We start from the raw sequence: 288,358 nt of genomic DNA, 5'->3' as shown, positions 1-288,358 counted from the left end.
CCAGCGCTCAGGGAGGACGGGAGAATGCGGGGTGCCCGACCAATCTGATCACCGATTGGCTGGTGTTTCCGCCACTCATTTCAGTTTATGCTTCTGTCACTGCCACGTCACCCCCTCCCATCACTCTTCTCATCATCCTTTTCCGCCCTTAAGGATTGGTGGTTGGTATCAGCTGCTCCACCTTTTCTACCATTTACTGAACGAGTTGAGGAAAAAGGGAAGGAATCTCGTCTTCGCATCCTAATTTTCCTTTTTTATTGGTTGGCACCTATGCCACTCACGTGGTGGAGAGGCGGGGCAATAGTGGAGATGATTGGTTCTGAGAATTGGCTGTGAAAGCGGCATTGCTGACCAATGAGAGAGAAGTAATAAGAGAGGGGCAGGCCGGGGCAACCAATGAAATCCGAGAAGGCCGGCTGGGGGCGTGCTCGCTGCTTCCAGCGTTTGGGAAGTTGGTGGGAGGCGAAAGTGACTCGGCCTCTTAAAAGCTTTTTTTTTTCCTTGACGTGGGTGTGATGTCGTGTTCCCTTTTCTGAATTAAGACCTTCATAGTTTCTTGTTAGGAAGAACCTGGCGGACAGAGTAACTCTCGGTAATCAGCCCCTGCCTGAAGCTCCCTTGAAGGACCCCCCTTCTAACTCAAAGCTGGAGACCCAGATTCCAGGGGTGTCCAGAAGTAGCTTCTCCAGCCCCTTCCTGGATCCCTGGTCCCCTCGTTCCCTTCCCTGGTTTGCTCTTTGTCGCTCCACACCCCTTGTGTTTTGATTCTGGAATGTCATATTGCCTCTACTAATTCTGTCCCCCTCAGAAGTAGATTCGCGATGACCTGACTTATGTGTCTCTTCCAGGCCAAAAGGCCCTTGGTTCTAGCATCATAGATGCCCTGTATATGCTTAACTTTGGACAGAAAATTATTTTTTTGTATCTTTAAACTGATATAGTTGTACATTTTTCAGGGATACATCTGATATTTTGATATATGTATTCAATGTATGATGATCAAATCAGTGTAATTGAGATATCCATCATCTCAAACATTATCTTTGTGTTGGGAACATTTTCTGCTATGAGTTCTCTTGTAGCAGAAAATCGTTATTTTTGATCAACTGACTAGTCACACATTTGTGAAGATTACGAATCCAGTCACTAATGTAACATTTAAATGTAAGCTATTACTGCAAATGTAGCCCAAAGCGCTGTACTTTGGGGAATCCAGCATCTGTTACATTTTGCTAGTTTGAACAGGCAATAGAAATAGCTGTTAGATACTGTAAAAGAAATTGAATTTCTTTGGCAATGTGCTTCCCAGTGTCAATAAATTAAAATATCTTTTTTTTAGAAAATGGTTTCAAAAGAAGAGAAGTACTTATTGAATTCTGGAGAGAGAATACTCTTTAAAATCTGCCATTTTTAGGGCCAGGTGCAGTGGCTCACGCCTGTAATCCCATCATTTTGGGAGGCTGAGGCGGGTGGATCACGAGGTCAACAATTGAGACCATCCTGGCCAACATGGTGAAACCCCGTCTCTACTAAAAATACAAAAATTAGCTGGGTGTGTTGGCGCCCACCGGTAGTCCCAGCTATTCGGGAGGCTGAGGCAGGAGAATCACTTGAACCCGGGAGGCAGACGTTGCAGTGAGCCAAGATAGCGCCACTGCACTTTAGCCTGGCAACAGTGAGACTCTGTCTCAAAAAATAATAATAAAATTAAAATTAAAAAATCTGCCATTTTTACTATCAGGGATCATTTCTGTAGCTTATTACTAGTGAATTCCTCTGAATGTGTAGAGCAAAATAAAATCTGTTAGATGTAGGCTATTTGGGATTAATTTTTTTTTTAACTAAACTAGAGTTAATCCATTTAGGCTTGAGTCCTGCTTTTGCTACTTACTGGCTCTGTGACTTTTAGAAAATTGTTTAAGCACTCCTAGTCTCAGTTTTCACTTCTGTTAAACAGGAAGAAAACCTCGCAGGAATGCGGTTGTGATTAAGTGTGTTCGAATGTGTTTGATAAACTTCAAATAGCTACAAATATGTGAGTTGTGTTGCCAAACACATCTCACAGGTTACTTGCCATCACAAAGGAGAAATGTACCTTTACAACAGGGAGATCTGGCAGTCCCCACCTTAACTCAGTTATCCAATTTAATATCAGTAACTCTTGGACAACCAACATTTTTATGAGATTCCCAGTGTGCTGCAGCATGAAGTATACAGCATCACTTAATGGTGTTTTCTTGCCAAAAATACTGAAAATGAATCTAATCAAGGCTTTGGATCTAAGCTCCAGTTTACAAGGGCTGGAGGAACCAGTTAAACAATATCCCCAAGTAGATAATTGGATAAATCAAGAACCAGAAGCATTCTATAAGACAACTACTTTATAGAAGATAAGATATAAAGATCAAGGAAAATCAATGTCATAAAAAATGGTCAGAGGTGATTGTTCTAAATTTGAAAAAAACTTAAAAAGACATAATCAAATGCTTGACTGGATTCTGGTTCTAGAAAAGCAAACTTTTAGACATTTTTGAGACAATTGGGGAAATTTAAAAATGGACTGTTATTAGATGTTAGTTATTACATTTGTTCATTGTAATAATGGTATACTGTACAGGGGGAAACATCTTTACAACTTGGAGAAACATAGGAATGAAGAGTTATGATATCTGTAACTCTCTTTAAAATGGTTCAGCAAAAAAGAAAGATAAGAGACCAATCTGAGCAACATAGGTAAACCTCTGTCTCTACCAAAAACAAAAAAACAAAGTTAGCTGGGCATGGTGGCATGCACCATGCTACTTAGGAGGCTGAGGTGGGAGGATTGATTGAGCCCAGGAGGTTGAGGCTGCAGTGAGCTGTGATCGTGCCACTGTACTTCAGCCTGGGTGACAGAGGGAGGCCCAATATCACACACACGCACGTGCGTGCACACACACACACACACACACACACACACAGAACACCAAGGAAAGATATACACTTTGAAATGCAAACACACACATCTATCTGTCTGTCTGTCTGTCTACCCCCCACCTACCTACCTATCAAGCAAACATGCCATGCCAAAATGTTAATTGTTAAATCTATGTGGTAAGTATATAGGTGTTTACTGTACTATTATTTTTAATTTTATTGTATGTTTTTTAAAAAAGGTTTTGAGAGACTAGTTTGAGCTACTGTTGTTACCCAACACTGCCTCCAGAATACAGACCAGAATTTTTGGCCTGGCAAATGAGGCCCGTGACAATCTGGTGTCACCTCTCCTTTCCAGCCCTCTCTCTCTTTTTTTTTTTTTTTTTGAGATGGAGTCTTGTTCTGTCACCTAGGCTGGAGTACAGTGGCACAATCTCAGCTCACTGCAACCTCTGCCTCCCAAGTTCCAGGTTCAAGTGATTCTCCTGCCTCAGCCTCCGGAGTAGCTGGGATTACAGGTGTGCAGCACCACTCCTGGCTAATTTTTTTATTTTTAGTAGAGTCGGTGTTTCACCATGTTGGCCAGGCTGGTCTCTGGTGGCTCACACCCGGCGTCTCTCTTTTGCATTGGTATACTCTGTGCTCCAGTTAAATTGATCCACACATCTTTTTCCACATTCTCAAACTGATGCCTTTGTGTATGCTTTCCCTCCATTAAATGCCCAGTGAACTCCCTCCACAGAATTTCCTCTGATTTTCTTGGCTAAAAGTAATGCCCCTTCCTCAGGACTTGCAGAGTTTCCTGTAATGTTAATTGTCTTGCCTTATAATTATCTATGTTTCAGTCATATCTCCCCTACTAGAGGGTCAATTTCTCTAATGTATAATCTGTATGTATTTCATCCATGGTTCCCCCATGACAGCACACAACCTAGCATATTCATCTATTTAACAAATATTTATCAAATATCTATTATATATCTTTAGGCCTGAGCCAAGTCTTGGGGACAAAGTAGTGAATATGCAAATAGGCTCTGACTCCTTGTGAAATGTAAAGAATCTTAGGGATATACACAGTATTTGTAGTGAAAAAACATACACAGTAATTATTCACATATGTACAGTAATATGGAGGACAAGAAGGCTATGAAAGAATAACAGGTGTAACCTGTTTCAAAGAGAGAGAGACTCTGTTTAAGCTGCCATCTAGGGACAGGGGAGGAGTAAGCAAAGGAAATTAATCAGTCATTCTTTTTTCTTTTTCCTTTCTTTTCTTTTTTCCTCAGTCATTTTTGTGTGAAGGCCTGAGGAAGAAAAGAGAGGCGGTACCTGAGGTGGGTCCATAAGCCATGGAGAGTGTAAATCCCAAAGGGCCGTAAGACCTCATAAGGAGTTCAACTTTTATTCTCAGAGCAACAGGAAGCAATTGAAGGAATTAGAGTAAGTGACCCCAATTCATTCTTTTCCCCTCCCTCCCTCCCTCCCTCCCTCCCTCCCTTCCTTCCTTCCTTCCTTTTCTCTCTCTCTCTTTCTTTCTTTCTTGTCTCTCCCTTCCTTTCTTTCTTTCTCTCTCCCTGTCTGTCTTTTTTTTTTTTTTTTTTTGGACAGGGCCTTCCTCTGTCATCTAGGCTAGAGTACAATGATGTAATTATAGTTCACTGCAAACTCCTAGGCTTAAGCAATCTACTTTCCTCAGCCTCCCAAATAGTTAGGGCTACAGGCATGTACCACCATGCCTAGATAATTTTTACTTTTTGTAGAGACAGGGTCTTGCTATGTTACCCAGGCTGCTCTCAAACTCTTGGCCTCAACTGATCCTCCCACCTCAGCCTCCCAAAGTGTTGGGAGTGGAGCCACCCTGCCTGGCCTCAATTCTTATTTAAAATTATCACTGGCTGATGTGTGGAATCACAGGAGTGGAGAGGGACAGCAATGAGAAAATTTCTACCATCTTTTTTTTTCTAAGATGGAGTCTCACACTGTCGCCTGGGCTGGAGTACAGTGGCGCCATCTCGGCTCACTGCAATCTCCGCCTCCCAGGTTCAAGTGATTCTCCTGCCTCAGCCTCCTGAGTAGCTGAGATTACAGATGCCCACCACCACACCTGGCTAATTTTTTTTGTATTTTTAGTTGAGATGGGGTTTCACTATGTTGGTCAAGCTGGTCTTGAACTCCTGACTTGTGATCCACCCACCTCGGCCTCCCAAAGTGTTGGGATTAGAGGCATGAGCCTCACACCCGGCCTTCTACCATCTTTTAAAAGAAAAATATTGATGACTTGGTTGAATGTGGTAGAAACAGGGATGGTAAGAAGCGAATATATTCCAGATATATTTGGAGATATAACTGATAGGACCAGGCACAAGACAATGATTCAGTTGATGCTTAATGTGTGAAATAATTACAACAAATTGGTGTTTTATTTTTCTCATGAAGTCATTGTCCTCATCCCTATACCCAGTCAGTAACAAAGACTGGGTGATCTTTTATGCACCCTTTCTTTACTGGCCTAGATTCTTGTGCTTTCTTCTCATTTTTAAACTCATTTATTTGCTTCTAGTCTGTCTTCCAGAATTCTCCTAACAACTGCCAGAGGGATCTTTGTGTGTGTGTGTGTGTGTGTGAGACAGGATCTCTCTCTGTTGCCCAGGCTGGAGTGCAGTGGCACAATCTTGGCTCACCGCAACCTCTGCCTTTTGGGTTCAAGTGATTTATGTGCCTCATCCTTCCAAGTAGCTGAGACCACAGCTGCACACCACCACGCCCCGCTAATGTTTGTATTTTTTATAGAGACGGGTTTTTGCTATGTTGCCCAGGCTGGTCTCGAACTCCTAAGCTCAAGCCCACCTCAGCCTCCCAAAGTGCTGGCATTAAAGGCGTGAACTACCAAGTCCGGCCAGAATCTTAAAATAATCTGTTCTTCACCTGAGTTTCTCGCTCTGTAAACCTCAATGGCCCCACTGTGGTCTATAAGATAACATCCTGATAGTTCACTTTGCCATCTAAGGCCCTTCCCTACCAGGTCCCAATCTTGCTTTCCCATCTCACTTTTTACTGCTCTCTTTAGTCCATACTGTTTTACCTGCCAAACTCAATATATTGGACATTTTTGCTTTCATGATTTTTTTTTTTTACATAGACTCTATTTTTTTAGAGCAGTTGTAGATTCACAGAAAAATTGAGCTGAAATTACAGAGAGTTCCATGCACAGCCTCTCCTACCATCAACATCCAGAGTGGTACAACTGTTAACAATTGATGAATCTACACTGACACATCATTATCCCCACAAAGCCCATAGTTTACATTAGTGTTTATTTGGCATTGTACATTCTATGGGTTTTGACAATGTATAATGACATTTATCCAGCATTATAGTATCATACAGATTAGTTTTATTGTCCTACAAAACCTCTCTGCTCCACCTATTCGTTCCTCCTTTTTCCTTACCTCTTGGCAACCAGTGATCTTTCTACTGTCTCCACAGTTATGCCTTTTCCAGAATGTTATAGTTTGAATCACACACATACAGTTGTCCTTCAGTATCCATGGGTAATTGGTTCCAAGATCCTCTGCAAATACCAAAATCCACAGATGGTCAAGTCTGTTATACAAAATGGTATAGTATTTGCATATAATCTATATGCATCTTCTCTTACACTTTAAATTATCTCTAGATTACATCTAATACCCAATACAATGTAAATGCTATGTAAAAGTTGTTATCCTGTATTGTTTAGGGAATGACAACGTCTGTACATGTTCAGTACAGACACAGCATCTCTTTTTGGTAGAATATTTTTGATTGGTTGGATTCGTGGAGGCAGAACTCACAGATAAGGAGGGCTGACTGTAGTTTGAAAAGCAGCCTTTTTAAAATTGGCTTCTTTCACTTAGTGGTATGCATTTAAGTTTCCTCTGTGTATTTCATTATATAGATGTACCACAGATTTTTTTTTTTTTTGAGACAGAGTCTCACTCCTGTTGCCCAGGCTAGAGTGCAGTGGCATAATCTCAGCTCACTGCAGCCTCTGCCTCCCAGGTTCAAGTGATTCTCCTGCCTCAGCCTCCTGAGTAGCTGAAACTACAGGTGCCCAACACCATGCCCAGCTAATTTTTGTACTTTTAGTACTGATGGGTTTTCACCATGTTGGCTAGGCTGGTCTTGAACTCCTGACCTCAGGCGATCCACCCACCTCAGCCTTCCAAAGTGCTAGGATTACAGGCGTGAGCCACCATGCACAGCAGTGATTTTTAAAAGTTATATGATGTTTTGTGTTTTTTACTTAAAACTCTGCAACAGTTTCCCATTGCAATAAGAATAAATCCCTTCAAGACCCTGTATGGTCACTCTCTGCCCACTCCGTTCACTCTAGCAACATTGACTTTCTGTGGTTCCTTGAACTCAAATTCATTTTCATCTCAGGGGCTTGGCTACCTTCTTTATTTTGCTTGGGATGCTCTTCCTAGACCTTTGCATATCTGCCTCTTCTCATTATTCAGATGTCTGCTTGAATGTCACCTGCTTATTGAGGCCTTCCTTGCTACTCTGTCTGCAGTACAAGTACACCTTCCCCACTCGAATCACTTTGTTCTTTTCTTAGCACTTATCAATAAGTATCCCCCCTCAGAATGCAAACTGTACCAGAATAGGGGTTTAGTTTGTCTTTGTCACCACTGTATCTGGAGAATGTGGGACATACAAGAGCTTAACTGACTTATATTATCAAATTGTTTCTGATGTAGGAGTTGATGTGATAAAATGAGTGAAAATGTATTTTGAAATGAGTCTTGTACACACAGACTAATTTATTACATTGAGCTCTATTCTCTGAATGATATCTTTAAGCTCTGTTTGTTTGCTTCTTTCTTTCTTTCTCTCTCTCTTTTTTTTTTTTTGAGACAGGGTCTTCCTCTGTCACCCAGGCTGGAGTGCAGTAGCATGATCTTGTCTCACTGCAATGTCTGCCTCCTAGGCTCAAGTGATTCTCCTGCCTCAGCCTCCTGAGTAGCTGGAATTACAGGTGTTGCCACTGTGCCCAGCTAATTTTTATCTTTTTAGTAGAGACGGGTTTTCACCATGTTGGCAGGCTGGTCTCAAACTCCTAACCTCAGATGATCCACAAGCCTCAACCTCCCAAAGTGCTGGGATTACAGACCGGAGTCACGGTGCCCAGCATTCTTTCCTCCTCCCTCTCCTCTGCTCCCCGTCCCTCCTTTCCTCCCTTCCTTTGTTTTTGTAAGATAGGGTCTCATTTGTCAGCTGGAGTGCAGTGGAGCAATCACAGCTCCCTGCAGCCTCAACCTCCTGGGCTCAAATGATCCTCCCACCTCAGCCTCCTAAGTAGTTGGGACTACAGGCATGATCACCATGCTTGACTAATTTTAAAAGTTTTTTGTAGAGATGGGGGTCTCACTATGTTGCCCAGGCTGGTCTTGAACTCCTGGGCTCAAGTGATCCTCCTGCCTCAACCTCCTAAAGTGCTGGGATTACAGGGGTAAGCTATTGCACCCAGCTAAACTTTGTTTTCCTCTTTTGTTTTTGAGACAGAGTCTTGCTTTGTCACCCAGGCTAGAGTGCAGTGGCGCGATCTCAGCTCACTGTAGCCTCCGCTTCTCAGATTCAAATGGTTCTCCTGCCCCAGCCTCCCAAGTAGCTGGGACTACAAGTGTGAGCCACCACACCTGACTAATTTTTGTATTTTTAGTAGAGACAGGGTTTCACCATATTCACCAGGGCAGTCTGAAACTCCTGACCTCAAGTGATCTGCCCGCCTTGGCCTCCCAAAGTGCTTGGGATTACAGGTGTGAGCCACTGTGCCTGGTCAGCTTTGTTTCTTAATAGCAAAACTACTTCATGACCATGTATTTGTTGGATGCCTGCTAGGTGTTGATTCTGTGCTGGGCTTTGTAGTACAGCTGTGAATAAGACAGACCATTTCCACATTTGTGAAGCTTCCATATTAATGCAGTGAATTTATGAAAAAAAAAAAAATCACTGTGACAATATATTTAATGTAAAAAAAAAAAAGCATTTCAAAATACTGGGAATGAGGAAGAGTGGAAGCAAGGAGTCTTTTTCTTTTTTCCACTCCCTAGATGATGTTTAAATCAAAAAGGAGATTCCTGACAGCTGCATCGCTGTGACTCTGATCCTTATATATTGCAGTTGATCCTGATAATTACAACCTGAATCGCTCCCTTTTTGACATTACTGAGACAATGCTTAATCTGCCTACTGAAAATGAAGGCACTGAAATCCAATCAGAAGAGTTTGCAGATGCAATGTTAAAGCCTTGCAGCTTTTCAGCTGCTCCTCTGAAGCATGGGTCCAGGAATAGGAGCCTCCTTGCAGCCAAGACACTAGAAATGGAGCTCAAAACTTAAGGTTTAAATCCCAGTTTTAGACCTTACCAGCTGGAAAGTCTTGCTAATCTAGTTTTGGTACTGTACAATTATAGTTGCCCATCCTATTTCAAAAGGTTATAGAGAAGACTAAATTGGAATATGAATATGTTCTTTGTACACTATAACATAGCTATAGAAATGTGACATTGTGGGTTTACCTTTGTCACTGTCGGATGAATGACAATGATAATAAAAAGTATTTGAAGACCAAATTCTGTTAATAGGAGAACAATTAGATAAATGATGGCACAGTGGCACATAGTGGAATACTATACAACTATCAAAAAGAACAGGGGGCTAGGTAGTGGCTCATGCCTGTAATCCCAGCACTTTGGGAGGCCAAGATGGGAGGATTGAATGAGCCCAGGAGTTTGAGACCAGCCTGGCCAACAAAGCAAGACCCTGTCTCTGCAAAAAATAAAATAATTAGCTAGGCATGGTAGTGCACACCTGTTGTCCCAGCTATTCAGGAGGCTGAGGTGGAGGATTCCTTGAGCCCAGGAGGTTGGGGCTCTAGTGAGACATAATCACATCACTGCACTCCAGCCTGGGCAACAGAGCAAGACCCTGTCTCAAAAAAAAAATAATAATAATAATAACAGGGTAGCTCTCCATATACTAACACAGAAAGCTGCCCATGATGTATTAAGAGAGAAAAAAAGTGAAACTATAATTCTATCTATGTATGCATTTGCATACAGACATCACTTGGAGGACGATACACTAAACAGTTAGCAATGGTTTTTATGGGGGGTCAAATTTGAGATCCTTCTTTTTGTTAGTTAAATGCAGATTTGTTTCTCATTTGTTAGATTAGTGCAATCTAAGCAATTGAAGAAATTTTATATTCCCAACTGGCAAAGAACATGTGTCACCGATTACCTAGCTCCTTGCTAGATATTTTGTGTATCTCAAGTCTGATTTTGGTTAATATTGCTTTGAAGAACGAACTTGGTTAAATTGGGGGCTTGGAGAGTCATGTTGAATAATAAACAAGCTCCTCAGAACAGCCTTACATACAACATTTGCAAAATAAGAAGCAAAGCAGAGGCTGTCATGAGACCTGCAATCTGTTCACAAATGTGCCTCTGATGTAACAAGAAGGTCAAAATGCTATTAGTTTTAAGATACTGAATTCCCAGACTAAGACTTGTTTCCTACTAAGTTCTCAGGGACCACAATATTAAATGGACTTAAGCATAGCTGGGAAAAGCAGAAAAGTATAAGTCCCCTTCAATTTTCCTACTTCTGTTTCTCACACAATGGACTTCACTGCCCCCCAAAAGTAGATGGCTGTCAAAGTCAGAAAGTCGGCCAGGTGCAGTGGGTCATGCCTGTAATCCTAGCATTTTGGGAGGCTGAGGCAGGAGGATCACTTGAGGTCAGGAGTTTGAAACCAGCCTGGCCAATATGGTGAAACCCCATCTTTACTAAAAATGCAAAAATTAGCTGGGCATGGTTGTAGGCACCTGTAATCCCAGTTACTCGAGAGGCTGAGGCAGGAGAATTGCTTGAGCCCAGGAGGCAGAGGTGCAGTGAGCTGAGATTGTGCCATTGCACTCCATCCTGGGCAACAAAGCAAGACTCTGTCTCAAAAAAAAAAAAAGAAATCAGAAAGTCATGTCTTGTCCTTTGTAATGGTTTGCAGGGCAACTTGGGTGATTTAACAGCCATAGTTTGGGGATTTGTTAAAGTGATTCTTTGCTCCCACACTTGGTATATCATCTTAAATGTTTATAGTAGAATAACTGATCGCATCTCAAGATGATTGCCTTGCTTTCAGATGACTTTTCCAGACTTCCAGCACATTCATCTGCTATGCAGTCAAATTCATTGACTCTGAAGTCAAGCACAACTAGATTAGACACTTTTGCCTTGGTAGAACTTATTTTATTTATTTTTTATTTTATTTTACTTTGAGTTCCAGGATATATGTGCAGAATGTGCAGGTTTGTTACACAAGTATACATGTGCCATGATGGTTTGCTGTACCCATCATCATAGGTTTAAGCCCTGCATGCACTAGGTATTTGACCTAATGCTCTCCCTCCCCTTGCCCCCGACCCCCAACAGGCCCCAGTGTGTGTTGTTCCCCTCCTTGTGTCCATAAGTTCGCACTGTTTAACTCCTACTTATGAGTGAGAACATGTGGTGTTTAGTTTTCTTTTCCTGTGTCAGTTTGCTGAGAATGATGGCTTCCAGCTTCATCCATGTCCCTGCAAAGGACAGGATCTCATTCTTATTTATGGTTGCATAGTATTCTGTGGTGTAAATGTGCCACATTTTCTTTATCCAGTCTATCATTAATGGGTATTTGGGTTGGTTCCAAGTCTTTGCTATTGTAAATAGTGCTGCAGTAAACATATTTGTGCAGGTGTCTTTATAGTAGAATGATTTATAATCCTTTGGGTATATACCCAGTAATGGCATTGCTGGGTCAAATGGTATTTCTGGTTCTAGATTCTTGAGGAATCGCCACACTGTCTTTCACAATGGTTGAACTAATTTATACTCCCACCAACAGTGTAAAAGCATTCCTATTTCTCCACAGCCTTGCCAGCATCTATTGTTTCCTGACTTTTTCCTTACACCTTGTACAAAAATTATCTCAAGATGGATTGAAGACTTAAATGTAAATTATCTCAAGATGGATTGAAGACTTAAATGTAAAACCCCAAACCATAAAAACTCTAGAAGACAACTAGGCAATACCATTGAGGACATAGGCATGGGCAAAGACTTCATGATTAAAACAACCAAAGCAATGGCAACAAAGGCCAAAACTGACAAATGGAATCTAATTAAACTAAAGAGCTGCTGCACAGCAACAAAACAAAACAAAACAAAACAAACAAACAAACAAAAACTAGCATCAGAGTGATCAGGCAACCTACAGAATGGGAGAAAATTTTTGCAATCTACCCATCTGACAAAGATCTAATATCCAGAATCTACAAGGAACTTAAACAAATTACAAGAAAAACAATCCCATCAAAAAGTGGGGTTGTTTGTTTGTTTTGAAAAGACACTTCTCAAAAGAAGACACTTATGTGGCCAAACTTGAAAAAAAACTCATCATCACTGGTCATTAGAGAAATGCAAATAAAAACCACAATGAGATACCATCTCATGCCAGTCAGAATGGTGATCATTAAAACGGTAGAACTTAGTTTTTTCACTAGAAATAGCTACTATGTTTAGCAGTTTTAAGATAATATCTCCCTTTTAAGGTTATAATACATGCCCAATGAAGACAAATTGGGAAAATTTAAAAATCAGGAACAATCACCTACACACAAAATCTTCCACAGCTCTTTCTCTTAAAGGCAACCACTATTTGGTCATCCTTGATTTCACTCTTTACACACACACGCACACAAAGTAAAAAAAAAGTGTGTGTGTGTATATATATATATATATATATTTTTTTTTTTTCTTTTTTTGAGATGGAGTATCACTCTGTTGCCTAGGCTGGAGGTCAGTGGCACAATCTTGGCTCACTGCAACCTCCACCTCCTGGCTTCAAGCTATTATCCAGCCTCAGACTTCTGAGTAGCTGTGATTAAAGATGCACATCACCGTGGCCAGCTAATTTTTGTATATTTAGTAGAGACAAGGTTTTGCCATATTGGCCAGAATGGGCTTGAACTCCTCGCCTCAAGTGATCTGCCCACCTCAGTCTCCCAAAGTGCTAGGATTGCAGGCATGAGCCACCATGCCCGGCCTCCCATATATTTTTTACTCCAGAGATTGTCGTGTACATATTACAGAACCATTTTTTACTTAATATTATATTCTTACTATTTTCCTATATAACTAAATTCTTCAAAAATGATTTTTTTCTTTAAAAATATTTTTCTTCTAAAAACCTAAGCAATACATTTTCTCTATAGAAAATCTGAAAATTACTGAAAAGCCAAAAGGAAAAGAAAGTTCTCCATAATCCCATTACCTATAGATACCAGTAATCTTTAGAAACATAACTTTCCAATATTTTTTTCATCATACATGCATTTTTCTTAAAAATTGGATTCAAAGCATATATGTTTTTCACCATATATTTTCCATGATTAAATATTCTGCCTTTTTAAATTTTTTTAGGCATGGTCTTGCTCTGTCTCCCAGGCTGGATCTCATTACAGCCTTGTACTCCTGGGCTCAGGCAATCCTCCTGCCTCAGCCTCCTGAGTAGCTGGGAGTACAGGCATATGTCACCATGCCTGGCTAAGTTTTAAATTTTTTTGCAGAGACAAAGCCTTGCAAAGTCTTCCCTCCCAAAGTGCTGGGATTACAAGCATGAGCCACTGCACCTAGTCCCATATTCTGCCTTTCTAATTATCCATAACAAATGCATCATTGTTTACTTAACCATTATTGTAATGTTGAACATTTAGATTATTTCTAATTTTTCTATTATGAGTAAAGCTGGCTGGGTGAAATGGTTCATGCCTGTAATGAATCATTTGGGAGGCCAAGGTAGGAGACTCACCTGAGCCCAGGAGTTTGAGACCAGCCTGGGTAACAGAGCAAGACCCTGTGTCTACAAAAAAATAATATAATTAGCTGGGCAAGGTGACCTGTGAGGCTGAGATGGGAGAGGATTGCTTGAGGCCAGGAATTCAAGGCTGCAGTGAGCTATGATTGCGCCACTACAGTAAACCTAGGCAACAGAGCAAGAACTGGTCTTCAAAAAATAAAAGTAAGTAAAGCTGTGGTAAGTACCATTGCTTTGTTATCTTTTCTTAGATTTCTAAAGCCAAAGTAATTGTTCAAAGGCTAAGAATACTTTGAAGTACGTCACATCGTGAAAGTACTTTCCAGAAAGGTGGACATTTATCCCCACCAGTGAGTGGCAGCGCCAAATTCTCACTAACATTATTTTTAAAGTTTTTATTAATTTGGTAGGTTAAAAACATTTACTTTTTACTTCTTTGATTACCAGTGGGGGGTGAGCTTCTTAATATTATTCGCTTGCATTACATTTTATTTTGTGAACTATTATTCACAAGGCTGTCTCACCTATTACCCATTAGGGTTGATGACCTATGTATTATTTATCAGGATCTTTTTATTACAGAAGGAGATTACATGCATTGTCAGTTTTCAACTCTGCCATATTCTTGTAAATTATTTTAGTGCGTCACCTAATTTTTTTTGAAGTTAATACTGTCCTCACTAGTTACTCTGAGGCTTACAAATGACTTTTTAAGAAATTAAAAAAAAAAATTGTAGCTGGGATTTTACTATGTTGCCCAGGCTGGTCTTGAACTACTGGGTTCAAGTGATTCTCCCGCCTTGACTTCCCAAAGTGTTGGGGTTACAGGCATGAGCCACTGTGCATGGTCACGAATGACTTTTTTTTTTTTTGAGACAGGGTTTCTCCATGTTGGTCAGGTTGGTCTCAAACTCCTGACCTCACGTGATCCACCCACCTTGGCCTTCCAAAGTGCTGCGATTACAGATGTGAGCCACTGCATTCAGCCAACTTTTTTGTTTCTTTTGGAGACAGAGTCTCACTCTGTCACCAGGCACCAGGCTGGAATGCAGTGGCGCGATCCTGGCTCACTGCAACCTCCGCCTCCCAGGTTCAAGCAATTCTCCTGCCTCAGCCTCTCGAGTAGCTGGGACTACAGGCGCGTACCACCACGTCCAGCTAATTTTTTGTATCTTTAGTAGAGATGGGGTTTCACCATGTTGGGCAGGCTGGTCTCCAACTCTTGACCTCATGCTCCGCCCACCTCAGCCTCCCAAAGTGCTGGGATTACAGGCGTGAGCCACTGTGCCTGGCCCACAAATGACTTTTTTAAAAACCTAATACCGTAATTATCTGGACTAGGGCCAGTATTAAACTATGATGGAGAACTATAGTAAAGAGCAGCAGAGAGTAAACACATCTGAGGTTTGTTTTTTTTTTTTTGAGATGGAATTTTGCTTTTGTTGCCCAGGCTGGAGTGCAGTGGTGCGATCTCAGCTCACTGCAATCTCTGCCTCCTGGGTTCGAGCAATTCTCCTGCCTCAGCCTCCCAAGTAGCTGGGATTACAGGTGTGCGCCACCATGCCCAGCTAATTTTGTATTTTTAGTAAAGATGGGTTTTCACTGTGTTGGTCAGGCTGGTCTTGAACTCCTGACCCCAGGTGATCCACCTGCCTCAGCCTCCCAGTGCTGGGATTACAAGTGTGAGCCACTGTGCCTGGCCTCACATCTTAGTTTTTTTTTTCTTGGCTTTACCACTAGCCAGCTGTGGCACCTTTGGCAAGTCACTGCTTTCCGAGATTTGGCTTCCTCAAATTGTGAGGGCTGGCCTACATGATCACTAGGGATTTCTTCACTTCTGACATTTGGAATCTAGTCTTCTGTGAAGGTAGGGACATCCTTGGGCCAGTTTAACAAAGCAGGGCTGATAACACCTTGTGTTGTTTCGTGTTAAAAGGTGTGAATAAATCTTTTACTGGAAGATAATTTTATTTCCTTACAGCAATTAATATTCTGTATGAGTCTCTTGCTCTGCTGCCCATTAGCTGTGTCACCTCCAAAAGCTACTGAACTTCAAGGAACCCATGTCCTCATGAGGAGAAAAAAAAAGCTTTATGTAAGTAGGCACACATCTAATGTTAAATTATCTCCTGTCTCTTTATCATTTAAAACTTTGGTGGCTTATGCCTGTAATCCAGCACTTTGAGAAGCCAAGGCAGGAGAATCCCTTGAGCCCAGGGGTTCAAGCCTAGCCTGGGCAACATAGCGAGACCTCATATTTACTAAAAGTAAAAAAAAATTAGCTGGGCATGATGGCACCCACCTGTAGTCCCAGCTACTTGGGAGGCTGAAGTGGGAGAATTGTTTGAGCTTGGGAGGTAGAGGCTGCAGTGAGCCGTGATTGTCACTGAATTGTAACCTAGGTGACAGCGAAACTCATCTCAAAAAAAAAACAAAAAACCTTTAAGCTTAGTGCAGTGGTTCACACCTGTACTCTCAGCATTTTGGGGGGTCAGGGTGGGAGGATCGCTTGAGTCTGGGAATTCGAGACCAGCATGGGCAACACAGAGAGATCCCACCTCTACAAAAAGTATAAAAATTAGCTGGGCAAGGTGTGGTAGTATACAGCTATAGTCCCAGTTACTTGGGAGGCTGAGGTGGATCGCTTCAGCCTGGGAGGTCGAGGCTGCAGTGAGTTGTGATTGGGCTACTGTGCCACTTCACTCCAGCCTGAGTGACAGTGACCCTGTCTTGAAAACAAAATCCCACTTTTTTTTTTTGCTTTTCTCTACATGTTTGCTGATTCTTTTATCTCGAGCATTTTAGAATAAAAATGATACTCAAGTCTGAAATAATGAAAATAAATTCAATATAATGACCAAACTTTTCTCATCTCCTTTGAAGAGATTAATTTTGAAATACCATATGCTCAGAACTAAGCAGATACTATCCAAGAAGGCAGCTGAATGCCTCAGTGAGCTATGTGAGTTGCTTAAAGGCGCAGATTCCTCAATGCCTAGAGATGGGCAGGATGGAGAAGACAAACTATAGTTTATCTATTACAATGTATAATTTTGTCTACTACAAATTATAATTTTGTCTTATCTACTACAATTTATAATTTTGTCTTATGGTTAAAATGGGGGGAAAGGAAAACTGAAAGAATCTTAGATTGTTAAAGAAAAGTTACTATATAAAAGTAAGATATTAATCTGTCTTCTTTGCAACAAAATTAAAAAGGTAAAAATATAGGTAATAGTATCTTTAATCCCCAACATCAAGAGGTTGCCAGTCTATCTAAATATGCTAGAAACACGTAAAAATCATATTCAGAAGTAACAAAGTAGAAAGGCAGGCACTCATTTTTAAGTATACAATTTGTTTTTATTTACAATACCCTATAAAAATGTAAATTTAGAAACTTTTATTTTCATTAATTAGAACCAAACAAAAAAGATAAAGCACAGTAAGGAAGAGATATAATCAAGTATTCACTTGACTGGCTGTGAAGGGAAGGTAGGAAAGGCATGTAGTGGAAATGGTCAGTAGATAATGGTGGAGGGAAGCTAGGTAACGTCAAGGGAACAGCTGGTGGAGTCTGGAGCTACGGCATGGGAAGAAATGGAGGTGGAGAACAAGGACAGCTGGTTTTAACAGAGGATCTTACTGTTGTACAATACATGTATGTGCAAAATGTTTATTCTCTTTAAATATCATAACCTATCCCCCCACCCCCCAACTACATTCGAAAAGGTAAGAACAGCAGAAAGTAGATCAGGAAGGCCATGTAAAATTAATTCAGATTTAATTTTCTTCAGGGCTGTAATCACTAGGGATCAAAACCCCTTAGTCTGGTTGATTGCTGAATGAGAGAGGAGTAAGTGAGAAAGATCATGGCAGGCTGGCCCTGCAATTATTCAAACCTAGGCCCCTGGCTGCCTGGGAATGGGACTTGGGTGAGATGAAGCAGCAAGGACAGCAGTTCTGCCCATGGTGTGGAGTCTAAAAAGCAAAGCAGGCCAAACTTAGCTTCCACGGTTACATTTGGAAGTTTCTATTCATGACACCAAATAAAACTGGGGAAGAAAGAAGTAAAGCATGGCTTACTGAAGTAGTCTCAGGAAGACAGGGCAAGTGTGCAAAAAGCCACACTGCCAAAGCAGGCTACTAGTGCGGATCATCCTGGGTGACTTTGAAAGCACTTGAGGGGAAAGGCTCAAGTACACAGTAGTTGTAGCAGGAAAAAGGCATAACCATGTGCTGTTTCCATTAAGGTGGACAGAAACTAAGGAAATAAAGGTGGGAAGAAGAAAAAGGACTTCTCAGCCTAGACCTGGGTATAAGCCAATTAAGAGTTCTGACTTTATTAAACGTGCTGCATATTCTTTATTTATGGTAAAACAAGTAAAACCCACCAAATTAATTACAAGATAGAACAGAAACAGATTAAAACACATCAGCTGGTTTGTGTTTTTAGAGGTAATGAGACAACTAAATATTTTTCAATCTAAAATTCATTATTTAAGGACCCTCTGAAGACCACATAAATACATGTATAGGGGTGTGTGTGTGTGTGTGTGTGTGTGTGTGTGTATGTGTGTGTGTGTTATCTACTCGTGTGTGTATATCTTGATTTCTACTTAACTGGCTCTCCTATAGTCATATTAATAGGGGCAATGAGAAAACAACTTCAATAGGATGAGGGAAGGAATCCTTCGACAGGCTACAATCTACTCTGAGCTGGAGTAGTGGTGGGATAAAGGCAGAGATTACATTTGTGTGTCTAGGGCAAAGAAAATGTAAAATTGAGAAGAACTGAGTTAAGTAGAACATGCAGAACTGTAACATAGAAGGTAAAGAAGAAACCAGCAGAAGTATCACCCAGCCAAATTTCACAGAGCAGTGGGGAAATATCTGACATTTAGAGACAACCCCTGTAAACAGGAATCAATCCCATAAGACTTAGCTTTGGGGAATAAGCTACCTTCCCTCCCTCATTAAAAACACTCCATTGGTGATGGCAGCAGTGCAGGTGACAGCCAAAAGGAGGTACAGCACACATCTGGAGATCTTCTATCGTATCCCCTGAACTAGCCTGGGGTTACAGAAGAGAGAAAGGAAAACTGTTTGTATAAAGGAGCTGAAACAGAAGGCAATCTTTCATATTACAGTTACATCTTTGTAAGACTTCTTCTAACAAAAAACCCAAGATACTTCTCTACGCTTAGCATTTAGTCATCTTCTATGAAGGCCCTGTTGTACCTAATTCAGTGTTTTATATCTAATAGATACACAAATAGTTATAAAAAGCCAATGTCTTCCACCACATTCAGTTTTATTTCCCCCCTCCACCTCAATCATAACTTCTTTTTATTTATTTATTTTTTTGAGACAGAGTCTGGCTCTGTCACCCAAGCTGAAGTGCGGTGGCCTGATCTCGGCTCACTGCCATCTCTGCCTCCTGGGTTCAAGTGATTCTCATACCTCAGCCTCTTGAACAGCTGGGATTACACATGTGCCACCACACCTGGCTAACTTTTATATTTTTTAGTAGAGATGGGGTTTCACCATGTTGTTAAGGCTGGTCTGGAACTCCTGGCCTCAAGCGATCTACCCTCCTGGGTCTCCTAAAGTGCTGGCATTACAGATGTGAGCCACCACACCCAGCCTCCCAACCATAACTTCTAAAGTGCCAACTTTAGTGAGATGTGAAACTCTCCTGTTTCAAACTTACTGCAGTTTTGTCTCCAGCAAGTTCAGTTTCTGCTGGTCAACATAGCGAGAAAAGAGGGACACTAGGTTTGTAGGTATAGAGATTGGCTTGGCCAGGGCTGCTTGGGGAATCCGTAGAAGTTCTCGTGTTGCCATAAACATCACCTCCGTCCTGATAGGGAAAACCCGTAATAATAATGAGAAAAAAATTAAAAAGATTACCTCAAAGAACGTAAAATAAGAGAAGAAACAGTCCACACTGACCACTGATTATTTCGCGTTGATTCTGTAGCAGGGTCTGAACTCTGTAGGTCTTCCCCACGGCTCAGGAGGACAAGGAGCAGTGACAGGCCAAACTATGAGAGAAGACAGAGGGAATCAAACTTAAAACTGCACTGAAACCTCCTCCACCACTGTTGAGGGGATCCTGGCATCAGATAGGGAATAGCTCTAAATCAATATGACCTCACTACTGTGCTTTTCTGTGAAACCAGGCAAAGATCAGACAAGCATGAGTTGAAAAGCTACATCTCTCCACGCTTTATTCTGGCACAGCAGTGACCAGGCACAGCCAACAGAAATGGAAAGTCATGGTGTCCAACATGCCTCTATGTTCCCCATGCTGAGGTTAAAAGATGATTCTTCCTTGCCATGGATAATGTAGGATTTGCATTTGCTTCTATTTATGGGAACCAAAATAGGTTAAAAAGGAAAGTCAATGAAGACCAACTTTGATACAGAAATTAAAATAAGGAAAAAATAAGAAAAAAACGTTAAATAAAGTAAGATATTTTGAATTAAGAAACAAGGTGTTAACTGTAGGAAAATACACAGATAAGGACAACTGAAATAATCATGGTATAAAGAGAAACTTTTCATTAAAAAGCACATCTCTATCTGGAAATATAGTCTTAGAGAGGATGTTGATAAAAATCTAAAATATAAAAATAGAGAAAGGGTAAACATATGTATACACCATATCTACAATTAAAATTCAGCAACATGCTTTAGATATAAAAATGGTCAGGTGTGGTGGCTCATGCCTTTAATCCCAGTACTTTGGGAGGTTAAGGCAGGTACGTCACCTGAGGTCATGAGTTCAAAACCAGCCTGGCCATCGTGGTGAAATCCCACCTTTAAAAATACAAAATTAGCCAGGCATGGTGGTACACACCTGTAATCCCCAGCTACTTGAGAGGCTGAGGCAGAAGAATCGCTTGAACCTGGGAGGCAGAGGCTGCAGTGAGCTGAGATCACGCCATTGCACTCCAGCCTGGGCAACAAGAGTAAAACTCTGTCTCAAACAAAAAAAACCCAAAAAACCCACCTAATATATAAAAGTATGTTTTATTTAGTGGACAGTACAATCAGGAACTGTAGTCTTTGGGGCATAGGATAAAAATATGAATGGGGGCTGGGCATGGTGGCTCACTCCTGTAGTCCTAGCACTTTAGGAGGTGGAAGCAGGACTGCTTGAGTCCAGAAGTTTGAAACCATCCTGAGTAACACAGTGATACCCCATCTCTGGAAAAAATATAAAAAATAAATTGGAGGCCAGGTGTGGTGACTCATGCCTATATAATCCCAGCACTTTGGAAGGCTGAGGCAGGCAGATCACCTGAGGTCAGGAGTTTGAGACCAGGCTGGGCCAACATGGTGAAAATCTCATGTCTGCTAAAAGTACAAAAATTAGCCAGGCATGGTGGCAGGCGCCTCTAATCCCAGCTACTCGAGGGGCTGAGGCAGAAGAATTGCTTGAACTTGGGAGGCAGAGGTTGCAGTGAGCCAAGATGGCACCATCGTACTTCAGCCTGGGTGACAGAGTGAGACTGTCTCCAAAAAAAAAAAAAAATCAATCGGGCATGGTGGCACATGCTACTCAAGAGGCTGAGGTGGGAGGATCGCTTTGATTCCAGAAAGTTAAGGCTGCAAAAAGCTGTGAATGTGCCACTGAAGCCTGGGTGACAGAGTAAGATCCTATTTCAAAAAAGAAAATACAAATAGGGACAAGAAGGTCTAGGTTAAAGATACGATCATAGCTATAAATGGATCATAAAAGGAAGGCTGGCAGTACTTTGAGATTCCATCCCAACTTTCTAAGTTCACTCACAGAGGATAACCTTGCTTTTCCACAAAATTTCCCTTCATGACTGGTTGCAGTGGCTCATGCCTGTAATCCCAACATTTTGGGAGGTTGAGGGGGGTAAACTGCTTGAGCTCAGGAGTTTGAGACCAGCCTGGGCAACATGGAAAAACCCCACCTCTACAAAAAAATACACAAATTAGTTGGGTATGGTGGCATGTGCCTATAGTTCCAGGTACTTGGGATGCTGAGGTGGGAGGATAGCTTGAGTCTAGGAGGCAGAGACTGCAGTGAGCCAAGATCCTGCCACTGTACTCTGACCTGGGTGACAGAGCAGACCCTGATTTAAAAATAAAAAATCTCTTTTCATGGTATTCTCAGAAAGAAAATACTACTGTCTTTAATAAAATTAAAACTAAGAAACCAAATTACAGAAAGGCACATTCCTGATCACCAATGAACCCTGTCTTATGTCCCCAGAGGCACTGACACTTCTTCTGCCTCTAATATACTGCCCTTTAGTGTCATGCTTTGGCAGGTTTTCAGGTGCAAAGGAGCAAAATGCCTTGAGACCACTTTTTCACCTCTACTGTACATAGAATGGCCCTAAATGAGTAACTACTATGTACCAGGCATTATACTGAACCACTTAAAACTGTTATCTCATTGAAGTACCAGGACAACTCTAGGAAGTCTACAACATCACCTCCATTTTATAGACCAGGAAACTGGTTCAGCAATGTGATATCATCTGTCCAAGGTCACAAGGCTAGACAGTAGCAGGTAAAGACTAAAAATTCATGTTCTTTCTTTTTATTATTTCCCTTAGGAATCTCTGAATCTTTAAACTGATGGAAATAAAATATGAAATGGAAGATTCTACTATTGATAGTGTTATGACAGAGACTGCTAATTGCCTACCTAATATGCCTTCCTACCCATGATCAGAACTGTTATTTTATGTGTTATGACAATGGTGTGAACTAAAAGATATTTTCCAGCCTTCCCTGCAGTTAGGTGTGGCCATGTAACAATGTCCTGGCCATTAATGGTAGGTGGAAGTTTTTGGTTAGAACTCCTGGAAAAGGCCTTAATAAGGAAGATGGACAGCTGGTCCACACCTTTTTGCCCTACACATCCACCCCTCCTTCCTGATGTAAAGCTCAATCTTGAATTCCACAGCCATCTTGGACCATGAGGGATAATGAACATGGAAGCCACTGCTAAGAATGGCAGAAGAGAAACAGTGAAAAAGCCTGGATCCCTGATGATTCTATGGAGCTACTATAGCAAATTTATTTCACACTAGACACATAAAAATCCTATTTTGTTGCAAACACTGTTATTTCTATCCTCTGTTACTAGCAGCTTAATGTAACTCTTGACTGAAAGAAGCCTTTTTCACAAGTCGCTAGAGATACAGAAGTCATTATTTTAATCTATAACACAAATAAAGACACTTCACAAAGTTCGAGGATATAAAAGTGCAAGATCACCTTGTTCTGGAGCACAGCAGTGAGGTGAGGATTGGAGGGTGCTGGTGTAGTTGCACTTTGAGGTAGGTTCATTAGCTGTTGCAAAAGGCTGGTGATAGTCACTGATGGAAGATGATAGAGGAGGAGAGAGAAGGGACTCAGTAAGCATGGCAGCACCTACAAAAAATAAATAAAAGCATTATATCCTGGCATGTGTTACTTCAGTTACCCTCCATCAGGGGCATGGATGGAGGGATGCTCACTTGTATACTCAACACTTATGGCACAAGTCTGGCAGATATGACTAGAGTCTTAACAATGAATTCTAAGCTATCTACTGAGACCTTTTTCATCTCAATTTGCATTAGAAACATCATGACTTGCGTGAACCAAGGTGTAAAAAAAACCACTCCCAAATACATACCAAGGGTCATGCTAAAACATCAATATTTTAATTCATTCCGTAAATATTTAAATGCTTACACTGTGCCAGGCACCATGGGCTAAGAACAAATAGCAAACAGGACACAGAACTGCAGGGATCTATTTTTAGACTTAACTGTATTTCCTTCCTTCCTTTTTTTTTTTTTTTTTTAATAAAAGCTCAATGAGGAAGAAGAGAAATAACTGGCCAATTTTTATAGATTTTTAGATAAGTGACGTGATCAGAAACTCAGTGTTTGGAGTTATATAGCCAGCAGCTAGAGCCAGAACCCAAGGCTGTTGAATTCCAGGCTTCTAGACATTCATTTCTTTTTGTCATGTAGCTAACTGGAAAGTTAAAATACAGAACTATTAATATAAATAACTAGGTTATAATGCATCAAAGAAAACTAAGAGTGCTTCCAGACAATTGATGCCCATGGTATAAAGTGATGGTTGGTTTTACTTTAAATGGCACCCACAAATGTATTTTTTGTGGTCTACTACTATAAATAAAAAACGCGCTTATTACGGTCATTTTATTACACAAAAATACAAAAAACAGCATAATGACATTCATGTACTCACCGCCTAATTTCAACATCAACCAAATTATCAACATTTTACCAATCTTATTAAATCTATGTTCCTCCTGTATCATATCATTTCATCTTAAAATACTTCAGTTTGTATTTTCTTTTTTTTTTTTTCTGAGTTGGAGTCTCACTCTGTTGCCCAGGCTGGAGTGCAGTGGTGCGATCTTGGCTCACTGCAACCTCCGCCTCCTGGGTTCAAGTGATTCTTCTGCCTCAGCCTCCTGAGTAGCTGGGATTACAGGTGCACACCACCACACCTGGCTAACTTTTGTATTTTTCGTAGAGACAGAGTTTCACCATGTTGGTCAGGCTGGTCTCGAACTCCTGACATGGTGATCTGCTGGCCTCGACCTCCCAAAGTGCTGGGAGTACAGGTGTGAGCCACCGCACCTGGCCTTTGGTTTGTATTTCTAACAAACTCTCTCACAATATCATACCTAATAAACAATAATTTCTTTCATAGACAATTTCTCAGGAAATAAGTTAAAAATATCATCTAGTATCTGCTCCAAATTCAAATTCCTCCAAATGCCTTTAAAAGTATCTTTTAGCAGCTGAACTTTGTATTAGAACCATTATTGTGCTAATTATGATCCAAACAAGAGCCACACATTGCATTTGCCTGGTAAGGTTTTAAAAATCTCTGTAACAGGTCCTTTGCCACTGGCCCTTTTTTCTTGCTATTTATGTGTTAAAGAAACGGGGTCATTTGTTCTATAGTTTGAATTTGGCAAACTGCATGTCTGCAGTGTCACTTAGCAGGTTCTGCTATCCTTTGTTTCCTTTCTAAACCGACAGAATAACAGGTTTATTTGATTCAGGTTCAGTGGGGTGTGGGCGGGACATTTGGGAAAACTTCATGGATAGAACTGTGTATTTTCCATTGCATTATGTCAAGAAAGGCTAGGTATGGTGGCTAACGCCTGTAATCCCTGCATTTTAGGAAGCAGAGATGGGAAGACTGCTTGAGCCCAGGAGCTTGACACAAGCCTGGATAACATAGGGAGACTCTGTTTCCTTTTTTTTTTAAAGCACACAGTGCTTGGTTGTCCCACTCTTAGTGGTGTGTTAAGAGTGCATTAGTGGGTTCAGGTGTTGCCAGGCTGTTTCAACCACTGTAAAGTTCCCCATCCACTTTTTACCTAATGCTTTTAGCGGCCAGTAATGAGCACTGTCTAGATTGACCGCTTTTCCATTGAGGCTTATAAAAACAGTTATCTTCTAATTTTATCACTTATTTTGTATTTATTAGCTGAAATCCTTCTACAAAGAGTAACTTTATATTATTAACTGTCTGATTACCATGACATTTGGTTGTAACGGAAAGTCAGGATAAATGCTTTTCTTTTCCTTTATTTACCAATTTTATTTATTTTTATTTTTTTTAATATCAGTCTCCGTAGAGACTGTCAAAAATTGCCAGAGCCGACAAGTCGTCATGGCGGGGTATTGGGAAAAGTTTTCAATTAGCAATAATCGTGCCTCGGATAAACCTCATTGGCTACGATACTGCCGCTGCACAAAACTTATTTACCAATTTTCTGAATAATGAGTTGATAGCCAAAAGTCTTCAAAGGTGATCCATATGTTTGTTAACATTATTAACTCATTAAATATATTTGATATATTTCAATCTACTGCTGTAATTGTTTTTTCTGATGAATATTATTCCACTTTTGGCCAATATGAGCCCCTTGAAGTTGGTTTGTGCATCCTTTAGACAGAACCCTAGTAATCTATTAGCTTCCTTGCTTTCTGGCACAAGATATTCCAGGATATCATGTACATTTCATGTTCAGACATAGAACCAGCTATTACTTCAAGAAAATGGTAGTTAGAGATGTGATTTATTACTCCTGGAAACATACAGGTAAAAATCAGCCTCAGTATTTAGCCAAGCTTTCCTCCCTAGCAGGTAAGCTCCATGAAAGCAGGCACTTTTGTATTCTTAACTTTTAGCACCTAGAACTAGGAGCTGTATTTCTAGGAGGTAAAATATGCCTGGCACATAGAATTATTCAGCAAATATTTGTTGAATAAATAAAGCTCTCCCAAACTTGTTTCCACAGAAGAGCTCTGGTGGGATTATGAGTGAGTGCCCATTACACCGCTTACAATTTATATGCTCTAAGGTAGCTGTTAATTTTTAGTTTGGTCTTCTATTTTCTAGGACAAACCTCAAATATGGGAACTTTTCCCAAATCATTTAATCATTTTTCATTTGTGGAATCTTTTTTTTTTTTTTTTTTTGAGTAGCTGGGACCACAGGTGCACACTACTCTGTCCGGCTCATTTTTGTTTTTTTCTATTTTCAGTAGAGACAGGTTTTCATCATGTTGCCCAGGCTGGTCTTAAACTCTTGGCCTCAAGTGATCCACTTGCCTCAGCCTCCCAGAGTGCTGGGATTATGGGCATAAGCCACTGTGCCTAGCCAACTCTTTTAAATAAATACTTATCCTAACCCATTTCACTCTTTCCAATGAGACCTAAACTTCTCGATCACTTCTTCTGCAGATGCTAACATTTCAAGGATCTATGAAGAAGAATTTCCCTTTCATGGCATACAATTTATAAGGTATTCTGGTATTCTGTGTTTTCTGGGGACTCATTACCTGGATCGTTACTACTCAACTTGTAGTCTGTAACAGGTTCACTCCCATGTATTTTACTATTCTGAGTCTTGCACTAATACTCATCCTTTGTACTACTTTTATCAATTTCTTATTTTGAACTTCTTATCATCTTTCAGGTGTGCTATGACAAGGATAAGGAGAGATAAACTCTAACCAAGAATTAACTTGTATATGTGATAGCCATGTTTCAAATTCCAGCCTAGTTTAGATCATGATAAAAATTATTTAAAGGGCTAGCCTCAGGCTGGCACAGTGGCTCAAGCCTGTAATCCCAGCACTTTGGGAGGTCAAGGCAAGAGGATAGGATTGCATGAGTCTAGGAGTTTGAGACCAGCCTGGGCAACATGGCAAAATCCTATCTCTACAAAAAGTAAAAAAAAATTAGCCGAACGTGGTGGCACACACCTGTAGTCCTGGCTACTTGGGAGGCTGAGGTGGGAGAATCACCTGAGCCTGGGACATGGATGTTGCAGTGAGCAGAGATTGCATCATTGCACTTGCACTCGTGCCTGTGTGACAAAGCAAAACTCTGTCTCAAAAAAAAAAAAAAAAAAAAAGGCTAGCTCAATTGCTGTGGAATACCATTTAACTAAGTCTACAGGCCAATGTTAAGCTACTGATAACAGACCAATGAATGATACTTTATATCTAGCCACGTAATCAACACTAGAAGTTTTCAAACTTCAGTGAACATCAGATTCAGCTGGAGACAAAGATACAAAAGCCCTAATCCTTCTGTAAATTCTGATTTGGCAGTTTGGGGTGGAGCTGAATTATTTACACAAGTAATTCTGATACAGACTACAACTTCACGACTATGTCAAGTAAGAGTTGCTTTTCTCATGTTTAGAAACATAGTCTGTTTGACCAAATATGGGATTAAAAATATAGGCCTGAAATACTAAAGGTTTTGTTTTAAATAATCAAATCATACGGCCAAAGATTAGACAAAACTACAAAAGGGAAGAGGAGGGGAAAATAAGTTTGTATTCTAGAAATCTTATCACTTATAAAGACTCAAAGGAAAGATGTCCCATCTTGCATGGTCACCTCATCTTGTGCATCCTTCTTGATAAGGAAAGGGAGGTTCCTGGCTGTTGTCATGAGAATGTCAGCTGCTTGCTCTGTGGAGAGGAAAGGAAGAATACGGGCAACCATTCTCTTCCCTTTTCGGATACACATGATCTGTACAAAGTGGTCATCGCTAGGCCTGCAACGGAAGAAAAATGCCAACTTAGATCAATTAGCAAGATCAATTAAGAATTCCTCACTGTTTCCTCTTAGATGTTACTGAATGGAAATACTACATTCGTTTTCATTCTATAATAATTTGTACTATAAAACAGTAAAAATTACTTCAAATCTCAACCAAATAAAAAGTAAATTTGCAGGTTTTACAAATGTAGAAAAATCATCATTTTACAAATTATATGCTTTAAAAAAACTTGGCCAAACTGTATGCATTAATTTCCTTAACTTTTTTTTTTTTTTGAGTCTCACTTTGTCACCCAGGGTAGAGTGCAGTGGCGCAATCTTGGCTCACTGCAGCCTCCACCTGCCGGGTTCAAGTAATTCTCCTGCATCAGCCTCTCAAGCAGCTGGGATTATAGATGCCCATCACCATACTGGCCAGGCTGGTCTCTGAACTCCTGACCTCCAGTGATCTGCCCACCTCAGCCTCCCAAAGTGCCCAGCCTCCTTTCTTAACTTTTAAGTAACCACACAAACACCACATGGTTAACAGAGCAATACCTTAAAAAAAAAAAAAAAGGCAAAAATAAAAACATTCATCAACTCAGTTAGTGTTACCATTTTAAACAATATTTTGTTGTGTATTACGTATTTTTTCTTTCATAAAAAAATGGGCCCATAGAACTCATATGGTTTTGCACCCTGACTTTTTTCATTCAACAACTTCTTGTTTCCATATCAATAAATGTATTTCAACTACATACATTTTAATAGCTGTATAACATTCCAATCTATGGATAAACCATTTATTCAATCAGTTCCCTGTCAGCCCAAGTCCAGACAAGGTGTGTTGAAAAATGCTTGTTCTTATGTTTGGTTGTGTGTATGTCCTGGCTTAGAAGGATCAGCAATTCTCTTGAATGGGTAAAAGAAAAGGGAGTTATCAGAAGTCCTAGTTCTCTTGATTCAACAAATAAGTATTTAAGATTTACGGAACGTTTAACATTAGCAAGATTCTTTTGCAGATAATGGAGTAGGAAAGGGATTCCCCATTGGAAGACTGAATAGTTTCAACAGGATATAAATATTCTGTGGAAATACCAGGAAGTATAAATGTTTGTACATCTGATCTTAGTAATAAAGAAAATATGTAAAGATTACAAGGTTAAAGATGATAGTAATCATAAATCAGGTACAATCTGTAAGCACAAAAACAAAAACCCAATAATGTTACCCATTGTATCTCTAGTGTCTAGCATTGTCCCTAGCAGATGCTGAATATGTATTTGTTGAATGAATAAATTCAGGATAAAGAGGTTTTTTTTTTTTCTCTCCTCACTGGAAAAGATCATTCATATTTTAAATGAACTGGCATTTGAGTTAGGCTAAAAGGATAGATTCTGAGCTTACAGAGATGGTAGGGAAAGGTACCTAAAAAGCAGAAATGTATGAAGCCCAGTTTTACAGAGCAAAGAGTCCAGTTAGTTTAATGTTTTCCTCAAAGTGTACAATGCTTACCTCTCTTGTCCAGGCAATTTCCCCCTTAAGTTGTCATACATGCCACAAATTTTGTGCTTTCTCTCATCCATTAGGGCAGGTCGCTCTTCTTCTAGACTTAGGAGATAACGTCTTTCATAGTCCTCTACATCAAGGAGTAAACTGTAGGTCTAAGAAGGGAGACAAAAACAGGCCACAGCATGCTAGGTCAGAACCACAGAGTGTTAATTAAACAATTTCACAGTTTAGGACTACTAGATAAAGACAACAGAATGAAAATTATAGAAAGATGGAGATTATTTTTTTAAATGCAGAAAACTGTATGAAAATTCCTAAAAAATAAAAAATCCTCAAACCACCATTTTTTGTCTCTCTGACCTCTATTCTAGCAGGCAAAGATAGTAAAATAATTATACTTTACGTGACCAGCCTGGCCAACATGAGAAAACTCCATCTCTACTAAAAATACAAAAAATTAGCCAGGTGAGGTGGCCTGAGCCTGTAATCCCAGCTACTCGGGAGGCTGAGGCAGGAGAATCGGTTGAACCTGGGAGGCAGAGCTTGCAGTGAGCTGAGATCTTGACACTGCACTCTAGCCTGGGAGACAGAGTGAGACTTTGTCTCAAAAAAAAAAAAGGCAATCCAAAGAGAAAACTACTATCATCTCTGTTTTTACAGATAAAGAAACTGAGGACGGCATAGAATGGTTAAGTAACTTACCCTAAGTTACAGACTCAGAAATGGAAAAGACATGATTTACAGCTTGGTTCTAGAATCCATGCTTTTAACCACTATGATGTACGGCTTACAATGTAGTATTGACATTTTACAAATCAACTATCAATATCTATTATTTTCCTCAGTACCAAAGAAGTTTGGATTCTAGAAATCTTATCACTTATAAAGACTCAAAGGAAAGATGTCCTGTCTTGCACAGTCACTTCATCTTGTGCATCCCTCTTGATAAGGAAAGCCCAGTAACCAGGGAGTGCCCAATAAATATCTGTGAACTAAATTAATCCATAGGTAGGACTATGTAATTTTTATTCCCGTTTTACCAGGCTTAGAAAGGTGATTTGCCCAAAGACATTCAGCTATTAACTGAATAAGCTTCGACAAAAACCCAGTATACTTCCAACTGCAGTGCTCTTTCCATGATGCCAACAGGTGAAGCATACCATAATCCTTTCAGAGTGATCTGGTACACAATAGTCACTTACAGGAATATATTCATTAATTAAAACCAAAGAATACTGATTGATTGTTCACTCTTTCAGTTTTAGTGTATACACACATCTGACAGTTCCATATTTGAAACAAACTATAGCAACAAATTCTAAAACTTACTTTCTCAATTATGACAAGGGTTTTTCTCCTCTTGTCTCGAACTTGTTTTTCTTTCGTCTCCTAAAAAAGACAAGACTCTTCAATGCAAATTCTTTACCTCTGTTAAAATAATTTACCAAATGTGCATCTGTAGGTTCATTTGTGACAATACTTTGAGAAGATAATTGATTCTCTGAAAGTTAATAATCTAAAACAATCCTATGAACAAAGATCAGAGTTAACTGAATCAACCCACAAACTATCAAATTACATTCAGAGATAGGCAAAGGGTAATCTGGATAAAGAAATCATATGAAATATAACAATCTTTTTTGTTTTTAAACTTTAATTTTAGGTTCAAGGGTACAAGTGCAGGTTATAGGGCACATGTTACATAGGTACACTCGTGTCACAGGGGTTGTATGGATTATTTCATCACTCGGGTACTAAACCTAGTATCCCATAATTATTTTTTTCTGATCCTCTTCCTGAAAATCTTAAAACACATAGGAAATGATAATTTTTTTAAACATCAAACTGCAGTAAAGACATGCTGTTTGTAGCCAGACCTAGCCAGTCCAAAGACTCCTGCCACCCTAATCTCTGCCTGGCTACCTTAGAAATGAAGGTGTTAATATCGCAGCATATCTCTGGAAAACTAGAATGCATAACAAGGTGGGAGGCCCCGGGTTAGACAACAAACAACTCTACCATGCCTGATCTCATTCCATGGTGACCCTAAAAGAAGTGGTCACAAATCAGATGTTCTTCAACAGACAACTGTTTGACACTTACATCATCCTCACTCCGAGATGTCACAACAGCATCAATCATTTTTCGGGGATTATTCACACTAGAAACAGTAAGCTTTCCCAAAGAGCCCTCAAATTGTACTGCAAAGACAAAAAAAAAATTTTCCAACAAAATAAAAAGTCAGCAATGTAGGCAGGCAGTGTTCAAAGATCTTTACTTTCTTCTGTCCTTTATTCATAATCTAATAATTTACAACAAAAGTCAATGTATTATTTAGGCCGGGTGTGGTGAATCACACCTGTTATCCCAGCACTTCGGGAGGCAGAGGCAGGTGGATCACTTGAGGCCAGGAGTCTGAGACCAGCCTGGCCAACGTGGCAAAACCTCATCTCTACTAAAAATACAAAAATTAGCTGGATATGGTGGCACACACCTGTAATCCCAGCTACTCAGGAGGGTGATACATGAGAATCGTTTGAGCCTGGGAGGCGGAGGTTGCAGCGAGCTGAGATTGCGCCAATGCACTCCTGCCTGGGCAACAGAGTAAGAATCTTTTCTCAAAAACAGAAGAAAAAAAAAAAAAGACAAAATCAACCCCTTATTAAAATCTATCCTTTCTCTCTCTTTTTTTGTTGCTGCAATAATTATCACAATAAAAATCTAAAGTATTTCCGTTACTTATTTTAGGGGTACTGAAAATTATAGTACATTTAAAAAATCATGAAATCTCAAGTAGAAAAGGACCTAAAGGACACATGTCAAATCATTCAGTCCAGGCTTGAATAAAGGCTGACTTTTGTATTTATTAAGGATAACAGTACTTTTAAAATCACTTTGAAACATCTTTATAAATCCTTCCACTTATACAAATATCTGTATTTAATCACATCAGCAGCTTCTTAAATTTCTTTTATAATGGGCATTTTTCCTATGAGGACCTTACCTGGCTTATAGGCATGCTCCAGTTTGGCCACCTGAGGGGTGATAAGCTTGGTGCGCTCCTTTTTAGGGCCATCACCTTGTATTTCTTCAGCAGCTGACAGTTTCTCCAGTTTTTCAAAGTAATTCTACCATGAGAAGATGATTTCAGTTGTAACACAAGCATAGAACATGACTGTTCTTTACCATTAAATAATTTATACCAGTGACAGTAACACAAGTTCAACTCTAGAAATGTACTGATCTCTAATTTTGTTAGATTGCTACAAATTTACTCTATCAAAAAAAAAAAAAAAAAAAAAAGCCCAGCCTTCAAGTTAGTTAACACCAATGGAAATTTCTTTAGACTTCCAATATTCTTAATTGAAAAAACAGGCTGGGTGAGACTCAAGCATCTAATCCCATCACTTTGGGAGGCTGAGACAAAATGATCACTTGAGGCCAGAAGTTTGAGACCAGCCCTGGCAACATGGTGAAACCCTGTCTCTACAAAAAATAAAAAACTGAGCTGGGCGTGGTGGCTCACACCTGTAATTCCAGTACTTTAGGAGGCGGAAGTGGGAGGATCACTTCAGCCCAGGAGTTCAAGACCAGCTCAGGCAATATGGTGAGACATCATGTCTACAAAAAACAAAAACAATAGCTGGGTGTGATGGTGCGGGCCTCCCCAGCCCTTTGGGGAGGCTGACATGGGAGGGTCACTTGAGTCCAGGAGGTTGAGGCTGCAGTATGGCACTTCAACCTGGGTGACAGAGGAAGACCCTATCTAAAAACAAAAATAAAAATAAAGAATTAGTGTGGTGGTACACACCCATAGTCCTAACTACTCAGGAGGCTGAGGTGGAAAAACTGTTTGAGCCCATCTTGGCCAGGCTGGTCTCGAACTCCTGACCTCAAGTCATCTGCCCAAACGGGCCTCCCAAACAAGAGTTCGAGGCTGCAGTGAGCTATAACTGGACCACTGCACTCCAGCCTGGCAACAGAGATCCTGTCGCAATCCCACCCCTAACCAAAAACACATATTATTGATGCCAAAAGGGATTTGAAAATATTAGTCTGAGAGCCTCTATATATAAGTGAAAGGCATATAAGCAAACTGTAGTGAATAGCGCAAGAGACTAAGTACCTCAAAAGAGAATTTTACAAATATTTAATTGTACCAATATTTAAATGAGTATCCTTACCAGTGTAAGGGACCAAACTATTATCCACAAAACTAGCACAGAGTATTTACCTGGTAATAAAAATCATCCAGGTAGGGATCAGTGCTTTGCAGTTGCATCATCTGGATTTTAGAGACCCAATCCTTTTCCCTCTGCAACATGAGATTGGCATATGGATCCTTTCGGAGATGATCTTGATGACTGCTCCGGTGACTTCCTCTATCTCCTGCACCATTGAGATTCCGATGCTGACTGAAAAACATACACCATATTCACTCCAAGTGGGCAAATTAATTACGATTTTTAACAACAGATGAATAAACCAGGCCACTTTTTTTTTTTTTTTTTTCCAAAAAAAAAAAAGATTCCCTGGCCAGGCACAGTGGCTCACGCCTATAATCCCAGCACTTTGGGAGGCCGAGTTGGACAGATCACTTGAGGTCAGGAGTTTGAGACTAGCCTGGCCAACATGGTGAAACCCCGTCTCTACTAAAAACACAAAAATTAGCCGGGCACCCACCTGTAATCACTTGAACTCAGGAGGCAGACGTTGCAGTGAGCCGAGATTGCACCACTGCACTCCAGCCTGAGCAACAAGAGCAAGACTCCGTCTCAAAAAAAAAAAAAAAAAAGATTCCCCTTTGCTTTTCTTAAAGGGGGAGTGAAAAAGAACCAAGTCTTAATAGAATTTAAGAGGAAAGAGCTATGCAATAAATAATCAAGAAATAAATCTAAGATCTGAGTATCTTACCATATGCTAAGATACTTTTATATAAGCCTTAGAATAACTCTGTGAGGTAGGTAGTCTTCTCTTCCCTACTTAAGACAACAAACAGATGCCAAGAGAGATCAAATAACTTGTCCAAAGCCATACAGCTAGTGGTGGACTAAGGGATTTGAACACAGGCTGATTTGGTTCTGAAGTCTACATAATTTTTTTTTAACTCATTGAAAATCATGAAATATTTCAAATGCAAAGAAAAAGCCCAGCAAATACTAAAATAAATATCCATTTACCCATCACCTAGACCTAATAGAAAAATATGTATCTGGTCAAATTTGTTTCAAATATTTTAAAGTAATATTAAAATAACACAGTGTTACATTGATAGTCAGATTCCTGTTGTACCCTTCCAGACCCAGTTTTCAGCTTCTCTTCCTTCATAGAGGAACTACTATTATGCCCTTGGTAGGTATCCTCCACGAAATGTTTTTATAATTTTATTACTTGTGTATCTGTCTTTAAATATTACACAGTATTATTCTGTATCCCTTTTAGTTTTACATAAATGGTACATGTAATTCTGATCCCTGCTTCTTTACTCAATATTAAGCTTTTCATATTTATACATGTGGATAATATATACGGGTTTATGGATATGAAGCAAACTTACTTAAAAAAAACACAAAACTAAATAGCATGTTGTTATGTTGTTATACTGTCAAAATTAAAAGCTGAATTAAGAAGCCATAAAGGAGTCGGACAAGTACTTACTTTCTATTCTGTTGCTGTCTCTGATGCAAGAGTCGACGGTGCTGTGGATGAAGGTGAGTTGTGTCCGGTCTAAACATTGGGGCCTGAGATCTAAGAAAAACATAAAAGAGGCTCTCAGTTTTGTCATCCTGATGATTTGAAATTTTAAAGAATGTGTCATTACAGGATAACTTCATACAGGTTAACTTAAGGGACTACAAAAGTCTATTTGGGCCAGTTGCGGTAGCTCACGTCTGTAATCCCAGCATTCTGAGAGGCCAAGGCAGGTGGAATACTTGAGGTCAGGAGTTTGAGACCAGCCTGGCCAACATGGTGAAACCATGTCTCTACTAAAAATACAAAAATTAGCTGGGCATGGTAGCAGGCGCCTGTAGTCCCAACTACTTGGGAGGCTGAGGCAGTAGAATCACTTGAGCCTGAGAGGCAGAGGTTTGTAGTGAGCTGAGATTGCGTGGATCACTGTACTCCAGCCTGAGAGACAGAGTGAGACTCTGTCTCAAAAAAAAAAAAAAAGTCTATTCTAAGGAGACCTTTTAGAAGCAAAAGATAGTCCTATTTTTACATATCTTCCACAAAGACCAAATTCTAAAAGGATGATCATGAAATCTGAGTGAATTAGCAGTAGAGCAGTAGAATTTTTTTTTTTCTTTTTGCTTCTAACTTTTTAACAGAAGTCTAAGTAGATTTAATGTACTCAGCTTCAACTATGTGGGAATGTCATAAAAGATACATGTGTGATAGTTAATATTGCATGTCAACTTGGCTAGGCCTTAATACCCAGTTATTTGGTCAAACATTTGTTTAGATGTTGCTGTGAGGGTATTTTGTATAGATGTGTTTAACATTTATAATCAGTTTACCTTACAAAAGAGATTACCCCTAATAATGTGGGTGGATCTCATCTAGTCAGTTGAAGGCCTTAAGAACAAAAACTAAAGTTTCCCAGAAGAAGGAATTCTGCCTCAAGACTAGAACACAGAAGTCCTGCTTGAGTGTCTTGACTGCTGACTTGCCGTACTTACTTCAAACTCAAGACTGCAACTTGAGCTTTTACCTGTTTCTTGCCTGCTGGTCCGTCCTATGGATTTCGAACTTGTCAGCCTCTACAATCACATGAGCCGATTTCTTAAAATAAAACCTGCTCACATGAACATTCTTGCTCTCTTTCTTCTACTGGTTCTCGTGTTTCTCTTGAAAAATCCTGACTGCTACAATACTATATGTAATAAAACACAACTTCACTGAAACAGGAACTTGAACCCCTGTTGTTATAAAATCAGAGGATAAAAGCAAACAACTTAGCTAGTGTGAAGATTATCTGACATTTTAGCATCTATCCCTTGGTTTTATACCCTCTGGTAATGTGAGGAAAATGTGATTCACAAGAAAGCTGAGAGATTGTCAAATATTTCCGTGTCTGCTAACTTGAGGATCTGATAACATCTTAAAATTTATTAGTTAGCAAATATCAAGAGACTTACAAAATTACACATCCACAATCAAGAGACTTGGCTGACAATCAATAAGCAGCAGCACTGATTTTTGTATACCTTAGGTTTTGCAGGTGAGGTCCTGGACCAGGAGGGTGCTGCTGTGGAGGTGGTGTAGCGGAGGGTGGAGCACTAAAGAAGGCACGGAAGCCTGGTGCTGGGGGAAGCATCTGCCCAACTCGCCCTTGTAGCAACTTGGGATTCATGGCAGCAAGTGGACTACCAACAAATCCAGGGACCCGTGCAAACTGGCTGGGAGACATCCGTCCAGGCGGTAGCTACAAAGAGGAACAAGATTTTAGATTCAGACAATCAGCAAGTCCTCCTGCTTTTCTCTATAGAAAAGTGAATACTGTTTCTATCAATAACTTTGTTTGAAAAAGTAAAGGCAAAAATAATTGTGATTAATAGCAGAAAAAAGGGGCTATCATCTAATAAACTTTAGGAAAGTAGGCGAGTTCTTTATTGGCAGGGCTAATGACAGGCTTACCTGTGCTCCTCCAAGAAGCTGTGCTCTCTGAAGGGGGCTGAGAACAGGAGGAACACTAGGAGGAAAAGGGTGACCCAGGAGGGAAGAGTTCTAAGGTTAAAAAAAAAAAAAAAGAATATACTGTAAAACAGGGGGTACATCAATATAATAAGGAAACTCAGCAGAAATGCAGTATAAACTTGGATATAAAACTCTCAAATTATAGAATCAAGCTCTGGAATATAATAAAAGAAATTATAAAAACACTATGACCATATTACATGAAAATAAAGCAGTAGAATGTGGGACTGAAACAGTAGGGAACCAGATGATCACAATGAGTTTAGATTTTTAAAGATAGGAAAAGAGTTGATGGAAGAAACAACTGTCATCTGACCTGGGGACAATTAGATCCAGAAATTTAAGTAAGGAGATTATAAAGAATAGGTATAATTTTGGAGATATCAGCAAATCTAAATAGTGGGAGTGATCATACAAATAGTGATCAGAAAATACACATTGCACATTTTTGTTAGGCTTACAGTGACATACCGGGACACTGCAGAGCTGGTTTGGAGACATCCTCTCACCATAGGGAGCAGGATAACGCGGTGGCATTGGGGGCCGAACATGGACAGGCTTCGGACACAGAATCTATCAGGACAAACATATATACAACTACACTCAATGAAATCAGTTTTTCTTCCACCTACACTCCCTCCCCTCAAGTACTGGTAGAGACATAGAACTCAATGCAAAGCCCTACTTCTAAGCAAATGGCTATGGCTACAGATTCAAATACAGAACCTTAGGCCACTTTCTCTCACAAATCAAGAAAAGTGTCAGTAGCAACTGAGGAAGATTTAGCTAATTCTCCAGTTATCCCCACCCTTCCATGCTGTCTGAGGGAGGTACCAGCAGATATTCTGACTTGCAAATTCTCTCCAAGAGGATATATTTTGGTAGCACCGAGGGAGAAGGAATGATAAGAAAGCTGGAGGATTAACTAAGTCCTATTCTGAAGCCCCTGTGATATGGCCGCCATGCTCAGCACTTTTGTGATACATTGTGACTCCACCATTTCATAGGATGTTGAGCCTAACTAGGCCATACCAACACCACCCTCCCCCCATACCTTCCAAATTGGCCTTCCTTTTCAGCTGCTGGTTTCAGGTGGAGGAAAGTCTATGGAACAGGACTGCACAGGCTCTAGGGAAAGCAGGGATATCTTAAAGGTAAAAAGGGATGTGGACAATGCTGTGTGTTCCCACTCCCCCCAGCTTTCAGTTATCTCTCTGACAATGTTTTGGGCAGCCAGCAAAACACTTTAAAAAGGATATATGTGCTAAATGTGGCTAACTACCCTTTTTTCTCCCCCAATTAAAAGGCAGCAGCAATAGTAGCATCAAAGGGTATCAGGGAATGTGTCTCTTATTTGTACTAATTTCTCCTCTAACTAGCTGTTTTTCTTTCTAATCTAATGCCTACCCAAAATTTCCACCCTCCACCCAACATCACCAATTTTCCCAATAATTTTGCCCAGATTCCCAACATCCTGGGCTGGGTGCCTGTTAATGAGAGGTACCTGTTGGGTGAAGCTGGGTACAGCCATCTGCTTAGGTGGGGTGCCTATGGGGACAGCTCTAACAGGAGGACTCCCAATGATAGGTGAAGTTGACCGCCTTGGTAATGCACGTTCAGAAAGGTCCCGATCATCTTCTGGACCCTGGGGGGGCCTCTGAGGCAAGGCATATTCTAATACAGACACTGTAGGCATTTCCTAATTGAAGAAGTGGTAAAATAAAATAGAAATTAACTAACTTGATATGTTTTAGTAATCTCTACAGATGCCAAGAATAACTTAATAAATTATTTTTTAAATTTTTACTTTTAGTTCACATATAGTAAAATTCACTTTTTGGAATACGGTTCTCTGAGTTTGGTTAAGTGGCTCATGCCTGAAATCCCAGGGCTTTAGGAGGCTGAGGTAGGAGGATCACTTGAAGCCAGGAGTTTGAGACTAGCCTGGGCAACATAGCAAGACTTCATCTGTACAGAAATAAAAAACTTAGCCAGGCATGATGGCATGCACCTGTAGTCTCAGCTACTCAAGAGGCTGAGGTGGGAGGATCACTTGAGCCTGGTCACTTGAGTTCAAGGTTACAGAGAGCTATGATTGCACCACTGCACTCCAGCCTGGGTGATAGAGCAAGACCCAGTCTCAAAAAAAAAAAAAAAAAAAAAAAAAAAAGAGAGAGAGAAAGAGAGAACAGTTGTATCATTCCCCCCAAACCTTTGTATTGTTCCTTTGTAGTTAATCCCTTCTGCCATGCCCAACCCCTATAGTTTTGCATAGAAATAACTGTTTTTTTTTTTTTTTTTGAGACCAAGTCTCCTTTATCACCCAGGCAACCTCTGCCTCCCAGATTCAAGTGATTCTCCTGCTTCCACCTCCTGAGTAGCTGGGATTACAGGCGCCCACCACCACACCTGGCTAATTTCTGCATTTTTAATTGAGACAGGGTTTTGCCCTGTTGGCCAGGCTAGTCTTGAACTCCTGACCTCAAATGATCCACTTGCCTCAGCCACCCAAAGTGCTAGGATTACAGGCATGAGCCACTGTGCCTGGCTCAGAAATGACTTTTTAAGTGATTCAAATCATAATCATACACTAACAAATTTAAATTCTAATGGCTCTCTTGCAACCTTTACCCTGGAGGCTGAAGAAAGGTATAGCTAAGTACTGGATGCAGTAGTCAACATAATTCTAGCAAATGAAAGACCTGCAAACCCCTTCAAGTAAGGAAAAGATGACAACAGAAACCAACTTAAAATTTTTGGGTACTAGAAATTTTATATAAAGAGAAAGTATTTAATACCTGAGCAAGCAGCGGTCCTCGAATTCGCCTCAGAACTTCAGATCCATCCCAGATACTGGAATTCAGACTTCCTGGTTGAGGCTAACAAAAAAGGAAAACATACATACAAAGTCTGAAATGTTGTATACTCTCTGAGTGACTTATCTGCTGTTGGGGAGCAAGGTTCCAAAAGAGCCTCAAGCTGCTTTAGAATAAGAAATTATAGTGCTCCAGAATATACATTATTCCCCAACTTTAACTGCTATCATCAGGAAATATGTTATTAATTTCCTATGGCATATGTAAAATCTCTCATTAGAGTAGATAAAATAAAATGGCAAAGTTCAATACTTCACTTTAATTTTTAGTCTGCTATAGTTCTCAAATCAGAGTAACTTACTTACTTGTAAAACTGGCCTGGTCTGCACTGCCCTCATGATAGCTGGATCTTCTAGTTCATTTTCAATCACCATCTTACTGAGCCTTTCTGCCAGATTCTCCTCATGGTCACCCAACAAATCCATTTCATCTCTCTCTCCATTGCCTGTTTGTTCATTAACTGCCACTGGTAGCTTTTCTTCCAATTCAGCTAGGCGCTCATGTGCTTCCTGCCAATCATCATCTATAAAATAACACAGTTTCAAGTAAGAAATAGTTCATAGTGGTACAAAAAAGTTTTACACAATTATTCTGTTTTTTTTTTTGTTCTTAAAGACAGAGCCTCACTCTGTCACCCAGGCTGCAGTGAAGTGGTACGATCTCAGCTTATTGCCTCCTCCACCTCCTGGGTTCAAGTGATTCTCCTGCCTCAGCTTCCCAAGTAGTTGGGACTATAGGTGCCTGCTACCATACCTGGCTAATTTTTGTAATTTTAGTAGAGGTGGGGTTTCACCATGTTGGCCAGGCTGGTCTTGAACTCCTGACCGCAAATGATCCACCCACTTCGGCCTTCTAAAATGCTGGGATTATAGGCGTGAGCTACCGCGCCTAGCCTATACAATTCTTCTGCTAACCAAATGAATAACTCCAGAAGATAGGTAGAAAGTTAAGTTTCCACTTAGAAGCAGGAAATAAGGTTTAAACTAAGGGACATATAAAGTGTGCTTTTTACTATTAAAAGCAAATAACATCATACTAGGAATAAAATTCAAGCATGTGGATTAACAGCTTAAAACATTTTCAATTATGCCCAAACCATATTCTGAAACTGTTTCCTAAATTGGTAATAGATATATATATACACTACTACTTACTGATTTTGAGATTCTATGATATTTCAAGCAAAAACTTTAAAGAGAAGTTAAAACTCATAGCATTAGCATACAACTTTCTTTTAGATTATAAGTGCCATCTTCTTTACATGCTTTTGAAATCCATTCATTCCACTCAATTAATATTTGGTAAGCATTTATTATGTGACAAGCCCTATTTTAGATGCATGGGACATATCTATGTGCAAAAAGAGACAGAGATTCATCCTTCGTAAAACTTTCATGCAAGCAGGAAAGAGAGAGATAACAGACAATAGCATAATGATTAGATATTACACTCTAAGATGAAATTGCTATAGGAATATAAAGGAAGAAAGGCAGATTGAAAATTTAAATAGATGGTCAGAGGTAGGCCTCATTGAGAAGATGACATTTGAGCAAAGATTCTAAAGAGTAAGAGAGTTAGCAATTTGGGTATCTGGGAGAAGAGGGTTCCAGGCAGAGGGACAGTCAGTATAAAGGCCTGAAAGTGTGCGATTGATAGTTTTGAAAAAGGCAAGGAGGACTGTGTTTGGAATGGAATGAGGCAGGTGGGGAGAATAGTACAAAAAATGAGGTCAAAAAGTCATGAGGAGGGAGCTCATTTTGCGCTGCTATGAATGAAATGAGAAGCCAATGGAAGTCTTCATTTGGCTTAACTTTTAAAAGAATCACTAGCTGCTGTGCTGAAAACAGGCTGAGCAAGAGGAAGGGGTAGTTCCCCTTTTATTTTAACTATGTCTGCTATTACTGCACACTACTATACAGTCTGTAGCACTGACACTAAGGTTGTTTTTGCATTTGGCATGTTGGCATCATTTTTTTTTTTTTTTTGAATCCCATTACAGTACAGATTACAATCTTCAGAATCCTCTATCAGCCACTCTGGAGCTAGACCTTACTTCCACTACATCTTACTCCAGTTTTCTCCAATCTTATCATTCCATTCTGCTTCCATCATGAAAGCTATACTCACAGTTTTGCTCCTTTCAGTATCCTTTTTTATTTTATTTTTTTTATTTATTTATTTATTTATTTTTTTTTTTGAGACGGAGTTTCGCTCTTGATACCCAGGCTGGAGCGCAATGGCGCGATCTCGGCTCACCGCAATCTCCGCCTCCTGGGTTCAGGCAATTCTCCTGCCTCAGCCTCCTGAGTAGCTGGGATTACAGGCATGCGCCACCGTGCCCAGCTAATTTTTTGTATTAGTAGAGACGGGGTTTCACCATGTTGACCAGGATGGTCTCGATCTCTTGACCTCGTGATCCACCCGCCTCGGCCTCCCAAAGTGCTGGGATTACAGGCTTGAGCCACCGCGCCCGGCCCTTTTTTATTTTTTGAGACAGAGTCTCACTCTGTCACCCAGGCTGGAGTGCAATGGCATGATCTGGCTCACTGTAGTCTTGACCTCCTGGGCTCAGGCAATCCCCCTACCTCAGCCTCCCAAGTACTGGAACTACAGGTGTGTACTATCACACCAGGCTAATTTTTGTACTTTTTGTAGAGTCAGGGTTTCCCTATGTTGCCCAGAGTGGTCTTGAACTCCTGGGCTCAAGCAATCCACCCCCAACGGCCTTCCAAACTGCTAGGATTACAGGCAGAAGCCACTGCATTGGCTTTTATTTTCAGGTATTCAAATATGAAACTTCTTCCTCCTCATTGGATCTACTCCTAAATAATCCTTTCATTTTATTCCTTCCTTTATCCTCATCTAAATAACTACTTTCTAACCCACAAAAGGTATTATTTTGTATATGTTATATGGCATTCTTTTTTTAGTTACATGTTTTATATGTTTTATAAAATTCAACAGACAGGGATAACAGATAATTTCCTTTATAACCAACATAGAAACAGAGACTTTCTTTTTTCTGCTTTCAAACAAAATACATGTTAAAAAATTCAAACACCATAAACACACTTTCATACTTTTATGTGAAAGCTCCCTGTAATTCCATAGCTGTGTTAAGTTTTAAACACTTTTAAGCTGTGTGAAGTTTATAAAGTTAACTTGATTCTTTTTATTTAAGCAATATGTCTTGGACATCTTTTCATGCATGCATACACAGGTATAACTACTGATATTATCTCATTCTTTTTAAAACCTACATAAGATTTCATTTTATTGCTAAACCTATAATGTAATTTATCCCTTACTGGTAAACATTTGAATTATTTACAATTTTTCAATATGATAATTAATACTGTAATAAACATACATATCTTAACATTTTATGTGACTATTTAAATAGACTAATTTTCTTTTAGAATCAGACTATATTAACAGTTAAATTTTGCTATTTTTTACCATACGACGATGTGTCACATAACACTAGTGACCCAAAGAGTGAGGGAAGTGGGGCTTTCAAATGTTTAATTTTGGTATCATAGGACACACTGCTTAGTTTGGGGGCACTGAGGTAGACTGAATTTATTAGTTGTGGTAAAGGGATTCCTTAAATTGTGGATCACTTTGCCGTCACTGGGATAAAGTTTGTGGGCAAAAGCTATAAAAATATCCTTAGTTAAGCCTCTGGGACATGGGTCTTCTTTCTAATTATGTGGTATTTTCTTTCCCACCCAACAGCTCCCTCTTACTTGAGTGACTAGTCAGGCAGCACTCTTCCTTTAAACTGTCACGTTACAGAAAAGAATTTAAGGTAGCCATTTTATGATGATGGTCTCTGATAAGCCTACCCTGTTTGTGTTCCAAAAAATGAAAAAATCCACTTTAAATGAAAATTACAGTATTAATCTAAATGACTAGTCATCTGAAAGAAAATATTTAAATAATAATGTAATTAAATACCAACTGTGACATTCATATTTCTGTCATCCTCGGTAAGGAACAGTAAGCTGAGACAGGATAAATTGTTTTTTTGCAATTTTACTAACTTAGCAATGCCATAAGAATGGGAATCTATCATCTGGAATTGAGGGATTTGTAAAAACATTTATTTCCCAAATTTAAGTTCATTTGTTAGTGGACTGGTTCTAACACAGTAGAGCTCTAACTTGCATGCTTTTCCATCACTACTTCCCACGGTCATGCTTGCTAACTTTACCAAATCCTATCAAATATGGATAATCTATTTCCCTTAATAATAACATTTTAAAAATATTGGTTAAGTAGCCATATTCTGTGAGAATAAATCTGTGGTGAATTGACTGTTACATTTTCAAACATGTAAGCAAAGGAATCTATGCCATCAAATACCATCATCATGAAAATTATCTAAAGTAGTATCTCAGAGATCTTATGCCCTTACTATAAAAGAATATTTTACCCTGTATCTTTTTCAAATGACTGAAAAATATAGTTACTTAGATATGCCAATACTTGACCTGAATCCATTACTGGTCAAAATGATAAAAGATGGGCAAAAGAATAACAGAGAAATGAAGGGAAAAAGATTATCTTTAATAACGAACTAACCTATACCCTGATGTGGGTTACTGAATTCCTGGTTGCTTCTATAAACTTAAACTTGTAATCACAATCCCTGAAGCCTGTCTCAGGGATAGTTTTGAACGAAAACAAAATAAAAAGGAAGTAGAAGTGATTTAATTTTAAGACAATCCCAATCTCTAAAGACTATAGTAGCTATCAATAAAAGGGAGGTAGAAAGAAGGTTGATTCCTTCCAAGTGGAGGGAGGAGAATTCCAAAGACTCCCCAACAACTATTTTAACATAACTGGTAGTTTACAGTAATTGTATTTATAGTTACTCAACCCATCACTCTTCCTCATTTGTTAAAATGAGGATAATAATAGTACCTATCTCACAAGGTTGCTGTGAGGATTAACAATATATGTAAAACATTTAGAATGGTGCCTAGCACATAATAAGCACCATGTAAGTGTAAGCTTTTATTTTTAGAGAATGAGTTGGGATTACAACACTATTTATTGCTCTACGATGATGCAAACATTTTTTCATGCAGAAGACAGTGACTAGTTTCTTAAGGAAAGGTCACCATTTGTAGCTAGTGACCTGAAATGTCCACTGTACTAGCAGGTATTATTCAAGATGCCCACTATATGAATTAAAAATCATAAAATCAAAACAAATGTCAAAGATCTGACGTTTCACCTCCTGATTTAAACTCTCTATACCAGCTTATATCGAACCGTAGAGGAGTATCAAAGAAGTCACAGGTTGACTTGGAAAACAATTTTCTTTTTATAGTATTTATACCAAGCAGTTATGAGGAATGAAGATCTTCACTTTGCAATTCAAGTACATTACACTCTCAAGGGAAAGGCTCACCTTTGGAAATCTTTTCTCCATTATAAACTTTCTTGGTGGAAGTCCTTTCTAATTATCCTTTGGCCCTAAGGTACAAAGTGGGCTAATCATATGCCATTTCACTGCCTTTACTTTGTACTCTCTGTTCGTTTACTGTGCAAAACGAATGGCTTTTTCAGCATGTGTGCACTTTACTTCATTCCCATCATATAAAATATAGTTCTGCACACTCTAACATCCTTTTAAGGCAATGTTATCCCCATCTTATGAGAAAAAATAGAAACTCGGGAAAAAAAGACTGTCCATAGCACTCTGGAAGTCAATGAGGAGGCATGACTCTTCTCTTGTCCAGGTTGAAAACTGAGACTGTGGTACTATTCTGCCTCATTTTAATAATGTCTATAAATCAATTCTGGTTAATTCATTTTAATATTGAGGAATGTATTGAAAAAAACGGTAACACGAGCACATGTTGGTAGCTTCTATGGTATTCTATTTTTAAATTATGTGATAATTAATTTTTTAGAGACAAGGTCTCCCTCTGTTACCCAGGCTAAAGTGCAGTGGCACCATCATAGCTGCTGTATCTCTGAACTCCTGGGCTCAAGGGATCTTCCTGCCTCAGTCTCCTAAGTGGCACGTACCACCATGCTTGGCTATTTTTCAAAAAAAATTTTGTGGCAAAAGAGTCTTACTATGTTGTCCAGGATGGTCTTGAACTCCTGGCCTCAAGTGATCCTCCTGCCTTGGCCTCTCAAAGTGCTGGGGAGCCGTGGGCTTGAGCCACCACAAATAGCTTACTGTGTTCTCTTGGTTGTCACTAAACTATCTTCCAAATATAATTTGCAATTCACATCAGTTTCCTGCTTTTTTAATTCTACTCTACATCTCTTTGCCTGTGATCTCCATGGAGAGAGAATAGCATCTTGGATCATGATTACTTCTGGACAAACTCATCTCCTAACCTATGGCTATAATCCAAAAGGCCTCTGATTCCCTTCCATATGAATCTAGCTTCTACTTTCAACACTTTTCTCGCTGCTTCTCTAATCATGACAAAGTTTTAGTTACTGAATTTTACAAATGACTGACAATAGTAAAACGTCTTTATTTTTGCTAGTTTATTCAATTCAGTATAAGCTTTAAAAAATTTATTAGGTCCCGCAAAACCAGTGCCCATTATAATACTTTAAAGCCTCTTATTTCTTTTTGATACTTAACATCTTGGGTTTACCAACTATTGCTAACTTTCCTTTTCTTCCTTATGACTTAACTTGGAGTTTTCTTGCACAGACAGAAGTGCTGTAACTCCAAAGGAATCATACATATTTATACATTTGAACATAAACACTGTTATTGCTGCTTTCAGCACCAAGTCTAAGCAAACACATCTGCATTGACTCTTACCTATTCAGTTGCTTAAAAATATAGTTTCGGCCAGGTGCAGTGGCTCATGCCTGTAACCCCAGCACCTGGGGAGGCCGAGGCGGGATCAGTTGAGGTCAGGAGTTCATGACCACCCTAGCCAACAGGGCAAAACCCCATCTCTACTAAAAATACAAAAATTAGCTGGGCACCTGTATTCTCAGCTACTTGGGAGGCCGAGGCAGGAGAATTGCTTGAACTAAGGAGGCAGAGGCTGCAGTGAGCGGAGATCATGCTACTGCCCTCCGCTTAGGTGACACAGCAAGACTCTGTCTCAAAAAAAAAAATTTATATGTATATATATAATATATAGGTATATAGTTTAAAAGTTTAAATTTTGGGGCCGGGCGCGGTGGCTCACGCCTGTAATCCCAGCACTTTGGGAGGCCGAGGCGGGTGGATCATGAGGTCAAGAGATTGAGACCATCCTGGTCAACATGGTGAAACCCCATCTCTACTAAAAATACAAAAAATTAGCTGGGCATGGTGGCGTGTGCCTGTAATCACAGCTACTCAGGAGGCTAAGGCAGGAGAATTGCCTGAACCCAGGAGGCGGAGGTTGCAGTGAGCCGAGATCGCGCCATTGCACTCCAGCCTGGGTAACAAGAGCGAAACTCCGTCTCAACAACAACAAAAAAAAGTTTATATTTTAACTTATTACTCCACTTGTTTTACACCTGTTCTAAGTAACGTGTATCCTCAAACTTTATCATATAAGCTTGCTTCCTAAATTTTCAATCTTGGTATTTAAAACTGTGGCCTGTAAGCTTAGTTTGACTTTTTAGTGTTTAAATTTTTTTTCAACTCTTAAAATATGTATCTATAGACTAGGCACAGTGGCTCAGGCCTGTAATCCCAGCACTTTGGGAGGCAGAGGCAGGCAGATCACAAGGTCAGGAGTTCGAGACCAGCCTGGCTGATGTGATAAAACCTCGTCTCTACTAAAAATACAAAAATTAGCTGGGTGTGGTGGTGGGTGCCTATAATACCAGCTACTCGGGAGCCTGAGGCAGAACTGCTTGAACCCGGGAAGTGGAGGTTGTGGTGAGCCAAGATTGCCCCACTGCACTCCAGCCTGGGTAACAGAGCAAGACTCCATCTCGAAAAAGAAAATAAATAAATAAAAATATGTATCTATATCCAGGGATGGACAAAATTTCATCTGTGCATACTTTTCTAACCTATGAGGCCTTTCTTCCACCAAAATTCTTGGTATAAAAAGCTTTGTATTTTGTTGAAAATACTGTAAGTTGCAAACTTACATAATATACTACTGATAGACTAAATTTTAAAACACATATGCCCACATACTAGAGTCTGAGTTTTCTACTAGTACACCAGTTTTCCTTAAGTTATATGTTATACAAGTTGGAAGGAGGCAGGGAAAAGAAAAAAAAAAAAAGAAAGTTATATGTTATACAAATAAAAATTCCTCTCATCTAGGATTAGTTTAAATCTCTCTTAAATGTTTACTTCTCTAAACATTTGAATCCCTCATAGGTGCAACCTGTAGTCATAGATCATATAGCTGGAAGGGGCAAGGCTTACAGAATACCTGATTTTATAGGTGAGGCAAAAAGAGACCCAAAGGAGCAGGGTAGATGCTGCTTCCAGTGAAGAATGAACTATTCTGACTAAGATGAGGAACAGAAGAATACCTTGCCAAGTTAGTGAATGAAGTTACCCCTAATAAGATAAAGCAATTCTAAAAGACAGCACTTGAAAACAGCAATAGGCCAAGATGATATTATAAGAGAAAGATGTCACTCACCAACTGCACCTGACCCAAATGTATCATCATTGAATTGATCAATCTCTTCATCTTCTTCTCCAAGTCCCTGAAATGCATCTTCATCTTCATCCAGAGGACAATCCTCCAAAGACTAAAAAAAGAGAAAAGACATTATTTATTTATGAAATTCACACCCTCATTTTAAAAAGGTTCTAAAAATGTTCATCTTACCTTCTTAATGAACATAACTGCTTCATTATGACTTTTTGTAAAGATGGCATTTTTTTCTCTACTTCCCAATTTCCCTGACACTTGAAGATTTCATCATCTTTCTTTCACTTTCTATTTCCTATTCCTTATTTCATTTAATTCTTGCCTCCCCCTACAGCATTCCACTTCTCTACAGCAGCTGCTCAATGCAACCAAGAAATTAAGCACATAACTTCCCTTACATCACTGGTTGGAATAGTGATGACGACTAATAATGAACCCTTTATTTTCTTGAATCTTTATGTATCTTTTCCAGCAAAATTCTCATCTTTCTCATTATATTCATACCATCTTTTCAACTATTAGTCCCTTTTAAAGCTTTGTCTTCATTTTCCATCTTTCTTATCTTTCCTATAGGCCTAAACTCCAGTGATTAAACAGAAAGCTAAGTCTTCAACTACAATTCAATGAACTCTGGAAAGCTGTGATACAAGTTCAAGTTCTGGCTCCATTCTTCCAATCAGTGTGAACATGGACAACTCAGAAAATTTCTAATTAACTCGTCGAATACTTTTTAAGAACCTACTGTGTCTAAGGCTCTGTGCTAGGCTGTAAGGCTCAGTCTCTTATACTGTAATGCAGAGACAAAACCAACTATGGCAGAGAGTTGTGATGATCAAAGCAGGCAAAGATTACGGATTATCGAACAAAGTCACCACATCTTAGGTGTGTTCTATTTTCCCCCCTCACTTCAATTTTACTCAACTGATTTATTCTCCAAGTTTTCCTTTCAGTTTGGTCTTGGATCGTTCCTATCAAGCATACCTGTCCTCAATTTTCAAAAATTCAGAATCAGAATTCCATATTCTATCAGTAGGTACTTTTGTGATATACCTTGCCAGGCTACCTCTTAGCTACCCTGTTTACAAAAGAAAGATGGGGTCAAAGGGTGTTATTCTCATCCCCCGAGCCCTTCCAGACTCATGCAAATCAGGCATGCAACTGCCTCCTTATCAGAGGCAACTTCCAGCAGTAGTCCCTTCCAGATCACAATGATCTTCTTAACCAAATCACTGCTTTTCAAAATTAAAAATTCTTAAGGATCATTTACATCAGTTTTTTGAAGCTACAAATCGAGAAAGTCTACGTCCAGAGATTAGGAGTCGCTTAAGGTCATAGAGTGAGCTGGTGACAGGGTCAGTGCTGTCTGTTGCTATTGCTACATTCCCGGGACCTTCACCAAACCTAGGTCTTCCGGCACTAGCCCCGAAGGAACTTCGGCAGGACACGCCCCCCTCCCAACTCGGAGCCCTCTTTAGTAAACGGGCTGGGGCCCTAGTCCAAGGGCAAGCCCAGGACCCCTTGACCTGATGGTAGCCTGTGTGAATAGGATGTGTGTCAGTGTAATTTGAGTGGGGGTGGGTGGTGGGGTGGTTCCGGGTCCAGGGCGGGAAACTCGGCTCTGGGAATTCCCGAGTGACTCTTAAGAAAAGCTCCCGGAGAGATGCATTGCTCTACCTTCCACGGCTCCTCTAGGGCTGGGGGCTGGGGTGTGGTCTGGTTGGTTACAGCACTTAACGGGCCCTCCCTACCCTAAAACGGAGGCCAACTTTCCCCATCCGCAACTAATGGGAGTGTCTCGACCCCTGAAGCCAGCTCCCAGCCCTAGGATTAGACCCGCAACCCCAGGCCAGTCGCGCCCCTCTAGGTCCTGAGACTCCCTCAGCCCGCCCCTTGCCCCGTAAGAACTCGGGACGGGCGCGAGAAGGGTGAGAGAAAGGGGCGCGGAAGGGAGGGAGGGGTCACTTCCGGTCGCGACAGCTCACCTCGTAGCGGAACATTCTTGGGGAGGGGGGGCAGGGAGCGGGGAGGGGAGTGGGGGAGGGAGGGAAGAAGCGCTGACTCCTCGAGCTCCTCCGCGCGCGGGTCCTCCACCGGCTCGCGACCCCTGGCCGCCGCCGTACGCCGGAGCGTGCGTGGGGACGTGCGCAGGCGCGCCTCAGGCAGGGCGGCCACCCTCTCTGCGCTTGGCGGCGGCGGCTGCGCGGGGACAGATTTGGCGTCCCGCTTCCTAGTCTCAGCGGCGGGAAGGAGATCCCGTGGCGAGATACTGCGCACGCGCTATCTGTCGTGGGCTGCATGCCGATCAGGGTTTGCAACTCCGCCCCCACCGCCCGGCGCTCGGCTCGGAGCTGAGGGGCCGGTCACGAGTTCTCTGTCACCCGCGGGGCGGTGAAAACCCTTGTGATTGTCACAGGATACGGCTCTGAAGATTCCTGGGCTTAGCCTGGACTGCGAGACATGGAGCAGGGTCTTCGGACCGGGGTACGCCGCTGGGTGACGCCACTTCCTTAGAAGATCGAGCCCAGAGAGGAATGTGTCCAGCTTAGAAGCTTCGGCCCCCTGGTTCCTGAATTCTGTTAGATGGTTTGTTACCTCTAGCACATTCCATGACCTTCTTGCCCGTTTGAACTCATGGAACAGTATTTTTTCCCTTCAGACAAAACTTGCACCACAAAGAATGAATTCTTATGGGTTTCGCAATCCGTTTCTTCTCCGGTTGTCCTAAAATTCAGCCTCGCCTCGGAATGGCATACAGTAAATTCCCTAAATATTAGTGTGTCTGGATCATTTTGAGTAGCAGACACATTGAATTTGTAAAGAAAAATTCTGGGTGGGAGTTGGTGCTACTGGCTGGGAAACTTTGGGCAACTTACCTAAACCTCTCTAAGCCTTAGTTTCTTGTAAAATAGGTATAATTACACCTGCCTCATGATGCTAACACTACTACTAACAATTGAAGGCCGCCGGGGACTGCCAGGCGCTTTATATGGATTATTTCATTGAATCCTTCCTTATGTGCTTCCCATGAGGTAGGTACTGTTATTTTCTCACTTTGTAGTTGAGGAACTTGAGGATTAGCGACATTAACTAGTGTGCCTCCAACCACCCAATAGCTAGTGGCAAAACTAGCAGCTGAGATTTTTGTCTGATTGTAAAAAACCCAGTGTCTTAATAACTGTGCCAAAATAACAAAAGCAAATGTGGACATGGGCCAGGCCTGAACTTTAAAGAAGTGGAGCAGGCCAGGGACAAAATGTTTTATTGGTTTTCAGGCATGCGTGGAACATTATAAAACATCAGGTACTAAGTAACAGTAGATCTTAATAATTACCAAAGAATTGGTGCCATGTAGACCAAGGGTTAGCAGACTATGGTCCACAGTTGAATCTGGCCAGCAACCTCTTTTTGTAAGGGAAGCTTTATTGCAATACAGCCAACCTCATTTATTTACATATTGTCTTTGGTTGCTTTAATGTTACAAAGTCAGAGTTGAATCGTTATGATGGATCCCATGTGGCCTGTAAAGTATAACATATTTATTGTTTGACCCTTTACAGGGTTTGCTGATCTCTGATCTTGCAGATCATGTTTTCTGGTCATTATGTAAGATATCAATAGTAAAAGCAGACTAGGAAAAAAGTCTTATATTTTCAGAAATTTCAATGAGAGAAAATAATGGAAAGCAAAAAATACTTAAAACGAAGTGATAAACGTATTAATATATCAAAACTTTTAGGACACTGCCAAAACAGTATTTATATAAGAAAATAGGGGCTCTGTGTGGTGGCTCACACGTGTAATCCCAGCACTTTGGGAGGCTGTGGTGGGTGGATTGCTGTAGCTCAGGAGTTCCAGACCAGCCTAGGCAACGTGGCAAAACTGCATGTCTACAAAAAATACAAAAATTAGCTGGGCTAATGATTTTATTAGCTGCTCTGTATTATTTCTGGTGCTGGTGGTGTGCGCCTGTGCCTGTAGTCCCTGTAGCTACGCGGGAGACTGAGGACAAAAATAGGGAAGCCTGAATATAAATGAACTATAGAATAAACTCAAAGAAACTACAAAGAAAGAAATGCTGCAGAGTAGGAATTAAAGGATCAGAAAACAAGGTGTCATAGACAGGATCAACAAAATTTCCCATTTTCTCTTACACAACACCTGTCTGTAAGGGGGACTGAAAGTCCTTTTAAAAGAATAATTTATTTTTAGGCCAGACATGGTGGCTCACGCCTGTAATCCCAGCACTTTGGGAGGCTGAGGTGGGTGGATCACGAGGTCAGGAGTTTGAGACCAGCCTGGCCATCATAGTGAAACCCCATCTCTACTAAAAATACAAAAATTAGCTGGGCATAGTGGCGCATGCCTGTAGTCCTAGCTACTTGGGAGGCTGAGGCAAGAGAATCACTAATCACTTGAACCCAGGAGGCGGAGGTTGTGGTGAGCCGAGATCACACCACCGCACACCAGCCTGGCTGATAGAGCAAGACTCTGTCTTAAAAAAAAAAAAGTATATATATTATATATATATATATATATATATATAAATATATATAGTTACTTAATAGGCCCATTATTAAGATGGAGAAGGTACAAGTTCTTTTCACAAGTGATTCTTTAGACATAAGGTGTGATGTCTCTGGGAAGTGTCCCTTTGGTGTGTGGGAGAAGGGAGGTCTTTCCTGCATGTCAAGTACATGGGAAAGGTTATTGACAGCTGAGGAAGGCCATCAGTTAGAGAAAGCCACCACACCAGCTTTCTTTGGCATTATCTGTGATTTCTGAAAGTGTTGTAAATAAGCCAGTATAGTATTTACAGACTCTATACATTGTTTCTTTTTTACTGTTTTTGTTTTTGTTTTTGTAGCCAGACAAGGTCTCTGTCATTTGGGCTAGAGTGCAGTGGCATGATCACAGCTCACTGAGCTTCGACCTCCTGGTCTCAAGTGGTGCTCCTGTCTCAGCCTCCCAAAGTGCTGGCATTACAGGCATGAGCCACCACACCTGGCCTTTTTCTTTTCTAATTGTAAAAAAAGCATGACATAAAATTTACTTTCTCGTCAGACTAGTATCAGATATTTTCATCAGGTAACTTACATCTCTAAAACACTGATTCCAAACTTTAGCATACATTTAGAATTGCCAAGATGTCTTGTTAAAACATAGGCTACTGGGCCCCATCCCCAGAGTTTCAGATTCAGTAGGTGGGAAGTCAGGCCTGAGAATTTGCATTTGTAACAAGTTCCCAGATTATGCAGATGCTACTAGTTTGGTGACTACATTTTGAAATCCTACATTGTCCATTAGTGCTTGCATGGTTATAGAGGGAGAAAAGAGTAGTGAGCTGCACCCAGGGTCATTTCTCATGTAGTGAAAAAGTTATGACAAACCTCCCAGAAAGTAATGGGAACCCTTAGTACAACAGATCTTAGCGGAAAAGAATTACCCATATAATAAAAGTAACTGTTTACAAGGCAAAATTTCTGATGGACTAAACATGGCCCCAAATTCTTTCACAGTTCTCCCATTTAATAATTAATTGAATGGTTTTTGTTATTTATTTTTCAGAGATGGGGTCTCACTCTAGTAGGATTAGAGTAGCAATGCTGTAGTGCAATGGTGCGATTGTAGTTCACAGCAGCCTCAAACTCCTGGGCTCAAGAGATCCTCCTACCTCATCCTTCTGAGTAGCTGGGGCTGCAGGCACATATAACTATACCCAGCTTATTTATTTTTTATTTTTGTAAAGACAGGATCTCACTGTGTTGCCCAGGCTGTTGTCAAACTCCTGGCCTCAGCCTCCTGAATAACTGGGATTACAGGTGCAAACCACCACACCCTGCTACTTCTCCCACTGAGAGGTGGGCTCTCTGTTCCCTTTTCCTTGAATCTGGACTGGACTATGACTGCTTTGACTAATGGGATATGGGAGTGGAGATGCTCTGCCACTTCTGGATCACCTTTAAGAAGATTGGCAGTCTTAAGTCCATGTAAAATACTCAGCTGCTTTGCTGAAGAGATCATATGGAAAGACCCTGAAATTACATGAAGAGGAAGGCGGATCCAGCTGTATTTAGCTTACTTAGTCATCCCAGTCAAGACACCAGGTATGTGGATGAAGCTGTCTTGGACTCTTCACACCTGCTCAGGTATCAACCGAACATTGTGACTCCATTCCATGCTATGGAGAGCAGAAGAATCACTCAGCAAAGCTGTTCCCAAATTCCTGGCCCATAAAAGTATTTTATAGATACATAGATATATGTAATAAAGTGATTGTAGTTTTAAGCCACAAAGTTTGTTTGTTTTGTTTGTTTGTTGTTTTCTGAGACAGGCTGCAGTGCAATGGTGCAATCATGGCCCACTACCACCTCAAACTCCTGGGCTTAAGCCATCCCCCCATCTCAGCCTCCCCAGTAGCCAAGCCTGCAGGCTTGTGCCACCACATGTGGCTATATATATATGTGTACATTTCAGCCACATAGTTTTAGAGTAGTTTATTGCTCACTAATAGTGGGAACATGTCTGTGTAGAAAAATTATACAAAACTTGGAAATAAGGAAAAAGAATTTTTGTGTGCCTTGCAATGTTGTAATAAGAGCATTATCTAACAAGCCTGTGTAAAGGTCATTTAAAGTTCTACGGAGAGGTAAACTTGTTTGACTTAATGTTTATTATTAATGAGATCCCAGACTCAGTAAAGTTAGTTACTAATTTGTAGAAGATTAACAAGTTGCAAATTATTTTTGTCCAGTGGAGATGATTTCATTTTGGTGGGATAGATAATCTCAAAGGAGACAGTTTTATTGCCACACAGGTCATTAACCAACATTACATTTAACTTTTGAGTCTTAATCCAGCATTTTTCCTCACTCTATATAGTTCATAGTTTCTTGTATCCTCCTTTGAATTAGCTTCACAACCTTGCTGTTTCTTTTTCATTAATAAGATAAATAAATATTTGACATATGCTCATAACATAATCGTAAGAGAATTTTTTTAACTTCTTGAAAGTTATACTTTGACAAACTATTAAACTTTTTTTTTTTTTTGCAGAGGATTCAATTCAATACATATTTATTGAGAATGTATTAAGTAAAAGGGTGAGAAGTGATATTTATACTATAGCCTACTGTGCAATAGCATTATGTCTTAAAAAACCTGATATACATACCTTAATTAAAAAATACTTTATTGTTAAAAATGCTAATGATCATGTGAGCCTTCAGTGATTCTTAATCTTTTCCCTGATGGAGGGTCTTGCCTTGGTGTGGATGGCTGCTTACTGGTCAAGGAAGTGGTTGCTGAAGGTTGGGGTGGCTATGGCAATTTCTTAAAGTAAGACAAGGAAGTTAGCTACCTCGATTGACTTTTCCTTTCATGAAAGATTTCTCTGTAGCGTGCAATGCTGTTTGACAACATTTTACCCATGAAATAGAACTTTTAAAATTGGAGCAATTCTCTCAAATGCTGCTTTATCAACTAAGCTTGTGTAATTCTCTAAATCCTTTATTAGTATTTGAGCAATGTTCACAGCATCTTCACCAGGAGAAGATTCTATCTTAAGGAAACTCTTTTCTCATGCATAAGAAGCACCTCCTTACCTGTTAAAAGTTTAATAATGAGATTGCAGGAATTCAGTCACATCTTCAGGCTCCACTTATAATTCTAGTTCTCTTGGTATTTCCAGCACACCTGCAGTGACTTCTCCAGTGAAGTCTTGAACCTCTCAAAGTCATCCATGAGGGTTGGAATCAACTTCTTCCAAAGTCCTGTTAATGTTTGTAGTGTTATGAAATATATTATATATACATATAGGTTTTCATATACAGGAAACAGAATCTCTTTGACCTTCTGATAGTTGAACAAGTGAAGGTTTCTGGGGGATGGCCACCTGGGGAGGGCATGGGAGCTCTATGTCCCTTCATCTGTACCTCTCCCTATGCATCTGTTCATCTGTATCCTTCGTGATACCTTTATAATAAACTGGTAAATATAAGTGTTTCCTTAGTTCTGTGAGCCACTCCAGCAAATTATTGAACCCAAAGAGTGGTTTATGGGAACCCAACTTGAAGCTGGTTGGTCAGAAGTTCCAGAGCCCCAGACTTGCAATTGGTGTTTGGGGGAGGAGGGAGTAATCTTAGGAACTGAGCCCTTAAACTGTGGGAACTGACACTATTTCCAGGTAGTGTCAGAATTGAATTGGAGGATACCCAGCTGGTCTTCACTGCTTGTTGGTGTGGAAAATTCCCCACACATTTGGTCACAGAAGTATTCTGTGTTGGTTGTGGTGTGAGAGCAGAGGGAAAACACAGTTTGAGTTTTTCCATAACAGTGTTGATACTTTGATCCCTTTCTGTGACTCAATGTTCTTTTCTTGTTGGGGGGCGGGCAGGGTGGGCAAGTGCAATGGCACGATCTTGACTCACTGCAACCTCCACCTCCTGGGCTCAAGCCATCCTCCCATCTCAGCCTCCTGAGTAGCTGGGGCTATAAGTGGGCATCATCTTGCCTGGCTAATTTTTTTATTTTTTGTAGGGATGGGGCTTCGCCATGTTGCCCGTACCCAGCCTCACAAATGTTCTTAATGGCATTTAGGATGGTGAATCCTTTCCAGTTTTTTTTTCTTTTTTCCTTTAGTCATCCAGAAGCAGCTAGAAAGTTTTCAATTTCCTTTGCCCATATCCATCAGAGGAATCATTATGTATGGCAGCTATAGCCTTACAAAATGTATTTCTGAAATAGTAAGACTTGAAAGTTGAAATTTCTCTGTGGGCTGCAGAATGAATGCTGTGTTAGAAGGCATGAAAACAATATTAATCTTGTACATCTCCATCAGAGTTCTTGGGTCACCAGCTGCATTGTCAATGAGCAGTTATATTTTGAAATACACCTGTTTTTTTGTTTTTTTGTTTTTGTTGCCGATAGACTTGCTCAGTGTAGGGTTGCCAAAATTTTTCAATTTGTACACAACACAATTATCTGTGAAGCATAATAAAATGAGATATTAGGTTGTTATTGTTTCTGTAACAAAATTATATTTCTGTATGTCAGAAGTCTAAAATGGGTTACAGAACTACATTTCTTCCTTGAGGCTTTAGGGGAGAATTTGTTTTTTTTTTTTGTTTTTAGCTTCCAGAGGCTACTTGCATTCCTTGGCTTGTGGCCCCATCCTCCATTTTCAAAGCCAGCAGCATACATCTTCCAAAGTCTTTCTCTCTCTGCTTTTGTTGTCAAATTTTTCTCTCTCATTCTCCTACTCCCTTGTTACAAAGATCCTGTGATAACATTGTGTGCACCTGGATAATACAGGATAATCTTCCCCATCTCAGAATTCTTAATTTAATTATACCTGCCAAATCCCTTTTACCATGTAAAATAATATATTCACAACTTCTGGGAATTAGGACATGGAAATATTTGGGGAGCCCATTTTTAGCCTATGGCATGTGGTATGTATAAGTCATTGGGGTATACAAAATGATTTCTGGTAGTATAATGAGAAAAAATTTTAAAGTTTAAGTTTGTGTTTTATGTGCTACTTAGAGATGAAAAATGAAGATTCACTAGGTGAACCATGTCTATGGTTTCTGTGTTCATTTCATTAACTCCCAAGACAATTGGGGCTTTGTTCATTAACATGCTGTTAGTTATATATTGCTGCATACTACCCTAAAATTTAACAGTGATATGCTTTAGCTCTGTCCCCACACAAAATCTTATCTTGAATTTTAATCCCCATAATCCCCACATGTCAAAGGAGAGGACAGCTGGAGGTAATCGAATAATGGGGGTGGTCTACCTCATGCTGTTCTCATGATAGTGAGTTCTCACAAGATCTGATGGTTTTTTTTGTGTGTTTGGTAGTTCCTCCTGCATTAATTTTCCCTCCCACTACTTTGTGAAGAAGGCATCTTGCTTCCCTCTTAGCCTTCTGCCATGATTGTAATCATTTCTAGCTTTACAGTGAGAGATTTAAAGTGAGATGTGTGACTCTTCACTTGAACACTTAAAGGTGATTGTAAGGTTATTAATTGGCCTAATTTCAATATTGTTGTATCTCAGAGAATATGGAGGCCCAAAGAGAGGGAGGGAGATGAGGGAATAGCTAGTCAGTGGAACACACACAACACTTACTAAGTTCGCCATCTTGTGAGGGTGCAGTTCCTGGTGCCCCAAAACAATTACAATAGTAACATTAAAGATCACTGATCACAGATCACTATAATAGATATAATGAAAAAGTTTGAAATATTGTGAAAATTACCAAAATATGAGACAGAGATATGAAGTCAACACTTGCTGTTGGGAAAATGGTGCCGATAGACACCATGATTGTAAGTTTCCTGAGGCCTGCCCAGCCATGCAGAACAGTGAATCAATTCAACCTCTTTCCTTTATAAATTATCCAGTCTCAGGCAGTTATTTATAGCAGTGTGAAAATGGACTAATACAAGCACTTAAAACAAAAATAATTTATTATCTCACATAGATTTTGGAGGTCAGGAATTGGGTGCAGCTTAGGTAGGTGGTTCTGGCTCAGGGTGTTTCAGGAGATTGCAGTCAGAATGTTGGCTGGGGCTCCAGACACTTGAAAACTTAACTAGCATTGGAGGATCTGTCCTCAAGATGGTTCACTTACATGGCTGTTGGCAAGAGGTGTCAGTTCCTCCCTGGCTGTTCATAGGAGACCGTAGTTCCTTGCTACATTGCTTCATTAACATCTCAGAGGGCTTCTTGATTGTCCTCAGGACATGGTAGCTTCTTTTAGAGTGCGTAATCTGAGGTAGAAGCTAAAGCCACAATATCTTTTATGAACCGCCCTCAGAAGTCACACATGGTCACTTCTGCCACATTCTAGAAATAAGTTACTAAGTACAGCCCACACTCAAAGGGAGAGGAATTAGGCTCCACTATGTAAAAGGAGGAGTATCAAATAATTTGTGGACCTATTTTATAGAACCACCACAGCCAACTTGAAGACAAACAATAGACCTTTTAATCATGGCAAATTTTTCTGGACAGGTAAATAGATTCCAGGGTTGGAACAATGTCAGCAAGATGGTAATATAGGAGGTCACCTGCTTTTATCCCCCAACAATAAGAATTCTTCACCCATCCAGACAAAAGTCTCTTTGTGGAAGCCTCAGGATTCAGGTAGAAGGTTGTGGAAGTGTGATGGAGCCCAAGACCTGGGAGGGTGATTTTTAGAGTGCATACTCATAACCAGTTGGCAGGCCCATCAATTGTGCTTCCAGACTCGAGCCTGAGGAAATGGCCTCATTCCCCAGGGGGCTTGGTGATAGCCCCTACTGGCCTTGAGGCTACCACTAAAACCATCTGCCAGGGTGTTCAGGAAGAATCATGCACACCAGTGCCTCAGCAGGGAAGTCTTCTCTGCCTGCCAACATTGGTCTTGGCAGTGGACCTGAAAGTTGCCTATGGCTCAGCTTCACCCCTACTCAGCTGTGGTCCTGGCTTAATACTGCTTGCTGCTGGGAAATTGCTTCCCAAAGGGAAACTTGCCTGTATCTCATAGGAGTTACCCGTTCATCTGAGCCTCTGCAATGGGCTTTCCAGCCTCTGTCCAACAGCAGATTCTGAGACCCAGTTTCAAGTCTGGCCCCACATCCATCTAAGCCAATGGGATGGGTTTGCTGACCTCTCTTCCATGGAGACCCCTGAGGGGGCCCAGTCTCAGCTCCAGCCCTTCTTGCCACATGTGGGGATTGTCCTGCCTGTGCAGGGAACTGCTGGGAGGGGTGTCTATCCAGGCCACTGGGACAGGCTTCTGGGCTTGGGTCCCTGGCTAGCTTATCTATATAGCCTAGGTACCTTCCTTCAATCTTCCTCAGGTCCATCCTGGCTAAGGTTCTGTGTCAACCTCAAAGCCCTTGCAAAGCTTGTGGTGAACATGAGCTTAGGGCCCCCTCTAGTGCTGAAGTGGCTGCAACACTCACAGGCTTAGGAAACACAAGTCAGTCTGCCTAGAACTTCTAGACAGGCCTATTGAAGTAAAATAGGCACAAAGAAAGCCAGACTGCAAAGACTAGAATAAATACCTAATACACAGACATCGATGCACATCTGCAAGCATCAAGAATAAGCAGGGAAATTTGACTCACCAAACACAATGAGATGCCAGTGACTGACCCTACAGGGAACTTCAAGAAAACACAGAGAAACAATTCAAAAATTTATCAGAGAAATTTAAGAGAGATATTGCAGTTAAAAAAAAAAACCATAGAAATCTAGGAGCTGAAAAATATAATGAGGAGAGCATCAATAGCAGACTTAATCAAGCAGAGGAAAGAATCTGTGAACTTGAAGGTAGGTTATTTGAAAATATACTGCCAGAGGAGAAACAAAAAAATAATAATAATGAAAAGGAATGAAAAAAGCTTATGGGATTCATAGGATAACATCAAAAGAGCAAATGTATGGGTCATTGGAGTTCAAGACGAAGTAGAGAAAGACAAAGGAGTAGAAAACTTATTTAAAGAAATAATAGCAGAAGACTTTCCAAACCTGGAGAAAGATACAAATATCCAGGTACAAGAAAGTCATAGGCCAGCAATCAAATTTAATCCAACTAAGACCACCCTAAGACATATTATAATTGAATTGTCAAAGGTAAATGTCAAAGAGAGGATGCTGAAAGCAGCAAGAGAAAATAACAAATAACACAAAAGGGACTTTTTCAATACACTTAGCAGCAGACTTCTCAGCAGAAACCTTGTAGGTCAGGAGACAGTAGGATGATATATTCAAAGTACTAAAGGAAAGAAAAAAAAACCCTGTCAACTAACAATAGTGTATCTGGCAAAGCTGTCCTTCAGAAATGAAGGAAAATACTTATCCAAACAAACAAAAGTTGAGGGAGTTCATCCCCACTAGGCCTGCCTTACAAACAATGTTAAAGGAAATTCTTCAAGCTGAAATAAAAGGATGCCAATGAGTAACATGAAAACATCTAAAAGTACAAAGCTCACTGGTAGAAGTAAGTATATAATACAATTCAGAATGTTCTAATAATATAACGGTAGAGGGACTACTTACATCCTTAGTATTAAGGGAAAAAAATAAGTATTAAAAATAATAAATATAAAAATTAGCTGGGCATGGTGGCACATGCCTGTAGTCCCAGCTACTCAGGAGGGAGAGGTGGCAGGATTGCTTGAGCTTGAGAGGCAGAGGTTGCAGTGGGCCAAGATTGTGCCACTGCTCTATAGTCTGGGCAACAGAATGAGACCTTGTCTCAAAACAATAATAAGAATAATAACTACAATACTTTTTAAGGGATATACAATATAAAATTATGTAAATTGTGACATCAGTAATCAAAGTTATCTGTTTAATATATTATAAATATGTTTTTTGTAAACTTTATGGTAAGCATAAAACAAAAACCTATAATTGATACACTAAAAATAAAAGGAATCAAAACAGACTGCCAGGGAAAAACACTTAACGGCAAAGGAAGACGGTAAGAGAGGAAGAAAGAAAAAGTATGCAACACAAACTAGAAAATGATTAACAAAATGGCAGTAGTTTAAGTTCTTACCTATCAATAATTACCTGAATGTAAAGGAATTAAGTTATCCAATTAAACACATAAAGTGACTGAATATATATATATATTCATGCATAATCCTAATGTTGCACCTCAAGGAACTAGAAAAGAACAAACTAAACACAAAATGAGTAGAAGGAAAAAAAATGAATAGAAGGAAGGATATAGTAAACATCAGAGCAGAAATGATGAAATAGAGACTAAAAAATACAAAAGATGTTTTTTGAAAAGATGAACAAAATTGACAAACCTTTAGCTAGACTAAGAAAAAGAGAGAAGATTCAAATAAAATCAGAAGTGAAAAAGGAGAAATTACATCTGATACCAGAGAATACAAAGAATTATAAGAGAATATTATCAACAATTACATGCTAATAAATTAGATAACCTAGAAAAATGGATACATTCCTCGGCACATACAGCATACCAAGATTGAACTATAAAAAAAATAGAAAATCTGAATAGAACAATATGGAATAAGGAGACTGAATCAGTCATAAAAAGTCTCCTATCAAAAAAAGTCCAAGACCTGATGGCCTTACTGCTGAATTCAATGAACATTTAAAGAAGAATTAGTAAAATTCTTCTGAAATCATTTCAGAAAATTGAAGTGGAAGGAATTTTTTCAAATTCATTCTATGAAGTCAACATTACCCTGATTACAAAACCAGATGAGGACACACAAAAAACTACAGGCCAATACCCTGATCAAAATAGATACAAAAATCCTCAACAAAGTACTGGTAAACAAATTCACCAGCACATTAAAAATAATTCATTGTGGATCCTTGCAAATGTCATCTGCTGAGATGCCTCACACAGAGACTGTTTCTCCTTTTCCTTCCTCCATGGATCTGCTTATTCAGGACAGCCCTGATTTTTCCACCAGTCCCAAAGGCAAACAACCCACCGCTGCAGACAATAGCGCCACAAAAAAGGAAGACAAGGTCGCAGTCAAGAAATAGAAGACCAGAACTGTGTTCTTGTTTACCCAGCTGTGTGTACTCAGTGATAGATTTCAGAGACAGAAATACCTCAGCCTTCAGCAGATGCAAGAACTTTCCAACATCCTGAACCTTAGCTACAAACAGGTGCACACCTGGTTCCAGAACCAGAGAATGAAATCTAAGAGGTGGCATTAAAACAACTGACCAAAGAATAGCAATGGTGTGACTCAGAAGGCCTCAGCACCTGCCTACCCCAGCCTCTACTCTTCCTACCATCAGGGATGCCTGGTGAACACAACTGGGAACCTTCCAATGTGGAGCAACCAGACCTGGAGCAATTCACCCTGGAGCAACCAGACCCGGAATGTCCAGTCCTGGAGCAACCACTCCTGGAACACTCAGACCTGGTGCACCCAGTCCTGAAACAATAAGGCCTGGAACAATTCCTTCTATAACTGTGGAGAGGAATCTCTGCAGTCCTGCTTGCAATTCCAGCCAAATTCTGCCAGTGACTTGCAGGCTGCTTTGGAAACTGCTGGGGAAAACCATAATGTAATACAGCAGACCACTAGGTATATTAGTACTCCACAAACCATGGATTTGTTCCTAAACTACTCCACGAACATGTAACGTGAAGATGTGTGAAGATGAGTGAAATTGATATTACTCAATTTCACTCTGGGCACTGGCTGAATCCTTCCTCTCCCCTCTTCCTCTCCCTCATAGGATTTTTCTTGTTTGGAAATCACATGTTCTGGTTTCCATTATGCCTATACAGTCAATTTTATGGAGGATGGGTTATGGTTGGAGCCTAATCAGAGAGGTTTCTTTTTTTTTTCTTATTGGATCTTCCGGGAGAAAAGACATTTTGATAACCTTGGCTGCTAACGACAACATGATAGAAGCTGTCTCTGGCTATAAATAAGTAGATCTAATGCTAGTTTGGATATGTTTAGGGTTTAGAATCTAACCTCAAGAATAAGAAATAAAAGTACAAATTGGTGTGAAAAAAATTCATTATGATCAAGTGGGATACATCCCAGGAGAGCAAGGATGGTTCGATATATACAAATCAATAAATGTAACAAAATGAACAATAAAATCCATATGGCCAATTCAACAGATGCCTGAAAAGATCTGACAGAATCCAGCATCTCTTACTGATAAAAACTCTCAACAAATTAGGTATAGAAAGCATATAGCTCAACACAATAAAGACCATATTTGACAAACCCTCAGCTAACATCATACTGAATGGGGGAAAGTTGAAAGCTTTTCCTTTAAGCTTTGGAACAAGACAAGGATGCCCACTTTCATTACTTCTATTCAACATAGTACTGGAAGTTTTAGCCAGAACAGTTTGGCAAGAGAAAGAAATAAAATCATCCAAAGTGGGAATAAAGAAGTTAGATTTTACATGTTTGCAAATGACGTAATCCTTATATACACAAAAACCTAAAGACTCCACCAAAAAAATATTAGAACTAATAAACAAATTCAGTAAACTTGTGGGGTACAAAATAAACATAATAAATTAGTATTATTTCTGTATGAGAATGGAAAACTGTCTGAAACAGAAATCTAGAAAACAATTCTAATAATAATAGCTACACAAAATAAAATATTTAGGAATAAATTTAACCAAAGAGGTGAAACATCTCTACAATGAAAACTATAAAACACTGATGAAAGAAATTGAAGAAGACACAAATAAATGGAAAGATATTCCATTTATTTTTATGGACTGGATGAATTAATATTGTTAACATGTCTCTACTACCTAAAGCTATCTACCAATTCAGTGCAACTCCTATCAAAATACCAATGACATTCTTAATGATATAGAAAAAAAATTCTAAAATTTTTATGGAACCACAAAAGGCTCCAAATAGCCAAATCAACCCTGCAAAGAAAGGACAAAGTTTTGAAGGCATCATACTGCCTGACTTCAAAATATATTACAAAACTATAGTAACCAAAACAGCATGGTACTGACATAAACAGACACATAGACCAATGGAACAGAATGAGGCCCAGAAATAAATCCACAGATTTGCAGCCAATTGATTTTCAACAAAGGTGCCAAGAACACACCTTGGGCAAAGGATAGTCTCTTCAATAAACGGTGCTGGGAAAACTTAATATGTACATGTAGAAGAATGAAATTTGACCCTTATCTCTTATCATATAAAAAGTCAACTCAAGATGGATTAAAGAGTTCCATGTTAGTCCTGATAATATAAAGTTATTAGAAGAAGGCCTAGGGGAAAAGCTTCATGACCTTGGTCTGGACAAGAATTTTTTTTTTTTTAAGAAAACCTCAAAAGCACAGGCAACAAAAGCAAAAATAGACAGCAACAAAAGCAAAAATAGACAAACGGGATCACAGCAAATGACAAAAGCTTCTAAATATCAAAGGAAATGATTAAGAGTGAAGACATTGGCCTGGCGTGGTGGCTCAAGCCTGTAATCCCAGCACTTTGGGAGGCCGAGGTGGGTGGATCACGAGGTCAAGAGATCGAGACCATCCTGGTCAACATGGTGAAACCCCATCTCTACTAAAAATACAAAAAATTAGCTGGGCATGGTGGCGCATGCCTGTAATCCCAGCTACTCAGGAGGCTGAGGCAGGAGAATTGCCTGAACCCAGGAGGCGGAGGTGGCGGTGAGCCGAGATTGCGCCATTGCACTCCGGCCTGGGTAACAACAGCGAAACTCCATCTCAAAAAAAAAAAAAGAATGAAGACACAACCTACAGAATGGGAGAATATATTTTCAAAGTATACATCTGATAAAGGGTTAATATCCAATATATATAAGGAACTTAAATAACTCAACAGCAAAAAAACAACCCAATTTAAAAATGGGCAAAAGACCTGCATAGACATTTCTCAAAAGGAGACATACAAATGGCCAACAGATATATAAAAAAAAATGCTCAACGTCACTAGTCATCAGTTAAATGCAAATCAGAACTACAGTGAGATATCACCTCACTCCTTAGAATGGCTATTATAAAAAAAAGATGAAGATGTAGATAAAAAGGAAGCTTTACAAACTCATAGTGGGAATATAAATTATTATAGCCATTATGGAAAACAGAATAGAGGTTCCTCAAAAAATTAAAAATAGAACTATCATATGATCCAGCAGTTTCACTACTGGGTATATTTCTAAAGGAAATGAAATTAGTATGTTGAGGAGACATATGTACTTCCGTGATTATTACAGCACTACTTACAAAAGCCAAGATGTGGAATCAACCTAAGCATCCATCAGTGGATGAATGAAGAGTATATGGTATATATATAAAATGGAATATTAGTCTGCCATAAAAAGAACAAAATCTAGTTATTTATGACAACACGTATGAACCTGGGGGACATTATGTTAAGGGAAATAAGCCAGGCATAGAAAGACAAATAGCACATTATCTTCCTCATATGTGGACTCTAAAAAACTGATCTCATAGAAATTGAGAATTTTAGAACATCATTCACTATAGAATGGCCTAGAGGCTGGGCATAGTGGCTCATGTCTATAATCTCAGCACTTTGGGAGGCCTAGGTGGGTGGATTACTTGAGGCTAGGAGTTCAAGACCAGCCTGGCCAATATAGTGAAACCCCATCTCTACTAAAAACAAAAAATTAGTTGGGTGTGGTGGCACATGCCTGTAATCCCAGTTACTTGGGACTCTGAGGCACAAGAATGGCTTAAACCCAGGAAGTGGAGTTTGCAGTGAGCCGAGATTGAGCCGTGGCAATCCAGCCAGGGGGACAGAGTGAGACTCTATCTAAAAAAACAAAAACAAAAACAAAAGATCTAGAATATTATAGAGGATATTCTGTTTTAATCTATTGTGTATTCCACACAAATCTGTACCATGCTCATATATCAGATGTAGTCAAATTGTTTCTACATGAGTTAAGCTCTTTTGGGTGGACAAAATGCTATTGTTCACTTAATGCATCCAGCATGATGTCTATTTATATTGTAGATCCTCTAAATACAATCATAAAGTCTCTCCATATTTTAATTCTTCCTGTATTAAAATATTAATTAATCATCATGTTATTTATTTGCTCTATGTCATTGTTATGTTATTGAAAATCAAAATCCATAAGCATGATGTCAATGAGATGGTGGAATAAGGGGCTTCTGACTTTGGCTTTTTCCACAGACACATTAGAGTAAACAGCTATACCAAGATCAGTTTCTTTTGAGAGAAACAAAAAAAGTAGTTGAGAGTCTCCTACACACCGAAAAACTGAAATATCAAAATGTATGGGAAAAGCTGAAATTCACTTGTGCCACAAGCCTCACCCTGGGCACAATACCTTGCAATTACAAGTGAATCCTAAACTCCCAGATTCTCTCTGAGAAGTAAAGGGTCTGGAGGACATATAACATCTCAACTCTTTTCCTTCCTTTCCTTCCTTCCTCTTTTCTTTCTCAGGGTCTCTCTCTGTTGCCTAGAATGGAGTATAGTGGCACAGTCTTGGCTCACTGCAGCCTCGACCTTGTGGGTTCAAGAAATCCTCCCACCTCAGCCTCCCCCTCCTGAGTAGCTGGGACTACAGGTGCACACCACTATACCTGGCTAATATTTTGTATTTTTTTGTGTGAAGATGGGGTTTCACCATGTTGCCCAGGCTAAAAGCACTTTCTGAGTCTTCTTTCCCTGGCTCACTACAGCATTAAAATCAAATGTCCACCTTATCCCTGGAAGGAGTTCTTCCATACATTGAGCACAACTTTTACAGCTCCCACCCAAAAAAATGGCTCTTATATCACCTGATTCTGGGAGCTAATGGGGTTTAGCATTTATATATCCTTCATAGCCAGAGAAAAAGAGGTGGTTTTAAAAGAGTGTATGAGTACATCCAGCAGCTAATCTTTCTGGCTCAATGCAGAGTGAGCAGGCAAAAACACCCAGTTTACAATTTCTCCCTAGAAAAGTCTTGACTGCACACATAATGTTGTGACTTTCCCAGGCTTTTAAGACTGGGAGAGATGGTTGTTTTATTTAATGTGCAGAAACCAGCACAAAGAATCAAGGAAAATGAAGAAACAGGGAAATACATTCCAAACAAAAGACCAAAACAAGTCTCTGGAAATAAAGGCTATATGATGATATATGGAATATGTATAAGATATGTATGAAATAAAGGATAATTCAAAATAATGGTCAAAAAGATGATATAGGAGAGCTGTGTATGAACAAAGTAAGAACTTCAACAAAGTGATAGGACATACAAAACAACAACAACAACAACAAACAAACAAACAAAAACCTAAGGGAAGCCATAGAACTGAAGACCATAATGACTGAACTGAAAACTTTAATAGAGGGTTTCCATAGAAGACTAGGTTATGTGCAAGTAAAGATTACCAAACTAAAATACAGAGAGTTGGAAATCATCCAATCAGATAAGTAAAAAGAATTAAAAAGAGTGATGATAGCTTAAGGGACTGGTGGGACATCATCAAGCAATTCAATATATGCATTATGGAAGTTCCTGAAGGCCAAGTGAGAGAGAAAGGAATAGTAAGCTTATTCAAAGTAATGATGGCTAAACATTTCCCAAGCTGGGGAATAAAACAGACATTCAGATCCAGGAAGCCAGTGGACAACAAATACAATGAATCAAAAAAGGCTTACATTGAGATATATTATAATCAAATTTCCAACAGTTAAAAATGATGAGAATCTTGAAAGCACTGAGAGAATAGTGACTTGTTATGTACAAAGGAATTCCATAAGACTATCAGCAGATGTTTTCAGCAAAAACCTTGCAGGACAGAAGAGTATGGGATGACATATATAATGTGAAAGAAAAAAAAAAAAAACCAACTGTACTATATCTAGCAAACATGCCTCTCAAAAATGAAACAGAAATAAAGACATCCTCAGATGATCAAAAGCTGAGGGAGTTTATCACCATATCTGCCTTACAAGAAATGCTATTGGGAATTTTTCAAGTTGAAATAAAAGGATGAAATTCACTGGTAAAGGTAAATATTGGAAAAAACAGTATATTTTACCTCTATAATGATGATGGTAAATCTCTCTTAATTCTAAATAAAAGTTAAAAGACAAAAAACTTTTAAAAAAAGATATAACACACATTCTTCTCAAGCACACATTGAACCCTTTGCAGGATAGATTATATGTTAGGTCCCCAAACAAGCCTTAACATGTTTAAGAAGATAATGAATTACACTACGTATCTTTTGTGACAACAATGGAATCAAACTAGAAATCAGTAACAGCAATAAAATGTGAAAATTCACAAATATGTGGAAACTAAATAACATACTCTTGAACAAATACTGGGTCAAATGGGAAGTGAAAAGGGAATTAAATAATATATTGAGACCAGTGAAAATTAAAATACAACTTAGCAAAAAGTATCTTGAGACAATATGAAAACAGAATGTACCAAAACTTACGGGATGCAGCAAAAGCAGTAGTAGAAGGGAAGTTTATAGTGATAAACATCTATGTTTTTCATTAGCTGCTTTAGTTTTCTTTTTTTTTTAATTTTTTTTTTTAAGACAGAGTTTGGCTCTTGTAGCCCAGGCTGGAGTGCAGTGACGCAGTCTCAGCCCACTGCAACCTCTGCCTCCCGGGTTCAAGTGATTCTCCTGCCTCAGCCTCCTGAGTAGCTGGGATTACAGGCACCTGCTACCACGCCCAACTAATTTTTGTATTTTTAGTAGATTTGGGGTTTCACCATGTTGGCCAGGCTGGTCTCGAACTCTTGAACTCAGGTGATCCACCTGCCTCAGCCTCCCGAACTGTTGGGATTACAGGTGTGAGCCACCACGCCTGGCCTGTTGCCTGTCTTGTACCTCTTCAAATTTGGCCTCCCCTTGGACCTTGCATTTAAGAGCAGGATCTCTGAAGACATCCCTATTGATGACAGTTTTGTCCAAGGGGATAACCACAGAGTACCTTGTGGGCATTAGGTGATTGTAGTTATAAACTTTCACAAAGCCTTGACTTGATCTTTGACCTCTTGGCAATCTTCTTCTTGCCCGTGGCAGCTATCACTTTGCAGGGAAAGTGGTCAATTCTAGCCACCAGGCTATAGGGACAACCTGAGGTGCCATCAACAATGTTCATCACAATGATGGCTTTGTGTTAGGAGCAGCGTTAGGCCAGGACCAGCACCACTTTCCCAGGTTTCATGAACTTGCCCATTTCAACAGCAACCACTCAGGCCTACAGCAGAAAGAGTTTAGTTTTCTTTTCTGTGCAATGAAGACAATGATACTTGCTATGGGTTAAGTGAGATAGTCATACAAAATACCTAGCATATAGTAGCTTTCCAATAAATGTTGATTCTTCTCTCTTCATCCATACCCAGGGCAGCATGTTGCACTATGTGATATAGCTTTATTTTCAACAAGACAGTAGCATTCATTTCCTCTGGAGTTCCCAAAACAATGGACCACATGTCTTAGTTTGCTGAGGACATTCTTGGCTTATGTATGTCCTTTCAGCAAAATTATTAGTAGCATCCCATTTCACTCTTAAAAGTGTCCCAATTAAAGTAAATCATAGGATCATCCTACCTAGAACTTTCTCAGTGCTTTTCTTAGGGCATCTTTCAGTTCCTTATTCCTCATACTATATATCAAGGGGTTTAAAATGGGAGTGATAAATGTGTAGACCACAGATATCACCCGGCCCGTCTCAGGAGAGTAGCTGGAACTAGGGGACAAATATATAAAGCTGGTGCAGCCGTACTGCAGGAGGACCACTAAGATGTGAGAAGAGCAGGTGGAGAAGGCTCGCTGGCGCCCTTCTGCTGACCGGATCTGTAAAATGGCTACCACGATGAAGACATAGGAGGTGGAGATCAATGAGAGGGGGATGCTGAGGATGACGAAGCTGATGATATACAGAGCAGTCTTGTGAACACGTGTGTCTGCACAAGCTAGATGCATGACTGCAGGCATGTCACAGTAGAAGTGGTAGATCTCATCATTGTGGCAGAATGGCAGATGGAAGATTAAAATGGTGAGTGGCAGTGACAGCAGGAACCCCAGCACCAGGGAGCCTACCAGCAGTTCCACACACAAGGACCAGCTCATGATGAGGCTGTATCGCAGCGGGTGACAGATAGCTATAAACCGGTCATAAGCCATGACTGCCAGCAGGACACAATCAGCCCCACCCATGAAGACAAAGAAGAACATTTGGGTGCCACATCCCGTGATGGAAATAGGAGTTTTGCCCATTGAAAGAAGATTTGCCAAGGCCAATGGGGCGATGGAAGATGTATAGAAGATTTCTAGAACTGCCAGGTTAGCCAGAAAAAAGTACATAGGGGTGTGGAGGGAATGATTGATCTGAACAATGACTGCAATTGTAGCATTTCCACTGAGGCTGGTCAGATACATCATCAGGAAGGCCACAAAAATCAGCATCTGGACCGCAGGGTCAGGTGAGAATGGACGAAAGAAAAACTGCATGTTTGCAGTTTTGTTTAGTCCTTCCATGGATAGAGTATTGGACCTAAGAGGAAAGATGACATGAATCTCAAGCTTGTTTCATATGATGCTTTCCCAACTTCTCCATTCAGTGTTGAGGCACTCATATTTTCATTTTATAGCAGATTATATAACATTATAATTTACACATTTGCCACCTCCTCATCTTTCCTCTCCCACCTCCCAAGTACCAAAGACTGCAAAAATCCTCAGTGGCAGGGACTTTGATGATCTATTTTATTTTATTTTATTTTATTTTATTATTTGAGGTGGAGTCTCGCTCTGTCACCCAGGCTGGAGTGCAGTTGCACGATCTTGGCTCACAGCAACCTCTGCCTCCCAGGTTCAAGTGATTCTCACGCCTCAGCCTCCCAAATAGCTGAAAATGTTGGATTATAGTATTTCTGGACTTGAGAGACATAATTACAATCATAATTACAGGTGCTGGCCACCACGCCTGGCTAATTTTTGCATTTGTAGTAGAGATGGGGTTTCACTACATTGGTCAGGCTGGTCTCGAACTCCTGACCTCCGGTAATCCGCCAGTCTCGGTCCCCCAAAGTGCTGGGATTACAGGTGTGAGCCACTGCACCTGGCCTGATGGTCTTTATTTTAATTCCAGTGCCTAGCACAGTACCTACTATACAGGGTTTCCAAGAAGCATTTGCTAAACAAATTAATGAATAAGGCAAATTTAAAGTTCAGATTTACAAAATGTTATAAAATGGGGTATCGATTAATTGTATAAGACTAAAAATAAAAAATTTTAGGATTGTATTGGCAGATGTATGCTGTAATTTAAAGAAAATTGTGTTGCTGGCACGTTATGAAATTGCATCATAAACTCTGTAATATATTTCAAAACCTAGAGATTTTATTGATTTACTTTTTTCTTTATCTGATTTGTCCATACATACAGATAGTTCATCTTTCAAAGGGTCTCCCATATCTGTTGCTTTGGTCCTTTCCCATTTCCTTAATCAGCTGTCTCCATTGTTATCTTCCACGTGGATTCTTGTGATAGCTATCTGTTCTCCCATCCCCCTTCTCCTCCCCCTTCTCCTTCCCCTGCAATCCATCCTGCTCTCTATTATCATGTTGCTCATATGCTTAGGAATTTGCGGTGCCTTCCTATTGCTTAAATGTCGACCTTCATAGTCTTCTGCCTATATTCCAGTCCCTCTTGGAGCTGGCTTTTTTAGACTAATCCTGCTAGGAGCTTAAATACCCCTGTTATAGACCACATGGCCTACTCATTGGCCTCTTATTCAGATTCTCCTTCCTGCTTCATATACTTCCATTCTCCTTCCAACTAGAAATACTGTCTCCTCTCTTTTGCTTAATCCAAATCCTACCCCCCAATTTTCAAATTCTAGGATATGTTGTTCTTTTATGAAATCTCCCTAGGTCACTCTCTTTCCTTTCTCTGATGTTTTATGTTGCTCAATATTATGAGTTTAGTGCTAATAAACTGTCTTTTACTCTATCTGCATGTCCTGGCCCTAGTTACATTTTATGCTCCCTAAGGATGGGGGCTGAACCTCTGTCTTATGACAAATTATCATTTATTTCATGCTAAGTGCAAGGCATGGTGAAAGTGCTTTATTATGCATTTTCCCACTTAATCTATAAAACCATGTTAGTAGGGGTGTATTGTCATCATCCCTTTTTAACAGATGAAGATACATAGGCTTAAAGAAATTTTAAAATTTTCTGAATTCACATAGCTAGAGAGTGGGAGAGCCAGGCTTTGAACAGTCTGTTTGATTATAGTGTTCATTTGTTTAACCTTAGTTTATATCCTACTTTCTCCCTCTATACTTTATATCTCCTAAGTAGCTTTGCTATTAATTGATTACAATTCAGAACTCTAGATGGTCTACTGGAAAAAGAGCATCTAAGATCTAGGGCTGAAAATGTTGGATTATAGTATTTCCAGACTTGAGAGATGTATTTATAATCACAATTACAATACATGATTACTACGGCTAGCTAGTAAATGCTGCCCCTGGCAATGAAGCAGAAAGAACTTCCTTTCTTTCTTTTCTAAGGAGCAGAGGGAAAATGTCTGGCTAAAAACTGTGATGTTTTGAGTGGAGATGGAGGGAAAGTGGTTTGATTCATTTCTTCACAAGAGAGGGAATGGGGACAAAGAGAAAGTAGAATCCTCTGTGACCCATGACCTGAAGTCCCGTGTGATGTCCTAAGAGTTTTAATACATGCCTGCAGTTTTAAGTGACTGTCTTCTGGTGGCTCAGAGTCTAGTCCCAAAACCAGGACAGTAGCTAGGGACTGAACCATGCCTATACAGTCAAAACAAAATGAATTACTCAATTCATTAGGGCACTAGAAATAAAAAGTTCCATAGGTGCCTTTTGTTTTTGTTCTTTTCAATCTCCTTAGACTCATGAAGTCCATCCTATCTTCTGGGCATAAATCAACCTCATCTCCTCAAAGCACTTGTGTCTCAATGCAGTACAGGGTCTGCATTGGCTTTATTGTATAACGAGGTTTAGAAAAGAGAAAGGAAAATCAAATCTGGAGAAATACCGTGAAATCCAGAATGCTGTATAAGAAATTCAAGCCCTAAAATACTCATTATAGTATTTGGTCTAGCCAATCTCTTAATTTCTTTTCTTTTCTTTTTTTTTTTTTTCTGAGATGGAGTCTCACTCTGTCACCGAGGCTGGAGTGCAGAGGCACAATCTCAGCTTACTGCAACCTCCACCTCCTAGACTTGAGCGGTTCTCCTGCCTCAGTCTCCTGAGTAGCTGGTATTACAGGTGTCTGCCACCACACCCAGCTAATTTTTGTATTTTTAGTAGAGATGGGGTTTCACCATGTTGGCCAGGCTGGTCTCGAACTCCTGACCTCAAGTGATCCACCCGCTTTGGCCTCCCAAACTGCTGGGATTACAGGCGTGAGCCACTGCTCTTGGCCTTTAATTTCTTTATTAAAAAGTTTTCTACTCATCATATTATGGTCTTTCCTTCCATCCTACCCCAGGTAGTTCTTAAAAGAACCTCCCCTCCAAAAAAAAAGAAGTATCTTCGTCTTTAGGTCTATACTAAAATTTATTGCAAAAACAAGAGATGCTTGTTATTGTTGCTGTTGCCATTGTGACAAGATACAGATGTAAGTTAGGCTCTATTTAGAAGCTATATCAACCTTAGAATAATATGAAGTGCATTTTTTTTTATTGCAAAGAAGACAACTAGACACAACTTTCAAAAGTTGGCCCAGAATGCTTGCTATTCATTCATATGATGCTAAACTGTTGAACCAGATGTTGGGCATCATGGAGACAAATAGCAGCATGCTTTGCTGACTTCAATCTTTACATAAATCTGGACAGGTGGTGGCAGTTATTTGGATCCATGCTTGCTTTTTAAACTAGAATATGTACATTCTAGAGTCTAGAGGGTACAAAGCTGTGCTTTGGGAGAAAGTGAACTTCCAGGATCAATACGGCACAGCTTTTTTTTAAAAGCTCTATTTTAACTTGAAAAAATTTGGAGAATGATTTCATATCAAAACAAACATGGAGATGATATAGGATAGTGGGGAGATTTGCATGATTTAGGGGAATAAAAGCATAAGATTTTCAAGAAATTTCTTGTGGCTGATCACAAAGTTCTTAAAAATGTAAATTGTCTCTCATGCTAATTAGAGTACTTAAGTTAAAAAGTCTTAGATATAAATTTAGACCATAGATTGGCTAATTCTCAATTGAAAATACAATTTCCCAAAGTCCCCAAGTCTCAAATCATGACTTGGAATAGCTCCTCCCTTATTATGCCAAAAAAACAACAACAACAACAAAAAAAAAACAACTAAAGTACTAGCCAACTTCTAAACAAGTATGGTCCAGAGAAAAACTCCCAGCAGACAGCTAGTCTTTGGAAAAATAGTTTATTGTCTTACCATCATGTAACTAAGAACATGGCTCCACAAGTTCTTTGTCCTTCATGTAATCCCTATACAAGTTGACTAGTGGCCCCAGAAGTCACAGATGATCACAGAGTCAGAGCTCTGCCAGGTCACCTGGGTCCATCTTTTCCAAAGAGACTGCTTGACTTGTCCAAGACTGCACCAGGGGGTCAATTATTAATTCATCATTTAAATATACAAAGTACTCTAGGAAATCCAAAGACAAATGAAATGCCATCTACTTTATGGAGTCAAGGGACAAGACTGTCAGCCAGATTTTCCCTTATTCTGGTTTTGTTTGCCACACCTTTGCACCCCTGCCACTCCTTGTCAGTTTCTCTCAATTTAAATTTGCAGATGATATTTAATCACAGAGAGAAAAGGTCGTTTGCAAGGAACTTCAGTTTGAGTGGCTGTTTAGCTACTAAGTCTATAAACTGCCTCTTTGGTTATACAACCAAATTTTAGGGGAATGAATATATTTTAAAACGCATATAATTTGGGGGAAATGATGTTTCCAGGAAAGTAGGCTATGTTGAAATTAAATGATGTGTATTCAAATTTCAGCTTTGTCACTTACTAGTTTTGCAGTCTTGCTAGGTCACTTGCCCTCTCTAAGATCCCATTTGCTCAGAGTAACACCTCACTACTTTACAATGTTGTTGTGAGGTGAATGTTCATGAAATAATGTCCATGAAAGAACCTAGTAAAATGCCTGTGTGTATTACCTTCTCAATAAAGTATAGAGATTCATTGATTCCTTTATTCATTATCTATCCTAAGATTGAAAAAAAATGTTGAATGGGTAGAACACCTGGCATGTCTATCTAATATTTTCTGGGAGAGGTTTCATATCACATCTGTCTCCACTCCTAGTCAACGATGTTACCTTATACTTCAGAATCTCTCTTTTAGTAGGGTGAAGAATGACAACTCTTTAATCTACTAATAAACTAGTTATTGTTAAAAGATACTTTATATAAATAAGGAAACACAAAACAAACAAACAAAAAAGATAGTTTATAAAAATGTCCTGACTTTAGGTATATCTTTATGGCTGAATTGACCTACATGATATAGCTATTAGCACAAATTTGGACACACCTGAGAGGAAAATAAAATCTTAACTTGGGGATTTTTGATTGTGGGATGAACAGAGAAGGAAGAACAAAGTTATAACCATAATTCACAGGGCAAAAGCCCAGCTCAGAGAGTAGGCATTTGTGGCTTCTGAAAATACTTATATGGCTGTAGCAGAGTCAGGGAAGATCTGTGGATATCTATTCAAAGAAAATGTTCCAACATCAGATGTACTCAAACAAAAGACATATTTTGCCCTTAGAAAACACTCTTTTTTTTTTTTTGTGATAGAAGTTCTCTGTCACTAAAGCTGGAGTGCAGTGGCACAAACATGACTGACTGAAGCCTCAACCTCCTGGGCTTAAGCAATCCTCCTGCCTCAGCCTCCCAAATAGGTAGAACCACAGGTGCATGCTACCATACTTGGCTAATTTTTAAAAATTTTAAAGAGATGGTGGCCTTGTCATGTTGGCCAGGCTGGTCTCAAACTCCTGGGCTCAGGCAATCCTCCTGTCTCGGCCTCCCAAAGTGCTGGGATTACAGGCGTGAGCCACTGCGCCCACCCAAAAGACATCCTTGAATAACATTTTCTATATGTCTGATGATATTCTCATGAGTACTTCCTGTAAGAAATTCATATAAGTATTTTTGGCAGCAGCATCTCAAAAGACAGAGAGCCAAAATTGTATATCTTTACTGTTAATATGTTGGATCATATGAAATTTGTTTTTGAAGGTCAACAATGGTAGCGTATTATTTGGGGGGGAAAAAGAGAAAAAACATCAATGGTAGCATGTAGGCTGTTTTACATGGTGCAATGTGATACTTTTGTAAGTGAACTGTGAGTATATTAAATGAAACAGTCAGACATTCAACAAAGGCTATTGTACTCCTACTGCAATAATAATGACTAACGTTTATTGAGTGTTGTGCACTCCAAAGGCCACCTTAGTACTCCAAGATCTGTGCACTGTGCTAATTATTTTACAGGCATCAGTTCATTTAAAGTGGACCTTCAGTTCTGTGCAATAGGTATCTTCATTGTTTACAGTTTTTTTTTCAGATGAAGAAATTGAGGCTTAAGAGTTTAATGAACTTGCCCAGCTAGTAAATGGCAGAGTAGGACTTAATTCCTAGGTCGATCTGAAAGCAGGTCTGTTTCTATCATTAAAACAAACTGTAAATCACTGAGCAATGCAGTCTGTGCAAGGCTGAATGATAGTTGCCTTAGAGGGACAAAATTCTTTAATTCTAATTGTCCTTTATCAACAAACTCTATCACTGTAAAGTGATGTGCCACAGGCATTCCTCGGAGCATTACAGAGGCAGTGCTCAGTACTTTAATTTATAGTCTATTTCTTTCCTTTTTGTTCCTCATTTTCTTCCTCTCTTACTACTTATTCATTTAATCAACAATATTGATTTAAAGAAATTCCTTTACAGACATTATTAAGGCCCTGCTCTATATAAGGCATAGCTCTAGTTTCTGGGAAAAGAGAAAGAATTGTATAAAATGAAAGATGTTAATGTTCAAAAAGCTCAAAATTGAATAAGAGCGATAGTAATAAAAATAATACAAGTCAGACCAGGTATTATGCCTCATACCTGTAATCCCAGCACTTTGGGAGATTGAGGCCAGGAGTTCGAGACCTGCCTGGGCAACACAGTGAGAGGATTGCTTGAGGCCAGGAGTTCGAGATCTGCCTGGGCAACACAGTGAGATCTCATCTCTACATAAAATTTAAAAAAATAGCTAGGTGTTGTGGCATGTGCCTGTGTGGTCTCAACTATTCTGGAGGTTGAGGCAGGGGGATCTCGAGCCCAGGAGGTTGAGGCTGCAGTGAGCCCTGTTTGTGTCACTAAACTGTAGCCTGGATGACAGAGCAAGACTCTCTCTCCAAAAAAGAAAATACAGGGCCAGGTGCAGTGACTCATGCCTGTAATCCCAGCACTTCGGGAGGCTGAGGCAGGCAGATCACCTGGGGTCAGGAGTTTGAGACCAGCCTAGCTAACATAATAAAACCCTGTCTCTACTAAAAATACAAAAAAATTAGCTGGGCATGGTGGCACATGCTTGTAATCCCAGGTACATGGGAGGCTGAGGCAGAATTGCTTGAACCTGGAAGTTGGAGGTTGCAGTGAGCTGAGATTGTGCCACTGCACTCCAGCCTGGGTGACAGAATGAGACTCAAAAAAAAAAAAAGAAAGAAAATATATACATATACATGTGTGTATATATATGTGTGTGGTGTGTGTATATATATGTAGAATGTATACACACACACACATATACACACACACATACACACACATAATACAAGTCAAACTCAGGGAACTGCTGTCATAAAAGGAAAACAACCTAGGGGAACACAGACATATCTCTCTTGTTGCAATAATGCCATTGAAGAATGGCAAGTAATTACAATTATTTTTAATGCATAAGGGGGCTCCTATGTGAAGGAAACTTCTAGTAATTCCTTTTATAGCAGAATAGACATTTGCTAAGTTTTCAGTATCTTTAAATTTGAAATTGAAATGATGAATATTTTTTTAAAAGTGGAGGACTCCTTGAAAGTACTCACATCTCTGCATTTCAGGACTGGTTAGTGTTGAGCTCATTTCATCTGGACCTTTCTCTTTGCCTTTCATCAGTTTGAGGAGCATCAATTTCACAGTATGTATTCTCAAGTTTCCCTTAAGTTGTCTGGTATAAAATACCAGTTCTGAGTAGGAGCTTGACTTCGACTCTTTCTGTGTAAAGCTTCACACTTCGCTTCTGTTCCTAGCTTAGTAATTGAGAAGGGATTTTTCTAATATTCTAAAATCTGGAGTCTGGGAGGAGATTCTGACCATTTGCTGAGCTCAAGTGGACTACAACCCATTGCAGATTTACTGGGATCCTTTGCGGACCCCAAGGGCCCGCCTCAAGGTCTTACCTGTCCTCAGAGGATCCCTGGGCTGATATGCAGACCACAGCTAGATCACATATCTCACTGATTCAGGGAACTTTGTTGAAATGCTTCTTAAACCAGACCAGAATCCTTTCAGATTAACTCTTGAGTTATATTCCATCTTGCTTCTTTCTTCTTTGTACAAGATAACATCTGGGCTTATCACATCTCTGTAGCTTGGAGCTTACTTTTAAAGTTGCACTGGTATTCAGACTTGAAATTATCATCAAATAATGACATTCATAACTCACCTGCCTAACAAGTCATTGCTGGTCTCCTGAGATGACTGAGGTCGCTTGGAAAGCAAAAATCAACACGATTAAATGTAGTCTAAGAGTTAACATTGCATCAGGATTATTCCATGGGTACATCTCCCCTGGGGATGGTCTTTTAATAACTTGTTCATGAGTTCAATGATGAGGTCAGTTGGGGAAAGAAAAATTATTGTTTTCACTTTATTTTTCTATAATTAATTTTAAAAAATTTCCACATGTAGCATTATTCTTTTTTTTTTTTTTTTTTTTTTTTGCTGTATTCCACATTATTTTCTACTGTCTTTGTTTCTGGGAAATAGTGTCCTCCAAATTTTTCTTTTCTTTTTTAATTGACAAATAATAATTATACCCATTCATAGGGTACATAGTGATGCTTAAATACATATAATATATAGTGATCAGATCAGGATAATTAGCATATTGTCCTACTAATTTTAATCCTGTCTGATAGTTCTTAATTTGCTTTGCCAACTTGTATTTCCCTAACTTCTACACAAGCTGGGCCTTGGTCCCTGGTGCAGTTTTCTATTGACGTATTTTTGTAGTGTTATTATTTAGTTGCTTGGCTTTAAGTATGCTGATGATAATTCTCACATGGTGTATCTCCAGCCAGCATAACTTTACTCCTGAACTCCAAACTTATACAGACACTTATCTACCTGATATCTCTATTTGGGTCATGAATAAGTATCTCACATTTAACATATTTTAAATAGGACTTTTAATCCGACATTCACTTGGGTATTATCTATTGAATCATTCAGATCCTGACAGTCAGTAGTCTCTCAATAAATATTTGTTAAAAATCAGTGAATACTAATGTTTCATGTAAAACATCAGGGGAGGGCTGGGTGTGGTGGCTCACATCTGTGATCCCAGCACTTTGGGAGACTGACATGGGCAGATCACTTGAGGACAGGAGTTCGAGACCAGCCTGGCCAACAGCAAAACCCCATCTTTACTAAAAAATACAAAAAAATTATCTGGGCATGGTGGTACACGCCTGTAATCCCAGCTACTTGGGAGGCTCAGACACAAGAATAGCTTGTAGTATAGTTTGAAGTCAAGTAGCGTGATGCTTCTGCACAGCAAAAGAAACTATCATCAGAGTGAACAGGCAACCTACAGAACGGGAGAAAATTTTTTCAATCTATCCATCTGACAAAGGGCTAATATCCAGAATTTACCAAGAACTTAAACAAATTTACAAGAAAGAAACAAACAAACCATCAAAAAGTGGGCCAAGGATATAAACAGACACTTCTCAAAAGAAGACATTTATGTGGCCAACAAACATATGAAAAAAAGATCACCATCACTGGTCATTAGAGAAATGCAAATCAAAACCACAATGAGATAGCATCTCACGCTAGTTAGAATGGTGAACATTAAAAAGTCAGGAAACGACAGATGCTAGAGAGGATGTGGAGAAATAGGAACGCTTTTACACTGTTGATGGGAGTGTAAATTAGTTCAACCATTGTGGAAGACAGTGTGGCGATTCCTCAAGGATCTAGAACCAGAAATACATTTGACCCAGCAATCCCATTACAGGGTATATACCCAAAAGATTATAAATCATTGTACTATAAAACACATGCACATGTATGTTTATTGCAGCACTGTTCACAATAGCAAAAACTTGGAACCAACCCAAATGCCCATCAGTGATAGGCTGGATAAAGAAAATGTGGCACATATACACCATGGAATACTATACTATGCAGCCATAAAAAAGGATGAGTTCGTGTTCTTTGCAGGGACATGAATGAAGCTGGAAACCATCATTCTCAGCAAAGTAACACAAGAGCAGAAAACCAAACACCACATGTTCTCACTCATAAGTGGGAGTTGAACATTGAGAACACATGAACACAGGAAGGGGAATATCACACACCAGGACCATTTGGGGAGTGGGGGGCTATGGGCAGGATAGCATTAAGAGAAATACCTAATGTAGATGACAGGTTGATTGGTGCAGCAAACCACCATGGCATATGTATACCTATGTAACAACTCTGCACATTCTGCACATGTACCCCAGGACTTAAAGTATAATATATATATAAAAAAAAGAATAGTTTGAACCTGGCAGGTGGAGGTTGTAGTGAGCCAAGATTGCACCATTACACTTCAGCCTGGGTGACAGAGTTGAGACTCTATCTCAAGAGAGAAAAAAAGATCCGGGGAGATGATTTTTCTTCCAACATTCATCTAGAGCTCTTCTTCATCTTCCTCTTCTTCAAAGTCACTCATGAAATCATAGAATTAAGAGAAGTTTTAGAGTTCATTTAGTGGTTGCCACTTTGGAATTCCAAATCTCAAAGGGCCCTCAAGATTATTAAGGGTTTTTCAAGGTAATTTTAATATTTCAAAAGCCCTAGTATTAGTCATACATTTCTCTGAGATAAGGTCATACTGCACATGAATTACTTATTATTATTACTTTCTTATTTTGCTATTTAAAATAAATGATTAGGCAGGCTAATTTTCAAAGCATGGAGTTTCAGGCAATAGAGAAAAACAATGAAAAGAGCAGGTCTGTAATTAAACCTAAAAAGCTTCTTCACAGCAAAAGAAATAATCAGCAGAGTAAACAGACAACCCACAGAGTGGGTAAAAATATTTGCAAACTACGCATCTGACAAAGGACTAATATGCAGAATCTACAAAGAACTCAAACAGATCAGCAAGAAAAAAAAAACAAATAACCTCATTAAAAAGTGAGCAAAGGAGATGAACAGACATTTCTCAAAAGAAGATATACAATCAGCCAAGAAACATACGAAAAAATGCTCAACATCACGAGTCATCAGGAAAATGCAAATTAAAACCATGATAAGACACTACCTTACTCCTGCAAGAATGGCTGTAATTAAAAAGTCAAAAAAACAATACATGTAGGTGGGGTTCACTGGCTCACAACTGTAATCCCAGGACTTTGGGAGGCCAAGGCAGGCAAATCACTTGAACCCAGGAGTTTGAGACCAGCATGGGCAACATGGTAGAACTCTGTCTCTGTCTCTACCAAAAATACAAAAAATTAGCTGGGTGTGATGGTGTGCAGCTGTGGTCCCAGCTACTTGAGAGACTTAGGTTGAAGAACTGCTTGAGCCCAAGAGTCAAAGGTGGCAGTGAGCAAAGATTGTGCCACAGAGCAAGACTCTCAAAAACAAACAAACAAACAAACAAACAAACAAACAAACAAACAAACAGAAAACCCCAAACCAAAAAACAAAAACCCAATAGGTGTTGGCAGGGGTATGGTGAAAAGGGAACACTTTTACACTGCTGGTGGGAATGTAAATTAGTACAATCACTGTGGAAAACAGTTTGGAGATTTCTTATAAAACTAAAAGTAGGAGAATTGCTTGAACCCAGGAGGCGGAGGTTGCGGTGAGCCGAGATCGCGCCATTGCACTCCAGCCTGGGTAACAAAAGCGAAGCTCCGTCTCAAAAAAAAAAAAACTAAAAGTAGATCCACCACTCATTCATGCAATCCCACTACTGGGTATCTACCCAAAGGAAAAGAAGTCATTATATGAATAAGGCACATGTACATGCATGTTTTTAGCAGCCCAATTTGCAATTGCAAAGATATGGAATGAAGAAGTGCCCATCGACCAACCACTGGATAAATAAAATGTGGTATATATGCACCATGGAATATGACTCAGCCATAAAAAGGAATGAAATAATGTTTTTTGCAGCAACTCAGATGGAATTAGAGGACATTATCATAAGTGAAGTAACTCAGGAATGGAAAACCAAATACCATATATTTTCACTTGTAAGTGGGAGCTAAACTATGAGGACTCAAAGACATACAGAGTGATATAGGGGACTTTGGAGACCTGGGGTGGGGTGGAGGTTGGGAGGGAAGTGAAGGATAAAAGACTACATATTTGGCACAGTGCACACTGCTTGGCTGATGGGTTCACTACCATCTCAGAATTCACTGCTAAAGAACTCATCCATGTAATCAAAAACCACTTATACCCCAAAACTATTTGAAATAAAAAATAATAAATTAGAAAAAATAGCTTAAAAAAAAAAGAGCAGTTCTGAATTCAGACAGACATGGATTCCAACCTTGGCTCAGCTACTCACTGCATATGTGTGTTTGAGTAAGTTAATAAACCTTTTAAAGCCTCGGTTTCCTGACCTGTAAGATGGGGGAAATAGTGTTGTTCTTCTCACGTAGAGTAGTTGTGGACATTGAATGAAATATGCATGTACAGTGTATATCATCTTAGCTAACCCTTTATAGTTCTATTACTACTATAGTGCGGATCATAGGGAAAACACTGTACAATTCCTATGTTGTAGAGGATGTTGAGAGCTACTGATCCAATTCAACCTCACTTTCAACACAGCTATCCATGCCCCATGTTTTTGGATAGATAGATATAAACTACATTGGATCACTTACTATGAGGAATTAAATAGGGGAGAAGGAAAGACTAAGTGGTAGTTGTCGGTAAGATTATTTGCCCCGTATCAAAAACTTCAGGAAATTTTTGTTAGACAACTTTTGAAGAAAATCATAACCTTTCATCTCCCCACCAGGGACCTTGCAACTGCTCCTTTCACCACAACTTCACCGGCACTAAGGATAATTATTAAAAAACAACCAAAACAAGACACAATATTAAAACTTGGCTCACTTAGGGCTAGAGTCTTCCTTTGACAAGACGGTGGTGGGAGGCGGTGGCGCTGGTGGGAAGTACAGCTCGAAAAGTGATGACGATTGTGGCTTCCTGGGGCTGTGGCCCACTTCGGTGGACCGAGCACTGAGGCAGCAGTGGCGAGGCCCAAGAAATAAGTGCGGCTGGCAGCAGCTCGCTCAGGAGCCGCTGGGGCTGGAGGTTGACCAGTTCCTGGAAGATGTGCGGCTGCAGGAGCGCATGAGGTGGCTAGTTGTCAGAGGTCCCGAATGAAAAACTCTTCTTAATGGACACTGGCTCCCAGGAAAAAGGGCTAAGAAGAGAACCAAAGTCCAGAAGAAGTCACTGCTTCTCAAGAAACCCCTTCGGGTTGACCTCATCCTCGAGAACACATCCAAAGTCCCTGCCTCCAAAGATGTCCTCACCCATCAGGTCCCCAACGCCAAGAAGCTCAGGCCGAAGGAGCAGCTCTGGGAGAAGCTGGCCAAGCAGGGCGAGCTTCCCAGGGGAGGCCCGCAGGGCCCAGGTCCAGCTCCTCAACTCTCCCGCAGCCAAGGCCAAGCCCCGGACCCAGGACACCGTGGAGCGGCCCTTCTACGACCTCCGAGCCCCAGACAACACCCCTGGCCAGGCCGTTGGTTGGCCAGGATGCGTTTTTCCTGGAGCAGACCAAGAAGAAAGGAGTGAAGCGGCCACCACGTCTGCACACTAAGCGGTCCCAGGCCCCCGCCCTGGAGGTGGCGCCTGCCCGAGCTTCCTACAACCGGTCCTTTGAAGACTGCCAGACCCTGTTCTCAGCGGCCCACGAGGTGGCGTTGCGGCGGCAGAAGAAGGCGGGGAAGCTGGAACGGCAGCTGGCCTTGCCCGCCACGGAGCAGGCCGCAGACGAGCGTGGGACAGACCTTGGCATCCCCAGCCCCCAGCCCCTCGCCCTGGCCCGGCTCCCCACTCACGGTTCCAGGAGCTGTGCGAGGGGCTGCTGGAGGAGTCGGACGATGACGGGGAGCAGGGCTTGGAGAAGGGGCCGGAGGCTGGGGAGGCCAAGGTCTGCCCCACGCCTGCCCGCCTGGCCGCCACAGAGAAGCCCGAGCAGCAGCGGCGGCGGGAGAAGGCTGCGTGCACAGCAGGCCGCGTTGCGGGCGGCCTGGCTCCGGCACCAGGAGCTGTTCCGGCTGCTCCTGATCAAGGCCCAGGTGGCCCTGAGGCTGGCGGAGCTGGCGCGGCGGCTGGAGGCCGAGACTGACAAGCCCCGAAGGCTGGGGCGGATCGAGTGCTAGGCACCCAGACATCGACGTGCAGCCCAGCTCGGAGCTGACTGACTTGCTCAGGACCCTGAAGCCCGAGGGCAACAAACATCTTTGGAGACCGGTTCAAGAACTTCCAGAGGAGGAATATGATCGAGCCTGGAGAGAGCGCCAAGTTCAAGCCCAAGTACAACGTGAAGCTGATGGAGAAATGGGTGTTACAGGAGATCCAGTTATGGCTGTCATCAGACGCCGGAGCCCCGCCCTTCAATAAAAAGTCCCTTCTAGCCCCCACCCCCAAAAAAACAACAAAAAAACTTGGCTCACTTAAACAAACAAAATGGTGGTTGAATGTTTTAATTTGCATTTTTTGACCCCCATCCTTCAATTTTAGCAGAATAGTGTTTTTTTGGCATGGCGCAGCCTCTCTGAGTATCCCCTGAAAAGATCAATGCAAACATCACTCCGTAGGCTGCTACCCTTGGCCATTTGAACCAAATTGGAAAGATCAACCACAACATAGAGAAATGTTTGTGTGCCATGAAAAATCTACCTTGCAGCCAATTGAAACTCAATAACATTAAAAAAAAATTGACAGTGGTTCATGCCTGTAATCAGCACTTTGGGAGGCCAAGGCGGTCATATCCCTTGAGGTCAGGAGTTTGAGACCAGCCTGGCCAACATGGCGAAACCCCATCTCTACCAAAAAATACAAAAATTAGCCATGCGTGGTGGCATGTACCTGTAGTCCCAGCTACTCAGGAGGCTGAGGTGGGAGAATCGCTTGAACCCAGGAAGCGGAGGTTGCAGTGACAGAGTAAAACCCTGTCTCAAAAAAAGAAAAAAAAAATCAACGAATGTGTGGTAGGTGGGATGGGGCAGTGAAGCATGTTCATTAAGCTATTTCCTGATGTTATACTCGCAGGAAGTTGTGCTACTTTCATTTATAAAAATGTTTTTTGAATCAGCCTGTAATATTCGAATGTGATACCATAAGAAGAAGAGGTTCCTTTAGTTTTTAAACTTATGGTTGGAGTGGAGTAATACAAATTAACAAGTGTTTAAGAAAAATTAATCTAAGAGTATGATAAGTTGGGTTGTTGAGGGGATGAGCTGTACATGAGGGGATTAAAACCCTCGCTAGGCCGGACACCATAATAGAAATGAAGGTCGACATATAAAGTGAAATAAGAGCACACAACACAAAACAAACAGGATTGTTGAAGTTTCAAGGAAAAAATATAATACCAAAATTCTGGGTTTCAAGAAGAGGAAGGATAACAGCATGAGTTATTTAATTTTGCTGGGCTTCCGGTTTCCACATTTGTAAAATGGACAAAGGAAACATCTGTGCTTTCTTTCCTCTGGGTTTGATATGAGAATCATATGCTGTTTGTGGAAATCATACTTTTTTTTTTTTTTTTTTGCGACAGAATCTCGCTGTGTCACACAGGCTGGAGTGTGGTCTTGGCTCACTGCAACCTCCGCCTCGTGGGTTCAAGCGATTGTCTCAGCTTCCGGAGTAGCTGGGATTACAGGCATGTGCCACCACACCCAATTAATTTTTGTATTTTTAGTAGAGATGGGGTTTCACTATGTTGGCCAGGCCAATCTTGAACTCCTGACCTCAGGTGATTGCCCGCCTCGGCGTCCCAAAGTGCTGGGATTACAGGAGTGTGCCACCGCGCCCAGCCAGAAATCTATACTTTTAAGCTGTATATATTTTAAGCTGGATGGTTGAATAATCATAGTAATGAAGAAGCATGAGAATGATCAGGGGTTTGCTATGAAAAAAAGGAATGAAGACCAAGGAAAGAATAAAAACAGAAGACACTTATTGAGAACCTATTGCATGTCTGGCACTGGGCTTAGCACTTTGATACATAAAATCTCATTTAATTTTCTCTAGGACTCTGAGATGGGTGTTACACTCTTCCCATGTTTGCACAAAGAATGCTGATGTTCATAACTTCTCCAAGGTCACACGGCCAGTAGATTAAGCAGTGGGAGTGGCAGAACATTGACTGAACTCCAAAGGAAGCAATGAAGATACATACGCAGTGATTGCATACTGTGTTTTTAACATATCTGAACCTGCTCAGGCTCAATGACACAGGAGAGTAACTTTGCCTATGATTTCTTTCCTTGTACCAGGTCTAATGAAAGAGGAAAACCAGAGGGGAGTGGTAAACTTTCACTTCCCCTCCTTTTCAACAGACCTGGAGGTGGCTTCCTTTATAATTGCAGCCTTGGTGTTGCACCTAGGAAGCCTTGTTGGAAACTTCACCACTGGGCCCACAGTCTGGCGAGATCCCTTCCTTCATATTCCAATGTACTTTTTGGTTGTTGTTGGCATTGACTATGTTGGAAATTGGCTACTCCACCAACATTTCTCCTGCGACACTGGCTAGCATCCTTTCCATGGGGAAGATGCTTATCTCTCTCCCTGGCTATGGAACTCAGATGGTCTTTGTCATCCTTTTGAGAGAATCTGAGTGTGTCTTGCTTGCTATCATGGCCTATGACCGGTATATGACTATCTGTTGTCCATTCAGTTATAATCTCATTGCAAGTGAGTAGCTCTGTAGGCAGATGATTTTGGGTTCGATAAGGCTGGGATTCCTGTTGTCACTGTTTTTGACTATTCTGATCTGATACCTTCCATTCCATGGCCCAATGAAACCTACCGCTTCTTCTGTGACATGCCCACAGCAAGTGCCTGGTCTGTGCAGACACCACATGCATGAGGCAGCTGTCTGCCTTCATTGTGACCACTGTCACCGTCCCCTTCCTCCTTGTCTGTCTCCCCTATGGCTGCCTTGCAGCCATCATCTTGGGGATGCATTCAGCTAAGAGAAAGCACCAGGCCTTCTCCACCAGTTCCTCCCACCTCATTGTGGTTCTCCTACAGTATTGGTGTTGCATCCTCATCTGCCTTTGCCCCAGCTCTAGTTACTCATCAGAGGAGGGCTGGGAGGTATCTGTTGTTTACTCCTTTTTCTCCTTGTGCAGAATCCCTTGATCTATAGCATATGAAACCAAGAATTAACATGCACTAGGCAGACATGTGGCAAGAATATCCTTGTTTGAAAAGCCAGAAATATTCCTTCTTAAAAAATATTCCCCAAACTAGGAGGACATGATCTGAGGGAGAGGAAGCTCAAAGACAAAAAGGAAGGAGTGGAGCATGGGGGAGCCGGTCATAATCCCGAAGACACAATCCAAAAATCTTGAAAGATCAAAATCCCAAAAAGATAATTCTGAAAAAAGAATTTCAAAATTATTTAAAAGATAATTATTTACTTTTGTAACAGGAGATTTATTTGAGAAACATAAAAGCACTACAGAATATGTTATAGGGCACTTTACACAATAAAATAGGCAATAATAAGATACATATTTTTGCAAGCATAAGCTCAGGTGCACTAATGACAATCACATGAGTATGACAGTTATGAGCAGATGAACCGTATTTATAAAGAAATAGCTCGTATAACTTCAGTCATCTGAAATACTGTAGGGACAACCTAAGTCTTTTGACGAGATGGATCTAAAACCTCAGTGAGTTTTTGACGAGATGGATCCAAAACCACCACTGCTCATGCAATCACTCAAAGAGCTGAGATCTTGAGAAATTTTACCTTTCACAAAAGTAGATGTACAAAAAGGACATGTCATCATTTATTGAGGAAGTTTTAACACTTTTATGTTATGCACAATGCTTACACACAAAGTTAATGTTGCAATAATACACTTTTCTGAGGTCAAATTTGTAAAAAATGCATACAATAAATTAGAGCTTTCTAAACATCTTTACAAAATGTATACCTCCAGTATTGGAAATGACGCAAAGATAAACTACATAGCATAGGGAATTGTAAAAAATAATGCTGGCAATTTTAAATTGTGAGAAAAAACTAAAAACAATAAACAAAACTAAAATGAAAGTTTGACATATGAAAATGCATATTTCAGGGGTAGATTATGGGCAATTACACAAAGGAAGTCCATAAGAGCTTTCTGACTTTCATAACCATTAACTACATTTTGAAGTCTTGCATTGCAATAAATAGCTGCTTTTTTTTTCTTTTAGGACATGGCTCTTCTTGGAGAATATATTCGCATTCGTTTTCTTTTCTTTTCTTTTTTTCCAAGCCAAACTGTATCCAGCTTTATTAAAGATGCTTTCCATAAACAGTCATGGTATTTCAGACAGGACATGGGCAGACAATCGTTAACAGTATACAACAACTTTCAAACTCCCTTCAACAGATTACCAAAAATCAGAAAGACACTATAAAACCCATTGAAGTCTTCGTCCGATGCTCTGAACAGGAAAAGTTTAGAGTGAGGGTTGACATTTCACATTTAGCATGTTGTTTAACAGCTTTTCACAAGCCAACCCTGACTTTCAGGAAGTGAAATGAAAATTGAAGAATTTCTCTGAAGATCCACAATCTACAAATGGAACCACTGCTCTTTTGACGGATGCTATCTCAGTGGCATCACTGCAAAGTCTAGATTGCCTGACACACTGGTAACCAATGACTGGGGGTCAGGTCCCAACAGATGTCTGGGCTTAAGGGAGTTAAGTCTATGCTGAAAGACAGAAAGGGAGAAGAGTACATAAAAACGAATTTGTTTTTCCATACCACAAGGCTTTCGTGCCAAGATGACCATGTGTGTCAAAGTCAGGGAATCCCTTCTCCTGGGAGCCAAGAGGAAGTCTCTCAAAACCAGAAGAGAAAGATGTTTTCCCCACATCAATCCAGCTTTAGAGACATTCTATTAATGACATATGCCCTTTCCCTCCAAAACAACAATGACATGTTCTGTGTGCTAACAACATAGCTTAAAAAATTAAAACAAAATTCTACATTTTTATAAAACTTGAAAAAAATAGTATTTCAAACTGTACAGTCACCAGAAGTGCACAGTTATAAAAAATGCACACACTTCACTTGGCATCTCCAGCACCTTCAGCTTTCTGTGCCTGGTCTGTTTTGGCATCTCTATTTTCTGTAGGGTTATTCCCCTCCTTGTGCATCAGCTTTTCCCTTTTTTTCTTTGGATTCCTTCTCTCTCTTTGCAGGGACCTTTTTAGGCTTGGGCTCTGGCTTTGGAGGAGCAGGTTTAGCAGATGACCTCGCGGATCTTCTCTGTGGTTTGTACTTCACCTTGGCTTTATCTCCCTTATCATCCCCTTCAGCCTTTCTCTTGGGCATGGTGGCAGCACGATGGTGGCAGGACATTGGCACTGGGCATAGAATGCAGCATGCGACTGGCTTTGGTTGTTCTGGGGTTGTTCCCGCCTCTTCTTCACATTGCTCCATTCGTATTCATTTTCTAGGTGGTGCTGCTTTTTTGGAAATTCTTCTGTGGTTCTATATATATGGACATGAGAATTCTCTATTAAATTTTTTCATCTTCTATGCCATCCCTCTATATTGTTTTGGGCATGTGGAAATCCATACACTTATATGCAGACCATAAATTTGGCAGAAACAATACTGGTTAAAGAGCAACACCATTGTGTGTCTTCTTATCTTACCTTGCACATAATTATTTTCGAACCAATCAGTATCTTCACTGGCTTCTTAGGGCAAATGCAACTTTAATTTATTAAAAGTTTGTAGAATGTCACAAGCTGGAAGGAATGCCAATGCAGGCACATTATCCATTCATACACTGAAGTTGTCATTGCCAGATTATGTGGCCAATTCACTCATCTGAATTTTTCACTAAATGCATTGGGATGTATTTTTTAAAAAAGCTTTTTATTGGTGACATCTTGAAATTAATTTTTAGAAGTCTGAGTCTGAGGCTGACAGGAACCTGGGGGCTGCTAGTGAGTCTCGGGGTCCAAAGGCTGCTGGCCAGGAGTTCTGATGTCTAAGGCATCTGAAGAGAAGTGTGTTCCAGATCTCAGAGAGAAGGTAAAGGAATAAAAGAATCGCAACTCTTTAGGCAGAGCAGCAGAATGGGCTGTTTGTTGGCTATTTTTATTGTTATTTCTTGATTATATGCTAAACAAGGGGTGAATTATTTGTAAGTTTTTTGGGAAAGAGGTGAGCAATTCCAGGAATTGAGGGTTCCTCCTTTTTTTAGACCATCTAGGGTAACTTTCTGACATTGCCATGGCATTTGTAAACTGTCATGGCACTGGTAGTATGGCAGGTCAGGTCTCACTAGCACAGGCCTCCATTACAACTGTCCCAGCACTGACTGGGTAGCTAGGTTAAACATTAAAAACTGATTGAGCCAGTGCCCTTATACAAAGCCTGGAATATAACAAAGAACCCACTAAGAGTTTTGCCTAGGCTTTCCTGGGCCTTGAAGCATGACAGGCTAATGAAGGAATTCTTAACAGGATCCTTTGAGGATTAAACAAGTTTTATTGGGGATCTGAAGAAATTCCCCAGGTCTCCACAAACAAGTTTATTGGAGTCTAAAGGAACTCCCCAAACCTTTATGATTTAGCAGGTGGCAAGATAAGGATAATCACCTCAGCACCTAGACCCATTTAGATTAAGTAAACTTACTGAGGCTCCAGACAAAGACCTTCAGGACTCAGATCTTAGTTACAGATTAAAAGAAGTTAATCACTTATGTCTTTAGATGAATGCACACTTACACATAGACATATAGCTTAGAAGGCATATAAACTCTGAAAAACTAATTTTGAGTTTAGTCTGGTGATAATTTCCAGGTCTCCTCCCTGTAACCAGTTACAGAAATGAAAATTCTTTTCCTCTCCAGTTCATCTGCATCTCGTTATTGGGCCCAGCGAAATAGCAGCCCAACCTTCAGTTTGGTCAGGGAATAGTAGGAGTGTCCTCTAGCATGCTAATGCATTATAAATAGCATATAATGAGCAGTGAGAATGACCAGAGGTCACTTTCATCGCATCGTCATTTCAGTTTTGGTGGGATTTGGCTGGTTTCTTTACCACATGCTGTTTTATCAGCAAAGTCTTTGTGACCTGTAACTTGTGCTGACCTCCTATCACAGCCTGTGTCTTAGAATGCTTAACCTCCTGGGAATACAACCCAGTAGGTCTCAGCCTTATTTTACCCAGCACCTATTCAAGATGGAGTTGCTTGATTGAAATGCCTCTGATACTACCACCTCCACCAAACTCCTCTTCCACCTTAGGGCTTAGAATAAGGACTGGAACAGGAAGGTCAGTGAAGAAAAGAATGAATGAATGGATGAATGGGTTGGTGGGAGCAGGTAGTAGAGTGGATGCCATCCTGTTTCCTCTTTTGAGGGTCTACATCCCTGAAGGCATCCAGATCCAATGGATTCACATACCCAACTGTCCCTTTGACCCTTCTCTTTGTCTTTTAAGGCCAGCTCAAGTTCCACTGCCTTAAGAAAATCTGTCTGGCAACTCTATCTGGTGGTCATCTTTCTCTTTTCATTAAATCATACTTCTTTCTTTTTTTGAGTTTCATATGTTTTGGTACTGCCTCTATAATAGGCCTATAATGCCCTTTGGATCTGAAGAAATGGCTTACTTTTTCCTCCGTATTTTCTGGCACAATGCTGGGCACATAGTAAGTAAGTGCTTAGCCTTAGGGTCCAGGGCACAAACTTGAGCTCTAATGAGCTCTAATCTTTCCTTTATGTAAAATGGGGTTAATAATAATGACAGCTTTCCTACCTCAAAGGATTGGAATGATAGTCAAAGGAGATAATGGGTATGCAAAAATATAATAGGAAAGTCCACAATAAGCCGTGTGTGTGTGTGTGTGTGTGTGTGTGTGTGTGTGTGGATAGCTCTCGCTAAGTTGTTTAAGTCTCGCCTTCCTGTAGGTCATATCAGCCCTTCCCAAAGTAAGTAGTAGAGTCAGCTACTTCTGATGATAGTACCTTGGGTTCTGCAATCCTTCCAGGGGAATGCCAAAACCACAATAGACAATGGGCAGGCTTGTTATGGAGACTGGTGGGGAGGCTCAAATGAAAGATTAGGGGTAGGGAAAGATATCTTGAAAAAAAGATAAGATAAACAGAAAACAATATCATCCTCTTCTTCCCCCGCCCCGACTCCCACCCTGCCACCACAAGATGGAGTCTCCCTCTGTTGCCCAAGCTGGAGTGCAGTGATGTAATCTTGACTCACTGCAAGCTCTGCCTCCCGAGTTCTAGTGATTCTCCTGCCTCAGCTTCCCAAGTAGTTGAGACTACAGGTGTGTGCCACCACGCCTGGCTAATTTTTTGTTTGTTTGTATTTTTAGTAGAGACAGGGTTTCACCATGTTGGTCAGGCTGGTCTTGAACTCCTGACCTTGAATGATCTGCCCACCTTGGCATCCCAAAGTGCTGAGATTACAGACATGAACCACCGCGCCTGGCCCCTCATTCTCTTCTTGATGTTGCAAATGCAATGCAATAGATGATAAAAGCCACTCTATCCCGTATCTGATTGTGCAATGTACAAGAAAGGGTAAAAAATGAAGAAAACCAATATGGAAACCCAGTGGCAAGAATTCTTGGGGTCCTTGGCTGGGAAACAACATTAAGAAGTGCAGAACCATACGAGCATTTTATTTTATTTTATTTTTTTAGAGTCGGGGTCTCACTTTGTTGCCTCATGGCTTACTACATCCTTGAGCTCCTGGCCTCAAGTGATTCTGCCACCTCAGCTTCCTGAGTTTTTGGGATTACAAGTATCAGCCGTAGTGCTGAGCACAAGTATTTTTAACAGTGCTGATGTGGAGGAGATTTAATAATTTTTTTTATAACAGTGGCATTTGTTGAAATTAATAAATTACTTCTCTATTTTTAATCTACTCTAGTCCCAATATCCTGCCACAAAAGATTTGAAGCAGCTTAAAGATACATCTAATCCAAAAGTTAAAAACACACAATCAAGAAGATTGGGGTAAAGGAAAAAATTGGTCAGGATTGTAAAAAATACAGTAGTAAAATTGCTATACAGAAAGGCAAAGCATGTGTTCCTCTGCCATTTAGAGAGTGGCCACCTATAGGCATCTGAGCTTCCTAGTAGCCAAGAGAAAGAATAAAATGCAATTAAATATGAAAATTTTAAAGTTCATATAATAACATACAAATATATAAAGAGATCTAACATTTTTTTGGGCATAACCTTAGATGTAAAAGAGTCTTTTCTCCCACAGTTTTCAAAGAATATACCATATATTAAAACCCATCAACAATGATTATAACACTAGCTATCTTTCATTGGGTATTTAAGTATGTATCAGACATTGTTTTAGGTGCTTTAGTACATGTCAACTCATTTGATTCCACAGAATCTTATGGGGTAGGTACAATTATCATTCCTATTTTACATATAAAGAACTGAGGCTCACAGAGATTAAGTAAGTTTCCCAAGATCACACAGGTACTAAGTGCCGGCCTCAGCCTCACTCCAGCATGTCCCTTTTATGCTGATTTTGCTGAGGATTTTCATCATAAAGGGATGCTGATTTTGTCAAATGCTTTTTCTGCATCTATTGAGATAATCCTGTGATTTTTGTTTTTAATTCTGTTTATGTGGTGTATCACATTTATTGATTTATGTATGTTAAATCATCCTGCATCCCTGGTATAAAACCTGCTTGATCATAGTGAACTATCGTTTTGATACGCTGTTGGATTTGGTTCAATAGTATTTTGTTGAGGATATGTTCATCAGACCTGTATTCATCAGAGATGTTGGTCAACATATATTTTTTGTTATGTCCTTTCCTGGTTTTGATATTAGGGAGACACTGGATTCATAGAACGATTTAGGGGGGATTCCCTCTTTCTGTATCTTTTGGAATGGTGTCAATAGGATTGGTACCAATTTTTCTTTGAATGTCTGGTAGAATTCAGCTGTGAATCTGTCTGGTCCTGGACTTTTCTTTTGTCAGGAATTTTTTGGTTACCATTTCAATCTCACTATTTGTTATTGGGCTGTTCAGAGATTCTACATTTTCCTGGTTTAATCTGGGAAGGTTTTATATTTCCAGGAGTTTATCCATCTCTTCTAGGTTTTCTAGTTTATGCATGCAATGGTGTTCATAGTAGCCTTGAATTATCTTTTGTATTTTTGTGGTATCAGTTGTACTATCTCCTGTTTGCTTCTAATTGGGCTTATTTGGATCTTTTCTCTTCTTTTCTTTTTTAATCTTGCTAATGGTCTATCAATTTTATTTTATTTTTTGAGACAAGTCTTGCTCTGTCATTCAGGCTGGAGTGCAGTGGCAAAATCTCAGCTCATTGCAACCTCCATCTTCTGGGTTCAAGAAATTCTCCTACCTCAGCCTCCCTGTAGTCCCACAGGGACTACAGGCCCACACCACCATGCCCACCTGATTTTTTGTTTTTTTAGTAGAGATGAGGTTTTACCCTGTTGGCCAAGCTCATCTCGAACTCTTGACCTCAGGTGATCCACCCACTTCAGCCTCCCAAAATGCTGGGACTACAGGCGTGAGCCACCATCCCTGGCCTATCAATTTTATTTGTTTTTTTCAAAGAACCAGCTTAGGTTTTATTTATCTTTTGTATTTTTCGTTTGTTTCAATTTCATTTAGTTCTGCTCTGATATTTGTTATTTCTTTTCTTCTGCTGGGTTTGGGTTTGGATTGTTCTTGTTTCTCCAGTTCTGTGAGGTGTGACCTTCGATTGTCTATTTGTGCTCTTTCAGACTGTTTGATGTAGGCATTTAATGCTATAAACTTCCCTCTTAGCACCACTTTTGCTGTATCCTAGAGGTTTAGATAGGTTGTGTCACGATTATCATTCAGTTAAAAAAATTCTTAAATTTCCAACTTGATTTCGTTGTTGCCCCAACAATCATTCAGGAGCAGGTTATTTAATTTCTATGTATTTGCATGTTTGAGGGTTCCTTTTGGAGCTGATTTCTAATTTTATTCCACTGTGTTCTGAGAGAGTACTTGATATAATTTCAATTTTCTGAGACTTGTTTTGTGGCCTATCATATGGTCTATCTTGGAGAATGTTCCCTATGCTGATGAATAGAATGTATATTTTGTGGTTGTTGGGTAAATGTTCTATAAATATCTGTTACATCCATTTGCTATAAGGTGTAGTTTGGGTCCCTTGTGTCTCTGTTGACTTTCTGTCTTGATGACCTGTCCAGTGTTGTCAGTGGAGTATTAAAGTCTCCCACTCTTATTGTGTTGACATCTATCTCATTTCTTAGGTCTAGTAGTAATTATTTTGTAAATTTGGGAGCTCCAGTGTGTCAGGTGCATATATATTTAGAATTGTGCATTTTCTCATTTGACTAGTCCTTTTGTCATATAATGTCTTTCTTTGTCTCTTTTAACAGCTGTTGCCTTAAAGTTTGTTTACTCTGTTATAAGACTAGCTACTCCTGTCCAGGTATGGTGGCTCACACCTGAAATCTCAGCACTTTGGGAGGCTGAGGTGGTCAGATCACCTGACATCAGGTGTTTGAGACCAGTGTGGCCAACATGGTGAAACCCTGTCTCTACTAAAAATACAAAAATTAGCCAGATGTGGCAGCAGGCACCTGTGGTCTGAGCTACTCGGGAGGCTGAGACAGGAGAATCACTTGAACCCGGGACATGGAGGTTGCAGTGAGCCAATATCATGCCACCACACTCCAGCCTGGGCAACAGAGCAAGACTCCATCTCAAAAATAAAAAAAAAGAATGAATAGCTGCTCCTGTTTGCTTTTGGTGTCCATTTGCATGGAATATCTTTTTCCATTCCTTTACAGTAAGTTTATTTGAGTCCTTATGTATTAGGTGAGTCTCTTGAAGACAGCAGAAACTTGGCTTGTGAATTCGTATCCAGTCTGCCATTCTCTATCTTTGAAGTGGAGCATTGAGGCCATTTACATTCAATGTTAGTACTGAAATATCAGATACTATTCTATTCATAATTGCTGTTTTTTGCTTGAATTCCTTGTGTTTTTTTCACTGTGTTACTGTTTCACAGGTCCTGTGAGATTCATGTTTTAAGGAGGTTCTATTCTGGTGTATTCTGAGGATTTATTTCAAGATTTAGAGCTTCTTCTATGAGTTCTCATAGTGCTGGCTTGGTAGTGGTGAATTCTTTCAGCATTTGTTTGTCTGGAAAAGACTGCATCTTTCCTTCATTTATGAAGCTTAGTTTCTTTGCATACAAACTTCTTGGCTGATAATTGTTTTGTTTAAGGAGGCTAAATGTAAGACCCCAATCCCTTCTAGCTTCTAGAGTTTCTGCTGAGAAATCTGCTGTATCTGATAGGTTTTCCTTTTTAGGTTACCTGATGCTTTTGCCTCACAGCTTTTATTTCCTTCGTCTTGACTTTAGATAACCTGATGACCATGTGCCTAGGCAATGATCCTTTTGTGATGAATTTCCCAGGTGTTCTGTGAGCTTCTTCCATTTACATGTCTAGACCTCTAGCAAGGCTGGGGAAGTTTTCCTTAATTATTCCCCCAAATATGTTTTCCAAACTTTTAGACTTCTTTTCTTCCTCAGGAACATCAATTATTCTTAGGTTTGGATGTTTCACATAGTTCCAAACTTCTTGGAGCCTTTGTTCATTTTTTAAAAATTCTTTTTTCTTTGTTTTTGATAGATTGGGTTAATTCAAAAGTCTTATCTTCAAGCTCTAAAGTTCTTTCTCTCTCTCTCTTTCTTTCTTTCCTTCCTTCCTTCCTTCCTTTCTTGTTGAAATGGAGTCTTGCTCTGTCACCCAGGCTGGAGTGCAGTGGCATGACCTTGACTCAACTCACTGCAACCCTGACCTCCTGGATTTGAGTGATTCTCCTGTCTCAGCATCCCAAGTAGCTGAGATTGCAGGTGTGCGTCACCATACCCAGCTAATTTTGTGTTTTAATAAAGATGAAGTTTCACCATGTTGGCCAGGGTGGTCTCAAACTCCTGACCTCAGGTGGTCTGCCTGCCTCACCTCCCACAGTGCTGGGATTACAGGTGTGAACCACCATGCCAGCCTAAAGTTCTTTCTTCTGCTTGTTCTATTCTATTGCTGAAACTTTCCAGTGCATTTTGCATTTCTCTAAGTGTGTCCTTGATTTACAGAAGTTGTGATTGTTTTTTATTTATGCTATCTATTTCACTGAAGATTTTCCTTTTATATCCTGTACCACGTTTTTTATTTCCTTGAGTCAGATTTCACTTTTCCCTGCTACCTCCTTGATTAGGTTAATAATTGACCTTCTGGATTCTTTTTCTGCAATTCAGAGATTTTGTCTTGGTTTGGATCCGTTACTGTTGAGCTGGTATGATCTTTTGGGGGTATAAAAGAACCTTGTTTTGTCAATTACCAGAGTTGTTTTTCTGGTTCCTTCAAATTTGTGTAGGCTATGTCAGGAAGACCTGGGATTCAAAGGCTGCTGTTCAGATTTTTTTGTCCCCTGGGGTGTTCCCTTAATGTGATATTTTCCCGTTCCCCTATAAATGGGGCTTCCTGAAAGCCGATCTGTAGTGATTGTTTTTGCTCTTCTGGGACTAGCCACCCAATGGAGCTACTAGGCTCTGGGCTGGTACTGGGGAGTGTCTGCAGAGTCCTGTGATGGGTTCCATCTTCAGGTCTTGCAGCTGTGGATACCAGCACCTGATCCAGTGGAGGTAGCAGGGGAGTGAAGTGGACTCTGGACTCTGTGAGGGTTCTTGGTTGTATTTTTGTTTGGTGCACTGGTTTTGTGTTGGTTGGCCTCCAGGCACGATGTGGCACTATCAAGAGTGCATCAGCTGCAGTCCTGTAGGGAGGATGCAAACTTGCCCTAGGGACACCTGGTGAAGTATTCTTTCTCAGGGAAGGGCAGGGCCATAGAGCTCCCAAGAGATTATGACCTTTGTCTTCAGCTACCAGGGTGGTAGAGAAAGACCACCAGGTTGGTGTGGCGGACAGGCCTGTCTCAGCTCAGCCTGTCTTTGGGTGGGGTTTGCTGCAGCTGCTGTAGGGGATTTCGGTTATATTTCCAGTGTAATTATGGCTGCCTCTGCTGAGTCATACAGGTTACCAGGGAAGTGGGAGCAGGCTGGCAGTCACAGACCTCACCCTGCTCCCATGTAGCCCACAGTCCTATCCACTAGTCTCACTTCCACTATGCTCTCCTAACAGCATCAAGTCTATTTTCAGGTGGCCAGTGACCAGGGCTGAGAACTTGCCCCAGACCAAGAGCCACCCCATTGAGAAAGCAAGCAGACTCATAGTTTTTCAGCATCTCAGGGAACCCGCAGTGGTGATTCAGTTCCTTCAAAGGGTTTCAGCTTTCCTGATATGTTTCTGTGGTAGTTTTTGGAGCAAAAGTTCATGATGTGAGTCTTCACAGGCTGCTCTGTCTGTCTGAGCAGGAGCTGCAAGCTAGTCCTGCCTCCTATTCACCATCTTAATCCGGTTTTCATTTCTTTCATTACATATCCATCAGCATGATCCAATTTCATAATGGCATTACAATGAAACTTACACTTGAACAGTGCACAATTTCTTTCCTTCCTCCCTTCCTCCCTTCCTCCCTTCCTTCTTCTTTTTGTTTTTTGGAGATAGAGTCTTGCTCTGTTGCCCAGGCTGGAGTGTAATGGCACGATCTTGGCTCACTGCAACCTCCGCTCCCCAGGTTCAAGCGATTCTCCTGCCACAGCCCTCTGAGTAGCTGGGATTACAGGTGCCTGCCACCACGCCTAGCTAATTTTTTTTTCTTTTTTTTTGTATTTTTAGTAGAGGTGGAATTTCACTATGTTGGCCAGGCTGGTCTTGTACTCCTGACCTCAGGTGATCTGCCTGCCTTGGCCTCCCAAAGTGCTGGATTACAGGTGTGAGCCACTGAGCCAAGGCTCCATTTTCTAATTTAATTTGATTTACTCATTGGTCTGGGCCACTGGAGTGAATCCTAGTGGCATTCACTATGTGAAGGAAATGGTCTGAATGACTACCCAATTTATAGAGGTAGTTATTTAAAACAAACAAACAAACACACTTTCTTTTTTTTTTTTTCTTTTAGAGATGAAGTCTCACTTTGTTGGTCAGGTTGGTCTTGAACTCCTAGCCTCAAGGAATCCTTTCACCTTGGCCTCCCAAAATGCTGGGATTACAAGCATGAGCCACCATGCCCAGCCAACTTTCTTTTTTTTAAACTAAAAATGTTGGGCAGGCTGTAACTCAGCTTTAGGTGGGCCCCCTCTGACACTTACAGTGTCTTTTTGCTGATTATCCATATTAGTGGAGGGAGATTAAATATAAAGTCAAAAGACTCGGTTAGAATCCCAGATCAGCCACTGACGATCTGTGCAAACTTGGAAAATTAATTTCACCTCTGTGAATTGTGGTTTTGCCATCTGCAGAGTTGAATGTTAAACACTGCCCAAGATATTAAGTAAAGTGTTATTGGATTGAAATGAAATATAAATGAAACTTTGTAAATGTCAAATTATGACACAAAGCATATGGTCAGTGTCAATGTCCTAATTGTTCCTAACTTTTCATCACACTCTCCTATGTCTTCATTGTGGCTGCCATCCGGATATCCCCTCTGCAGAGGGGAGGCACAAGGCTTTTTCCACCTGTTCCTTCCATCTGGTTTAATTCTCCTTCAGCACAATGAACAAGCCTCACTTATTTGTTGCGCCCCAGCTCCATCTTCTCTTATGAGAGGGGCAAGGTTGTGTCTACGGTTTACATATGCATCACTCCTGTGCTAAACCCCTTGATCTGCAGCATGAGGAAGAAGAAACTCAAGCGTTTTTTTTTTTTTTTTTTTTGACAGAGTCTTGCTCTGTCATCAGGCTGAAGTGCAGTGGCACGATCTCACCTCACTGCAACCTCCGTCTCCCTAGTTTAAGCAATTCTCCTGCCTCAGCCTCCCGAGTAGCTGGGACTACAGGTACGTGCCACCATGCCCAGCTAATTTTTGTATTTTAGTTGAGACGGGGTTTCACTATGTTGGCCAGGATGGTCTCAATCTCTTGACCTCGTGATACACCCGCCTCGGCATCCCAGAGTGCTGGGATTACAGGCATGAGCCATCATGCCCGGCACATATCTTTTAAAAAAGGAGAAATAGCAAGGTTCTTGCTACTCAGAACACATTGTCTCTTTCTGAATATTGCTGATCAAGAAACTGTTTCTATCTGGAAAAGAAAATTGAATAAACCATACAGAACCATACAGAAGTTAAGGAAAAAAAGACACCTAAGTGTCAGAAATTGTTGTAAATTCTATGGACTCTCCTTTTGTTGCTATGTATTCATTTTCTGGCTGCGAAGACACAATGTCTTTTTTAATCTCTAAAATCAGCCTGCTTGTGAGGCCTGTTGAAAGGCCCATCAAGTGAGACTGTGGATCTCATAGCACTATGTACATTGTTAAGTCTGATCTCAGATGACTTGGGTCTTCTGTTGCTTCCTATGAACAAAATCCATTTCTCTTTTTTTCTGAAATGTATTTATATTATTTAGGTGACTATAAGCTAAGAACACAAGTGTGCCAAGTTCCAGTAGCCACGAGATATCAGAATTCTCAAATGTTGCTGAAAAGGAATTACTGTAAGAGGTTGTATCATCTTCTCTTCTAGAACAGAATAAATCAGCATTTCTTAAAAAGCTGGCTTACTTTCCAGTGCCTACTTTCCTCAAATGACCAGTAAAAAAGAATTCCATGGCTAAGAGGAGGAAGAGTGCACACTAACACTCTGCTTTCCTCTTGAAGACTCACAAGCACTTCATCTGGGATGTCCTAGAATGAAACAATCTTTGCAGGGTTGGAGCTTCCCAAAACATTTGATCGTGAGAATGCTTTGTTTAACCACCTATGAATTTAGTTCAATGAAGACAATCTCCTGGGAATACTTTTAGAGAAATGGTTGTGTAAATAACCAACAGCAAAGACTTAAGGAAATGGTACTAGGTGGAATGGTCCTTTAGCTCTGAATGAAATAAGTCTACTGTAACAGAATTCAGGCTGTAGAAGTCAACTCATAAGCACTTTGTTTTGTTTTGTTTTTGAGACAGGGTCTTTCCCTGTCATTCAGGCTGGAGTACAGTGGCACAATCACAGCTCACTGCAGTCTTTAACTCCTGGGCTAAAGCAATCCTCCCATCTCAGCCCCCTGAGTAGCTGAGACTACAGGTGCATGTCACCATACTTGACTAATTTTTTTTTTTTTTTTTTAAGAGATGGAGTCTCACTATATGGCCCAGGCTGGTCTCTAACTCCTGGATGCAACCATTCTTCCCATCTCAGCCTCCCAAAGTGTTGGGCACCTGACCCACGAGCAAACTGAAAATGCAAATCGTTAGACTCATGTCCATCTTTGCATTACTGAACACAATCTTTTTGGATATATTTTAAGGTTTGATTGTTACCCAGGTAAGTTTGACCTAGAAACCAAAAAATTTCAAGAGAAAACAGTTAAAATCCAACGACTTAATAATTTTTTGGAGTGAAATTCACTCCTTACTCTTAGCTTTCAGCAGTGGCTCATATCTGTAATTCAAAGCAATCCAGGAGTCTGAGGCAGGAAGATTGCTTGAGCCCAGGAGTTCAAGACCAGCCTGGCCAACAGAGTGAGCTCCCTTCTCTAAAATAAGTAGATAAATAGATAAGTAAATAGAAATAAAAATAAATAAAAAAGATCTTTGGGGCATAGAACATTACTGGTGTGTAAATGCTTACTCTTTTTGGAGAGGGGAGATGTAGGTGTTTGTTGAGGCCTCATTTATCAATAGCAAGCTTGGCTGGGCCCCCCTTCAAAACACAGAGACACAGCCCTTACTCGCCAACTGTATCCGCTGAGGTTTGTGGTTCCATTTGGGACCCAGGTTGAAATGATGGGGTCAGCTAGAGGCTCTCAGTAAATCAATGGGGAATGTGGGAGAAAATGATGCATTGATCATAGTAATAGCCTCATAGTCACCTGGGATCCCATCACTTTCTCTTCCAAACTCCCTGGAGTCTGATTCTAGAAGATAATCCCGAAAATGGCTAAGGGCTGGTGCCACTTGCAAAGGAGTCAATAGATTTTTCTTCCTGAAGCTTTCATTAAAAAGTGAGTTTTCATTTGCACATTAAATTCAGCAAATAGAGAACCATTAAAGGCACATTAAATTCAACAAATAGGCTGAGGTCAGGAGTTTGAGACCAGCCTGCCAACATAGTGAAATCCCATGTCTACTTAAAATACAAAAATTAGCTGGGCGTGGTGGCAGGTGCCTGTAATCCCAGCTACTCGGGAGGCTGAGGCAGAAGAATCCCTTGAACCCGGGAGACAGAGGTCGTGGTGAGCTGAGATTGCACCACTGCACTCCAGCCTGGATGATGGAGTGACTCTGTCTCAAAATAAATAAATAAATAAATTCAGCAAATAGAGAACCATACTTAGGGGGCATAGATAATGGAGAGAAAGAAAGGCAAAGAAATGGAGAGAGAGGGGTGGACTGGGAGAATAAAATGTAGAACTTAAAGAAGAAAGAGAAGGTTAGTAATATTTTGTGTGGTTAGAATTAATAAAGTACTGCCAAATAGTGCCTTCTGCAGAGGAAGACAAATGTCACATTTTCTCACTCACATGTAGGAGCTAAATAAGTGGATCTCGTGGAGGTAGACAATAGAATGGTGGTTACCAGAGACTGAGAATGGAAGCAGGGAGGGAGGATGAAGAGAAGTTCATGAAGGCATGCAAAAATACAGTTAGGTAGAATAAATTCTAGTGTTCAATAGAATGGGGATATTACAGTAACGATAATTTATTGTATATTTCTAAGTAGCTAGCAGAGAAGAATTGTAATGTTCCCAACACAAAGATAAATATTTGAGGTGATGGATATTCCAATAATCCTCATTTGATTGTTACACATTGTATACAGCTATCAAAATGTCACATGTACCCCTAAAATATGTAAACCATTATATATAACATTTTTAAAAATATTGTTTTCTGTGTTATGCAGAGACTATTTCTCTGGCTTTAGCAGAAGGGGTGTAGACTCTAAATAAATTGAATTGCAGTGGGGCATGGTGGCTCATGCCTGTAATCCTAGCACTTTGGGAGGCCAAGGCAGGTGGATCACCTGAGGTCAGGAGTTTGAGACCAGTCTGGCCAACATGGCAAAACCCTGTCTCTACTAAAAATACAAAAATTAGCCTGGTGTGGTGGTGCACGCCTGTAATACTAGCTACCTGGGAGGCTGAGGCAGGAGACTCGCTTGAACCCGGGAGGCGGAGGTTGCAGTGAGCTGAGAGCATGCTGACTCAAAGAGGTATTTGTGTACCAATGTTCCTACCAGCATTATTCACAATAGCTAAAAAGTGAAACTAGTTCAGTGTCCACAATCAAAAGAATGGGTAAAAAAAGATGGCATATACATATAATGGAATATTATTCAGCCATAAAAAAATGCAGTGTTTTTTGTTTTTTGCTTGTAAGACAGGTTCTCACTTTGTCACCCAGGCTGGAGTGCAGTGGCGTGATCTTGGCTCACTGCAACTCTGCCTCCTGGCTTCAAGCAATTCTCCTGCCTCAGTCTCCCGAGTACTTGGGATTACAGGAGCTCACCACCACAACCAACTAATTTTTGTATTTTTAGTATAGATGGGGTTTCACCATGTTGAGCAGGCTGGTCTTGAACTCCTGACCTCAGGTGATGCACTTGCCTCAGCCTCCAAAAATGCTGGGATTACAGGCATGAGCTACCACACCTGGCCTCCATGTACTTCTTCCTGGCAAACTTGGCAGCTTTGGAGATCTTCTACTCTCTCACCATTACTCCTCTGACTCTGGCCAGTGTCCTGTCCGTGGGGAGAAACTATTTCCCCGCTTGGTTGTGGAGCCCAGATGCTCTTCATCTTCCTGGGCTGTGCTGACTGCATCCTGCTGGCCATCGTGGCCTTTGACTGATTCGTGGCCGTCCATCATCCTCTGTGTCACGGCCTCATCATGAGTTGGAGGTTGTGTGTCCAACTGGCCCTGGGGTGCTGCTGGTTATGCAGGTGACTGTGCTTATCTTCCAGCTCCCTTTCTACAGCAGCAAAGAAATCAGCATGTTCTACTTTGATGTCCTCCCTGTCATGAGACTGGCCTGTGCAGACACCCGGGTCCATGAGGCCACTCTGTTTATGGTCAGCATCCCCATTCTCACCATCCCCTTCCTGCTTATCATTCTCTTCTGTGTCTTCACTGTGGCTGCAGAGGGGAGGCACAAGGCCTTCTCCACCTGCTCCTCCCACCTGACTCTGGTTCTCCTCCAGGATGCATGTACAAGCCTGGTCTACTTGTGTCCCAACTCTAGCTACTCTCCTGAGAGGGACCAGGTAGTGTCTGTGGTTTACACCTTCATTACCCTGTGCTGAACTTCTTGATTTACAGCATGAGGAACAGAGAACTTAAGGATGCTTTGAAGAGAGCAATGACAAGGGTCCTGCTGCTCTAAACACATGCCACTCTTCAGTACTTCTGGGCAGAGACACATGGCATGCTGCTGGAAGGATGAGAAGGAGGAGGACAGCAGTTCATTGTGTTTTATACTGTTACTTCGTCCTAGTTATATAATGTTTGAAAAGTCATTTTCCATTTCCCAGCCTCAGGTTTTCATCTCCAAAATGGAGATTACAATACCTGCGGATCCAAATTCTGGGGGATACTTCTGAGGATCAATAGATACATTAAGTGAAAATACTCTGTGACTTTTAAAGGGAGATATGGGCTGGGTGCGGTGGCTCACTCCTGTAATCTCAGCACTTTGGGAGGCCAAGGTGGGTGGATCACCTGCGGTCAGGAGTTTGAGACCAGCCTGGCCAAACTGGTGAAACCCTGTCTCTACTAAAAATACAAAAATTAGTTGGGTATGCTGGTGGGTGCCTGTAATCCCAGCTACTTGGGAGGATGAGGCAGGAGAATCACTTGAACCCGGGAGGTGGAGGTTTCAGTGAGCTGAGATTTTGCCATTGCACTCCAGCCTGGGGCACAGAGCGAGATTCTGTCTCAAAAAAAAAAAAAAGGGAAATATGGCAGTAAATGTGGTTATTGCCATCTTCACCATCACGTAAATTTGCCCTGCCTTTGATTGACCTCCAGTTGTTGTTCTTGGGTTCTCAGGAGACCCAAACAGTGCACATATTGGCAGGGGCTAAGCCAGGAATAGGATGCAAATAAACTGGGACCACTGAGTTGGTGCTTTTTTTGAATTAATAATCTTTCATCTTAATTTCTATTCCAGGGAAAGGTGATGGGGAAAATACTGGAGTTTTGGGATTTGGGTAGTTTCTCTTTTCTTTTTTGTTTTGAGATAAGGGTCTTGCTCTGTTGTCCAGGCTGGAGTGCAGTGGTGCAATCTTGGCTCACTGTACCTCCACCTGCTGGGTTCAAGCATTCTCCCACCTCAGCCTCCCAAGTAGCTGGGACTACAGGTGCCACACCATCACACCCAGCTAATTTTTGTATTTTTAGTAGAGATGGGGCTTCACTATGTTGGCCAGGCTGGTCTCAAATTCCTGACCTCAGGTGATCTGCCCACCTTGACCTCCCAAAGTGCTGGGATTACAGGTGTGAGCTACCATGCCCGGCCTCTTTTCTTACCTTTATACGGGAGCTCATTGGTCTCTATATGAATCTCTGGCTCTGTATCAGCCTGCCTCTGAAATGTTCTACCCATGACTGTTCATTCCCCTCCCCTTTTTCCTTTCCTTTCTCTCCTTCCTTCTCCTCCCCTCTTCTCCTCTTCATCCTTCTCATTTCTCTTTCTTTCTCTCTGTCTCTCTTACACATATCTCATATTCTACTGTTCTATCTATCCCAGGCTAAGTGTGCATAATATGTAAAAACTGCTTTGTCAGTTGAGCCTCCCTGGGTAGGAGAGGGGGCATATTGGTTCAAATCCGGATTCAAGTAGAGCAAAGCTAATGAAGTGAAGATAAACAATGACTGGACACTGGAGTGGAAAGCACTCATTACCATGACTGAGTAGTCTGAGTAGAATGATGGTCATTTTCGTAATGGTCAGTTGTCTCCAGCAATGGTTAACAGTGTATCCATGGCTTATCATGTTTTTTTTTCTGTAGAGTTTGGGAAGCTCATTTATTCTTTTACCCATTGACTATTTAGTGACTTATTTATTCAACAACACTCAAAAGACAGTAAACAACTCTTTATTTAACTCTGCTATGTACTATGTCCCCACCTGTGATTGGACCAGGAAGTAGAAAAGTAAGAAGCAGCGCCTGCTTTGAAGGAAGTTAAAAGTTTAGTAAGACTCAAGAACTCACACCACAGTCACACCAAGGTCCACGTGATGTAAGACTAAAATTTCAGAGAAAGGACAGTGAAGGGAATCAAGGCGAGTCTGATGGGGGAAGGTGGTGTTTGAGCTGCACCCTGACAAGTTTCCAGCTCTCTAACTGTGCAAAGAGGAGCAGGAAGGGCATTTCTGAAGGAGGGAACTGGAAGGTGCGAGAACGAGAAATCGTCTCCCTTGGTCCCTGTTTCCTTATCTGGAAAAGTATGAAAAGTGTGCTACAAGTTTTATGTTTTTCTGAAAGACTATCGCAGGCCCAAAAGACAAAAAACATAATCCATATTCTGTAGAATTGAAATTTTGCCCTCTTTGAAAGAAAAGAACCAGAAGCATCTTTTTTTGGTTTATTCATAGATACTTGCTATCCTTCCTATCTTCTACCGCAATATTCTACTGGCTCAGTATTATCTGTAGGACTCCAGCTCTTTGGATAACAGGGGTTTTGGTGAAATAAACATTATATGGTCAAATAAATGTGATGAAGACTGTGCTGATCAAAGTGAAATTAGTATTTTACCATCGGTTTACTCAGAGCCTGTGAGATGCAAATGTGCAGTCATGATTCCCTAAGCTGAGGGATGTATTTTGCCATGTTTTCCAAACTCTTTTTTCTTTGGAGGACGTCTTGAAATGGGTTGTTTTGTTGAACTTACGTCGGAAAATGCTGCATTAGCTGATGCTAACTCTGAATACCATGAGCATTATTTTACCTGTGAATGAAATATTCCAGGCATTTCTCAGTTCCTCATGCTCTTTGGGAAAGCAGTGCAGTTATAATGGGTTAGCAGACTTTTTTTTTCAAGTGACTGAATTAGGGAATTAACAATTCTCATATACATTAACTTACTTATCTTCACAACAATCCATGAGATGGGTACTATTATTATTATTATTAATTATTTATTTTTTTTGAGACAGAGTCTCTCTGTTGCCCAGGCTATAGTGCAGTGATGCAATCTAGGCTCACTGCAACCTCCTCCTCCCAGGTTCAAGTGATTCTCCTGCCTCAGCTGCCCAAGTAGCTGGGATTATAGGCATGTGCCACCACGCCTGGCTAATTTTTGTATTTTTAGTAGAGATAGGGTTTCCCCATGTTGGCCAGGCTGGTCTTGAACTCCTGGCCTCAAGTGATCCACTTGCCTTGACCTCCCAAAGTGCTGGGATTCCAGGTGTGAGCCATCATGCTTGGCTGAGATGGGTATTATAATTATCTTTGCTTATGGATAAGGACCTTGAGGCACAGGGGCATTAAATCAATTGCCCAAGGTCACACAACCATTAGGGGTAGAGCTGAGATTTGGCCTGAGTAGTTTGGCTCCACAGCCTGGACAGGCAACCACTGCCTTTTGCCGCATGCCTATCAGCATGCTATGTGAGCTTGGGAAAATCATCTTATTTCTCTGTACTTAATTTAATTCATAATAAGATGGGGGATAATAATATCTGCCCTAACTCCCTCCCTGAGTTATTGCGAGATATCAGGAAAAAACAAAGTTATAAAAGTACAGTAAAATTCAGTATGGCTATTCAAACATTCAAATGAAGAAATACACTAGATGGCTTATTTCTTTAATTACAAGGAGTTAAAAGCCACAATTATCCAATTGTCCTTTACCTGTGCTTCATTATGAATATTGTTACTCTTTTTTAAGGAATATATATATTTAAAATTTTTATTTATTTACTTATTTATTTTGAGAGGGGTCTCCCTCTGTCACCTAGGCTGGAGTGCAGTGGCATGATCATAGCTCACTACAGCCTCGAAATTCTGGGTTCAAGCAATCCTGCACTTCAGCCTACTGAGTAGCTGGGGACTACATGTGCACAGTACTATAGCTGGCTAATTTTTAAAATTTTTCTTTTGTAGAGATAGAGGTCTCACTATGTTGACCAGGCTGGTCTCGACCCCTGGGCTCAAGTGATCCACACTTCTTGGCCTCCCAAATGACTGGGATTACATGTATGAGTCACTGCATCCAGCCAGTTTTTTTTTTTTTTTTTTTTTTTTTTGATGGAGTCTTGCCCTTTCGTCAGGCTGGAGTGAAGTGACACAATCTCAGCTCACTGCAATCTCTGCCCCACTCCCCCCAGGTTCAAGTGATTCTCCTGCCTCAGCCCCCCTAGTAGTTGGGATTACAGGCACCCACGACCACGCCCAACTAATTTTTGTATTTTTAGTAGAAACGGGGTTTGCCATGTTGGCCAGGCTGGTCTTGAACTCCTGACCTCAGGTGATCCACCCACCTCAGCCTTCCAAAGTGCTAGGATTAGAGACGTGAACCACAGAACCCAGCTCGATTTTTGTATTTTTTTTGTAGAAACGGGGTCTCACTATGTTGTCCAAGCTGACAAAGAACTTTTAAACACAGTTGAAACTGTACAACTATGGAAGGTGCCACCTTGGGAATGTCTGGAAAAACTAAAAAAGCTAAAATGGCAAAAGCTCAAAAGATTATCGGGTGTCCTATGGCATGCTAGTCTTATCTAAAGCACCTTTCTGGATAATCTGATTTTTTAATGATTTGTGCCTTATAAAATCTTGCAGCTATTTTCCAACTTGGTAAGTTGTAGAAAATTCATAGGAATGCCGATAACTCTTGTCCGTAGAGATATAAATGAATTTTGCCTGGTAGAAGTGCAATTGCTCTTCCACCACCCTGAGGCCAGTTCTGCATTTATTATTTATAAATTTTTATTTTTATTAAAACAAAAATTTCTTTCTTTTTTTTTATTTTAAGTTCTGGGGTACATGTGCAGATCTTGCAGGATTGTTACATAGGTATACACATGCCATGGTGGTTTGCTGCCTCCATTCCCCCGTCACCCTTCTCCTAATATTATCCTTCCCCAATCTCCCTGCCCCCTGCTATCCCTCCCCTAGCCCCCCACCAACAACAGACCCCAGTGTGTGACATTCCTCTCCCTGTGTCCATGTGTTCTCATTGTTCAACACCCACTTACGAGTGAGAACATGTGGAAAACAAAATTTTTAAGACATAGAGTCTTGCTCTGTTGCCCAGACTGGAGCCCAGTGGTGTGATCTCAGTTCACTGCAATCTTCACCTCCCAGGTTCCAGAGATTCTTCTGCCGCAGCCTCAGATGGGATTTATAGGGGTATGCTAGCATGCCTGGCTAATTTTTTGTATTTTTAGTAGAGATGAGGTTTCAGGATGTTGGCCAGGCTGGTCTCAAACTCCTGACGTCAAGTGATCTGCCCGCCTCAGCCTCCCAAAGTGCTGAGATTACAGGAGTGAGCCACCAAATCAGGCCAATTGTGCGTTTATGAATGCGTTCATTTCAGCATTCCTGATTGCCTATATATGAGTGTGCTCTTTGTGTTTCCCTCCGGACAGGGTTAGCCTCTTACTGGTTTCCTCATTCATTAACGAATAAAACAAAATCTTTGATGTGTGTGCATTTTATATTTGTAGGTAAGTCATGATTTTACTCTTTTAAAAACAATTATCCTGTAACAGGAACCCTTTGAGCAGAGGCTGACAGGCCACCCTTGATTCCTGCTGTAGAAAGAATTTCTTACTCCAGACCCCAATGGTCCTTTTCAGATTTCTAACGTGAAGGGTTGTTCATAGCTCTGCCTCTCTCAGAAGACTCTATTTTCCTGAAGCGCAGGGACCTAGCTGTCGGCACTAACAAAAATGTTTTAAAGGCAGGGTGTGGTGGTGCACGCCTGTAATCCCAGCACTTTGAGAGGCCGAGGAGGGCGGATCGCTTGAGTTCAGAAGTTCCAGACCAGCCTGGGCAACATGGAGAAACCTATCTCTACAAAAAATGCAAAAATTAGCCGGGTGTAGTGGCAGACGCCTGTAATCCCAGCTACTTGGGAGGCTGAGAAGGGAGGATGGCTTGAGCCAGGGGGTCGAGACTGCAGAGAGCCATGATCACACCAGTGCACTCAATTTGGGCAACAAAACGAAACTCTGTCTAAAAAACAGACAGACAGCAAGCAAGCAAGCAAGCAAGCAAGCAAGCAAGCAAGCAAGCAAGCAAGCAAACAAACAAACAAACCCACCCCCAAACTCCCCCAAAATGTCTTAAGGTAAGGAGGTGGTAGTGTTATTTCTGATCTACTCGCCTTTCCTTGTATGACCACCAGGGGGCGCGAAAGCCCTCCCGGTACTAAGCGGGGCTACCCTGCCCGCTAGCGCGGCGGGCAAAAGGACGCGTGCCGGACGCGAGAGAGGACTAGGGCGGAGACCCAAGGGGCCGGCTCAAACAGCCCAACCTCTGCCGTCCGCACCGTATCTTTATGGGAGCCGATGAGGTCAGCAGGGAGCACGCACCGAGATGGCAGAAGAGGGCAAGGTACTGCTAGAATGCCGAAGACATTTACGGCCTTTTCACCTGAAAACACAGAGCAGATCCTATTCCTGAGAATTAAATCTCCGGCTCGCCAGTCCCGTTTGTTGAGCTCCACTCTGATGAATGTGTCATTTGTTCCCAAGAAGACAAATTGGGTAGGGAAAAGAGGGGGAGGCGGGGAGAAGACGAGATAAAGGGACGATCTGCTTTTTGGAAGCGGAAGCCGCCTGGGAACCACCTGCGCACCGCGCGGGCTGCGAGGAGGGCGAGCGCTCCAGTGCAGAGCCCTGTATTTTACAGCCCCTCCTCGCTCACAGGCTTCACAGCAAACCACGAAGTGGGCATCGTCTCCGATTTGCAGACGCGGGAACGGGGTCCTCTTGAGAAACGATGCTTTCCCAAACGTATGCAAACTGTGAGTGCCCAGTGTCTCCACTGGCACCAACAACATGAGCTGCTTACGTTTCTCGGAGCGGTCCCCACTTCCAACAAGCAAAAGATCCACATTCTTTGACCGCCCCGAGCCGTCCTGCATCTCCGGATCTCCGGGTCTTTCCTCGGGACACCTCCCCCATCCCCCACTTTCACTGCGAGCACCCCCGAGGCTGATTCCGCTCCTCGGAATGCCTTCCCCCCGGCGGGTTATTTTTAGAATACTCGACTCACACCCAACCACATCACATTGTCTTGAGTTATTTGTTTTCGGGAGCTTGTCCCCGCCTAGCAACGGGTCTGCTAAGAACTGGATCGTAGCGCGGAGCCGGGCCAGACAGGCGCTCTTGGTCTTCCTAGGCCCTGCGGCGGGATCCGCCGGTGCAGGGGCCTCTCCCCGGACTCCACGCGTGTCTGGAGGGCTCTCGGGTTAGGGAAGTGGTGGCTGCAGACGCCCCGGGCGACCGGACGGTGACAGAGCTCGGGCCCTTTAAGAAGGAGCGCGGGGCGCGGCCAGGTAGGGGCGGGTCCCGGGCGGATCAGCGCTGCGCCGGCGCCGGCCCGGGAGCCGGATTTGGAGCGCGCGGCGCCGGTGGGGGCGGAGGGGGCGGCGCGGCGGAGCCTCCCGTGGCCTTGGACGCTCCTCCTGGCTCGCAGCCGCCGCCCGCCGCCACCTGCGCCTTCAGCTCCTTCGCCCCAGCGGGCCCGGCCGCCGCTTCCGGCAGCTCACCTGGGCCGCGCTCACCTGGGCCGCGCTACCTGCCTGCGGGTGCCTGGGCTCCAGGATGAAGGACCGGCTGGAGCAGCTGAAGGCCGTGAGTGTCGCCGCAGGCGGGGGGCTGCCCGAGGGGGAGGGGGCTGCGTGGGAGAGGGGCTTCCTTTTGCTCCCCACGTCGAGGCTGGAGGGGGCCCGAGCCCGAGGCCTGCCCTCCCCAAGCCCCCACCGCTTCCCGCGCCGGCTCCGCACCCTCCTCTCCCCTCCCTTGCGGGGTCATGTGCCCGGTGATTCATCGCTAGGCAATGATTTTCCTGAACGCCTCTAACTCTCCCACCCCGCTAGCTGGACAGTGTCTGTCCAGAGCTGTGACCCAAGGAGGGTGCTTGGGCCCGGCAGGACTCACCATGAGGTCAGGGGTCCCCTCACCACCTGCCCACTGCTGCCTGGCCTTACGCCCAGGACCAGCCTCTCCCTTTCCAGTTTCCCTCCTGAGGGGCACCAGGTCTGGCTACCTCTTCCCCCAGGGAGCAGCTCAGAGCTCCCTGGTGACTCTGGAGCTGTGAGGCGGTCACATGCCGGGATGGGTCAGCTCCTCTCCAACTGGTGGTTCGTAATTGTTATCCTCGCGTGTCGTTGTCCCCCCTCCCCCACTGTATCTTTTGGAACAGCTGTGTAGACTGCCTCCCGCCCTGCTGCCCAAAAGCTGTAAAACCTTAGGCTACTTACTGAGTCTCTGTTTCCGTATCTGTCACATGGGAGTGATCATACCCTAAGAATTTGTTGGGAGGATCAGATGATACAATGGAACTTGGTATAGAGAAGGGTTAACGCATGGGGTTTTAAGACAGATATTCGTTGACTCATTCAATACGTGATTATTGAGTGTATTCTTTGGGGAGGTCCAGTGCCAAGCCTTGGAGATTCAGTGGCACAGGTTCTACCTTAATAAAATTAAAATATAGCCCTTGACACTCAAGAGTTTGGTCCATCTACATTGGAGCTTGTTACAACTGTAGTTCGTTACAACTGTAGCAGCTTAGGTCTCAGTCTAGCCCCGCAGAATCGGAATCTAGTTGTTCATCAGTTTTCCCAGGTGACTTATGGACACATAGTTTGGGAAGCACTGGACTGGACTAGAACTGGGGTTGTCTCCTGGCTCCACCGCTTACTGGTGATCCCTTAAACTCCCAGCCCAAGTTTTCTCATTTGTAAAATGGGTAGTTGTAAGGTCTAAAAGCAACAGAACATGCATAAGAACACTTTTATGGTGCATGGCACAGGGGACTTAATAGATGGCGAATATTATGCTAATGATCGTGAGTGCTCTTTGGAAAATGCAGAGTGTTCGATGATGTTACAAGAGTTTATCCTTTTCCTGCCTTGCTTGGATGAGACCTTCATGTCTGTTTCACCTGTTATGGGTAACACGGCTGCGGAGGAGACAGAGAGCTGGGGAAGTGAGAGAAGCAAAGGGACAGTTGTCTGTTGTGGGAGTGGCCTTCTTGCCTCAGGCTTGTTCTTAGTCATCTGAGCCTCACAGTGTCCAGGTTACTGATCAAGAAGAATTTATTGCCCCTGTTTTTATAGATGGGGCAACTGGTGCTTACAAGGTAGGAGGGATGCCCCAGAACACAGAGCCAGCCAGGGTACGACCAGGAGAGGAACCCAGGTTCCTGACACTCTCCATGGTGCTCCTTCCCTTGAAGCATGCTGACTGGGGAGGCAGAAGGAAAAGAAGAGCATGGTTTTGACAATCTCTCTGTGTTGGCACACCCAACCATAAAAAATACAAAACTGAACAGCAGACTCCTCCATTTGTTAGAAATGCATTTCCAGAGGAAGATACTCCACGGCCCCTTTTCAATAGCTCATTGTCAACAATGAGCAAAGTCTTAACTGAGCTTTGAGTTCCAAGAATACATTTAATTTGCCTGGGAAACCTGAGCAAGTCCCTTTGGTCTCTCCTCGGTGCCTCATGGTTACCCTCTGTAAAATGGAATTAATGATGGGTTTCCTCCCTTTCCCTCTTGGGGATGTGGTGAAAGTGAGACTGGAGATGGTGGTGTTATTATGGGAGGATTGTTCTGAAATCACAGGGTGGCTGCTGTAGTGTTTTGGAGCAGATGCATGGCAGCTCGGGACAAAGGGATGCAGGTGACAGGTTCCAAGACTCTGATCACTGTGTTTCTTTGTGTCACTTAACTTCTCTGCTTCTCAATTTGTCCTTTGTACAACAAGGAATTTAGTTGATCTCAGAAGCCCCTTCTGGCGTTATTACAGGTTTCTGTGAAGACTGTTAAGGTTTACATGGATTTTGGTGTCTAATTCACCTCCTCTTACCCCCTCTCCCCAGCTGGACTCCCAGGGATCAATCTCACTGAAACAAGATATGCATCTTCTCCCTCTGATTTCCATTATCAATGAGAAGCATTCGTTAACCTCCATGAAACAAATTTCACATTGAGCAGCCTGTGCAATCTTTTTCTGTGGTGTTCGTTCTAAACCCTCAGGAGGCGGGGTGTTAACTGCCGCCTGAGAGCTGTAGAGCTTTCCTGCCTGAGACTGGCTTTGCTCTGTGTAGATACAGGGAGAACATATGGGGTTGATGGGTAGAAATGAGAAATCTGTAAGAAAGCATTTTTAGTGGACTGAGCTGCCCAAGGATGGAGTAGATGGTGCGCCCTCCCGCATGGGAAGGAGGCAGGAAGCTTGTTGGGGTGTTGAATGTTGTAGGAATTTGAGCATCTCTTGGAGGGGAGGTGAACCAGGAGATACAAGGCCTTCACAACCTTAAGAATGCGTGCTATTTTAAAATGATTCATTGTCTGTGAGCCTGTGGTAAGGCTTTGAAGTTTACAGGGACTGAGGCCTCAGAGTTGCCCCTGTAAAGTGGATCATCACCCTTTTCCCATAGGATCATTGTGGGGGTAAAATTAGATAATCTGTGACGGTCACCCGCCACTGTTATTGTGAGTTCCCTTGTCTTGGCCTGCTGGTAGCAATGTCCACACAGAAGTGCAGGCCCTGGTCACACACCTGACTTACCTGATGTCATTTCATCTCATCTCCTGCACTGCTCTTCCTGGTGGGCTCCCTCAACAGGCTGTTTCTTCAGCGGCAGAGGACAGGCTTGCCAGGAGTGTGCAGTGCTTCCACCCAGCCTATCTCAGGACGCGGTTCTCTCTGATTTCTCAGCAGCTGAACTTTGAATCTGCTGAGTTTAGTGATCTTTGCCTGGCCCTGTTTTCATTCAGCAAACATTTACTAAGTACTGAATACCTACTGTGCGCCAGTCCTCGCACTAGATGCTGGAGTGTAGTGGTGATAAACACATGTTCCTGGCCCTTAGAAAGTTCAAGGTTGGAAGAAACAGAAGAACTAGACATGAGGATACCATCCTTGTGACAGAAGCAACCACAGGAAGACCCTGGTGTCCAGTCTTTGGAAGATGGGAGATGGACATGAGGCTTTGGGTGGGTTCCCAAGAAGAAGTAATGCTTGAGCTCAGCTGCTTCTTCCAGCCCAGTCTGACCTCTTCAGATACGTAAAGGTGGTTGGAGATATGTAAGGCACCCTACGTACCAGATACGTAAAAGTTCCTTGTCTCTAATCCTCTCAACCCTGCAAAGGAGAGTGGGTTTTTATGTTATTCTCATTTTACAAATGAGGGAATTGAGGCTTAGCAAGAAAAGCAAGGATCCTAGATTTTCTTAATCACTCTCCCGTTGGTGTATAAACCATCAAGAATATACAAAACTCCAGGGAGCATCAGCAGAGTCGCAGGGGTATGGTACCTGCTGACCACCATGATCAGACCTTTGTGACCTCCATGTGCCCCACATCTTGCTGGGCATCAAGTTTGGGTAGGATTATACAAAGTCCTGGTATCAAGGGGTAAATAAATTGTCACATAGGGAAAGCAGAGACATGTAGCACATGACAAGAGGACCAACAGTAATCAAAGGGCGATGATAGTAACGGAGAAGCCAGTGAGGTGTGGAATAGAGGTTGAAGGCTTTGGGCCCCCCTGGAGACTCATCTATAGAGGACTAGATATGACATGGATGTAATGGCACTTTGAAGACCAGCACCAACAGGAGCATGCTAATGAAATCAAACACCTGGGGCTCTAAAGGCCACACTGACTTTTTACTCTCTCTGTTCTGTCTTGTTTCTTACTCCTTCCTAAATGTCTGTTGTTGGCCTCCTTCCCCACTGGAAGCTCCAGGATCTTTGTGGAATCATAGTTCCTTAGGATAACATTGTAACCCCATCAGAAATGTGGAGCTGTGTACTTCCCCTTTAAAGCTTAATTTGTTAATAAATATTTATTGAGCCGCTTTTATGTGTCAAGTGCTTTGGATCATAACTGAACCTTAACGTACCAATCTGCTGCTTCACTGGGATTCTGTCCTCTAGTCATAAAATTTCATACAAGTCATGATTCCTGCCTCCCCTCTTCTCTGCACCTGGGAGGATTCATTCTCTGGGAGAGCTGTTTTTCTGTGAGCAGACGGGAAGCAGAGCTGAGAGTGATGGGGATTGAGTAGGGATTATAGTCCCATCAGCCGGAGGCCAGAGAATGCTTGGATGAGAGAAAGGGATTAATTTTATTTTTATTCCTGTGAGTGTGGGGGAAGTTGGGGGAATTCACAGGACCTAAGGGGACGGGGGACACTTGTTCATGTTGTCCTCTGTCTCCTCCAAAGTGTCCTCCCTGCCTTTTGTCAAAATTTCTACCCATCTTCCAAAACTCATTCTTTTTTTTTTTTTTTTTTTTGAGACGGAGTTTCGCTCTTGTTACCCAGGCTGGAGTGCAATGGCACGATCTCGGCTCACCGCAACCTCCGCCTCCTGGGTTCAGACAATTCTTCTGCCTCTGCCTCCTGAGTAGCTGGGATTACAGCAAAACTCATTCTTTATAAGAGGTGTTCTCTAACTGCAACCTAGAATGCTCTCCTCCATTCTCGTAGCTCTCATGGGCTGCATGTTGCTTTGCAGTGAGGTATTTTGTTTTTTTGGGGTTACCATGGAGTGGGTTTGAAACCACTGTCTATTGCTTTTTATAAGTTAGGCTCTTTATCTTCTAGGTCCTTTGTCTTTAAGGTCAATGTTTCTAGTACTTCTTGTCACCATATCAATTATAATAACTGATCATTTATTGGGGAGCTACTAACTATTGGAGAGATGACTGCTGCATGCCTTACATACCTTGTCTCTAATTCTCTCAACCCTGCAAAGCAAAGTGGGTTTTTATATTATTCTCATTTTACAAGCAAGGGAATTGGGATGTTACTCTCATTTTACAAGTGAAGGAATTGAGGCTCAGATTTGGCTGAGATTCCCATCTGGGAAGTAGTGGGCTCAAGAGTTGAACATGTGTGTCTTCGTTTTTCGTGTCACCGTACACTGTATTTGCTTGTCTCCCTAACCACACTGTATGCCCCTGATGCAACAGCAGTTATGATAGTCCTCTGGAGCCCCAGAGCCTAGCACTCGGCATCATAGGCATATATTAAACATTTATCTGTTAGTTGATCAACAACAGCTTGGCCCTTACACATCCTTTACTCATTCTTATGACTTATTTTTCTTGCTCCATTCCCTGTGGGCTGGTGCAACTTTACCTACCTGAAGTGGAACATTTACTGAGGGAACCCGTGTATTTGCTAATGAAGCCAGAGCTTACGGGTCCATCCCCAAGGACAGAGTTCCAAGGCTGCTAACTGTACCTAAACACCTAGCCCAAGACAACATGGAAGGTTGCCCTTATTTAGAAAGACAGTGAAGAAGATGTGACTGTCATGGTGAACATTTAGCTACTTCATTTTTCTCCTGGAAAAATCCTACATATCTCTTACTCTCAGTTCCAGTGTCATCCAGCTTCCCAGGCTGACAGCACTGACCATGCCTTTCCTAGGACCCCACAAACTTTATTTTTGGTGTTGTATACAAAGAGCCACACGGTATTGCAATTTCAGATGCTGCTGGCTCTGTTAGGTCCTGTACTCTGGGAGGGCACAGACCATGCGTGTCGCATTCTCTCTTGTACCTTTTCAGCCCAAAGCCTGTAAAGCTGTAAACTAAACCATCCCGTCGATGAATGGGGATATTCTGTAACTGTATTTACCTGCAGATTCTGTAGTCCCTGAGGGGCCTTATCTCCAGCCACCTTTACGTTAGGCCCCTCTGCAGCTGCCCCCACCCCATCTCCTCTCTCAGGGCAGCCTGCTTTCTGGCATTAGACCATTTCCATGGCAACCTTTCCCAGTCTCTATCTGGAAACTGAGTGAAGTTCAACCCCCCACCTAAGGAGATGAGTGGAACAAACACCGTCTGGGTATGTTCAGCTCTCTGGGTTAGGGCAGCCTGGTATTGCATCAGGAATTTTTTTTAAGTAAATTTTTAAATTTTAGGCTACTTCTAGATTTATGGAAAAGTTACAAAGATAGTACAGAGAGTTCCTGTCTAGTCCTCCCCTGGTTCCCTCACTTGTTCGCATTTATACTATGGTGTACACTTAGCAAAACTAAGAGATTGATATTGGTAGATGACTATTCACCCAATTCCAGACTTCATTTGGGTTTCACTACTTGTTTCACTAATGTCCTCTTTCTGTTCTAGGATGTGATCCAGGACACCACATTGCATTTGGTTGTCACGTCTCCTTAGCTTCCTCTGGCCCGTGACAGTTGCTTAGACTTTCCTTGTTTTTTGTGACCTTGTCGGCAGGGCTCTGGCATCTGTTTTCTAGTGCCCTGGAAGCACGTTTCCTGTGGCTGATGCTACATGCTACAGCTGGGATGGAGGTGGGGCAGCCGTTAAGAGGCATCACTCCAGATGGCTGAGGACAAAGGCCCTGCAGTCAGCTGCCCAAGCACCCCCCAGCTCAGGTGCCCACTGTCCGCAGGCTCTTGGGCAGGCCGCTTGGTGTCTTTACACTTTAGTTTTCTCAGCTGTAAGATGGGCAATGGCCCTAGAAGACCGGCCTAGGGATGAACTGTCATGGTCACTAGAAGGCACACATCTTAGAAGGATCCTTGCTCAGCACATGTTGAGTGTTCCATGAAGGCTACGTGTTGTCACTGTTAAGTATTCTAGAATGACCGTGGGGTGGGAGAGGCTTGTGGCACAGAGGCTGAAAAGAAGGGTTGAAGAGAAGGCTGAGGATGGGGTAAGACAGTACTAGTTCCTTTCTTCTTCCTCTCTGTGTCCTTGAGAACTGAATGCCATGGTGGGGTCCAGAGTCCAGGACAGGAGACAGGGGAAGGGAGAGGAAGTCAGAGAGGGAAGAAGTATGGGGTAGAGAAGGAAGGAGCTAAGGACACCTGAGATCTCTAGGAGGAAGAAGGTCTTTCTTCAATCTCCTTGAATGGCTCCTGGGATGAGAGAGAAAGCAGGAAGAAAGTGTGATCTTCTCACCCTGAATGACCTTCTTGTAGGTTTCCTTTGGGTAAATCCACTCATTCCTCAAAATTTCTCCCAGGAGTCACTTCTGCCAACATTCTCTAATAAGCTTCCATCTTCCCCAGGCTTGACCTTGAATTCAGGTAGGGTTGGGCACTGCGTCTTCTCTTGGGTGTATAATTCCTCGGGCTAAGCACTGTCATCACGTGTCATGTGGTGATGTATTACGTGGACTGTTGCTTGGCATATGTTAGATGTGCAATAAATACTGCTGGATGAATGAATGAACAAATGAATCCGTTACTTTGCATGGAACATTGTGGCTGTGCTGATTGGTGATAGGACCCTGAGATGCCTCTCTGAGTTAATGAAGCAGGGAACATTGGATTAGACCACCTGGGGTTCTGATCTTGGCTTTGTTCCTTATTAATTGTGATTCTGGATGAATTAATCTTCCTAGCCACAGATTCCTCGTTAGTATACATCTCCCTAGAGGGCCTCTTACCTCCAACTTCTTTCATTATTGGGACTTTTTATTCTTCTTCTCTAGACCTACTTCAGGTCTGGAGAAGCAAAAGCATTCTTATATTTCCAAATTGGATAAGCCTGGGGAGAACAATTATTGTATTAATTTCTAACTGTATCACTATCAGGAAACAGCCTATATGACTTTTGTTCTGTGAGATTTGGCATTTTCTTTGTGTCTTTTTATTTTATTTTATTTTATTTTATTTTGAGACAGAGTTTCGCTCTTTCGCCCAGGCTGGAATGCAGTGACGTGATCTCGGCTCACTGCAACCTCTGCCCCTCCAGGTTCAAGTGATTCTCCTGCCTCAGCTTCCCGAGTAGCTGGGATTACAGGCACGTGCCACCTGTAATGTAAGATGGCATGTGGGGATTGGACTTCAATGATTTGTGTATCCAACAAACAGAATGCAAGTTCTTTTGAAACGCACATAGAAGATTAAGAAATACCATGTATTGAGACACAAAGAAGGCCGGGCACAGTGGCTCACGCCTATAATCCTAGCACTTTGGGAGGCTGAGGCGGGTGGATCACCTGAGGTCAAGAGTTTGGGACCAGCCTGGCCAACATGGTGAAACCCCATCTCTACTAAAAATACAAAAAATTATCTGGGTGCGGTGGCACGTGCCTGTAATCCCAGCTACTCGGGAAGCTGAGGCAGGAGAATCACTTGAACCTGGAGGGGCAGAGGTTGCAGTGAGCCAAGATCACGTCACTGCATTCCAGCCTGGGCGAAAGAGCGAAACTCTGTCTCAAAATAAAATAAAATAAATAAAATAAAATAAAATAAAATAAAATAAAATAAAATAAAATAAAATAATAAAATAAAATAAAATAAAATAAAATAAAATAAAACATAACATAAAATAAAATATAAAATGACACAAAAAAAATGCCAAATCTCACAGAACAAAAGTCATATAGGCTGTTTCCTGATAGTGATACAATTAGAAATTAATGCAATAATTGTTCTCCCCAGGCTTATCCATTTTGGAAATGTAAGAATACCTGTCTAAATAGCTCTTGAGCTAAAGATAAATCAAAGTAGAAATGACAATTTAGAAATGAATGATCACAAGAGTGGTAAATATCAAAATTTGGGAGTAGTAGAAGAATTGAAAGGGAGCTCTGTTTCTTTAAAAGCATATAGTAGAAAAATGACAGATTTAAAACACATGAGGTAAATGCCAATGAATATATGAAATTCTCTCCTCCTGAGACATCTGGTGTCACCATCTAAGAATTGGCGTTAGAATTGCGTCTTTAACAGAAACTCTTCTTAGCAAAAACAAGCCCCAATTTTCTACTTTAGATGGCATGATCTTGGGTGTTTAATACATGCCCAGCATTGCTCTAAACATTTCATCTGTAGTACTGATTTAATCGTCACAACAATTCTATGAGCAGATTATTCTTGTCATGCCACAAATGAGGAAACTGAGGCACAGAGAGGTTAAGTAACTTAAGAACATATATAGCTATTAAGTGGAAGAGCCAGGTTTTCAACTCTGTATCTCTGTAGAGATACAGAGCTTTCTTCAAAGTAGAGATATGGAGATACAGGGCTCTCTTCAAAGTAGAGATACAGAGTACATCTGACTGCCTGAGTTGGATTATATACACTGGTATCTTTTTCACTCATGCATATAGATTAATCCAACTTAGTTTATGGATGTTGCGGCATCCCCTGAAATAAGCAAGAGCGTGTTTACTGAGCTGGAGTGGAGAGGGAGGTTACTTTCAAGTGTGTGTAGTAGGGAAGAGCAGGAGCCCTGGGCTCCCATAGACCTGCCTGTGAGTCCTAATGATGTCATTTATTAGCTGAATCATTTAGGATGAATTATTTAATCTAATTAAGCAATTGTCTCATCTGGAAATGGGGAAAGTGATATTTGTCCCTCATAGGGATGATGTGAGAATTAATACATTTGAAACCACAAAAGTGCCTGCAACAACATACACATTATCTATTGTTATTATTGTTAGGGCACAGTGGGTAGAGTGAGGTCCTCAGGGTCCTTGGCTCTTGTCCAGTTGTCCACTGGCTCTCTGGCCTTGCCCTCACTGGTAGGGTTTATTCTGCAGTGTCTTCATCTTTCAAATAGGGCTAATTCTTTCCTCAAGTTGTTCAGCTGGGGCTTTCTTCAAAGTAAAATCATGAGGCCCACTCAGTATATCATTGTCTGTCAATTTCCTCTTGATTTCATTTGAGGAGTGTGTTGGGAAAGACACATTTAAAAGAAAAGGGGAAGTGTGCTCTCTGGGAGGGTTTCACTGGAAGAGAAAGTACAGCTTAGTGAGAGAACTGGGCACTGGAGAAGAGTCATCTGACTCTTTAAATAGGAAACAGAGAGCACCAGGTGCCTGTTGAGAACCTACACACTCAGAATTTTTCTGCCTCTTTAAAGAAGAGGGACTGGAAAAACCAGATGTTGGGCAGTGTGTGCATGGGTGTGTACGTGTGTCTGTGTAACCCTTGTATAAGTGATGGTGTCTGTCTTTAGGACTCCCCAGACCCTCATCTGGAGGGAGGCAGTTTGGGGACCTGGGAAGAAAAACCAGGTACCAGGCTGGGTGTGGTGGTTTAGGCCTGTAATCCCAGCACTTTGGGAGACTTAGGTGAGTGGATCACCTGAAGTCAGGAGTTGAAGACCAGCCTGAACAACATGGTGAAACCCTGTCTCTACTAAAAATAAAAACATTAGCCAGGTGTGGTGGTGTGTACCTGTAATCCCAGCTATTCGGGAGGCTGAAGCAGGAGAGTTGCTTGAATGCAGGAGGCAGAGGTTGCCGTGAGCTGAGATTGCACCACTGTACTCCAGCCTGGAAGATAGAGCAAGAAAGACTCTGTCTCAAAAAAAAAAAAAAGGAAAAACCAAGTGTCACTATGTCATTGTCTCTTTGAGTTACATTTATTGGGAGATAATCTGGATTTATAAAGAAGGATCTGTGTCTCCGGAGCAAATAATTGTTTAAATTTGGAGAAGAGAAGGTGCAAGAATTTGTACTCACCTGGTAGTGCCAGGAGGAGTCCTGCCTCACCAGCCCACAAACCTTTAATGTCCCACTGTGGGAAGTTAAAGACCATATCCTTTCCTCTCAGTTATTTCTTTGAGCCAGAAACTTTCCTGGGATGCTCCTGGGCTTTCTGCCTTGTCCTGGGACTCTCTTGTCTCTCTGGGGTCTGGCACCTCTGTCAGGAAGAGAATCAGAGCTGGTGAGCAGTGTGCTTTTCATCTAGGATGACTTCCCTTATCTTTGTCTTCTTCTGTCTTGCCACTCTGATTTGTAAAAATTCTTAAGGAGATGCTGATGATTTAAACTTACATTGCAGACGTGTTTTAACTTGGAAAGGAGGGGCAAATTCTTTCTTCTTAGAAAGCACTTGTTCATCTACTTCTGTGATTTTCCAACTTTTTTTCTTTCTTTCGTGACAGTAGGACTCTTTCTTAAAATGAAATCTTGGCCGGGCATGGTGGTTCGTGCCTGTAATCCCAGCACATTGGGAGGCCGAGGTGGGTGGATCACCTGAGGTCAGGAGTTCAAGACCAGCCTGGACAACCTGGTGAAACTCCATCTTTACTAAAAATACAAAAAAATTAGCTGGGCGTGGTGGTGGGCACCTGTATGTAATCCCAGCTACTTGGGAGGCTGACCATGAGAATCGTGTGAACCCAGGAGGCAGAGGTTATAGTGAGCCGAGATTGTGCCACTGCACTCCAGCCTGAGTGACAGAGCAAGACTCTTGTCTCCAAAAAAAAAAAAAAGAAATCTTATATTCATTCTCAGTGTATAAAGCAGATAAAAGTAAAGCTCTGCAGATTGAAGAGGGGGTGAGGCTCAGGACGCCTATGGCCCCCCATTGGCTCCCCACTCCCTGAGTACCCTGAGTGGTTTCTGAGGCACATGTGAAGTATCCGGGGTTTACAGAAGTTTGCACTGGAAAGCCAAGTTCCTTAATTGATGAGAAAATCAAGGCCTAATGGAGACAAATGTTCCCAAGAGCCACAGCTCCACTCTTTCAGCCCAGGATGCTTTCTGCAGGGCTGGGCTGCTTAGCTTCTGGGCCCTGGCTGCTCTCAGTGACAGGCTGCCGTGGGCAGGGTGCAGTGCGATAAGAAGGGCTTAGGACAGATGACTTAAGCTTGAGCCCTGGCTCGGCAAATCAGTAGCTGGGAGACCTTGAATAACTTATACCTTCTCTGACCTGCACGTTCTCAACTACATACTGCAGCTGGGATTCGTTGACATGGTGTACACAAAGCAGCTAGAGTCTTGTGGCCACCTAGCACCTACTAGGGGCTCTATGGGTTGCAAATATTTTTTATAAATTTTTATGAGTTAATGAAGTGAGGAACCTGTGGTCAGATAGACTAAGAATGATAGAGAAGGCAGTTGAGACAAAGACACTGAGCGTTGGGAGAGAGGAATTGCACTTCATTTGCTTCAGGTTGCATTCTGGGCCCCTGAACTCTTTCTACTTTCTGTCCAGAGAGGAGGTTGTAGCCCTGGTTGTCATTTCTGGATTTTGGGGCACACTTGAGGGGTAGGGTCAAGGGGAGATAGATCCCAGGTTGGAGTTCAGTGTTGCCTAAGTCATTGGTGATATCTCTCATCTCCGGGGTGACAGGCATCTGGAGTTAGGGGAGGGGAGGAAGTGGATGGCTGGGCTTGTGGTTCCCTTGTACGTTTTTTATGGTAGCTGATATTGCAGCTACTATAATGTTCTATTACCACATACCTTGATTCTTTGATAAAGATGCCGAAGTTCTCTTCTTGGCTGAGCTCAGTCATGTGGGCTGAAGATAAGGGTATTGTGTGCTTTCCTTGCCCTTGGGTTCTGATGCCTCTTGATCTGCAAGAGAGCACTTGTGTGTCAGAAGGGAAGGAGCCCTTGCCCTGCGATTGGTTGAGCCTGCTCTGTAGGGAAGCCTGTTGGTAGCTCCAGCTTCATGTGACTCCAGATAACATGGGATGATGACCTCTTCCTTGAATTTTCTGATCTGGACTAAACGTTGTTGTTGTTATTTTGTGTTTTTGGAAGTGGCATGCTACAATAGGAAAAATTCTGCATGGGAAGATGAAAATCCAGAAACCTGGGTTCTGTTCCTTTCTGTGTCAGTAATTCATTATTTTGTTTTGGGCTTGGTTTTCCCTTCTCTCTCTCTTTTTTATTTTTTTGAGACAGAGTTTTGCTCTTGTTGCCCAGGCTGGAGCGCAATGGCTTGATCTCGGTTCACTGCAACCTCCGCCACGCGGGTTCAAGCGATTCTCCTGCCTTAGCCTCCAGAGTAGCTGGGATTACAGGCATGTGCCATGATGCCTGACTAATTTTTAGTAGAGACAGAGTTTCTCCATGTTGGTCAGGCTGGTCTCGATCACCTCAGGTGATCCACCTGCCTCAGCCTCCCAAAGTGCTGGGATTACAGATGTGAGCCACCGTGCCCAGCTGGTTTCCCCTTCTCTAAGTGAGGGGATTTGATGGTAAATCCTTTAAGATTGCATTCAGCTCTAAAAGTTCTATATCTAAAGATACTCATGTCCAGGTCAAAGCTATAGAGAAGTTGACTTAGCTAGATCTTGTATATGGTTGCTTTACTGAGTTCTTTTTTTTTTTTTTTTGAGACAGAATCTCACTCTGTCACCCAGGCTGGAGCGCAGTGGTGTGGTCTCTGCTCACTGAAACCTCTACCTCCTGGGTTCAAGCGACTCTTCTGCCTCAGCCTCCTGAGTACCATGCCCGGCTAATTTTTGCATTTTTTTTTTTGAGACGGAGTTTCACTCTTGTTACCCAGGCTGGAGTGCAATGGCGCGATCTCGGCTCACTGCAACCTCCGCCTCCCGGGTTCAGGCAATTCTCCTGCCTCAGCCTCCTGAGTAGCTGGGATTACAGGCACGCACCACCACACCCAGCTAATTTTTTGTGTTTTTAGTAGAGACGGGATTTCACCATGTTGACCAGGATGGTCTCGATCTCTTGACCTCGTGATCCACCCGCCTCGGCCTCCCAAAGTGCTGGGATTACAGGCTTGAGCCACCGCGCCCAGCAATTTTTGCATTTTTAATAGAGATGGGGTTTCACCGTATTGGCCCGGCTGATCTTGAACTTTTGACCTTGTGATCTGCCCGCCTCAGCCTCCCCAAGTGCTGGGACTATAGGTGTGAGCCACTGCACCTGGCCTACTTTATTAGAGTTCTTACTGTGTGCTGTACATTGCATAGGGAACTTTATTATCTTATTGAATTCTCACAACAGCCCTGGCAGATAGCATGTATTTTTTATAGAAGAAGGAGGCAGGGAAGAGGGGTGGATCTTGCAGGGGTTCTCTCTATTTCAGTGAAACCAAAGAGTAAGTTTTGGCTGTGCTGGTAGGCATGCAGTCACGTTGCATGTGACAGGCAGATTCAGTCAGTTGATACCAACTTCAGCTTTCTATGTGCCCAGCCCTGTGTCAGGTGCCCAGGGGCTACGAGTAAGACTTATAAGATACTATCCCTGACCTCAAGTGGGTTAAAATTGAGCTTGAAGTTGAGATTGCAACTCATAAAACTATGTGATAAACATGAAGTGGGGCAAGTTTTGTGGAAGAAATGGGACCCGAGCTGGGCCTAGAGAGTTGTATTTGGGTAGCAGAGAAGTATATGAATATTGGTGGTGATTGGGAATGAGGGGACATAGCATTAATAGAAAGCCCAGGAGCAGGAATCAATGGGATGTGTGCAGAAGACAGTGAGGAGATCAAGTTGATGGAGCAGAAGGTGCCTGGTGGAGAGTAGTGGGAATATAGCTAAACACATAAATACAGTCAGCTTCCAAAGGGTTGTGACAGACAGACTGAGGACTTTTATGAAGTAAGTAATAGGGAACCATCATGTTTTGGGAAACAGGGACATAATGGGATTGGACCAGAAAGATAATGGAGGTGGGGATGGGCAGGAGGCTGTTGCAGTGGTATAGGGTCTCCTGCTCAAGCAAGGTCCAAAAACACTTGATTATTCCTATTTTACAGATGAGGAAGTTGAGACTCAGAGGTGTGTGACATGTGTGTAACTTTAAGGGGAGGTAGAAGTGTGTAGAAGTGTAGTCTTGTTACATGGCTATATTGCATAGTAGTGAAGTCTGGGCTTTTATTGTATCCATCATCCAAATAGTATTGTATCCATTAAGTAATTTCTTATCATCTACTCCACGGCCGTGTGTGTGTGTGTGTGTGTGTGCGCGCGCGCGCGTGCATGTGTGTGTGACATTTCTTTATCCAATCATCCATTGATAGAAACTTAGGTTGGTTCCATATTTTTGAGGCTCAGAGGGGTTAAACCATCTGTTTAGCGTTCAGTAAGTAGCATGTGACGGACCGTGGCATAGAGCCCTGGCCATCATGTTGCCATGGAGCCGATCTTATTGACTTAGCCTTTAGTTTGAGAACTTCCTGTGGAGGAGGAGGAGGAGGAGGAGGATGAGGAGGATGTAGACAGTGATGATTCACACATCTTTTAGCAGGGCGATGGGGTTAGTTGCTGATGTATGCTTGGTATTGTGCTTTCCATATGTGATCTCCTCCAGTCCTCATGAAGATCATAATGTCTGGCAGTGGGTGGATGGAGGGTGTTACTACTGACAGGTTAGAAACTCAGAGAGGTTTGGGACTTGACTGAGGCATCCCGGCCAGTAATTGGCAACAGCAGGTTTTGGACCTAGGCTTCCCTTTGCCCAGTTCACAGATTCTCACTGAAGGTGACCAGGCTGCCTGGCTAGATCTGCTTAAAGCCAAGAGGTAGCCATTGTGGTTGTGGGGAATCCCTGTAAGGATACTAGGGGTCTCGAGAACTTACATCATGATGGAGTGATAGGTGTCCACCTCCCATACTCCAGGTCACAGTTGTTCCCAGCTTCTGGAAACTTCCTTTAATCTATTCCATGATGGTAGCCTCTTTCCATTTCCTTACACATGTGTTTGAAGACTCAATTGATGTCTTGTAGGGTATACATGTGTGTGTTTGTGGGCATATATGTGTTTGGGTGTGTGGGGGAGGGGGTGTGGGTGTATGTGTGGAAGGGGTGTGGGTTGTTTATGGGGGCATATGAGTGGGTGTGGGTGTGGGTGTCAGCTTGTAGATGTGTGTGGGAGGGTTATAAGTGTGTGTGAAGAACATTGGAGAGGAATGTAGAAGCAGCTCAGTAAACAGTGAACGGCCCTTATGCTGGGTGGGAATGGGATCACTTCCTTTAGATGGCCATTTTGTGATTTCTGCACAGGAAGTTGAATGGCATTGAGAAAGCTTGGGTCCTTAGAGGTGGCTAGGGCCTGTGGGAGAGCTTCCTTTTTCTTATAAACAGGAGCTTCTGAAAAGGGAGTGACATAGCACTGTTTGCTTTGTAATAGGTGGTTTCTGAAAACAGGAAAATCTTTACTCTTACTGTGAGGATTGAAAGCTTGTGCTTTGGAGGAATCGTGTCTGGAACCTGTTTGAACAGTGTGAAGAAGGGTGTAGCAGCCCTGTGGTTCAGATCCAAAGGATGAGTTCAATTCTACCTATTGCCATATTTTAGCTGTGTGGTTTTTGTCAAGTTACCTAACCTCCCTAAGTTGTAGGTTCCTTAACTGTAGTGAGTTACAGTAACTACCACCACCACCACCAGCAACAAAACCTAGCATATGTTGAACTTAACAGTGTACCAGGCACCATGCAAGAGTGTCCTATATTCATTATCTCTTTTATTCCTGACACAACCCTATGAAGCAGGTAGTGTTGTTATCAGCATTTAACAGATAAGGAAGCTTAGGCACAGCAAGATAGGTAACTTGCTAGTTCCTCCCTTTCTCACCTCTCACCCACTGCAAAAAAAAAAAAAGAAAAAAAGAAAAAGTAATTGGTAGAACTAGGATTTAATTTCAGATGTTGAGACACCAGATATATCATAGAGCTTGTTATGAGTTATAAAGGAAATTATGTGTAAAATGCTTAATATAGCTCCTGGTACTTCATGAGCTTTCAATAATGTTAGCCATTTATTGCGTTTTTAGTTTCACCCTGTTCATTTTTGTCTTTTGCAGAAGCAGCTGACGCAGGATGATGATACTGATGAGGTCGAGATTGCTATCGACAACACAGCTTTTATGGATGAGTTCTTTTCTGAGGTAGGCAGGCTTCCTGTATTTTTTTCTAAATGTACATAAGGAAACACTTCTTCTTTAGTAAGAATAAAAAAACCTTAGATTTTTCAGGGTAGCAGAGGAAGGTCACAGTCTTTTGCTTTGGTGGATGGCTGGATGAAGAAATTAAAATGACATTCTCTTTTCAATATTTACTTGAAGGGGTCTGGATTTTTAAAAATCTTGTTAAGAAAGTCAGTAGAGGGTCAATTATATGTAATTGAAGAGATGCTTTTAAAGTCTTATGCCATATGACAACATTTTTATAATTTCCTTTCTTGCTTAAAGTACATAACAAATACAGAATCAGCTGTAGGATCACAACAATGAGTATAAAATATTGCATCTTTAGGCTTGTGATTCAGATACATCAAATGTGTCACATAACAAATACAGAATCAACCATAGGGTCACAACTGTGAGTATAAAACATTGTATCTTTAGGCTTGTGATTCAGATACATCAAATGTGTAGCCTTGAAAATTTTGGGGCCGGGCACGGTGGATCACGCCTGTAATCCCAGCACTTTGGGAGACTGAGGCAGGCGGATCACTTGAGTTCAGGAGTTTGAGACCAACCTGGCCAACACAGCGAAACCCCGCCTCTACTAAAAATACAAAAATTATCCAGGTGTGCCTGTAATCCCAGCTACTCTGGAGCCTGAGGCAAGAGAATCATTTGAACCCAGGAGGCAGAGGTTGCAGTGAGCCGAGATCATGCAACTGCACTCCAGCCTGGGCAACAGAGTGAGACTGTTTCAAAAAAAAAAAAATTTTTTTTTATAGTTCCTTTGACGTAATTCTAGTGGAAACTGAGAAACCAAAACTTCCAGTTTATTTTTGTAAAAGTTCAACAGGGGCAAAAAGGGTTCATGTCTATTGATCCATGTACTCTGATCTTAAAAGTCCTCATTGAGGTGGTGCTATGATAGGTAGGTGATTCACCTGTACAAGGTGAAAAGCTTGTAGAGGCAGTAGTATCTCATGGATGAAAATACTGGCATTGGAGCTGGGCAAACTTGGGCCCGAATCTCAGCCCTGCTTCTGAGAAGCTGTTGATTTCATGAACATTCCTTAATCTGTGTCTGGGTTTCCTTACCTGTAAATTAGGATTGATAATGTAATTTCCTGTAGGTAGGATCACCTGAGCCCAGGAGTTTGAGGCTGCAGTGAGGTATGATCATGCTACTGCACTCTAGCCTGGACAACAGAGTGAGACCCTGTCCCCTTAAAAAAAAAAAAAAAAAAAATCACTAGTGATCCAGCTTTTAGGTAAGAAAAGAAAAAAACCCTAAACAACAAAAATCTCCATGGAGTTTTGTAAGGATTAAGAAGAATAATGTTTGAAACAGCATAGCATCTGGCATATATGTGCTTAATGAATGATACTTCACTATTGTGGAAGTCTCTGCCACCATACTATGGTTTCTTAGGTTTTTAATTTCCCTGGAAAGAAAACAAGAGGTATTGTGCTCTTTTTGCAGAACGAATATGATGCTTCCCATCCTCTAGACTGTGGATGTGGAAAAGTAACCCTCCAGTTCTTTTCTGAATGGAATGGAGTAGGGCTTGATGGTTTGTGCCCATTTATCTGTTAAAGTAATAAACAGAAATTAAGAGCAAACTTGAGTGTGTGCTGGCCTCACTGGGAAGTTGGCTGTAAACTCTCCACAGATCCCTACCCTCCTCACGGGCAGGTCCATCAGAATCATAGTGAGATCAAACAACACTTAGGCTTTGTGAGTCCAGTGTTATGCCAATTCTGGATTGTGGAAGGACGATATCCTTTAATTCCCTGGTGGGGGTGGACTTAAGGAGATGTTTGAAGTCTTTCTAGCCTGTCTCAATCTGCTTTGGAGAACCAGATACATTAAAGAACTTCCCTAAGATAAGGAATCTTCTCCAATAACTGTGTTCTCCTTTTTCTTCTGAGCCAGTCAGAGCATTCTCTAAGAAGACTCTCTTTGTTAGGTGGGAAGATGGTGGGCTTTGGCCTCTAAAACATGGTTTGAGTCTACTTTTCAAGCATTTCATAGCAGTGTGACCTTGGTCAGGTTGCTTAACCTCTCTGAGCTTTAATGTCCTGCTCTGGAAGTTGGGAGTGTTGATACTTACCTTTCAAGGATGCCATGAGGGTCATATGAGATCACACGTCTGGGAAGCATCAGCAGACAGAAAAGCACTGGACGGGTGATAGCTACTTCTGTAGAGGACTTTGAAGATTTAACAAGACCTCCAGGGCTGCTTCATTGCTTATTGCTTTCTCTTTGTTACATGCATGTCTGTCATTTAGGGAAAAACCCCATGAAACCTATATCATATTTAGGGTGGAGAAGAGGGACAGCGTGGGGAGGTGGAAAGACCATGGTCTTTGAATTAAATTTCATATCTACCACTAATTGTGTGATCTTGGTCACATTCCTTAACTGTTCCAAGAATCAGTGGGCTTATCTGATTATCTAATTTGCAGTTGTCTATATTTTCCTTGGTCTGTTTGCTCACTTGGCAGAGAGTAAAGTTTCAGAGGAAACAGACCTGCCTTTGGAGGCAGAAACATTAGGGGTTTATTGTTCTATATTCATTTATCTATTCTTCAAAATATTTGAGTGCTTTGTAAATATTTTATCTGTAAAAGGAGAAGAAAAATATTCATGTCATAGATTTGGTGGAGATTAAAGGAACTAATGCTCAGAAAGTGCTTAGCATGGGGTTCAGCAGTGTGACTTTCCTCTTTTCTTGGATCTGATAGAGCACAGAGAGGATATGCCTGGGGGGAGTGGGGAGAAGTAAGAGGAAGTGGATGAGGTAGGCTCTGGCCCCACCTAACGTGGTCTGAATCTCAGCTCTGCCCATTACCAGTGGTACAATTTTAAAAAGTTAAGTACTCTAAACCTCAGTTTTTCTCTTAAAAAAAAAAAAAAAAGAATATTGTCTGTCTTTTTTATGGGTATAAAATGAGAAAGGGTATGATGCACTTAGCACAGTGCCTGACATCTAGTAGATGTGTTCAGTACATTTTAGTTCTCATCACCCTTCTGTCCCCCAATGTACTTACGAATAAGTAGACCACAAAGTTTATTTTATAGAATGTGGTGTAGACATACTCTTGAAATTGGAATAAATTATGTTTCAAAGAATAGGGATTTGGGGATGAGAGACTGTCCCCCCCTCTATGTGACTGGCAAGCATGGTCACTACACCCTGCAGGTTATATAGCTAAGTCACTTCCTTGGGAAAGCACTCTTTTGATAAAACTTACTTTTGGACTGGTTCCAGCAAGTCACCCTTGGTTATTTGCTGAGAGCATGAATCACAGCTTGGTCATAGAGGCATTTGCCAGGTGCACATGACGTCACAGGACCAGGGTGTTTTCAGGATGTGATTTTCACTGTCAGATTCCATCGTATCTTCTCCAGCTTCTTGGTCATTGGAGAAAAAGATTGGCCCTTGGGTTTTCAAGCCACTTTGGCTGATCAAGCCAGAGCCTGGTAAATGATAACCCCCTAGTTTTGTCTAATTTGCAGTTGTCTATATTTTCCTTGGTCTGTTTGCTCACTTGGCAGAGAGTAAAGTTTCAGAGGAAACAGACCTACCTGCCTTTGGAGGCAGAAACATTAGGTGTTTATTGTACTATATTCATTTATTCATCAAAATATTTGAGTGCTTTGTTACACTTACTGTCTTCAAGACGGCACGTTGGGTGCTGGGGATACGATGTTCTGTGTGACAGGATTCTTGCCCTCTGCTGTTTCCATATCTGGTAAGGGAGATAGAAATTTTTAAAACATTGTTATATATAGTAAAAGTGTCAATAAGGGATCATGGGAGCACAGAAGAGGAAGTGTTACATTCTGCCTGAAGAGAGGAATGCGAGGGAAGTTTTCCCTGGTTCTTAAATAGACTCGTCATCAGAATCACCTGGGGAGCTTTTTTTTTTTTTGCACATACACATACCTGATTCTTAGGGACTGGAATGGCTCAGACTTTTGGATTTGTAGGAAGTTCTTCCAGATAATTCTGTCACCTACTGCAGCTGTGCACCACTGCAAAGTGATGGGGAACCTTTGAGGGTTTAAACAAGAAAGTGATGGGCTCAGAGTGTTTTAGAAAATTCATTCTGATGGCAGTTTAGTGGAGGGTGCGAAAGACCCGAAGCGGAAAGACCAGCAAGTCGGCTGATGGAGTCCAGGGGAAAAAGGATGAGAGCTTTTTCCTGAATCTGTGATCCAGAGCAGCAGTGTAGCCTATCATTTAGGGATGCTTTGGACTAACTGTGGCTTAAGCAATAAAGATATATAATTATTTTGCATATGAAGAAGTTTGGGGTTAGGGATGGTGCTGTTTAAAGGTCAAGTTGGGGTTCTAGGTCAGCATTGCTGTGATCCTCTTGGCTTTTCTCTTAGGATTGTGAGAGAGAGTCTGTTCTGATGATCTATTGTTATATCACAACATTGTCCTGACATTTAGTGGTATAGAACAACTATTTTGTTATGCTGACAGATTCTGTGGATTAGGAATTCAAACAGGGCAAAATGGGTCTGGATTATCTCTGCTCCACAATTTCTGGGGCCTTTATTGGGAAGACTTGAACAACTGCAGGTTAGGATCTTGTAGAGGCTTTTTAAATTCTACAATCTGGTGTCTTTACTGGGGTGGCTCAAGGGAAAAGCTTAGCAGAGACTGTCCATCAGAGTACTTACACTTGGCTTCTTTCTGTGGCTTGGGCTTCTCCTAGCTGGCCCACTTAGGGCTATTGAGCTTGTTACATCGAAGCTCAGGGATGCAAGGCAAGTGTTCCAGCTACAGAAGTTATGTAGCACATCACTTCTGCTTGGCTCTGTTATTGAAGCAGTCACAAGCCTGCCAGATTCAAGAGAGCAGTACATAGGTCCCATCTGCCTGCGTTTTGAAACCACCAGAGACACAGCTTCGTTTGGCATCACCCTGTGACAGCATTGCAAGCATTAAGAAAAGGTGTGGCTAGAAAAGTCCAAAGATCCTTTCGTCAGGGAGGAAAACTGCCCAGCTCCTCCAACCCGACTTCCCTCGTGGCCTCCTGGATAGCACTGGGTCACATTGTGTCGGCACCCTTAGCTGGAAGGGACACCAGGAAAGTGAGTACTCAGCAAAGGGACAGGATTGCCAGGATCGCCATCAAACACATCATGATTCATCCTCTGGGGCTAGCGATGCCACTACCCAAACAAAGTTCGACTTCTGTTAAAAAGAAAGAAGGGGGAGGGGCTAGGGAATGGCTATTTGTTGGGTCAGTCGGAGTGCTTTGTCATGGATGGCAATGTCAGATGCAAAAAACCTTCTGTGATCAAATGTGTTTGAGAAATGCTTTCTAATCCTCTCTTCTCTTGGAAACTTAAAATGCATATTAACTTACTGAAAGCTCTAAGGAGTCCTGTAAGAAATCAGCTTAACTTGGCTTAGCATTTAATTTTTCACAGTATGTTTTCTAACATGGAACTTCTATTAACAAGGATGAAACTTTTCTTTCTTCTTCTTTTTTTTTTTTGAGATGGAGTTTTGCTCTTGTTGCCGAGGCTGGAGTGCAATGGTGCGATCTCTGCTCACTACAACCTTTACCTCCTGGGTTCAAGCGATTCTCCTGCCTCAGCCTCCCAAATAGCTGGGATTACAGGTGCCCACTACAATGCCCAGCTAATTTTTGTATTTTCATTAGAGGTGGGGTTTCACCATGTTGGTCAGGCTGTTCTTGAACTCCTGACCTCAGGTGATCCATCCATCTTGGTCTCCCAAAGTGCTGGGATTGCAAGCGTGAGCCATCATGCCTGGCTGAAAGTTTTCTTTTTTGAATGCTGTGTTAGTTTGGGCTGCTATGAGAAAGTACCATAGACTGAATGGCTTATAAACAATAAGAATGTATTTCCTACAGTTCTGGAAGCTGAAAGTCTGAGACCAGAGTTCCACCATGATCAGGTTCTGGTGAGAACTCTCTTCTGGGTTGTGAACTGCCATCTCGCTGCATTCTCACATGGTGGAAAGAGCAAGCTAGCTCTTTGGCCTCTTCTTATAAGTGCACCAAACAAAGGAGCCCTTATGACCTGAATGCCTTCCAAAGGTCCTACCTCCAAGTACCATCACCCTGGAGATTAGGCATCAACATATTAATTTCAGGAGAACACAAACATTCAGTCCATAAGAAGTATGCTTAAAAAAAAGAGATCATTTGCAATGATATAAGAAGCATGCTTGTCTCCTGCAGTTACTTATATTCATTTGTGTGTCTACTGAGTGACCCCACATGCTTGACACTGATAAAAAGAGACATGAGAAAGATGATCTCTCTCAGCCATGTGAAGATACAGGAAGAAGGCTGTCTACAAGCCAGGAAGAGGGTCCTCCCCAGACTCAGATCTGCCAGTGTCATGATCTTGGACTTCTAGCCTCTGGTACTGTGAGAAATATACCGTGTGTTTAAGCCACCTAGGCTATGGTATTTTTCGTACGGGATCCTGAACAGATTAAGACAGTGAGGTACTAGCAGAAGACTCAAGGAGGAGCGAAGAGACCATGGTTTTCCTCCTTGTGTCTCCTCCTCAGACATGTCTTCTTCATGGCCTCAGCTCTTTCTCAATAGACCCTGCCTCCATGGTTCCAGTTCTGCTGGTCAACTCTACTGTGGTCTGGTCCCCATCAGACAGCTCTGGCTTGTCTCTGATTGACCCTACCTTCCTTCTCTTTCTCTCTGACCTGCTGTTGCTAATGTTCAGAATGCCCCACCAAACTTCTGTTTGGCTTCTTGACCCTTCCATGTCTGCATAAACAATCCCTGTATTATACTACTTTGATTAAAATAACTAGATAGGTTTTCACTTTCCTGACTAAATTTTGAGTGATGCAAAGCCCCGAAACACTTAATTTACTTGAGATTGTTATCTCTGAATACTTGTTTTCATTGGTCAGTATAATTCTGAGATCATTCTTTTCATTCATAAAAGGAGAATTGAAACATTAGTCCTGGTCTTGATAAAACGCCTCTGGGAACTTGACTATCATTGCTTGGTTGACTAAAGTGGCTTTTCCCTCCCTTTTCATCAACGTTTGTTTCTAAAGCAAAGAAGCAAACAAATTAAAGAGGACTTAACTGAGCAGCTCTCATATGAAGACTGTTTGGGATTCTGTCCTTTTGAGGGGAAGTAAAGGTGTATAAATTGTGAAAAGGAGTGATCATTTATTTGACAGTTACAGTCAGATTACTCTTATCACCTCAGAATAAGTTTTCAATACATAAATATGCAGGAATTAATGCTCAACTAGAAGTACAAGGTATGTGGGAGTTTAGGAGAGGCAGAGACTAATTCTTAGAGAGAATAACCAAAGCTTTTTTGCTTAGCCTTCATCTTACCCCATATAACCTGCCAGTTTCACAGAGTAGTACTTTCTCTGCTTTTCCTTGTCTAATTAGATTCCACTGGATAATTAGGTCCAGAGGGAAGAGGCCATCCATATCTTGAAAATAACTTCTTCCTTTTAGTTAGATTATGGTTATTAGTATAATATGGTAATTATATTTGGCAACACGTAGCATGAAGATTGTTGACTTGGGTGTTGACCTTAGATTTCCTTGGGTTATTACCGATGACGTCAGACTGTTTTGTTAAGACTGTTTTCTTACAGGATTGCTGTAAGGATTAAATGAGATATGCCTGTAAAGGCATTCCACAGTGTCTGGCATGTGATAAATGTGCAGAAATTGCTGGCATTTTTGTGTTTATCATTGTCATCACCTAACATTTACTGAGCATGTACTTTGTGTTAAACATTTGACATGTATTGTCTAATTCAATCGTCACAAAAACTCCAAATTGGGTATTATGATAATTCTCATTTCATAGATGAGAGAACTGGTGCTTAGGCACGCTAAGGGGTGTGTTCAAGGTCATAAAACTGCCGAGAGAAATAGAGCAAAAACTTGAACCTTGTCTGTTTGATCTTATTTCTTTAAATCCTATATTATCTGGATTCCCATATTACTAACAAAGCGTTGAAAAGTATATTGCAAACTGGGCATGGTGGCTCAGACCTGTAATCCTAGCATCTTGGGAGGCTGAGGTGAGTGGATAACTTGAGGTCAGGAATTTGAGACTAGCCTGGCCAACATGATGAAACCCTGTCTCTACTAAAGACATACACACACACAAATAGCTGGGTGTGGTGGTGTGTACCTGTAATCCCAATTATTCAGGAGGCTGAGGCAGGAGAATTGCTTGAACCCAGGAGGTGGATACAGTGAGCCGAGATCACGCCACTGCACTCTAACCTGGGTGACAGAGCAAGACTTTGTCTCAAAAACAAAAAAAAAAAACAAAAAAAGAAAAGGAAAATACATTTTAATAGACAATGTACAACAAGAAGACACTGGGAATATGTTAGCTACAAATTTTGCATTGTGATTTAGAAAAAACACTTTTAGATTGGTTTCCTTGGTCAACAATACTTTTTGAGGGCTCATTGTGTAAAAAGCTTTCTATAGTGAGCTGCAGTGAGAAGACAGAGAAATAAGGAACATGATCTCTGTGAAAGGCAACTGATCCATTCTCCCAGACCAGTGGATTGAACATGCACATTAACCTGACGTAGGCTGAATATGCATGAACTTGGGAGAGAAGATATAGGAGCCTTCCGTAGGCATTTACCTGGTTCAGGAGACGGGGTTTAGTATTCCTGAGTTCAAGCCTTAGTTTTGCCTCTTTCTGCAGTATAACCTGGAGTAAGTTTCTCTTCTTCTTTGAGCCTCCGTATTCTCATATGTATAAAAAGGAGATGATGATAGCCTCATAGAAGTATTGTGAAGGGCACAGCGTTGTTTCTGATACAAAGATATGTTCAGTCAATTTTAGTTCTTAAATATATGAATATTCAGAGTAATGTTAGATGTCAGTATACTTAACCCCAAACAAACACATGCAATAGCCCTTAAACTTTTAGATTGGGCACTCGTTAGTTTCCTATACCCTTTTTCTCCACTCTCCTCATGATTTTTTGGTTATCTGGCAAATGCACAAAAGGAAATCACATGTAGCTGCCATTTTACTTCATGAAATACTCAGAAAGTCACCTTAGAGGAAAACCAGTATTTCTAAGAAAAAGCAAAGCCATGAAGTTAAAAAAAAGAAAGCCCTATGGTTGGCCAGTTGCCCGTCTTGAAGTCCCAAAAAGGTCTTGTGATTAGTTGGTGAACTGACTAAATTGCTGTGAAATCAAATTCCCAGAAATGCCTCCAAATAGAAAGGTTGATGTGGACAGAGGAAAGGGACCGGCCACAATGGGTGGAGGGGGGGTGCGGTGGGGTGGGATGGAATGGAATGGAATGGAGTGCTGGGCCTGGGAGGTCCCATAGGCAGGTTGAGGATAGAGCACCCAGGACCAGTTCTTCTGTGCATAGTGCAGGATGAGTATCAGCCATCCAGTCTCCAAATGCCTGTAGTGACACTGAGCCTGAGGCCTGGCAGTCTCATCCTAGAAACTTCCTATCTCTTCCTGTGTTTCTACCATTGACTAAACTGTGGGTTAGGATACTCTTCAGTTTATAAAATAATTTTCCAGATGAGAGAATTTCTATGGCAATCAATCCATTGAACATGCAAAATCTAAGTCCTTCATGGCTTATTAAAATTTGATAAACTCATTTAAAAATGGTTACCGTGTTTTCTTCTAGAAAGCCTTTTTTTTCCCCCTCAATCCTGTAAAACAGTGTAATTGCCTTGGCAAGACAGTCATGTGGTGGAAATGGAAACATGGTGTGATGCAATGACATGAGTTACAAGAGGGGTCAGTAGCTTCTGACGTGGTCACACCCCTGGAGTCTGTGAGTGTATTAGTCCATTTTCATGCTGCTGATAAATGCATACTGGAGACCACGCAATTTACAACAGAAAGAGGTTTAATGGACTTACATTTCCACATGGCTGGGAAAGCCTCACAGTCATGGCAGGGGTCAAGGAGGAACAAGCAAGTCATATCTTTCATGGATGGCAGCAAGCAAAAAGAGAGCTTGTGCAGGGAAACTCCTGCTTTAAAACCATCAGATCTTGTGAGACTATCACGAGAACAGCATGGGAAAGACCTGCCCCCATGATTCCGTCACCTCCCACTGGGTCCCTCCCACAACACATGGGAATTATGGGAGCTACAAGATGAGGTTTCGATGGGGATACAGAGCCACACCATATCACTGAGTATTCATAGGTTGTAACAGAGGCCCTTTTTATAGTTGAGTAGGGCTGGGATGCTGCTAAAGTAAAACAGTACAGATAATTTTAAAAATTAACTCTAATGGAAAAAAGCATCCCAGTTGGAGTGTGGAGGGCACTGTTTGCATGCTGTCCCTACCACCAGCGATGTGACCTATGATTTCTTTAAACTTGTTTCCTCGTTTGAATAATGGTACTGATACAGTCTTATAGGTTGTTTTGCAAACTGTTAAAATGCTTCACAAATATTTGGCTAGTTACCTGTGTGTATATTTACACTCCAATGACATTATTACATTGTAATTTTATTCTACATCTTTAAGCAAGTGACTCTACTCTCAAACTAAGCACATCTAAGCCAATATATTTATAGAGGGGAGAATCCTGTGCTCAAGTGACACAAATACTGATTTGAGAGTTAGAGAGCTCAAGTATTATTTCTCCCATTTCCTTCCTTCCTTCCTTCCCTCCTTCTGTCCCTCCCTCCCTCCCTCCTCCTCTCTCCTTCCCTCCCTCTTTCTTTCTCTTTCTTTCTTTCTTTTTCTTCTGTCTCTCTCTCCCCTTCCTTTCTTCCTCCTTTCCTTCCTCCTTTCCTTTTTCCTTTCCTTTCCTCTTTCCTTCCTTCTTTCTTTTCGACAGAGTCTCACTCCGTTGCCCTGGCTGAAATGCAGTGGTGTGATCATGGCTCACCATAGCCTCAACCTCCCAGGTTCAAGGGATCCTCTGTTTTAGCTTCCCAAGTAGCTGGGACCACAGGTGCATGCCACCATGTCTGGCTGATTTTTGTATTTTTTGTAGCAACAGGGTTTTGCCATGTTACCCAGGCTGGTCTCAAACTCCTGGGCTCAAGTGATCTGCCCACCTTGGCCTCCCAAAGTGCTGGGATTACAGGTGTAAGCCATTGTGCCTGGTCTCTCCTATATTGTATTCAATATGAAGAGCTATAATCAGGTTTTAAAAAAGGTAAACTATCCACAGGAAGAGAGGGATGCTGGAAGCTGCATATGCATTGAGCTGTGTTTTTGTTGCATCTCAGATGTTAGGATCCTACTGTATGACATTTTATAAGATTTCTGTTTGTTAGTTGTTGCAATGTTGATGTGCCCTTCACTTTGAGAGTGAAGCGGATAGACACTGCAGGTGCTGAGGTCTCTCCTTCCTGCCCTGCTCCCTGTATGTTGGCTTCTACTGCAGCAGGGCTATGGTACCAGTGGCATGGGCACCTGTGAAGGGGGAGCCGAGGCTGCAGTCAGAGTTTATGCAGGAATGTCTGGTAGAGGTGTTCTATCTGGGAATGAAGTGCTAATGGAAATATTTTATGATACCCACAACCTTGTATAATCAGGAGCCTTAGAAATATGCAGAAATGGGCTGCAGCTTGAGCTTCTGGGTCCTGATCGTCTGAGGAAATCAGTTAGTACAAGAACATATGTCCTAGAGAAGCTCGGGCTCTCTTGAGAACTTCATTGCCTAGTGTCTCTTTTTTTTCTCTCTCTCCCTCTCTCCTTGTCTTTTTTTTTTTTATCTGTTTCTTTGTCTTTCTCTCATTCTGTGTTTTTTACTCTCTAGATTTGTTATTTTCCTTTCACTTCATTTCCTTCCTTTTTCCCCTCTCCTTCATCCTCACTCCTCACTCTTTTTTTTTCTTTTTGAGATGGAGTCTCACTCTGTCACCAGTCTGGGGTGCAGTGTTGCGATCTCGGCTCACTGTAACCTCCACCTCCCTGGTTCAAGTGATTCTCATGCCTCAGCCTCCTGAGTAGCTGGGATTATAGGCACACACCACCACGCCCTGCTAATTTTTGAGTTTTAGTAGAGATGGGGTTTCACCATGTTGGCCAGGATGGTCTGGATCTCCTGACCTCGTGATCCACCTGCCTTGGCCTCCCAAAGTGCTGGAATTAGAGGCATGAGCCACCACGCCCAGCCTCATCCTCACTCTTTTCTATTCTCACTTTTCAGGGCTTAAGGCTCTGCCTGCTAAGTCGCTGATTGTCTCCCTGTGATCATTCTTCATGGGTTTTTCTTTTTTTTTTTAATTGTATTTTAGGTTTTGGGGTACATATGAAGATCATGCAAGATTGTTGTATAGGTACACACATGGCAGTGTGATTTGTTGCCTTCCTCCCCATCACCTGTATCTGGCATTTCTCCCCATGCTATCTCTCCCCAACTCCCCACCCCCCACTGTACCTCACCTATTTCCCCCCGACAGACCCCAGTGTGTGATGCTTCCCTCCCTGTGTCCATGTGTTCTCATTGTTCAACACCCACCTATGAGTGAGAACATGCGGTGTTTGATTTTCTGTTCTTGTGTCAGTTTGCTGAGAATGATGGTTTCCAGGTTCATCCATGTCCCTGCAAAGGCCATGAACTCATCATTTTTTATGGCTGCATAGTATTCCATGGTGTCTATGTGCCACATCTTCATGGGTTTTTCTTGCTCTTGTTGGCTTTGGCCTGAATCCTTCCATCCTAAGTGGGTGAATGTATTACTCTCAGGGAGCAACAAGTATGGATTTTTAACGACTGTCCTGTTGTGGTGACTTTATCTGACCATGGAAAGGGTACTCACTGGGCAGCTGAGGACTTTAAGTCATCATCTTCTTTCACAAACCCAGAAGATGGGCAGCTTTCACCAGCAGCTCTGCCAAGCATTGACCTCAGCCATGGACTTATACTTCCTCTTTGATGATGAAGGTTATTGTCTTTCTGATTATAGATTGAGGAAACTCGGCTTAACATTGACAAGATCTCAGAACATGTGGAGGAGGCTAAGAAACTCTACAGTATCATTCTCTCTGCACCGATTCCAGAGCCAAGTGAGTGTTGACTTAGAACTGAGTCACCCAACAATCACCCTTTCATTGGGGCTGAGCCAGCCTTGTTTTCTTGCCCTTCGTGAGCAGCAGGGGAGTGTACAAGTTACAGGGCACTAGTGTCCGTATTATATCATTTCCCTCTCCTTTACCTTACCTGAGCTCCTACTACCTGACCACAGTCAGGGTTTCCTCTTCATGATCCCACTTGAACCATTTAGCGAGACTTTCCTATTTTCTAGCTAGTCCCTCTCCTGACTAGCCACGACTCTCACTGCTGCTCACACACCCCGTGCCCTGTCCTGCCTCTGAGACTCTGCTTGTACTATTTCCCCAGCCTGAAATGCTTTTCCTAGTTCCCTTTCCAAACCTTGCTAGAGCAAGTCCATTTTTTCTTATAAGGTGTTCCAAAATGGTTCAAGTTCACAGAAATCCCTTCTATCCTAAACTTTTGTTTGTTACCACCACCAAGGCAAACTTTCCTCCCCTAACTGTTTGCATGAGCGTCCAACCTTTTGGCTTCCCTGGGCCATATTGGAAGAATTGTCTTGGGCCATATATAAAACACACTAACCGTAGCTGATGAGCTAAAGGAAAGGTTTGTGCATAATTTTCCTGATATCTGCCACCACAGATAAAAAAAGTTCATGCATTCCAAGGGTTGGACACGGCTGGTTTAGGGCTATATTTTCAGTTCTTAAGAACAGGGAACAAACCTGACACACTGTCATTCCACTCTCATTTTTCCCATGGACCCTATTACCTAAAGACTGAAGTGGGAACACTTTAGCAGAGCATGTGGGAATCGTCTTGGTCACATTCCTGTCTTCCCAGCCAGCCTGTCTCCTGCCATCCTCCTCCTGCTCTTCACACTTCAGCCAGACAAACTCTGGCTGTTCCCAGACATTTCCTATTCACTCATACCCTTTACTTATAGTTTCTTCTCGTGAGATTCCTGCTCTTAGTCTATTTCTCTACCTGGCTGACTCACAGTTCTTGAGACTCAGTCCTGCTCACCTCTGTCTTTAGAAGCTTTTCCAGTCCCTCCAGGCTGTGCACACCTTGACCAGAACTCATACTTTACTCCACGCTGCATGTTAGAGATGCTGACTTACTTCTCCCTTGTCCTCCACTAGACTCTAAACACCTTGCAGGAAATGTCTAGATCTTCTTTCTGATTCCATAGTTTCTAGCTGTGTTCCAAAGTTGTAGTAGGGGCTGAAGGATGGCTTTTGAATGAATGGTTCTAGCTAACACTTAGTTTGCTCCATACAACCTAGGATTGCTCTGGGTGTGTAGTAGGTATGTCATAAGTATTTGCCTCATTTTAAGTCGATTAGCCTTGGTTGAAATCTCTTTTCCCCGTAAGCTCCCTAGAACCTTCTCAACTGAAGCCCCCATGGTACGTTCTTCCCTCTAAAAGCAAATTTCTCACAATTTTATGTGTGGCAGGATTACCTGGGAGGGTTGAAAGGGCTGATTTTGTGGTTCCAACTCTGGGTGTTTTTATTCTGTGGATTGGGATCGGGTGCCTGGAAAATGCCTTTTAAAAAATAAGCACTCTGTGATTCTAATGACAGATTCTGAGGAGTTCACTGGGATAAAGACTGTTCTGGGCGGTGGATGCCTGAGAAAGCTCCCCTCCTCTGATTATGATTGCTGTAGCCCACAAAAGAATCAGTCCTCTCCTTTCTAATGGATTCTGCCTGCCTTTGTTTACCCAGAAACCAAGGATGACCTAGAGCAGCTCACGACTGAGATTAAGAAGAGGGCCAACAACGTCCGCAACAAACTGAAGAGTAAGAAGGGAACAAAGGGAACAAGCCAGTCCCCACCACCATCTGTCTCAGCTCGTGCACCTATAATCCCAGCTGCTCGGGAGGCTGAGGCAGGAGAATCATTTGAACCTGGGAGGCGGAGGTCCCAGTGTGCTGAGATTGTGCCATTGCACTCCAGCCTGGGTGACAGAGTGAGAATCCAGCTCACTCTGGGTCCAGCTTTCCGAAATGAAACTCCTCTTGTTGGATGTGACACCACTTGGCCCATCTTTGCTTGTGGTTTAGGCTCTGTCCATACAATGATCCATTGTAGCCCCAGAAATTTACCTTTTCTTAAATCCTCACTGTACTTGAAAGAGTCCAGAATTGAAGCTAGAAGATGAGAATAAACATGTGCTTTTAGCTGCTGAGTAGTTGTGTGACTTGGTCCTGGTTCTTAAACTTAGTCTTTCAACCTTTCTTTTCTTTTTTTTTTTTTTTGAGAGAGAGAGAGTCTCACTCTGTGCCCCATGCTGGAGTGCAGTGGCGTAATCTTGGCTCACTGCCACCTCTACCTCCTGGGTTCAAGCGATTCTCCTGCCTTAGCCTCCCGAGTAGCTGGGATTACAGGCATGTACCACCATGCCCAGCTAATTTTTGTATTTTTAGTAAAGATGGGGTTTTACCATGTTGGCCAGGCTGGTCTGAAACTCCTGACCTCAAGTGATCCAGTTGCCTTGGCATCCCAAAGTACTGGGATTATAGGCATAAGTCACCGTGCCCAGCCTGTCAACTTTTCTCTTATTGGTCTTATTTCCCTGGCAACTACATACTTTTTTTAAAAAAAAAAGAAAGAAAAAGAGTCTTGCTCTGTTGCCCAGGCTGGAAGGCAGTTGCATGATTTTGGTTCACTGCAATCTCTGCCTCTTGGGTTCAAGTGATTCTCATGCCTCAGTCTCCCAAGTGGCTGGGATTATAGGCGTGCACCACCACAGTCGGATAATTTTTGTATTTTTAGTAGTGACAGGGTTTCGCCATGTTGGCCAGGCTGGTCTCAAACTCCTGGCCTCAAGTGATTCACCTATCTCGGCCTCCCAAAGTGCTGGGATTCCAGGTATGAGCCACAGAGCCCAGCTACTTACATACATTTGAATAGTCATTTTAGAGATATATAGATGCAAGAGATATCATTCAGTCTACAGATACTGCTTGGTGGGCTAGGCATACTACCTTCTCATACCCTCACTCTCCCCATTTGGGAGAGGATAGTTCAATGAAGCTACTGTCATAGATTCAATTCTTCCAGGGCCCAGAAGATTTACTTAGTTCTGTGTTGATGGCCTGCATTCTTGCCCAGTGTATTTGGTGCATGCATGCTATTGATCAGAGAAGAAAGCATTATTGCTTAGCCCAGTTTACCATTTATTCCCCTCAAGTAAATTGCAGTAACTATTTTAACTGGAGAGGTCATTAGCAGCAGATTCCAGGAATAACAGTGATAGTGCACCTGCCACTGTGCTAGGCACTTTGTGTGTCTTCTGACTTAATCTTCACATTAGTATTGTGAGGGAGGGACTGTTATTGTGTTTTACAGATGAGAGAACAGGTCCATTAAGAGAGGTTAAGTGGCTTTTTCAAAATCACACCTAGTAAGTGCAGGGCAAGGATTCAAGCCTAAGTCTCTTGGTGACCAAAACCCCTGCTGTTAATTGTTATGCTAAAATCTGGTCGTTGTAAAGGTTGTGGAATGCATGTCCTGTGGCTCACCTGGGAGATGACCTTTTGACGTGACACCTACCTGTTGTTCCATCTCCATGGGCTGGGGTTTGTGGGAATGAGTGAGGAAGTTTTATTGAACAGCACGTTTCTTGGAGGAGGAGATAGACTGTGAATATAACCTTCCTCTCCTCTTCAGGCATGGAGAAGCATATTGAAGAAGATGAGGTCAGGTCATCGGCAGACCTTCGGATTCGGAAATCCCAGGTAAGACTCTTCCTGGTCTAACGATTATCTAGTCCAGTCTCTTATTATTTTTCCTTAACTGTGGAGGGATTTTTTTTTTTAAATACAGTCCTTATTTGAAACTCAGTTTTAAGAACTGGTAGAGGGGAACTTTCCAGGTTGAAATAGGGATCAGGGCCAGAGTCCAGCCCTTTTGGCCCCTCTCTTGTACCCTCTTCTCTAAGGAGGCCCCTGAAGAGCTGCTTCAGGCTTCCTAGAGTACAGCATAGGATTTAGTGTGCTTCCTTGTTTTACAGGAGAGGAAATTAGTATCTTCTCTCTAACAATTGTTAGTCATTAGTTGTCACGTTTGGAGCTAGGCACTTTAAGGGTCATCAAAGATATGATCCTTGTCTTTAAAGAACTGACATGCCATTCAAGTGGCATAGAAAGCTATTATCTAAGACCAAGCAGGAGGATGGGATAAGAAGACACATGTGGCCAGGTGCGGTGGCTCATGCCTGTAATCCCAGCATTTTGGGAGGCCGAGGTGGGCTGATCACCTGAAGTCAGGAGTTTGAGACCAGCCTGGCCAATGTGGTAAAACCCCATCTCTACTAAATATACAAAAATGAGCCAGGCATGGTGGTGCACGCCTGTAGTTCCAGCTACTCGGGAGGCTGAGGCAGGGGAATTGCTTGAACCTGGGAGACGGAGGTGGCAGTGAGCCAAGATCGTGCCACTGCACTCCAGCCTGGGTGACAGAGCGAGATTTCATCTCAAAAAAAAAAAAAGACACATGCATGGTACTCTCAGCATCCAAAGATCTCAGGAAGAATTGGGGGTTGCCAGAGGAGGCTGGGCCAGAGTGCCAACATGAGCAGGCTCAGCAAGCAGTTTCCCCTCTCTGAGAGGTACAGGGGCAGGAGTAGGGTGTACATGTGTATGTGTGTTGGCAGCAGTGGTTGGTAGTGGTCGGGGGTAGACATAAGGGGCAGACATGAAGATAATAGGCTTTCTGGAGAAAAAGGTTTGCTGTGGGATAGTGGGCACATAATTTTTAGTAGATAATGTAGTGCCACATTCTAGAGGTCTTTGAGGAGCAGTCTAGAGAATTTGGATCTGATGTTGTAACTTACAGGTATTTGCTTCAGGCGGCAATATATTAGGAGGATTATTATGGTAGCCATTCAGAAACTGTTTACAAGTGGGAAGGAGGCAGGGGACTGGAAGGTCCCTAGTTAGGTTTTTGCAATGGTGTTGGTCTAAATTTGCATGGTGGTAGTGGGTTTGAAAAGGTATAAATATTGGTGATTTTCCAAAGGAAAAACCAGTAAGTAGGGCTTGATGCTAAGAGGTGAGCGAGGAATATAAATTCTTAGGAAGGTTTTAGCTTAGGCTTCCAGGGCTGTTGAGAGGACATCTGCCTAGAAGCAATAGAAGTTGGGGAGATAAGTTTATGGTAAGAACTCAAGGATCTTTGGTAAGTATGACATGTGGGAAGGGAATCTGACAGTTTTGGAATGCAAGCGTTGTGCCACAAAAATGCTACTAGTCCATATGGCTGTAGGGCTTAGAGATTTAGAGATGACCGCTGGCCTCACAATTATCTTGCCACGCCAGCAGTAAACCGGTTTCAGTAAACTGGTGCTGAAACCATGCATTGGAAAGGGCAGCGGACTCTCCCAGTGGCGCAGAGCTAGGAAACAAAAACCTTGGGTTGATACCTGGTCGATTCCAAGTCCAGTGCTACTGTAGATGGCTATGTGGCGACGGGGAGGGGTTCCATAACAGTTACAGAACCACTGGGGGCTGACTGCATTTTACATCATCCCACAGCATTCTGTCCTTTCTCGGAAGTTTGTGGAGGTGATGACCAAATACAATGAAGCTCAAGTGGACTTCCGAGAACGCAGCAAAGGGCGAATCCAGCGGCAGCTCGAAATTAGTATGTGCTTGAGGTTTGGCGTGTTTGCCCTCCACCTTTCCTGCCACCTGGTTGTCCATCCCAAGTTTTGAGGCCCTGGGAGAGCAAACAGCATGCATACTTTGTGCCTAAGTCAAGGGCAGATACTGTCGCACTGGCATATCCTGAATGCTGTGCTGTAGGCTGAAAGGTGACACCATGTTTATCAGGCCCAAGTAGTTTTATTGTATGGGGTCCAGCATCTTCTCCTATATAGAAGGGAATTGCTTGCCAAACAGTTGCTCTCCTGTGGACTCATTGTATCATTTTGCTGTCTGTTTGACAGCAAAGCACATTTATGAAATAAAAAGTGTGGTGTAAGTTGCTGGGAGGAATAGAGAAATAAATAAAGCCATACCCTTTAGGAATTTAGTAATGTGGAAGGCAGGGCCCTTCGGGGTAGAAGGTGCTTTGGGTGAGAGGAATGGTATGAATGTAATCAAGAAAGAGCAAGTGTGTTTAGGAGTGGCAGGTTGTCCAGGGTCTGGGAAAAGGGTGTGTCTGGAGTAACTTAAGGTTAGGATGGATTGAGGGAGGGCTTGCCCACGAACTGGCATGTTATGAGGGCCTTGGACGCCATAGTGTAGTGAATGGGGCAAAGAAATGCTCTGAGCTGGGAAGCAATGTAATGAGATAATGTGCTTTAGGAAGGTAACTGCTGATAATGTTTAAGGATGGCTTGGATTAGGGGAGAAATAAGATGAGTCAGGAGGCAATTGGGGAGTGTTGTAAAGACCATGGTCTTTATAGGGAAGTCACGTTCCTAGTTTTCAGGGACCTTATCAAATGGTGTTTCACTGTGATCTTATATTTGATGCTCTGCTTCTTTTGTTATAAAGCCGGCAAAAAGACAACAGATGAGGAGCTGGAGGAGATGCTGGAGAGTGGCAACCCAGCCATCTTCACTTCTGGGGTGAGTGCCCTGTGTGCTCGGATAGCACATCCCTCTCATGAGCAGGGAGGCCACTGTGGAGCTCATGCAGTCCAGCAGGTGGAGGGGGTGCTGCAGGTGCAGGGAGTTCAGGGAGGCAAGGAGCTCCCCAGGAGTGTGTGTGAGGGCTGTTGACAGGGGCAGCCTTTCTTGCAGGGGTAGCTGACAGTCTTTCTGTGTGTGGCCTGTTGTAGATCATTGACTCACAGATTTCCAAGCAAGCCCTCAGTGAGATTGAGGGACGGCACAAGGACATTGTGAGGCTGGAGAGCAGCATCAAGGAGCTTCATGACATGTTTATGGACATCGCCATGCTGGTGGAGAATCAGGTAAGTGGCAGTGAGTCCCAGCGTGGGGAGGGAGGAGAGGAAAGCTCAGGGTCTCTGGAGAATAGGGAGGAAAGGAATACTGGAAGCCAGTGAGGTAGGGTGGGAGAACCACTGGGAATTTGCATAAAAGAGAAACAGAATTCCGTGGGAAAGTGTGCATTCAAATTGAACGTTGACACTTTGGGTGATCTTGGCCTTTTCATTCTTGCCTGTCCTTTTGGCCTTGCAGTCGTTGATAGTTGACATAGAGGTTGATGTGTTCTGTCAATTACCTAGTTCCCCCAGATTTAAAAATTTTTAAATTTATTTTTAAGGTGAGGTATTGCTCTGTTGCACAGGCTAGAGTGCAGTGGCATGATCATATGTCACTGCAGCTTGACCTCCCAGGCTCAAGTAGTCATCCCAGGATTTGTCTTTTTTCTTTCTTTTCTTTTTTAAGAATCAGAGATGAAGGTTCCTAATGGTGATGCTTTAAAACAGTTTCCTGATATGGACTAGTTCGTTCACTGATGACATTGAAAATGTGATCTTTTCTCTGGTTCACAGGGAAAGCTTAGGTTTAACAGAAGTTTTTGTTTTGTTTTTCCTGTTTGTGTTTTTCTAAAAATTTTGACACCTTTCACTAAGGCACAGAGCAGACAACATGAATGAAGGAGTAGTAAAATAGCATTTACAGAAAGACTCACAACACTCATGGTGCTTAGTTTGACAGCTCACTTTGTCCCAGGCATGCTTGCTTGGGATAGAGTTCTGGATTGCCTGCATAGGGTGCTAGTTTCATGTAGGCAGATGGTTCCCAGTTCTTACAGGACAGTTAAGTGTGCCACAGGGTCATGGTGCTGTGCACTGTTGCCATGAACTTCCAGCTGCTCTGACACCTGGATAGGAGAGAAAATTGTTTCCATAGTAGGCAGACTGCAGAACCTAGTTGAAACCCGAGCATGACTTGACTGGTTTTTGATGTTGGTTCCCTGCTGAGGGCCTGGGTGGTTTCCCCGATTCCCCACTGGCCTCCGAGACCATTTCTCAAGTCCCTCCATCCCACCTTTTCTTTTTCCCCACACTGCTTTGCCGAGGAACTGGCTTGAGATTCAAGTGATGGTAAGTGCCTTGTTCTGTTTACAGACTGCCATAAAGTGAAAGAGTAGGGTTAAGGAGGGTCTGGGTAGTTGAGGAGAATTCCTAAGACGCCTAAGATTCAATGAAATGATTAAACTTCCCTGTCAGGAAGTAATTGCTAGGAAATGGTTGGGAATCTTCTCAAGAGACCACTGTCTGGAAGGGAAAATATAACCAAATAGCCTGGGTAAACCCAGTGTCTTAGAGGGTTTACCTTTAAGTAAACCCCTCACTTAGAGGGCCTGGAAATAACTTAGAGAAAGCAAATGTTCCCCATCTTAGCTCCTTATTGAGCACGTACTGTGTGTCAGGCACTTTTCTACAGTTAGTGAATGTACTCAATTCAGGCAGAATGATGTTGCTTCAGGTCTGAATGACCAGGAAGAGGCCAGCATCCTGGTGATGTCCTAAGAACATGAGATATCCTTATTTTGGTTCTTCTCCATATGCTTAAGTGCGAAAAATAAATAAAAAAGGTTGTCCAGGGATACCTCAGAGTGTATTTATACGTAGTTACCAGGCATCTAGACAGTATGTTCTGGATGCCTGGTGGAGTGCTGGTCACAGAGAAGTAGTAAAATTCAGTGAATGCTTCTTGAACAAGTGACCGCCACCCCAACCCACCACCAAGGACTGAGGAGCCACAGGTAGTCCCATGGAAAATGTGATTGGGTGTGCTGTGGAAGGCCATGCATCAAGGTTTCTGGATTCTCCTCTTACCACTGAAGATGGGAAGAAAGAGAATCCCTTCCCCACATTGGCTAGGACTGTGGTGGGGCGTTCATTGGGTGTGACCAGAGTCTGTTCTTTGCAGGGTGAGATGTTAGATAACATAGAGTTGAATGTCATGCACACAGTGGACCACGTGGAGAAGGCACGAGATGAAACTAAAAAAGCTGTGAAATACCAGAGTCAGGCCCGGAAGGTGAGACTCTCCTGTTGCCTTCAGAGAAGAGAGTCCATTTGGTTAGCTGTGTCTCGCTCTTTCTCTTCCCTCTCCCTATCTCTGTTTCTGCTGCCGCCACCTCTTGCATCTGGGGAAAGGGATCCATGATTGACCGTATTGAGAACAACATGGACCAGTCAGTGGGCTTCGTGGAGCGGGCTGTGGCAGATACCAAAAAGGCTGTCAAGTATCAGAGTGAAGCCCGGAGGGTGAGCACCTTAGTCTCAGCTCTCTTACCAGCTTCTCCTCTCCCTGGCCATCCCCACCTGTGTCCTTGAGCCCACGCCTCCCTCCCTGTTGTGGCCTCGTCAACCCCTCCCTCAGCCTTTCCTAGATACCAGCTGGCTGCCCTTCCTTCTCAGGTGTGCCTTGCATGGATCTGGCTCACAAGCTATCTCCCCAGGAACCCACACTTGAAAGGCAGTTCTGTAGGATGGATGCATGGCCCACGTGTTGCTGCTGATCTTCTCCTGGACTTAGCTCATGAGACTTTCAGATGTTACGCTTGACTTCTCTGTTCAGAAACCCTCTTCATTGTCTTTCACTCCAGGCTCCCAAACCCTGCCTCCCTTCTCTTTTTCTCTACCTTGTACTTGGCCCATGCTAACTGCTATGTATACATTATCTTATAGCTGATGGAGTACCTGTTATTTATACTTTATAAAGGAGACAGTTGAGGGTCGGGTTCAGTAATTGACTTCAGGCCACCTAGTGAGTAGAGGCACTGGGATTCAAGTTTAGATCCCAGGCATTCTCTTTCTACCACACCACCATATTTGCCCACCCTCTGGTGCCCCTCCTGCTTAAGGACTTCTAGGCTTCTGGGCTCATGACTGTGGGTATCCAGCTCTGGTGGCTTCTGCTTTTTAGACTTTTCTCCTTTGACTAGTTCTCTTGGGCTCTGATACCGTTGTTCTTTGTTTTTCTTCCAACTTTACCTATTGCTTAGGGGACTGGGAAGTTATTTGACATGGTGAATCCAGAATGGATGGTATTTTCTCATATCCAGGCAGTGTACTGGGTCTGACAGGTAGAAGTGTACTTTAGGGGACAAATGGACAAAAGGAGGAAATGAGGATTCTATCAAAAATGCCTTTACATTCCCTCTTAAAAAGGGAAAAATCAGCCAGCCACTTTTTATCTTGGCCAAGTGCTTCTTAGAGACTCCATGATAGTGGTTCTGATTATATCTGTCCACATATGCAGAACTTCAGTGTGAGCTGAGAGCTGAGAACTGAGAGTGGTCTCATATTTCCCTCTGCTGGCATTGCTAGCCTGTAAATAATTAAAAAAATGTAAAATGTCCTAGGCTGGGTGTTGTGGTTTATACCTATGATGTGATTACAGGTATAAACCACCATACCTAGCCTTCCTTTTGGGAGGCCGAGGTGAGAGGATTACTTGAGCCCAGGAATTTGAGACTAGCTTGGGCAACATGGGAAGACTCTGTCCCTACAAAAATAAAACAATGAGCTGAGCATGGTGGTACATGCTTATAGTCCTAGCTACTCAGGAGCCTGAGGCAGGAGGATCACTTGAGCTCAGGAGGTTGAGGCTGTGGTGAGCCATGATTGTGCCACTGCACTCTAGCCTGAGTGATGGAGAAAAACTCTGTCTTAAAAATAAAGTATCCTAGAAGGATGTCTGTATGTAGAGATGTTGGCTTCTCATCAGATTGGTAAGATATTTTCTATGTAGAGGTGACAGGGGTTAGGTTTTGGATGAGTTGTTTTGTTTTTTGGTTGTTTGTAATAATTTGTTTTTGTCTTATTCCTCTCTCCAGAAATGGATAATTATCACTGTGGTAGTAGTTGTGTTGCTGGGCATTTTAGCATTGATTATTGGACTTTCCGTTGGGCTGAAATAAGAGTGGCCTAAGAGGCTGCTGCACTGAAATGTAAGTAAACGAATGGTTCTTGGGGACTCTGGATTTGGCTCCTCAAGAGGAAATTAGCTTGGGATTTCAAATTCTTCTTCTTTCCCACTATGATTGTCCTTGGACACACTGAGCTTTCTAAAACTTTTCAGTAGCCTGTGGATTCTTTATCTCCTTACAGTTCTATTCTTGGTTTCTGGCTGCAGTACATGGGCGAGGTCTCTATTTGTTCCTATCCTGTAGATTCTGTCCCCAATCTCTGTCTTGTCATATTTCTCACCACTTCTCCCAGTGTACCTGAGCACCCTATTCAACTCCCCTTACTCAGGAAGCATGCTCCTAAGTTGAGTACATTGGATCTGGAGTCTGTCTTGGATCTGGGGTCTGTCTTCTGAATTCTTACTAATTTTCATGGATGTTGGGCGTTACTTTCTGTATCCTTTTCAATGTAAATGAAGCTCTCAATTGGAATTTGGGTCTGCAGAGTTGTTTTTGTTGCTGATTGGTTGGGTGTTAAATGATGATAGTTAACACACTTTTGAGTGTTGCGTTGTACCAGACAATGTACTAAACACGTTATACATGTATCATTGAATCCTTACAACATCCTATGAGACAGATACAGTATGATGCACATTTTACAGACAAAGAAACTCAGTCAAAGAGAAGTTAAATAACAGGGCCAAGTTCACACAGCTAATAGGGGACCTAGCTTCTCTTTGTAAAAGAAGGTAGCCCTTATCATTACCTATAAAGCCTGGAGAACCTTAGAGGATAGTGATGTTAAAATTTAGACTATTAATTTTTTTGAAAACAGTTAAAAATGATAGACATATCACTGAATCACTGGCTTTTTTGAGACAGTCTCACTCTGTCACCCAGGCTGGAGTGCAGTGGCATAATCTAGGCTCACTGCAACTTCTGTCTCCCGGGTTCAAGTGATTCTCCTGCCTCAGCCTCCTGAGTAGCTGGGATTACAGGCACATGCCACTGTACTCGGCTCATTTTTATATTAGTTAGAGATGAGGTTTTGCCATGTTGGCCAGGATGGTCTTGAACTCTTGACCTCAGGTGATCCTTCCATCTCAGCCTCCCAGAGTGCTGGGATTACAGGCGTGAGCCTCTGCGCCCAGCCTGAATCGCATTTAATAGTAGTGAGCATATCAAGAATCTGGCTATTGGGACTATTAAGACTTTTGTGACTTTTTAATTATTATTTTTTTCTTTTTTTACTCCACATATGCAATTGAAGACTTTTGTGACTTAAATTTTTTTTTTTTTGAGACGGTGTCTCATTATGTTTGTCACCCAGGCTGGAGTGCAGTGGCGTGATCTTGGCTCACTGCAACCTCTGCCTCCCAGGCTCAGGTGATCCTCCTGCCTCAGCCTCCTGAGTAGCTGGGAGTATAGGTGTGCACCAACCAGCCAAGATACCTTTTATATTTTTTGTAGAGACAGGGTTTTGCCATGTCATCCAGGCTAATCTTGAACTCCTAGACTCAAGTGATCTGCTTGCCTTAGCCTCCGAAAGTGCTGGGATTGCAGGCATGAGCCACCGTGCCCAGCCAGTGACTTTAAAAATCTTTTTCTGAATAAAATATAGCATGTATTGTTAAAAAACTGACCTATAAAATACAGAGAAAATAAAAGTAGTCAACTTTTAATATTATTGCTGATAACCTTGTGGCATATTTACACATTCAGACATAGTTTTACATAGTTCAGATATTATCCATAGTTTTGTGCCCAGTTACAAAATCATAAGCATCATTCCACAGCATTAAAATCTTTTTGTAAATCTAATTGTCAACACGAGATTGTGGCCATACTCACAAATATTTAACATTTTCACAATGTTGGAGGTTTATGTTATTTTGCTATAGCTGACAGTGTGACTAATCTTATTTAATATTTTTCTCACTGAAAGTTTCTCTTTATTACAAACTCATATGAGTTGGATTACTGAGATAATAGGCATAAACATTTTTAAGACTTGGCACATAATACCATGGCAGTACCCAGAGCTGTGCCTTCCTTTATATTTGTTTCAGTGTGTTTCTTCTTACTCCTCCTCCTTCCATGTGACCAGAGGGTTTAAAAGTCAGCTTATTATAGCACTGAATATTCAACTTCATCTTGAAAAGTAAGCAACAGTGAGATTAACAGCCTCTCATAGACAGGTGGTTGGTTAATTTCTTTTTTCCCCCTCTTTTTTCTGGCACTTGGAGACTAGCACTTGACTTTTTTGTGTGAAGTTTAAATTTTGTTTTGGCGCTGAACAATCTGATTGGAATAGATGTTGAGATTTTAGAAAGATACAATACTTGTTATTATCCCATATCCTTGGATGAAATATGATATGCAAATTCATGGTGCCCCTTTCTATTCCTAATTCCAGGACTTCAGAATGTGTATGAATCATTTTTTGAGGATGTAACTCCTCAAAGAGGAGCAGACTAATTAATATGTTGTTTTTGGTTGACTAACTCTATATTTAACATGCTAAATTGCTGAGCAGTTGTTAAGCTGCTTTTATTGTAGTTTATTCTGTGTTCCCTAATAAAGTCAAGACTGATTGTTGCCTTGGTCTGGACTCCCCTCTTCCTCCATGTCACCCAAGGGAGAGAGGTCTCTGAACAGGATGGAAGGAAGACAGTGTGTTTATATTTCCTAGTACTGTGCCAGCTGCTTGGTCTAGGATCATAGTATCCTCATTTTACAGATGGGGAAAGAGCAATGAAGTTAAGGAACTTGCCCAAGGCTACATAGCTCATAAGGTGGAGCAGCCATAATATGACCCCTGAACTTTTTCCATATGCTTCGCATTGTGCCCTTCTGCTTTCTAAAAGAAAGGCAGCAGGGAGTTCATGAAGATTGAGAACCAGAAAGCAGCTCCTGCAGCCTGTCTTCAGGAGAGTGCTGCTGTGGGCCCTGCAGAGCAGGTGTTTTCACTAGGGATTGTTCCTTCCCACCACATCCTTCCATGGGTGTGGACAGCCTGTGAGAAGGCTTATAAAAGGCCTAGAGGCTTTTCTATTTTTTTTCCCCTCTCACATTAGGGCTTTGTGTTCTTTGTACAGTGGGATATTTAACTCCAGGTTCTGTCTTAGGTTTGTCTATTTCATAGTGAGTTCTGGGCTTTCCTCCCCACCTTCTCTCGGTTTGTGGATGACTTCTTCTGTTGCCCTTTGCCTTTTTCCTGTGTACTGATCAGCTCCTCCTTTTCCTGCCTCCTAGAAACTGATTTCACTCCAGCCTGGCATGGCCACCCTTGTCTTCAGATGAGAATGGAGTCTGAATGGCCTTCCTGAGAGCGAGTGCAACCCATTCCTTTGTTTCCTTGTGACCACCCTTGGACCTGACACTCAGAACAATCTAGCCCTGGGGGAATGAGATCTACCTGATGCGACCCTGAGTTCTCCTCAGAGCCTCCTCCTGCCCCACCAGCTCTCAAGTACCTTTTCTCCTGGACTGTGTGAACCCACCCTGCTTCCTTCCTCCCTGTCCTGTGTCAGATTTTGCCTTGCATCTGGGAAAGCCCCTGGGAGATCCTCCCAAGGTGCTGTATTTTTCTACCTCATGGAGTATTCTCCCAGAAATTGCAATGTATTTTTTTTAGGGGAGTATCTTCAACAAAGCAGAAGGATTCTTCTAAGTTTGGCAACAATAAGGCTTGCATCTGAGTCTTCTACCTGGCAGGATGCCAGTCCTGTTTGTTGTCTCTATGTCCTGAAAACTTGAGGGACTGGCAGATGTCATTTTGGTCTGAAGAGCTGACTTGTTTGAAATTCAGCCTTAAATTAAGCTCTTAGTTGTTCAGCTTGGAGGGCAACTTTGATTTTTCTGTATGTTGTAGTCTCTCATATTCACTCGAGGGATCAGGATGATATAGTCATCTGAGGTTATGCTTTGCAAAAGGCTGAGGGTATGGAATATTTGTGTCCATGTCTGAGTCTTAGAAATTGCTGTGATGCTTTGTGAAGCTATTGCCTTGGGGCCAAAAATAATCAGGGATTTTAAACTGGGTAAGGGACGAGGTGCTAGAATCTTAAGCTCTGGAAATATTTCATGACACTGGTGTATTCACTCATGTGTTCCACATGTATTCTAATTGTGTATGAGATGTTTGTACACATGCGTGTGTCTCTCAGGAAGTATGAAATAAAAATGGAAGATACTATGACCTCAAAAAAAAAAAAAAGCCAACTTTGAGCTAGGATAAAAATTGGGTAAAGGACATTTGCTTACCTGCAAATGAATCACTATGGAAATGTGATTTTCCCATATCATCAAGAAACTTGTTTTCTGGATGAGTACTGGGAGAATAAAATGAGAACTCTGGAGTGAGCTAAACTGATCCCAATTGAGTTTTTCTGCTTAGCAGACAGAAAGTATAATTTTTTGACAACCTTCCCCACATGCTGCCTGTGCTAGGCTTGTCCTGAGAACGTCCCTCAGTAATTTGATATTTATGTGGCCTACAGGATGTCCCATCTGCAGGGCTGAGTCAGTTGGGGAACACCAGAGGCTACACAGGACCTCTTCTTGCTACTGGGTTAATGAGCTTGGCAGGTTCTTTGTCTCACCCAATTCTTATCATGTAAGCAGCAGCAGCCGCCAGGAAATCTTCAAGTGTAGCACAAGTCTGTGCTAACCCAGTGGTAAAATCCCTTAGATCCCCCGCTGGTCTCTGGCAGTCTCCTTGATTTGGGGTACCATGTATATTTTCAGCTTTGACTTTAATGCTTTCTAGGATGTCGTGAGCACCCTTAATAGAGGCACTATCCATTAGCTTCCTTTGCGAAGGCTACTTACTGCTGGTCACAATCCAGCACTCAGACAGAGCCAAGGGGATATTCTCTTGCCCACGGCTATGATGTCAGACAGTGCATGGTTTCTAGCAACAAGAGACAAGATCACCAAAGGCCTTTGCTCCCCTCTGACATGGAGGCCTGGAGCTTACAGTTTGGAATACAACATGTGAAGGGTTTTTTGTTGTTGTTGTTTATATTTTTTAAATGTAAATTTGATTATTTTATTGCTAATTTAAAAATAAAAATGACTTTATATTGATTGTGAAACAGTTTTCTGGCTCTATCTCTGTGTAGAAACACTTAGTGATTTGGTGCCACCATGTGGTGATTTTAATTCAGGTTTTAGAATGCGGTTCAAATCTTTTTAAGCCATGGTTCAAAAGTTCAATTTTTGAACATGGTTTAACTCCCACAGAATACAGTGTCACTATGTTTGTGTTTCAGATTTGAGGTGTTCCTCCAGAAGAATTTGGTTTAGTCCTTGAGAGTATCTGGCTCTAGGAGGAAATGGGGGAGATCTGTCATGATGTTATCTAGAAGGCAGAATGACCATACCAGACATCCTCTGTGACCCTGATCTAATTTTTGAATTTCTCACCAGAAATAACATTTCTATGAACATTTTGGGTTCTAGAAGCCAGATCCATCTCCCTTGTCCTTCTGTTGCTCTCTTCCTTCATACCCTCTTCCATGCCCACATGCAATTGTCTCCCTTCCTGCAGAACGCTTTTGCGGTGGTTTCTCATGTGTTCTTTCTTTCCTTGTCTGGATGAGCAGAAGAAGATCATGATCATGATCTGCTGTATTATCCTTGCGATCATCTTAGCTTCCACCATTGGGGGCATATTTGCCTGAAAAAGGTGAGCCATGTGTGGGGAGGGTCAGGCCTTCTTTTACTTATTTGAAACCTTTGTGTCCTGGGGGCACTCTAGGTGCCTTAATCTGGGTGGGATTAGGTGCTAATAAAGGTTAGAGAAAACTAAGGAAAGGGGTGTCTCAGAGACAGAAAAGGGAGCGAAGAATGAACTGTTATCAGGTAGTCTGTAGGAGGAGAGGGGGAAGACAGAAGGTGGCGATCTGTCCTGTAACCAGGTATGGCAGAATGCTTTGTACAGGTCAAGGATATTGACTCCTGCTAAATAGTTTGAGCCTTGGTGTCTGGAAGTGCAAAAGGAACAAGAAGTAGTTCTTGCATTAGATGCATCTTGAACTTTTTGGAAGAGGGCTAACCACACAGTAAACTCGAATTAAGTTTCTTCCCTTTCAAGGTTAATGAAAATTAACACAGCCTTGTGTATAGTCCCTTACCCCTGTGTAAGAGGGATTTGGTGATCCCAGCCACAAACGCCATGCTATATAATCTATGATTTTTTTCCCTTCATTTTTCTGTTATCTCCCACAGCCCTCACAGATTGGTCGACTGGCATTTGTAATCCTCCTTCCACTTCTGTGGTACCATCACTTCTCCACGCAGACTCCTCATCAGCTTCTCCTCTTTCCATTATGAAACTTCTTAGAAAACAGGGCATCAATCAACTACTTATTAAGAAGTATGCAAAGAAGAACAAACATAAAAATACAGATTGGATGGAGGACAGGGACAGGGAGTAGATACATAGCTGATTAGGCAGATGGCTTAAAGGAGGACTGCAGGGTAGAGAAGAAAGCAGAGTGGGTCCCTCTTTAGGAAGTGAAACTTAGAGCCTGCACGTGCAGCACGGCTGTGAAGGGGCAGATATCATAGTGCACCTAACTCAACAGGTTCTTACTTGAACTGCTGTGAGTTGGTCAAGTCAGGGCACTTCTGCTCTTCTAGGTCTCACCTTTGACCACCTTACATCTGTTTCCTCTTTCAGGCTCCAGTAGTAGTCTTAAAAGTGAAGTTTATCTAAGGATAGGCACATGCCTATCTTGCTCACTGCTGTGTCCCCACTTTTTAACACAATGCCTGCTGCTTACAGGTACTCAAATATCTGCTTACTTATAATTAAGCTCTTACTTCAGTCATGGACAAATCCTTGGGTTTGACTCCTAAACTCTTTCGGGTACCAATGAGAACATGGTTTGTTATTATCAGAGGCTGTGTAAAGCTGCTTGGGAATGGGCTGATCTATTTATGCAAAAATGCGACCAACCTTCCCCCCATTACCACAACATCAACTTTAAAGTGCTTTTTCTATGGGTGGTGATGGTGGACTTCTATCAACAGCCACTTAATCTGTGGAAAATATGACTGGCCCCAGGACTGTGGTTTAATAACTAAATACAGGCCCACAAAATAAAAGAAACAGGTTTATAGTATGACTGACCTCTCACATCAGTGGCACACTCTGTGAACCATAACAAAGAACAGATAAAGGTGTCAGGTGAGAAAGGTAAAATGAGGTTATCACTCACTTCACCTCTCACCTGATTTGTGTCGCTAGCTGAAACTGCTGGTCAGTAATATAAGTGTAAGAAACTGTTACAGGCTGGGTGCAGTGGCTCACGCCTGTAATCCCAGCATCATGGGAGGCCAAGGCAGGTGGATCACCTGAGGTAAGGAGTTTGAGACCAGCCTGACCAACATAGTGAAACCCCATCTCTACTAAAAATACAAAATTAGCCAGGCAAGTGACTCATGCTACTTGGGAGGTTGAGGCAGAAGAATTGCTTGAATGCAGGAGGTGGAGGTTACAGTGAGCCGAGATCGTGCTACTACTGCACTCCAGCCTGGGCAACAAGACCGAAATTCCATCTCAAAACAAAAAAAAAAACTGTTCTAAATACTGTCCCCAGCTCCATTCAAGGTTCAGTTGTGTTCAGCTTTAAAACGAGCTATGTGAATATGTGTTCTAGTGCAGATAACTTTTTGTGATTTAGTTACAAGAATTTCACTAAAAATTCATTTAAAAAATCACAGTATACAACTGTGAGGAGCACACAACTGCTAAGTTTGTACTTCTGAAAGTATATTATTACTTTGATACTTTATTTTTTAAAAAAGTGAGATTAAAAAATATTTTGGTTAGTGCTGTATTCTACCCACCTTCAAAAGCCAATGGTTTAATATTTCTATTAATTTGTGCTTCCTTTAGTTTGAATAGGGGATAGAAGACTGCAGCTGGCTAACTCTGGAAAAACATTAATCTGGGCAAACAGGGAGCTGGAGCTGTGGGGATGAGTCTTAGGGGCCCTCATTCACTAGCAGTTAAGAATTTACATGTTGCATGGCATGTAGCACTGTACTGGATTCTGTAGGGGCACAAACAGAGCCAAACACCCTCCCTCTTTGGAGAATTTCAGACCTAGAAAAGGCCACACGATTTTAAACTTTTGCTATTGGTTCCTTTGCTAAAAGGCAAAGGGTGTGTTCCTTGCATATTGTCCAACATTTCCATTCCAATATTGAGAGAAGATGGGTAGCTGGGCATCAATAAATGTTGAATCAATTGACCTATGTACTGTTGTTTTTTTCTTACACTAAAAAATGTGTTTTTACCTAGTAAAATATCACAGAAACTGGCCCCTGAAGTGTGTACATATAAAAGGCAGTAAAGTTAGACTCGCATCATAGATGGCAGAATACAAACATTTGTTTCAGCCTTCATGTTCATCTTATATCCCAGGAGAATCAAGAGCACTTTACAGTCATTCAGGCCTATTTTAAAATCTTTTAAGGGATTAAGAATGACCAATGAGAATTTATATCCTGATGTTCAAATTTTATTTAATGAAAATATAATACAGTTTTCATTTTAAATCAACAAATGTCATTGTTTTTCAGAAATCATCTACTCATATGCTGCTCCTTAGCTATGACTTAAGAGCTACCCAAAGACTTAAGTGGGTAGGCTGAGGGGAAGAAAAATGCAGAATCCTTCTTTCAATAGCCTATATACAGTTATCTCCTACAGTCACTACACACGTTCGGGCATGTAGAACTTGCCCCAGTATTTCCCCTTTTGAGTCAAGTCATACGGGCTCAGTACTTTCCGAATGCCCAGCATGTTGGCAGTGGCTATTCGCTCAAATGTCCAGGGGTTCTGGTTGTTACGTTCTCTTTCCTCTTGATCTTTCCGCATCTTCGCTAGAGTCTTGCGGCTCACGGCCTTTGCTGCAAAGGGCAACTTGTGGGCCACCTGGTCAAGGAAACCTTGCACTTCTTCGAATTCACAACGCCCACCCATCTCTACTACAAGGCGGCCAGCCTTTACAGGTGTCACGTAGTGGTCAATGGCACCTTTGCCTCCCCCCATGCGGTGCCCAACACCTTTGCGAGTGATGGGCTTGAAAGGGGCTGGTACTCGCCATATGGCAAACATGTTCTTGGGGTCCATAGAGCGGTTGATTGTCAGGCGCATCATTTCAAAGTGGCCCCAGTGGAGGTAGCCACCACCCAATGCCTAAAAGTGAATGGGAGAATTACAAACACATGTGACTTCGATTATCTTCCATGGGCTGTACTATTATGTCTCTTGTAGTAACTATGGCTTCAATGATACAATTGAAAATACAAATTTAAGGTCTAGTAAGTCCCATGGAGGAAAAGCGTAGGGTGCACAGTAATAAACAGAGTGAGGGGGGACCCACTTCAGTGGAGGGGCAGGGAAGGCTTCTTTGAAGAGGTGACATCTAAAGCTAAGGCCAGAATAAAAAGAACAACCAGCCAAGGGAAAACAGAGGAGTGTGCCAGGCATAAGAAAGGCTTCTGTGGAGGCCCTGGCACAACAGAGGACTTGGCGAGTTGAACAGAAGCCAACGTGGCTGGAGTAGAGTGAGGAATGAGGAGAGTGGGCAGGAGGTTCTGAGAAGTCAGTGGGGGTGATCATGTATGCTGCAGGAAGAGGACTTTAGAGTATCACTCTGGCTGCCCGTGGAAAATAAATCCTAGGGCACACTCATTTGTGTAGCTGCTGACATCAAGTCTTCATGGAAGCTTGATGTTCCGCATCTTCGCTAGAGATACTTCAACAAGTAAGGAAACAGCTATTTTCCACATCCTAAATTGTGGATAGTTTTATTTTTCCCAGGGCTTGAAAAGATCTCATGATCTGATTATAGGGCAAATTAGGTAGCCCCTTCCTTCTCCCGATTTTACATTATTTTCACTCTACATTAAAAAAAAAAGTATAACCCAAATGTTTACTGGGTACCCAGTAGCTTCTGTACACATCAGTTTAGAGAGCAACTGGTGGCAGTTCTAATAAAAACTGTAGAGGAAGAGACTAGAATTAACTCAAGAAGTATGAGATTCTGTTACTCCCTAGCTTCTATTCCAAAGCTGCTTGATGCTGAATTCACTCACCAAGATTGCAAAATTGCCTTCTGTGAACTCCGTAGCTTCAGTGGAAGGTCCCCGTATGTCACTCAAATTTCTAGGTTCTTTTTTCACTTTTGGCACAAGTGGTACCCTTTCAACAAATCTAAGCTTGGGTTTTTCAGGAATGGAAACATCTAAAAGGAGCATACACAACCAGGATAAAGTAAAACTACACATCTCAAAAGATTTATTTTCTCCCTAGAAAGATTTATAACAGATGAAAGTCTTAATTTCTTTCTTCTTCATTTTTTGATAGAGACAGGGTCTCACTATGTTGCCCAGATTGATTTCAAACTCGTGGCCTCAAGTGATTTTCCTGCTTTTAATTCCCAAAGTGTTGGGATTACAAGTGTGAGCCGCCATATCCAGCCTGAAAGTCTTAAAGTTACCACTGAACAATAATTCCAAAGGTACATTACATTTTTGCAGATGCTTTTAGTGACACTGGAATCTTCTGGCTATGACTAGGACTAATGCAAATGTTTCTAACACTTTAAAAATAGCAAAGTTTTAACTTCTGAATCCAAACGCATTTATTAATCACCAACTCTGTACTTAATGCTATAACAGCAATTGTTTGGAAATCACTAGTTCACTTAATCTTCAGAACAACTTTATAGCTTTGGTATTCTTTCAGGGCTTCCTTTTTAAAAATTTTTTAAACCTGTCAGTTTAACACAGATACATCAAAGGGACAAATTAAAAATATACAGCTCAGTCAATTACTAGAAAGTGAACACATGAACACATATCACTAATACCCAGATCAAGAAACAGGATATTAGGCAGGTAGTATATTTAATCTCCATTTTATAGAAGAACCTGAGGCCTAGAAACATTTTATTTTTGGTCTATGCCATCCAGTTAAACAGCAAAGCTACACAGCATGTCAGAAAAATATATACATATATATTTCACTGCTTCTCTGGATGTTAATGGGGAAGAATACTTTACTGTACTATATTGTACATCAAAATATCTAGGTCTGCCACATTATTGTTGAGAAATCACCTAGGAATCCTTTGATCAATGCTCCTTCTCTCATCTATGCAGGGACTTTTCATGCTGAGGCCTGCACAGGTACTCACTGTGCCACAGCATGCCAGGTTTGGGTGGGTGAGCACAACTTTAGGCCAGACATGTGACATCTTCTTTATCATCCTTACTTGACAATTTGGGGGAAAAATTAACATGTAAGTCATTTAAAAAAATTTCTAAAGTGAACCAAGTATGGCTTTATAATGGAGACAAATAGAAAACAGGAGACTTTGAGGAAATTGAATTACCATCAGAGTTTCAGAAGCTGCCCCCCCAGCTTCTCTATGCAGCTACAGAGAAACTTAGTACTGCTTTCTTTCAACTACATATGGTGGTTTAATAATTCTGTATAGAAGACCCTCAGATGTACAGACCCTATTCATTTTTTGAGGGTTCCAGTATATATTTTCTTAAAAAGTAAACTAGTTTTACAATATTGTACCTTACCTTAAATTTAACAAAGCTTTTTACATATTGTATATATGCATATATGTAACTTTATTTGGAGAGAACATGAAAAGTCCAGATTTTTTTTTTCCTTTGAGACAGTCTCACTCTGTTGCCCAGGCTGGAGTGCAGTGGCCTTCTGAGTAGCTGGGATTACAGGTGTGCACTACCACGCCCAGCTAATTTTTTGTATTTTTAGTAGAGATGGGGTTTCACTTTGTTGGCAGGCTGGTCTTAAACTCCTGGCCTCAGGTGATCTGCCCACCTCCTCTTCCTAAAGTGCTGGGATTACAGGCTTAAGCCACCGTGCCGGCCAAAAATCCAGATTTCAGGCCTATTACTACCAGCTGAGTGGACCACGGGCCACACACCAGTGGGAGGCGTTAGGGAAGCTATCTCATTAGACACTGCTCCATAAGAGCAGGGAACATTTTTGGTTTCCTTTGTTCTTTGATTTATATTTCTAGTTCTCAGAATACTGGTTGGCAAGATAATAGGTTCTAGAAACATATTTATTTAAAGAGTGAATGGGGATAGGAAACACAAGAACACTCCCATGTCATCTCACACCCTCTGCTGGTTTCCATCAGAGAAAAGACTTACAAAGAGGAGAAAGACAAGTTCTCACCTTCAAAACTTGGTACTGGGAGCAGTGTCTTTAGGCCAGCACTGGCGGGGAGGGGTGCCCAAGAATCTACAGAGACAAATGAAGTTAAACGACGCAGATGACAAGGCCAGAGCCCCGGTACAACCTGGGCCAAAGGTACTTTTTTTTTTTTTTGAGAAGGAGTCTTGCTCTGTTGCCCAGGCTGGAGTGCAGTGGGGCGATCTCGGCTCACTGCAACCTCCACTCACGGGTTCAAGAGATTCTCCTGCCTCAGCCTCCGGAGTAGCTGGGATTACAGGCACCCGCCACCACGCCCGGCTAATTTTTTTGTATTTTTAGTAGAGACGGGGTTTCACCATGTTGTCCAGGCTGGTTTCAAACTCCTGACCTCAAGCGATCCGCCTGCCTTGGCCTCCCAAAGTGCTGGGATTACAGGCGTCCGCCACCCAGCCGGCCCAAAGGTACTTCTGCCGGAGGAGTCTTGAGGTGTGGGATGCGGGTTCCACTAAAGGGACTCAGAGGCTCAGGCCCCGCAAAAGGCCAGCCGGGGTCTCTGGGCGCCGAGTCCCAGACGCAGCTGTGACCCTCTTGCACAAACCCCTACAGTGGAGGTCCGCGGCGGGATAGCGCAGTCCCTAACCAGTGCTTCATCCAACATATGCAAAGCCGCTTTTGGGTTAGGGAGAAAAAGCACTGGAGGGTGGGGGAGGAAAAGGGATAGTCTTTAAGAATCAAAGGGGACTTCTGACCTGACAAGGGCACCCGCAGGAGCGGCGCACTAGCGCGAGCCAGCAGCCTCCACATGGTCACAGGCGTCCGGGGGCGCCGAGCTCCCCACAGCGACAACAAGGGCCTCCTCCACGCCTGCAGGCAGCTGCGCTCTACGACCTCACTGGAACCGGCTTAGGACGCCGCTCAGTGAGGGCGGAAGTGATGTTCACTCCGGCCCACTCCGCAGAGTGGGAAGCGGAAGCGGAAGAAATGCGAGCTCCGGCGAGTTGAGTTCCTGCCGTGGTGTTCGCGAGTCAAAGGCGCGATTCTCCCAGCCACGCCCAGGGCCTCTGTTGGTCCTCTAGCGTTCGCCTTCCAATCCACAGTCTTTCCCCAGAAGAGGGCGGCAGGGCAGGGATTCTTTTGTTTTGTTTAGTTTTTTTTTTCCCCCTGTGGAATATAACTGTCAGTGCCTTCCTGTCAGACCTGTCAGTGCTGGTCCCTTAAGGTTCACAGCCTTTGAGACCTTTTTCTAGGGGGCCCCCGCAAAGACATTAGGAAAAAACTAGATTTGGCATTGGTTTGACATTTATGGGGCAATTGCAGTGTGTCATTGAGTACCTAATTGGTTAGTTCTGCCAACGAATCTATCAGGTAAGTCATTATACTTATTTTGCAGATTCCATCCCGAGGGTGAAATGATTTAACTTATTCTGGGTCATACAACAGGAAAACAATACCATCAGCATCTGAGCACAGTCTGTGATTCCAGAGATCTCAGTGAATGAACAATATTGTTGATGAAGCAAGTCAAACTCTGTAAAACTTTGGAAGAGATTTATTCTGAGCCAAATATGAGCAACCATGGCCCATGACACAGCCCTCAGGAGGTCCTGAGAACATGTGCCCAAGGTGGGAGGGGTGCAGCTTGGTTTTATATATTTGAGAAGGGCATGAGACACCAGCCAAATGCATTTAAGAAATACATTGGTTTGGTTCAGAAAGGTGAGACAAGTCAAGGTGTGTGTGTGGGGGGGGGTCTTCCAGGCTATGGGTAAATTTAAACATTTTCTGGTTGACAATTGGTTGACTTTGTCTAAAGGCTTGGGATTGATAGAAAGAAATGTTCAGGTTAAAGATAAAGGATTGTGGAGACCAAGTTTTATTATGCAGAAGAAGCTTTTATATAGCAGACTTTAGAGAAAACCTGTTTGATACCGTTTTTATTAATCTGACTAAAAGTGTGCCTGGAGGCCAGGCACAGTGGCTCACGCCTGTAATCCCAGAACTTTGGGAGGCAGAGGTGGGCAGATTACCTGAGGTCAAGTGTTCAAGACCAGCCTGACCAACATGGTGAAACCCCTTCTATACTAAAAATACAAAAAATTAGCTGGATGTGGTGGCAGGCACCTGTAATCTCAGCTACTTGGGAGGCTGAGGAAGGAGAATCGCTTGAGCCCAAGCGGGAGGGTTGCAGTGAGTTGAGATAGCGCTACTGCCCTCTAGTCTGGATGTCACAGAGCGAGACTTCATCTCAAAACAAAACAAAACAAAACAAAAAAACGAAAAAACAGGGGATTGGGTGCCTGGCTCTTAGTTGTTTATATCCTGGATCTGGGAAGGAAGGAAGGAAAACAAAGGGGAAAGAGAATTCCTATAGAAGTGGATTTTTCCCAGAATAGACTTTGCATGACAATTTCAAGGTCTAGCAAAGAAATATATATATATATATATATATTTTTTCCTTGTCTCATAATGTTATACCAGAGTCAGATTGAAAAGTAAGTCACAATATATAGGATCAAATAAAACTCATCTGATAATAATTTATGGTTTGTAGGGCATGATTCCCTAGACCCCTAGGTAGGAATTTGGGCAAGATAAAAAATCAGAGCTTAGTCCTCAAGTTGAATATTGTGTAATATTGTTTTGAGTGAAAAATGAAGTGGCAATAAAATCGCTATTTGATTGGTCACTATGTCTTTTGGCACCCCAAATTCTAGCTTGTTGTTTATTTCAAAAGAATCAAAAAGTGCACTCTGCAGATCCAGTGCAATCCCTATCAAAATGCCAATGTCATTTTTCACAGAAAAAAAACAAACCCTTAAGTTCATTTGGAACCACAAAAGACCCTGAATAGCCCAAACAATCTGAAACAAAAAGAACAAAGCTAGAGGCATCAAACTCCCTGACTTCAAAACATAAATTGATTGTAATTGAAACAGCATGGTATGGCAGAGAAACAGACACATTGACAAACGAATAGGATAGAGAACCCAGAAATAAACACGTAAATTTATAGTTCATTGATTTTTTTTTTTTTTTTTTCAAGATATAGTCTCATTCTGTCGGCCAGGCTGGAGTACAGTGGTGCGATCTTGGCTCACTGCAACCTCTGCCTCCTGGGTTCAAACAATTCTCCTGCCTCAGCCTCCCTACTAGCTGGGACTACAGGTGCATGCCACCATGCCTGGCTAATTTTTTCTATTTTTAGTAAAGACGGGTTTTGCCACGTTGGCCAGGCTGGTCTCAAACTCCTCAAGTGATTCACCCACCTAAGCCTCCCAAAGCACTGGGATTACAGGCGTAAGCCACCGCACCTGGCCCAGTCCATTGAATTTTGACAAAGGTGCCAAGAACACATAATGGGGGAAGGATAGTCTCTTCAACAAATGATGTTGGGAAAACCAGATATTCATATGCACATTGAAATTGGACCCTTGTCTCATACCACATACAAAAACCAACTTAAAATAGATTAAAGATTTAAATATAAGACCTGAAAGTATAAAACTGTCTGAAGTGTTTGAACCAGAGTGACTCCGTCTAGAATAAAGGCTAGGTAAAATGAGGCTGAGATCTACTAGGCTGCATTGCCAGGAGATTAGGCTTTACTAGTCACAGGATATTTGTGGTTAAGAGAACAGTTAATAATGTTTACCAGGGCCAAGCTTGGTGGTGTGCACCCATAGTCCCAGCTACTCAGGAGGCTTAGGTGGGAGGGTAGTTTGAGCCAGGAAGGCAGAGGTTACAGTGAGCATAGCTCCACTGCACTTCAGCCTGGCTAATAGAACAAGACCTCATCTCAAACAAAAAAATAAACAAAATAATCTTTACTGAAAAGACTCAGGACTTGAACAGACTCAGGAAATGTCTTGATGTCCTGATATCTTAATAACAAAAGCATTCCTAGTGTAAGAATAAGTTTCATGGGCTTGAACACCATGGCTCAAGCCCGTAATCCCAGCACTTTGGGAGGCCGAAGTGGGTGGATCACCTGAGCCCAGGAGTTTAAGACCAGTCTGGCCAACATGGTGAAACCCTGTCTCTACTAAAAAATGCAAAAATTAGCTGGGCATGGTGATGGGTGCCTGTAATCCCAGCTACTTAGGAGGTTAAGACAGGAGAATCATTTGAACCCAGGAGGGAGAGGTTACAGTGAGCCAAGATTGTGCCATTGTACCCCAGCCTGGGTGACAAGAGTGAAACTTTGCCTCAGAGCAAAAAAAAAAAAACAGTAAGTTTTACTTTCAATTTAATAATATAGATTCTTGCAAAAGACAGTAGTTACACAAAGATTGACAATCCTTTGTCACAAGCACTTGTGCCAGAACACATCTCCCCCTGATTTTTTTGCTTTGCTATCTTGTATATAAACAAGCATCGTACCTAAGGTGGATGTGTTCCTCCTCTTGCTTTTGTGAATGCTCTGTCTGTGGAGTAGCTATTCTTTCTTTCTTTTTTTTTTTTTTAAGATGGAGTATTGCTCTGTTGCCCAGGCTGGAGTGCAGTGGCACAATCTTAGCTCACTGCACCTCCACCTCCCAGGTTCAAGCGATTCTCCGCCTCAGCCTCCTGAGTAGCTGGGACTACAGGTGTGTGCTACCATGCCCAGCTAATTTTTTGTATTTTTAGCAGAGACGGGGTTTCACCATGTTAGCCAAGATGGTCTCAATCTCCTGACTTTGTGATCTGCCTGCCTTGGCCTCCCAAAGTGCTGGGATTACAGGCATGAGCCACTGCACCCTGACCTTTTTTATTTACATTCTTAATAAATTTACTTTCACTTTGCTCTGTGGACTCACCCCCAAGTTCTTTCTTGCACAAGATCCAAAATCCCTCTCTTGAGATCTGTATTGAGACACTTTCCTGTAACAAAACTACTAGAAGAAACTGTGAACCCCTAAAATCTAAGACAGGTCTCAGTTAATTTAGAAAGTTTATTTTAACAAGGTTGAGGACGGGTGCCCATGACACAGCCTCAGGAGGTCCTGATGGCATGTACTCAAGGTGGTCAGAGCACAGTTTGGTTTTATACATTTTAGGTTTATACATTTTAGGGGGCCAAGAGACATCAACCAACACATCTAGGATGAACATTAGTTTGGTATGGAAAGGCTGTACAACTCAAAGTGGGGAAGGGAATTCCAGGTCATAGGTAGATAAGAGACAGATGGTTACATTCTTTTGAGTTTCTGACTAGCCTCTCCAAAGGAGGCAATCAGATATGCATTTATCTCAGTGAGCAGAAGGGTGACTTTGAATAGAATAGGCAGGTTGGCCCTAAGCAGTTCCCAGCTTGACTTTTCTCTTTAGTGATTTTGGGGGCCCAAGATATTTTCCTTTCACAAAACCATAGAGGAAAACTTCCACAATAGTGGTCTGAGCAATAATATTTTGCAAATGACCTTGAAATTACAGACAACAAAAGCAAAAATAGACAAATGGGATGGCACAAAGTAAAAACTTCTACACAGCAATAGAAATAACTGACAAAATGAAGAGACAATAGACAGAATGGGAGAAAACATTTGCAAATTAAACAGCAGATTAAACAGCAGGGGTTAATATTAAAAATGTATCAGGAACTCAAACAACTCAACAGCAAGAAAACAAATAACCCAATTAAAAAATAAGCAAAGGACCTAAACAGACATTTCTCAAAAGAAGACCAACCAAGAGCTAACAGGTACATGCAAAAATGCTAAGCATCACTAATCATTAGGGAAATACAAATTAAAACCACAATGAGCTAATCACTGCACACCTGTTAGAATGGCAATTATCAAAAAGATGAAAGATAATATGTTGGCAAGTATGTGAAGAAAATGATGTAACTCTTGTACATTGCTAGTGGGAATGAAAATTAGTACATTAATGTTATGGAAAATGGGATGGAGGTTCCTCAAAAACTCTGTGTGTGTGTGTGTGTGTATTTGTGTGTATGCATGCATGGGCATGTACACTATCTCATTTTATAAACTACATGGGCTTTTGCTGATCAGGTTGTAAGCATAATGTTATAATAAATTGCCATGAAACTTCTTCACTCCAAGCCTGAAAAACTCCTCAAGGGACTGTTAATATTAGCTTCCCCATCAATTTAGCTTCTAAAGTCCTGGTGTGGTGGCTCACGCCTACAATCCCTGAAGTTTGAAAGGCCAAGGTGGGTGGATCACTTGAGCTCAGGAGTTTGGGACCAGCCTGGCCAACATGGTGAAACCCTGTCTCTACTAAAATACAAAAATTAACTGGGTGCAGTGGTGCATACTTGTAATCTCAGCTGCTTGGAAAGCTGAGGCAGGAAAATCGCTTGAATCTGAGAGGCGGAGGTTGCAGTGAGTCGAGATTGGGCCACTGCGCTCCAGCCTGTGTGACAGAGCAAGACTCCATCTCAAAATAAAATAAAATATAAATAAATAAATAAAATGAGCTTCTACATGGTTTAGAGCATTTCTTTTTCTTTCTTTTTTTTTTTTTTTTTGCATTTTCTACACTTTTATTTTGTGATTGTGAGACAAACACAGTCCAAACAATAGACTTCTTGTCCTCCCCTCCCAACAAGTATCTGACTTCATAGCTCATGCACCCCAATTACAGCGGGTGTCGGGCTTGCATAAAGCCTTCTCACCAGGATTCCAGTTTATCCTTCTCAATCTTTTTCTCATCTCTAACAAAAATGCCACACTTACATTTTTGTGAGAGGCAAAGTCTTACTTACACTCACCACCAGGGGGCGTATGGGAGCACAAAAGCCTCACAAACCTGCTCCAGGCTCCTGCCTCCTCTAGGGTTCAAATCCGCGGCCTTCCCAGGAATCCTAACCTGGTCTGGGAAGGGGCATTACAAATATGCTGGCACTCGGTCATGTACTACAAGGAGCTCTAATGCTCACTTTAAAAGACTTTCACTTCTACATCATCTCTAACAGGACCATGCAGGTCTCCATGAGATCGGGCTTTTTTGGTCCAGTACTTTCCGAGTCTATCCCTGTTCTTTGCCCGCACTCCCATTTCAAATCATCTATGAGTCAGAGTCTCTCCCAGGCAGGTTAATCACTCCCCACTAATAAGTGAGCAGCTTGGGGGAAGATGTGTTAACTGTTTCAGGCCACTTGGGTACCTCTCAGTGCAGACTGCTTCAGGCCAGAAACCCTCGCTCCCATCTCTTTCACACTAATGAATTTAATCAGTAGCCAGCAGCCAGGAGAGTTGATGTGGAAGATGCTTTAAGAGCATCCCCAATTAGCAAGCCTCAGCCAGAAACTACCTACAGGGAACAGGAGACCCTAGGGGGAGGCAGCCCACTCCTCATTATTCCTGTAGCAGGAAGGAAGTCCAGCCGGGACTCCAGAGGTGATGGAAGGTGGGGGAGGCACAAAAGCAGCAAACAGCGGAAGGAAGTGCTAGCAGCTGAGGCTAAGCAGCCAACAGCCACGACATTCCTCAATCTCAGTGTGACAACACATCTGTAGCGTGCTGAGCATGACTGGGGCTCCTCAGACAGATCTGACACTCCTGTGTGCCAGGAATCCCACCCACACACACAGACACACAACAGAGACATGGAGGGACATGGGACACATACACACTTGCACATACACACACACTCACAACCTCAGTGATGACCTAGCACCTCACTGCTAGGAGGTTTAGAGCATTTCTAAAGGGGCAATGATACCACAGGTTTTGCCAGAACAAAAATCAATGTTCTCTAATAAAATATTAACCATTAGCATAAACTATTAACATATTGGTGTGATTTACTCTTTATAAAGGACTTTCACATACACATATTTTATTGAAATCCTATTTTGTACATGATAATGGTGGGTATGAAACACAGAAAACATTAAGTTGATTATGATCATTCCACAGAGCTGGGTTTCCTTGCAAAGTGAGTTTCCATTTATTTAACAAACATCTCATGAGCATCTACCATAGTGCCATGAGCAAGATTAATGTGTCTACGCTTACTCCAAAGGTTGCAAGGTAAATTAAATTCAGTCTCAACTTGAAGAGTTACTAAAGTTTTACAAGAAAGCTGTTTCAGCTGTTCTCATCTATTAAGTCAACAGGTGCAAAGAATGGATCATCTCCATAATTGTGTGACCAAGAAGAAAGAACAACGCCAATTAGTCTTCTTGTTTTCTGTCTTAGTATTCACGGGTTATATTAAAGTATTTCTATGAATGTGTTCATCATAATGAATAATTATTGTTCAGTTAAATTATTTACAAATCTGTTATTATAGGCCATGCTGCAGTAAACAGTCTTGTACATTTTTGGTATTTTGTTTTTCTTTAGGGCACTTTCAAACAGATAAATTAATGGATCAAAGGGAATGTTCGTTTTAAATCTTTTGACTTTATACAGTTGTGCAAAATTGCCCTCTGTGAACAGCTTATCAGAGTGCTTTCTTGATCAACACCCTTGCTAAAGAAGCATATTATAATTTTTCTAGAGCTTTGCCAATATGAAAGGGGAAAAACACCACTCAATGTTACATTTATAACAGGATGTTAAAATGCGATTGTTTCGGCCTCAGTTTTGCCTAGGACCATAAGGTAATCTCCACATTTCAAAGTGAGGTGCTGGGCCTCTTAGGCAGAGTTTATGCAGCAGGTGGTAGGAAATAATTTTAACTGCCCATTCTCTGCCAGCCTGTAAAAAACACTAGAAAAGCCAAGAAAAGAAGTGGAGACTAGAGATTACAATAAAGATTTTGTTAACAGAGTTGTTGGCGTAGTGTGAGTTTATGCCTCCTCTCTTCAATGGCAAGGGTTGTGGGGTGCTCTGTCAAGCCCAGTGAAAGACAGTTCTAGATCATTCAGAGTTTAATATAATTTTTCTGCAGTTTGAGGGACACTGCGTGTTGAGGTTTGACACCAGCTTGAAGAAATGGTATGTTTGGAGGCTCATAGAAGCTGCCTGTGGCATCAAAGTAGAGAGCTGCTGTTGGGAAGTAGCCACATTTCCATTGATGGTGGGGCAAAGGCGTGCATGTCCTGTTGACTAGGTGTGGACTCCATGACTAGGTGTGGACTCCAGTCTGTAGAGTGCCAGGGTAGGGTTTCTTACATTCTGTCCAACAGATCTGCATCAAAGACAGGGAGAAAGAAGGTGGAGTGATGATAGATATCCTGGGCCTGAGGGAAGAATCATGTGCATCCAGCCAATAATTCAGCAGAGATGAATTTGCCTGCATCAGGGGAATGGCAGATGAGAGATCCTCAGCAGGGGTGTGTGTGTGTGTGTGTGTGTGTGTGTGTGTGTGTGCACATGCATGTGTGCATGTGAAACATTTGATATCTTGAAGTCCTAGCTCCTAGCACTTCAGAATGTCAGAGAGGTCTGGAAAAGATCCTTCCTCACAGCCCTTAGAAGAAACAACCAACCCTGCAGACACCTTGATTTCAGACTTCCAGCTTTCAGAGCAGTGAGGCAATAAGCTTCTGTTGTTTAAGGACTCTGGGTTTAAGGAGTCTCTTTAAAGAGTCTGGGTATAATTTAAAGGACCCTCTTTCTCTCATGAATGCTTTGTATGTTCTTCTTTAAGAAGGAAACTACTGCTGAGTGCTGTATTAGTTTCCTAGAGCTGCCATGACAAAGTAGCAGAGCCTGGGCTCGGTGGCTCACACCTGTGAGCCAGCACTTTGGGAGGCTGAAGTGGTAGAATTGCTTGAGCCCAGGACCTTAAGAACAGCCTGGGCAACATAGCGAGACCCTGTCTCTAAAAGCAAACACACAAACAAAAATCAAACAAAGTACCACACACTGGGTGGCTTAAACAACAGAAGCTTCTTGCCTCACTGTTCTGGAGGCTGGAAGTCTGAATCAAGGTGTCTGCAGGGTTGCTTGTTGCTTCTAAGGGTGGTGAGGAAGGATTTTTCCCAGGCCTCTCTTTGGCATGGAGATGACCATCTTCTTCGTACATCTCTTCACGTCATTGTTCTTCTGTATGGGTCTGTCTGTATGTATGCAAATTTCAGCAAATTGGATTACAGCCCACCCTAATGACCTCATTTTAATTTGATTGCAGAGTAGTTTTCATGTTTTAAATCAGAGAGTAATGAGAAAATACAAAAACCAACCAAACAAAAAACACACACAAAAACAAACCCAGCCCAGCCTCCCTCATAAGAGTTGATTTGGGTAACCAGTAGTAAACTAAAGTTGATTTCTGATAGCGTTCTCCGAGTTTTACTTAATATAACCTACGTACTGATTATAGGTTATTTGCATTTCCTTAATGATAAGTGATGTCACACTTTTTCTCATGTCCTTGATTTCACATATTTTTGTCTGTTTTCTGTGTGTGATTTGCTTGTATAGTTTGTCTATTTTTAATTGTTTTGCTTTTTTTCTTATCAATTCGAAACTGCTTATGTAATAAATATACTACCTTCTATTAGGTTGTATATGTTTTATTTTTATTTATTTATTTATTTTTGAGATGGAGTTTTGCTCTTGTCATCCAGGCTGGAGTACAGTGGTGTGGTCTCGGCTCACTGCAACCTCCGCCTCCCAGGTTCAAGCGATTCTCCTGCCTCAGCCTCCCAAGTAGCTGGGATTACAGGCGTCTGCCACCACGCCCAGCTAATTTTTGTATTTTTAGTAGAGACGGGTTTTCACCTTGTAGGCCATGCTGGTCTCAAATCCCTGACCTCAGGTGATCCACTGGCCTCGGCCTCCCAAAGTGCTGGGATTACAGGCATGAGCCACTGCATCTGGCCAGTTGCATACGTTTTAATTTTTTTTTTAGTTTTCAATATATCTTGGTTGTTTTTGAAGTAGGACCATTTATAATTTTTATGCAGTAAAATCTGTTAGCAATTGTCTTAAGAATTTTGACTTTGAGCCAAGTGCAGTGGCTCATGCCTGTAATCCCAACACTTTGGGAGGCTGAGATTAGAGTATTGCCTAAGCCCAGGAGTCCAAGACTAGCTTGGACAAAATAGCAAGAACCCATCTCTACAAAAATAAAATATCAGCTGAACGTGGTGGCGTATGCCTGTATTCCCTGTTACTTGAGAGGCTAAGGCAGGAGAATTGCTTGAGCCCAGGAGGCTGAGGCTGCAGTGAGCTGTGATTATGCCACTGCACTCCAGCCTGGGAAACAGAGTGGACCCTGGCTTAAAAGACAAAACAAAGCAACAAAAAAGAATAAGTCAAATGTTATTATGTTAATCAATATATTATAATTATATAAAATACATAATATATGTAATATATATACTATATAAATAAAATATATAATATAATAATTAATAAAGATATTAAAATATTAATCTATTTGACTTACTTTGAGAAGTCAAAATATATTAATACTGCTTATAAAGGCCAGAGGTTAGGGATATAACATAATTCTTTCTCAGAGTTGAAAATTCTCATTTAATATGTGACTTTATTTATATATTTTTTTTTTTTTTGAGATGAAATCTTGCTGTGTTGCCCAAGCTGGAGTGCAGTGATGTGATCTCAGCTCACTGCAGCCTCAGCTTCTGGGGTTCAAGCGATTCTCCTGCCTCAGCCTCCCAAGTAACTGGGATTATAGGTGTGTGCCACCATGCCTGGCTAATTTTTGTATTTTTAGTAGAGATGGGGTTTCACTATGTTGGCAAGGCTGGTCTTAAACTCCTGACCTCAAGTGATCTGCCTCCCTCGGCCTCCTGAAATGGTGGGATTACAGGCATGAGCCACTGCACCCAGCCTTAATATGTGACTTTATGATGTATTAAATTCTCACATTTTTTGGGAGTTCCTTTTGACATTTTCTTCCATTCCCATGCTCTGAGGCTGGTGCCACATTGTTTTAGTCATTGTCACTTTACTACACATTTTTATATCTGCTCAGTCAAGTTTTTTGTTTTTGCACTTTGCAAAAAAATACTGGCTATGTGTTGCATGTTTGTTCTTCAAGATAAAATTTAGAACTGTTAAGTTTCACACTCTCTATTTTTATTTTCTTGACTACAATTCTCAATCCTCTCTTTTTATTTCATTTAAATCTCAGAACCATTTGCTCTTCTGACTGAGACTTAGGGCTTTTGCTATTTCAAAGAATTGTAGGATCTCAGTTTGAAGGGACTAGAGGTGTTAGATATTTAGTTCCAGTTCCTTAAAAGTGTACTTCAACCACGTAGTTGTTATAGGTTATTCACACATCTAATTAAAGGCAAGTACAATTGTATACAATCCCTAAATGGAGGGAAAGTATTTGTTAGCAATCTTCCCTTCTTTTCCTCATCTTCATAAAATGGCTGTGCTCAGTCAACCCTTCCCCTAAAGAAAGTTTAGACTTTACCATGTATGGCCAGTAGAGGTCACAAAGTACTTATAAACACTGAAAACTGAACCAAGCACATACGTGGGCACTCTCATTATGCAATAATGAGCGCATATCTATGATTATGATTAGAGGGAGTTACAATTTCATTATTCTCTATCATACTCAATACATTAGGATAGAGAGCTTATTATAAGCAGTATACGTATCTCAGAGAACACAATTCTTAAGACTTCTCCAGAATAAAGAGAATTTTAGAGATGATTCTATGCCAAATCTGATTGTATAGAGAAAAACTGATCTTTGAGTTAGAAACTTGTCCAGGTCACTCAGCTTGTTTACAAGTGAATACAGGAGTGACAATTCAAAATCTTTTGATTCCAAGATCAGATTTCTTCTCACACTGTATCTGTAGACTATGTTCTCCAACGGTAACTTATCTTTCTGAACTATAATTAATTAATTCAATATAAATTTTTATGCCAGGTGCTGTGCTAGGTGGTGAAGATATATTGTTAAGCAAAAATGATCCTTGCTTGTGAGATTATGAGAAAAATGTGAGTAGAAGCAGTAAAATAATGATCGGAAGAACCTCTGAGGTAATGTTAGGTCTCTCCCTGACAGGCACTTTCTATCCATATTCGGTACTGATTTTGTTTAGTATCTTCAGTAATTTTATGTTAAGATCTTTCTATTTTTAAAATTTAATTTATTTTTGGAAGTTAGAATTTGTATTATTTCATATGAAGAAAAATAGTTATCATATTACAGATTTCTTCTCATTAATTCCTATGGGAGTTTACTGTTATCCAGCATAAAACTGAGTGCATAATAAATACAAATGCATCCTTCCATAAAGCTCCCCTCATAAAAATTAAACATTAAATTTCCAAGTGAAATGAAACACTACAGTGTTTAGTAAATGTATTTGCTTCATCTTCCAAATCTGTGTGTGTCCATCCTTTTTTTAAAAAAAAATTTAGATTCAGGTGTACGCTGCAGGTTTGTTACATAGCTATACTGTGATGCGTGGTTTGGGCTTCTAATGATCCTGTCACTCAAGTAGTGAACATAGTAGCTGATAGGTAGTTTTTCAATCCTTGCCCCACTCCTTCTCTCCCGTCTCATCTCCAGTGTTTATTGTTTTCATCTCTGTGTCCATGTGTAACCAATGTTTAGCTTCCACTTATTTTATTTTTATGGTTTTTGAGATGGGCTCTTGCTCTGTCATCAGACTGGAGTGCAGTGGTGTGTTCATTGCTCACTGCCACCTCAACCTCCTGGGCCCAGGTGATCCTCCCACCTTATCCTCCTATAGCTGTCATTATAGGCCTGTGCTACTATGCCTGGCTAATGTTTACATTTTTTGTAGAGACAGTGTAGTGTTTCATTATGTTGTCCCAGCTGGTCTACGAACCCCTGGGCTTAAGCAATCCTCCCACCTTGGCCTCCCAACATGCTGTGATTACAGGTGTGAGCCACTCCTCTCAGCCTTAGCTCCCACTTATAAGTGCAAACATTCAATATTTGGTTTTCTATTCCTGCATTAATTCATTTAGGATTGCAGCCTCCAGCTGTATTCATGCTGCTGCAAAGGACATGATTTCATTTTTTAATGGCTATGTAGTATTCCGTGACCTATATGTACCATATTTTCTTTATCCAATCCACCATGACGGACACCTGGGTTGATTCCGTGTCTTTGCTATTGTCAGTAGTGTTATGATGAACGTATGAGTGCAGGTGTCTTTTTGGCAGACAATTTATTTTCTTTTGGGTATATATTCAGAAATGAGATTTCTGGGTTGAATGGTAATTCTGCTTTTAGTTCTTTGAGAAATCTCCAAACTTCTTTTCATAGGAGCTGAACTAATTTGCATTTCCACCCACAGTGGATAAGCATTTCCTTTTCTCCTCAACTTTGCCAACATCTGTTACTTATTGATCATTTAATAATAATCCATTCTGACTTGTGCGATATGCCCTGTCATTGTGATTATGATTTTCATCTCTCTGATGATTAATGATGTAGAACATTTTTTCATATGTTCATTGGCTGCTTGTATGTTTTCTTTTGAGAAGTCTCCGTTCATGTCCTTTGCCCTCTTTTAAATGGGTTTTTTTTTCTTGTTTATTTATTTAAGTTTCTTACAGATTCTGATTAGTTCTTTGCTGGATTCAGAGTTTGCAAATATTTTCTCCCATTTTGTAGGTTGTCTGTCTGTTGGTAATTTCTTTTTCTTTTCTTTTCTTTTTTTTTTTTTTGGAGACAGAGTCTCCCTTTGTTTCACAGGCTGGAGCGCAGTGGGCATGATTTCGGCTCACAGCAACCTCTGCCTCCAGGGTTCAAGCAATTCTCCTGCCTCAGCCTCCCAGGAAGCTGGGATAACAAGCACCCACTACCATGCCTGGCTAACTTTTGTGTTTTTAGTAGGCATGGCATTTCACCATGTTGGCCAGGCTGGTTTTGAACTTCTCACCTCAAATGATCTGCCCTCCTCACTGTCCCAAAGTGCTGGGATTATAGGCATGAGCCACTGCACCCAGCCGGTAATTTATTTTGCTGAACAAAAGAGCTTTAGTTTCATTAGGTCTCAATTGTCAATTTTTGGTTTTGTTGCATTAGCTTTTGAGGGCTTAGTCATAAATTCTTTGCCTAGGCCAATGTCTAGAAGGGTATTTCCTAGGGTTTCTTCTAGGATTCTTGTAGTTTGAGGTGTTACACTGAAGTCTTTTTTTTTTGTTTTGAAATGGAGTTTTGCTTTTATTGCCCAGGCTGGAGTGCAATGGTGCAATCTTGGCTCACCACAACCTCTGCCTCCTGGGTTCAAGTGATTCTTCTGCCTCAGCCTCCTGAGTAGCTGGGATTACAGGCATGTGCCACCACTCCCAGCAAATTTTGTATTTTCAGTAGAGACGGGGTATCTCCATGTTGGTCAGGCTGTTCTGGAACTCCTGATGTCAGGTGATCTGCCTGCCTTGGCCTCCCAGAGTGCTGGGATTACAGGCGTGAGCCACAGCGCCTGGCCACATTTAAGTCTTTAATCCATTTTGAATTAATTTTTGTATACGGTGAGAGGCAGGGATCCCATTTATGCTGCATATGGCAGCAATATTTATTGAGTAGGATATCCTTCCCATTGTTTATTTTGTTGACTTTGCAAAGATCAGTTGATTTTAGGCTGTGGCTTTGTTTCAGGGGTATTCTGTTCCATTGTTACCACCTTTTTAAAAGAAATCAGGTACTATATATTAAAAAGTCACCTAATTGACAGTTTCTTCTTAATTTACTGGTGCTAAATGACTATAACATGGGAATTATGGGCAAGAGAAACAGGAGAAGCAGTGCTAGAAAAAAATCCTTAAACTGTGTAGTAGTCCGCAAATGAACAAGGAAAGATCCTTAATCTGTGAGATAATGACAAATGGAAACAAGCTGGAAAATGTATTGGAAACATATTAAAAAATGGAAATAAGTCTTAGAAAATGGGTATTTTTATATATATACACTCATATATATGATATATGTAAATATATAATGGGTATATGTATTTATATATCATATGAATGATATATTTATATATTGTATTATTATATTATAATACATAAATGTAATATATATTATATATTATATATCTATATAATCTATATCATATTTATATTTATATAGATTTACTTATAATGGGTATATATACCTATTATATAGATTAATGTATACCTACATAATATATATACCTATATTATATATACCTATATAATATATATAATATAAATCTACGTTTAGATTTATATATAATAGGTATATATACCTATTACATATTGTTTATATATTTATATACCTGTTATACAAAAATATATAATATATATATGCCTAGTATTATATATTATATATAAATATATATTATAGGTATGTATAATGGTATATTTTATATATAGACATTTATATTATATATTTTAAAATATACATATTTTTAGACATGAGCTTGCTCTGTAGCCCATGCTGAAGTGCAGTGGAGTGATCATGTCTTACTGCAGCTGAACTGTCCAGGCACAACCCTCCCATCTGGGCATCTCAGGGAAAGTACCTGCTCTCTGAATGTTTTAGTGGTGATTTCTGTGTGACAGAATTATTGGTGATTGGGTTTTTTTTTGTTTGCCTCTCTGTTTTATAAGTTTTAGTCATTCAACACATAATAATTGAGCAACTGGAAAATGGAAAAGCCCACTAAGACCTTGTGGGCTCAAGCATCAAGCAGTTCTCTCAACTTAGCCTCCCAAGTATCTGGCATGTGCCATGGGCATGTTCCATAATGCCTGGCTAATTTATTTTTATTTTTATTTTTTGTAGAGATAGGGTCTCCCTACGTTTCCCAGGCTGGACGTATATTTTATAAACAGAAGTGATGTGACTTCCTGCTGCAATGTACTTAACTTCCTGCCCCACAGTACTTCAGATGATTTTCTTTTGCTATATTTTCCTACTTTAAAAAAAATCACTTAAGGCAACTACCTTCATTTTTATAGTGTATGGCAATGTAAGTACATTTTAAAGCACCTCCTCAGCCGGGTGAGGTGGCTCACGCCTGTAATACCAGCACTTTGGGAGGCTGAGGCAGGTGGATCACCTGAGGTCAGGAGTTTGAGATCAGCCTGGCCAACATGGTGAAACCCCATCTCTACTAAAAATACAAAAATTAGCCAGGTGTGGTTGCAGGTGCCTGTAATCTCAGCTACTTGGGAGGCTGAGTCAGGAGAATTGCTGGAACCCAGAAGACGGAGGTTGCAGTGAGCCAAGATCACACAATTGCACTCCAGCCTGGGTAACAGAGCAAGACTCTGTCTCAAAAAAAAAAAAGAAAAAAAAGAACTTCCTCAAAGCAGAATTACAACTTTCCAACCTGTTTCCCTGTCTCTAGCTCTGCCAATATAGATGAACACACACCAGTTAAGTCCTAGATAGGTAGCCAAAACAAGGTTTTCATTATATGACACAAATCTGTGATTTTCTTCTCTTTGTTTCCTCGCTAGCCTTGTTTCCTCAATTTCTATTATTAGAGCAAAGGCTGAGGACCTCTTTGGCTGCCCAATTTATTGTCAAAAAAGCAAAAATAATCTTTGTATAAAATAATGTTTTTTCCATTTTCCAGTTGTGCAATTATTATGTGTTGAATGGCTAAAACTTAGAGAACAGAGAGGCAAACAAAACTCCCAATCACCAATAATTTTGTCACACAGAGATCACCACTAAAACACTCAAGCATGGATAATATTATAATGTGGTCATGCAGTAGCCTTCATTCACTTGGAGTTGCCTTCATTCACTTCATTTATTCACTTCATTCACTCACTTCATTCACATTCATCATGAATGTCTTTCATGTCAGCAAAAATTTATCTTCAACATGACTTTTAGTAAGTTTTAAGTATCCCCTCATATGGATGCACCAGAGGGTTTGTCCATTGTCCTATTGTTGGACATCTAGCTTGTTCTATTTTTTGCATGTTATAAACATTACGATATATTATGATCCGAGAGCACTTTATTCACCACCCCTGAGATTTCCTTACATTACAGTGAGAGTCTTGGCCTTTTTCTGGGATAGAGAGATTTACCTAATAGATGAGTTTGAAATGTGGACCTGGACCTTTCTCCTGGGAACCAGACTGTTACCAGAGAGCATGTATGTGCTCACAGATGCCTAGATGGGAGGCTTGTTCCCAGGCAGTTCAGTCTATCTGATTCTGGGTTCAGTTTCAGGAAGTGTATTGTGCCTGTACACCTAAGCTCTGGTCTATAATAGTTACTGCGGACCTTTTGATTCTTGTATATTTTTGTGTCCTCTTATATATATTTGTATAAATTTCAGAATTGGGAGTTTTTTGGTCAAAGGTGAGTATATTTTAGGTCTTTTTTTTTTTTTCTTTTTTGGAGATGGAGTTTCATTTTTGTTGTCCAGGCTGGAGTGCAATGGTGCTATCTCAGCTCACTGCAACCTCCACCTCCTGGGTTCAAGTGATTCTCCTGCCTCAGCCTCTGAAGTAATTGGGATTACAGGCAGGCCCCACCACACCTGGCTAATTTTGTATTTTTAGTAGAGACAGGTTTTCACCATGTTGGTCAGGCTGGTCTTGAACTCTTGACCTCAGATGATCCACCCACCTTGGCCTCCCAAAGTGCTGGGATTACAGGCATGAGCCACCACGCCCGACCATTTTAGGTCTTTTGATACAAATTTTTATATTATCCTCTAGAAACTTTGTACTAGTGTTGACTCCCACCAGCAGAGATTAGAGTTATATTTATCTTTGAAAGCTTACATTTTTTTCCAAGATCTATATCTATCATATAAAATAGATAATATATTAAATTATATATAATCATATAAAATATATATTAAATTATGAATAATATATTGAATGTGTTAATTTACATTTTACATATATAAATTATCTAAATATATATTTGAAATATGAATTTAACCAAAACATATATTGGAAATGGAAGGAGAGAGTTAAAACATAACATCATTTACCTAGTTCTGAACCATCTGGGAGTTTTATATGTTGAAATATTTGGCCATTTCATGTATACACGTATGTACATACATGGGCATGTTTACATTAGGCAACTTGAGAAGGAGTACTTGGTATATAAGAAAATATGAGATTTAAAAATATATAATTTATAGAAATAGGGAGTGTGTTATTTAATTAATCAAGAAATCAGAATGACATCCAAAAATATCAGCTACTCTCTCTTTTCCCCTCGCCTTAGGTTTAAATGGTGATTGGCAGTCATTGTGTTGAGAAGCTGGAAATTTTATTTTCATGAGTCATGGATGTTGAGACTCCAGTGAACTTTTATTTTATATAGTGGTTTTCCGTGTTTTTATCAGGAATATGGTGGCATCACAGGCATTCACTTTTTTGCATAGATTTGAAATGAAGTGGAAAAAATTTCACCCATCTTTTGGAGATGTTTGGTAGAAACTGAACCCACCTCTTCCTTAGTACTGTGTGAAATTGGCTGTGATGTGCTCGTGGTTGAAGGGTATGTAGTCAGCAACCCCTGGAAATAAGCAGAGAGTAACATGAGGTGACTGTGGTGCATGTAACCACCTCCATCCGCCAAGGGATGCAGTGAGCTAGATGAAGTGAACCCATTACATTTTTAAAAGGAGTAACCTCATCCTAGAGATAAATAGGCAGTTTGATTATGGAGAGAACATGAAATTGAGATTTAGGAAGTTCTTGTTTCCACGCTCTGGTCACCATTTCAAGGAGTATGTCTTTGGGTAAACCCCTTAAGATGCACGAGCCTCTTTTTTTCTCACATACAAGATTTTGTAAATAATATTTACTCTGAAGAGTTATTTTCAGAATTAGGAATAATGACCACTAGGTGCCTAATACAGTACCTGGCACAGAATAATTGTGCAACAAATGGTGGTTATTGCTAAAATGGCTCACTTAGGCCAAAATCAGGGCATTCAAGGGAGAACCTCATGTTCATTTTTGAAGATTTTTTAAGAAATAAGAAAGAGCAGTGGGTTGAGAATTTTTGGCTTTCTGGACAGGAAAGATAGATGATGGCAATATCTGTTACCTTTTACGTAGTTGGGCAACAGAAAGAATGGCAGTTTCAGGCCCTAATCTTTTTTTTTCTCAGAGGCCTTTATCATTCTTTCTCCCAGGGAAGAAAAGTAATTGGTAGACATGAGAATATGCCTGATTTAAGTTCCTGGGGCAATTACTTTCTTTTTTAAAAAAATTCTGGGTATTTAAAACAGTTTTAATTTTTGTGGATACATAGTAGGTATATATATTTATGGGGTACATGGGATATTTTGATACAGATATTTCTTGAGATGAAGGTGATAGGAAAACTAATAATAATAATGATGAATAGTATTTTTTAACACATGCCATGCAAAAAACATTGTACTTAATCATTCTAAGTATATTATTTCCAATCCTCACAATAACCCAAGTAATGATTAATGCAATTTCCATTTTAAAGCTATGGAAAGTGGCTCAGAGATTTACTACTAATGTAATGCAGCTGTTAAATAAGGGCAGGCGCTTCTAACCAAGTCCTCTATGACTCCAAGATCTTTATTATATGCTTTGCTGCGATTCCACAAATTCTGACTGGCAAGATTTTGTTAACTACATGATAGACTTTAAAAAAAATCTCCCCCTACTGTAATATTAGATAATGAAGTGTCTTTACCAACCTATGACGTTGGCTCTACTGTGACTTTATTTGGCTTTACATGTCTCTGCATGGTGACAGTTAACCATCAGGTTAACTAGGTAACATCATGTTTAGACAAAAGCCATACACTAATGCTCTTTAAATTTGAGAATATTTTAATATGTGTGCATATTAAAAGCTTTAACAAATGTTAAGGTTTTGCTGAAGTCTGAGTTTTATTCTTCCCAGTTTCTCCTAATTTTTTCAGGGGAAACATGCACCAATATGCACATGTAGGCATTCTTCTCTTTGGAGATTTTTTTTTTAAAAGAAGGTGAAGCATGAATTTTGAGTGAAACTATTGTAGAAAGCAAGTTTGTCCTAAAGTTTGGAAACCTGGGTTTAATTATCCACTTTTACATTCTAGATGCATGCCTTGTACAAGTCCCTTCAATGTCTCTAAGACTTACTTTCCTACTCTGTAAAAAGTATTACCACTGCCTACAGAATTAATCTCTTTCTCTATCTAATGATTATATATATACATACAAAATATATATGTGTATACATATAAGCAATCACTGTCTATAGAATTATTGTATATACACATATGATCTCATAATTATTGTTTAAATGAATGAATGAATAAATCAAATGAAAAATATAATTAAGGAATGTAGCCTTCAATCTGTGGAAGATAATGCCTATGCCTTTTCTTCCCTCACCTTCATCCAAAGGTGTTACGCCGTTAAGGAACTGCCAGTATGTCTTGTGATTAACATTTCCAGCGATATTGTTGATAGAAGAGACGAAAAGGCCCCAAGACGTCATTGTGGTTTCAAATCTAAAAAAAAATTTATATATGATTAGTATCTCACTTTAGGTCAGGGAATATGGGGTAAGATGAAGGGATAGAGGCATTCAATTAATTGGTTAATTAATTTTTTTAGAGACAAGGTGTCATTTTGTTACCCAGGCTAGTGGTGAGATCCTAGCTCATGGCAGCCTTGAAATCCTGGGCTCAAACAATCCTGCCGCCAGGATAGAGACATTTTAAATGCTTCAGATAAATGCTTCAGACATTTTAAATGATCATTCTCTTTTGAGTGCGATTTTTTATGATCATTTTATCAGATAAAATCATGTTCAAAAGAGAAAATGCTTTAACCAGTCTACTACTGATGGGCATTTAGGTTGATTCCATGTCTTTGCTATTGTGAATTGTGCTGCAGTGAACATGGATGGAGGCCATTATGCTTAGCAAACTAACACAGGAACAGAAAACCAAATACCACAGGTTCTTACTTATAAGTGGGAGCAAAATGATGAGAGCACATGGACACATAGAGGGGAACAGCACACACTGGTACTCGTCAGAGGGCACAGGTTGGGTGGAGGGAGAGGATCAGGAGAAATAACTAATAGGTAGTAGAATTAATACCTGGGTGATGAAATAATCTGTACAACAAACCCCCATGACACAGTTTACTTATGTAACAAACCTGCACATGTACCTCAAACTTAAAATAAAAGTTAAGCTAAAAAAAAAAAAAGAGAAAATGGGCCGGGTGTGGTGGATCATGCCTGTAATCCCAGCACTTTGGGAGGCTGAGGAGGGCAGATTGCTTGAGCCCAGGAGCTTGAGACCAGCCTTGGCAATATGGTGAAACCCTCTCTCTAACAAAAACACAAAAATTAGCCAGTCTCATAACCTGATCTCGAAATAAATAAATAAATAAACAAATAAAGCAAACATGAACGACTAATGAATATGAAATTACTTCACTTAGATTGAAATGAAATGAAAATGAATGGATTTTGAAAACACTTATTAATAAAGAAATTAAAAAAATGTAAATTCCCTCAAATGGGTAAGTAATTAGATGAGTGATTGAATGAATGTCCAAGACTAAATATTTGGAAGCCATGAAAATATTGTCAAAAATTTTCAGTAACACAGGAAACGACTTGTGCAATAATGTTAACTGAAAATATGAGATACAAATTTTACATGACTTATCTGTTCCATGTATGCTGGATCACACCTATGTGTAATATGCAGAGAGAATAACACCTACAAAAGTTATAAAAATATTACAGTTGTGATATTGTGGGTGGACTGTAGATGATTTTTCTTATTAATGCTTTTTCCCTCAAAATTTCTGCTATCTGTATTTATTACATTTATAATCAGAAAAAGAAAAATCAGGTAAAATTAAAGCTAAGCTCAGAGAAGTAAAGTACAGTACATTCAGAGGGTTTTAAAATCAAATATTTTTGGGCCAGGCATGGTGGCTCACGCCATTAATCCCAGCACTTTGGGAGGCTGAGGTGGGTGGATCACCTGAGGTCAGGAGTTTGAGAACAGCCTGACCAATATGCTGAAACCCCATCTCCACTAAAAATACAAAAATTAGCAGGGTGTGGTGGTGCGTGCCTGTAATCCCAGCTACTCAAGAGGCTGAGGCAAGAGAATTGCTTGAACCCAGGAGGCGGAGGTTGCAGTGAGCTGAGATCACACCATTGCACTCCAGCCTGGGTGCTCTCAAAAAAAAAAAAAATGAATAATTTTGAAGTGCAATTTTTATCCTGACCTTTCTGTGGAAGTTGGGGAAGTTATGGAGTCATGCAGTAGACAGCAGACACAGTGTGCTCAACAGAACTCGGTGGAATAGATCCCCACGTGATACCACTCAGTTGTCAATTCCTTAGCCTTTGTCAGTATTCTTTCTTGATATCTCCCTGAAGAATTTGGACCATATCATCTTTTCTTTGAAAATATCTCCTTTTTTCCTTTCTATGACTTGGCACTTTACTTCTCCTCTTATGGCTTAGACTTCTCCATGTTTCTTTACTGTGTCCCCTTTTTGCAAACTATAAACATTCCCTAAAATTCAGTTTTCTCGTCTGTGATTCATTTCGGTATCTTCCCCAACCCTGACAGGGTATCAGATTCAGTCCAATCTGGGTTCAGCTCTCAACTCTATTAGTTACATGTTATGTGATCTTAGGAATATTACTAACATCTTGGGCCTAAGGGTTCTATCTATAAAATGAGAATAACTAAATCTGTCTTATGGTTTCGTTGGGTGCATGTATCTGCTACCTACTGCATGGGTTCTTGCCTTTGGTCATCACCTCTAAGAGATGACTGTCCAATTTTTTTTTGCCTGTCCTGACCTCTTTTCCTAGTACTTCTTCTATACCTCCAAAAGCCTTTATTCTTTCCTTCCTTCCTTCCTTCTTTGTTTCTTTCTTTTTTGGAGATAGAGTCTCGCTCTGTCTCCCAGGCTGGAGTGCAGTGGCACAATCTCAGCTCACTGCAACCTCCACCTTCCAGGCTCAAGCAATTCTCCTGTCTTAGCCTCCTGGGTCACTGGTACCACAGGCACGCTCCACCATGCCTGGCTAATTTTTGTATTTTCAATAGAGATGGGGTTTTGCCATGTTGGCCAGGCTGGTCTCGAACTCCTAACTTCAAGTGATCTGCCTGCCTCGGCCTCCCAAAGTGCTGTAATTACAGGCGTGAGCCACTGTGCCTGGCCTATACCTCCAAAAACCTTCTAATGTTCCTATTTCAAATGCCCACCATTAAATATATCTAAGGAATTTAATCCCTTTCTTTAAAAGATATTCTTTCTTCTTAACACTTTTATCTATAGTTTTGAAGCTTCTTTCTCTTGATCTCTATGTCCTGTCACTCATAGAGCCTTGGTATGTGTCCGTTTATCCCAGAGGAAGTCATCATCACTTCACAGCTCCGTTATTTCAGTCATGTCCTACATTTTAGCCTTGTCTCCTATTATCATGACTCAAACAACATTTTGCAACGTGGATTTTGTAAAAACTTGCAAAACAAAGTCCAGTCTCCTTAGCCTGGTATTTCAAGACTTTTCACTGTCACCCAACCTGGTGTGTCCACCTGGCTTACTCACTGGCCCCAGATTCCTTGCTCAGTCTTAACGTAAATATTTGTTCTAGCCATTTCTTTTTCTGTACTTACCTCTTCCCACATCTTCCTAAATAGTACCTATTCTTTGTGGTTCAAAGGTACAAAGTCTCTTTTTACTGTTCTACTCTGCAATAGACTTTGGAATCTCCTCTGATTTTTTGTTTTTAAAACTTCATCGTGCATTGACTTGTATGATTTAAATTTTCATGAGAGCCTTACCTATTTATTAGATTGTAACTTGCTCAAGGGGCTATTAAATAAAAATCTGTTATCAAAAGGAAAAAAAATCAAGAAAACAGAGGATGAGAAAAAAAATGAGAGTTCAGATTAGACCTAGAGAGAATGATGAATGACACTTGTAACACTTACTTGAACATAGGATTTTTGCGCTGTGCTTCTTCTAGGACAGTCAGTAACACTGAACCACTTTTCACACTAACGTCGATGGTCTCATTGAAGAGCAGCTCAACGCCCCTCAGCTGGTTGTTTATGGTGTATTTGACAGTGATGTTAGATGTGGAGGTGGGGACAGGGCCAGGAGGGCTGGGTAGAGTTGGTTGCACCTCATGATCTGTGAAGGGCAAAGAGGCCACATTTGTCAACGATTATGGAGTTTGTATTATAGGTGCAAAATCTCTGTTATTGGCAACTCATCCCAGAAAACATTTCAAGAAAGCAGTGAGTTTCATAGCATTTAACCAAGTAATTGGACAACTAGTGTAGAATTATGGCAAAAACTCCATGGCCACTTTGTTAAGGTTGGGATATCACTGGGAAGCAGCCTCAGGGGTTAAGTGAATGTGGTCATGTTTGGTAGGATTGGGATCAGTTTGTTTGATTTTGGTCTCCACATTCTGCATTGAGATAGATAAGAAACTTATTAATCTCTTCTTGTCTTAGGAAGTTCATGCAATGCAAGAGAAATATTTTATGTTAGCATTAAAAAAAAGGGAGGTCGAGGAATCGATACCAAACACTAGTAATCTCTGGAGTGATAAGTTTTAATGTAAGACCTCCACTTTCTAAGTGCGTATTTCTGTAATGTTTGAATTTTAAGTATCATTCAATTTTATGCATAATTGGATAAAATAAAGGTAGTTTTAATTAAAAAGTGGCATGCTAGGTTTCCACTCCATCTCATCCATGTGACAACGTGCATCAAGCTTTCATATTTAGATCTTTAAGTCTCAACTTAAATATGAATTCAGTTCTTCTCTGAAGCCTCCTAAACAAAATCAACAACTGGTCACTATTTTTCTTTTTTGCATTTGCACCTTGTGCGGCTTTAACTTCTATTTAATACTTACTTGATTGTCCCAAATGTTGTAGTTTTTGTTTACACATCTGTCTTCTGACTTTGTGAAAGGCAGATATGATAAGATATGCATAGCGTTTGATGGTACATTTGTCAAATGAATAAATGAAGCTATGTGTTATTTGATTGTTGGGACCACAGACCTTCTCCTACCTCTAGTATCCCACAAGATGCTTTGCACATAGTAGGTACTGCATAAATATATGCTGAATGAAGTAGATATGGGGCTGAGTCTGAGTGCAGGAAGGTATATCTGTGCTGGTACACACTCTTTAGGACTAGAAGTCAGATGTGCTCTGCTCACGTAGGAATAATGGACATTACAAGCCTACATGCCACTTAACATTGATACATATGTCATTCCTGGCATAAGTTGCTGCTTTATAACATAAGGAGAGGTGGATGTCTTACCAGGGCTACAGGTGACCTGGGGCACATCTAGATATGTCTTGCCTTTCAGGGAAGGGAGGATTTGAGCAATGGACATGGGGTTGTGGAATTTCCCCTGTTTAATCTCATCAAGTATCATATCCATAGTCTTCTTGCAGTTCCATTCCTTTGTAGGTGGCTCAGGTGTTACAGAGAGAGCCTGGGACAGGAAGAGAGAAAGAGAGAGAGAGAGAGAGAGAGAGAGAGAGAGAGGAATTAGGCATAGCTGAGAGTTGCCTCTTACATGTCTTAAGAGATAAACTTGATGACTAATCATTGTGATCACCTAGTCACCCAGAATGCAAAGCCAATGCTATGTAAGGTTTGGAACACAATGCTATGTCCCCACCACTTAGCACAGTCTCTGTCACACAGCAGACACAGAATAAATATTTGTGCAATGATTAGATGCAGGGAACACTATTAGGCAGCCATATTTACCAATGATTCTTGAATGTAGAGTGAGGGTGAGAGCTGGGCTCCAGAGGGAGCTTTAGTCTAGGACAAGCTGGGCTCTAGAGGGAGCGTTAGCCTAGGACAATCTAGCCACATAAATGGAGTAGACCCCTTGTTTTATGCTGTCATGCACCCTCTTTGGTGGACTTTTCCCTCACTTTGTGCTTGTGTCAAGACTGTCAGTCAGAGACTCCACAACCCTGGCTCAGGATGGACTCATGACCTTGGCTGGGCTGATGGTGGTGCCCATCCCCTTGACGACAGTGATTGGTGGACACTTGTACTAATTAGAGTTGTTCCCTGACATACAGACATTGGAAGACCACAAGAATGTTTTTCCCCGCTGAGGTTATTCAAAGACCCAGCAAGTACACATTAAGCTGCTAGTGAGCATCTTTCTCAGCCACTTTGAAGAAGAAGCCCTGTAGCAGGAAAGAATGAGGAAAACCAGGGTTGGACGATGAAAAAAGAATGGCCACTGATACCATGATTTGAGCCCTTTATTCTGGTTATTCCTGAAACCACATAGTTCGGCCCTAGACTTCCCAGTGTATGTGACTAGTAAATCCTCATTTTTTTTTCTTGAGCTAAAAGGATTTGGGTTTCTGTTACTTTGCAAAATGGGTCTTGATTAACACATCAAGTGATTCACCTATTTTGCTGAGTCACATATTGCATGAATAAAATGGAAATAATAATTTCTGCCTATTCTTGCAGGAGTCATTTGAGGCTAAGGGGCTAATGTATAAAAAAGCATTTTGTGATGTGTGATGTGGGATTTGTCATTACCACCTCCCTTCCTTTACAGTGCTGGTGATGGCCACCAGGGCATGTTAATGGACTGAGATTGTTGATGACTGGTTCACCTGAAGCTTGGAATAGGTTATGGGAGAAGGGAGAGAGGAGTCAGAAATGGCGGTCTCAGCTGGGGTCAGTATGCACAATTGGGCATTTGTGACAGGCACGACCATCACTGTTAACCTCAGCATCCATGAACCATGGCTCTGGACAGAGGCTACTTTACAAGGCAGTTTGGTCTAATGGCCATCAGGTGGGTGCTCCTCTGCGACAGCATCTTGTCCACTTGTCATATGCATCTCCCAAATTTCACTAAGCAAGAACATCATTAATAACTTTCCATCAAGAAGTTCGTCAGATCTCTTTTCTTTTCTTTTCTTTTTTTGTTTCTGAGAAAGAGTTTCACTGCAACTCGCAGGCTGGAGTGCAATGGTGTGATCTTGGCTCACTGAAACCTCCGTTTCCCAGGTTCAACTGATTCTCCTGCCTCAGCCTCCCAAGCAGCTGGGATTACAGGCGCCTGCCACCACACCCAGCTAATCTCCGTATTTTTAGTAGACATGGGGTTTCACCATATTGGCCAGGCTGGTTTTGAATTCCTGACCTCAAGTGATCTGCCTGCCTTGGCCTCCCAAAGTGCTGGGATTACAGGTGTGAGCCACCACGCCCGGCCTATCAGATCCCTTTTCAAGATAAGCGCCTATCAGAGGAATCTTGAAAGCCATAGGATATTCATGGAAGAGAGAGGAGAAATTCTAGAACAGAGGAAATGCCTCATGAGCGTCTTTGGGTAGGGTTGAGTGTGGCCTGGGCCACTGGAAGGGCACTGATGTCTGGGAAGAAGGTGAACAAAGACTGAAAACGAGGTTTGCTAGCATCACTGTTCTGCTGAGACAGATTGCGAACAATTGTTAAGCATGACGTTATGCATGAGATTTTTTGTTTTGTTTTGTTTTGCATACCACATTTTATTTAACCTAATTGCAACCTTGCTATTGGGGGAAATAAAATTTGGAGAAATTCAATATTTGTCTGAGATGGTGGCAGGTCTGGGAGTCAAACCTAAATTGTGATAGCTCCAGAGCCCTTCGATTTTCTATATTAGAATATTTTAGATTAGGAAAAGATTATGTATTAGACACCTATTGATTCCAGATTTCAGGATGCCTAAGTAAACTCCAGATAGAGACAGTAAAAAGGGTAGGGAGAGATTATGTATTCTGACTAGAAATCCACGTGGCCTGTGGTATTTGGATATAGACACAGTCCTGCCTTTTGATTAAAAAAAGCTTTAATTCCCAGGTACAGCTTATCAGAGTGTACTCAGCAGGTGATAAAATCCAAACAGAATTCACAAACCAAGTTAGCAAAAGTAAACATTTCTCTGTCTGGTGCTAAATTGAAGCAAGGTTATTTTTAGTGAGTCACACATTTAAAAAATCCCCAAACCATCTTTTCAATCTCTTCTAGACTGCTTTTTTCCTTCCAAAAAGCTTCTAGATTAGAGCACTGGGAATGCTCTTGTAAAATTCAGCCATGGAAAAAAGCAAGGTTTTGTTCTGTGACAAAGTCTCCTTGACCGTGACATAGAAGTGAAGTTTGTTTTTTATTAGTCACTTCTGTACATGGTCCATTGATATGGAAATTTTGTTTTTGCTCTTATGTTTAACATGAATCAATTCTTAGGCTGTTTATATCCTTTTCTAATAATGTTTAATGTATGAAATCTCAATACCAGTATCTATTGTTTTCCCAGGAGACAATTTATTTCTAGTAGTCCAGGACTATGTTAGGTTTGGGGTTGGCGTCATCACTCCATGATTCTTCCTTTCCTGGGCTTTCTGAGGTGAAGAGTCCCTGGTCCTATTAATTCCCATAGGACATTTTGAGACATTGGAGCTCAAACTTCTTAGTTGGGGTTAGATCAGCCACAGATGGTTGCTAGTTTTTGATTCTAGTTGGTCATTTTTGCCCACTATTATTGGTGTATCTGTCTTCTATGGAAGAAGCTGCCCTAATCAACTAGAGTAGAGTGGGTTGTTGGATTTAGAACTATTAACACCAAGCACATCTGGCAGAATCCAAGCCTGGGAATACATGCTGGGAAAGCATAGAATTAAGTATGGACTTGGCTGCCAGATAGATCTGCTTTACTATTTATTATGAGTTTTTCAGAGGTTTAGTCAACTTTAGGTTATTGTCCTTAATCATTCTGAGTATAAACTTAACTATTTTTGGATCAAGGTAAAGTACTGAAAAAGAACACTTGGCTGGTAAGATTGCGTTAGAAAATTCTATATTTTTTGAGGGCCTACGTTAATATTCTTACTATTTGTACATCAAAATTGCAATAGTCTGTAACTATTACAAATAAATTGATCATTGTTAATAATAAATCAACATATTTCTTGATTTATTTGTTTCATTTTTTTTCCCAAGGAAGAGAAATGTGCTTATATAGATTTGCTTTCACACTTTACATAGGAGTTAGGGAGGAATTAACACTTACCTGCATTTTACCAGTAGAGAAATTGAGGCCCAGGCACCACAAAGAATGTATCTCAGGTCATATTAGCTGGACTTTCACAGAGATGTTACTAGAAGCACCTGGCCTCTTGAGTCTCAATCCAGGCTTATTGGCAGGAACCCAACCGAGGGCATCCAGCATGTGTTTACCTGCATGGCGAGGCCAGTACTGTAGATGTCTCCAATGATGCCATTATCTTTGATCCTCACGCTGATATTCTCCACAATATCCTTTAGTACCTGACCAAACAGGGCTCTGTAACCTTCCTCTGAACCTACAGGGATCTTGTTGTACATGCAGGTCAGAGCCAGGGTTGCCACTGCTCCTGTGCCTGTGAATGACAGAGGGGATAAGATCACCATACTCACCACCGCAATATGAACAGCTAACATTTATTGTGTGCTTATTGTGTTCTGGTTCTATGATTTTATTTGCTCCTCAGAACAACCTGTGAAATAGTACCTGTAATTATCTCCCTTTAAGAGACAAAGAAATGGAGGCTCAGAAAGTAACTGCCCAAGGCCACATAGTCAGTAAGTACAGGGCCAGGATCTTAACCCAGAACTATACAACTCAACATCTCATGCTTATAATTAATGTAGACTGGTAGTATGTTCAATCACACTGCTCTTGTGCCAGAAAAGACAGACACAGTCTCTTTTCTAAACTCCTGTAGCATTTGTTGTTTATATATCTGTTTTACAACCTTAGGGCTCTTTTTTATTTTTATTTTTTGTTACTGTGCTCTTAGATGTGAACTCTTAGATGGTGGGAACTTTGCATCCACCAAAGCATGCCACAAAGGGACTTTTTCTTGTTTGCATGCAATAAACATGTGGAACCAATGAGCAAGTTCTGGGGTGACAAGACTAGAATAAATAAAAGACTTGCCAGTTATCATCTTTTATTTCATTGATCTCCCCCTCCTCACCTTAATCTCCATTTGAAAGTTGCATAACTTCCTTAAGGGTGATAGTGTTATTGACAACCAGAAGCAAATAAGTCCAAACTGTTGGAGGCAGAGATGCCCCAGAAATGTGTGAGGTCCCAGGTGTGAAAAGGAGACCAGCCTGTTCTTGACCCCCAGGGAGGATCCTAGAGCAATGGTTCATCTGTCTGACAGAAACTGAAACGAGAGGTTGCTGATGGGGCATGCGTAAGGGAGTGAAAATCTGAGATACTACTACTTACTGCTTGGAGAGTTGGCAGGGGAGAAAAGGTGACCATGAATGTGGGCTGTGACAGTGGCGGATCATTATCCGTAGAAGGGGACAGAAGGAGGACATGATGTTGTAGAGGAAAAGGCTCCCATTTACAAACAGCCATGTGCTTGCAGAACAAAGCTGCCGAGTGGTCCCTGGGTTTCCATGAAGGGAAACATTATGAGTTAGGGTTCCAAGAGTAGCTGTTTCATAGAGAGAGGTTATTTGGATGTAATGAGGAGAAGTATCGAGAAGAATGGAGTGTGGGAGCATAAGTCGTGATTAAAGAGAGGATGCAGGGGAGAAGTGAAGCAAGACATTAATATTTATTTTGGGAAGAGCTTCTGACTTGAATGACAGGACTATTGTTCCCAGCGGAGATTCTGTAGTTGAGATTCAATACAGACATATCAAGTATTGTACTTGTTTCTAAACGCTGCTATCTCCCCTTTCTTCATGTGCTCCTCAATTCACACTCCAACAGACATCTGGTAAGTATCTCCCATCCACAGGCATATTCACAGTCCTTAGCTCCTCCTCCATGGAAAGCTCTCCTTTCCCACTTCCCTGCCAGCTCCACCATTCAGTGCACAATGCCTCTGATGTTCCCAGTTCACGGCAGTGGTGACCTACTCACCTACGTTGAAGGGAGAGGAATTGGCCAGCAGGGTCTTGGCAAAGCGGACAGCTATTGGTAGGGTCGCCTCGGAGTTCTTCTGGCACAGTGCCAAGATCGCTAGACTGGGCTCATAGAAGACTAATGCTTCAGCGTAGGGGCCTCAGAAGGGGACAGAGAACCTTCATCAGACTCGCATTCACTATGATGAGGACATTTGCAAAGAAGGAAAAGCCAAGCCTTTAAAATGGAAATTGCTAGAAAACCTGCCCCCAAAGAGACACAGCACAGGCAAAGAGCAACTTCAGTGTTTTTCAAAAGAATGTCATCAGGCATCTGTAAAGAATGCAAGAGATGACTCCGTGTCTTTGGACAGGAATGGCTCAATAAGCTTGTGCCCTTGGGGTCATGGCCATTTCTAGTTCATTTTGGATTGGAAATGAGTCTCTCCCTTTTGTGATTATCAGAAGGACCAGAGTGAAGGATACATTGTGTCTCTTCCCTGACTTTCCTTTCTCTCCACCCCCACCTTTTTCCTTTCTGGATTTAAAATTCTTAGGAAAAACTGTGTGCCTGATTCTCTTCTCCCTTCCAGTGAGGTCTTACTGGAAGGTGCCCAGTTCTCCATTTGTCTTTGTAGGATGGATACTTTATCCCCAGGGTCTCGGCAGGAGGAGGTGAGGGCCATGATGGTGAGGCCGAGCTGCCCAATGGTTAGATCTGCAGAAAAGAGAACAGAACAGTTAGATAGAGACATTCTCAGGGGACAGCTCTCCAGGAGCGAGGGGTGAGGTTTCTGCTTTTTATCCAGAGCATTTTGACTTTTTAATAATGAGCAGTTTTTTGATATGTCTTTCCAAAGAAAAAAATATGGGAGAATATGTAAAGGAATATTTAATCTAGCAGCCTCTGTGTAACTTGATGACTCTAGTATTTGGTATTTGAGAATCCCTGGTATTTGATTAGAAAAGCAGCAAGAACATTCATATAGATTTATATACAGAAATTTACAGTTATGAAATAATTAAAACTTTATTATCTAACTTGGGCCTTCAGGCAACTCTTGGGAGATAGGCAGAACAGAGATTTTATTATTATTATCATTGCTCTTAGTATGTTAGTAGTAGTAGGGTTATTGTTAGAATCATCTGGAAGGTGAGGCTGAACAGTATCCAGTGACTGGTCCCAGATCCCAGAGTTAGGAAGTGGCAGAGCCAGAACCGGAAGCCTGCTCTCCCTCTGTCACCAGGTGTGATCTTGGCTCTCTGCAACTTTTGCCTCCCAGGTTCAAGCGATTCTCCTGCCTCAGCCTCCCGAGTACCTGGGACTACAGGCACATGCCACCATGCCCAGCTAAGTTTTGTATTTTTAGTAGAGACGGAGTTTCACCATGTTGGCCAGGATGGTCTCAATCTCTTGACCTTGTGATCCGCCCGCCTCAGCAAGGCTGCTCTTTTGGGGTCTAGTCCAGAGCTTGCTCTGCTTGACTGCCTCCTTCATGAATGCTCTAACTTCACATGTGTTTCTTTCCAGGTATGTTCCAGGTATGTAGGGAAAGTGTTTGGATAGTTTATGTACAATCAGAGGCAGCATTGGGGGCGGGGGCAGGAAGGACACTGAATTGGGATCTGGAGGTGGTGAGTGACGTGCGAGATTCAGGGAGAGTGCAAGCGGCTGGATGTCTCACCGTCGGCGTTGGTGGACATGAGCTGGTAAGTCAGTAGCTTCTGGGCCTCCAAACTGTAGGCTCCTACTAGATTCATGGCAATCAGGATGCTGGGGTTTGGGTAGGCTGATGAAGTCACCGAGCTCTCCATGAGGACTTGTATGCCATTGACCAACGGCTCCTGGGCTGAGGGAACGTCTGAGAAGAGGAAAGCCATTTAGTAACCTCCTAATCCTCATCCCGTCTCAAAAACCCGATTCCTGTGTCTTTGATGCCTTTTAGGAGAATGCTTGGTTAGCACTGGTATCCTAAGTGTCTAAAGAGAAATGGAGAAAATAGTGAGATTTTACTTTTGAGGACAATTAGTCTCTGCATCTTCCCAAATAACCCATATCCTTAAGAAAGCAAATTTTAAATTTAGTAACTTAAAGCAATATGACTCATGACATTTCTCATAATTTCTATCACTTTTCTAGGAATCACTGATTTCCTTGCATTCATTTTTTCCTCACTTTTTCATGAAGAATAGTAGAGATTTGGGATATAATTTATTCTCAGTGAGTACCAAAATCTCTCACTAGTATGTAGTGGTGTTGGGTCACAGTAGCCACTGAGTGTCTGTCTTTGTATCATCACCCATCATTCCTGCAGTAGCACTTCTCTCTCTCTTATTTTTATTTATTTATATTTTGAGATAGGGCGTTGCTGTGTCATCTAGGCTGGAGTGCAGTGGTGGGGTCATAGCTCACTGTAGTCTCGACCTCCTGGGCTCAGGTGATTCTCCTACCTCAGCATTTTGAGTAGCTGGGACCACAGGTGCATGCCACTGTGCCCAGCTAGTTTTTTTTTTTTTTTTTTTTTTTGAGACAGAGTCTTGCCCTGTCACCCAGGCTGGAGTGCAGTGGTGTGATCTTGGCTTACTGCAGTTCAAGCAATTCTCCTGCTTCAGCCTCCCGAGTAGCTGGGATTACAGGCACGTGACACCACGCCTGGCTAATTTTTGTATTCTTAGTAGAGACAGGATTTCACCATGTTGGCCAGGCTGGTCTCAAACTCTTGATCTCGTGATCCACCCGCCTCAGCCTCCCAAAGTGCTGGGATTGCAGGCGTGAGCCACTACGACCAGTCCATGCCCAGCTAATTAAAATTTTTTTTCTTTGTTTGGAGTCTTGCCATGTTGCCCAGGCTGGTCTTGAACTCTTGGGCTCAAGCAGTCCTCCCACCTGAGTCTCCCAAAGTGTTGGGATTATAGGTGTGAGCCACTGCACCTGGCCCCATGTCTCTGCTATTTTCAACCACTTTCTCATCAGCAGAGCTCAGTGTGAGAGGTCACAACCCCACCCCAGTACAACTGCTTCACTGACCTCCTTGGAAAAAGCATCATACTCACAGCATGAACTCCGGGTCTGGGTACTCGTCCCAGCCACAGCCCAGAGAAGGCTCAGGAGGTAGAGGGCAAAGCAGGCCATCTCACTATCCCGTCCACGTCTCTCATCCACAGGTACCGTGATTTGCAAGTGGAATATTTCTTTACCTTCTCTTATATGTGCTTCCCTTTGTTAAATAATCTCCCCCAACCCAGCCACTCCTAACTACCCCTGTGCTGATCACTCCTTTCCTGATACAAGTAAGCAAATTTTCATTTGCTTATCTAAGTTTACCTACTATAGACCTTCCAAAGTGTTTGAAGGTGACTTGTAGGTTACACGGTCATGTGAGAAGAAACCTGGCGCTGGGTATGCAGTGAAGGCAGTGTTGAGAAAATGTCCTTTACCGAAGTCCTGGGGCAGATACCAGGAAGTTTGGCTAACGTGCCTGTATCAACAAGACTTCTCCTAGCCCTTATTGTATTCAATTACACAGCCATTGGGCTGCTTTTTAGTAACCATTCACTGGGATTTAGGCCATTTGTTGCATCGGCTCATTTTATGATCCTAGGCACCTGCTTTACAATATACCCTTTTAGGCTCTCAGGTGGGGATCTGCCAGGTGACATCTGGCTTTAGGAAATTAATTATGTCTACCTGGACCTGGATTCTAGCCTAGACTGTTTGAAGTCGTTTGACTTTAGGCAAGAAATGGATCTTGGTTTCCCAGAAATGGTTTTGTTTGATTTCTCTTTCCTTATCTGGGAATAAAAGCAGTCTCAAACACCCAAAGCTTTCAGATATTATCTTTTAAAGTAAGTAATCAGAAAATGTGCCATCAGTTTAAGTATACATATTTCAGATGTGTAGCTATATTAGGAAACAATTATACCTCTTTATAAGTGAGAATTGAAAATGGTATCTTGAAATTAGAAAGGAGCTGGTTTTTTTTTGTCTCTGCATGTAAAGTAGCTCATTTTAAGGGGAAATTCTCCAGTGGCTCCTATCTTAGCATAAAAGTCAAAGCTGGGCAGGAGCAGTGGCTCACACCTGTAATCCCAGCATTTTGGGAGGCCAAGGCGGGTGGATCACGAGATCAGGAGTTCAAGACAAGCCTGGCCAATATAGTGAAACCCTGTGTCTGCTAAAACAAAAACAAAAACAAAAACAAAAATTAGCTGGGCATGGTTGTGCACGTCTGTAGTCCCAGCTACTTGGGAGGTTGAGGCAGGAGAATTGCTTGAACCCTGGAGGCAGAGGTTGCGGTGAGCCGAGATCGCGCCACTGTACTCTAGCCCAGGTGATGGAGCAAGACAAAGCCCTTTTCATGACCTACAAGGCCTTGGAAGATCTGGCTTCTGGTTCCTTTCTGACCTCAGCTCCAAGCGTTATCTCCTTTGCTCACACTGCTCCCATCGCACAGAACTTCTTATGCCCCTTGAACACTTCAGCTACCTTTGCACATGATGTCCCCTCAGCCCAGGAGCCTCTTCTTTTCAATAGCCTCATGGTGGCTTCCTTCCATCCTCATGTCTCTGCTCAGAGGTAAGCTTTTACAGAGGCCTTCCCAGGCCATCCTACATAAAAGCCTACATCCTCACCTCCACTGACACTCATCATGCCCTTGGCCTGCTATAACTCATTGCCCTCTGTTGCACTGTGTGTGTGGTTGTCTACCATTTATCTCCCTACTGGGATGTCTGCTCCATGAGGGAGGGGCTTTGTCTCTGGCTCCCTGCTCTATCCTTAGCTCTTACAACACCAACTAGCTCACATTAGAAATAAAATATTTTTGAATGAGTGAATTAATGAGCAATTGTAAGACATGGATAATAAAGCAGTTTTTTCCCCTTGGGAAACTTGGCGAGTTTTGTGAGATGAGAGCGTAGGATACATATTGGGGTGTGCTGGACAATTGCTAACATGGCTCTGTGTTTTCACCTCCTGGTATTCATGCCTTGTGTAGTCCTTCCCCCTAGAGTGTGGGCTGGCTAGGGCCACATTCTAATCTAATGAATATAATGCAGCAAAGGTGATGGGATGTGGTTGCAGAAGACCAATTTCCCTCTTGCTTGCCTTCTCTCTCTTGCTCTTCCTGCTCTGATGAAGGCAGCTGCCAAGTGTGAGCTGCCTTACGGAGAAGCGCTTGTGTGGCCCCCTAAAAGTAGCCTCCAGCCAGTATCCAGGGAGGAAAGAATCCTTCCCCAGTGAGCTTTGAGATGAAGGCAGCCCCAGCTGACATCTTGATTGCAGCCCTGGAAGAGACCCTCCTAAGCCAGAGGACCCGTGTAAACCCTCCCTGGATTCTTGACCCACAGAAACTATGGGATAATGAGTGTTGTTTTAGATCACTAAGTTTTAGAGTAACTTGTTATGCAGCAATAGCTATCCAATACATGGTATAAGGTGGAAGATAAGGCTGGAAAGACGGTTTACATGTACTTGGTGGAGAGCCTTGCATGGGGTGTGAAGGAGTAGTAGGCAGAATAATACCAGTGCCAGCATCCTGCCAAATGCTCACGCCTAATCCCTGGAACTTGTGAACATGTCATGTGCATTATATGGCCATGAAGAATTAAAGATGCACATGGAATTAAAGTGGCTAATGAACTAACTTTAAGAGAGGAAGATTAGCTTGTATTATCTGGGTGGGTCCAGTGTCTTCACAGGGGTCCTTGTTAGTGGCAGAGAAAGGCAAGAGAATTAGTCAGAAAAGCAAATGTGATGTTGGAGGCAGAAGTTAGAATGATGCAATTGCTGGCTTTGAAAGTAGACAGGGGCCATGAGCCATGCAATGTGAGTAGCCTCCAGAATCTGGAAAAGGCAAGGGAATGGATTCTTCTCTAGAAGCTCTGTTCCTAGGGCAGCCCTAGCAAAATAACTGGGAAGGCTCCTTATTTTCTTAAACAGCTTTTTCTCCGTAGTCTTTTTATCTATAGGTGTCACCGCTTATAAAGCTCCAGATTTTCCAGGATGCCACAGGAACTTCATGATCCCTTGCCAAACACCAGAGGAAGAAAACAGTTTTCTTTTAAGGGAAAAGAATCTAGTAGTATAATGATATGTTAATGATCTAAAGGTAACTAGGGGTTGCCGGTTCTGGTTTGTACCTGTCTCATGCAGCCTGTCACTGTCTCATGCAGCATGAGACAGGTGCCAACCAGAACCGGCAACCCCTAGTTACCTTTAGATCATTAACATATCATTATACTACTAGATTCCTTTCCCTTAAAAGAAAATTGTTGCCATTTTGTGTACATGCGATGTAGGAAGAAGTACGTCTGGGGGTTGCGCCTGCGTGTTTGGAACTCGACCCTCGGCCTGCTTCCATACCTCCCTGCCCCACGTCTAACTCTTGAAAATTCCCCTGCTGCCTATTGCTTAAGGAGAAGCTGCCTTTAGAGCAAAGCTCCCCTTCTCCATTCCCTGGCCAGTGAATAGGACCTGATTGCTTTTGTCCAATTGCATGTTCTTTCTTTGTGACCCATAAAAAATAGGGTAAGAACTTGGTTTACTGGTGCCACCTCTAGAAGGAACACAGCTCTTTTGACACCTTGATTTTAGCCCAGTGAGACTTCTGACCTCCAGAACTGAGAGACGATAAATTTGTCTTAAGTAACAAAATTTGTGGTAATCTGTTACAGAAACAATAAGAATCTAATACAGGACTATGAGTCCAATATGGTGCTGACTTTGTGTTCTAGAGCCTGCTCCTGATCATCCTGAGATGATCCGCACACCCTTGGCTGCCAGCTCTTTAACCACTCACTTCCTTGTATTAAAAATTACCATTAGCAACCAGGGCTGCTGCGAGACTAATTGTGACACAATTGTAGCAGTTAGTAAATCCCAGAACGGGAACCACACAGGCCTTACATTTCTTAATAGAGGCATTTTGACAGTCCTTGGTTAACTATTGACTGGGATTGTGTGATCGTTTATTTCCTTGTTTCTCCTATGCCTAATTTTTGTATGTTAACGTGCTCAGACTCTCTCTGGACATAAGTAAGGTTTATTTGTGGTGATTATTCTTTGCTGTGGCAGCAGAAGCAAGTTTCTCTCTTCAGGCTCAGTTCAGGTTCTGTAATAGTCTGAAGCTGTAGTAGCTTCTTGTTAAGCAAGTGTGGCCTGAACTACATGTCTTTTTTTTTTTTTTTTGACACAGAGTCTGGCTCTGTCACCCAGGCTGGGATACAATTGTGTGATCTTAGTTCACTGCAACCTCTGCCTATAATCCCAGCTACTTGGGAGGCTGAGGCAGAAGAATCACTGGAACCCAGGAGGCGGAGATTGTAGTGAGCCGAGATGGTACCACTGCACTCCAGCCTGGAGACAGAGTGAGACTCCATGTCAAAAAAAAAAAAAAAAAAAAAAAAAGTGACTTCTTAGCATGACAAAGATTGATTAGAAAAATAAAAAATAGAAAAAAAGGAAAAAAGTGAATTCTGTGGAAATGAAGATGGGAAGTGATTTTTTTTTTGCATGTACATTTTGATGATATGAATATTGGGGTGATTTTATGGGGAAATAAAGGGAAAATAAACCTAAAAGAAGAACAAGTAGGACCCAAGGGGAGACAGCTGGAGGCAGGGGATGAGACTGTTTCTCAAAGTATGGTCAGACCTTTTATGTATATGCCTCACTTTCCCCTTCTTCTGAGCAACATGTTTTTTTCTACCCACTACGCGTATGAAGTCAGTGTAAACACTGGGTTCCTCTCTTGCATCTGGGCCTCAGAGAGCTCAGTGTCCGACAGTTTCCGCTTGATCTCACTGGTTGCTGCTGCAATGTTAGACCTAGAACCTTATCCCTGTTTTACCCAGTTGCCCAATGCCACTTAGATAGTTAGTAGGAGAACCTTGAGTAGAACCCTGCTTGTTAGACATGTGGGCTTTCCTCTAATACATTTTAAAATCCTCTAAGAATGAACTAATTAGAACATGCTCTTGCATACTGGTTAATCTTTTATTGAATATGTAGAGAAAGAAGGGGAGGTAATTAACTCTCCGACTGGTACTGGGATAAGTGAAGAAGACATAAGGCCAGTTGGCATGGAACTCCACTGCAAATGGATTTCATCCAGCTGAGGAAAGTTTGGGCTTATTAGTATTTACTCCAACGAACCTCCAGGTTTTCTCCATTGTGGACAACGTAACTTCCAGCTCCTGAAAAGGAACAAGAAAGAGAACTGGGTCAAATGATTTGACCACTAAATCACCAAATAATGGATGTCATCTCTCCTAACCCCTTGGCCCAATCACCACAAAGGCTCACAGCCCTCTCCATGCTTTGGGCATTTTTGGCACGAGTCTTTTTGGCATGTCTCTGGGTCTTCTTGGCTTGTCTCTCCCTTACCTTGGTCCAGTGGTTTGCCTCCACTCAGAAGTTCCCAGTAGGTTCTGTCATTTTTGCTGGCCGGTAAACCCTGAACAGAGGTGATGTAGGGCCCCCATGGGGTCTCCTCCGTTGTGAAGCTGTGTGTGACAGCAAATAGGTTACTGGAACTTAGAATTGTCAAAGGAACCCCTTAATGGGCATTTCTCAAACTTTAATGTACCTGAGAATCACCTGATGATATAAAAAAATGCAGATTTCCTGGCCTTATCCATAGACACTTTTATTTTTAGGTATGAGGTGGGGGTCAGGAATCTGCATGTTTTATAAACACTCCAGATGATTCTAATGCAGGCACACCACACTCCATGCTAAATTAGAGAAATGGTGCTCATGGTTTCTGCTTCTCCCCCCGCCCCCCACCTGCCATGGCAGATACTTTTCAGACAACAGCTTCAACTTCCACCCCAAGATAGTAACAGCTGAAGATACTGATTCAGTAGAAGAACTTGTTAATCTCATGTCCTGGAGGTACCATAAGTTAGTGAGTTTTCCCTTAGGAAAGAGGAACAGGAAAGGATAATTTGATATTTCATATTGTGTTTACTAAAAAGTGACATGGTCAGTATCTGTTTTATATTTCTTAGTCATTTTCTACCTTCCTTAAAGCCCTCAAGAGTATCCTTTATAATATATATTAAATTATTATTCTGACTTTCTTTATAGCATCCTACGCTATGTTGTTAGACACAATAAATAACTGTCAACTAGCGTTAAGGAGCCAAATAAATCATACTTTTCAGAGGCCAAGCCATTATTTTAATTTTAATACTTGATCTCCTTGGCCAGTAACTTTAATTTAGGGATCTATGAATTTTCTGAAAGCGAGGGCAGGGAGAAGCTTCAGGGTATCTGTAAAACTCCCAATTTAAATGCCAAATTTGGCAGTGGCTCATGCCTGTAATCTCAGCACTTTGGGAGGCTGAGGTGGGCAGATCTCTTGAGCCCAGGAGTTCAAGACCAGCCTGGACAACATAGTAAGACTCTGTCTCTAAAATAAACAAACAAAGAAATGCCAATTTTTGTGTGTATGTTCATCTTTTTCTGGGGTGAACATTCATTGCATTCATCTGATTTTCAAAGGGGTCGGTGATTCAAAAAGAGTTAAGAACCACTGTTCTAGTTCTCAAATGTTTGACTTTAGAAGTTATAGTTATTGAAAAACTTTTACTGAAATAAGAGAGAACCTTGAGACTAATTAACCTATTAAGTGAATATTAATTTACTACCTATTAGGTGCAAGAAGATGAAATATCTCACCTCCTATTTTAAACTCCTCCTGTGAGATGTAGATGGACAGCAAAGCTACTGACCCAGAAGCGTTTTAAATATACTTTGTATTTAGGTGCAAATGCGTTCTTACTGCATCTTTAGAAATGACAGTAAACACCTTAACCTCAAGTTAGGTACAGACCTACCAAAATATAGTATAATTTATTTTCTGAGCTTTCTCCATCACATCGAGGAAGACAGAGCCATCTGGCACAGTGACATTGGCTGAATATGTTTCATTAATTCTCACAGAGTAATTGACTGAGATATGTGATTGTGACTCAGGAGGTGTCACAATTATAGGCTCAGGAATGGAGATGTTGAAGTTACCTGAGAGAGACAGAAAAACCCAGAGCAATATTCAGAATAATAAAAATGATACTAGAGTTTGCAGATCTACCTACTTAACTCCTATCCAAGGACTCCTTGCCTTTATTTAGACATGAATTTACTACAAAGAACAATTATCGTTACTCAAGGGGCAAATTTCTCATATAACTAAAGCAGAAACTAAGACCAAAACTCACCAGCTTGTGAATGTTGGCACTCGGCTCAACTCCCAGCTGTTTAAGCAATTCAGTTGCTCTAACTTCTGTTTCTCACAGAGGATCCTGACATTTTTTCTTTTTTTTGCCTTGGTACAGCATACAATAATGCTTACCTTTTCTCCTTTTTAATTGCTTAACATTTATTGAAAACATATGAAGTGCCAGGCACTGTACTAATCATTTTAAACGGATTGTCTCATCCAATCTTTACAAAAACCTACATTAGATATTGTCCTTGTTCCCAATTTTCGCATTAGAGAACTGAAGCTTAGAGGTTAAATATTTTGTTCAAGTTTCCTAAACCTGTAAGTGGCTGAACCAGGAGAGGGCAGAGATGTAAGAAAATGTCTCCTTTCCTTCTACCTGGTTGCAAAGTCATTTGTTTGAATAAGTAATGTATGCTACAATTTTCGAATACTGGCATATCCTTTCTACACAGATATCTCATTTCTCTGAAGGATCACTCAATATGGAAAGTCAGAGTCACAATACCAATCCTCTGTGCTTTATTTAGGATGACAGTGATGCTCAGATCCTTCTATACTCAACAGTCAGAAAATACGCCTTTGGAGATAGATATTATGTAATCAAGTCTGCCTTGTTAACGTTTGAACTAAGAAGGACATCTAGCACTCAGTTAAGAACAAATCCTCAGGTGGCTGTAATCCCTGATAACATGATGAAAACTGAATTCTCTCTGGTAACTGTTGTGTTTTGCAGGTTTATCTGGTCACTTTTGGTTTCTAAGGATACCTGAATCTCACATGCTTTGGGTGCTATGGTGAAAAGCAAAACAGTGTGCTCTTTAATGCTTATACCTGAACCAGAGACACAAGAAGAGTCTTTGTTAACATCCAAGTAGGTCTTTCCCAACAGGGCAGGTAAAACCTGGGCTGCAGCAATCGGAACATTGAATGCTCCTCGGCAAATTTCCATGAGCGCTGCGTTCAGAGTTTCTTGGCAATTCCACTCATTTTCATCATAATAGTCTGATGATACAAAGAGGGCCTAATGAGGCAGGGCAGCGGGAGGGGTGACAAGAGATAAAGAGAGACAGAGAGAGAATATGAGACACTTCAAATAAGAACTAATTAAGTATTAATTGAACATTGACTACCTAGGAAGCACCTCAGAGAACTCAGATATCTTTCCTGTTATCCAGAAGCTTATAAACTAGTTTGGGTGGGGAGGTGAGAACTGTTTAATAACATAAGCTATAATAGTTCCAATGAGAGCAGACTTTGCCACATTCGTTTCTATATCCCAATACTGGGAAATACCGGTCATACAGGAGACACTCATTAAATATTAACAAACTATTGTAAAAAGAGATGCCAGAGGAACATCCTAAGGGATGCATCTCGTGGCATGTCTCCTTCAAAAGAGGAGAGGAGCTCACACACATTTAATGAGGCTAAAAAAGCCTCCTGGAGAAGGTGGTATTTGAGTTAGGCCTTGGAAAGTGAGCTAGAATTTAAATGCCAGCTGAGATGAGAGATGGGGAGCTCTGTACTCAAGAGGAACAACATGAACAGAGGTGTTAGGTAGGAATGGCCAGGACATGATCTGACAGTGATGAGAGTATCTGCATTTTAGCAAAGTTTCTCAGGAGATTCCTCCTGGTTTAGGAGAACTGGTGTATAGGGAACATTGGAGGCAACTATGGAAGAACAGGCTGGAGAAGGAAGTTGGGCTAGACTAGCAGATGCTTGAATTTTATGGTCAGGTGTCTGACATCATTTGCTGACAACAACAAGGAAGTGTCTGACATTATTTGATTGACAATGGGGAGTCTAATAGTTCATTAAACAGAGACTCTCCGGGCAGCAGAATGTAAGCTCTATTGAAGGGGCAGAATTGTGAGGTAGTAAAAGTTAGGAGGGTTTTGGGGTGAGCAAGACAGGAACTAAAGTGAGTTGGACTTGAACATGCTGCTCTGTAGTTTCCCAGGGATGGACAGTTCCTGTTTTCATCTTTTCTTGGAGGTTCTTAAGCTAACCAAGTGATCCACAAGCATTTGCGGGATATAAGAAAAAAGAAAAACTGGTCATAGTACATCTCCTCTTAAGACACTTCAATCAATGTTATTCATATACATAACAATGAATTAAACGTTATTAATATTTAAAAATGCCCAGCAATGTCTGGTAGACAAGTAGCTCTTGATCGTACTGTGACTCTGTATCACCTGTAGGGCTTTTAAACAAGAGCAAGGCGCAGGCTCCACCTCTAAATTTCTGTACTACCTGGCTCGTGTGGGCCTAGGTTTTAGTGATTTCTAAGAGCTCTTTCAGGTGATTCAAATGTGCAACTAAAATGGGAAATCAGTTTTATATTCAGTTCAAACTTAGTAAGGCAACCAGCAACATAAATAGTAACAACAGCAATACAGGTAACCTTGTGACTGGACCCATGCTTACACCTCCAGCCTCCTGTTGTGTTTCCCAAGGACTATGTGCTGGCCATGCCAAACACCTTGACCTTAAAATGCCTAATCGGGGGAAGGATGCAGCAAACCACCAAGGCACGTGTATATCTATGTAACAAACCTGCATGTTCTGCACAGGTAACCCAGAATTTAAAGTATAATAATTAAAAAATGCCTAATTTTTTGTGCTTTTGGGTCTTTGTCCTTGCTGCCATCTCTCCCTTGAAAGTCCTCTCACCCTGAGTCAGCCTGGAAAACACCTGTTCATACTGAGGATGCAGTAATTTTTTTTTTTTTCTGTAAACCTTCCTTGATTGCTTCTTATATCTTCCCCTTAGAGTTTGTAAATCAATGGATGAATGAGTGCAGAAATGAAGTCTCAGACCTCAAGGAGCGTAGGCATGACAGGGTAGGTGCTGAGTGTCAGTTTGGAGAACGACTGCCCAGGTCCCATCCCAATCTGCACCATTTCCTGGTTTTGTGAGATTAGGTAAATGACTGACAGTTACTGTGACTCATGCTCCCAGTTTAGGAAATGGAGATAATGTGGTAGTTCCCTCTTATTAGTGGGAGATACATTCCAAGACCTGCAGTGGATGTCTGAAACCGTGGATCGTACTAAGCCTTAAATATACTGTTTTTTCCTATATATCCACACCTATAATAAAGTTCAGTTTATAAATTAGGGACAGTAAGAGATTAACAACAACAACAATAACAACATAGAACAATTATAATAATACACTACAGCACCGTTACTCTTGTGCTTTGGGGCCATTATTAAGTAAATAAGCGTTACTTGAACACACACCCTTCAGTGTTGGGACAGTTGATATGATAACGGGCTACTAAGTTATTAACAAGCATAGACGGAGAGATGAATCACTTCCTGGGTGGAACAGAGCCGGAAGGTGCAACATTTTATCATACTACTCTGAATTATGCACAATTTAAAACTTAGGAACTGTTTATTTCTGAAATTTTCCACTTACTATTTTCAGACCTTGGATGACCTTGGGAGACTGAAACTATGGAAAGTGAAACTGGGGATAAGGGGGGACTGCTGTGTGTGTGAAAGTGTAAAACTACATGTGATAGAACAACAGGGTAGAGTGCATAGACTCTGGAGTTTCTTAGAGAAACTGTAGTTAGGAAAAGCTTTCTAGAAGCATTGGTTATGGAGAAGTAAAGTTGAAGACGAGAAGAGTACATGTCAGGCGGGGGAGGGGAATCATATGAGCAAAATCAAAGTTAGTGTAGGAACCGCAGAATGGATAATAAGATCTTAGGAGGCCAGTAAGAAAGGATAAAGATACTGGCTGGATGCGGTGGCTCACGCCTGTAATCCTAACACTTTGAAAGGCCGAAGTGGGTGGATTACCTGAGGTCAGGAGTTTGAGACCAGCCTGGCCAACATGGTGAAACCCCATCTCTACTAAAAATAGAAAAAACTAGCAGGGCATGGTGGTGGGTGCCTGTAATCTCAGCTACTCAAGAGGCTGAGGCAGGAGAATTGCTTGAACTCCGGAGGTGGAGGTTGCAGTGAGCCAAGATCACACCATTGCGCTCCAGCCTGGGCAACAAGAGCGAAACTCCATCTCAAAAAAAAAAAAAAAGATACTGCTTTCTTCCAGAGAAGACTCCCTTCTCTGCCTCCTGTTTCACCCTTTGACTTACCTGCATGGCTTCTCCTGTACTATATGGGTTTCCGATGAGACCATTTCTTTTTTTCTTAGACAGAATCTTTTCTACCAGTGACTTCGTATAGTTACTGATCTTCATCAAATCCCCTCCATCTGCTTTGACCTGCCCATTTATTAGACTCCTTTTCACACAGGTCAGAGCCAGGACAGCCATTGCACCAGTATCTGTCAGAAAACAAAACATTGTAGGTAGGGGACCATCTTAGTTTGTCCTGGGCTGAGAGGTTTCCTGGGATGTGAGACTTTCAGTGCTAAAAGAAAAACAGATTTAGAAAAACTGGGATGGTTGGTCATGCTAATTGATGAAGAAAGATTTCAAGATATAGCAATCATCTCTCCAGCACTAACCACTGAAATATTTAGAGATTTCTTCCCAATGTTCGATTGCCATGTACCCCATACATCATACCTCATACTGTAGTGTGATGGGTCTCCCACCAGGTTACTTAAGTGAGTTCAGGCCATGGTCCTGAACTGAAGAACAGGTGTCTCTGAGAATCCAAACATCCTGGAAAGCATCTAAGAACTTGCCAAGGCAAACAGACCCATCACACATAATATAGCAGGTAAAGAGCCAGGAAATTGCCTTAAAAGCAGCGTAGGGATGGGATGTAGCACAGATATCTAAAGCTGTCTTGCTGCCATGAGGAGTGTTTTTTTTTTTTGAGATGGAGTCTCTCTCTTGCTGCCCAGGTTAGAGGGCAGTGGTCTGATCTCTACTCACTGCAAACTCTGCCTCCTGGGTTCAAGCGATTCTCCTGCCTCAGCCTCCCAAGTAGCTGAGATTATAGGCATGAGCCACCAGGACCAGCTAATTTTGTATTTTCAGTAGATACGGGGTTTCACTATGTTGGCCAGGCTGGTCTTGAACTCCTGACCTCAGATGATCTGCCTGCTTTGGTCTCCCAAAGTGCTAGGATTACAGGTGTCAGCCACTGCGCCTTGCCTTTTTTTTTAAAAATACAATTCTGGGTTTTTCTCGTTACACATACCTTAGTCATAAACACCTATGGATCTGTAGCTGCATACACATGGACAGTATTTCACTTTTACATGTTGGCTGCTCTCATCTTTTCCATCTTTCTCCAATCTTGTAGCCATGTCGGCTGAGGAATTGAGAAAATTTAGGACAATACATCAAAGAATCTATGTCTTTGTAAGCCTCTCAAAGGTTTCATTAGACTGATTAGAAGATAGTACTTAACAGAGGTATTGCCCAGTAAACCTCTTTAAAAAAGAGGATGAGAATGATGGTTTCCAGGTTCATCCATGTCCCTACAAAGGACGCGAACTCATCGTTTTTGATGGCTGCATAATATTCCATGGTGTATATGTGCCACATTTTTCCTGTCCAGTCTATCATCGATGGGCATTTGGGTTGGTTCCAGGTCTTTGCTATTGTAAACTGTGCTGCAATGAACATTCGTGTGCATGTGTCCTTATAGTAGAACAATTTATAATCCTTTGGATATATGCCCAGTAATGGGATTGCTGGGTCAAATGGAATTTCTATTTCTAGGTCCTTGAGGAATCGCCACACTGTTTTCCACAGTGGTTGAACTAATTTACACTCCCACCAACAGTGTAAAAGTGTTCCTATTTCTCTACATAAAGAACACAAAATCAAACACCACATGTTCTCACTCATAAGCGGGTGTTGAACAAGGAGAACACATGGACACAGGGAGGGGAGCACTATACATGGGAGTCTGTTAGGGGGGAGGGGGGACAGTGGGGGGTGGGGAGTTGGGCAGGGATAGCATGGGGAGAAATGCCAGATATAGGTGAAGGGGAGGGAGGCAGCAAATCACACTGCCACGTATGCACCTATGCAACAACCTTGCATGTTTTTCACATGTACCCCAAAACCTAAAATGCAATTAAAAAAAATAAATAAATTGAAAAAAAAAAAAAAGAGGATGAGGCAAGAGATTGGAAGAAGGAGAGATAAGGACTCATTTTCTGGCTTGATACTTGGTCTCTCCTGTGTTCTTTAGCATGGGACCTTTCCTCTCTCATGGGAAAAGAAGTCCGAGAAATCTCACAATTCTCCTTACTATCTAGAAATACTAAATGGTGACCTGCTTTGAATTTGAATTTGGAGAAAGATGAACTTGTGTATCTGGATCCATAGAGGCTAAGCACCTATGCTAGACTTCTTTTCAGATGTTAAAGCTGACACAGTGGGAAATTTCTGGTTCATTTCCCAAGGTGAAATATACTTTATTAATGATAATATTGGACTTTGTCACTGGAGAGGTGGTATTGTTCAAGACAACCTAGGTATTAAAACTGTCCCAATAAACCAGAGAAAGAGGCAGTGTTAAGATAAACGAATTCCATTGCACTTCCCTTTTCTAAAACTTAACCTTTCTAAAATGTTTCATGTAAATATTCTCATGCTTTATCCTCATTTTACAGATGGAAAAATTAAGATCAAGAGTTAACATTCTTTGTTTATATAACTCAAAGAAGAGCTGGAGCAGAAACCAGGTATTTCTAGTATACCACACATCTAGAAAGAGGCTTAAATGCCATCCATCATCCATTCTTCTCAAAAAGAAAATTCCCTTTTGAGGAGACTAGAGCAAAGACGGTAGAAAATAAAACCCAAGTACTTAACGGTAGAAAAACGCAAAGAACAAGACCTACTGGTGACCATGTCCTCTGTACCAAGGGAATTGGGCTTAGTAACTCACCTACTGAAAACTGGCCACCAAAATAATAGTTTTTATTTTCGGGATTGAAGCGTTTGACAACTTCAGCGGTTGAGTAGTTGCCATCAAACAGACACAAGGCCAAAACATCCAGGCTGAGCTGGTAGTAGTTAGTCAGGGGATTCCCACTGTGTGTTTCTAGAAAAGAGAAGAAATACCTCCCTTACTCATGGAAGCAGTAATGGAGTATACATTTTCAATCTATTCCTACTTACTCGATTTCAATTTCTTTACATTTAAGGAAAGGTGGATAATAGAAGCATGAGGTCACGCATAGAATCAGAAAATCTAAGGAATGTAAAGGCTTTTAAGGGCCACTAAATTCCACTCAACTTCTTTCATTTTATAACTGAGGGGACACAGCCTTAAAGAGATTAAGATGCTATCTAGATATCCAGGTGGTTACAGAGCTAGGGCCAGAATACAGGTTTTCTACCTCCAAGACACTTGTGCTTTCAATAGCAAGGTGTTGAAACTGTAAATAGAAACCTAGGTTGGAGGCCATCTCAAAGGAAGATGGACATAATGAAAAATAGAATAAATATTGGGTGGGAGTTGAAATAAAAACAATGCACCTCACTAGTGGCTACCATGGCCAGTTTATTTTTCCCAGTGATCATGTACTCTGGCCACCTTTAGCTCATATACTAGCATTGAATATTTTGGTACTTATGCCACTGTGTCCTGTGTTTTTAAGCTATTTCTGGTGTAATTCATCATCTGACTAAAAGCCAAGCCCCTGGAGGATTAGAGAATGGTGTTGTGTCTGTGTGTGTGTCTGTGTGTGTGTGTGTGTGTGCCATCATATGTAAAGTAGTACTTGACACAGGGTCAATGCTTAGCTAAACACATTTAAAAAGAAAATTCAAGATGCATACTGAAAGGGAAAAAGGGAAGTGCCCTGTAAAGATATAGTGAGATGAATGGGTTTACGAGGAGAAGGAAAGAGTGGAGGGAAGCTTCATATAATCTGAATCAGCGGAGGAGAAGGTAAGGTTCTCTATGGTCTCTAAATATTTGATTCTTACCCATATTTTTGATTTCTGCTTGGAACTTATTTTCTAGGTGATCAATAAGATGGTAATGATATATTAAGGTTTCTTCAGGGCTACGACATGCTCCCAAAGCCAGTATAATCAAGGCAAGCTGTCCCGAGCTTAAATCTGACACTGAAAAGAAAAATATTTGAGCTTAACAAGATACATGCTTGTGAGTTTTTGGGCCTCCTGATTTCCTTGAGACTTACATTGCCTGTCACTTCTTTCTTCTATTGCACTCTGTACAGTCTTGTGTCACTTAATGATAGGGATAAATTCTGAGAAGCTGGTGGTTAAGCGATTTTGTCATTGTGCAAACATCATAGAGTGTACTTACACAAATCTAGATGGTATAGCTGACCACACACCTAGACTATAGGGTACAGCTTGTTGCTCTCAAGCTGAAAACCAGCACAACATGTTACCGTCCTGAATACTATAGACAATTGTAGCCCAATAGTATTTGTGTATCTAAACATATCTAAGCACAGAAAAGGTACAGTAAAAATACAGTATTAAAATCTTGTGGGACCATTGTCATATATGTTCATCATTATATGACACATTCCTGTACTAATATTTGATTCCTGTCTTCTTTATCCTCAAAGCAGAGCCTTTTAGAGCAGTACTGTATAAATGCAAACTAGATCTTGGTCTTTTCATTTTGGAATCATGCAATCCCTATAAAAGTGAAAAAAGAGGAAAATCATTTTGGAATCATGCAATCCTTATAAAAGTGAATAAAGGGGAAAAATAAACAACATCTTGGGATTTTTTTTTTCTCTTTGTGGTGCCAGCTTGCTAGGATAGTAGTACTTGATTTTTTAATATTCTGCTTTATAGAGTATCAAAACTTTCCAGCTTCTCATAATTCTTATAATAATATTATGAGGTTGGTAAGAGTGGCTTCATTTCCCCTTATGCTAATTAGAAAACTGAGGCTTAGTATTAACATGACTGGTTCAAGGCCAACTCACACCTAGTCCGAATCTGGTTTGCTCTATGGTTGCTTTGCCATCACCACCTTTCTTAGTTGTGATCTGTATTCCCATGTGGTTGTGAACTAAGCTAGCTTATATAACAGCATTAATGGATAAAAATCAATAGCTTTTGTTTGTTGCTTCTTGAAGAAAAATTATTATTTTTTTTTTCAATTTTTTAAAATTATACTTTAGGTTCTGGGGTACATGTGCAGATCATGCAGGATTGTTGCATAGGTACACACATGGTAAGGTGGTTTGCTGCCTTCATCCCCCAATCACCCATATCTGGTATTTCTCCCCTTGTTATCCCTCTCCACCCTCCCCACCCCACGCTGTCCCTCCCCTAACCCCCACTCAATGGTCCGCAGTGTGTGATGCTCCCCTCCCTATGTCCACATGTTCTAATTGTTCAACACCTGCCTATGAGTGAGAACATGTGGTGTTTGGTTTTCTGTTCTTGTGTCAGTTTGCTGAGAATGATGGTTTCCAGATTCATCCATGTCCTTATGAAGGACATGAACTCATAGTTTTTTATGGCTGTTTAGTATTCCATGGTGTATATGTGCCACATTTTCTTTATCCAGTCTATCATTGATGGACATTTGGGATGGTTCGAGGTCTTTGCTATTATAAACAGTGCCTCAATGAACATTCGTATGCATGTGTCTTTATAATAGAACAATTTATAATTCTTTGGGTATATACCAGTAATGGGATGGCTGAGTCAAATGATATTTCTATTTCTAGGTCCTTGAGGAATTGCCACACTGTCTTCCACAATGGTTGAACTAATTTACACTCCACCAACAGTGTAAAAGTGTTCCTATTTCTCCACATCCTCTCCAGGATCTGTCTCCAGATTTTTTAATGATCATTATTCTAACTGGCGTGAGATGGTATCTCAATGTAGTTTTGATTTACATTACTCTAATGACCAGTGATGATGAGCATTTTTTCATATGTTTGTTGGCCTCATATATGTCTTCTTTTGTAAAGTGTCTGTTCATATCCTTTGCCCACTTTTGAATGGGCTTGTTTGTTTTTTTCTTGTATATCTGTTTTAGTTGTTTGTAGATTCTGGATATTAGCCCTTTGTCAGATGGGTAGATTGCAAAAATTTTTTCCCATTCTGTTGGTTGCCATTCACTCTAATGATGGTTTACTTTGCTGTACAGAAGCTCTGGAGTTTAATTAGATCCCATTTGTCTATTTTGGCTTTTGTTGCCATTGCTTTTGGTGTTTTGGTCATGAAGTCCTTGCCTATGCCTATGCCTACCATGCTGTTTTGATTACTATGGCCTTGTAATATAGTTTGAAGTCAGGCAGCATGATGCTCCAGCTTTGTTCTTTTTGCTTAGGATTGTTTTGGCTCTTGCACTCTCCCAAGACTAAACCGGGAAGAAGTTGAGTCCTTGAATAGACCAATAACAAGGGCTGAAGTTGAGACAGCAATTAATAGCCTACCAACTAAAAGTCCAGGTCCAGACGGGTTTACAGCTGAATTCTACCAGACGTACAAAGAGGAGCTGGTACCATTCCTTCTGAAACTATTCCAAACAATACAAAAAGAGGGAATCCTCCCCAACTCATTTTAGGAGACCAGCATCATCTTAATACCAAAACCGGGCAGAGATGCAATTAAAAAAGAAAACTTCAGGCCAATATCCATGATGAACATTGACACAAAAATCTTCAATAAAATACTGGCAAACAGAATGCAACAGCAAATCAAAAAGCTTATTAATCATGATCAAGTAGGCTTCATCCTGGGGATGCAAGGCTGCTTCAACATACACAAGTCTATAAATGTAATCTATCACATAAACAGAACCAAAGACAAAACCACATGATTATCTCAATAGATGCAGAGAAGGCCTTTGGCAAAATTCAACAGCACTTTTATGCTAAAAACTCTCAATAAACTAGGTATTGATGGTATGTATCACAAAATAATAAAAGCTATTTATGACAAACCCACAGCCAATATCATACTGAATGGGCAAAAGCTGGAAGCATTCCCTTTGATATCTGGCACAAGACAAGACAAGGATGCCCTCTCTCACCACTCCTATTCAATGTAGTATTTGAAGTCCTAGCCAGAATAATCAGGCAAGAAAAATAAATAAAGGGTATTCAATTAGGAAAAGAGAAAGCCAAATTGTCTCTATTTGTAGACAATTGTATATTTAGAAGACCCCATTGTCTCAGCCCCAAATCTTCTGAAACTGATAAGCAACTTCAGCAAAGTCTCAGGATACAAAATCAATGTGCAGAAATCACAAGCATTCCTATACACCAATAACAGACAGAGAGTCAAATCAAGTGGACTCCCATTCACAATTGCTACAAAGAGAATAAAACCACTAGGAACACAACTAAAAAAGGATATAAAGGACCTCTTCAAGGAGAACTATAAACCACTGCTCAATGAAATGAGAGGACACAAACAGACAGAAAAACATTCCATGCTCATGGTTGGGAAGAATCAACATCGTGAAAATGGCCATACTGCCCAAAGTAATTTATGGATTCAACACCATCCCCATCAAGCTAATGACCTTCTTCACAGAACTGGAAAAAACCACTTCAAACTTCAGATGGAAGAAAAATTATTTTTAAGACCAAAATAAGCAAGACCTAGCTCTAGGGTGCATGGCATGGGCATGTATTTTGGGCATGTTTCTGTTACCTCAAGTTTGGTACCATTAGAATGGATGTAGCAGGGATACTTTGGATGCATAATTTTTAGGATTAGTTTCAGATAATCTTTTAGACAGATAGATTTTAAGATTCTCTATAAATCTTCCGGAGAATACAGAAACTTACCTCTCCTTTTCACATTGTATTTGATTTGTTTGATCATCTCTTTCCTCAGGGTTTGGTTCTGGATTCCAACAAGTTTGAGGGACAACAGGACATTGGCAGCGCTGGTTACCTCGGTACACTTTGAATTCATCATTGTATTCAACAGAGGGTTTATGTCATTTTTATCACTTACCTCTGTGGCAGAGGAGGAAGAAATAAGAAACGCATACTCAGAAAATAGTAAGACTTAGAACAGGGGTTATATAAAAATATTTAGTAATAGGTATGGCACAGATGTATACCAATCCAGTGGCTGCTGACTGTGTTGGTGGAATAATACAAAGGTGGGTCTTGAACCACCCTCCCATGCCAGACATGACTCCTTTAACAACTATCATGAAAATGTTTTAATATTTTAACAACTGGTACAGCCTTACCATTGTGTACTGGCAGACTCCTTGCCTGGGATATCTAACATCATTCCCTGATTTTGTATATGAAGCTTAGAGAGAGTGTCCTTAAAGAAACTTCCATAATTGGAGGCTTAGCTGAAACTAGACTACATGTCTTCTGATTCTTAGTCAGCAGGACTTTCTACTTCCTGGATTCAGGTTTTTCCTTCTCCATCTTCTAAATCAATTGGGTTAATGCTGAAAAAATACAGGTACAAATTCTGTTATATTGGGGTGATTGACCCCAAAACTTCATTGTGTGATTGCCCAGATGGCTGGGCATCAAGATCATTATTCAGCATTATGCAGCCTTTGAAAAAGCCTCCAGATTTAGTCTACAATATGCCCCAATTCCAGAGATGGAGGGAAGTCACGTTATACTGTGGAAGTAGGAGAATCTGGAGCTCCCAAAGAAATAGAGGTGAATGAAAAGAGTTACTATTTAAAACACAGGACAGTTTCTCAATATGTTTTTCCATAATCTTGAGGGGTAGCCCCAGATCCTACCCTTCTCCATATTATCTAATGGGTTAGTGGGAGAATGAGAAGAACATGAGCTTTGGATTCATATTTACACTCTGTGCTCCTTATGACTGTGAATAATAAGTTACATAGCTTGTTTTACCCTTTTTGTTCTCATCTAAAAATTGTGGCTGTTAACATCTATCTTACAGATATTGGACAGCAAACCACTGAATTAACTGTAAAATGCTGCACATATTATTATTTCTAACCCAACTGGAGTTTTTATCGCTATACTTGAGAATCAAGGAAATGTAATTTCCCTTGCCCCGTTTTCTTCGCTTTAAAAGGAAGAGTCAAGAAGATCTGAACAGAGTGATTGTAGAAAAGTAATGATGTGTTGCAGACACAATGGAACAATTGAGTCAATTCTCTGAGATTTTGTGGAAGCATCCAGCTCAGCAGATTTTCTGGCCCCGAAACAGACTTTTTAGTTCCTGGTCAACAACTCATATCAGCTTCCTTGACTGCTAAAGATAAATTCAATTATTATTATTATTACTTAAAACAAATTGAACTCTAAAACCTACATAGCCATCCCCTGTTCTTAGGCTCCAACAAGGGAAATGTTAGGCCAAGAAGAAAAATTAGTCAGAAGAGTCTATGCTGTAGCCTGTATGTAAACAAGCCTGTCTTCTGTGGTGTCGTTCTCTTCTTACTGGTTACAGAGCACAGATTGTACCACCTAATCATCTTTGGGTTGAAGGTCAATTTCAGAGTAAAGTCTCACAAAAGAGAAGTCATGCACCTGAGAACTGCACCAGACTTCAGGAGATAATTTGCTTCAATAGTCTCCCCTCATTATCCTTCATTTATGAAGAAAGCTAAAGAAATTCAGAAATATTGGGTCATTCAATGACTAAGGGATCAAACTAAACATGAATCTAGTTTTCCGTTCTCTTGCTTTATTATTCTTTTACAGAGTCACACAATCTCTGGGGATAACATCCAGGCAAGAGATGATGGAACTTTATCCCATGTCTCCTAAGAAAGAGTTGAAGGGAGGTGGACATGCAACTTGGAACATCTAAACTCACTCATGACAAGACAGCAATCATCACTATTTGAAAGAGATTATTAGTTTTTTTCTGTGTAGTTACAAGGGGTTAACCCAAAAATCATGGATTGAATTTCAGAAAAAAAGATTGCATATCAAAACCAAAAGATCACTTTCCATGATCTAGAAAAGTTTCTGGGAGCATAAATTTTCTGTCATTGGAAATTCACATGAATAAAGAGTTACTTGGCAGGGATGCTGTGCTAGAGAGGATCTGAGCATAGAAAGAGCAGTTAGCCAAGTTAACACACAATCTATAATTCCTCTTACAACAACATGCATTGTGGGACTTTCCTCACCATCTCCTGCCACCCTTGCCATCATTCATGGAGTCCAATCACATATGGAACTGGAATGGGATCTTTTCTCAGGTAACTCTACATAGAGTCTCTTGTCAACAGTCTTCAGTAGACTATCACTCAAGAGTAATTTTAGCTCAAAGTGTACTCACCACAGATCTCACATAGTTGGCTTGGAATAAGAGAAAACAGTAAGAGCCCCACTAGGGGCAGCTGGTGTGACTGCCTCATCTCTTCAACAGTGTACTGGAATGTTGAGGGATTCGCTATTTATTAGGTGATGGACAGAAGATAATGAGAGCTCCTCCTTCAGGTTGCTTCAGCTTCTTTTCACTCAAGCAGATATTGAGAAATGTTGGGAGGTGTGGTCAAGTGTATTTGTCCATGTAATGTAATAAATCAGGAAGAAGAATTGTAAAGTGTGGTTAGAAAGAATGAGGAAATAATTTTCCTTTGTTTCCTGCCCTAAACTTTCAGGGTTCATATCCATTATTTGCCTTCCACTCAGTGAACATATATTAGGTGAATGACTCCTGTAATGTTTCCCTTTTTTCCATTTCACTTTATGTCTTATGTTTCCTGACAAAGTAGATTTGATCATGCAAACACATACAACATATAAAAATGGAAGTAAAATAAGACATCCAAATGGCAAGCAGGCATATGAAAAGGTGCTTGCAAAGGTGCTTAACATCACTGATCATCAGAGAAATGGAAATCGAAGCTGCAATGAGATATCCTCTCATCTCAGTTAAAATGGCTTTATCCAAAAGACAGGCAATAACAAATGCTGGCAAGCACATAGAGAAAAGGGAACCCTCGTACCCCGTTGGTGGGAAAGTAAATTAGTAGAATAACTATGGAAAAGAGTTTGGAGGTTTCTCAAAAAACTAAACATAGAGCTACCATATGATCCAGCAATCCCACTGCTGGGTATATACCCAAAAGAAAGGAGATCAGTATATGGAGGACATATCTGCATTTCCATGTTTGTTGAAGCACTGTTCACAATAACTAAGATTTGAAAGCAATCGAAGTGTCCATCAACAGATGAATGAATACAAAAAATGTGGTCCATATACACAACAGAGTGCAATTCCTCCATTTAAAAGAATGAGATCCTGTCATTTGTGACAAAATGGATGGAACTGGAGATCACTATGTTAAGTGAAATAAGCCAGGCATAGAAAGACAAACATTGCATGTTCTCACTTATTTGTGGGATCTAAAAATAAAAACAATTTAACTCACAGAGACAGAGAATAAACAGATGGTTACCAGGGGCTGGGAAGGGTACTAGTGGCAGGAAGGAGGAAGAGAGGGTTAATGGGTACAAGAAATTAGAAAAAATGAATAACAGGGTAACTATAGGCAATAATAATTTAATTGTACATTTTAAATAACTAATAGTATAATTGGATTCTTTGTAACATAAAGGATAAATGGTTGAGAGGATGGATATCCCCTTCTCTATAATGTGATTATTATGCATTGCATTCTTGTATCAAAACATCTCATGAGCCCCATAAATATAACCACCTCTTATGTACCCACAAAAATTAAAAAAAATTTAAAAACAGAAGTAAAAGTTGTAAGTCTGAAATTGAAGCAGGCAGTATTGGAGAACCCAGCACATGAAGGGATCTTTGGCATAGTGGTTTTTGACCTATGATTTTTCTCCTAAGATAGATCCCCTAGCCAAGGAGGAAAACCAGAGGGCTATGCATCAAATGTGGATTTCCTAGCCAAGGAGAAAAGAGAGAGTTTCCTAGCCAAGGAGGAAAACCAGAGAGCTATGCACCAAATGCGAATTTCTGCCCTGCCAGGACAGTTGCTACATGTGAGAAGTGTGGCCTATCGCAGTTCTGAGAGCTATTAGAAAATACTGGCAGCCTAGCTAAGGATGTCATGACTTAGTGACACACTATTTGCATTGTATCTCTGTGATGGTTAATTTTCTGCATCAACCTTATTGGCACCTGAGTGTTCATATTAAACACTATTTCTGGATGTATCCGTGAGGGTGTTTCCAGATGGGATTAGCATTTTAATTGGTGGACTCGGTAAAGTAAAATGCTGTCTCCAGTGTAGGTGGGCATCAATCAATCTGTTGAGACCCTGAATAGAGAAAAACCGTGAAGGAAGGAGGAATTCACCCCTTTTATGCTTCCTGCCAGGCTGTTTGAGCTAGGACATCTTATCTTCCCCAGCCCTCAAGCTGAGATTTACATCAGCTCCCCTGGTTCTTGGGCCTTCAGTTTGGTCTGAATCACTCCACTGACTTTTTTGGGTCTCTAGCATGCAGACAGTAGACTGTGGGACTTCTTAGCCTCCATAACTGCATGAATCAATTCCTTGTAATAAATCTCTTTCTTTCTCTCATATATTTATATAATACATACGTGGAAACCACCATTCTACTCTCTGTTTCTATGTATTTGATATTTTTAGAATCTACATATAAATGAGATCATAGTATTTGTGACTTACTTCATTTAGCATGATATTCTTCAGGTTCATCCATGCTGTCTCAAAGGGCACTATGTCCTTTTTTATGGCTGAATAATATTCTATTATGGAAATATATGTATATATACATGCACAATTTTTATCCCTTCATCCATCAGCAGACATGTAGGTTGTTTCTGTGTCTTTGCTATTGTGAATAATGCTGCAATGAACATGGGAGTAACTATATTTCTTTGAAACACTGATTTTGTTTCCTTTGGATATATACCCAGAAGTAAGATTGCTAGATCATGTTGCAGTTCTATTTATAATTTTTTGAGGAGCCACCATACTCTATTCCATAATGGTTGTGCAAATTTATATTCTGCAAACACAAAAGATTCTCTTTTCTCTACATCCTTGCTAATACTTGTTATCTTTTGTCTTTTTCATAGTAGCCACTCTAACAGGTATAAGGTGATATCATATTATGATTCTGATTTGAATTTCTCTGATGATTAGTGATATTGCACACATTTTCACATGCCTGTTGGCCATTTTTTTTCACATAAGGAAGCATTTATTTGAAGTTTAACATGAAATCATGCAAATAAAATATGTATAAACAAATCCACATTGAGTCATAACACAAACAGCAAAGGACAAAGTAAAAACAAAGAAAACTAATTGGCAGCTATATACAGTTGGACACAATTGTGTCTTGTACACTAGAAAGTCTTTACAAAATAATTATCTTAGATCAACAGAAGACCAATCTTCAATGTCGTCCTGCAAGATGGGTTACTTTAACAACTCCTCCTGTTTTCTCCAATGTTCTCCTTTAGTATGGCTGGTAACTGTTTTGGTGATTGCCGCCGCCCCCTCGAGATGCCTTGCCATAAGTGCTCTGCTGGCCACTGTAGTCTGCATATCCCTGTCCATATCCATTGTTCCCATAGTTATACCCAGTATAATCATATCCGCCATAGCCACTATAGTTTTGATCACCACCATAGGCACTATTGTAATTTCCATATCCTTGATCATAATAGTTATTAAATCCTTGGTTCCTGTTTTGGCCCTGACCTCGGCCACGACCCCTCGTACCACCTCGTCCACCCGCTGCAGCACCTCTTCCACCTTTCTGCTGTTGCTGTTGCTGCCTGTATACCTCTTTGGGTTGTGCAACTTTGATTTCACACTTCCCAGAACCAATTTGATGGTATCTGCTTTCTAACAATTTTTTTACTGGCTCTTCATCGGTATATGTGATGAAACAAAATCCTCTTCTTTCATTTGTTTTTGTGTCCATGGGAGGTTCAATGTTTTCAATCCCTCCAAAGGCTCCAAAATATTCTTTAATTTGTTCTTCAGAAGTATCCGGGCTCAATCCACCCACAAAGACCTTTTTGGGATGTTCTTTCCCTTTTAAAGCTTTGGCCCTTTTGGGGTCTATCAATTTGCCATCCAGTTTGTGTTCTTTCAGTTCCAAAACCTTATCAACACTAGCAGCATCTTTGAAAAGCACAAATCCAAATCCTCTTGATCTCCCAGTGACTGGATCTGTTTTAATTGTGCAGTCTACAACTTCCCCAAATCGAGACAAATATTCAGTCAGATCTTTTTTGCTTGTATCCCAGCTCAAGCCTCCAAAAAACATTGTACCGTCATCCTGCTGATTCTTGCTCGCATTGATCTTGGATCCCTCTGCGAATTCCTCTATGTTTCTGTACTCGTTCATGTCCTCCATAGTGGCGGAGCTGTCGGCAGGGGGGTGCTGGTGCGAAGTCCGGGTCACGGCAGCAGCGGCGGCGGAGCGTTGTATCGCCAGTTGGCCATTTTTATGTCTTCTTTGGAAAATGTTGAGGTCCTTAGCTCATTTTAAAATCAGATTGTTTTGTTTTTGTTTTTGTTTTGCAATTGAGTTGCATAAGTTTCTTACATATTTTAGATATTAACCTATTATCAGATTTCAGGTTCGCAAATGTTTTCTCAAGTATTCCACAGGCTGCCTTTTCATTTGTTGTTTTTTTTGCTTTGCTCTTCATAAACTTTCTAGTTTGATGTAGTTTCACTTTATTTTTACTTTTGTTGCATATGCTTTTGATGTCATATAAAAAATCATTACTATGAGCAATGTCGAGGGGCTTTTCTTCTATGTTTTCTTTTAGGAGTTTTGCAATTTTAGGTCTTTACAATGAGTTATTTTTTTGTGAATGATGTAAGAGAGGGGTCTAATTTCATCCTTTCTTGTGTGGATTTTGAGTTTTTCCACTACTTTTTATTGAAGAGACTATTCTGTCCTCATTGTGTATTCACAGTGCCTTTGTTGAAAATTAGTTGACTGTATAGATGTGGGTTGATTTATGGGCTGTTGACTCTGTTCCATTGTTCTGTGTGTCTGTTTTTAATGCCAGTACCATGCTGTTTTGATTAGTATAGCTTTGGAATATAGTTTGAAATTGGAAAGTATGAGCCTACAGTTTTGTTCTTTTTGCTTTGGTTATTTGAAGTTTGTTGGTTACATATGGATTTCAGGATTATTTTTTCTATTTCTGTGAAAAATGCCATTGGAATTTTGAAAAGGATTGCATTGAAACTGTAGGTAATTTTGGGTGATATGGACATGTTAACGATATTAGATATTAGTTCTTCCAATCCATGAACATGAGAAATGTTTCCATTTATTTGTGTTTTCAGTTGCTTTCATCAATATCTTGTAATTTTCAGTGTACAGATCTTTCACCTCCTTGGTTAAATTTATTTCTATGTATTTCATTATTTTTGATGCTATTATAAATGAGATTATTTTGTTTATTTCTTTTTCAGATTATTTCATTGTTAATGTAGACAAATACAACTGATTTTTGTTATATTAATTTTGCTTTTTTGCAATGTTATTGAATTTGTTTATTAGTTCTAAAAGTTTTTTTGGTATAGTCTTTAGGACTTTCTTTGTATGAGATTATATTATCTGTACACAGAGATAATTTTAGTTTTTTCTTTCCCATTTGTGTGCTTTTCATTTCTTTTCCTTTTTTCTTTCTTTCTTTCTTTCTTTTTTTTTTTTTGCCTGATTGCTTTGGTTAGGACTTCTAGTGTGATATTGAATAGAAATGATAAGAATGGGCACCCTTGTCTTGTTCCTGACTTTAGGAGAAAAGCTTTCGACTTTTTAATATTGAGCATGATGTTAGGTGTGGGTTTGTCTTATGTGCCCTGTATTATGTTGAGGTAGATTTCTTTTTCTCTTTTCTTTTTTCTTTTACAGTGATTGAACAGGTTTCCTTACTGTCAGATATTCCCCAGCCTCCAATATCTAATGCCTTTTGACTATCTATAAAGGAAAATTTATTATACATTAGGCTACATTTCTACAAATGTTGGACCATAGAACACAGAGTTCTCCAATTGTACTTGGTCATAGAACACTTTTTCTGTGAAGGAACTGTGAATATCCTGGGGAACTATTTTTTCAAAAAAATTAATTTTTATTTTAATAGCTTTTGAGGTACAAGTATTTTTTTGTTACATGAATGAATTATATAATGGTGAATTCCGAGATTTTAGTGCACCCATCACCTGAGTAGTGTACATTGTACCTAATGTGGAGTTTTTTTTCTTTCTAGCCTCCCTTCCATCCTTCCCTTTCTGAGTCTCTAAAGTCCCTTATATCATGCTGTATGCCTTTGTGTACTTATAGCTTAGCTCCCAGTTATAACTGAGAAAATATGATTTTTGGTTTTCCACTCCTGTGTTGCTTAGAATAATTGCCTCCAGCTCCATCCAAGTTGCTGCAAAAGACATTATTTCGTTTCTTTTAATGGCTCAGTAGTGGATTTCTTCTATACCTAATTTGTCAAGAGTTTTTATCATGAAAGGATGCTAAATTTTTTCAATTACTTTTTTTTGCATCTCTTCTTTTAATGTGCTGTTGAATTTGGTTTGCTTGTATTTTGTTGAAGATTTTTGCATCTATGTTTATTATGCATATTGGCCTGTGATTTTTTTTTTTTTTTTTGTGTAGTGTCCTTATCCGGCTTTGGTATTAGGGTAGTACTCATCTTGTAAAATGAATTTGGAAATATTCTTTCTACAATTTTTAAAGAACAGTGTGTGAGGAATTGCCATTAATTCTTCTTTAAATATTTGATAGAATTCACCAGTGAAGCATCTTGTCCTAGGCTTTTCTTTGTTGGGAGGTTTTTAAATACTGATCCAGTCCCCTTATTTATATTTTTGATCTGTTAAGATTTTCTATTTCTTCGTGATTCAGTACTGGTACATTGTATGTTTCTAGGAATTTATGCAGTTCTTCTAGGTTATCCAATTTGCTGGCATATAATTGTTCATAGTAGTCTCTTATGATTTTTTGTATTTCTGTGATAGCAGTTGTAATGTCTTCACTTCTTTCATTTATAATTTTACCTATTTGAGTTTCTCTCTTTTTTTCTTGGTTAAAGGTTTGTTGATTTTTAAAAATCTTTTCAAAAAGCCAACTCTTAGTTTTGTTGATCGTTTGCATTGTTTTTCTATTCTCTATTCTGTTTCTTCTCTCTGATCTTTGTTGTTTCCTTCTTTCTGATAAGTGGGTTTAGATTATGCTTTTTCTAGTTCCTTAATGTGTAAACTTAGTTTGTTCATTTAAAATCTTGATTTTTTCTTAATGTAGACATTTATAACCATGAACTTTCCTCTCAGTACTGCTTTTGCTGAATCCCATATGTTTTCAGATATTGTATTTACCTTTTCATTTGTCTCAAGATACGTTTTTACTTCCTTATTTATTTCCTCTTTGACTCACTGATTGTTCCAGGAGTGTATTATTTAATTTTCATGTATTTGTAAATTTTCTAATTTTTCTCACATTTTTGATTTCCAGTTTTATACTATTGGGGTCAGAAAAGATACTTGGTATAATTTCAATATTCCTAAATTTGTTAACAGTTATTTTGTGACTTAGTGATCTATCCTGGAGAATGTTTTATGTGTGCTTGAGAAGGATGTATACTCTCCTGCTGTTGGATGGAATGTTCTGTATATGTCTGTTAGGTCCATTTGGTCTAAATATTGTTAATAGTTCTGTTAATATTTGCTTTATGCGAATATTTATGTTGCGTATATAAATATTTACAATTTTATATCTTTTTGATGAATTGGTTTATCATTATATAATAATTTTCTTTGTCTCTTGTAACAGTTTTCAAAAATGTCTTTTTGTCTGATATAAGTATAGCCACCCCTGTTCTCTTTTGGTTACCAATTGCATGGAATATCTTTTCTCATTCATTCACTTTCAGTCTTTATGTGTCCTTATAGCTACTGTGGGTCTCTTGCATGCAGAATCTTGTTTCTTTGGTTTTTCTTTGAGACTGCCTCTTGCTCTGTAGCCTAGGCTGGAGTGCAGTGGTGCAATCTTGGCTCACTGTAGCCTCCACCTCCTGGGTTCTCCCGCCTCTGGAGTAGCTGGGACTATAGGTAAGCACCACCATGCTTGGCTAATTTTTGTATTTTTAGTAGAGATGGGGTTTTAGATTATCTGGCTTTAGTTGAGCTACCAGATGACTAAAGTCACATGAATAACAATGAATAACAGTGGCCAAGACCAATGGAAGTGCCTAGCTAACTCTAACTCAAGTTGCTACATATAGATTTGTGAGAAAATGATTGTTTTAAGCCACTAAGTCTGGAGGTAGTTAGTTATGTGGAAGTAGATAAATAATACACTATATTTAGTAGTTTTTCCAGTTATATAGTTAAAGCAATATTTTATTTAGTTGACTATCTATTTAATTCCCAGTTACCTCATGTTTTGTTAGGTGATGTCATAAATCATTGTGGATCAAAACACTTCTATTGTCACTCTGATTCTATAGCTGGCTATGGCAATTTCTACAACTTGTCTTTGATGATTAGGTACTGCCATCTAATTTTGGCTAAACTGGGAACACATTATAGTGACTGAAATAATTTCAAATCTTTGGCTAAATCTTTCACTGTCAATCCCAACAATTTGCTTTCACTAATTCATATCTTAATGTCTAATTAAGGTAGTATTCTCTGGGCCTTTCCAGGAGAGAAAGAGGCCAGGTGAGTTGGAACAGATTTTGTACTTGTCTCCTTGGGTAATGGGATCCAATCCTAATGATAATTCTAGAGGCAATTTAATATTGTACATAATAAATCCCCTTCTAAATTCTTATCTCTCTTAGCCTTTGGCCACACATTTCTGGCATCTCATTGAACTGAAGAATGCAGTTTAATGGTTTTTAGTGTATTCACGAATATGTGCAAACTGTCGCACCACAGTCAATGATAAAGCATTTTCATCACCTGGAAAGAAACCTCATACCCATTAGCAGTGACTAACCAGTCCTCCCAGTCATAGGAAACCTTATCTACTTTCTCTCTATATACTTTGCCTATTGTAGAACATTCATATAAATGAAATTATACAATATATGGTCTTTTATAACTAGTTTTTTCATTCAGTATAATGTTTTCAAGTTTCATCTATGTTGTAGCATGTATCAGAACTTCATTTTTTAAAAATTTTTTGAGATGGAGTTTCACTCTTGTTGCCCAGGCTGGAGTGCAACGGCACAATCTTGGCTCACTGCAACCTCTGCCTTGGTTCAAGTTATTCTGCCTCAGCCTCCTGAATAGCTGGGATTACAGGCACCTGCCACCACACCTGGCTACTTTTTGTATTTTTAGTAGAGTCAGAGTTTCACCATGTTGGCCAGGCTGGTCTTGAACCCCTGACCTCAGGTGATTCATCCACCTCAGACTCCCAAAGTGTTGGGATCACAGGCATGAGCCACCATGCCCAGCCCAGAACTTCATTTTTAATGGTCAAATAATATTCTATTGCTTGGATATATAACATTTTATTTATCTATTCAGTAGTAGGGTTTTTTTGTTTGTTTGTTTGAGACAGGGTCTCACTCTGTCACCTAGACAAGAGAGCAACATGATAAACATTTCTCACTGCAGCCTCGACCTCCCAGGCTTAAGTGATCCTCTCACCTTAGCCTCCGAGTAGCTGAGACTACAGGCATGCACCACAATGCCCAGCTAATTTTTGTATTTTTTGTAGAGATGGAGTTTCACCATGTTGCTCAGGCTGGTCTCGAATTCCTTGGCTCAAGCAATATGCCCATTTTGGCCTCCCAAAGTGCTGGGATTACAGGCATGAGCACCATGCCTGACTCTTTTCAGTAGCTGATGGACATTTATGGACATTTACGTTGTTTTTTTTTTTTTTTTTTTTTTGCTAATGCTGCTATAAACATTGTGTACAAGTTTTCTATGGACATTTTCAATTCTTTCTATATATATTTAGGAGTGGAATTACTGGGTCTTATGGTAACATGGCAACATCTATACCTTCTCTAATGACTAACAATGTTGAATATCTTTTCATAAAATTATTGGATATTTGTATATATCATATATATATATATTATTATTGTTTTTTGAGGCAGTCTTGCTCTGTTGCCCAGGCTGGTGTGCAGTGGCAAAATCTCAGCTAGCTGTAACCTCCACCTCCTGGGCTGGGATTACAGGCATGTGGTACTGCATCCAGCTAATTTTTGTATTTCTTTTTTTAGTAGAGCTACTCTCTCGACACTGTGTACTTTTGTTTGCAGCACTTATGAGAATAGCAATTAATTTTTTGCAGAATTATTTCTTAACTGTGTGTATTTAATGTTTGTCTCTCTGCCAGACTATGACTTCCTCAAAGGCAGGGATAAGTCTTTCTTGTTCACTATGGTGTCCTCCCCTGTACCATGCAAAATGCCTATGATGAAAGAAGTTATCAAATATTTGCTGAAATGAACCTCAGATCCTTAAGCCAAATGATAAATTAATAACATGTATCAGGAGATAATCTCATTGGATAAATATTAGAAGTTTTTACAGGAGCAAACTAGAAAAGAAGTAAATGATAGTGGTGCATGCCATGGAAATTGAGGGTACGGTAGGGATGTAAACATCTGGGGTTGAAGTCAAAGTGGCCCACGTGTTAAGTGTGTTATTGACATTTACCCAGCATTCCTTTATCTCCTCAAGCAGATCCACTTTGAAATAATCAACACTCCTTTTGTTTCACTTCTCTCCATGCTAAATAAGACTTATGTAATTCTGATTATTTGCTTGACTTGCTGAAGGTGAACACTGATGAGTGACCTAAGCACAAAGATGTTTAGTAAAACCCAGGTCCTTTCAGGATTATTGGCAAAGCAAGACAAGGTCCTAAGAGAGTTCCCAAGGAAATCAGTAGATATCTCCCAAGACAAGTTATTAGGTTGGTTCAATAGTAATCACGATTTTTGCCAATAAAAGTAATTGCAAATTAAAAGTAATGGCAAAAACTGAGATTACTTTTGTACCGACCTAATACTTTGTGTGGAGGGCAAACGGCCCCAAGTCTGCTCCCACCTCACATGCATGGGAACTGGAGCAAGGGTACAAGTGGAGGCACATAACGTGTATATTTATATAAAAGCTTTAAATGAAGAAACTGGTAAACAAGATATGTTATGTCTCCTATTTTGACAAACTTTCTTTATTTTTAAAAATTTTTCATTTTATATATTTATTTATTGTACTTTTAAGTTCTGGCGTACATGTGCAGAATGTGCAGGTTTGTTACATAGGTGTACATGTGCCATGGTGGTTTGCTGCATCCATCACCCTGTTATCTACATTAGTTATTTCTCCTAATGCTATCCCTCCCCGATCCCCCCATCCCCTGCTATCCCTCCTCTAGTCATCCCACCCACTGACAGGCCCCAATGTGTGATGTTCCCTTCCCTGTGTCCATGTGTTCTCATTTTTCATCACCCACTTATGAGTGAGAACATGAGATGTTTGGCTTTCTGTTCTTGTGTCAGACAAAGTAACTTTCATAATGAGATAGAAAGATAGATTTTAATCTAGAATTCTGAGAGTCCTGGGAATTTCACACTGAAACACTGCAATGTGGTGAGAGCTGCCATCTATCTCCACTCTACTACCCTCCCCTGCCCATGGTCCATGGCCAAATCCCTCCTCTTTCTAACCCCACTCTGACCTGCATTGTAGAGGTCCTCGAGTGTACATGTGTAGACACTCCAGGTGTTGTGTCCAAGCTCCATCCATATTTCCAGCAGACAACTGCCCCTTGGCCAGCGTTAGGCTCAGGGCTATATACGCCCGAGAGAACTGACTCAGGGAAGGGGCTCAAGCAGTCCTTGGATGTAAGTTCAAGGCCATTTAGGCAGGAAATTATGAAGGCTTGGGATTTGGATGGCATGTTCCCTTGTTTCAACACACTTCTTGTGCCCAGAGAAGAACATGACAAAGAAGTTCAGAGTGAAACCCTCTAACACATGGGTCCCTGAGCAAAGTCTCTGAGGGTGATTCAAAGTAGTGTGGTAGCAAACTGACTTATTCCATCTCTCTTTTTCTGTTATAATATGTAGGTGTGTAGAAGAAGTTAAAATTGGGAGGGAAGTGTGAAATGTTTCATTGGGTGAAGGAATTTTTATTTTATTTCTTTTATCTCTTATGAGAAGACTTTGTTTAGACTGCTGATTCTGGAACCTGGCCCAATGTCATGCTGGTTGGACTGGTCTCTGTTTTCTTTTAGGTCATTCCAGATTCTCAAAAGATAATGACTAGTAGCACAGGTAACATACGTGTTTTGCAGGGTTTATATTATAGATGTTGGAAGTCTCAGGAGACTATATGATGAGAAATAGGATTTGGATTTATGGTTTTACTCCTTATTGATCCATCAAAGATGTCATTTATTGAGTAGCCCCAGGCACATCTGATTTCTAATTTAAAATCATGATGTTACATTTCAGGTCAAAGGATGCTGAGAATTTATAATGTAGGTGTTTTCAAAAAAAACACCGAAAAGATCTAATATAAAACAAATAGAAATAAAATGAAAATAATTGAAGGCGAATTGGAGATCTGCCTCCCTCCTTGCCTCATCAGCAGTCCTGAGGACTTCTGCTCAGAGTTTCTCAAAGTATGAGCCTCCAGGAATCACCTGCGGGCAGTTGTTAAAAATGCAGATTCCTGGATCTTGCCCCACTGAGTTAGACTGTGAGAATTTGATTGTTTGACAAGACCCTGCAGTGACTTATACGTGTTCTTACATTTCCAGCTACAACAGATCTCACTGAACTAGATTGGGGTTAGGATACACATATTTTAAAAGTGTTCCAGATAATTTTGAAATAAATACTCTCTCAAGTGACGATGTCTGAAGCAGCGGTTCTCAAAGTATGATCCTGGGGCCAGCAGCATCAGCAGCACCTGGAAACTTTCAGAAATGTAAATTCTTGGCCCTCCCACTCCCAGGCCTGAATAAGAATCTCCAGAACATGGTCCAGCTATCTGTGTATTAACAAGTTCTGCAGGTGTTTCTCATGCTGCTAAAGTTTCAAAATCACTGGTTTAAACAACCCCCTTAATACCATTCCCCAACAATTCAATAAACATGCGTTGACACTCTGTGAACATTCGGTTCTAGGAACTTTGCAGAGCCTGAAGAAGTCACAGTTCTCCAGATTGGTCAGTGACACTTTATTTGCAGTCCTGATTTTGGTTCTGAAGTGATCAAGAGAATGTCAAGTTTCAGCAGATAGAAAAAATTCTTTCTGTGAATATAAAAATAGTCATTTTTATAAATAGTTTTTATTTTATTCTTTATACTTTCTGTATTTTTCAAATATTAAACAATTTAGATTGGCAAAAACAATAGAATTCTGGAAAATAACTGGCAAAAAGTGACTGTAAATGTAGTCAGCTGGCTGTGACAGTGGGTATAAAAGTATCCAAAGCAGGGCAGCCGCTTCCAATTGCCTGAATTTTTCAGGGGTCATTAGTTGGCTGCTGACGTCATGAAGAATTTTGTGGAGTTGCAATCGTCTTTGCTTTTGTGCATGATTTTGACTCTTTCTGAGCAAAAGTCAGGTACAAGTGACCCTTATATTTTGTTGTTTTAAGGCATGGTTTCTTAACGGTTGTGGGCCTTTTACTGTCTGCTGTTTTGAGTAGAAGTGACTTTCCAGTATAGTTTTCTGACTTCTGTAGTGGTATTGCTTCCTCTTGTTTTTTCTCTACCACCCCATAAAGCAAGTGATTGATCTCGTTTATCCTAATGCTTGAGAAAGAGCTAGTTTTTATTCTTCCTCTGGATGTAGGTGTTTTCTGTAGTGTTTGGTCACCCTGTTCACCCTTCCTGTGGAAAAATATTTCTCTATTTAAGGTTTCAACTTGTTCTTCCACCTCCAACCCTGATCTCCCACTCATAATCCTGCTGCCTGCCTCCTGTTCTGCCCTGTTGCCTCCTAAATGATCGTGAGTTAGTGATCATAAATCAGATTGTGAAAATAAAGCTCTTCATTCTTTCTCCTGTCACTTCTTACTTCGTAAGTCATAAAGTTGTTATCATTAATATTAATTGTTTTATTTGTATTCCACTTTTTCCATGTGTCCTACCTACCCGTGGCTTGTTTTTCAGTAATCTTCTCATCTAAACTATATGTTTTTTCTTTATTTAAAAAGTTACTGGATAGAAATGCCACATATAAAATAATGTAATTTTGTTATTTCTAGTATTTTTTTATCATGAAAATACAGTGATGAATCGTTTGTTTAGACAAAAACATGTTTTTGTCTAAAAACGTTTTTTTGGATATGTTTCTGGTAGTAGAGTTAATAGACACAAGTGAGGAAATGCTGTTGTAGCACCACAGCTGTGAATGTTTTGAGTTGACAGACTCACCAGACATGAATAGGTTTTAATCTGAGACGATCTTCCTTTTGCGTCATAGAAGGATGCAGGGTGGAGACATAGCAGGTGCAGCTCTTTATCCTATTAGCAGGTCTAGCAAACGCTCAAGGGTACAGTTTCCTTTGTCTCTTCACCCACATGGGTTGTAGATGTCTACCAGGGATAAGAATAGGAGGCCATAGAAGCTGCAGCTTCAGTGCCCTATCAGTCTTTTATACCATCCTAATTATGTAAACTCAGGGCCAGCACACCAGCTTGAGTCTCCTCCAATCCAGAGGCAGTCCCATACAGCAAAAGAAGCAGAGACAGCATCCCACATTTAGCTTACTGTTGAACTTTTAAGGAAACAGTACTGGAAGTGTGGGGAAGACAGAGGTTGTCTCTAGATAGGCTTGAATAGGACTGATCCTCCATTTATAATTTTACCATTTCATCTGAATGATCATATTGTATCTCTCAAGGCTATTTTACAATAGTATCTTTTTTTAAAAAAATATTTTATATTCAGACTTTCTCTTGGTGTCCTCTAGCATAACGTTGCTATCTAAATATTTTTAAAAAATGTTTTCCAACAGTGTCAGCAGGATGTACTTCCTCTATGTTCTGGGTTGTGGCTGAACCAACTTTACTTGGTCAAGATCATATTTTGCATTCTGATGAAGTGTCTCTAGGACCTGGCTGTCCTATAACCAATGTAACTGCGAAGGGATATGAGTTTAATTACCATGTCACTGAGTGTGGGATTCAGAAAGAGGTAAGAGCTGTGAGCATTTCAAATAATAAACTAACCTGTCGATTGTACCTTGCAGTAGCACTGTGTGTACTGTCAGTGCGAGATATTTTTATGGCACTTGAATTTGGTATTTTGAGGATAGGAAAACCAGTGGGAACCTTGATTTGGCCATGAAATATAATGGCTCATGGCCATTGTGGAAGAGAATACTTCCACATACATATATATTACTATAACTTTCCATGCACTCTCTTCTTTTTTTTTTTTTTTTAATTTTGAGACAAGGTCTTACTCTGTCACCCAGGCTGGAATGCAGTGGCACGATCTCGGCTCAGTGCAACTTCCACCTCCTAGGTTCAAGCAATTCTCCTGCCTCAGCCTCCCTAGTAGCTGGGATTATAGGCAACTGCCACTGTGCCTGGCTAATTTTTTTTTTTTTTTTTTTTGTATTTATAGTAGAGACAGGATTTTACCATGTTAGCCAGGCTGGTCTTGAACTCCTGACCTCATTCCACCCTCCTCAGCCTCCCAAAGTGCTGGGATTCCAAGCACTTGTAAATCTTTTTTAGTCCTTACATCCCCTAAAGTCTAGCAGCACTGTAAAGCAGCCATTGTTCCTAGTTTTCATAGTAAGTAACTGAGGCTAAAGTGGGTAGAAATTTACCACAGATCATACATCTGTCCAACAGATATATAACTGAAACTTACACGTTGGTAAATTAGGATTTACATTCTCCTTTCAAAGAAGAAGGCAACGAAATATAGTGGATAAGAAGAGAGGTAGAATTCACTAGTGGAAATCAGAGGAAAAAAATCTGAGGAGGTTTGAGGTTAAGGTGGTTTTGCTAGTATGTTGTTTTTAATTTTTACATCCATGTCTATGAATGAGATTGGTCTATAACTCGTTCTTTCTCATATTGCTCCTTGTCAAGTTTTGAAACAGTTTAGTTAAGACTGGAATTTTTTGATCCTTGAATGCTCAATAGAATTTGGCGATAAAATCTCCTGTACCTTTTGTTTTTCTCCGTGGTTTCATCACTGGAATGAAGTTGAATCTAGGTGATTAAGGCAGTCGAATTAGGAAGGAAGAGAGCCAGGATTTTCTGACAGCAACGTACAGACTATTCAACATTAACCTTTGGTGGAGGATGAAAAGTGGACTCTGCATTCAGCATGCAGTGGTTTTACAATGTGAAAAAAGTAGTATATTTTGGGAGGCTGAGGCCGGTGGATCACCTGAGGTCAGGAGTTTGAGACCAGCCTGGCCAACATGGTGAAACACTGTCTCTAATAAAAATACAAAAATTAGTCAAGTGTGATGGCAGGTGCCTATAATCCCAGCAACTCAGGAGGCTGAGGCAGGGAGAAGAATTGCTTGAACCTGGGAGGCGGAGGTTGCAGTGAGCTGAGATTGTGCCAGTACACTCCAGCCTGCATGACAGAGCGAGACTACATCTAAAAAAAAAAAAAAAGTAGTATATTTATAGGAAAATTAAGTGGTGAATAACCACACTCTCCATTTAGAGGTATATGTGTCCTATACAAACAATTCTGATTTCTTCCATATGCTGTTTCACATCTACAAAACTTATTAATTTAACTTTACATGGAAGTTTACAGATTTCTAATTTCTTTGGCCTTTGTAGTTTTTCCCATATTTCAAAGTGTGACTTATTATGGATATACAGAAATCATTACAAAGGCCAAAGGATTAATAACCTGACTTTACAAAGTTTGTACAACTAAATATGAGACACTAGGAGAGGCAGAGACATCAACCACAGTGTTATTACAGGAGCCACAAACTAGGAAGTAAAATAACCAATCAGAGCTGTAGGTTTCTTTTGAAGGCCTTTTTCCCCCTATGGCATGAAAACCATTTCTAAAGTTTTCAGGGTCTTATAAGACCCCATGGAAATTACCCTTTAAAGGACAGATTGTATATGGAACAATTTGGTTAATGTTTAAAACGTTCTTAAGTTTCTATAGTATACAAAAAACAATGTTAATATTCACATGAGTAATTTGATTTAATACCTTATCAAATCAGATTCTTTCAATGAGTTTTGATGCAAAGGATCTCTCTCTACCTTGGCGGCTTCATTTCTTTCTTAGGTTTTTAATTTATTATAAAGATTTTCCATTTAAAGGGCAGGATCTAGGATTTCAACCATATTAAAAACAAAACGAAGGACTGTAGCACTCAGTTTTAAGTAGCAGGCATGGATTAGGAAAGCAACATTTAAGCCCACAATACAGTGGTTTTTAGTACATTGAAAAAGTTGTGCAACCATCACTGCTATCTAATTCCAGGATATTTTAATCACCTCTCAAAAAATGCACCCATACCTATTATCAGTCACTCCACTGTCTCTTCTCCCCTAGTTACAGGCAACCACAAATCTAATTTCTGTTTCTATAGATTTGAATACTCTGGATATGTCATATAAATTCAATCATACAATATGTGGCCTTTCATGACATTTGCTTAGCAGGTTTTCAAAGTTTATATCATAGCACATCTCAATACTGCATTTCTTTTTATGGCTGAATAATTGTTTTTATTTTTTGTCTGTTACTGCTATACATTTGTGTACATGTTTATGTGTGAACGTATGTTTTCGACTGTGTGGCGTAAATATCTAGAACTGAAATTTCTGGCTCATGTAGTAACTCTTTAATTGTTTGGAGTCTTTTATTTTTCTAAAGATGATGAGTCTTTGGCTGGATGTCTTCAATAAAAGGTCTAACAGTCAAAGTTAATAATTTATTTGTCCCAACTCCAAATCTTTTGTGGGAACAACTCTTCATTCTATTGTTTGGTTTCTTCCTTTAGCGCCCACCCAAAATACCAGTTTTAATGTTCACAGGATCAAAGCAAAACACTGAAACACCAGAGTTGTTTTAAATGATTAGATTTTTCAAACAGCCAATTTGGACACCTGTTCATTGGAACTTATTTTTGCTCCAGCTTTAGTTCTTTGAGAAATGCAGGAGTTCTTTTCACCAAAGTATCAGCCTGATCCAAGAATGTTGAAAAGTTAGCTGCCACTGCTACCTCCAACCTCCAAAGAAACCTAAAAACCTTAGAAGATTAAATGTAGTAAAATGTAAACAGGAACTATAATGTACAAGTCATTTCAGAACTATAATTGTGTAGAATTTACCCATTTTTCAAATTATTTTTCTGAATGAATAGAATATTATGCAGCCATCAAAAATGATGAGTTTGCGTCCTTTGTAGGGACATGGATGAACCTGGAAACCATCATTCTCAGAAAACTGACACAAGAACACAAAATCAAACACCGCATGTTCTCACTCATAGGTGGGTGTTGAACAATGGGAACATGTGGACACAGGAAGGGGAGCACTACACACTGGGGTCTGTTGGGGGGAAATAGGGGAGGGACAGTGGGGGGTGGGGAGTTGGGGAGGGATAGCATGGGGAGAAATGCCAGATATGGGTGAGGGGTAGGAAGGCAGCAAATTACACTGCCACGTGTGCACCTATGCAACAATCTTGCATGTTCTTCACATGTACCCCAAAACCTAAAATGCAATTAAAAAAAAAAATATATATATATATGTATATAGTGCTTAGAAGAGTGGTTAAATGATGGGTTAGCTTTAGTACAAAACTTTTTCTGTCTTAGCTGGGCACAGTGGTTCACGCCTACAATTCCAGCACTTTGGGAGGCTGAGGTGAGTGGATCACCTGAGGTCAGGAGACCAGCCTGGTCGACATGGTGAAACCTCGTCTCTACTAAAAATACAAAAATTAGCCAGGAATGGTGGCGGGCACCTGTAGAGCCAGCTACTTGGGAGGCTGAGGCAGGAGAATTGCTGGAACCCGAAAGGCGGAGGTTGCAGTGAGCCGAGATCACCCTACTGCACTCCAGCCTGGGCAATGAGACTCCATCTCAAAACAACAACAACAACAACAAAATAAAAACTTTTTCTGTCTTAAGAAAGACAGGGGACTGCACAATCATCCTGTCAGGTAGGTCCTCTTATCCCCATCGTACAGAATAAGAAAATTCAAAAAGATTAAGTAACCTACCAAAGATCACACAGCCATGACTGCGAGTCTCTTGCTGGACACTGCAAACTTAGCTACTTTTAAAAGTAGATAATTTTAAATTGAGTACTAATTGTTATTCACAAAATCAAAACATTAATGTGATTAACAGCAAAATATTTCTCAGATAATGGTTTTATAGAGAGGTTAAGGAAAACCGAAGTTAAGGATTCTAGATTCATATATAAGGATTTGGATTCTTTTTCAAATATAAAACACTCCTAATATTCCTGGTTCACTATTGAGAGGAAGGGAAGAATCTTGCAGTGGCTTAAATAACAAACAGCAATTTAATTCCTGGGTATATATGCAAAAGAATTAAAAACAGACATTTAAACAAATATACCTGCATGTATGTTCCAGAAATGAAAAGGAGAGGGCAAAGAGAGACACAGAAGAGAACCACTGCAGCTGCTGCCAGGATCCAGCTGAACTTGAGATTGTTTTATTAATTTTATTTTCAAGTTGTTCATTGCTAGTGTAGAGAAATAGAATTAATTTCTATCTATTGATCTTGTCTCATAACGTTATTGAGCACGCTTATTAGTTGTAATAGTTTTTTTGGGGTGGATATCTTATGATTTTCTATATACAAGATCATGTCTTATTTATTTATTTAAAGATGGAGTCTTACTCTGTTGCCCAGGCTGGAGTGCAATGGTGCGAACTCAGCTCACTGCAACCTCCGCCTCCTGGGTTCAAGCAATTCTGCTGCCTCAAGGCTCCCAAGTAGCTGGGACTTCAGATGTACACCACCATGTCCTGCTGTATCTTTTTATTTTTAGTAGAGACCGGATTTCAACATGTTGGCCAGGCTGGTCTCAAACTCCTGACCTCAAGTGATCTGCCTGCCTCGGCTTCCCAAAGTGATGGGGTTACAGGCATGAGCCGCTGTGCTAGGCCTCGTGTCATTTTTAAATAGAGATAGTTTTACATCTTCCTTTCCAATCTGGATAATTTTTGTTTTACCTTCTTGCCTAATTTCCTTGGCTAGAACCTGCAGTACAATATTGGATGCAAGTAGTGCGAGTGAACATCTTTGTGTTATTTTTGATTATAAGGGAAAAGCTTTCAGTCTTTCACCGTTAAGTATGATGCTGGCTGTGGGATTTTCACAGGTGCTCTTTATCAGGTTGAGAAAGTACCCTTTTGCCTTTAGTTGTAGAGTTTTTTTTTTTTTTTTAAATCACAAATCATATTGAATTTTACAGTTTTTCCCTTGAAGCTATAGAGATGATCATATGGGTTTTGCTCCTTTCTTCTATTAGTATGGTGTGTTACATTGATTTTTGTATGTGGAGCCAACATATGCTTTTCCTGGGATAAATCCCATTTAGTCATAGTGCTTAATCCTTTCTATAGTTGCTGGATATGGTATGTTAGCATTTTGCTGAGGTTTTTATTTTTTTGTTGTGGGGAGTAGTGGTTAGACAATGGTTTCTTCCTTTTTTTTTTCCCTTCAACTTTAAGTTCAGGGGCAAATGTGCAGGATGTACAGGTTTGTTACACAGGTAAACGTGTGCCATGGTGGTTTGTGGCACAGATCATCCCATCACTTAGGTCTGAAGTCCAGCATGCGTTAGCTATTCTTCCTGATGTTCTCCCTCCCTATGCCCCTGACAGACCCCAGTGTGTGTTGTTGTCTGCCACGTGTCCATGTGTTCTCATCATTCAGCTCCCACTTATAAGTAAAAACATGCGATCTTGTTCCTTTTTATGACTGCAAAAGACACAATCTTGTTCCTTTTTATGGCTGCATAGTATTCCATGGTGCATATGTACCACAGTTTCTTTATCCAATCTATCATTGATAGGCATTTGGGTTGGAAGTTTTTATATGTACATTCATAAGGTACATTGATCTATAGTTTCTTTTTGTGATGGCTTGGTTTTGTTATCAGGGTAATACATCATAGAATGAGTTGAATAATGTGCTCTCTTCTATTTCTTTATTTTTAAAAATATTTATTTAATTTTTAAAAATTTTATTTTAAGTTCCAGGGCACATGTGCTGGATGTACAAGTTTGTTACATAGGTAAATGTGTGCCATGGTGGTTTACTGCAACTATCAATCCATCACCTAGGTATCCAGCCCAGCATGCACTAGCTGTTTTTCCTAATGCTCTATTCCTCCACCTTCCCCTGACAAGCCCCGGTGTGTATTGTTCCCCTCCCCATGTTCATGTGTTTTCATTATTCAGCATCCATTTATAAGTGAGAACATGCAGTGTTTTCTTTTCTGTTCCTGTGTTAGCTTGCTAAGAATAATGGTTTGCAGCTTCATCTAAGCCCCTGCAAAGGACATGATCTCATTCCTTTTCATGGCTGCATAGTATTCCATGGTATATATGTACCACATTTTCTTTATCCAGTCTATCGTTGATGGGCATTTGGGTTGATTTCATGTCTTTGCTATTGTGAATAGTGCTACAATGAATATACACATGCATGTATCCTTGTAATCCAATGATTTATATTCTTTTGGGTATATACCCAGTAATGGGATTGTTTGGTCAAATGGTATTTCCAGTTCTAAATCTTTGAGGAATCACCATACTGCCTTCCACAATGGTGGAACTAATTTACATTCCCACCAACAGTGTAAAAGAGTTCTTATTTCTCTGCAACCTTGCCAGCATCTGTTGTTTCTTGACTTTTTAATAATCGCCATTCTGACTGGTATGAGATAGTATCTCATTGTGGTTTTAATTGGCATTTCTCTAGTGATCAGTGATTTTGAGCTTTTTTTCATGTTTGTTGACCATATGTATGTCTTATTTTGAGAAGTGTCTGTTCATGTCCTTTGTCCACTTTTTTTTTTTTTATTTTTAAGACAGAGTCTTGCTCTGTTGTCCAGGCTGGAGTGCTGGAGTGCAGTGGCATGATCTTGGGTCACTGCAACCTCTACCTCCCAGGTTCAAACAATTCTTCTGCCTCAGCCTCCTGAGTAACTGGGAGTACAGGCATGTGCCACTATGCCTGGTTAATTTTTTTTTTTTTTTTGTATCATATCATTTTGTTCCATATCATTAAAAAAATTTTTTTTTTCTAATTCTGTCAGGAATGTCAGTGGTACTTTAATGGGAATAGCACTGAATCTAGAAATTGCTTTGGGCAGTATGGCCATTTTCACAATATTTGTTCTTCCTATCCAAGAGCATAGAATGTTTTTCCATCTGTCTGTGTCCTCTCTGATTTCCTTGAGTAGCGGTTTGTAGTTCTCCTTGAAGTCCTTTACTTTCTTTGTTAGCTGTATTCCTAGGTATTTTATTCTCTTTGTGGCAATTGTGAATGGGAGTTCATTCATGATTTGGCTCTCTGCTTGTCTGTTGGTGTGTAGGAATGCTTGTGATTTTTGTACATTGATTTTGTATCCTGAGACTTTCCTGAAGTTCTTTATCAGCATAAGAAGATTTTGGGCTGAGTTTTCTAGATCACATCATCTGCAAACCAAGACAATTTTTCTCTCTTCCTATGTGAACACCATTTATTTATTTATTTTGCCTGATTTCTCTGGCCAGAACTTCCAGCTATGTTGAATAAGAGTGGTGAGAGAGGGCATCCTTGCCTTGTGCCAGTTTTCAAGGGGAATGTTTACAGCTTTTGCCCATTTGTTATGATATTGGTTGTGGTTTGTCATAAATGGCTCTTATTGTTTTTAGGTATATTCCTTCAATATCTAGTTTATTGAGAGTTTTAAAAATGAAAGGGTGTTGAATTTTGTCGAAGGCCTTCTCTGTATCTACTAATATAATCATGTGGTTTTTGTCTTTGATTCTGTTTATGTGATGGATTGATTTGCATATCTTGAACCAGCATTGCATCCCAGGGATGAAGATGACTTGATCGTGATGGATAAGCTTTTTGATGTACTGCTGGATTTGGTTTGCCAGTATTTTCTTGAGGATTTTTGCATTGATGTTCATTAGGGATACTGGCCTGAAGTTCTCATTTTTTGTTGTATCTCTGTCAGGTTTTGGTATCAGAATGATGCTGGCCTTATAACCTGAGTTAGGGAGGAGTTCCTTATTTTCAATGATTTGGAATAGTTTCAGAGTAAATGGTACCAACTCCTCTTTGCATCTCTGGTAGAATTCAGCTGTAAATACAACTGGTCCTGGGCCCTTTTTTTTTTTTTTTTTTTTTGTTGGTAGGCTATCTGTTACTGCCTCAATTTCAGAACTTGTTATTGGTCTATTCAGTGATTGAACTTCCTGGTTCAGTCTTGGGAGAGTATATATGTCCTGGAGTTTATCCATTTTTTTTCTAGATTTTCTAGTTTATTTGCATAGAGGTGTTTATGATACTCTCTGATGGTTGTTTGTATTTCTGTGGGGTCAGTGGTAGTATCCCCCTTACCATTTCTGATTGTGTTTATGTGAATCTTCTGTCTTTTCTTCTTTAATAGTCTAGCTAGTGGTCTGTCTATTTTATTGATTTTTTTTTTTTTTCAAAAAAGCAGCTCCTAGATTCATTGATTTTTTTGAAGGGTTTTTCATGTCTCTACCTCCTTCAGTTCTGCTCTGAGCTTGGCTGTTTCTTGTGTTCTGCTAGCTCTAGGGTTTGTTTGCTCTTGTTTCTCTAGCTCTTTTTAGTTTTGATGTTAGGGTATTTCTAGCTTTTTCATGTGAGCATTTAGTGCTATAAATTTCCTTTTTAACACTGCTTTAGCTGCATTCCAGGGATTCTGATACATTGTCTCTTTGTTCTCATTAGTTTCAAAGAACTTGATTTCTGCCTTAATTTCATTATTTACCCAGAAGTCATTCAGGAGCAGGTTGTTCAATTTCCATGTAGTTGTGTGGGTTTGGGTGGGTTTCTTAATATTGAGTTCTAATTTGATTATGCTGTGGTCTAAGAGACTGTTATGATTTCAGTTCTTTTGCATTTGTTGAGGAGTGTGTTACTTCCAATTATGTGATCAATTTTAGAGTAAGTGCCATGTGGCGCTGAGAAGAATGTCTATTCTATTGTTTTGGGCCATAGAGTTCTGTAGATATCTATCAAGTCTACTTGATCCAGAGCTGAGTTCAAGTCCTGAATATCTTTGTTAATTTTATGTTGTGACCTGTCTAATATTGACACTGGGGTATTAAACTTTCCTGCTATTATTGTGTGGGGGTCTAAGTCTCTTTGTAGGTCTTTAAGAACTTGTTTCATGAATCCGACTGCTCCTGTGTTGGGTTCATATATATTTAGGATACATAGCTTTTCTTCTTGAATTGAAACCTTTACCATGTAATGCCCTTCTTTGTCTTTTTTTGAACTTTGTTGGTTTAAAGTCGATTTTGTCAGAAACTAAGATTGCAACTCCTGCTTTTTTCTGCTTTTCATTTGCTTGGTAAAATTTCCTCCATCCCTTTATTATGATCCTATTTGTGTCTTTGCATGTGAGATGTGTCTCTTGAATACAGCACACCAATGGGTCTTGTCTTTTTATCTAGCTTGCCATTCTGTGTCTTTTAATTGGAGCATTTAGCACATTTACATTTAAGACTAATATTGCTATGTGTGAATTTGGTCCTGTCATCATGATGCTGGCTGGTTAATTTTGCAGACTTGTTAATGTAGTTGCTTCATAGCGTCACTGGTCTGTGTACTTCAGTGTGTTTTTGCAGTGGCTGTTAATGGTTTTTCCTTTTCATATTTAGTGCTTCCATCAGGAGCTCCTGCAAGGCAGGCCTTCTGGTGATGAAGTCCATCAGCATTTGCTTATCTGAAAAGGATTTTATTTCTCCTTTGCTTATAAAACTTAGTTTGGTCAGATATGAAATTCTGGGTTGGAACTTCTTTAAGAACGTTTTATATTGACCCTCAATCTCTTTTGGCTTATAGGGTTTCCACTGAGAGGTCTGCTGTTAGTCTGATGGGCTTCCCTTTGTAGGTGACCTGGCCTTTCTCTCTGACTGCCATTAACATTTTTCCTTTATTTCAATGTTGGAGAAGCTGACAATTATGAGTCTTGGGGTTGATTTTCTCATGGAGTATCTTATTGGGGTTCTCTGGATTTCCTGAATTTGAATGTTAGCCTGTCTTGCTAGGTTGGGAAGTTCTTCTGGATGATATCCTGAAGTATGTTTTCCAAATTGCTTCCATTCTTCCCATGTCTTTCAGGTACTCCAATCAGTCATAGGTTTGGTCTTTTTCCATAGTCCCACAGTTCTCAGAAGTTTCATTTGTTCCTTTCCACTCTTTCTTCTCTAGTCTTGTCTGCCTGCCTTATTTCAACAAGATATTCTTCAAGTTCTGATATTCTTTCTTCCACTTGGTCAATTTAGCTATTGACACTTGTGTTTGCATCGTGAAGTTCTTGTGCTGTGTTTTTCAGCTCCATCAGGTCATTTATGTTTCTCTCTAGTTATTCTAGTTAACAGATCTTGGAATCTTTTATCATGATTCTTAGCTTCTTTTTATTGGGTTGGAACATAATCCTTTAGCTCAGTGAAGTTCATTATTACCCGTTTTCTGAAGCCTACTTCTGTTAGTTTATCCATCTCAGATTCAGCCCAGTTCTGTGCCCTTGCTGGAGAGGTGTTGCAATCATTTGGAGAAGACATTCTGGTTTTTGGAACTTTCAGCATTTTTGCATTGGTTTTTCCTCATCTTCTTGGATTTATATACCTTTAACCTTTGAGGCCGTTGACCTTTGGATGGTGTTCTTGTGGGGTCTTTTTTTTGATGTTGTTTCTTTTTGTTTGTTTTTCTTTTAACAGTCAGGCCCCTCTTCTGTAAGTCTGCTGTAGTTTCTGGAGTTTCACTTCAGACCCTGTTTGCCTGGGTATCAACTGTGGAGCCTGCAGAACAGCAAAGATTGCTTCCTGTGCCTTCCTTTGGAAGTTTTGCCCCAGAGGGGCATGGACAAAATGCCAGCAGTTACTTTCCTGTATGAGGTGTGTGGCAACCTCCGTTGGGAGGTCTCATGTGGTCAGGAAGCATGGAATAAGGGACCTGCTTAAGGAGGCAGTCTGGCTGTCCCTTAGCAGAGCAGGTACACTGCACTGGGGCAGGGTGGGGGAGACTTCCAACTGCTGACTAGGGTCTCAATAATGGTGGTGGCCCCTACCCCCAGGAACTTGGTCATCTTAGGCAGACCCCAGGCTGCTGTGCTGGCCAGGGAGGATTACAAGCCAGTGGGTCATAGCTTGCAGGACTCCATGGGAGTGAGACCTATTGAGCAAGGCATTTGGACCCCTGGCTTCAGTCCCCTTCCCACAGTAGTGAACAGATCTCTTGCCTCACTGGAGTTCCAGGAGCTGCCAGAATATGCAAACACTCCTGCAGCTCAGTGCCTGCCTGAGCGGCTGCCATGGGTTTGCAGAGCTTTGTGCTTGGGACCTAAGGCCCTGATGGTATGGGCTCATGAGGTAATCTCCTGATGTGTGGGTTGTAAAAATCCATTGGAAAAGTGTAGTTCCCCAGACGAGTAGCACAATCCCTCACCCACCTCCCTTGACTGGGAGAGGGGGTGCCCCTTTGCCCTGTGCAACTCCTCCTGGGTGAACCATTGCCTCACCCTTCTTTTCCTTGCTCTCTGTCAGTTGCATGAACCGCCTAGTCAATCCCACCAAGAGAATCTGGGTACCTCAGTTGGAAATGTAGAATTCAATCACCATTTATGTCCATCTCTGTGGTAGCTGCAAACTGGAGCTGTTTCTATTTGGCTATCTTGGCCTCTCCCCACCTCCATTTCTATTTGTTGGGAGATTTTGTGAAGCACTAGTTTTAATTCTTTTTTACATGTTTCACAGAATTCAGCAGTGGAGACTAGTGGTGCTTGGACTTCATTTGTGGGTAGTTTCTGGTTACTAATCCAATCTCTTGTTATAAGTCTATTCCTTTTGAGCACGTTCAGAGTCAAGTCAAATAACCAGCATTTCAGGAAAAGTGAAAAAAAAAAAAAAAAAGACATTTCTCTGAAGATGGGCTTTTGAGGAGCTCCAAACCATCTGTTTCCTCTGGATTCTGCTAGGCTGTTGGCTTTCATATATACTATAGACTGGGAAGAGGGAAATTGAAATAAAACAAGTTAAAATGCCACAAAGCTGTAGTTCTGAGATTCTACCACTTTTTTTCGTCAATAAATGCTCCTTGAATTGTTATAAAACTTAGGATAATATTCAGAGTCTTAAAAATGTTGAATTGGATAATTTCTGTCATTTTCTTATTGTTTTGTGAAAAAGTGGATTTTTTGGTCATCCTTACTTTGCATATTAGAAGTGACTATTGAATACATAATTACCAAAAGAAGTAAGGAGCATATAGTATTTATTTTATACACTTTAGATACAATTTATATACTCAACTAAAATAACCTTCAATAGCAATACAATGGGAAAGTAATCATGTTATTGAATGCTATATTCTATTCATTCTTTTTGGAAACATTTTATTTCTATGAGATATTTATTATATAATTTAACAGGTTGAAAAATAGTAGTTCAGTAAGACATTTTTGTAAAAATTATCAATAGAAAAACATATACCTAAATACATTTGCAGAAGTTATTCCTGTGTTAAGATTATGAATCTTTGACTATAACCATAGTGGTTTTTTTTTTTTTTATTTTGAGACAGAGACTTTTTCTGTCATCAAGGCTGGAGTGCAGCAGCATGATCACAGCATGATCACAGGTCACTGCAGCCTCCACCTTCTGGGCTCAAGTGATCCTCCCATCTCAGCCTCCTGAGTAGCTTCGAACCACTCAACCCAGTTGATTGTTTTTTAATTTTTAGTAGAGAGGAGGTCTTTCTGTGTTTCCCAGGCTGGTCTCCTGAGCTCAAGCGATCCTCCTGCTACTTCCTTAGTCTCTCAAAGTGGTGGGATTACAGGTGTGAGACACCATGGTGGACCAACATAGCATTTTTGACGTCTTCACAATAAGCATGTGTTCAGAAAACACGAATCTCTAATTGGTTCAATATTTTCAGACATTTGGGATATAGCACTGTGATAATGTTTAAGGGCCAAATCTCAGGAAAAAAAAAAAAACTTTAGAATCATAATCTTGTTTCTAGTCTGGGAATTCAAGATTACAATCTTATTTTATTTCCACAAATATTAATTGATTGCACTGATGATCAAAAGCCTTGGATGGTATTTTCTTAATTTTTCTGGGGACTCAGTTTTTTTTCCAGCTCTATGCAGAGAGACCTTGTTGTAGTATAAAGAGCTTACATCTTGACTCAATCTGTTCATTGTTCAAATGTCTTTAAAACACCTGTGTGACGTGACATCAACTTACAAAGTCTTTTTGTCCCACTAGGTTTTCTCATATGGAACAGTTTTTTATTCAGCACTCTACTGTAATATAATGCAGAAAGGAGTCACTGGCAAAATTCCTTTGATGTGCATTGTATACAGGTGAGTATAATGAACAAGATGGTTCACAGTTTATCCTCCAAGAACTAATTAAAAGGAAAACATTTTGAATATGAAGCTTTATATCATTAGAACCCTAGAGTGATGTTGGTTTGTATAGTTTCTCCGTGCAATGAGGTATTTATCTATGCCATTTGGTTATTACAGATGCTCTGGCCTAATCCCCTGGAACGCCCCGCCGACTTCTGTTTGCCTCTCTCCCTGCTTATGTGTGATCTGGCTTTCAGTGATATGAATTGGGCTTGGAAACTTAGAAAATGCTTCCCACTCTTATGATTGAGTGATTTGGGACTGTGAAAAGCCAGCTCTGTTTCTTGAGTCAAGGATAAACTTGGAGGCAAAATTTAACTTTGGAGCTCACTTGAGGGTCCTGCTGAGGCAAGGACTCTGCCTTAAATAGCATTTTGGCTTGTTGTCTTTACCTTCTATGTCCTGTTTTTCTCCCATTTCCTTTTTTGGAACACTTCTATAATAAATCACCTGCACATAAGTGTCCTTGCCAAGTCCTGCTTTTGGGAAATCCAAGTAAGACATAGTAAAATGAGTGAAACAGAGCTCAGAGGTGATTGTGTTCATGATCATGTAGCTAGGGAATGCCAAGTTAGGACTTGAACACATCTTCTCACCTAGCTGCCTCCATGCAGATCAGAGGATGCTTGGAGAAACAGGAATAGTAGCCAAATTAGTTTTCAACTCTTTAAGGTCAAATTAAAAAAAAAATCTTAGCCTAAATTGTTCTTTATTCTACATAATTCTTTTTTTGACCTGATTGGCCTTTACTGGACACTGCACAGAACAACAGCAGAATGTATAATATTTTCAAGCATATGTGGAATTTTTACCAAGATGGACCATTAATATTTTACATAATTCTTAATTTTCCCCCCAATTTTGATAGCTTATATAAATCAAAAGGCTTTAATGGGCACAATTGTATTAAAATATTTTTTTAAAAAGCAATAATTTAGATGTTTTCTTAATATACTATGGCCCTATGGTTTTTGGGGAAATCCCCAAAACTTTGCTATATCTTCAGGATCAAAGCACGAATGCTGTTAACCTTTTAATAGTTTATGAATGATAACTTTTAAAAGATCCAGGATTCTCAGTTTATACTTGTAAGAAATTGTCTTGGGGATTTAATTTAGCTTATCAGAACTAATGTTTTCTGTTTGGAATATATTTTCCAACGGTAGGACTTTTTTTTTTTTTGGACTAATACCCCTAAATGGAGGAATGGAGGGTGTGTTAATCCAAAAAAAAAAAAAACAAAGTCAAGAAGAGGGCAGAGAGGTAGCAGTGGTAGTAAATCTACTGCTAATGTAGAAAGAACAAAAATGAATTGAGACAAAATGAATCTTACTGGTTTGTTTATTTTTAAATGTAATCTGATGTGAAAATTGTGTTTTCTTTAAAACTTTCAGCTCATCTTTGGATACTACTCCAAGCACTATCCATAACAATCTTATAAAATTCGGAAATGATCCTCCCTGTACCAATTCTCATTCTGCCTGGAACTTAACCAACTCTTGTCTATTTGGATTGCCTCGGATTCCATATTTTCAAGACTCCTTTGTGAGGATTCTTACAAGAGACAAAACATTGCAGTGTTCACATAGAAATGATCATATTGTTGTAAAGAAGAAAAAAGCTCAAATCTCTACTAACGAGGGTTTTTGTTGTTTAAATAGTGTCTAACTATGTGATGGGTCTCACATTGCATTTCAATCTTGTTTAGAATGAATGCTACTTCCATGTGTCTGCATTTATCTTGTCTTGTCAGTAAGTCTCCCTTTACTCTGGTTATGACAAAAAAAAAAAAGAAAATCTCTAGTATAGTTCAAACATAATCTGAGTTGATAAACCATTCACTTTAAATAGTGCTCAGACACTTGAATAAAAATTTTCAGCTCTTTCAACCCTTCCCTCTAATCCCTGGCACATAGTAGGTCCTCCGTGTTCACCGGTCAATATATTAGTCAATGTGTTTTCTGTGCTAAGCTTATCAATGGGTTACATTGGAAACTTTTTATTAACTGCTTTTCTTTTTTCTCTGCAGGTAGAGGCATCTCATCAGTCACTTCTACTTAGTATGTCTCATCCACTAGTCCACGAAAGTGCAAATGTAGCTATATTCTAGGTTCCTCCATCGCAATCCTGATAACTCTGTTGCTATAGCTTCCTTAAAATTTCATTTTTGAACCACTCACTACAGATTTCATTGCTTTTTGGTGCCACTTCCTGAGAGGACATTGGGTTGGGTAGTGCCCATTGCTTCATATGTTTTTTAAAAGTGTTCCTTCTAAACAAAGGCCATGATGCTCTTTCATAGTCTCTTATAATAAGATGTCTATGTATAATTTTTAGATGTGGAGTTGATCTTACAAATAAAATGTGTTGTGCCTTTGGCTACACTTCTTGATGACTGGGTTATAATCTCAAAATAGAACTTAGGCTGGGATGTGGGCATGGAAGGGTCTGTGTCCTCCACCTGCTGTTAGTGTACAAGTCATGTTTTAAATACAGTAGACTGAGAATAATACCACATGGTAGTTAGTTTAATTCCTTTAAGAAAGATTTAGTATCCATGGTGGAAATGAACACATTGGATCAACCAGGAAATAGAGTAGAAAGTTTGACCTCTTGTAGACCTATGGCTTTGGGAAACAGCAATATAAGAATATTTCTATATCTTTATTCAAGATTAATAGAGTGAGACTAGTTTTCATTTTTGGCACTCTATGAACTAAACCTTTAGTGATCCCTTAGGACCACCTTTTTTTATTTCAATGACCACTCTCCAGTTAGTAATAACATCATTCTGAAATGATGTTATTACTAACTGGAGAGTGGTCATTGAAATAAAGGGGTCCAGCTCTGTTGGGGGAAGGGGGTCTACCATTACTGAGGCAGTTCACCACTACCAAGGCAGTCCGCCATTACTGAGGCAATCTGCCATTACCGAGGCAGTCTGCCATTACAGAGGCAATTCTAACTATACCTTTATAAACAAAACCACTAGGAAGTTCACATAGCAGCTAGGCAGAGCCCACGGCAGCTCAGCAATGCCTCTGCTGGCAGACAGTGACTAGGCTACCTTCTTGCTGGGCAGGGCATCTCTGAAAAAAGGCAGCAGCACATCAGGAACTTATAAATAAAGCCCCACCTTCCCAAGACAGAGCACCTGGGGAAAAAAGGCGGTTATGAGTTCTGTTGCAGCAGACTTCAACGTATCTGACCAGCATCTCTGAACGGAACAACAGAGCTCACAGCTCAGCACTTGAGCTCCTATAAGGGACAGACTGTCTCCTCAAGCAGCTCCCTGACCCCCGTATATCCAAAGAGACACCTCATAAGGGAGAGCTCAGGCTGACATCTGTCGGGTATCCTTCTGGGACAAAGGTAACAGAAGAAGAAACTGGCAGCAACCCTTACTGTGTTGCAGCTACTGCAGGTGATCCCCAGGCAAGCAGGGTCTAGAGTGGACCTCTAGCAGTCCTACAGCAGAGGGACCTGTTAGAAGGAAAACTAAAAAACAGAAAGAAATAACTTCATCATCAACAAAAAGGATGTTGACTCAAAGACCCCATCCAAAAATCACCAACTACAAAGACCACAGGTAGATAAATCCACAAAGATAGGAAGAAACCAGTGCAAAAATGATGAAAACACCCAAAACCAGAACGCCTCTCCTCCTCCAAGGGATCACAACTCCTCACCAGCAAGGTAACAAGGCTGGATAGAGAATGAGTCTGATGAATTGACAGAAACAGGCTTCAGAAGGTGGGTAATAACAAACTTCTCTGAGCTAAAAGAACATGTTCTAACCCAATGCAAAGAAACTAGGAACCTTGAAAAAATGTTTGATGAAATACTAACGAGAATAAATAGCTTAGAGAAGAATATAAATGAATTGATGGAGCTGAAAAACACAACACAAGAACTTTACGAAGCATACACAAGTTTCAATAGCCGAATCGACCAAACAGAAGAAAGAATATCAGAGATTGAAGATCAACTGAATGAAATAAAATGAGAAGGCAAGACTAGAGAGAAAAAGAGTAAAAAGAAATGAACAAAGCCTTCAAGTAATATGGGATTATATGAAAAGACTTAATCTACATTTGATAGGTGTACCTGAATGTGATGGAGAGAATGAATCCAAGCTGGAGAACACTCTTCAGGATATTGTCCAGGAGAACTTCCCCAACCTAGCAAGGCAGGCCAATATTCAAGTCTGGGAAATATAGAGAACACCACGAAGATTTTCCTCAAGAAGACCAACCCCAAGGCACATAATTGTCAGATTCACCAGAATTGAAATGAAGGAAAAAATGCTAAGGGCAGCCAGAGAGAAAGGTCGGGTTACCCACAAAGGGAAGCCCATCAAACTCACAGTGAATCTCTCAGCAGAAACCCTACAAGCCAGAAGAGAGTGGGGGCCAATATTCAACATCCTTAAAGAAAAGAATTTTCAACCTAGACTTTCATATCCAGCGAAACTAAGCTTCATAAGTGAAGGAGAAATAAAATCCTTTATGAACAAGCAATTGCTCAGGGATTTTGTCACCTCCAGGCCTGCCTTGCAAGAGTTCCTGAAAGAAGCACTAAACATAGAAAGGAACAACCAGTACCAGCCACTCCAAAAACATACCAAATGGCAAAGAGCATTGACAAATGAAGAAACTGCCTCAACTAATGGGCAAAACAACCAGCTAGCATCAAAATGGCAGGATCAAATTCATACATAATAATATTAACCTTAAATGTAAATGGGCTAAATGCCCCAATCAAAAGACACAGACTGTCAAATTGGATAAAAAGTCAAAATGATCAATGTGCTGTATCCAGGAAACCCATCTCACATGCAAGGAAACACATAGGCTCAAAATAAAAGGATGGAGGAAGATTTACCAAGCAAATGGAGAGAGAGAGAAAAAAAAGCAGGAGTTGCAATCCTAGTCTCTGACAAAATAGACTTTAAACCAACAAAGATCAAAAGAGACAAAGAAGGGCATTACATAATGGTAAAAGGATCAATGCAACAAGAAGAGCTAACGATCCCAAATATATATGCACCCAATACAGGAGCACCCAGATACATAAATCAAGTTCTTAACAACATACAAAGACACTTAGACTCCACACAATAATAGTGGGAGACTTTAACACTCCACTGTCAATATTAGACAGATCAACAAGACAGAAAATTAACAAGGATATCCAGGACTTGAACTCGGATGTGGACCAGGCAAACCTAATAGAGATTTACAGAACTCTCCACCCCAAATCCAGAGAATATACATTTTTCTCAGCACCATGTCACAGCTACTCTAAAATTGACCACATAATTGGAAGTAAATCACTCCTCAGCAAATGCAAAAGAACAGAAATCATAACAAACAGTCTCTCAGACCATAGTGCAATCAAATTAGAACTCAGGATTAAAAACCTAACTCAGTTTGGGAGGCCGAGGCGGGTGGATCACGAGGTCAAGAGATCGAGACCATCCTGGTCAACATGGTGAAACCCCGTCTCTACTAATACAAAAAATTAGCTGGGCACGGTGGCGCGTGCCTGTAATCCCAGCTACTCAGGAGGCTGAGGCAGGAGAATTGCCTGAACCCAGGAGGCGGAGATTGCGGTGAGCCGAGATCGCGCCATTGCGCTCCAGCCTGGGTAACAAGAGCGAAACTCCGTCTCAAAAAAAAAAAAAAAAAAAAAAAAAACCTAACTCAGAACCACACAACTTTATGGAAACTGAACAACTGCCTCTTGAATGTTGACTAGATAAACAGTGAAATGAAGGCAGAAATAAAGATGTTTTTTGAAACCAATAAGAACGAAGACACAATATACCAGAATCTCTGGGACATATTTAAAGCAGTGTTTGGAGGAAAAAATTTTTTTAATTGTACTTTAGCTTCTGGGATACATGTGCAGATCATGCAGGATTGTTCATAGGTACACACATGGCAATGTGGTTTGCTGCCTCCATCACCCTGTCACCTACATCTGGCATTTCTCCCCATGTTATCCCTCCCTGACCTCCCCACTCCCCACACTGTCTCCCCCTTGGCCCCCCCCAACAGACCCGTGTGTGATGCTCCCCTCCCTGTGTCCCTGTGTTCTCATTGTTTAACACCCACCTATGAGTCAGAGCATGTAGTGTTTGATTTTCTTTTCTGTGTGAGTTTGCTGAGAATGGTGGTTTCCAGATTCATCCATGTCCCTTCAAAGGACACAAACTCATCATTTTTTATGGCTGCATAGTATTCCATGGTGTATATGTGCCACATTTTCCTTGTCCAGTCTATCATGGATGGGCAATTGGGTTGGTTCCAGGTCTTTGCTATTGTAAACAGTGCCACAATGAACATTCGTGTGCATCTGTCTTTATAATAGAATGATTTATAATCTTTGGGTATATACCCAGTAATGGGATTGCTGGGTCAAATGGAACTTCTATTTCTAGGTCCTTGAGGAATTGCCACACTGTCTTCCACAATGGTTGAACTAATTTACACTCCCACCAACAGTGTAAAAGTGTTTCTATTTCTCCACATCCTCTCTAGCATCTGTTGTCTCCAGATTTTTTAATGATCGCCATTCTAACTGGCTTGAGATGATATCTCAATGTGGTTTTGATTTGCATTTCTCTAATGACCAGTGATGATGGGCATTTTTTCAGGTGTTTGTTGGCCTCATATATATCTTCTTTTGAAAAGTGTCTATTCATATTCTTCACCCACTTTTGAATGGGTTTGTTTTTTTCTTGTAAATCTGTTTTACTTTTTTGTAGATTCTGGATATTAGCTCTTTGTCAGATGGGTAGATTGCAAAATTTTTTTCCCATTCTGTTGGTTTCTGGTTCACTCTAATGATTGTTTCTTTTGCTGTGCAGAAGCTCTGGAGTTGAATTAGATCCCATTTGTCAATTTTGGCTTTTGTTGCCAATGCTTTTGGTGTTTTAGTCATGAAGTCCTTGCCTACGCCTATGTCCTGAATGGTTTTACCTAGATTTTCTTCTAGGGTTTTTATGGTGTTAGGTCTTATGTTTAAGTCTTTAATCCATCTGGAGTTAATTTTAGTGTAAAGTGTCAGGAAGAGGTCCAGTTTCTGCTTTCTGCACACTGCTAGCCAGTTTTCCCAACACCATTTATTAAATAGGGAATCCTTTCCCCATTGCTTTTTATGAGGTTTGTCAAAGATCAGATGGTTGTAGATGTGTGGCATTGCCTCCAAGGCCTCTGTTCTGCTCCATTGGTCTATATCTCTGTTTTGCTACCAGTACCAGGCTGCTTTGATAACTGTAACCTTGTAGTATAGTTTGAAGTCAGGTAGTGTGATGCCTCCAGCTTTGTTCTTTTTGCTTAGAATTGACTTGGCTATGCGGGCTCTCTTTTGGTTCCATATGAAGTTTAAGGTGGTTTTTTCCAGTACTGTGAAGAGGGCCATAGGTAGCTTGATGGAGATCGTGTTGAATCTATAAATTACTTTGGGCAGTATGGCCATTTTCACAATACTCTTTCTTCCTAACCATGAGCATGGAATGTTTTTCCATCTGTTTGTGTCCTCTCTTATTTCATTGAGCAGTGGTTTGTAGTTCTCTTTGAAGAGGTCCTTTACATCCTTTGTTAGTTGTATTCCTAGGTATTTTATTCTCTTTGTAGCAATTGTGAATGGCAGTTCTTTATTGATTTGACTCTCCTTAAGTCTATTATTGGTGTATAGGAATGCTTGTGATTTCTGCACACTGATTTTGCATCCTGAGACTTTGCTGAAGTTGCTTATCAGTTTCAGTAGATTTGGGGCTGAGATGATGGGGTCTTCTCAATATACAATCATGTTATCTGCAAATAGAGACAATTTGACTTCCTCCTCTCCTAACTGAATACCTTTATTTATTTTTCTTCCCTGATTGCTCTGGCTAGAACTTCCAATACTATACTGAATAGGAGTGGTGAGAGAGGGCATCCTCATCTAGTGCCAGATTTCAAAAGGAATGCTTCCAGTTTTCGCCCATTCAGTATGATATTGGCTGTGGGTTTTTAGTAAATAGTCTTTATTATTTTGAGATACGTTCTGTTGATACCTAGTCCTTCGTTTTTAGCTGTTTAATTTTGTTGAAGGCCTTCTCTGCATCTATTGAGATAATCATGTGTTTTTGTCTTTGGTTTTGTTTATGTGGTGAATTACGTTTATAGACTTGCATATGTGGAACCAGCCTTGCATCCCTGGGATGAAGCCTACTTGATTGTGATGGATAAGCTTTTTGATGTGCTGTTGCTATAGGTTTGCAATATTTTATTGAAGATTTTTGCATCTATGTTCATCATGGATATTGGCCTGAAGTTTAATTTTCTTGTTGAGTCTCTGCCAGGTTTTGGCATCAGGATGATGTTGGTCTCCTGAAATGATTTGGGAAGGATTCCCTCTTTTCTGATTGTTTGGAATAGTTTCAGGAGGAGTGGTACCAACTCCTCTTTATATGTCTGGTAGAATTCTGCTGTGAACCCACCTGGACCTGGGCTTTTTTTGTTTGGTAGGCTATTAATTGCTGCCTGAACTTCAGCCTTGTTATTGGTCTATTCAGGGTTTTGACTTCTTCCTGGTTTAGGCTTGGGAGGGTGTAAGTATCCAGGAATTTATCCATTTCTTCCAGGTTTACTGGTTTATGTGCATAGAGTTGTTTGTAGTAATCTCTGATGGTAGTTATTATTTCTGTTGAATCGGTGGTGATATCCCCTTTATCGTTTTTTATTGCATCTATTTGATTCTTCTCTCTTCTCTTTTCTATTAATCTGGCTAGTGGTCTATTTTGTTGATCTTTTCAAAAAACCAACTTCTGTGTTTATTAATTTTTTGAAGGGATTTTTGTATCTCTATCTCCTTCAGTTCTGCTCTCATCTTAGTTATTTCTTGTCTTCTGCTAGCTTTTGAGTTTTTTTTAATCTTGCTTCTCTAGCTCTTTCAATTTTGATGATGCCATGCTGATTTTAGATTTTTCCTTGCTTCTCATGTGGGCATTTATTGCTATACATTTTCCTCTACAATGGGGAAAGAATTCCTTCTTAAATAAATGGTGTTGGGAAAACTGGCTAGCAGTGTGCAGAAAGCAGCAACTGGACATCTTCCTGACACCTTACACTAAAATTAACTCCTTGTAGAAGTCTTTTGACTCCTTGGTTACAGATATTCCTAAGTATTTTCTTTTATTTTTATTTTTTGGCAGCTATTGTAAAAGGGGTTGGGTTCTTGGTCTGATTCTCTGCTTGGTCGCTGTTGGTGTATAGAAGAGCTACTGACTTGTGCACATTAATCTTGTATCTGGAAACTTTGCTGAATTTTTTTTTTTTTAATCAGTTCTAGGAGCTTTCTGGAGAAGTCTTTAGAGTTTTCAAGGTAAATGATCATGTTGTCAGCAAACAGTGACAGATTGATTTCCTCTTTACCAATTTGGATGCCCTTTATTTCTTTCTCTTGTCTGACTACTCTGGCTGGGACTTTCAGCACTATGTTGAAGAGGAGTGGTGAGTGTGGGCATCTTTGTCTTGTTCCAGTTCTCAGAGGGAATGCTTTCAACTTTTCCCCATTTGACATTATGTTGGCTATGGGTTTGTCATAGATGGCTTTTATTACATAAAGCCATGCCCCTTGTATGCCAATTTTTCTGAGAGTTTTAATCATAAAGGGATGCTGGATTTTATAGAATGCCTTTCTGCATCTGTTGAGATGATTATGGTATTTTTGTTTTTAATTCTGTTTATGTGGTATATCACATTTATTGACTTGCATATGTTAAACCATCTCTGCAACCCTGGTATAAAACTGAATTGATCATTGTGGATTATGTTTTTGATATATTGTTGGATTTGGTTAGCTAGTATTTTGTTAAGGATTTTAGCATCTATGTTCATCAAGGATATCAGTCTGGAGCTTTCTTTTTTTGTTATGTCCTTCCCTGGTTTGGTATTAGTGATACTAACTTCATAGAATGAATTAGGGTGGGTTTCTTCTTTCTTTATCTTGTAGAGTAGTGTCAAAAGGATTGGTATAAATTCTTCTTTGAATATCTGGTAGAATGCTGCTGTGAATCCATCTGGTCCTGGACATTTTTCTGTTGGTAATTTAAAAATTACCATTTCAATCTTACTGCTTGTCATTGGTCTGTTCAAGGTATGTAATTCTTCCTGATTTAAGCTAGGAGGGTTGTATTTTTCCAGGAATTTATCCATCTCTTTTAGGTTTTCTAGTTATGTGCATAAACATGTGCATAGTAGCCTTGAATAATCTTTTGTATTTCTGTGGTGTCAGTTGTAATATCTCTTGTTTAATTTTTTAGTGAGATTACTTGGATTTTCTCTCATCTTCTTGGTTAATCTTGCTAATGATCTATCAGTTTTATTTATCTTTTCAAGCCAGCAGCTTTTTGTTTCATTTATCTTTCGTATTGATTTTTTGTGTCAGTATTTTTAAATTCTGCTCTGATCTTGCTTATTTCCTTTCTTCTGCTGTTATTGGTCTGGTTTGAGTTTGGTTTGTTCTTGTTTCTCTAGTTCCTTGACGTGTAACCTTAGAATGTCATTTTGTGCCCTTTCAGTCTTTCTGATATAGGTATTTAGGGCTATGAACTTTTCTTTTAGAGCTGTCTTTGGTATATCACAGAGTTTTGGTAGATTGTGTCATTGTCATTCAGTTTGAAGAATTTTTAAATTTCCATCTTGATTTTGTTTTTGACCCAATGCTCATTCAGGAGCAAGTTATTTAATTTCTTTGTATGTGCATGGTTTTGAAGATTTCTTTTGGAGTTGATTTCCAGTTATATTCCACTGTGTTCTGAGAGAGTGCTTGATATAATTTATATTTTCTAAAATTTATTGAGGCTTATTTTTTGAACTATCACATGGTCTATCTTGGAGAAAGTTCCATGCACTGTTGAGTAGAATGTGTATTCTGCAGTTGTTGGATGAAATGTTCTGTATACGTCTGTTAAGTCTATTTGTTCCAAGATATAGTTTAAATCCATTGTTTCTTTGTTGCCTTTCTGTCTTGATGACCTATCTAGTGCTGTCAGTGGAGTATTGAAGTTCCCCCACTGTTATTGTGTTACTGTCTATGCCATTTCTTAGGTCTATTAGCAATTGTTTTATAAATTTGAGAGATCCAGTGTTAGGTGCATATATGTTTAGGATTGTGATATTTTCCTGTTGGATAAGACTTTTACCATATATAATATTCCTCTTTGTCTCTTTTAACAGCTGTTGCTTTAAAGTTTGTTTTATCTGATATAAGCATAGTTACTTCTGCTCACCTTTGGTGTTCATTAACTGTTTCTTCTATGTGGAGCATTTAGGCCATTCATATTCAATGTTAGTATAAATGTGAACTACCCTCACATTCATCATGCTATTTGTTGCCTGTGTACCCGTTTTTATTTTGTTTTGTTTTTAACTTGCATTTTTGTTTTATAGTTCCTGTGTGATTTATGCTTTAAAGAGGTTCTGTTTTGATGTGTTTCCAGGATTTGTTTCAAGATTTAGAGCTCCTTTTAACAGTTCTTGTAGTGGTGGCTTGGTAGTGGTGAATTCTCAGCATTTGTTTGTCTGAAAAAGACTTTATCTTTTCCTTTAGTTTTAGTGGATACAAAATTCTTAGCCAATAATTGTTTTGTTTGAGGAGGCTGAAGGTAGGGCCTCAATCCCTTCTAGCTCATAGGGTTTCCTCTCACAAATCTGCTCTTAATCTTATATGTTTTATTTATAGGTTACCTGGTGCTTCTGTCTCACAGCTCTTAAGATTCTTTCCTTCATTTTAACTTTGGATCACCTGATGACAATGTGTCTAGGCAATGATCTTTTTTTGAGATGAATTTCCCAGTTGTTCTTTGTGCTCCTTGTATTTGGATGTCTAGGTCTTTAGCCAGGCTGGGGAAACTTTCCTTGATTATTCCCCCAAATATGTTTTCCAAGCTTTTATAATTCTTTTCTTCCTCAGGAACACTGTTTGTTCTTACGTTTGGTTGTTTAACATGATCCTAGACTTTTAGGAGGCTTTGTTCATATATTCGTATTCTTTTTTCTTTGTCTTTGTTGGATTAGGTTAATTGGAAGACATTGTCTTTGATCTCTGAATTTCTTGCTTCTACTTGTTCAATTCTATTGCTGCGACTTTCCAGAGAATTTTGCATTTCTAAAAGTGTGTCCAAAGTTTCCTGAATATTTGATTGTGTTTTCTTTAAGCTATCTATTTCCTTGAATATTTCTCCCTTCACTTGTATGTTTTTTTGATTTCCTTGCATTGGGCTTCACCATTCTCTGCTGCCTCCTTGATTAGCTTAATAACTAATCTCCTGAATTCTTTCTCAGGTAAACCAGGGATTTCTTCTTGGTTTATATCCATTGCTGGAAAACTAGTGTAATTTTTGGGGGGGTGTTAAAGAGCCTCATTTTGTCATATTACCAGGGTTGATTTTCTGGTTTCTTCTCATTTCAGTAGGCTCTGTTAGAGGGAATGTCTAGGGCTGAAGGTTGTTGTTCAGATTCTTTTGCCCCACAGGTGTTCCCTTGATGTATGTAGTACTCTCCAGCTTTTCCTATGAATGTGGCTTCCAGTGAGCTGAACTGCTGTGATCCATTGTTGTCTCTCTTCTGGGTCTAGCCACCCAGCAAGTCTACCTGGCTCCAGGCTGGTACTGGGAGTTGTCTGCAGAGTCCTGTGAGGTGAACTATCAGTCTCTCAGTTGTGGATACCAGCACAGTATTTGGGGTGGTTTCCTGGGTCCTGCAGGAGCAGTCTACTTCCTTCAGAGGGTCTATGGGTCTTCTCAAGATTGTGGTTTGTTCTTGCTGTTGATCTGGAACTTAAATTCACAATGTGAGTCTCCACATGCTGCTCGGTCCAGAGCTGCAATCTAGTCCTATCTCCTATTTATGTTTAATGGATAAAAATTGTCTATATTTATGGTATACAAAGTGATTTTTTTTTTTTTGGATAATATTTTATTACTATTTGCATTCTTTTTTTTTTTTAATTGCATTTTAGGTTTTGGGGTACATGTGAAAAACATGCAAGGTTGTTGCATAGGTGCATACGTGGCAGTGTGATTTGCTGCCTTCCTCCCCTTCACCCATATCTGGCATTTCTCCCCATGCTATCCCTCCCCAACTCCCCACCCCCCCGCTGTCCCCCCCACTCCCCCACAACAGACCCCTGTGTATAGTGCTCCCCTCCCTGTGTCCATGTGTTCTCCTTGTTCAACACCCGCCTATGAGTGCAAAGTGATGTTTTGATATATACGTACACATTGTAGAATGGCTAAGTTGAGTTAATTAACATATCTGTCATAGTCACACCATAATGGCCTTTATTGTTGTCATAACATTTAAAATCTCTTCTCTTAAATTTCAAGTAGATAGGAGGGATGATTTCAAGATATATATTGTACAACATGGTGACTACAGTTAACAACAATGTATTGTATTTTGAAAATCACTGAAAGTAGATTTTAAATGTTTTTGCTGCAAAACATAAGTGTATGAGAAAATGTATATGAGGTATGTTAATTATATATATATCTTAAAACATCATGTATATGATAAACATATACAATTTTTAGTTGTCAAATAAGAAAATACAGTAAAATACTCAGCAATTTTCAAGTATACAATACATTGTTATCAATAATTATATAATTGTATACAATGTTCAAGTACATGGTACATTGTGACATTGTTATAGTCACCATGATTCACTTACCTCCTACCAAGTTCCTCCCATGACACTTGGGAATTGTGGGAGTTATAATTCAAGTTGAGACTTGGGTGGGGACACAGCCAAACCATATAATTCCACCCGTGGCCCCTCCCAAATTTAATGTCCTCACATTTCATAACCAATCATGCCTTCCCAACAATCCCCCAAAGTCTTAACTAATTTCAGTATTACCTCAAAAGCCCATATCCCAAAGTCTCATTTGAGACAAAGCCAGTCCCTTGTGCTTAGGAGCCTGTAAAATCAAAAGCAAGTTAGTTGCTTCCTAGATACAATGGGGGTACAGGCATTGGGTAAATAAAGCCATTCCAAAGAGAAGAAATTGGTGAAAACAAAGTGATCATAGGCCCCATGCAAGTCTAAAATCCAGCAAGGCAGTCAAATCTTAAAGCTCCAAAAAGATCTCCTTTGACTCTATGACTCACATCCAGGTCGCAGTGGTGCAACACATGATGCACACAGTGTGGGGCAGCTCTGCCTCTGTGGCTTTGCAGGGTACAGCCTCCTTCCTGGCTGCTTTCATGGGCTAGCAATGAGTGTCCGTGGCTTTTCTAGGCACACAGTGCAAGCTGTTTGTGGATTTACTATTCTGGGTTCTGGAGGACAGTGGCCCTCTTCTCACAGCTCTACTAGATGATGCTCCAGCAGGGACTCTGTGTGGGGGCTCTGAGCCCATATTTCCCTTCTGCACTACCCTAGCAGAGGTTCTCCACGAAGGCCCTGCCTCTGCAGCAAACTTCCGCTTGGGTAACCAGGTGTTACCGTACATCTTCTGAAATCTAGATGGAGGTTTCCAAACCCCAATTCTTGACTTCTGTGCATTCACAGGCTCAACACCACATGGAAGTTGCCAAGGCCTGGGCTTGCACCCTCTGAAGCCATGGCCCAAGCTCTGCATTCAGCCATGGCTGGAGTGGCTGGGGGCACCAAGTCCCTACACTGCACACAGCACAGGGACACTGGGCCCAGACCACAAAACCATGTTTTCCTCCTAAGCCACCAGGCCTGTGATGGGAGGGGCTGCTGTGAAGACCTCTTATGTACCCTGGAGACATTTTCCCCATTGTCTTGGGGATTAACATTCGGCTTCTCATTTATTATGCATATTTCTGCAGCCTCAGAAATATGTCACCTACATGAGATTTCCAGTGCATAGAACAGAACCGGCACATGATATATTTTATCCAATATAACATGGATAGTTTTTTACATAGTAAAAAAAAATCAGAATTCACAAAGTTAGTAATCAAGTATATATAAGGATTGGCCAGTGGACAGGAATGCTGTAGCTGTCATCATTTCCTCAAAAAATGGGATTTTCTTTTCTATTGCATTGTAAAGCTGCAAATTTTTTGAACTTTTATGCTCTGCTTCTGTTATAAAACTGAATGCCTTTAACAGTACCCAAGTCACCTCTTGAATGCTTTGCTGCTTAGAAATTTCATCTGCCAGATACCCTAAATCATCTCTTTCAAGTTCAAAGTTCCACAAATCTCTAGGGCAGGGGCAAAATGCTGCCAGTCTGTTTGCTAAAATGTAAGAGTCACTTTTGCTCCAGTTTTCAACAGGTTCCTCATCTCCATCTGAGATCACCTCAGCCAGGATTTCACTGGCAATATCATTATCAGCATTTTGGTCAAAGCCATTTGACAAGTCTCCAGGGAGTTCCAAACTTTCCCACATTTTCCTGTCTTCTTCTGAGCCCTCCAAACTGTTCAAACCTCTGCCTGTTGCCCAGTTCCAAAGTCGCTCCATATTTTCAGGTATCTTTTCAGCAGCTCCCCACCCTACTGGTACCAATTTACTGTATTAGTCCATTTTCACACTGCTGACAGACATGCCCGAGATTGGGCAATGTACAAAATAAAGAAGTTTAATAGACTTACAGTTCCACGTGGCTGGGGAGGCCTCACCATCATTGTGGAAGGTGCAAGGCACATCTCACAAGGTGGCAGGCAAGAGAAGAGAGATTGTGCAGGGAAACTCATTTTTAAAGCCATCAAATCTCATGAGACTTGTTCACTATCATGAGAACAGCACAGGAAAGCCCTGCCCCCATGATTCACTTACTTCCCACCAGGTTCCTCCCACAACATGTGGGAATTGTGGGAGTTACAGGTTAAGATGAGATTTGTGTGGGGACACAGCCAAACCATGTTACCCCTTTGCCTCTATGATCAGTTCCCTTGACAAGTAAATAACTCTGCTTAAATGTCAGCTTCTTAGTGAGGCCTTCCCTGAATAAAAAAATCACATAAAATCCTATCCTCTGTACTGTATTAAACTTTTTACCTGCCTTATTCTTTCATAGTATTTATCACCATCTAACGTGATATATAATTTTTTTTTTCTTTGAGACGGAGTCTTGCTCTGTTGCCAGCTTGAGTGCAGCGGCATGATCTCAGCTCACTGCAACCTCTGCCTTCCGGGTTCAAGCAATTCCACTGCCTCAATTTCTCGAGTAGCTGGGACTCCTGGCACATGCCACCATGCATGGCTAATTTTTTTTATTTTAGTAGAGACTGGGTTTTACCATGTTGGCTAGGATGATCTTGATCTCCTGACCTCATGATCCACCTGCCTCAGCCTCCCAAAGTGCTGGATTACAGCCATGAGCCACTGTGCCTGGCCATTTTTTGTTGTCTGTATTCTTTCATTATAATGTCACCTACATGATATTTCCAGTGCATAGAACAGAACTGACACGTGATAGATTTCATCCATTTTAACATGGATAGTTTTTTACATAGTAAAAAAAGAAATCAGAATTCTACAAGGTTTATAATCAGCTATATATAAGGATTGGCCAATGGACAGGAATGCTGTAGCTGTCATCATGTGCTCATGGAGAACTTGGTCTGAAGTTTTCTGCTGGTACCTTTTTGTAAGGTTAGAGAGTGCTGGCTTGAAAATTTGAGAAATAAGTGCCACCAGTTGGCATACAACCTGGAGATAAGAATGAAGCATTCCTTTTTCTTTCTTTCTTTTTTTTTTTTTGAGATGGAGTCACACTCTGTTGACAGGCTGGAGTACAGTGGTGCAATCTCAGCTCACTGCAACCTCCACTTCCTGGGTTCAAGTGATGCTTCTGCCTCAGCATCCTGAGTAGCTGGGACTATAGGTGAACGCCACCATACCCAGCAGCTAATTTTTATATTTTCAGTAGAGATGGGGTTTCATCATGTTGGCCAGGATGGTCTGAATCTCTTGACCTTGTGATCCTCCCACCTCAGCCTCCCAAAGTACTAGGATTACAGGTGTGAGCCACCGCGCCTGGCCAACATTCTTCTAAGAGATGGTGCATCATCATTGGTGGTGATGGCTCAAAGAGAGCTATATCTGTGGGGAAACAGTAACATTGATGACTATGGTCTGAGAAGTGATTTAGAAGAGTCAGACTCACTGTAGAAATATTTTAGGATTACTTTAACCAATTAATTTTGTTTATACTTGCTTTTGTATGCAGCACAAGTGTGGTATGATTAAAAATGACTGTAAGAGGTCTTTAAATTTTTATAAAATGATTCAAAGACTAAGTAGTAAAGTGTGCCTGATTCATTGGCAGTTTCTTTAATCTTACCATTATTTTAAAAATGGTATAGCTAAAGCTTAGATTCAATGAAAAAATGGGAGCAGATGCTCAAATATTTGTTAAATGAGTGAATAAATGCTCACTCCAGACTCTTTTTTTCCCCCTCCAAAGGTCCCTGTGGCTTCTTTCCTCTAAACCTATTAAACAGTGCCATCTGCAGGGAAGGTAGCTCATGAAATCCTGTTTAGATAGAAGTTCAGTAACAGCACAGAAGGTAGAGCTCTTTATACAATACCACTACACACATTATCCTTTAAAACTTATAGAGGCCCATTTTTTTAGAAGATGTGAACTCGGAAAGCCAGAAATGACACTCAAGCTTTGAGTTCTTTCTGCTCTAATATAGCTTCATGTTTAAACATTAGAAGGACAATAACAAGGTAAAATTGGCAATGCCACCATCCAACTCTCTGTATCTCTTAAAACTAGCAAGTTTATTTTGACCCATCATGAGTCAGATCTAAGATGAGCAGTTATTATCTTTAGGTAAGACTGTGTAGGCACGTCAGATAGATAAAGGAAAGAGAGAGAAAGAGTTAAAATGTTTGTCCAGCCTATATTTTTCTGGGTAACAGCCACTAGGAAAAGCTAGATTGAGAAAGATCTATATTAACTTCCTTGTGTTCTAGTAACTAAACTTTTAGGCAAAGCCTAAGACTGTCCTGTTTAAACCAACTATTTCTATTTAGTAAGAAATTATAATGATATGGTATGATGGCAAAGCTACTTTTGAGGCCTGGACTCTCCATTAACTATTGCAGTTTATCAGAGGACAAGGTCTCTTCCACAGTCCATTATCCTAAAGTAGCACGTGGGTGTTGGAGATGGGTGATGGTCTGACAGCTCCATATGAGTATCAGGGATGAATAAATGGAAAAGGCTGCTGCTGCTAAATCCAACCCTATAATTATGTTTTGGCCTCTGGGTCAGTTCCAGGTCACTAGCATCTCAACTAACCTAAAACCCATATAATGCTTATTTGTAATTTTAATTTTTAGTTCTATATTAATTGCATTTTATATGCCCCCGGTCATAATGGAACAAGAGTCAATTTGGGCATCAGAAATGCCGATTTTGCTATGGATAGAATCTCAGGCCTATGTGCTGTCTGAATGCTCATGCAGTGGTTGTAGATACTGTACTTTACCTGTTAGATGGTGAGGATGTTGAAAAGGTATTTTTTTCATTTCCACATAGATGCTCTTGTGATCATAAAATCAGTTTTACAATTAAAGTGATGCCTAGATTCCTGCAGTGCATCTCTTCTCAAGAGTCTTGTTTAGTAATCTCTATATGCAATAAAAGGATTGCATCTCTCTCTTTTGCATCTCTCATGGACTTTCTTCCTTCCCCTGGTGTCCTCTGCTGCATTTTCTTTGACTGCCAGTCCTGGTTTCTGACAATGTAACCTCAGCTGGAACTTAGGTGATGATTTTGCTTTCTTTGTTTGGCTGAGTAAACTTGTAACCCCAGGATCATGTGGAAAAAACAGATATAAAGTGTACATATTGTGTTTATAGAGATGTAGTTAAACGTTTTCCAATCATTATGCTGCTTTATTGGTGCATAAGATGATTAAGGGGATTTGAGCAACTAAATATCTAAGTTCCAGTTTGTATTCATGAATGTGATTTTAGCCATTGGGAGAATTTATTCTAATTAGCAAGTATGCTTTGCTAGAAATTTGAAACATTTGAGAAAATCAGATATATTGAATATATAATTGTACTTAAAATATCCAAGGATATTGACATTAAGTATGATCAAATGAGTAGGGAAGATTTCATTTGTAAACTTGGATTAATCGTACATTAATCAAAGAAAGTAAAAAAGTAATGATTTTAATACTTGAAAAAATAGGGTTTATAAGGTTGAGATACTTTAAAAGTTTCACATGTATTTAATCAAAATAATATTGATTAGAAGAAAACAATAAAATTAAACTTTTTATGCACAGAAATGCTTTTAAGATAGTAAAATGTCAGTAACAAATATCACATATTTAAAAGTTAGTTCTGTAGAAATATGTGATCTGGGAAACTGCAGTTTCTTAACAAGTCTGTGCTATCCTGGAGAAAACGTTTGTCTAAAAGGTAATAGCTTCATGAAGGAATAAAGGATTGCTAGGCCCTGAATATGGAAAACAGGACACCAATAGTTGGAAACACTTTCTCCAAAAATTACTGGGTATCTTATGATGCCTTTAGGAAAAAAGGCATCTACTGAGGTGGTCATATGATTATTCTTTTTCATTATATTCACTAGAAATTGTGGTAATTTCACTGGATATTGAATACAAGATTGTTATTTTTTAAGTCAGCATTTTGAACATGAATTTTTGTCTACTGTTCTCCTTATTTCCTTCTGATACATCAGCCTTCATTCCTGTTACTCTCCTATTTGTAATGTGTCTGTATTAGTTTGTTCTCACACTGTAAATAAATATCTGAAGCTGGGTTACTTATAAAGAAAAGAGGTTCTGCGGGCAGTATCGGAAACATGGCTGAGAGACCCCAGGAAACTTACAATCATGGCAGAAGGAGAAGGGGAAGCCAGCGTGTCTTAAATGGTGGGAGCAGGAGAAAGAAAGATGAAGGGGGAGGTGCTACATACTTGTAAACAGCCAGATCTTGTGAGAACTCATTCACTATCATGAGAGCAACAAAGGGGAAATTCATTACTATGATCCAGTCACCTCCCACTACAATTTGACATGAGTTTGGAAGAGGATACAAATCCAAGCCATATCAGTGTCTTTTTAAAAAAAGCCCTGGAATCTTTTTTATATTTCTTGTTTGCAGCAGGAAAATTGTCTTTGTACTGGCACTTCAGTTGCACTTTGCGTAGGCATTGCATTTCTCTATCAGGTGTGCAGCTTCTGGATGGTATGGTTTATGATATGACCAGTGGAGCTCTTGATCATGCCCTTCAATTCTTGTTATAAATGAGTCCATTGGTCTGACATGATGTTATCTGGGATCTATGCTGGTGGTGAATTAAATACTCTAAGCCCTTGGGTAGTGGTGTTGACTAAGGCCCTGAAGGCAAACCTATACCTGGTAGGCATATGATGTGATCAAATTGTCACCAAGATGCTGGTTGGTCTCTTCCAGTGACATGTGGTCTCAGGGACTTAGAGTTATTGTCAGGTTGGACATTTGGCAGCGACAGTGGCTCGATTAGTTTTGTTAAGTCAGAACCCATGCTATTGAGCCAGATATAGCCTCCATCCTTGCCATCATAGCCATTCTGTTCAGGTTCTTTTGTGCTAGCAGTGGACTGGGTAATGACAGAGACTGGTCAATGTCAACTGGCCAAGTTGTTTTGTCCACCTATTTGTTTAGAAATTCTTCCATGGTGGATGCTCCCTGATGGATACTAACAAGGGTTATGCTTTTATCTTCGTGGTGGGAGATGCAAGACACAATTATTTGTTCTTTGAAGGAAATGTCCCAGCATGTCCCAGACCACTGACTCTGAAACTTTATAGGGTTTATCTCCTCTCTTTGGAACTCAGGTATCTTACCAATTCTTCCAATGTACTGGCTACTTCTTGCTTTTCCAGCTTAGTTAGTACAATATTGTTAGTATAGTGTGCCACTGTCACATTCCTTGAGATGTTCACATGGCCCAGGTCTCTTAGGAATATATTATGAGAGAGGGTAGGAATGTTAACATAGCCTTGAGATAACACTATACATGTATAGTGTTGTCTGTTCCAAGTAAATGCAAACAGTTTTTGATTGATGAGATCCAGAGCAACAGCTGCATACCATGTCCTTGAGGCTGGGGTATCTTCTCCAGTAGAAATACCACCTTTGGCACAGAGCTGCAGTATGTGGTGAAGGTGGTATTATTTCTAATTTTCAGTTGCACAAGGCCACTTTTAAGGACTGCAGGTTTCAGGTGAGAACTTGTGGGTGTTAGGGCTATGGCTCCAGAAAGGTTTAGTTCTTGCCTCAGCACTGGGAACTGACTACAGGAGAAATACTAGCAAAGTATCACTCTATTAGAATCAGGGACAGTAACTAAAGTGATAAAAGTTTTTTTCCTAGCATGCAAATTTCTATTTCATACCAACCTCCCAACCTAAAAGTTCTCAGCACCAGGCAGATTTGTTTGGAGAGGCAGAGGAAGAGGAGGGAGAATGGGTAGAGAGAGAGTGAACTCTTACTTGGGTTTCTTAGCACAGGGAGAAAGGGGTTAGAGAGAGAGAGTTAGAGTTTGGTTGCCTATGACTCCAAGTCTTTGTAAATACACCCAAAGGGGTTCTGCCTTGCAAATGTGAGAGGTATGTACCAGTTCTAAGTTGGAAACTTTGGCCTGACCTATAGAGTCTTTGCTCTTTCACATGTGTGTAAGAGTTTCACCCTGTAGCAACTTTGATATGGGGAACTCTCACATTTTTGTTTTTATTATGGACATTTTCAAACTTATAACAGCTTTCATTTATGTATTGAGTCCCCATATCCCCACTTATCACCAAGCTGCAAAGTTAGGGTATACCACTATTTTACCAGACTTATTTTATTCTTTCCCCTTTGCGATTTTGTTTCTTGTGCCTACTTGTCTCCATAGCTGTCACAATATTTCCTTTCCTCCTGTTATGGCTACACTACCCTGAATGTTGCCAATACTCTTTCCAATTCCTTTCTTCCCCTTCTCTCTTAAACTCATTTCAACTGGGCTTTCACCCCGACCCTGTACCCAAACTGATTTTTATTAAAATCACCAATTGCTTAGGATTGTCTTGGCTATGCAGGGTCTTTTGTGATTTCATATGAAGTTTAAAGCGTTTTTTTTCCAGTTCGGTGAAGAAGGTCATTGGTAGCTTGATGGGGGTAGCGTATGTTCACTGCAGCCCTGTGTACAATAGCAAAGACTTGGAACCAACCCAAATGCCCATCAATGATAGACTGGACAAAGAAAATGTGGTACATATACACAATGGAATACTACGCAGCCATAAAAAACGATGAGTTTGTGTCCTTTGTAGGGACTTGGATGAATCTGGAAACCATCATTCTCAGCAAACTGACACAAGAGCAGAAAGCCAAACACCATATGTTCTCACTCATAGGTGGGTGTTGAACAAAGAGAACACGTGGACTCAGGGAGAGGAGCATCACACACTGGGGGCAGTTGAGGGGGTAGGGGAGAGACAGTGGGGGGTGGGGAGGGAGGGGAGAGGAGGGAGGGATAACATGGGGAGAAATGCCAGATATAGTATGCACCTAAAATAAAATAAATAAATTTAAAAAAATCACAAATTGCTCTTCACATTGCTTCACCAATTACCCTCCACATTTGCTAAGTCCCATGGTTGTTTTGCAGTCCTCTTTTTGCTTTATCCATCAGTAGCACTTGTCTATTTTCACTACTAGTTTCTATCTTGACTTCCACACTGCCACACTTTCCTCATTTCCTCCAGTATAACCTCACTGACTTCTGCTTAACCTTTGCTAGTTCCTCTTCATCTTCCTGGTCCCTAGCAGTAGAAGGCCCAAGAGCTCAGCCTTTGACACTTAATCCAACTTTTACTAAATTACAGACAATAATGACAGACATCTAATGAGATAAAATAAACTTTATTCATAAATATTGTCTCATATAAGCTAAAAATGAAGAGAGTGCCTACTAAAAAGGGATTATATAAAGGTACATGGCCATTTCATTTAAAAGTAAATTATTTTCTCAAGTGGAAGATAGCCTATGGAATAATTAGTCCCAGCTTTCTGAAAATGACTAAGTAGCTCATCTGACGCATAATCCTTAAGCAGTGATGGAAATTGGTGTCAAGATAGGGTTTGGTCAGAGTTGTATCTTTAAAAAATATGCAATGATGTTCTGGAGGGGAAGAGAAGCAATGAGATAAGGGAGGCCAGTTAAGAATGTGTGACTGAGGTACCAGCAATGGCAAGAGTGTCATGGAGAAGAGCAGATAGTCCAAGGATGACTTGGTAGGAAATGCTAGTAGCTGATAAGTAGGAAGAAGCAGGAGAAGAAGAAAGACTATTTCTGAGAAACCTCAGAGAAAATGAGAGCAACTTGAGTGTACTACTCTCCTTCACCCAGTGGTATTAGCTGGAGCCAAGGGGAAAAAAGCATGGGACTAAGAAGAATTATTGAATTACAAATCTTTAGGATGAAGCCATCAGGTTCTGGCAACTCCAAGCCCCATGACTCATGGTCAGTGAGAAACTATCCCTTCAGGGCACCATAAGTCAAGATCCACTCTTATACCCTGCTCAGAACACATCCAAGTCAAGGAAACAAGTATAAATAGCAGTCTTCCTAATACCGCCAGGGTCTTCATTATGCTGGGTCATGGGCTAAGACCTCCTGAGGCAACAGAATTTGGAAGGCGTTGGGAAGCCTAAAGTGTTTTTAGAGCCAGTGCCACACTCAGATGTATTCAATTAACTTAATTGAGAGATGAGAGAGAATCTTTCACATACTGATGGTATAAGAAGCCACAGTGTTATACAGGGAACACAACAAAGCATTATGTAGTGCCCTTAGAACTGTCATTTAGGTACTTTTGAAATGCATAAATAGATGTCATTTGCTGGCCAATTTTTAATACTATATAAGCTGATTTAGAAATGCCACAAAACTTTGACCTGATGATGTACTTGTACTTCATTATGCACAGCCAGAGCCATTTTTCAGTCTCTCTCTCTCTCTCTCTCTATATATATATTAGTCTTACATACACACCTCCAACACCCCCACACACATGTATGGGTGTGTGCATATAAGACTAATAACTTACTTGGAATGCTAGTAGGAGCTGCACCAGTAGCTGCAGAATTTACCTAATATTATCAACCTGGGAAGAAGAAGCCAACAGGCCATGAAGCCCAACCTTGACTACTTCTACAGTTTGCAAAAATCATCCTCAAAGAGTCCCATTCACTTAAGTGATTTCTGAATGCCCTCCTCAAGTCTAACCCTTAGATTTCTTTTTCTTTTCTAAAAAGATTTTACATATCCCAGAGACACTGTGGTGTGCCAGGTGCTGATGGATGCTCCTGGGTGAACAATGTGTTATCTCCTGGGGAGTCTGTTTAATCTGAAGATTCTCAAAAAGCTTAAGTCTCCTTTAAGTTGATTCCTATGAAAATATTTATTAATTTCTCCAGTAGTGTTCCTTTCTCTATACTGAGATTTGTACAAGATCAAGAATATGCTGTCACTGTGTTTTGGGATTTTTGGGGTGTCAATTTTCTTTCTGAAAATTTTTGTGGCCAGTGGTGCCTTTGCCTGAGTTCTTGTCCTTGGGGTACACACACAGTGAAGGGTAAAGAAGACCAAGAGGAGCTTTATTTAGGGTTAGAACAGCTCAGTGGAGACTGGCAGTAGGTAGCTCCCCTCTGTAGGCAGGCAGGTTGTCTGCGGAGTGTTCAGCTTTCAGCAGAGAGGGTAGCTCCTCTCTGCAGCTGGTCCTCTGGATGTCTGTTAGCAGAGAGGAGGTCCTGGAGAGGGTGGCTTCTCTCTGCAGGCAGGTTGTTTGGTTGTCTCTGCAGGTCTCTGAAGCTCTCAGCAGAGAGAGTAGCTCCTCTCTGCAGCTGGTCATCCTATGTCTGCTCAGCTCTGGTTGAACCCAGGGCTTTTATGGGCCTCAGAGGGGAGGAAGTGCATGCCAATTGGCCTATGGGTGGCCATGGTTGGGCCTGGAAAAGGCACCAGTTCCCACTTGGGTCGGTGGGACTGGCAGCTGGTCCCCAGCCTTCAGGCCCTCCCTGGCCTGAAAGAGGGACCTTACTGGAAACCCATCCCCTCCTACTTAGAACTTTGGCTGCCTCCTGCTGTTCATGGTGCCTGGACTTGGCTTGACTTTGCTCCAAGATTGAAGCAGGTCCCAAGAGCAGGGAGAAGCCAGACAGTGGAGGCAGACACTTTGAGCCTGCAAGAGTGGGGTGGGGTGGAGCCCATCCCAGGTTCCCAAGAGCGCAGGCATGCCTGAGTTTGGCGGCCGCAGTTTGGGCACCTGCAGTCTCACCAAGGAGGACAGGTTTCCTGCCTGCTGTGTGGGGCATGCAGCCCCGGTGGTGCCTCCCTGCTGCAGCTGGGATGATGGCAGGCCAACTAGGGTGGCTTCCACCACCAATTGTACCACAATATAATCAAAGAATGGATATGGGAAAATTTCCCAGAGAGTCTATTAAAAGAGTTACTTAATGACTTATTTGGGCAATTTAAAACGTTATTTAAAATGTAAATAAAAAGTATGCTGTTGTAGAAAGGAAAGGAAGATGCCTATGAATATGAATAATTAGAATAAAACTACATTTTAGCATGCTGCTTCCAGCTATAACTCTATACACTATGTTGCTTATCTTTTTCCATTTCAGAAATAGTTTAAAAAGCATCAGATAAGTAGATCTGAAAATGTCCTTAATTTTAGAAAATGACTTAAGAGGTATATCAGGTGAAGCAAATCCAGTATGTAAGTTTTAAGCATATTTCTGTCAGAAGCTGGGGGCAGGGGAAGTACTAATGAAGACAGGTGACTTTAAGAAAATTCATGAAATAATATAAAATGCAAACAAGACAAAAATGTTAAACATAAAAAACTAAAGTCTCATCAAATACATTCCTTGGTGATAGCCATTGTGATCAATTTTTCTAAAGTTTTTCATAGTGTATGTATGCATATATATAAAATATATAAATTATGCAGATCAATTATATAGATAAATATGTAGATAAATTATATAGAAAAATATGTAGATAATTTATATAAAATTATATATTGTATGGTAACATTTAATATATTAATATTCAATATGTTATATATTATGTAATATATAAAAAATTAATGCCATAGCTCTTGCCAAGGAATTTATATATATACTATAGGAAACTGTGTGTGTGTGTGTGTATATATATATGTATGTGTACTGTGTATATATGTATACTATAGGTATGTGTGATAGGCATGTATGTTATATATACTGTAGGTACACAGGTTTATTTTGTTATTTTTAATTGCTGAATATCAGTGCATTGTATTGATATACCACAATTGATTTAATTCATATCAAATGATGGATTGTTGAATTGATTCTACTTTACTAATATTGCAAAGAGTACAGTAATTGATATGTTTTAAGATAAACTGTTGCAATCTCATATCAATATTTCTATGGGATAAAATATTAAATTACGAATTGTGATAAAGAATAAACATACTAAAACAGTATTTATTGCTAAATTATTCCCTGGAAATGTATCAATTTACTTCATCATAGGAAGTAAATGATATTATTTCTAAGAAAACCATTATGACTGAATGTTAACAAACTTCTTAAACATTTTTTCCCAGAAGGGTGCAAATGATACCTATTTATTTAAATTTGAAATTTTTTGCCTATTGTTTTTGCTTAGCTAGTTTTTTTGTAGCACAGATCCCTTTCATAAATGCAGACCCATCCTTGGGTTTTTCTTTATGGGTTTGATTTTCACGTCATTGAAAATGATCTTATCCAAGTTAATTTATTAAAGTAGTCATCAGTTGGTTTTGTGTCTTTTTTGTTACATGAAAAATCATTTAGAGGTAATTGTAGATTCATACACAGTTGTAAGAAACAACATAGAGAGATCAACAACACAAAACATATGTGCGTTGGTCTCCTAAGGGCACCTACCTGGCTACCTTTCATCAAAGAGGCATTGCTCTATGAAACGGGAGAAGGGGAGAGAAATTCAAGCACATTCAGAGATTCAGCCACCAAGGGGTTCAGCTCATTACTTCTCACCTTGTGAAAGGTACTTGGTGACCTTCAGCCCCCTGATGGACACGCAGGATGACCTTGAAACCATAAACATCTGGGACATCCTCACAGGGCACAAGAAGAGAGATTTTCACTGTGAGAGCTCAGCCCATTAGCGTATTCTTAAATAGAGCCATGATGGTAAATTCTTTGCCAGAATGACCCTGGGTACGCTTAGTATCTATGAAACTCCTTCTATGGGTCTTTTGGATAAGAAGAATTTGGAAGATCTCTGGGATAAAAGACTTTTCTTGGTCTCCTGGTGGTAACATAATCGCCTTCTGGGTGCCTTAAGACAAAGATACTCCAGCCAGGGTAACCCTGACGCAGCTCCCTACCAGGCAAGAGATCCGAGTGAGGAAACTGTTCAATGTGGTGGATTGCAAGCTGCACTGGCAGAAGAACGGAGATTACTTGTGTGTGAAAGTAGACAGGACGCCGAAAGGTACCCAGGGTGTTGTCACAAATTTTGAAATTTTCCAAATGAGGGGAAAACAGGTACCTGTGGATGTGGTCGAAATGAAAGAAACCATCATAGCCTTTGCCTGGGAACCAAATGGAAGTAAGTTTGCCGTGCTGCACGGAGACGATCCATGCATATCTATATTTTTCTACCAGGTCAAAAACAACGGGAAGATTGAACTCATCAAGATGTTCAACCAACAGCAAGCAAACACCATCTTCTGAAGCCCCCAAGGACAGTTCGTGGTGTTGGCGGGCCTGAGGAGTATGAACTTCGGACTGCACAGTCATGAACATCGCAGAGCACTACATGGCCTCTGACGTCAAGTGGGATCCTGCAAGTGGCGCTGCTAAGAGTCTACAAAGCCAACGCAGGTGGTTCCGACAGAAAATCCCAAACAATAAAGATGTGTTAGCGGTGCCTTAAATCCCCCCACTATAGACACCAGGGGCTGAAAGGCACAAAAATGTGTCGCAATGGCAGAATCCCAGTCGAGGTCACAGTCCAGAGCAAGAGCATGGGGAGGTGGCGGGAGTCGCCCGGGCTTCCCTGCAGGGCAGCCTCGACTCCACACCACATGCGCTGCAGGCAGCGCTCCCCAGTCACTCCTGATGCCCGAGGGGGATGATTTCTTCAGTGACAGAGAACTCGATGGTCTCCTCCTCTCAGTCGTCCACGTTGCTGTCCAGCCCGTCAGTGTCCCCCTCCTCGCAGCCAGGTGCTCGTTTTTTCCGCTCCATATAGAGCTCCTGGACTGTCTTCCGGTACTTCCGGAAGTGTTCCATCATGGTGCGCCGTCTCTCCACCAATTCCTTTGAGATTTTGGACTGGCTCAAAGGTTCCTTCTGTTCAAAGATCTTAGAGAATTTCTTCAGCTCCTTTTTTTTTTTTTTTTTTTTTTTTTTTGAGACGGAGTTTCGCTCTTGATACCCAGGCTGGAGTGCAATGGCGCAATCTCGGCTCACCACAACCTCCGCCTCCTGGGTTCAGGCAATTCTCCTGCCTCAGCCTCCTGAGTAGCTGGGATTACAGGCTCGCGCCACCATGCCCGGCTAATTTTTTGTATTTTTAGTAGAGACGGGGGTTTCACCATGTTGACGAGGATGGTCTCGATCTCTTGACCTCGTGATCCACCCGCCTCGGCCTCCCAAAGTGCTGGGATTACAGGCGTGAGCCACCGCGCCCAGCCCAACATCTTCTGTTTTGAAGAAAAGAATCTGTGACTATTTTCAGGTGTTGCTACTCACAATGTAGTCTGCAGAGCAACATTCCTGTTAAAAATGCAGAATCTTAGGCCTCACCCCAGACATTCTGAATTAGAATCTGCAGTGTAACAAGAGCATCAGGTGATGTGTATGCTCGTTAAAGTTTGAGAAGCAACCACCACCGCTAATGGGCATCAATACAGCATGAACCCTGAAAGCAAAACCCTGTAGACCAGGGATTCTCAAAGTGTGGTCCCTGGGTGGTCAGTATGACCATCACCTGGGAACTTGTGAGAACCATCAATTCTCAGGTCTCAGTCCAGTCTTAGTGAATCAGAAAACTAAGTGATACTCAGCTGTGCTTCAACAAGCTCTCCTGGTAATTCTGATGTCTATTAAGTTGGAGAGCCACTGTTTAGAGATTGGTTGGTGAAAACAGGTAAAAGTAGGTGAAATCTTTCAATTCCCATGTTCTCAGGGCTTTGCCTTCTGAGATGAATGGAACAATCAAATTATCATACAGTTATTTCTTTAGTGTTCAGATGTGGAGGCAGATGTTATAGGATGATAGAAAGTTTTAATAAAGTAAACCTTAGTGCATAAAAATATATCTGATGCTTTGGACCCTAAAGCAAGTGAAGCCTTCTGTTATACTCAGCACATTTTGCTTTATCTTTGTTCTTGTTTTTTGACATTTGAGTAAAAAGTATAACGTTTTAGAAATGAAACAAAATTATATTCACGGGGCGTGTGTGCTGGCCAAAGTTGTAGTTAATGACCCACACCTGTGTATGGCTTCAGGTATTTTGCATATAAGGCTGTCTATTCTCCCCAACTTCCTGTTTCCTGAGAGATTTGGTTTTCAATCTGGGCAAATGAAGACCATTCTGAGGTTAAAAGGGCTCTTTTTTCTCCATTCCTTGATATGGACCTGTGCTGGGGACTTCTCAGGTATAACATGACTTGGGGAATAGAAGCTTCTTAAAGAGGGCTGAAAGATGTGGCTTTGGATTCTTTACATAAAGTTTTGGTCTGGTTGAATCTTAATAATAGTCAAGCACACATGGAGGGGTGCAGTCTCTTTTAGATGTGCGATCTTGAGATACCATGTTTTTCTCTTGCATATCAGCACTGAGACAGAGAATGTGCTTTAACAGAGACCGTCTTTCTCCAACTCCCCCTTCCTTTTGATCTTATTCTGACCATATCAATTCTTGAGGCTCAAATACTTGAACTGGGTTTAATATAAAGAGTGTGGAGTGGCCTGGAAAGCAGAAGAGGTGGTGGGAGGAACTCAGGACTCTGTGGTTTGTCACATACAGGAAGAAATCCTTATAAAGGCTGAGACTTCCTTTACCTTATCCTCCAGCGATCCTTTTCATTTGAGAGGGAGCAGTCAGTGCCTCCTAAGTGAGGTGACCATTGGTTCAGGTTTTTCCAGTACTTTTCCTGCTGTTAGCCTCCTGCTAGCCTCTTGTCAGAATGATTGGTAGCAAACCAGAATGATTGGTAGCCCTGAGTATAAACTGGGGCTGTCAGTTTCTTTCTTTTTCTTTCTCCTTTTCTCCCTCTCTTCCTTTCTTTCTCTCCTCTCTTTTTTCTCTCTTCCTTTCTTTCTCTTCTCCTCCATTCCCTCCTCCCTCCCTTGTTCTTTTCTTTCCCTTCCTTCTTCCCTTTTCTTCTTTTCTTTTCCTTTGAGACAAGTCTCGCTGTCATCCAGGCTGGAGCGCAGTGGTGTGATCTGGGCTCACTGCAGCCTCTGCCTCCTGGGTTCAATTGATTCTTGTGCTTCAGCCTCCCAAGTAGCTGGCACTACAGATGTGCACCACCACGTCCAGCTAATTTTTGTATTTTTAGTAGAGATGCGGTTTCACCATATTGGCCAGGCTGATCTCAAACTCCCAGCCTCAAGTGATCTGCCCACCATGGCCTCCCAAAGTGCAGGTATAAGAGGCATAAGCCACCATGTTGAATCTTTCTTCCTTTCCTTTCTTTCTTTTTTTTTCTTTCTTTCTCTTTCTCTCTTTCTCTTTTCTTTTTTCCTTTTTCTTTCTCTTCCTCTTTTCCTTTTTCTCATCCTCTTCTCTTCCTGTTCCCTTTCTCTTCCTGTTCCCTCTTTCCCTTCCACTTTCTCTTTATTCCTTTCTCTCCCTTCCTTTCTTTTTCTTCTTTCTTTTTCTTCTTCTTTCCTTCTCTTCATCTTCTCTTTCTTTTCTCTTGTCTTTCTTTTTCTCTTTTTTCTCTTCTTTCCCCTTCTCTTTCTTCTTCCCTTTTCTCTCTCTCTCACTTGCTTCTTTTTTCTTTCTCAGGTGGGAGTGCAGTGATGCCATCATAGTTCACTGCAGCCATGAACTGCTAATTAAAAAAAAAAGTGATCTGCCATGGCGGGTAGATTTCTTGAGGCCAGGAGTTTGAGACCAGCCTGGCCAATATGGTGAAACCCCATCTCTACTAAAAATATAAAAATTAGCTGGAGGTGGTGGCATAGAGACTTGCTATGTTGCCCAGGCCAGTCTACCACTCTTGACCTCAAGGAATCCTCCCATCTTGGCTTCCCAAAGCTTTAGGATTACAGGCTTGAGCCACTGCTTCCTGCCTGGGGGAAGGAAGTTTCAGTTTCTCTACTGAGTTCTCAGTGTCTCCTGACTCAGGCTCCTTCTAGTATCTTAAGTGCAACTGATAAAATTTTCCTTTAGTGAAGTCTAGAATAGCCAAAATTTAAAAACAAAAACAAAAACAAAAAACTTATGCTACCCAGTCTCATAATTTCTAGTTTGTTCTAATTCTCTTCCTTGGGACCTAACTCAAGTAGCAGATTATATCAGAAAATTATTTCCAATTCCAAATTTAAAAAGCCTAATATCCAGATATTTCAAGATAGAAGAGAAAGGATAGCACTGTTTTCACTTAATTTCTATAAAAGCCTGATTGCTAGCTGGAGTTTTCTGGACAAGTCTTTATATATCATGAAACTGTGGATATGAAAATGGAAACTTGCTTGCTTCCATAAAAATGGAAGGGCTTGCTTCAAAGAGCTTTGGTTGAACAAGGGAGACAGAAAATCCCCTATACTTTGTATAAATATTATAGATATAGTCTTGTGATTCTCATTCTATGATAAGTGACTTTGGAGAGTTAGACAAAATCTTATTTTGTATTGATTTTTTTTCCCCCTGCATATAGATTCATTAAAGAGTGTATTTGAAGGATGAGTATATATGCGTGTATTTTAGGGGTTGAAGTAATAACACAGAGACCATATTTTGCAAACTTGTTCACCTCTGAAGACATTTTGTTTTAGTAATGGATGATCTCTTCATTTGTATTAACTGGGTATGCTAAAATTTTTTGAGGTGATCCATGTAACTGCATACTGACAGAAAGTTTCTCTTTTCTGCTTTTCAGCTATTCGAGTACACTGCACCCAGTTTTGGTTCTGTGCCAGGATTAAACCCACGATATTTCACAATGTGTATATGAATTCCGATGAAGTGTTTCTAGGAGATGGCTGCCCTGTAACCCATTCTTTGCCAGATGTCTACTATGAGTTTTTCTACCATCCTCATGACTGTGGTATTGTATCTCAAGTAAGAGAAATGACTATCTTACTTAAAACCCAAGTGTCTTATGGTTCCTTCAACACACCTCCAAACTAGAAGTCATTGTCTATTTGTAATATGGCTAGACTCTTTAATTATCACATTTAGGACAGAAGCAGTTAAAAAAGGAGATGTTGGCCGGGTGTGGTGACTCACGCCTGTAATCCCAGCACTTTGGGAGGCTGAAGTGGGTGGATCATGAGGTCAGGAGTTCAAGACCAGCCTGGCCAACATAGTGAAACCCTGTCTCTATTAAAAATACAAAAAATTAGCTAGGCATGGTGGCATATGCCTGTAATCCCAGCTACTCGGGAGGCTGAGGCAGGAGAATCGCTTGAACCCGGGAGACGGAGATTGCGGTGAGCTGAGATCTTACTATTGCATTCTAGCCCAGGTGACAGTGTAGGAATCTGTCTCCAAAAAAAAAAAAAAAAAAGAGAGAGAGATGCTAAATACTTTTTTTTCTTGTTGGGTGGTAATTGCAAACACTAATTATTCATTTAGTGATAAAGCAGGCTGGAGAGTTGAAAGTTTTGAAGGAGGAAAGTATTTTCCATGTATCGCAAGGTTTTTCAGCAGTTTCTCTACTAATTATTTGTTATAATTCATGAAGTTTGGTCAGTTGCAACCAGATAGAGGGAGTAACACTAATCAAGCGTTAGAAGCCTTTTCAAAGTAAATATTCATTAATCTCCCAGCCCTAGCCCCTCCTCACCGGATATTTTGGGTATACTAAGTCATTGTGCATATCACTGATAAAAGTATAACTGGAATTTTGACTTGATTTAAAAAGTTTTTAAAATTAGTAAAATCTTGCTATGATATTACTTATTTTTTTCATAATCCCAAATAAAATGCTAAGAGAAGTAATAGAACTTGATCAGGTTTAGATAAATGCCACAGATTGCATAACACACAGAAAACAAAAGCAAAATTTGAAGTAGAGTTGAGTGTGCAGAATATTTATTAAGAAGTGCTTTTGGAGAAAGAAGATTGGGCAAAGGGCAAAGCTGAGCTGGGATGCAGGCTCAAAGACAGCTTTGGCTGACCCTGCACAGGGCTTCACATTCCTGCTGGGTAGGTGCTCTGAAGCGGCCACCCTGGGAGAGGGGTGTGGCCATGGGTAAGACAGCCCTCAGCAGCTCCACAATTCCTGGAGGGGCTGAGAGCTGAGAGCTGAAGGCTGAAGGCTGTCTGGTAACAGCATGCTCAGTAGCTGGGGCAGCAAGCTCTCAGGGGATCTGGGAAGCACATTCCAGGTCTAATACACCACAGCATGTATTAGGTGGGCACTGTCAACCTTGATATAAACTGGGGAGGGGGGTGGAATATTCATGTTAACTGAAGAATTTGAATGGTGGTAGTATGTTAATTATCTATGCGTATATTTTCAAATTATCCAAAGAGAGCCGGGTATATCTGAGGAAATAGAAACATTTAAAATTATGTAATGAATATGGGTATCTCTGAATCATCTTATCCTCCTATGCTGTCAAGTACTGGGCCTAATATTGAGAAGCATATACAAAATGTTCTTAGAAAAATATTTTACTATTAATTGTGTTAACTCCATTCCTCCCTGAAAACAGCTATTCTTCCTGTTAGGTATTTACTACATGCTGAGAACTTAATTACTATTATTCTTTACCACCACAATTATTGCTTTTTTTTTTTTTAGAAATAAGAAAACAGACTTAATTGTTTAAACACAGTTTCCAAGAATTCATGATGAGTAGAGGCAGCTCCAAGATTCCAAATGTGATTCTATGATTTCAAAGCCCATGCTCTCTTTGAATAAGCAATGCATCACTACAACTGTGTGTCTCAAAAAGAGGTGCCAAATGCTTTCTCAAATTTGAATCACAAAACTCCTTTCTCTTTCAACTAACAAATATTGCTTGCCTTTTATGTACAAGCACTATGCCAGATTTTAACACATCTGTCCATTTGGAAAATGGTCCTGTTTCCCATGAACAGATGCTGTTTATAGTTTAGTGAGAGTGTGACCATTTTTAGGAAGCTTGATGTGTCTATAAATTCCTATTTAAGTGCCTCTAAGTTTCCTGAGATACTTGAGACAAACATGGATTTAAAATCTCTCTTTGTCTTGTAGCCTCTCCAGGAACTTATTCTGCTTAGAACTAAAATCAAGTATATCTCAAGAGATTCTACTGTCCGATCTGAAATGCCTCTGTCGTGTGTTGTCCGCAAGTGAGTATGGAGTGACAGACCCCTGTCCTAGCCCCTGGCTTCATTTACTGTCCAGATAAAAATCCCAAACCAGAAAAGCTAAATGGTACAACCAGTGATGGGAGTAGGGGAAACACCAAACCCTAATGCGAACACAAATCTCTTGATCGCTGGTGTCTTAGTCTTCTGTTGCATTACTCTAAAGAAATACCCAAGACTGGGTAATTTGTAAGAAAAGAAGTTTAGTTCATTGTTCTGCAGGCTGTACAGGAAGCAAGGCTGGGGAAGCCTCAGGGAGTTTTTACTCATGACGGAAGGCGACAGAAGGCAAAGCTGCAGCAGGCATCCTCACATGGCCGGAGCAGGAGGACGTGGTGGGGGGACGTGCTACACACTTTTAGAAAACCACATTTCCCGAGAACTCTATCCTGAGACCAGCGCCAAAGGGATGGTGCTAAACTAGAGGTCCCCAAACCCTGGGCCATGGACCTGTAGTGGGCCCTGGTCTTTTAGGAACCTGGCTGCACAGTAGGAGGTGAGCGGCAAGCCAGCATTACCACCTGAGCTATACCTCCTGTCAGATTAGTGGTGGCATTAGATTCTCATAGGAGCATGAGCCCTATTGTGAACTGCGCATGTGAGGGATCTAGGTCGCACACTCCTTGTGAGAATTGAATGCCTGATGATCTGAGGTGGAACAGTTTCATCCCCAAACCATCACCCCCCATCTGTGGAAAAATTGTCTGCTGCAAACTTGGTCCCTGGTGCCAAAAGGTATAGGGATTGCTGTGCTGAGCCATTCATGAAGGGTCCACTCCCATGACCAGATCACCTGCCACCAGGTTCCACCTCCAATATTGGGGATTACAATGAACATGAGATGTGGGTGGGAACACAGATTCCAAACCATATCACTTGGCCTTGTAGTCTTCAAAAGTTGTTACAACTGTCTCCTAGAACATAGGAATACTAGGAATATTATTGAAAAATGAAATGATGACTTAGTTTTTGATATTTAAGTGTCAGGGTCACTGAAAACCTGATAAGTCTTAGCCAACCAAATCAGGTTATTTAAGTTTTAAACTTGAGCCCATATGCAAGTTTCCTGAAGGCAATAAAAGAAAGTATAATGACGTCTAAACGATACTGAACTCATCAGGTGTCAAGATCAGCATGTGCCATGCAGGGCTGACACTGTTGGGAGAGAGACGTCTTAAAACAGGATTTGTGGGTTAAGATCAGGTCTTTTTTTGTTTTGTTTTATTAATTGACATTTTTGAGAGAGTCTAAATGCTTATTTCATATTGCATGCCTGTATCAAAACTTCTCATGTACCCCATAAATACATTTACCTACTATGTACCCACAAAAACTAGAACTAAAAAAAAAAATTAGAAAAGATTAACAGCCACTTTGATCAGGTCTTAGCAAAAGTGTGATGATATACTTGGCAGGACTTTGGGTAATTTTTCAATTAGGTTTTTCTGGTTAAAATCCTGAACTGAAATGTTTTTCCCTGAGTAATTATGGAAGAGCCATATTACACAGTGCTCTTCCCACAGATAATAATTATAATAGTGGCTGACATTTATGAATCACTCACTGTATGCCTACACTGTGCTCGTATGAATGCATTTGTTCCTCCTGGTGACTCAATGAGGTAGATACTATTCTTTTTTATTTTTTTATTTTTAAGTCGTGGAACCTCGTTGTTTTGCTCAGGCAGATCTTGAACTTCTGGGTTCAAAGAAGTCTCTCTCCTCAACCTCCCACGTATCCAGGACTACAGACCCCCAGATGTGGTGGTGGATACTGTTGTACCAAATTCAGGGTGAGAAAATTGAGACACAGAGAAATTAAGTGACGGGGCCAATATCATTTGCTGGTAGATTGTGGAATCAATAAGTTGAACCCAGAAGTCTGTTTTTTAAGCTTTCGCTTCTTAGCACCACCCTGCCTGTGATGTTGTGGGGTAGGGACTAGGGTGGGAGGCAGAAAAAGCAGAAATCAATATATCTACTAATAGTAGGAATGTGGCCCCAAGTTCAGCCTTGTAAATGCTAAGATCTGAGTAGATCTTAACCACTATGTGATGTTTCTCTCTTACTTCAGTCAGAATCCTCTTTTAAATGCAGTTGAAATGAGAGATGAGGAAAATGTTACTGAATGGGAGATAGATGTGAGGATACACATTGTGAATGAAGATGGGGCAGTAACTTCTACAACACAGTCTTGGTAAGAACTCTCAAAACTGGCGTCTTATGATTGGTGTCCAGGTATGTCCTAGATACCAGTCAATACAATTGTGAAGGAAATGGCATACGTTTGTACTAAGGTGCACTGTCCCTAAAATGTTCCCAGTTCAAGAATGCAAGTTCATGCTTTCCTATGTTTGTTGAGGATTTTATTGATCACAGTGGTCTTGATACTCTGTCACTAACTGGGAACCCATATGACTAAGAGCTATTCATTTTGGGTATTACATGAAATACTATAATTAAAAGGAATATACCTACCAATTTCAATATCAATAAAGTTCTGAATTATAATAAATGACTATTAACGCTGAGCCTACAAAGTGGCTTAGATATGTTGATGA

General features: G+C 40.8%; 8 protein-coding genes, 2 long non-coding RNA genes and 5 pseudogenes across 21 annotated transcripts in view; 7 read left to right on the top strand and 8 right to left on the bottom strand.

The window, feature by feature from the left end:
• Nucleotides 1–230: 230 nt before the first annotated feature.
• Nucleotides 231–24,027, top strand: LOC105718580 (uncharacterized). Of its 3 annotated transcripts, XR_001107793.2 has the most exons (4): nt 231–592; nt 4,203–4,356; nt 15,800–15,913; nt 22,422–24,027. It is a non-coding gene; the product is annotated as an uncharacterized LOC105718580 (long non-coding RNA). The 3 variants fall into 3 exon arrangements; XR_001107791.2 differs by lacking the exon at nt 15,800–15,913; XR_010338304.1 differs by lacking the exons at nt 15,800–15,913; nt 22,422–24,027 and adding an exon at nt 11,875–12,692.
• On the bottom strand, nt 17,207–50,623 carry PATL1 (PAT1 homolog 1, processing body mRNA decay factor). 2 transcript variants are annotated; one of them, XM_012454310.2, is made up of 19 exons: nt 50,594–50,623; nt 48,597–48,708; nt 40,305–40,522; nt 39,922–40,002; nt 38,628–38,822; nt 37,595–37,696; nt 37,064–37,153; nt 36,634–36,851; nt 35,084–35,173; nt 33,660–33,840; nt 32,430–32,553; nt 31,529–31,626; nt 30,755–30,814; nt 29,429–29,577; nt 27,770–27,929; nt 23,089–23,244; nt 19,774–19,865; nt 19,532–19,681; nt 17,207–18,892 (listed from the first exon to the last, which is right to left on the bottom strand). In XM_012454310.2, the coding sequence occupies exons 1-19, from the start codon at nt 50,606–50,608 to the stop codon at nt 18,871–18,873; spliced, it is 2,313 nt and encodes a 770-aa protein (XP_012309733.1). In that variant the 5' UTR covers nt 50,609–50,623; the 3' UTR covers nt 17,207–18,870. The 2 variants fall into 2 exon arrangements, with proteins under 2 accessions (XP_012309733.1, XP_012309734.1); XM_012454311.3 differs by lacking the exon at nt 50,594–50,623 and adding an exon at nt 48,789–49,269.
• On the bottom strand, nt 25,481–25,613 carry LOC135270365 (U4 spliceosomal RNA; annotated as a pseudogene).
• Nucleotides 50,624–53,182: 2,559 nt separating the features above from the next.
• On the bottom strand, nt 53,183–59,546 carry LOC135270080 (uncharacterized). Of its 2 annotated transcripts, XR_010338303.1 has the most exons (3): nt 59,251–59,546; nt 56,213–57,590; nt 53,183–54,789 (listed from the first exon to the last, which is right to left on the bottom strand). It is a non-coding gene; the product is annotated as an uncharacterized LOC135270080 (long non-coding RNA). The 2 variants fall into 2 exon arrangements; XR_010338302.1 differs by lacking the exon at nt 53,183–54,789 and having other exon boundaries at nt 55,263–57,590.
• Nucleotides 59,547–62,117: 2,571 nt separating this feature from the next.
• On the top strand, nt 62,118–63,773 carry LOC105718585 (homeobox protein NANOG-like; annotated as a pseudogene).
• Nucleotides 63,774–70,710: 6,937 nt separating this feature from the next.
• On the bottom strand, nt 70,711–71,640 carry LOC105718584 (olfactory receptor 10V1). The gene has a single exon (XM_012454321.1). It carries the CDS (start codon nt 71,638–71,640, stop codon nt 70,711–70,713), a length of 930 nt encoding a protein of 309 aa, XP_012309744.1.
• Nucleotides 71,641–82,365: 10,725 nt separating this feature from the next.
• Nucleotides 82,366–90,200, top strand: LOC105718530 (ribosome biogenesis protein NOP53-like; annotated as a pseudogene).
• Nucleotides 90,201–105,395: 15,195 nt separating this feature from the next.
• LOC105718587 (olfactory receptor 10V1-like) lies at nt 105,396–106,159 on the top strand (annotated as a pseudogene).
• Nucleotides 106,160–112,243: 6,084 nt separating this feature from the next.
• Nucleotides 112,244–253,572, top strand: LOC105718582 (syntaxin-3). Of its 8 annotated transcripts, XM_064364858.1 has the most exons (12): nt 112,354–112,495; nt 130,480–130,563; nt 143,526–143,625; nt 145,347–145,421; nt 147,295–147,362; nt 149,160–149,268; nt 150,126–150,199; nt 150,412–150,546; nt 152,480–152,590; nt 251,043–251,140; nt 252,583–252,733; nt 253,218–253,572. In XM_064364858.1, exons 1-12 carry the CDS (start codon nt 112,355–112,357, stop codon nt 253,296–253,298), a joined length of 1,227 nt encoding a protein of 408 aa, XP_064220928.1. In that variant the 5' UTR covers nt 112,354; the 3' UTR covers nt 253,299–253,572. The 8 variants fall into 8 exon arrangements, with proteins under 8 accessions (XP_064220930.1, XP_064220928.1, XP_012309739.1 ...); XM_064364860.1 differs by lacking the exon at nt 112,354–112,495 and adding an exon at nt 112,244–112,343 and having other exon boundaries at nt 252,583–253,572; XM_012454316.2 differs by lacking the exons at nt 251,043–251,140; nt 252,583–252,733; nt 253,218–253,572 and adding exons at nt 154,395–154,508; nt 157,725–157,815.
• On the bottom strand, nt 162,985–167,621 carry MRPL16 (mitochondrial ribosomal protein L16). The gene is made up of 4 exons (XM_012454322.2): nt 167,445–167,621; nt 166,717–166,782; nt 164,589–164,737; nt 162,985–163,686 (listed from the first exon to the last, which is right to left on the bottom strand). The coding sequence occupies exons 1-4, from the start codon at nt 167,497–167,499 to the stop codon at nt 163,201–163,203; spliced, it is 756 nt and encodes a 251-aa protein (XP_012309745.1). The 5' UTR covers nt 167,500–167,621; the 3' UTR covers nt 162,985–163,200.
• On the bottom strand, nt 185,778–201,647 carry CBLIF (cobalamin binding intrinsic factor). Its single transcript, XM_021676550.2, has 9 exons — nt 201,523–201,647; nt 200,154–200,330; nt 199,073–199,186; nt 198,488–198,628; nt 196,798–196,979; nt 192,850–193,027; nt 191,493–191,694; nt 187,897–188,015; nt 185,778–186,043 (listed from the first exon to the last, which is right to left on the bottom strand). The coding sequence occupies exons 1-9, from the start codon at nt 201,599–201,601 to the stop codon at nt 185,982–185,984; spliced, it is 1,254 nt and encodes a 417-aa protein (XP_021532225.2). The 5' UTR covers nt 201,602–201,647; the 3' UTR covers nt 185,778–185,981.
• On the bottom strand, nt 206,451–223,024 carry TCN1 (transcobalamin 1). The gene is made up of 9 exons (XM_012454313.3): nt 222,869–223,024; nt 220,408–220,581; nt 216,590–216,730; nt 215,544–215,699; nt 212,819–213,009; nt 209,532–209,721; nt 208,312–208,495; nt 206,855–206,973; nt 206,451–206,664 (listed from the first exon to the last, which is right to left on the bottom strand). The coding sequence occupies exons 1-9, from the start codon at nt 222,945–222,947 to the stop codon at nt 206,603–206,605; spliced, it is 1,296 nt and encodes a 431-aa protein (XP_012309736.3). The 5' UTR covers nt 222,948–223,024; the 3' UTR covers nt 206,451–206,602.
• LOC105718527 (heterogeneous nuclear ribonucleoprotein D-like) lies at nt 225,977–226,918 on the bottom strand. The gene has a single exon (XM_064365500.1). It carries the CDS (start codon nt 226,912–226,914, stop codon nt 226,006–226,008), a length of 909 nt encoding a protein of 302 aa, XP_064221570.1. The 5' UTR covers nt 226,915–226,918; the 3' UTR covers nt 225,977–226,005.
• Nucleotides 253,573–276,189: 22,617 nt separating the features above from the next.
• On the top strand, nt 276,190–279,393 carry LOC105718557 (eukaryotic translation initiation factor 3 subunit B-like; annotated as a pseudogene).
• A 3,799-nt stretch (nt 279,394–283,192) lies between these two features.
• OOSP1 (oocyte secreted protein 1) overlaps nt 283,193–288,358 on the top strand; it is a 6,260-nt gene continuing 1,094 nt past the window's right edge. The window contains exons 1-3 of the mRNA XM_064365499.1: nt 283,193–283,557; nt 285,683–285,780; nt 287,872–287,994. Of these exons, the coding sequence (XP_064221569.1) occupies nt 283,447–283,557; nt 285,683–285,780; nt 287,872–287,994 (332 nt within the window). The 5' untranslated portion in view covers nt 283,193–283,446. The remainder of the gene's footprint in view (nt 283,558–285,682; nt 285,781–287,871; nt 287,995–288,358) is intronic.

Source organism: Aotus nancymaae, unplaced genomic scaffold (assembly GCF_030222135.1).
Source record: "Aotus nancymaae isolate 86718 unplaced genomic scaffold, 86718_ANA_hifiasm-v0.15.2.pri h1tg000059l, whole genome shotgun sequence".
Classification (NCBI taxonomy): domain Eukaryota; kingdom Metazoa; phylum Chordata; class Mammalia; order Primates; family Aotidae; genus Aotus; species Aotus nancymaae.
Note: the sequence above shows the minus strand (reverse complement) of the source record. Positions and strands in the feature narration are given on the sequence as shown.

Excerpts from the sequence above, each read along its gene's own strand:
- PATL1 (XM_012454310.2), bottom strand. Across the intron at positions 40,523-48,596 it reads ATTTGGGTCAGGTGCAGTTG|ATGATGATTGGCAGGAAGCA; the intron begins GTGAGTGACATC and ends GTTATTTTATAG. Across the intron at positions 37,697-38,627 it reads TACCCAGCTTCACCCAACAG|ATTCTGTGTCCGAAGCCTGT; the intron begins GTACCTCTCATT and ends TTGTCCTGATAG.
- LOC105718584 (XM_012454321.1), bottom strand. The coding sequence starts at position 71,640 with ATGGAAGGACTAAACAAAACTGCAAACATGCAGTTTTTCTTTCGTCCA.
- LOC105718582 (XM_064364858.1), top strand. The coding sequence starts at position 112,355 with ATGCCGAAGACATTTACGGCCTTTTCACCTGAAAACACAGAGCAGATC. Across the intron at positions 145,422-147,294 it reads CGTCCGCAACAAACTGAAGA|GCATGGAGAAGCATATTGAA; the intron begins GTAAGAAGGGAA and ends TCTCCTCTTCAG. Across the intron at positions 252,734-253,217 it reads CATATTTTCAAGACTCCTTT|GTAGAGGCATCTCATCAGTC; the intron begins GTGAGGATTCTT and ends TTTTCTCTGCAG.
- MRPL16 (XM_012454322.2), bottom strand. The coding sequence starts at position 167,499 with ATGTGGAGGCTGCTGGCTCGCGCTAGTGCGCCGCTCCTGCGGGTGCCC. Across the intron at positions 166,783-167,444 it reads CCTGCGGGTGCCCTTGTCAG|ATTCTTGGGCACCCCTCCCC; the intron begins GTCAGAAGTCCC and ends TTGTCTCTGTAG. Across the intron at positions 164,738-166,716 it reads CCCAGTACCAAGTTTTGAAG|ATGTTTCCATTCCTGAAAAA; the intron begins GTGAGAACTTGT and ends TGCTCCTTTTAG.
- CBLIF (XM_021676550.2), bottom strand. The coding sequence starts at position 201,601 with ATGGCCTGCTTTGCCCTCTACCTCCTGAGCCTTCTCTGGGCTGTGGCT. Across the intron at positions 196,980-198,487 it reads TTCCTCTCCCTTCAACGTAG|GCACAGGAGCAGTGGCAACC; the intron begins GTGAGTAGGTCA and ends TGTCATTCACAG. Across the intron at positions 186,044-187,896 it reads CGTAACACCTTTGGATGAAG|GGGTTGCTGACTACATACCC; the intron begins GTGAGGGAAGAA and ends GCTTATTTCCAG.
- TCN1 (XM_012454313.3), bottom strand. The coding sequence starts at position 222,947 with ATGAGGCAGTCACACCAGCTGCCCCTAGTGGGGCTCTTACTGTTTTCT. Across the intron at positions 216,731-220,407 it reads ATACAATGTGAAAAGGAGAG|TGTCAGATTTAAGCTCGGGA; the intron begins GTAAGTTTCTGT and ends TTTTCTTTTCAG. Across the intron at positions 209,722-212,818 it reads GTACAGGAGAAGCCATGCAG|GCCCTCTTTGTATCATCAGA; the intron begins GTAAGTCAAAGG and ends CTGCCTCATTAG.
- LOC105718527 (XM_064365500.1), bottom strand. The coding sequence starts at position 226,914 with ATGGAGGACATGAACGAGTACAGAAACATAGAGGAATTCGCAGAGGGA.